The following is a 288,358-nucleotide window of genomic DNA, read 5'->3' on the forward strand; positions in this document are numbered from 1 at the left end:
TTGTTTGGCACATTGGTCCAACAGACCCCCATGTCACAGAAAACCAAGAAGTGGGAGAGGATTGTCGACAAGGTCAACACACAAGCACCTTGTGTGCAAAAAAGGACAACATACAGAGCAGGTATTATGATGTGCGCAGGAGGGGCAAGAAGCTCATCGACTGGGAACACACCCTGAGCAGGATGACTGGCAGTGGCCCTCCTGCCAAACCAACGCACTTCAGGACCTGGGAGGAGAAGGCGCGGGCCATCCTGCCACCAGAGAGCATACATGGATTAACAGGAATACCAGAGCCTGGTGAGTACACAACCAATTCACTCAACATTGTATGGCAACACACATATAGAACTGTCAAGGGAACTGTGAAACAAATTACCGCCAGCAAAGCCATAGCAACTGAATGCCAACTATCCTGTGATGTGTGTATCAGTTACACAAACACAATACCTGCCATCCCGCAGTATTAGGGAACAACGTCCTAACATGTACAAACCTAAAGACCAATACTGCAAGGCATGACCAGAAATAACCAACAAACACTGTCACCCATTTTGCAACCACTGTCACACCACCTCACAGGAAAGCTGAGTCAAAATGAAGGAAGGTTGGGAATGTGCATGTTATGTTATGTTAATAAAATTTGTAGAGCGCAGTGGTTACCCTGGGGTGTCCTGGCGCTATGTACTGCCTAGCCAGAAGAGGGAGGAGGTCATTGGGTAAACAGCCAGGTCTAGCAGAAAGCATGATGGGAGTTGCAGTCAGAGCCAACAGGCCCCCACCCACATGTCCCTGCAAGCTCACACTAAACCATGCTCACCTCACAGGGAGTGCAAAAGTACTGCCAAGATAGCTGACACTCGGCCCTGCTGTGGGGAGCACAAGGCCCTGCTGGAACTTGGGCTCAAACAAACATCAGGACACCAATGCCAGACAGCCTGAAAGGTGACTACTACTCCCTGCAGTGGAAGCATGCAGCATGGTGGGATGTCTGGACTGGCGGAGGAGCAGTGCCAGCTCTGACTACATCTACCAGCAGCCCCTGTCACACACACCCCTCCCACCTACACCAAAATACACACCTGGGATCATGCTCCACAAGAGAATCAGTGAAAAGTTTCTACCAAGAACCCTGACAATGTGCTCCGCTGTGCTGAGCACAAGGCCCTGCCTTGAATTTGTGCACAAACAAACAACTGGATACCACTGTCAGTCATCTTGCCATTGCTGTCTCAATCACTCACATGGTAGCAGAGTCACAGGAAGGAAGTTCAGGTATTGTGGGAAGGTGGGTGGAGCCAAAAGCATGATGGGAGTTGCAGTCACAGCCAAAAGGCCCCCACCCACATGTCTCAGCAAGCTCACTGAACCATGCTCACCTCACAGGGAGTGCAAAAGTACTGCCAAGATGGCTGACACTAGGCCCTGCTGTGGGGAGCACAAGGCCCTGCTGGGACTTGGGCTCAAACAAACAGCACACCAATGCCTGACAGCCTGAAAGGTAACTTCCAATCCCTGCAATGGAAGCATGCTGCATGGTGTAATGTCTGGACTGGGGCAGGAGGACGGCCAGCTCTGACTACATCTACCAGCAGGTACTTGCACACACACCCCTTTAACACAAACTCCACACAACCCACCTGGTATAATGCATTCAGTCAGAATCCATTTAAATATCCCAAACAGATTTACCACGCTGGGTTCTGCTGTGCGAAGGACATGGGCTTGTTGGGACTTGTGAGCAAACTAAACACCAGGACACCACTGCCTGCTAACTTGTCAGCACATGCGCACCACCACATAGGGCAAAAGAATCACAGGAAGGAAGTTCAGGTATTGTGGGAAGGTGGGTGTAGCCAAAAGCATGATGGGAGTTGCAGTCACAGCCAACAGGCCCCCACCCACACGTCCCAGTAAGCTCACACTGCACCATGCTCACCTCACAGGGAGTGAAAAAGTACTGCCAAGATGACTGACACTAGGCCCTGCTGTGGGGAGCACAAGGCCCTGCTGGGACTTCGGCTCAAACAAACAGGGTACAAATGCCTGACAGCCTGAAAGGTAAATTCTACTCCCTGCAATGGAAGCATGCTGCATGGTGGGATATCTGGACTGGGTAGAGGAGGACCGCCAGCTCTGACTACATCTACCAGCAGCACCCTGTCACACACACCCCTCCCACCAACACCAAAATACACACCTGGGATTATGCTCCACAAGAGAGTCAGTGAAAAGTCTCTACCAAGAACCCTGACAATGGGCTCCGCTGGGGGAGCACAAGGCCCTGCTGGGACTTGGGCTCAAACTAACAGGACACTACTGCCTGACAGCCTGGACGTTAATTGTGACTCCCTGCAATGGGAGCATGCCACATGGGGATTACCTGGCCTCTGTGGGTAAAGGAGGTCCTGCAATGACTCGAAATGCCATCAAGGCCGCCTCAAAACACACCTTCTCAGCCAGAACAAAGTGCACCCTTGGGACCAGTCACTCCAAAAGTAAATGCCTTGACAAGATGGCTGACACATGGTCCGGATCTAGGAATTGGCTGCACGTCACACCTGTGCACTGGTCTACTCAAACACATTTACACTCACAGCCATTGGAACTCCCACCCCCTGGAGATGCAGTGTCCCTGGGGTGTCCCCTGACCCTGCTGTGAAGGTGTGTCTTGTAGATGACAATTGGGGAGATGAAGACATATTTCATAGCAACAAGCACACACAATGTCACCCATACATCATTGAGAGTAGACACCTGACGGTGACTAGAATAGACACACACATAGCTGACACTGTAGCATGGTGTTATCCAAAAAATGTGCAGTTGTGAGATGCAGTTCAATCCCACAGCGGCCTGCGCTGTACGCATCATTCATACAACACATCATTCACTGTCATGGAGACCCCAAACACAATGACTAACCAGGACTGCATCTGATGAGGCATGCAACTCACAGCAACTGAACTGTAACACACACCTCTGCCCATCACTGTAATGAGCATTGAAAAGCAAGAGAGCACCTGTGCCCAATCCCTCTCACTGTTGATGAATTTGACAAAACAGAAGGTGTTAGCACATACAAAACACAGCACCATCTTCATTAACTATGCTAACCCCATGACTTGTATGAAAAGAGATGTGAACTAGGAACACAGACAACTAATTAGTATCTCACAATAGATCTCAGGCATACCGTAATGCAACCATGTTGCACAGGTACACAAATGTGATACACAGAGGAAATAAAAGAATCACACAACACATGCCCCAACCTCGCAACATACCCCAAGTTTAATAGTATGTATGTTAAAGCACAAATGTGGATAGGGACAATACAGCAGTGTCAGGCATGTAATGGGACCTGAGTGGCAATGGGCATCTACAGACAATTGATCAATACATGAGCTGGTCATGCAAACAGCTTGACGTGCACATCGAAATGCTCCAGGTTGCCATTACAAAGTGCTCCAACAATATCAACCTGTGTCAGTCACAACTTAGGACCCTCATAATGATGTTCAGTGTCAAATGTCATGTATGTGAAACATTGAGGTCTGTAGAAACATAACATACATTGTGTGTCTCCTCCAAACACAGGTGATGCTGGGGACACAGCAGGTCCTGAGGAACAGTCCCAGTCCCAGACTCTGGGGGACCCTGAGCTCCTCGGTGTGGATCACTCTGCGTCCTCTTCGGACGATGACCTTGACCGACCTGGCCCCTCCGGCGTGAGCCATCGTGCAGCTCCAGCAGCAGTAACATCAGCACCTCCCTCAACCACTCCTGCAACATCGGACACCAGACAGAGTCCCCATGCCAACATGGACAGGCCCAGGCACCAGAACAACAACGGACCAGGTACACAGGTCCCCTCGGAAGCAAGGGACAACACCACTGGCGCTAACACTGAAGGGGGCCCAGTGTCAGCTGGGCCAGCCACGGCAGGGCCTGCCCATGTGGGTCAGGCCGGTGGGCAGGTAGAGGACTTGGCCTGCAGAGGGGGCTGGACTGCATGATGAGCCACACCTGGAACGCATCATAGATGCGTACCAGGAGAGCACCGGAGGGTTTGGACAGGTCGTGGGGATCCTCAAGGAACTCAAGGAACAGCAGGATGCCCATCATGCCCGCTTGGACTCCCACATGGCCCGGGTGTAGTCCAAGTGGGACAAATTGGATGAACTAACAGCGGTGCATAGGGACATACTGACATGCCTCTGCCAGATCAGCACCAACCTGACCACACCTCCCTGTGCGCCCACAACTTCTGTTGCCACAACATCCGCAACAGCCACAGGGAGGGAGGAGGACTCTGGCGGAGAGTCCTCAGCACTGCAGCAGCCTGCACATGAGGGTCCCCCGAGAGAGAAGAGGGGTCGTCCGAAGAAGGTCAATTGAGACGCTGATGCCATGCATATCCCCCAGGCACCCAACACCTGCTGCTGTTAACGTCCTTTGTGTGCAAACCAGTTGACCTTGTCGACCTACATCAAAATCACGCACTAGACATTGGAGGGTCAAAGTTGTGGCAATGCACCAAATGACTGGATTCTACTCTGGACATTTCAATTACCAAGACTACCAACTCACCTGTGAACTTTGGATTACCATCACATTGTACAGCACTGCAAAATCCATTCACCATCCTTACACATGTTTGTAAATAAATTCACAATTACACAATACTTGCCTTTGTCGTGATTCCTATTTGCTTTGTGCCATGACGATGGTGAGCTGCTAAGGAACACTGTGCATGCAAACTATTACAGCAATGCGAACACCGTAAAGTGAGTCATGTGAATGTGACACATATGAGGGAGACACACCACTAGGTCAACACAACACATACTCACCAGGGCCCCAACTCATCGTCAACACTGATGTCAACAGGAGATACAGTGGAATGCACACACAACACCCATCCTGGGTCATTGGCAAGCAGCCCACAGGTACAGGATGTGAATTACTGTAGGATGTGTGGACACATGGAGCACCTCTCAAAGTGAAGGGCTGTTTTATTAAATATTCACATTGTGAGAATTCTACAACTGATTCACGTTAACCTCACATGACAGTGAACCAAAAATTAAACATGTGGTAAACGACGAAAGTCCAGGGGTGTGTGGCATTCATTGGTTGGAACAACAATTACTTGCACTCTGAAACAAGGATCTGTGTCTTGTGGTTCAGACCGCACCACACAGCATCCAAAGTACCCTGTGAAGGACAGACAGAAAACACAATCAAAAACACATATTTACAGCAAACAACAACAATATACATGCCCAAAACAAAACACTAACTATCCAGACACAGTCTAAAAATCAGGTAAACACTGGGAGTACAGACTACCAGAAAGTACACATCACAGCAAGCATACTGACAAGTAGCATACAGCCACCCTCAATCAGCACCAGTGCACCACCAACATAGGTCATGCCGACACAATACTTTGAAAACACATACCTGTATACTGACATTCATGAGAAGAAGTTCTGGATCAGCTGGCTCAGAACATCACCATCACCCTCATCATCACTGGCATCATGCCCCAGACCAGGATCCTCCACGGCTGGCGGAGGTTGGTCATCGTGATCCAGGATGAGAGGCAACCGCTTCCGCACTGCCAGGTTGTGTAGAATGCAGCCCACAATGAATATCCTGCACACCTTCGCAGGTGCATATGGGAGGGCCCCTCCTGTCTTGTCCAGTCAGCGGAATCTGCTTTTCAGGACACCAAATGTCCGCTCAATCTCTCCTGGTATGACCATGTGCCTCATTGCAGCGCATCTCCGCTGGTGTCACAGGGTTCCTGAGGGGTGTCAGCAACCACAGCATGTTGGGGCATCCGGAGTCACCTACAGGGAGACAATTGCACATTAGCTGAGCGTGAAAATGGGGTGCGAATCAACTTTAGCAAATACACACAATGCTAAGCAGTCAGTACACACCGACAAGCCAGGAATGCTTGTACTGCATCTGTGCCATCATCGTCGGGATGCGACTACTCCTCATAATGTAGGCATCGTGCGCTGAGCCCGGGAACCTTGCACACACATGGGAAATGGTCATGTTGGCAAAACAAACCACAAGAGCATTTATAGAGTGGAAATGCTTCCTGTTCCGGTACATCTGCTCATGTGCCTGCGGTGGTACCAAAGCCACATGTGTCCCATCGATGGAGCCAATGACACGTGGCATCCTGCTCAGGGCATATAAGTCCCCCTTGATGTCAGCTAGTTGTTGTGCTTTGGAGAAATGGATGTACTGGTCCAGGAAATGCAACATTGCCTCCAACACGTCCCGAAGCACACGGCTGAACATAGTCTGTGACATCCGACCAGCAGTAGCAACAGTGTGCTGGAAGGTGCCTGTGGCAAAAAAGTGTAGGGCAGCCATCACCTTCACCTTGGGGGTCAGCGCTGTAGGGTATGTCTGGCCAGGTTACAGATATGGAGCCAACTGCTCCGCCAATGTTTCGATCAGTGGCCTGGTGAAGTGGTACCATCGCATGCAGTCACGTTCAACCATGGTCTCCAGGTCTGGGAACGGTCTGTGGACATTTGGTCTCCTGCAGTACATAGGAGAGCAAAGACAGTTTGTCATTCCCCTATCCATGTGCCAGTGTACATGAAAAATAGCACATGATACCACATTACAGTAAACAAGAACATGATGTGTGTGCTGTTGGGTATGGACACACATATAAGATACATACCCATCATCTGACATCTCAGCTCTACAGAGCCACACAACAAGGTGCCTGTTGTGCTGTGAGCAATCAATGCGCCCTGTCACAGTACATCAGTACGAGTGTCACATACCAGACACACACCACAGTGACTAGTGAGGACAGATGTCTACCCCACATCACAGGTTCCTGACAGACAGACAAGGGACCTTGTGTCACAACATGGACACCATCATGATTTGGCATACCATGTGCACAACACAACGCACACATGACACACATGAAGTGCCCCCTGATTTCATGCCAGCTCACATATGGATGGCTGTGACACATAGACGCAATAACTACTCACATTGACAAGAGACTGGGATGTTGTGAACATTTGACATTGAGTCATCTCTGCATGGCAATGCACACATACTGTGGATGAACATCACATATGTGGCACTGTGACACCCTGTGAGGCACCTACCATTCCACTGAAGAGTCAGGGTGTATGTCACATGAAATACACAGTGTACACCAGGAACTGTGTACATGGCTCATGCACTGAAATGTACTGTCGTCAAAAAGTGGTTCTGTGCCCAGCCAATAATTGGATCTGTCCCCATGACAACCTGCCCTGCCTGGGATTGGGTGCCACGAAGTGAAACATACAACTTCACATGTTTACCCACATACACAGGTAATGCAGCCTGACATGCATTTTGAGTTACTGTGTCACAGAGTGTATTGTTGTTTTGCCCTTGGGTCAATGGCAAGCTATGGTGTGTTGCACGCCTTAAACAGTTACTTCTATGGCGACTGACGAAGGTGACCAATGTGAAAGATGCATTGAGCACCTAGGGAAGGAGCCGCACGCATGCCTTGTACAATGTCACCAATGTGGACTGACGCGGGTGGACCGAGCAGCACGCACACCTTGCATGCATGCCTTGCACAATGTCACCAATGTAGACTGACGTGGGTGGACCTCTCCACACGCATGCCTTACACAATGTCACCAATGTGGACTGATGCGGGTGGACCGAGCCGCACGCACGCCTTGCACGCATGCCTTGCACTATGTTAACAATGTGGACCAATGCGGGTGGACTGATCCGCACACACACCTTGCACACACGCCTTGCAAAATGTCTCCAATGTGGACTGATACGGGGAGACCGAACCGCACGCACGCCTTGCACGCACGCCTTGCACAATGTCACCAATGTGGACTGACGCGGGTGGACCGAGCCGCACGCACGCCTTGCACAATGTCACCAATGTGGACTGATGCAGGTGGACCGAGCCGCACACACGCCTTGCACGCACACCTTACACAATGTCACCAATGTGGACTGACGCGGGTTGCCCGATCCACACGCATGCCTTGGACGCACGCCTTTCACAATGTCACCAATGTGGACTGACCAAGCTACATGCACGCCTTGCATGCATGCCTTGCACAATGTCACCAATGTCGACTGACGCGGGTGGACCAAGCCGCACGCATGCCTTGCAAGCACTCCTTGCACAATGTCTTGAATAGGGACAGATGCGGATTTGAGCCTGGTACAAATCGGTTTCTGGAAAATCCTTTGGCTGCCTGCAACAATGTTTCAGACTCGTCATTGCAATGCTTTTGAATATTTCAAATGATGCGGAAGGCGTGCACGAGGCATGCAATGCGATGGATTGGCCAGATTCATAGGATGCAAACGTGTCGGACCTATCGCTTTTGACACATGGGACTGAATCTGCCTCTGCAGCACAGATATAAGTCTGTCTGTTCACCTGTGAGCTCACTTGCCTGCACTACATGCTCCAGATTGACATTTCTGCTACCACTGCTGCTGTCTCTGCATCCTCTGGCTCCAAGAATGGCCCGTACTGTGGAGAGGGCCCCAGCCTTCACAGAGGAGGAGAACAAGGCCCTGCTGGACAGCCTCCTTCCATAGTACAGCAAGCTGTATGGGACTAAGCCTGGGCGAAGCACTACGCTACGCCCGCGTAGTTTGCGAAGTTCGCGCTACTTCGCACTACGCGAACTGCACATAGCACAGTGCAAACACGCGTAGCGTAGTGTTGCGTAGTGCTGCGGTCAGTTTTTTGCTTGCTCGCGGTCCTCAACTTCAAGTTGGCGACCGCGAGCAAGCAAAATGACATCCCGGCGAGACTTTTTCCTTGTTCGCGATCAGCAACTTCAAGTTGGCGATCGCGAGCATGGAAAATAAACTCCCCGGCGAGATTCCCAACGCGAGGAGGTCAGGTTTCTCATTGCGAATGGTCTCGTATGCTCGCGACCGCTCGCGATGAGAAACTACCAGTTCGCGTTGAGAAAGCTGAAGCTCGAGTAAAAATCTACTCGAGCAGCAGAAAACTACAGCTTGCACTGTGCAAGATGCCATTTTCAATGATTGCACAGTGCCGGTTGCTTGTCCGCACTGTGCAATCATTGAAAACGACATCTGGCACAGTGCGAACAAGGTACTACGCAGTTCGCGAAGTGCTACGCGTAGCTCGCGTAGTGCAAACTTCACTTTGCGTAGCTTCGCGAAGTGCTACTTCGCGAACTACGCCCAGGCCTATGGGACACCAGGGAAGCAGGTGAGTGTGCACTCCACATCCCTTATTCATTGTGTATGTTGTCTGACTGGCACCAATGAAATTGTGTTTAACTGTGTCTAGCATGCTCACTGAGTAGTTAATAACCCCACGGTGTGTAGGTCCCGGTAGGGGACAGTTACTGTGCATGAAAAGTGCATTTTCACACGGTTGTAATACTCGGGCAAATTTCTCTGTTGAAAAATCAAGACAACTGTCAATCACCATATCTGCACTACCTGTGTCCATCATACTCCCTTGTGAGAAAGACAAGTATATCCAAATGTGTGATGCACAAACATGTGGCTTGTGTGGTAAAGTACTTTTTCTACCCTTGTCATCCTCACAGGTGGATGCCCACCAGAAGCAGGAGATCTGGCTGACCATTGCCCGGGCTGTTCGTGCTGCAGGGGGCCACAGACGCCGCATCCGCAACTGCCAGAAGAGGAGGCAGGACCTTTGTGGCTGGACCCGGAGGATTGCCAGAGTCCAGCTGAAGCTGTCGCCTCCTCGCAGAAGGGGCGGACGATGGACACTGACCCCCACATGCTCAGGATTCTGGCGGTGGTCTTCCCTTACCTGGATGGGCAGTTAAAGGCCAAACAGCAGCAAGGAGGGGGTGAGTGCATGCATTCTCTGTGTCCAATGGATCACATGCTCTTTTCACGCCCACATCATGGTTACACTTCCACAGATCTCCTGTCTGCTTGTTCAGGAGTCATGTGGCAAAACTACGTCATGTCCCATCCTCAGCTGATACACAGGTGTGCCCCTTCCAGGCTGTGACTTGTGTAACTTGGGTTGTGTGTCCCTGCTGTTGTACAAACTTAACGTTATGAACAGCATCTGTGACCGGTGCATTGTTTTGTCTTCATGAGTGAGGCACATGATTTCCATGTATCTGCACATTGCCTGAAAAAAAGACATGTACTCTGTGTGGGCATTTTATATGTGTCCCAATTGATGTTTTGGCACACCATATGGCCCAGGGGTAATTGCCACACAGCCATGTAGCAGCAACTAGAATATATGGGCCTCAGAAAAATGTACATAATGTGTTTCACACATGCATGGACACATGCCTGGTGTCCAGGGTAATCCCATGTTGCACATGTTCCTGGACAGGTATACTCGGGACATGAAGTACACTTTGTTCTTTTACTCCTGTGTGTCAGCCTAACATTAGTACATTGTGAAGTGTGCTTTATGGGGTCTGCATCGGTGTCATTGTGAGGTGGCCTAGCCTCTTAGATTCCTGTTGTGTTGGTCATTTTGGTTTGTGCAGCTACCTGAGGTGTGGGAAATGGATCATCGCAATGGGTTCATGCATAGGTGTCGAATCACTTGATGGTGCATTATGTTGTATAGTACATCACAGTCCAGGCAGTCTCAATTCATCGCCATCATGCTGTGATGTCATCATGCTTACAGATTGGTGCTTGCAGTCAGTCATCTGTTGCATTTTTATTACGTGTGATCGTCAGATGCCAGAAGATGTGGTTAGCATTGGGTGTCCCTGTGCACTTGACATCTGCAGGAATTACATTCTCGTACATGTTAATGGTTGTGACACAGTGCAGAGTGTTTAATTTTGGAAGCACTACCCCTGATACTAAAGCCAGTGCTGGCTGCTTAGCCATTCTGGGCTGTAGCATGGTATCCCACTTGCTGATGTGCATCCCGCAATGATGTCAGTTGTACAGCATGCACTCTATTGTGGTATTGACCATCAAGACATGTTCACATTATGGTGTCTTTTGAGTGAAGCATATCCATTTTACTGACAATGATTTTTGCCATCCCTCCTCATGACACATATACTGAGTCAGTGGCAGGAGATGGCATGTGTTGGTCCAGGCAGATTTAAATCACAAGTCCTGCAGTTCAGAGATATGTCTATGTGGTGCATGTGCACACATATGAGAAGTGGCAGACAACATGTCCCAGGCAGATGGGTCCATGGAGGGGCAGGATCTGAGGGGCATGGTCGACTTGCAGACTGACAGGTGTCATTTCCAAATGATGTCTCCACTGTTCGCAATATCTGGCACTAGATGCAAAGCTGTACTCTGTGATGTGCTGTACTGAGTGTGATGTGTCAGGTGAAACAGGTGACTGATGTGGATCTGTTTATCCCGATTGATTGCAGACACATTGACGGTTACTAGAGGAGAAAGCAACATGGACCAAGAGGAGCTGCAGAGCCTGACTGGGACAGCTTCAGAGGAGTTGGAGGGACCCAGTGGCACAGAGGGTGAGGGGAACCACACAGAGGAGACCTCAGCTACAAACTCCTCTGCTGAGGAACACAGCATCTCCAGTGAGGACTCCCTTGTGGAGGCGGGTGTCAGCAGACCCCAGACAACACCTAGCGAGTCTGTCTCCACCACCATCTCCATCCTCCCATCTGCCGCTATCCCAGATGTCTGTGGATGCCCCCATGTGAGGGAACATGTTTCCTTTGGTCCAGGCACCGCACCCACTGCCCCTGTCTCCCCTGCTGCTCTCAGTGTAGAGTCTGTGGACTTACTGAAGCAGCTCCATGTAGGGCAGACAGAGATGCTGAGTGTCCTCCATTCCCACACCACTCTGTTGACTCAACTGGTGTCCTTCATGGAGGGAGTCTCATCCAACCTGTCTGCCCTACATCGGACCATTCAGTCCATGGCCTCCACACAGACAGCAGCAGGGTCCCTCCTCCAACAGTCCCTCACCCCTCCTACCTCTGCACCACCCACAGTCCTCACTACCCTACCTGACCAACGCACACACGCCGACACCAGCACGCACCACAACAGACCCAGGCAACACACAATCACGCAAGTCCAAAACAAAATCCACAGGCACGCACACTCCAGGGACTGATGGCACACACACAGGGGATGGGTCTCAGATGCACAAACAGACATCCACGAGCACTCCACAGATGTCAGATGCCTCTCCCTCCAAAAGCACTTCCCCTGCCTCACTTGCAACCCCCCTTTCCAAGCAGCTCTTCCTCTGTGACCTTTGCCTATTCCCCCGCCGATCCATCTGCTCAGATACACAAGGGGAAGAGGAAGTCACCACGCACAGGGGGGAGTTCCCCTGCCACACAGGCACCCTCCCATAGGTGCCTGGACACTGAGGCCCCATCCACAAGTCCCCCTGGAGCAGGAAGAGCAAGACACCCCCATTTACGCAGGTCAAAGACAGATTCTCCTTCCTGCAGCCCCATGCCAGCACTCCACAGGTCTCCCACCACACCATGCCCCTGGTTTCCCCACACACCAATACCGCATCCCCAAAATGATTAGGCCATCCCCTCCTACCATATGCATGTCCACCACCACTTCACATGCTCAGCCTGTTCCTGCCATTGATGTGGGGACTGTGCCCCCCCTCTGTCCTGCCAACCTCACCTGAGCCCCAATACACTCCCTTGGAGTTTTGCACTGCAGTGGAGGCCCCGTCCCAACCATCTGACCTGCCCACTGCAGTGGTGCCGGTAACAACACCGTCTGACTTGGGCCCTGCATTGATGTCAGCACACACCTCATTGAACTTGGGACCTGCAGTGGTGACAGAGCCAAAAGTCAGACGCCTCTGCTGCAGTTGCCAGTGACACTCCTGCACCCACCAGCCTTCCCCTGCCCCATTCTGCTGTCCCCTGATCCTGTCCCTGCGGTGCCTGGCCTTCCCCTGTGTATGCCCCTCCAAGGGGAGATGTCCCCTGCCCGTAGTAGTGCAGGAAAGCAATGGGTGACAACTTGTCACATTTCACCCTGGGGGGACTCCTAACATGGACTGGCCATTGGTCTTTTGACATTGTGGACTTAACATTTTCAATGAGTTATGTGCTTAATAAAGCCAATTTTTGTCATCCAGTGGTGTTGCTTCAAATGTACATGATGCTGATGATGAATGTCATGGACTTGCTGTTGTACAGGTGTTGTAAAGGTATAACAGAATGAGTTGTTGATGTGATATACTCCATGTGGTCTATGGGATTTTTGTACTTTTCTGCAATTTATCCATGACATCCTTAGCTGCAATTTCAGGGTGTAATGATGGCAAAATGTTGTGACCAGGATTTTATCTTTGGGTTTGCTACTTGACATCTTTGGCATACACTGTTGCACATAAGTTGTGCTTACATTTGGGCACATGGAAAGATTCCCTGACTTGGACAATCTTCACTAGATAGGCATGTTTGTGCATCCATGTTACACTAGTCATCTGTGTCATCTGTCCAACTTGGTCTACATGTGTATTGCATATGTGCAGATGACTGAGGGAGGACTCCCGTACACAAGCTTCTGTGACCATTGCTTTTCTTGAGTTGTAATAGTTGGATCACTGGGCAAGTCTTGTGCTGGCATGACAGGAGCCTACACAAACAAAATGTGGCACAGATGACCTTCCCCAGGAGTGCAGTCCCATCATGGCATTGTGTCATTCCATTTTCAAAAACAACAGTTGATGGACAGAATGTAGAACAATGTCATACATTCACCCCAGTACAGACATCTGGGCCTAAATCCATTGTTTTTTTGCTCACCATGCCGTTCCAGTTTGAACCCAGCCATATGCAAATCAGTCTTGACCCTGTGCCTCATGGATACAGTCCAGCCCGAACTGCCAAGCCAGGTCCTCCCTGGACTGGAAACAAGCATTCTAGGACCGGTTTCAGGGTTTCACCCCTCTTCAACCAGGATAGCTTGATTCCAGTGGCATAGAGAACACGGGACCCACGTCTGGGCATACCCTTCCCACTCAGGGTGACAAATGCAAAAAACAGCAATTGATGGAGAGAATGCAGAACAATGTCATACATTCACCCCAGTACAGAGATCTGGGCCTAAATTCATCGTATTTTTGCTCACCATGCAGTTCCAGTTTGAACCCAGCCATATGGAAATCAGTCTTTACCCTGTGCCTTATGGGTACAGTCCAGCCCGAACTGCCAAGCCAGGTCCTCCCTGGACTGGAAACAAGCATCCTAGGACCGGTTTTGGGGTTTCACCCCTCGTCAGCCAGGATAGCTTGATTCCAGTGGCATGGAGAGCACGGCACCCACGTGAGTGTTTGATTTGCTCAAGCACTCCGTCCATCATCCCCTTTGGTATCGCTTTGTTGGCCCTAAGTTGGCAGGGTATTCCCAGACGTGGGTCCCTGGCTCACTTTGCCACTGGATTCAAGATATCCTTGCTGATGAGGGTTATGAACCTGAAACCGGTCCCAGGATGCTTCTTTCAGGTCCAGGGAAGACATGGCTTGGCAGTTCGGGCTGAACTGTTCCCATGAGGCACAAAGTCAGACTGATTTGCATATGGCCATGTCTGAACTGGGGCGGTGGAGTGAGCTAAAGAATGATGATGGATTAAACCCAGATCATTTTACTGGGGGTGAGTGTTTGATTTGCTCAAGCGCTCCGTCCATCATCCCCTTTGGTATCGCTTTGTTGGCCCTAAGTTGGCAGGGTATGCCCAGACGTGGGTCCCTTGCTCACTTTGTCACTGGATTCAAGATATCCTTGCTGATTAGGGTTATGAACCTGAAACCGTTCCCAGGATGCTTCTTTCAGGTCCAGGGAAGACATCGCTTGGCAGTTCGGGCTGAATTGTTCCCATGAGGCACAAAGTCAGACTGATTTGCATATGGCCATGTCTGAACTGGGGCGGTGGAGTGAGCTAAAGAATGATGATGGATTAAACCCAGATCAGTTGACTGGGGGTGACTGTTTGATTTGCTCAAGCGCTCCGTCCATCATCCCCTTAGGTATCGCTTTGTTCACCCTAGGTTGGCAGGGTATGCCCAGACGTGGGTCCCTTGCTCACTTTGCCACTGGTTTCAAGATATCCTAGCTGATGAGGGTTATGAACCCGAAACCGGTCCCAGGATGCTTCTTTCCGGTCCAGGGAAGACATGGCTTGGCAGTTCGGGCTGGACTGTTCCCATGAGGCACAGGGTCAGACTGATTTGCATATGGCCATGTCCGAACTGGGGTGGTGGAGTGAGCTAAAGAATGATGATGGATTAAAACCAGATCAGTTGACTGGGGGTGAGTGTTTGATTTGCTCAAGCGCTCTGCCATCACCCCCTTTGTTATCGCATTGTGTCGTTCCATGACATTGCCTGGGCACATGGTGTGTGTTGTGTGAGCATGTCTGTGTGTGTTCACTTCCCTTTTCTGGACACAGCCTGTGTTCCAAACAGATGTAACCTGTTTTGTGGACTTGCTAACTTGGTCTGTGTTCATGTAGCTTCTTTGCCCTGCCTTTTCTGGGATGTAGGTGCATGACACACTACTGGTAATTAGGCTGTCATCCCTGGCTGTTTCATTAGTAAATTCCAGGGTTGTTGTCCAACGCGCATGGGACACATTCTGGATTACCATTGGCACTTATGTTTCACAACATCATGTTGTTTTCCCTATGTGGTATCTGTCACTGACAAGCTCACTTGTGTGTGTGTGTGTGTGACTATTCCCCATCATCAGGGTCATTGGTACTATGTTGGAAGGTGTTGATATTTGTGCGTTGTGGCTCTCCTGTGGTTCAACATTGGTGTAGGTGTCTGGCAGGGTTCGGAATGAATTGTGTAGTTTTTACGCAATGTCGATTTGCCGCATGCTGTGCAGTGTGGCAGACCTTCACAGGTGTTGTTGTCAGCCCATGTGTGAGGATTTGTGGGTACCTTTGATCTCCCCACCACCCCTGGGATTGTCATGTGTGCATGAGCAATATCACCGGTCCCTGTGTGCCTAGCTGATGCACATTGTTGCAGATCAAGGTGCTTGGTGTTGATGTTGGTAAAATGGGAGTTATTTCATGTTTAGGCCCATAACTAAATTTTGCCCATTGTTTGCAAGCCATGGCCAGTTGTTTGTGTTTATGGAGGTGTGATGTGAGTTTGTGGTCCCGGACACATGACCCAGGACGCACATCTGACTGTGCTACACAGTATGGGGAAAACCTAGCTTTATCATCACAGTGGGATTGGCGTACAGGCTAATGTCACCACAGATATAGGGGACTAGAGGGTAGTGTTGGGTTGGGTCTGTCTCTTGCTGTGTTGGTAGCTGTTCCACCCACCTTGTGTCACATGAATCCTTTGTGATCCCACTTACCCGACAATGCCTGCTTGCCCCCCCAGGTGTGCCCAGTCAAAGACGTACTTTTGTATGGCACAGTGAATACATGTGTGCCGTTGTAGTTCAGCCCACCATTGTGCAGTAGCCTGGGGACACTGTGACACACGCACATGTTATGTATGACATGGAGTGTGTGGCTGCCTGTCTGTGTTTGTGCATCTGTGCCTCTGCATTGATGTGGCTTCAGCGTTCCATTGGGGGGGATGTTGTTTGTGTGATTGTCCCTATTGTCCAAGCATCTTGTAGGTCATCATCCTGCACATTGATCATGTTTGGTATGTCCCATTGCTGCCATGGTATGTGACTTTGTCACCTAACATCGACAGTCTCCACAGGATTCCGCAGTTTGTGTGTCTGTTTGTAGAGATTTGTGTATGCATCTTGATGCTCCCTGTTCACACAGTCTAATTTTACACTGTTGGCATTGTTAGGGGTCATGGCCAATGCTTGTCTGCACATGGCAGAGGGAGTTCTTGTGATACACAGCATTCTTTGCCTCTCATGTCTTTGTTTGTAAGTGGCACAACCACCACATTGCCAAAACATTGGTTGTTGTGTTGGGTGCAGTAGTAACAAATGCTGGTCTGGTGATACAGCCCCCTATGAGTTGTGGGGAGTGGTGCAGGGCATACATCCCCCTATGAGTGGGGAGGGTAGTGGCGCAGGGCATACATCCCCCTATGAGTGGGGAGGGTAGTGGTGCAGGGCATACATCCTCCTATGAGTGGGGAGGGTAGTGGTGCAGGGCATACAGCCCCCTATGAGTGGGGAGGGTAGTGGTGCAGGGCATACAGCCCCCTATGAGTGGGGAGGGTAGTGGTGCAGGACACACATCCCCCTATGAGTTCTGGGGAGTGGTGCAGGGCATACATTCCCCTATGAGTGGGGAGGGTAGTGGTGCAGGGCATACATCTAGGGGTGGGCGGAATTTGCGGAATTGCGTTACGCAAATCTCCGCGAAACGGTAAAAAATCTCCGCGAACACGCAGAAATTCCGCGAACACGCGGAATTGCTTGTTCGCGATGCTTTTTTCCTGTTCACAATTGCTGTTTGCGTGCTCGGGGTGAAATATCTCGCGAACACGCATTTTGAGAACGCGAACAAGCAAAAATTTCGCGAAATCGCGGAAAGCAGACTTTTTAGCAATTTCGTGTTCTCCGCGGAACGCGAAATTACGCAAATTCCGCAAATTTCGCAAGCGGAACGGAATTTACCGCCCAGGCCTACATACATCCCCCTACGAGTGGAAGGGTAATGGTACAGGACATACATCCCCCTATGAGTGGGGAGGGTAGTGGTGCAGGGCATACACCCCCCTATGAGTGGGGAGGGTAGTGGTGCAGGCCATACAGCCCCTATGTGGTGGGAGGGGAGTGGTGATGAGCATACAGCCCCCTATGAGTAGGGAGGGTAGTGGTGCAGGCCATACAGCCCTCAATGAGTGGGGAGGGTAGTGGTGCAGGGCTTACAGCCCCCTATGAGTGGGGAGGGTAGTGGTGCAGGACACACATCCCCCTATGAGTTGTGGGGAGTGGTGCAGGGCATACATCCCCTATGAGTGGGGAGGGTAGTGGTGCAGGGCATACATCCCCCTACGAGTGGGAAGGGTAGTGGTACAGGACATACATCCCCCTATGAGTGGGGAGGGTAGTGGTGCAGGGCATACTCCTCCCTATGAGTGGGGAGGGTAGTGGTGCAGGGCATGCAGCCCCTATGTGGGGGGAGGGGAGTGGTGATGGGCACCGCCCCTAGGTGTGGTCACTGCTGGTAGTGGGGATCATGCTACCCCTGTGGATTTGCTGTTGCTGGTGTAAGGTATTTGACCCCCCATGTGTATGTAGCATTTTGCATGTTCATGATCTTTATTTGTGGGCGTGTCTGACTGACCGTCTGCGGTGTGCGCGTCTGTTCCTGATCCGGTTATAGATGTACAGTACTGGGATGACCTGCACGATGGGATTCATCGTTGGTTTGTCTCGTACTTGCTGCTCGTTGCTCCATCACGTACACATTGAGAATTGGTCTGTCTCGTAGCCGTAGATTGTGTTGTGGCGCGAATCGGACCTGATATGCAGCTCTCCCGGATGCTGTGACGTGCTGCTAGTGGCGACCCGTCCGGTGCGTATGATTTGCGCATCGTACTTGTCCGGCCGGAAACTGCTGTAGGAACTGCTTCCGGGCGACTCGAATCGGGGTTCGGAGGTACAGCTCCTATGGGAAATGCTGCTGGACTCACAGCCTACGTGTTGGACGGAATTGTGTCAGTTATGCGCATCGTACTTCATTGCCCGGACAGACAGGCTCCCGGGATGTGTCGGTCGCAAGGTGAGGCTACGAACAGCTCTCGGAGGGCTGTCCCACCCTGATCGGAATCGACCCCTTAGCATGAAAGGGGTGGGCAATAGGTCTTGGGGTGGGTGTTCCACCGCAACACCCATTGGGCCGGATTCACAGAACTAACTTAAGACAAAATCCTAAACTTACCACTTTTGGTATTCACAGAAGGCATTTAGTTGTAGTAAAGTTAGGATTTTGTCTTAAGTCTGTCTTAAGTCTGTCTTAAATCTGTCTTAAGTCTGTCTTAAGTCAAACTTAAGACAAAATCCTAACTTATTACTACTAAATACCTTCTGTGAATACCAAAAGTAGTAGGACACACTTGAGAAACTTAAGACAGACTTAAGACAGACTTAAGACACACTTGAGAAACTTAAGACAGACTTAAGACAGACTTAAGACACACTTGAGAAACTTAAGACACACTTAAGACAGACTTAAGACACATTTGAGAAACTTAAGACAGACTTAAGACAGACTTAAGCCACACTTGAGAAACTTAAGACAGACTTAAGACACACTTGAGAAACTTAAGACAGACTTAAGACAGACTTGAGAAACTTAAGACAGACTTAAGACAAAATCCTAACTTTACTTCTACTAAATGCCTTCTGTGAATACCAAAAGTAGTAAGTTTAGGATTTTGTCTTAAGTTAGTTCTGTGAATCAGGCCCATTGAGTTTGATGCTGCACCATATTTACAAGTGTGGCGTAAATATGGAGAGAGCCAAAATTAAGACTGGGGAAAACCTGGTCTTAACATGGTGAAACAAGAAGAAATGCTTTATTTCTTCTCGTTTTTGCTGTTTCTATGTGTGCTGCATTGTGCAAATCGCCATGAATGATTGTTTATGTGCAGAAAGGTGTTCTTTCCTGCACATATACAATCATTTAAAAACTGACAATTTGCAACTTCGATGTGCTGCATAGGTTGTAAGGAACAGTTGGTACATATTTAAACATTAATTTGAAAGAATTATATATATGTTTTTAAATATTAGCCAACTGACATAGCATCATGCTGAGTTACCCAACTCAGGCTTTGATTGACCTATTGGGCAATCAGGCTGTGCCAGATGGGCTGGTCTCACAGGTCAGTTTGTTGGCCTGTTTTCTGGCTGTTTCATGGTCTGTTTCATGGTCTATTGGAATAGTTTTTACTGGTAATTTCCCTGACATTAAAACAAACAGTGCCTGCAGTCTTCCACACCTTGCAGAACACTTATATAGGGCATCTTTACACGTTTAAAACTGTCCCCATTCCGGACATGGGCCACTTTTTTAGATTGCACTAAAAGGGGCCACTTTGGTGCCAGAGCCTAATTTATGTCCCAGTCCGATGCTGACCCAATACCTTTGACAGTCTTAAAGTCACTGAACCAGCTATGTACTCTTATCAGCCAATTGGAGCCTTCCTCGACAGTCGCAGTACAGCTTCAAACTCAGAACAGTACCTCATGAAGAGAAAACTGGGAAAGCTACGTTTAGACAGTCTCTGACACAGTTTTGGTCTGACTAGTCTTGAAACTGGTTGATAAGCTGAAGAAGTGATATTTTACCACATTAGACAGTAGTAAGTGGTTGCTTATCCCAAAAACATTCAAGCATTTGTTGACATATCTAACGTAAACAACTAAACATAAGATCCTACAACATACACATCAGCATACCAGTACAATTAAAACAAAACAGGCCACATCATATCAAAACAGTCAAAAAAGAACTGTCTGCTTCTGCTGTACAACACAATAAAATCACATTGAAATAATGCGGTACAGAAACACCGCAGCACAACAAATATCAAAACACATTACCATCAGATCAAAATTTCATGTGGTAAATAAACCCAAAGGGGCATATTCACAACCTCTTTTCACCACAGTAATGTCACTTTTAGTGATGTTCCTGTGGCAATAAACTCTTCGTCTTATTTACAAGGTGGCATTAAGCTTCTTAACGTGGCTTAACGCTGCCTTGTAAATAATTCTCCCTTTCACACTACACTTAGCGTGCAAGGGGCGTGCAGTGAGTGTTGTGGTGGGCGTTCCACGCAAAACACCCATTGATTTTGACACTGCCCCATATTTATGTAAATAGGAGGCAGCGCCAAAATTAAGGATAGGGAAAACCTGGTCTTAACATGGCAAAACGAGGACAACTGGTCATTTCTCCTCATTTTTGCTATTTCTATGTGTGCTGCATTCTGCGCTATAGTGCAAGGGTGTCTGCGTTGGTGCTAGGCAGTTAGATTTAGTGCGAGCCCTAGGGGAAATGCAGGGGCGCACCACATTCTTGTGAATACGGCACATTCCTGCATTTTCAGAATGCCCCAAAATTTGTTGTTGCACAGTAACACCTCTAGAACCCTGTTTTCATAATCTAGTTGTAAACCGTGTTTGCAGGAAGCACTACCTTAATTTACTACCAAGGACATGCAATAGCGACAGTCAGAGCTGTTTTGTGGTCTGGGCATTTAGGTTTACTAAAATCTCACACAGCGCTGTGCAGCAGCCAAAAGTGCTGCATTATGTTGTGTGAGAAGGAGAGAGCAGGAGAGCACCAAGGTTACAGAAATATGGCTCTCTTCTCCCCTCACCCGAGCTTCAGCGCCGACATTTGCTGTCTTGCGCCACAAACACACTTGTGCGCCATAGTCTGGCATAGGTTTTTTACTAGAAGGACACCCATTCAGTACAAAATAGTGTTCCTAGACTAACTTTAAAACCTTTCCCACTTCATATGTGTGCTGTAAAGTGCAGCGCACATGTAAATATGGAAAAGAAAGGAGAAATAAAAGCATTTCTCTGTGATGGCGCCTATTTGAAATGGCCACTAATTTTTGCCTCGAAACCCTGACTACTTTTTTCAGTAAATAGGTTCTGCGTCAGAAACCTTGGGTGGTTGCATGGGAACGCCTATGCACCCCACAAGGAACACCCTCTTGTTGATAGGTAATGCAAACCAGAACTATGCACTGCTTTGCATTACTTTCAAGGTATTTTCTAGCACATAAAATATTTTGCATTGATAACATGGTGCAAAATCTTAGTAAATATAGTCCTCACAGTACAGAAACCGTGAGTGATGGATACAAGTGATGCTTTGTAGAATTTCCAGAGGTAATACATAATAAAAGTAATGCTTTGGGAATCCATGCTTACTCTCTGAACTCACTTATTATCACTTGTGGAATTCATTTGTAAATTGTGAGTTCAAAATAGATGGACATGAAAGTTTCTAATGACATGATCTCAGCTGTTACTGTCACAAACATCTGCCAAACTGCTGAGACTTATTTTGATACAGAAACTTGCATGTTTTCCTTAAGTAGCTGTAAAGCATGAGACTTTTATATGCTGTAACTATACTTGTACGTAGGTCGTGGATTATGTGAAAAGAGAAACCTGTCATATGTCTAAGACTTGCAAACACGCATAGGCCCCAATTTAAAGTTGCACAATGGTGAGGCAATGGTAAAATCACATGTAATTCCCCTTTACCTTGTGGTAATTTCACAGCGGCACAGTGCTATTAGGAGTAAAGCCCCATGGAAAGAGCTATTACACTTTGGGGGACCAATTATTCTGGTCATAGAACCACATGGCATGCTATCTGCTGTTAATGTCAGGCAACATCTGGCACACTTCTGAAACTTAGTTTGATACAGATATCTGCATTATTCCTTTTACTAGATGCAAAGTATGGCATATTTTATATACTGAACCAAGCTGCACTATTACCCAAGTAGTGGAGTATGTAAGAATGTCAAAACCCCTCTGGACCTTTTGGCTTGGGGACTTCAAGCCCCAGAAGTAACCTGCACTCCGTTGCAGCCAGAAGGGGAGGCTCCACATGAGCTGTAAAGTTCCACCTGACTCTGCAGAGCAGGGTGCATGTGGGCCACGCCCAGTAGCGCATGTTCACGGCTGGGGTGGTCTGACTAAATATTGCTGTGATAAATCCACAACATGGGTAAGTCTGCCCGAGGTGTCCTTTCAAAGGGGCGATTCCAGGAATTCTACCATTATGACATATTTGACATCAGTGGCGGGGGCTCCTACAGCTAAGATCCTCCCAGTGGAGGAAGAACTTGGCCAGCTCTAGACCAGAAGGATATACATGAGCCCAGTGCTTAATTTGTAACACACTACTACCTTTCACACTGCTACAAGTGTGACAATTCAGACTGTTTGAGGCCGTCAAAGCCTTAAGAATACCTTTTGTGACAGGTATTAGTTGTTTTGAATGAATATTGAATATAAAAGCAACAGTTTTTCTGCTCATCTTCAAATTACACAAACAGCTCCATCATGCGGCAGCTGTCATAAGGGCAGGTGCTGGCAATTAAGTGCCATTGACAAGCACCGGAAACCATCATCTCAAATTAAGCACTGTGTGAGCCACAGACAGTAATATTTTTGCCAAGAGCAAACAGGGGAATTTGGGACAAATTGTCTTTTTCCAAAAGTCTGAGGACTTGACCCAACAGACTGTCATTGACATCCATTCCATGGCATCAGAGCTCTCCATTGACTTGACCCTCCTGCTTGTAGGTGCAAAAAGAGTAATCCTGCAAGCCTTCGCTAGAGAGGAGCACAGTCACGAGGGCTGAAAGTGGCAACTGATATGGAGGGTTTGGGGTCTGTATTTCCTAACAGTGATGTTGCTCCTAATGATAGTTCTCTGCTGTAGGTTTAGCTTTTATCTCTTGTTTCTGATAAATTGGAATCTCATATTAAAATTATGTCTGATGCCATTTTGGTCAGTTGGACCACTATAGAGCAAGCACTCCCTAATCAAAATAGTCAGGATGTTAGTGTCCCTTCTTTTCCCCTTTCCGCAGTCATGGCATCTTCTTCACTTGTTCCCTCCCAACTCAGTAAGCAAAGCACCATGTCCTTCGACAGGTGAATGGGAATGAGACAACTCCCCCCAAACTCTGTTGGTGGAGAAATCGGTATCTTGTAGTTCAACCCGAGACGTTTCAGGGCAACAGGCTTAGGCATAACCCCTCTGTTCCTCCACCAGCTGTTTATGGGCCAAAAGAATCTCTAGTGGGTAGGAATAGGAATAGCTCTATTTTGCAAAGGGGTACATGTGTAAACCCATGCCCTTTTGTTCTATATATCCCCCTGATGCCTCTCTGTAATGAATTAAAGATAGTCCAATCCATGTAGTTTCATCAAGTATATTTATTCAGGATAAGATGTTAAGCAGAGCCCCACCGGTAGCAGCCTTCCTGCTGCTCGCCCATCCACCAACTGACTCACACATATCAACATTCCACTCACCAACATTCTGTCCACACAGTCACAGTGGACGAGCAGCAGATATAACACATCTCCTTTATATTAATTACAAAAGGACTCTAAATGGAATGACAATGAAATCTGATGCAAGCAAAAGAAGGAACAATAGCATGCAACAGAATAATGTTAGAATCATTGCCACAAATAGGCAACATAGCAACGATCTGAACATCAGCATGAAGACAATAAGTGGAAAATATCATGCACAAGAAAAGAAAAAAGAAGTTAGGAAAAGGAACACAAGTGCTGTAAGAAGAATTCTCTCATGCACCATCTCCCTTTCTACCACAACAAAACCCATGCACTACCACACCACAAACCACAAACAAACCCAGATACCAAAAACAATCTGGCTGGCCAGGCCAACAAGAAAGAGATACAATGGGTACCAACCGAGAGGCACAGTAGAAAATCATTCTAACAAGAACTGCAAATATGTGGAAAATCATTCCACAGAAAACTAACGGCATAAAAAGTGCCCTCCACCCTTACCCGTAGTAAGGGTGGTATGTGTGGAGCACAACTCCACATACAACCTGCGGCATAAACAAAGCACGTAAAGGTGCACAACAACACTCAATCATGTAATAAAGGGTCTTCAACAATACAATTTAAAAGAAACAGCAATCAGAAGGAAAACACTCACACTCCAAAAATCAGCACTTAGATGTGTTGTAATTCCACACCAACCCATAACCACATCAAAGTGGGAAACACCAACACAATAAAAAAAAGAGGGTGGTAAAAACTGCACCATCCCACTAACAGAAATGCTCTAAGCCGATGATCTCACTGCACACCACAAAAATAAATAATGACAGGATATTAACAAGCACTGAACACAATCTACGCACACAGAGAACACTCAAAACCTCTGCACAACTTACAATAAATCATTAAAGCTTTGAGAACAAAACATCAAAGAAACTAACAAAGCCACTGTAAGACAAAATAACATATTAACATAAGATATGACATCATGAAAGGAGAAGTGGCAGCCTCCGGTGAGCGAACTCTCACCCGAGTGAACTGGAACACTGACAAAAGTAAGATCTGCAAGATGTTCCACAGTAGCAGGAACAAGAAAATATCCCAAAGAGGAGAGCAGATTCCACTGCAGAAATGTCCCAACAGGTTCTCAGTTGTAATGAAGTAGTCACAAAGTAACTACTGTGAAAATCAAACTACTCATCACTCTCCAGCTTTACACAGGCTCACCAGGCAAAGTGCCAAACAACCATATGACACGGGCAGTGGTGATTAACGAACAGAAATTGAATTGAACTACTTGTGACATCAAGGTGAGAATCGGATACCGCAACTCCTCGATGATGACCAGCAGATGGTAAGGATGGAGACACACAGCGAAGAACAGACCCAGGTGTGAAGAAACATCGTGCAATCACCGAATCCAGTGTGCTCTCCAAAGACAAATGACAAGCATCTGTGAGAAAAACCCTCCTGCACTGAGGAAGAAGACCGGAGCATCTGGCAGCTTCGGAAGAGCAATAAATACTAGGTGCTGGTGGCATCCTTCAACCTCAAGATGGCGGCATTCAGAATCATCGCCAAAATGTAGTGAATAAAAGAAGATCTGGTCCAAGCAGTTTCCATGTAAGATTTTTCAGGATCAGATGTTACAGTGTAGAGCCCCACCAGGAGCAACCTTCCTTCTGCTCAGCCCTTCCACCAACCTACTCACACACTCATCAACATTCCACTCACCGACATTCTGTCACCACAGTCACACTGGCTGAGCAGCAGGTATAACACTCTCTTTATGTGTTCTTCTTCAGGAATTTGCCTCCAGTGACTGAGGGGGCTAAGGAATCTAGGGAGTAACATATTAATAAAGTGGTTCATTGGTGCAGAGCCCGTGTGGGGATTTTGTGATGGTGAACTTTGATGATAGAGGGTTGCTTGGCACAATGATTCCTCTATTAGAACAGGCTCCTTATGGGGACTCTAGGATCTTTGCCCATACTTCAGCCATGTAGTGCCCAAACAGTCTCACTCTCTGATGGAGACACACATGCCATATCGGGATCAGTTTGCAGTGCCAACCTCTGATAGGCTTTTATCTCTGTCATCTCTTGTAGGGTGGATAGACCGATCGAACTTGTGATCCTGAATGGAGGTGGTGCCTGCTCAGGCACTGCCATCAGGATTATGATGTCCATTTCCAACTGCCTTTTTTATGGAATTCTGACAGCCATGAAAAGGCAGCTAGAAAGGGACTTTGGGGGTCACAAGCAGGGCCCCCGTGGGTAACTGTAATGTTGCCCTGGGGGCACATGTAGTGCCCCCATGCATATTCATGCACTGCGAGCCAGACACCATGTGGTGCCTGGCACACAGTGCATGAATGTGCAGAAAGTGCTCAATAACACTGCAGCTTGTGCTGCAGCCTTTTTCCAGGTCCGCAGCACAAGTCACAGTATTATGGAACACGTTTCTGTCTACCAGCCTGTTGGGCATTTCCAAATTGAGCAGTCTGACTGCCACCTGCCTGTTGGGTCAGTCCCTGGACCGCCGTGGTATCAGGTAGGAATCTGACCGCCCCACATCATAAGGCCTTAATGGTAACATGTCATTATGGTGACTAGTACCCAAATGCTACTCAGTGTGGCAGTCCTAGTTTTATAATGCAGATTAAAATCCTAATACGGTATCTCAGGAATAAAGCTAAATAGAAAACTAATGAAACAAATATTTTGAATAGTTATTAAAAATCCAATTCAATGATGAAGTGGGATTGTTGTAAATATTAAGAAAAATTATGTTTTAGAAAGCTGCATTTGTTTTGCACAAAGTCCCTGGAACTATTTGACATTTGCTTTCCAACTTCTGACAGCCCATGATTAGCATTTGAATAGATGGTAAATCCCTCCCAGGAACAAATATTTGACTGACCTGTGGGGTGAAGATGGCTCCTCTAAACCTCACATAATTTGCAGGGTGGGGGCTTTAGTCATCCTTTTTGACACTAAAGTGTCAATCCAGCTAAAGTGATAAATCCTTGCTAACAGGTCTGCTGTTTTTACATATAACACTTGGGGTGCACTTGAAAGATGGGGGACATGATGCCAAAACAATTCTTGTGCATCCTCTGTACGGTTTCCGAAGAGCTGTGCTTTCCCCTTCCAGACTTCTCTGGGTTTTGCATTTAACTTTGTATTTAGCAATGCATACTGGATAGTAAGTGAACACAATGACCGGACAATTTTTATCTACCACGTATCTGATTGCTAAAGAACTCTACTATTGCCCTACCAGACATCTGTCTCTGTGTAGGTTCAATGACTGCCTCAAACTTGATTTTAGTATTAGATGTGGGAAGACACTCAGATTACTATGGCTCGCTCCCCATACACACTCCCAGCCCTCAAAGCCCATGTTTAGTGTGGCTGAAGACTTTCACCATCTTTTAAATTCCCAAAGTTTCTAGAGTTGGTCTTGGGAACTTTTACACCATTGGGGAGGGGGTTCCGATTAGCTAGCGACAGACATAAATGTGGCACCTTGAAGCACAAACTTCAGAACACTGCTACATCTAAGAAAGAACAGAAGAGGACTCAACCTGTCATCTGAGAGCTGATAGGAGCCCTAAAGGACTGGACCTCCTTCCACTTACACCCTGGATAAAAATTAAACTCCAGGGGATTTAAAGCTGACCTCGTGTTCAAGCGGCAGGGATACAACAAGCTACGAAATCCTTTTCTACAACTGCCCTGCTGACCAATGGCAACTTGATCTGAACACTGGACCCTAAAGTTGGAATCTCACTGACTCATTCTGAGAGTCTAAGTGCCTCCCTGGGGCCCTGGGAGCTTTTAAAGTACACTTCTATTGTGGATTGGTACTTAAAGGATCTCATCAGATTGTAAAATCGTTGATTTAGTTGGTGTATTTCACGTGTGTTCAATCGCAGTTAGCATTAAGTTGCACATAGGGCACTGTATGCCGTGACCAATGACTATCATTGGTAATTTGTGCTTCTTGGTGCTCTTTCCAACCTATTCCAGGGTGGGTGGGAGTCTGAGACAAGTTTGCTACTAACCACAAACATTTCGGGTGTAGGATTGTGCGAACTCCTTAGACCTTCCAGAGATAAACTACTCACATCTCATCCATCCCTGCCCTTGTGAGTAGTTTTCCTCAAATGAAAATCTTATTTAGAGCCAATTCTTTAATGAATAGAAATACAATGTTTGAGAATTCTGCAAGTGGTTTTGCACTGGTAAACAAAACAACTGTCTTAACCCATCCACCCTACCTAAATAGTATTCAGTTCTTCAGTTTAATATTTTATTTTATTGTATACAGTACAGGATAGTGATATTGATTGTAGGGACGACGCCCTTGGAAATATTCACTGATTGTTTATTTTGGTGATAGTATTTCTGTGATGCTAAAAGGAGGAGAGAACCACCCACCTCTCCTAATTCCTGCCGCCTCGGATGCAACACAAATATTCACAAGATTACCTAGCACACGACAATTGTATAATATACCAGTAGGTCGGTAAATTATTATGGAAACGAAATCTTGATGCAAAATCAATGCAATTCTTCAGTCTTTTTAATTCTTTGTCTTGATCCTTCTTTAATGTAAGATACTTTGACTGTTCCAAAGCCCAAATCGCAACACGTGTTTCGTCATTTCTCTATATATTTGTACATACGACTTTTTTCAAGGCTACATACAAAATAGACCACTGTCACTTTCATAGAATACTAATACATTTGCATTGCTCTAAGACATTGCACCCGAGTCCCTCCATTGTGATACTTAATACTTCTTAGGGTGACCGACATCCATATAGTTTGCTTGCCGTTTATGGATTTTTATGCTACGTATTCCAAACATTTTAGTTGTAGTTGTTTTTAGCAGTAATTCACAAAAGACATCATGTATTATGTGTGATGATAGTACTATAATGTGACTATTCACCACACTACCTGTAAACACACGGTGCTAATCCTATCCCTAATTTAATACATCACACGTGAGTGCCCTGCCACCCAAACGTGTACTGAAAGTGGGTAAGTAATACACAAACCTTAGTAGGCTTCTTTTAGTACTTACTGCAAAGTAAGAGGAACAACAAGATGGACATCTTGATTAGAATATGTCCCTAATTCTCATTATATTAAGACTAAATGTCCCCAGGGGCTCATGAGGTTCCCGTTAATAATACCTACTTAGCGTGTGGTGATACTTCCAACCCACACGATCCTCCAGCGCGGGTAAAGCTCCTAAGGGAGTATTCAATAACATTGTTCTTTGTCCCTATTCGTGTGGCCAACTATAAAAGATAAGCTGAGATATGGCTACCTGACGTAAGTTCAACCTATGTTTCCTTATCTGCGTAAGCCAACATTAATTCATGTTTAAAAAAAGACGAGCTCAAATCAGGCAATACTGCACCATATTTCACGGACATGTGAAAATCTTATTGCAGATATATCTATTCCAATCATCGAATAAATTCACTTCATAGACTCCTCCACAGTCACTTGTAGCATGCCATCCTTTATTATCATTCTATTGTGCCATATACCATTATCATCGAAAATTAGCACGCATCTCCTTATCGTTTTTCAGATCATTATTTCATCAGTACGACTCCTGCCTAGTCGTAACTTATTCTAACATACCCATTCAGTAACTCAATAATATCTATTAATGCAGACCACAACCTCTCCTTTCTCAAGTTCATGTACTATCTCCAGACCTTACTTTTATAAGTACCCCTTTAAACACGACTGAAGTGAAGACAAAGGCACGATTACATGTAGATTCCTTTAATACTGAGGAGCATCAATTAGGTACATCCATCTCCACTCCAACCACGATACTGGTCGCCCACGCAGTGGAACCAGAATCACTTTCCAACCCAAACATTCTATCATCACAAGGATGCAAGGTAACTCGTTACCAAGCAACACAACACTTCCCCCCTCTTTATATAAACAACAATAATTAAATAATATATACAAGGGAATAACAAAATACAAAAAGGTTAAGGACAAGAAGAATAACAAGAAATATTAACCGCACATATTATCATTGTAACTCAACCTCACTCATTGTTAACCACATAATCTCTAAGCCAGAGAGGAGCCTTCCTTGAACGGGGCGCCCTCTGGTTAAGAGCAGGAGGATCAGAAAACGGAATGTTCTCACCAGAGCTAGGACCAGCCAACTTTGGAACCTCCGAGACCACCCCATCCCCCTCCTGAACCACAACAGGATGCTGCACATTAGAGCCATCTGCCAAACCAGAGGAAGAAACGGACACTTCATTAAAATCATATTCCAACCAATCTGACTTGTAAGGATTATCCCCCAATTTCTTACAAAGCTTACCAAGGTGATCCATAGCAACTCTTTTTAAATTCCAAACCTCACCACTTTTAAGTCTCACAGCATTGTGAAGCACTTCTACCACTTCTTCAGCGTCAAAGAAAGCGCTCTCACCCTTGCATACAAAACCAGGCTTTTTAACTCTAACCCAATCTCCCACTTCATTTACAACTGGTTTGGTGGAGTGCTTATATTCAAAAAAGGAAAATATACCAGGCCACCCTCCACTCAGTCAATAATACAAAACACAAGACCTGGTAATGTTAAGGCACTTCTTTTGATTACATGGGATTAATAGAAGGGTAATGTGAAGAACTATTACACCATCAGCAGTAGTTCTTATCATGAACTATCATTAAATCCCTCGTGCCATAAAACATAATATTTAAAGATTTCCAAAAGTGAAAAACAACCAACCATGTGAAAAATTATTCCACCAACTTCTGTGGAAAACAGAAACAGAAAAAAGGTGTGAAAAAAGAGAAAGCATCTCACGTGCACAACACCAGAGGAGCTGCTGGCAGGTTCTCACCAGTTTGCTCACGATTTTCTCATCATCGATATCTTTCTCGTATAAATAATTATGTGTCCCAATCAAAGAAAGAGAAAACAGGGAGGTTTTTTTAGGCAGCCCAAAACCAAAAAAGGGGGAGAAAAAGGAAAGACCCGTGAAGTCTTACAAATAAAATTAGATCTGGCTCACGTATCTGATTCCAATTGCTTTATTCCATTCCGTGAGTCATCCCAAGGCTGAAAACACGGTCATGTTATGTAACCACATTCAGGAATGGCCAACATGTTTCATTGCCTTCTCATCTTTGCGGCAAATTCATCAGGGCATCAAGGGTCTGCAATCACTTCCCTGGATTTTTTCTATTTGAAAAAAAGAATAACTGCACATATGCAGAAAACATAATAACACAAGGTTGGTAAGTGCATGAAAGAGACCAACTACTCCCCACTTTAAACTTCAGAGACATGTATTCTGATAAAAAATGACAACCACAAGGTCATCAATGCACGTTACCTAATGAGAGCCACGGGCCCGCATTCATAAACGGCAAACAAACTATATGGATGTCGGTCACCATAAGAAGTATTAGGTATCCTGGTGGAGGGACTCGGGCGCAGTGTCTTTGAGCAATGCAAATGGATTAGTATACTATGATAGTGACTGTATGTAGCCTTGAAAAAGTTGTATGTACAAATATACACGTGTTGGCGTTTGGGCTTTCTAACAGTCACAGTAACTTACATTAAAGAAGGATCAAGACAAAGAATTAAAAAGACTGAAGAATCGCATTTGATTTTGCGTCAAGATTTTGTTTCCACCGTAACTTACTGTACTAATGTTATATTACCCAATTGTCGTTTGCTAGGGAATCATGTGTATATTTTCTTTTATTGGTAGGCAGCTGTCACCCTCCCACTTCACCTGTTCACAATGTGGTGTCAGATGGAGGCAGATAGTGAGTGTATGCTATCACAAAATTACTAATTTTAACATATTTAAGTCTTTGCAAACTACAATATTGTGTACTGATTGCGACTTACATCTTCAGAATGTTAACATTCACTGATCTCCTGTGACCCCAGCCTGACACGATTCTGTTGAAGATTGCAAAATACTGACTATAAGAGGCCCAGGTTGACATATATCTGGTGAAAGTTAAAATCCACTGAACACAATGGGCACAGGCAGACCTAAACTGTTCAAGGCTAAAACGTACTGAACCCAATAGGGCCAGGCAGACATAAATCTGTCAATTTTTATTGAACAAAAGAAGCTGACATAATTTGTCAAAGGTTAAAATGTACTAAGTACAAGAGTCCCAGATTGACAGATATCTATTAAAGGTTACAAAACGATGCATATATAATTCTGCTGAAAAATAAAATTCACTGAACACCATCGGCACAGGCTGGCTAGCATATTAAATCATTTCATGGTTAACATTTACTGAGTACAAGATGTCAAGGATGACATCATTTGTTGAAGTTCAAAATGTACTGAACACAAGAGGGCAGGCCGACATAAATCTGTTGAAAGTGGAAATGTGCTTCCCACAAGAGGCTGACATATGTTTGTTGAGGTATACTGAGCTCAGAGAGCCCAGGCTGACATAAATCTGTTGAAAGTTAAACTTAACTGAGCACAAGAGACTCAGGCTAACATATACCTATTTGATAGTTAAAATATATTGAGCTGGTGGTGTCTACAGAAGAAAAAAGACAAACTAAAATCCTCCTTTAGAGAAATGTGACTAGTCATACTTGAATATCTGCACGCTGGAGCCATGTCCAGTGAGAAACTACATTCTCTTAGGTATTTCATGTAATACATGCCCCAACCCAGGCAGCAGCTTGCAGAAGAGCCCAAACATGAGAATATGTGCAAGAACCAGTACTTTGCATGTTTGTCTAGCTGCAACCAGATGAGGGAACATTCATCTGATCATTGTCCATTTGAATGCGATTTACTTTTCTTACAATCTGTGAAAGAGATATATTCTGCTTTACCTATAGTAACACAATGTGTCCACATTTGTTATTCATGCCCATTCATTTGTGTTCTTGAGTTAGAAACTTAGCAAGCTTAATTAACAGATTAACAGATCATTAATACAGCCTGTTTAAGGTGTGCCCCTCACCTCCATTGTCCTAGTCTAGACTGGAGTCAGTTTTATTTTCCCTTGATTTGCCCTTAATTGCAGTGACCTTCAAAGGTGAGAGGTTCACAAGAGATGGCCATGTCATTAAATTTGGAAATGTGGTTAAATATAAAGAAATATTGAAGTCATATTAGAGCAGTATGATCGAGGTAACAGTAGATTGGTAAATTGTGTTTCCTGTTAACAAAAAATAAAGGAAGAAACAGCAAAGAATAAATTAGGTTTCAACTAAATAATATCATTTATTATGACATTGCTTCTTAAGAGATAAATGTTAAATCCATGCCGTATCATGCCTTAGTCTAGAGTCTATGTATAGTCAATTACAATTTACACCCTCAACACTGCACCATTGAAATCTTTTTTTAAATTTTGATAGCGGGGGGGGGGGGGCCTGGGGTGTCATATGTAAATAAAGGACATTGTACATCTTTTATAGATTAATTGAGACTACAATTTCAGAGATAATACAGATGATGGAGTGTTGTGAATGGTCTAGAGTTAAACATCTTCGCAGCAGTAGAAACGGGCATCATTCAGACCGGTATCATCTCGCGCGCCCTGGTCTTGCTGCACCTTGGTCTGAATGCCACAGATCCCCTTCTTGCAGGACTGGCTCCATTCTCCCCAGTGTCCATGGATTCCACCTTGGCCAAGCAATACAATTGAGTAACAACACTTAAACATCACACTGTTGACGCCTGTGTCATCATCTGTTCCTTGAGGTGCTTGCACTTTCAATTTAAATGATGACAGGAAACAACTTCGAGGGCACACGGACATCAGTGGCCGCCATGTTCCAAAACTAGAGAGAAACACATTATTAAACTTTTGGCTGTACTGAAGCAATACACTGTTCATTTTACTAGAATGTGTGATCTACTCTTAAAAAGTCATTATCACAATGCACAATAGGATTGGCAAGTTCACAGTCATCAAATTATCCTACTCTAGGCCTGCTACTCAAAGGGGTAAGCTCTGCACACTTTCACATATGTTTTTTTTTCAGGTCTAATCAATGCTTATGGTTTTAATATTATAAATATCAGTGAAGTATTCTGTGTAGCTAAGAAGAGAAGCTGTGAAGACATTGCTATCTTGATGTCCAAGCCAAAGGCGTAGGTGCACTTCCATAGACATGACATAATTTTAGACTTGGCGTCTGCATCCTGAGTGAACGATAGTGCAAGGATCCCTTAGCACACCTCCTAGACATTCTAAGAATGCACTCGCTATCAGAAAACATATGGCGATTGTCTGCACAACATATTTGGCTTGCATGCATATATGACATTGTTTAGATTTTTCCTTGTCTAATGGTGATGGTTGCGAGGAAGGTGACAGATGTCAAGGACTGACATTTCTTCTTGGTTAGGTGGAAAGGCATGCACAAGATCCCCCCTAAGTCAGAGAACTTTATCTGCTGGCTGTTCCTAAAATAACCATTATCATTGAGATTGAAGTTGGAATTCTGACTCACAGAGTAGTGAGCCATATCATCAGTGAACAAAGCCTCCCTAACATGAAGGCCATGCTTATTTACCTAGAAGTCCTTTAAATGAGAGAGCAAGGTACATTAGTATATGTTGGTCATTGGTCAGAGAATGGGGACGGTGATTCACCATGAATGATTCTGGTCCTGTGGTGAAAAGGTAGTACATACCCTATCACTCCGTTGACCATAGTAGAACTTAAGTTTTTTCTCTAGAAGGAATTATTTTGCTTAGCACCAAAAACATTGTCATTTGCATTGCAAATAAACCATAGAAGACAGTCTGGAAGAGACTTCCATTTAAAACCAATTGTTCCTTCAGAGAAGGTGTTTCTTTGTATTGGTGACCTTGATTCAAGGCTTCGTTACCTCTTTACAACAGCGTCAGGGATGTGGATCCACTTCTTCTAAGAAAGGAAAACATCCTTCACGTTCACTGTTGTAAATCTCCCCATGAATTCCAAGAGGAGAAGAGGATCCAGAAATGTAGGCCTCAAGTATGAAGAGGCATGTCATGGAAAAGACATCCCGGCACATTAATGACAACATGGAGGAAACCAAACAGGCTACAGTTACTGATTGGAGATGGAAAAGTCTCTTCCTTTCATCCCCAACAGGAAATTCTTGCAATTCGAGATACCTGGCCTGCCCCATTGCACTCAAAGGTTTCAATTTATCCTGTCAATTGGGAATATTGTGGATGGGCTTGTGGTCATCCTATCAGGACAGTTATATTGTCAACAGAAGAAGCCACCAGCAGAGATTAGAAATAGAGGATGGTGGACAATTCCTTTGCATTCCTCTCAATAAGACATTTTTCTAAGTCAACTACAACTTACAGATGTTTTATCAGACTATAGCTTCTGAAGGATAGCCAGCACCTGGATGTAATTGTCATAAGCTCTGGTTCCTAAAACATGACTTGAAGAAAGAATATAATCGGACAGATATGCTTCTCTCTGGAGGACTGATGTTTCTCCGTAATAAGACCCATAAACTCATTACTTTTTGTCGCTAAACTACTTCGTTTGTCAAGGTAATTTTCTTTCAGAAGTTGGAATGCCAAATACATGGCTCTGCTAGAACCAGGCTTTCAGCTGGATGACACATCTCACATTCACTCTCATGCTAAGTTCAAGAAAAGCAAAAGTATAAACTGAATAATGGATTCTAGATCTCGCGCACTGAAAGAACTTGGAAAATATTGAGATACCAACCTTGGCTGAGAAAAATATTCTTCAGAATAAGTCAAAATAATTCATCAGAAAACAACTGGAATAAATAAGTTGCTCTTTTTCCATCAGATCTATTGTTTTGGGGGAGATTTGTAAGGCCATATTGCACTAGAATGTTCATCATGAAACTAGAAGTTCCTTAAAAAGAAGTTAAAATTCTGTGAAAGTGTATTTTCTGTGTGAAATGTTATCTGAAGAATGCTACATAAACTGGATTTAACTTTACATCTACAGCCTGGACATTAATCCTCTGTTGTTTAATTAAAAAATACCACTATAGAAAGTGGCGAATATCTCAAGTTTTTATTTTTATGTCAAGATGTTCTGATATACATAACAAATCAATAATAGACACTAGTTTTTTTGAGATTTAGATGGCTCTCGATTAAATTAGGACAATGCATTAAGCATTATAATTTAGAGAAGAAAAACAAACATGCTTTTAGTATAATGATATAAACATTTACAGTGTATTTATGAAGGCAATCATTAGTTCCAAAAGGACCCTAAGATGACATCAGCCCCTAACATTTTTTATAATCGCAAGTTCCATGCCATATAAATAAATATTGGAACTAATATTATCTTATTGTAGGTAGTCTTTTCTCTTGTCATAACTTTGTAAATTGTGATCCAGCCAATACAATTACTACAAATAAAATTCCATCAAATGTCTTTGGAATTAATTTCAAAGTTCCTAGTATTTTTTATAACCCACTTTATTATTATTTTCCAGCAAGTACATTCATCATCATACAAAAACATGTCATATTCTCTGCAAGAATAATTAGTTAGTGTACATCAACAAACCATAGAATGAACATAATTTCCCCCACACCCTTTCGTGCTTATGAGGGCATCCATGAGCAGCATAGATAGGCATTTCATGGTAATCACACCAATCTACCCTACTGCACCAGCATGGGATTGAGGGGAGTGTTAATTGTTTCTATGCGCGAGACACATCTCTCTTGGACACAACGCAGGCCACCGCAATAAAAATTAACTCGGCCGGAGGGTCCCCCAGTTCCTCCACAGCCCCAGAAGGACATAGCATGGAGCCAATTCAAGGTGGCACCCAAGAACTGCGAAGAGCTCATGACACACTCCGTCCCAAAAGGAACTCAGCACCTGAAGTCCCAGAACATATGTTTGAAATATGCAGTGGGAATCGCAAATCACCTACAAGTGCCCTGGGTATCAGGTAATACTCGGTGCAGGCAGCTGGGAAGAGATAGGTCACATCAAGATAGTTTATTTGAATCATACACATAAGAAAGGAGATTGCCAGTTCACAAGCCACAAGGCAGGCCTACCTCCAGTCGTCCTCATCAAGAACACCCACCGAGTTCATCCATTTCTGTCTGAACAGATTGAAGCAGTCGAAGCATGAATGACTAAGAATTGATCATTCATATAAGCTGTACCTTTCCCCAGGTGCCCTAGGAAGAGCTTAGCCTTCAGGGGACTGTATTCAGGAAACAGAGTGTTTGGGTGAATATGTGATCGCAGAGCATGCTGCAATTGAAGAAAGCAGAAGAACTGTGACTTGACATGTGACATGCAGATCCTTTAGGTCTTGAAAGGACATCAAATTCTCCCCTTTATATACATACCCTAAATACGGGATGCTGATATGGTCTCACTGGGCAAAACCCGGAATAGCGGAAAGATGCTGAAGCCATGTGCCCCGCCACAGAGGAGTCATCCCACTCAGGTGTTGGTTCCACCGAATAGGATGCAAGGCTTCCTTCCAGCAGAGAAGCAACACTCGGTGCATGACAGCAATGTTGAGGGCAACTGTGATCGGTAAAGAGGGTTGGAAAGACCATCAATACCCAGGAGGTGAAGCTCTAGACAGTAGGCAAGGTTTGTCCAGACCACAGTGAACCAATAATTGATGGGTACCAAGTGGGCCACCCAATAATATATATAGAGCCCAAGGCCCTCGTAGAAGGATGATTTGCTTGCTGAGTGGAAGACCACCTTATGACGTTTACAGGGCCATTCAAAAATTGTAAGTTTAGAGGTCCAGGATTGGAACCACCTACGATGGATAGAATCGGGAAAGTTTCTTTTGACATACAGATAGTGGGGAAGGCATAGCATTTTAAAGAGCGTGCTGAGCCCAATGAGAATAATGGACAAGTTGGCCTAGTGACGAAGGCCCCGATAAAGATTCTGGGCCAGGCCTTGAAAGTTGAGGGTCCACGCCAGGTCCAGGAGATTATACACATGAATCCCCAAGTATTTAAAGGAATTCTGCTGGAGAGATATCCGGGCACCAATATCGCTCCCCAGCAAAAGCCTTCCCTCCACCAAATTAGATTTGCTCACATTGATTTAGAGGCCTGAGGATTCACTGTAAAGATGAAGAATCTCAGTCATCGGGGTCTGGAAGTCTGCAGGTCACTCTGGAACAGAAGAATGTCATCAGCATACAATGCTATGTGGCCTTCAAATCAGCCTCCAACCACATATCTGTGCATCCCAACATATGAGACGTGCCAGGGGCTGAATAGCAAGAGTGAATAGTAAGCCAATAAAGAGGGCAGGCCTGGCCTGTACCTTGTTGGATATATAAGGGGGTGGACAGGACACTGTTCACCTGGAATTGTGCCATAGGGTCACTATAGAGAAGACAGAGCCTCTTGCTGAATTCAGCCCCCAAGCCTGCCAATAGGAGGACCGCAGTCAGATAGTCCCAGTAGACCATGTCAAAGGCATTGGAGAAATCTTTAAGGAGGAGGGGAAGCATACAATCTAGATTCTGTTTCTGGGAGAGAGACGCCTGTAAGGGTACTCTTTCTTGGCATAAACCTGCATTGGTCCAGGCAAATAAGGTGTGAAATAGTACGGGTTAGTCTGGTTGCCAATGACTTAGATAGATGTCAGCATTGATGAGTGAAATGGGGCGATAGAAAGAACATTGATACTGCTGGTGGGAAGGACCACTGCTGTATCGCAGCAGTGTAAAAACTTAAAAGATGAGGGGTTAAAATGTCATATAATATTCGATACCGTAACCTTCAAGACCCATGGTCTTTCCCGATGGAAGAGCCATTATAGCAGAGTCTATCTCTCCAATGGTTAAGAATAGGTCTAATTCCAGGGATAAGGAAGTGGGGACATCCGATATCTCAGAGAATGGGATCCTCTGTCTCCAGCAAGGATGCTTGGCACCGGGCATATAGAGCTTGATAAAATGTATTAACTGTCTGGGCGATTTTGGGCAGTTCCTCCTGAAGGTAACCATTGAGTCCTGGATGGCTGGTAGCACTCTGTTGAAGATGCTTCGGGTCACCAGCAAGTACAGCAATCTGCTGGATTTTTCCCTTGATTCATAGACTCTTTGGGTTATTTCTCCTCCCCAAGGGAGACCTGTCGCAGTTCAGTGCATCCCAGGGCCAGGAGGCGACATGTCTACTCCATGCCTGAGCGACGCAAGCAGGCTTCCAGCTAAAGTATCCGACTTTCCATATCAGCTACCTATGCCAGCTGGCAGGATTCACAATGCTGCATATAACCCTTCAGGAGGCCTCTCAGGGAAGGCCTCCTTGATCCCCACAACGTAATCGCTGATGACACCGAGCCCTCATTGAGTTGAAAAAAGGTATGTGGTTCCTCCTCTATATATGCGACGCAATCAGGGGTCTTCAGGTGCCAGGCACTCAATCTCCACGGTGTATGGACAGAGATGCAGTGTGGAAGAATGCAAATGGATTGAAGACAGAGGAGATTAGCAGCTGGCAGCCAAAGAAGGTTAATCCACAATTCTGGGTTTTGAGCTGCGGGTTGATGCACGCAGGCCCATGCTGTAGGATGCCAGGAGCGACATGCATCGCTTAGATCCATTGAGTCAGCCCAGGAGGATCATCGGCTAGGATGTGAGGTGGTAGAGGTATCCAGATCGGGGTTAGGGACCACGTTGAAGTCTTCGTCTCCGTCTCTCACAGTAGTCCCCAGGGGAAAGTCAGGATAAAGGATTAAAGCACCTGAAGGCTGAGCTACAGCAAATGTGGAGGATCATAACAGGAATTAAGGTCACATTGTCTGGCTGCCATGCATCCCGCAACCCCCACATACCTCTTGTGGGGATCCCCATGGAACCTGGTGACCATGAAGGAAAAGGATGTGTGTATCGGTTTAGCTATACCTTGAGAACCCCTCACAAAGCCAGAATGAAAAACTATATTGTGCCCTAATATGACAAGTACATAGGGAACCAATAGATGAGTTTCCTGTAAAAGTACAACTGCTGGTTTGCACCTCTTAATGTTGTGAAATGCTTCAAATCTCTTGATCAGGTCTAATAGGCTGTTAGTGTTCCAAGAGAATACCGCCAGGTCAGGGGCATACATGGTGGGGGGAGAAGGAATTCGCAGAACCTGTGGAGGACATGAGACAGCAATTTGGAATGAAGCAAGCACAGTCAAAAGAGTTCACTGAAGAGCCTAGGAGAATTTGCTGTTGAAAACCCTGAAAGGGAATAACATGGTTATGAAAAAAACCCAGCCACGGATAGTGTTCCTGACAGCAAGCAGGCAAAAAAGGAAAGCAAGAAGTTTTGGGTCAAGACAGACTGAATGGTGTCATATCCAGATAGGAGGCGGCAAAGAACAGTGATGGAGTCTGAGTGAAATGCTGTTGTCTATCCCAGCAGCCAGCCTGGTGCAGGGCTAGGATTTTCAGGACTCACAGGAGCCCAGGTGCATCTGCAGACAGCCATGTCACAGTCGGTCCTCCCATGAGAGTGATCCCGGTGTCTTTGATCAAGGAGGCGAGAAGGGACGTGACAGTGAATTTGAGACATCTTTGAGGGTCCATAAAATCAGAGGAGTGTCTAGCACATCTTTTGTCTGGGGCAGCCAATACCATTGCCCCTTCCTCATCCGAAGCTGGGCCCAGTGAGGTGGCCACTTCTTTGTGTTCAACCTTTGACTTTCTGCGTTGAGTGTAAACTTTCCATGTTCCTGTGCTGTGCAAATGGTCGAGAGAGTCCACCTGGTTTCCTGGCTTGGTGCACATCAAGTTGGGTTCGCTACAGCAATAGGTGCTCTGTAACCATTCCCAAGCCTGTTCAGGGGTATTAAAAGAGCATACAGTAGACTGAAAAAGGAACTTCAGGTGGGCTGGGATAATGAGCATACAGAGGTTAAGAGCGTGGAGCATTTGCGTCACCTCCTCGAAGAAGCAACAATGCTGCTGCACTGCCTTAGTGTAATCAGGGAAAATGAGGACTCTAGAGTTCACATTTTTGAATGTCCGGTTGGGTGCGGGCTTCATGAGGATAGTGGCTTGGTCTCAGAAGTTAAATAGGTGCAGTATCACAAGCCGAGATGAGACCCGATCGGGGGCTTAGGAGCAAGGGATTGGTGTGCCCTTTCGATGACAAACATGTTTGAGTGTGCTGGTTAGGACCCAGGACCATAACCAATCCTCCAGAGCTTCAACAAAGTCCAAAGCCTCCAAAGACTCAGGAAGGCCTACAAGAAGGAGGTTGCTAAACCTTGAGTGGTTTTCAGCGTCTTCCGCCCTCTCGGTCAGGGCAACAGCTGAGGTCAGTAGCTTAGATACTTAGGTGCCGATTACGATCCTGTAAAAAAATTCCCCGTACGACTCGTATCCGGTCTTTTTACCGTACGAATCGTACAAGTGCCGTACAAACTGCCAAGTACGATTCGCATGGGAAAAAGTCCATACGAATCGCATTGGGAATAATTCCCCACACGTCCTCGGGTCGGAAAATGTGTCCGACACATCCTCGGACCATTTACCGTAAAAATGTGAAAAGTGAAGTCCGACCGCGCTAGTACGATCCATCCCGTGCGTCCGATGTTACAACCGGATGAAAAAACACCGTCCGCACCGAACTCCCATAGCAACCATGGAGACATTGTGTGTAATAGCCTTGTCTTTTTCGTGGAAAGCTGCATTTCCGCTTCAGCTACATTATGCAGGTCCTAGCACACAGTGAAAAATTCACTCGGAGGCCGTTAACTTTGGATTCAATGGCCTACCCAAATCCTGGATGGCCTTGAGGATCACTCCCAGGTCTGCAGCAGCAGGTGGCCCTGGTGCAGTCATAGTGGCTCTTTCAGTCTCTCTGGCATCTGGCGGTGGGTCTGTGTATTGATCCTTTTTGTCTGAGTCAGTGTGGGTGGAGGAGGCTTACCAAGACACATCACCAAAGCGTGGCAGCTCATTTACATACAACAGAGCGATCATGGAGGGGCAGGCCTGCTTGCCACACGGCAGCAAGAGCAGCCTTCCCACAATGGGTAACAGAGACCTTGAATTGTGGTCTCCCCTGAGGCAGCCACAAGTCCCATATTCCAGTAGCTTGTATAGACTCAGTCACCTTTTTCAGAAAGCTGCAGGGGGGCAACAGCAGCAGGGTTCGAGCTGGGAGCTGAGACAGTTACAAAACAGGACAAGGTGATGCTCCACCCTCACCGTGGCAGGGGAACCTCAGTGGTACAGGCCACAGAATAATATCAATTATTTTCAGCAAAGTAATATAGTTGTCAAAAATATTTTTGTTGTTAACAATGTTTTTAATAATTCAGTGGTGAAAAATATCATTTGTTAACAATCTTAATATGTTTAAGTTGTTTGATTGTATGTGTCATTGTTGCTTGTATAATGGTTAATTATAGTTTTAAATACAGTTTTATATTTTTAGGTAATTAATATAGTTATGGAACTATGTTATGAGTTTGAAATGAATTACTTTCTCTACTGTTGCAGAGTGAAGTGGGAATAGGAAATTTGACCTCTCCAATGCTTTCCTTACTGTTGCATAGACAGGAGTGAAAATAGGAAGTTGTACCCCTTCGGACTCCAACGCTTTCCCTACAGTTGCACAGAATGGTTTGGAAATAGTATGTTATAAGTATATCTAATATCATAATTTATTTGTTTAGTTTTTACTAATCTGCATATATGTATGTATTTTATATTTAATTTTTCTAGTAAATGTCTTTTTTAATGTTTTATTTTTTTGTATATTTTTGATGTTTTATATATATATTGCAAAGATGATTATGTACTTGAAAACATTTCTTAGAAAAAGTCTCCCAAATTTTTTGCAAAGCAATTTAAAGAGAATGTCCACGGTAATATGGATAATAGGGTACTGTTTCTATACTTTGCATTTCCATTTGGATTGGATTTATTAGGATTTAAATTATTATCGTTTAAGTATGTACTTATATGTAGAATAACAACATGGAAGATGAACCCTTTCCGAATAAGTGTAATCAGGGTGTTGTTCTAGCTTTTGAGGGTCAATGAGATGAAAGTAGCACTATGTTTAAAAACAAGACACACCATAGAGTCGGTAAGACACAGTTGAAGGTGCCAGCTGAAACGTGTCGGTTGTTTAATAGTTCTATTTCTCTTGTTGCCAGAAGAAAAGTTGGTTACACATTGAAAAATTGAAGTTTCAGAAATATGGTTGGCAGGAGTCTGTGGGCTGCTGTTTGGTGGTTCGGAGGAGAACGCTGTGGGAAGAGATATATATAGGTGACCGTTCCTGTACATGAACAAACCTTTAAAAAAAATGCCATTTTGTCACTTTCGTGTGTGCTGCATGAAGCAGTACACACAAAAGTGACAGAATAGCATTTTAGGATTGTTTATGTGCAGGAAGAGACACAATCCTACAGATAAACAATCCTCCCCTGCACGCAGACACCCTTGCACTATGGTGCAAGGGTGCCTGCGTTGGCGCTAAGTTGCTAAACTTAGCGCCATCACAGGGGGAAACGCAAGGCTGCACCACATTCTTGTAAATATGGTGCAGCTTTTCAAGAATGCTAACGCAGCGCTCCGCCACTTCCTTATACATATCCCCCTTTATGCCTTGAAACTTTAAACGTTGATATATCTTGTTCCCTTTACTGGACTTTAATCGTTTTTTTTTATTTTTCGAATTAAAAAGTTCTCTATTATTAGGAATTAGGTGTGAGATTTTTATTGTCTGTTGTTTTGGCTTTTTTATTGTTTTGATTATGATAATTTTCACGCTTTTTTAAGTTAAGCCTGTCTGGTCTGTGCCATTGCTACCACAAGTTGAGCTCAGTTTTATTTCATGAAATTGTGCGTGTTGAACCAGACACGATTTTGGATTGATTACTTAAAAAGAACTGACATTCTCTATAACTAATAACCTAATTTCTTTCAGAATATGAATGCTCCTGGATGCCTTTGCTACTGCTGAAGTCCCTACATGTTTCATTTTAGATTGATGCTGTTTTAATTGATCAGTCATCAGTAATACAATTTCTCTAATTTTTCTTCCATATCATGAGGTGTGTCTACCCCCTGGAGACAGGCACCATTTCCTCACCAAATCCTTCTTAATAGATTAATAAAGTAGACCATGACTACAGCCGGTCACATAGTAAGGAAGGTGTTTGGCTGGTAGAAGAACTAGAGTAATTAGATAGACCATTACCACATCATCACTTCCTCATTCCAGTCCTTTCATTGCCATGATCTACCAAAGCAGGCTCAACTGTTATGGATTGTTCACCAAGAAATCAACCACAGAAGGCAAAGTCCAGTCACAAAAGAGGCGACTGAACGTAGTAGATGTAGACGGCCTCCAGTGTGAGAGCCAAAGTAAGCAGACAAGCATAGGAAGCTCAAGAAACTGGATGCATATAGTACAGAGAAATCTAAGTGTTGGATTGCTTGTGACAGGACACCTTCAAATTGCTTTCTAAGCAAAATGAGATAAGAGATAAAGCCCACTTAATGAAAGCAGCAAATACACTGGAAAAATCAAGCACTTTAATATGGAGGTCACACATTTCAGGGCCCCAGAACCACCCATAAAGCCAGACAAAATGGAGGCAGATACTCTAAAATCGAATGAAGGGAGCATACCAGAATGAAACTAAGATGACACAGGGAAACACAACCAAAGAACTGGGGCCCTGATTTATCAATAGCCCTTGTGTCTTGCAAGTTAACACAAGGCAACGCTAGCCCTTTAGACAGATTTACTCTGTCACCCAGTGCCACCTAGTGTGGCTATGCATGGCATAGTAAATCTGGAGCAACAGAAGGCAGTGAAAGTCACTCCCTTGCGTTAATCTGCACGGGAAAGGTGTTACATGGGTACAGAGATGTTGTTATCATGCATCTTCCATTTGTTTTTGAAGCAGTTCCAGAATTACTAAAATGCTAAACCTTCCCAGGTAAGGCATAACGAAGAGAAATTTGTTTATGTCTCCTCACTATTTTCTCTTTCTATGTGTGCTTTATTCCCCAGTACATGCAGAATGCCTCTGGGGATTGCTTTTGTGTAGGAAGGCTTCCAGTATATCAAAAGGAGGACCAGCGCCAGAGCCACTTAGATGAGGGTACTCAGGACAGCAAAAAAAAATCCCCTTATCATGGAATAAAGACCACAAGGGGATGAAGCAAATCCCCTCTCCACAAACAAAGTCAGAGCCCAAGGAGGAAGCCAACATCCCCACCCCCAAGCAATGGTATATAAAAATGGGGATCATGCAGGCCAAAGCAGGAAATCACAAAATGCAGTTTATGCCCAATGACGCAGCAAACACACAGGTGATAAGCCACTACAAATCAAAACCAGTACCACAAATCCCACAGCAAGCTAACAAGGAAAGAATATGTGCAATTGACAAACAAAATGCCATATGACATGCCATACTTCTCACAGGTTCAAACCAAGTAGGAAGCACAGGGGTAAAGCCCTACAGCTCAGAAAAAAGAAAATAAGGGGCACAAATTCCAGCAGTGAGTGAGTGCCTGTTTAAGGGTGTGGAAAAACATCCTGATATAAAGGCTGGTATTGAGGAAAAGGTGAAGAGGCAAAATATTTAAAAAATCACTGGAGAACAATAATGACACCACATCCTCTAGTTCTTTAGGAGTTGTGTTGCTTGACTAGTACTCAAACCAATAAATTCATCATTTTAAAAAAACACTTTGCATCTTCAGTTGCTGTCAATGGTTAGAAACAAAGTTCTTCACCCATTGCTGTTCATTTTCCATAATCTCATTTTCCTGTGAACACAGATCCTCTTTCTCTAATTGCTGTTAAGGCATTTCACCAGGTATATGTCTCAGTATGAATTCATACTCTGAAATGTTTGATACCTCAATTAGTCTGCCTCTTTATGTGGTACCAGACACGTATCTTTATCTTTATGTCCTGGCTTCCTACTGCCTCTGTGATATCTCTGTGTGAGAAAGCATATCATTGTGATGGTCTTTTCAACTTTTGAATGATTTTTTTCAATTGAAACAGTTATATGTTGTATATGTACATTTTACCAATTCACAGATATGACTGGAAAAAGTTTGTCTCCAGGGACACAACTGTGCCCAGGCGGTGTGTCTTGGTGACATCATGTGTATAATTGGTAGATGCTAAATATGAAAGAAATGTACGTCCCTACAGTGAACAGCCGCTGAATACTGTATGCCACTCTATAGGTAAAATTCAATTATCATATGAAAGGCCTGATTGTGAATAAAAGTTTATATTTATGAGTTCAGAAAATGATAGAAATGTGTTTAAAAGCTAATCTGTCAAGTTAATTTATGATAAATCTCTAAAACATAGATATATTTTTGTGATCTAAAATGAAGTGACTTTTGAAAATCAACTTTTTTCCACTTGAGAGTGTGCAGCACTGTACCCTGTAGGTGCTATAATGGGGAAATTCCTGGGCCCATGGAGGTTCCTGCCACATCCAGGAGTGGCGAGAATGGCCAGGGGAGTGTTTACCGGAATCTTGAAGAAATTATGACTGTTGGTTGTAGCAAGAAGCAAGGTAGAGAAGGTGCCTCACACTCGGAGTTGTGCCTGGAGTTCCCAGAAGATCACTAGACGGATTGAAAGTTTTACAGTGAGCTACCTTTGGACATAACAGACTTTGACTCTGACATCCCCACTTCTAATGCACTGTTTATGAGTGGCTTGTTAATTACTATGGGTCTGGTAATGGAAGTTACCAGGCCTTTTGGAATTAAGTGTTTAGCAGGAATACCACTGCTTAGTGGCATTCCATCTGGAGATTTGATCTGCTATGAGCAGGCAGTCTCTTGGTGAAATTCTTAGAAAATAAGTGGAAATCAGTATCATAAATCTGATATACGCATATTATTGTCCCAAAATGTATGCTTCTTGTTGCTTCCCCCCTTTGATATTACTGAACCCCCCCCCCCCCGTAATATTATTCCTGGGGAAGGGAAATAACAGCGATTTTTACAAGCCACTCATAATTATTGCCTAGTAACTAGAGCAGTTCTCTGGAATGCTTCATGTTCTGGTGCTCTTAGACTACCAAAGACTTTTACAGCCCCATTGCTCGTATGAGCATATTTTGACAGTTTCTTTGAAATATTATATCTATTGTCCCAGTAAATATGTTGTTTTTTTTTATTTCAAAAGAATTTTATTATTTTAAAGAAGCAAATACGGACATGAGATACAAGCAAAAGTGATACAATTGATATCAGACAAAGGCAATAAATATGTTAGAATAAAATTAAATAATAGGAAATCAAATCATTGTCATTCATTAATCCGCAGATATCAGATAAATAAATTAATTAAGGAGAGACGAAACAAATTGATATCCGGCAAAGATAATTATCAAAAGTATCACCATCAGATAGCAAAATAGGGATAAGAAGAAAGAAAAGAGAGGAAGAAAGAAAAGACGGAAAAGGTAGGAAAGAGATGAAGAAAGAAAAAGAGAGACAGGGAGGAAAAAAGGAAGAGGAGAGGATTTCCAAAGGATTCACCCGACACACAAGACAACACTAAAGAGACAAATCAAAGGGATATTGCTCCACCAACCCCTCGGAGGCCAACACCATGTACGAATCTAAGGCTTTCCAAACACCAGTAGATATAGAAGGAGAGAGATGAGCATGGTCAACTGACGTATGAGCACTTCGTAGAAAGGAAACCCAAGCCCACCAAGTATGGTAAGAGACGGATGAAAAGGATTTCCACTCCATGAGAATTACTTTGACTGCAATAGTCAATAAGAGATCCAGCAACTGTAACTCCATGGGATCTAAAGGCAGAGGGACTGGGGCCGCCAACGGACCAAAAAGGATTAATGGAAAAGAAAGTTGGAATTTAATATTAAAGATGAGCATGAGGTGTTTGTGAATTAAATCCCAAAAGGGTTGGAGAAGGGAGCAATCAAACGAATGGGAGTCCAGTGAAGAAGATTAATAGAGAAAAACTTAGACTGCATTAAAGAGGGGGCGATTTTGTTACGAAGAGAAAATTTACCAATATCTTGCCAGGTATCAGAAGAGATATGATCGGTAACACTATGATCAAAATGATGTAGCCATTTTTGCTGTGCGACAGCTTGAGAAGGAAGTGAAGAGGACGATAAGAATTTGTAAATCCGAGACGCAACATGACCAGTCCTGATCCATAACTGAAAAAGCGTAATCATAGGGGAAGAAGGATGAAGGTGCTTTTTAGCAAGTGCTACCTTTATCTTAAGAAAGGTATAAAAGTCTAAATTAGATAAAGAGAATTGTTGAGCTAGGGATGAGAAAGGGGAAGGGTCATTGTTGGAATCATAGAGATGTTTAACAAGTGAGACACCTTTCCCAGCCCAGTAAGACATCAACTCTGGATCAATATTAATTTTAATTTTAGAATTCCGCCAAATAGACGACCATCTAGTTTTATGCAGTGGAATTGCTACTCTTTTATCAACCTTGCGAACCGCAGCAATAGTGTCTAAAATAATAGAACGAGAGAATGGAATAAAAAGGGTATTCGTGGTTAAAAAAGTGGCAGTCGGCAGTGGGGATGCCAGTTCCTGTTCTATTGTCAACCATGCTGGAACATGAAGAGATGGAGAAGAAAACCAAAGAGCACCCTGGGACGCCAGAAAAGCAGTTTGATATTTCCCCCAATCAGGAAAATTACAGCCTCCCATATCATAAGATTTCCATAAAAATTTATAAGCAATCCTAGCCCTTCTGTCATTCCATAGAAATTTGGAGGTAAGTAAGTCAAGTTCATGAAAGAAGGAATCAGAAAGCCTTACTGGAAGCATAGAGGAAACAAAATTAATAATAGGTGTGATCATCATTTTAAGAGTCTGCAGTCGGCCCCACCAAGAAATATGCTTCGGAGACCAAGTTTCTAAAAGACGTCTCACCTTAAGAATAGTTTGGGATTCATTATAAGTAGCCGTAGCATATAGAGTGGAACAAAAATAGATACCCAGGTATTTTAGCTGTTTAGATTGCCACTTAAATCCCGCCGAACCCATATGAGAAGAGAAACAGTAAGCATTTAAGGGGAACATCTCTGTCTTATCTTTGTTCAGAGTGTATCCTGAAACTTTTGAAAAAAGAGAAATCGTGTCCGAAATAGCAGGGATGGCCAGTGCAATATCATCAGAAAAAATGAGAACATCATCTGCATACGCAGCTGTTTTAATCTGATGAGACCCAAAAGAGAACCCCTTAATACCTGGATGTGAGTCAATCATTCTAAGAAGAGGATCAATAGATAACAAAAATAAAAGAGGAGACAAGGGACATCCCTGCCTAGTACCTTGGCGAAGGTTAAAAAAGGACGACGTAGCTCCATTCACTCTTATGTTCGCTCTAGGTTGGGAGTAAAGAGACATAACCATACGGATAAAGGAGTCACCAAGATTGTGTGCACATAGAACAGCTCGTAGAAAAGGCCAAGAGACCTTATCAAAGGCCTTTTCCGCATCAAGGGCCAAGGCCGCTGCCGGAAGCTTGGAGCGCTTGGCAGAACCGAGAATGTGACAAAAAGTGCGGATATTGTCACGTGCAAGACGACCCTTCACAAAACCTGTTTGGGAAGGATGAACCAATAGAGGAATAAAGGATTCTAGACGTTTAGCTAATATTTTAGCAAAAATCTTAGCTTCCATGTTAAGAAGAGAAATAGGACGAAAATTTTTGGGATCCGAATGATCTTTTCCTTCTTTGGGGATTACTACAATAGTAGCATCAGCAGCAGAGCCAGACACAGAGCCATCTTTAATAAAAGCATCAAAGACGGATTGAAGCTGCGGCACAATCTCAGGTATAAAGGTTTTATAAAACAAAATAGGATATCCATCAGGACCAGGAGCTTTACCAGAGCGAGTTGCTTTAATTGCAGAAATAATTTTGTCAGAGGTAATCGGGCCATTTAAAGAGATATTATCTGCCTCCGATATAGTTTTCACCGGAACTGTCTTTAAAAACTCTTGGCATTGTTCAAAAGAAGATTGAGTAGAAGGGGTATATAATTTATTATAAAAATCTCGAAAGACCTCAAGAATTTCAGTAGTCTGAAACTTTTTCTTACCAAGATGATCATTAATAGCAGAGATTTGGGAAGATTTATAAGAAGAATCTTGGAACTTTAATGTAGCCGCAAGCATCTTGCCAGCCCGGTTTTTTAGCAGCAACTTCTTAGATTTCTGAGCCTGAAGACCTATATGAGCTCTCTTAGTGACTATAGTATTATATGTATATTTTAAATTCTTAATAGATTGAAGGCAAGATTTATCTTTAGATTGCCGAAAAAGAGATTCCTGAGTTTTAATTTCCGCTGCTAAGTCCGTAAGTTCCTTTCTGATGGCAGCGTTCCTCTTTGACATACATTTAATGACCTGACCACGGAAAGTGCATTTAAAAGAGTCCCAAAGAACAACAGGGGAATCAACTGAACCCACATTCTCACGGAAAAACAACTCAATAGCATGGGAAAACTCTCGAACCTCGGAAACATCATGTAATATTTCTGTGTTTAGTCTCCAAGATCGAGGACTCGCCCTAGGGGTGAAGGACAAAAGTGTGAACGTCACCGCGGCATGGTCCGAAACCAAAATAGGGTGAATAAGCGGAGATGAGGAAGATTGAACAAGAGAGGAGTGAACCAAAAGAAAGTCAATACGTGAAAAGGACGAATGAGGAGACGAAAAAAAGGAGAAATCACTGCCAGTGGGATTATGAAGACGCCAGACATCCTGAAGATGGATAAGAGAGCACATATTGAGCATTTGTTTATGTGATTTAGGGGGACGAAAATTAAATGCAGAATTCCTATCTAGGATAGGATCCATTGGTAAATTAAAGTCACCACCTACAATAAGATTACCAGAATGAGGTGTGTCATTTAGCTTTTTGGTGATTACTTTCCAAAAAGAGGGATCATCCTTGTTAGGGGCATAAATGTTCATGACAAAGAGATCAGCATTACCATCAGACAACTTAGATAATAACCAACGTCCCTCTGTATCCTGTTCAGAGGAAACAATAGACAAACCAGAATGTTTAGAAACTAAAGTAAATACCCCATTTCTTTTGCCACAAGCATCTGAACAAGCAACATCAGAAACCCATTCTTTCTTCAAAAATGACGCCTCCCTAGCAGAGACCTTCGTCTCTTGAAAAAGGACTAGATCCGAAGAAAGAGATTTGCAGTAATCTAATATCTTTGACCTTTTTACTGGATGATTTAAACCTTTCACATTAAGAGAAAGTATATTCAATCCAGACATAAAACCAATAATAGGGAAAAATGATATTCTATATTTGATAGAGGATGTACAACAACCAAAAAAACTTGAAAACAAACACTAGCCACCAACACAAAACAGGAAGAATCCAAGGAGGAAATCCGAAGAGAGAAGAGGAAAGAAGAGGAAAGAGAAAGCAGGAAAGTAGGCAGAAGAAGAAAGAGAAGAATCAACAAGGAAGGTCTGAAAAAGACCAAATTCATACCAGGGGGGACATGGGAAGATGAGCAAGGGGACCATCGCGAGGGATAAAACAATCAGCATAACCAGCCCCAAAATAGTACATAACTGATTATACTTAACTTAGAAGGAAAAATATCTGATACATGAACTAGAATTCATTAGAGAATTCTAAAAACTATTCATCATGTAAGTCTAGATCGGAACATGTATATACCAAATTAATAAATATGTAACCAATACATTGTAACATAAAAGAATGGAGAAAACAGAAGAGGGAAAAATGTCCAATGTTACAAATGAGGAAATGGTGAAAAACAAGCTAATAACTATCTCAAATATGAGAAAGCATCAAAACCGATACATAACTTATGAAGAGCAGGAAAGAATAAAGAAAAAGAAACGATTTCCACAGAAGATTATAAGATGTAGTATGAAGAGAGAAGATGAAGCATAAGAAAGTAAAGGATGAAATAACTGACCAATATAACAGTCAATGAAGCTCTATGAAAGATAAATAAGAAAGCAAGTACATAGTAAAAAATGTAACATCTAAAGAAAGTTATCTAGTAAACTGTCCGCAAATACATAAACACTTGTTATACTTAATTTAATTTAAAGAGGCAAGAGTATCTTAAATATATAACTATATAAGTAAAATAGCAGTGGAATAAAATAGAAAAACTAACTATACAGACAATAAAGTTATCTCTATATATAGCAATTAATAAGTGTCTAAGAAGCAATTTATGCAGCTAAACCATAAAACAATACAGATAATAATCAATAACGTACTCCATAGAGACGAAAACACCAAAACAAAAGAAAAAATACAACACCGCAAGAGTCAGAAATTGAAACCAGGAAGAAAGGAAGAACAAGAATGAACCGGAACCTGACACATATAAAAAAACAAGCCAAAAGGAAAAAGAATAGTATGCACGAAAAAAGCGAACAGGAGTGAGACCAACCTATCAAGAAACAATATCACGAAACAATAGAAAGTACATAAAGAAGAAATATCGAAGATATCGGTCCATTTCACCATAAAGATATGAGGTAGACCTGACAAAGAAACGGAGAAAAAACACAGGCCACACTGAGCTTACACCATCACGCACGAGAAGAACAGCAACAGCACACCAACAACAGCGGACAATAAGACCACCATGCAGATCTAAAAAAGACAAACTTAATAGATCTGGATAAGAGAAAACTCATTGCAGTTATATGTAACCACGTCAGGTGCCAGAGGAACCAGGGTCCCGCGAGGCCTCCACTTGAAGTTCCATCTGCAGCTCCATCTGATTATCCAAAAATGAGGCTAAATCAGCAGGTTCATCAAAAATTCTGGAACGACCTTTGAAGGTAATGCGGAATTTTGAAGGGCCAGAAAAAGAAAAGGGAATATTCATCTCAGAGAGACGCTTCCGGAGATTAAGAAAGCCCTTCCTCCTTATTACTGTGTCCCTAGCGAAGTCCTGAGAAATTGAAATGCGATGGCCATTCCATGAGACAGTTTTAACCTTCCGCATATGAGCCAGAATTTGTTCCGTATGTTGATGGCGCAGGGGCTTAAAAATTATCGCTCTTGGTTGCGTGGCAGATTTAGAGCGAAAGGTGGGAACACGGTGTGCCCGTTCCAGCTCAAAGTCTTTTTGAAAAGAAATTTGTAGCGTAGAAGGAAGCCACTGACATAAGAACTCAATCATAGCAGGGGCATCCTTCTCAACACCCTCCGGAAGACCAAAAATGCGCAGATTGGATCTGCGGTTACGATCTTCTTGTTCAGTGAGATCTCTCCGCAATGCCGCCATTGAGCGTTCTAACTGGCAAAGAGTCCTAGATTGCTTCTGCATAGTATCCTCTGCACCACTAATGTGAGATTCTGTGGCTGATACACGAAGGGAGAGAGCCTTGAAATCATTCCTAATGGCTGCCACCTCCACTTGCAGCAAATCTGTGTTAGTCTTGGTAGACTGCGCAATGTCGTGAACCTCATTAAGGCGCGTCAGAATAGTCTCAAGCGTGGAAGTGGTGTCTTTGTGAGGATTGTCCGGAGTAGGAGATATTTGCTTGGACCTCTTAAGAGAAGCTTTAGAGTCCTTTGCGTCTTTAGCAGTTGGTGACAAGCCCAAATTTGCAGCCATAGAGCACACAGCCACTGTAGGCGCAAAATACAGCACCTCAGAGAAATGAAGGGAAGGAAAAAGCCAAAGGATACTAGTATATAATATATAAAAAAGAAATGAGCAAAAAGTGGAAAGCGCACTTTCAGCAGCCAACACAGGAAAGAACTAATGGCGGGCTTACATGGCAAATGAGAGGAGTCTCATGACAAAAATATAATGTTCTCCAGGTATCAAAAGAAATGCCTTCCGAACACAAAAAGACCAAGAAGCAGGGTGTCATAGAGCAGAAAAACACCAAATAAAGGCATCTGAGGCACTCTGAGGAGAAGTATAGTTAAAGAAAGTCCAAATATTCTCACCACAGGTAGTAATGCAGCGTGGGAAATGAACGAAGTCCAATATAAACATCCAGAACTATAAAGACAATCACCAGCACCTGCTTTCCATCATTCCTGGCAAGTTCGGAGAAAAAGCGCCACTGTGTTGTGGAGAAAAAGCATCTCCGTCAGATAAGAAAAAACAAAATGGCGGCCGCTCGTAAAAGCACCGAGCACCACCACAAAACGGCAGAAAAACAGTTATGGCAGCTCCAGAGATCGAAAATCCCGCTCAGGCAACACACGGCAACATCAGGGATAAAAGGCCACCTTTCAGCATGTATGGGGCAATGTGAGGTAATAAATAAGCCTCCGACGGCCCTCGCTCGGCACGGAGCTCAAGCGCGACCCGCCATCTCGTAGCGGCGCGCAAGCCACGCCCCCTCGTCCCAGTAAATATGTTTAACTGTTTTTGTGTCATGTGATGACATATATACTTTCTGGATTTAACTATTGCTGTTTTGCTGTTGTGGCTGATTTTAATGAAGTTTGCTACAGATTGAATCATGTATTTCCCTGAGAAAACACCCTTCCTGTGTGTGTCATAGCTTCCAGGGGTTGAGCAGTTTTTCTAAGTGAACGTTCTTGTGAACTAACATAATGCCATGTTGTTAGGCTGATGGTATCACCCTTCTTAGATTAATCAGCTACTTTCTCATCCTCCCATTTTCCTTTAAGCAGAAACTTTCCAATAAAATAAACATTCAAACAAGAGTTTTCTCTAGGGAAGCAACACATGAAGGACATTTGTTATATTCTTCTAAATATTTTGGAGACTAAAAAGAACACAAATGAGAGAAATATTTTTGCGGCTAATGCCCTGAACTTGCCTTCCTACAGAAGATTGAGTGGGGGAACCGGCTCCATTGCAGAATAGTCGTATTCCATTTATTGCAGTATTATCTTCACCACGAAATGGCTTGTCTATCTGTCATGGACAAAAAAATGAGAACAATCAAACTTTTTCTAAATAATCCATTATCTCTACCATATGAATTAACAAAGCATCACAGCGCCTAAACACCATAACGTCACCATGAACCTTTACTTGTAATCAACAGTGCTGCACAGTAGAAGATATTCAACTTGTGTGTGGCTTGACTCTCTCTCTTTTAAAGTGGCTTGTTAACACACTGGAGGAAAGCAGGGCACTGTACACAAATAAAACAAGCATTGGCAAATCCAATACCTACTGGTCTTTGCATCCTGGTGAGACGTGTATATGTTTTCATATTTTATTGCGACCAAATGCCACAAATCACTAGACAAGAAGAAAAACAAACATTTGCAATGCCAATAAGTCTAGTGTATGAATGAAAGGGCTTTTTGTGTTACTGAGTGGTGTAGGCATTCAATATGTAATCATACACACATTTTCTCACTCCTCTTTGCAGTCATGCCTCAGTTTACCAACACACTGACTCATCACTCCATTCACCCTCTTATACTTCTGCAATACAACACACACAAACTCAACAACATATAAGATTCATTAAAAAATACAAGTAGAAAAAAAGGAAACATGCGGTTTCTAAAAATGGCGGGCATATGTTTACAATAACCAAACTAAACATAGCAGCGGGTGTCTACCTTGCGAAGGCATTAATAATAGACTATCATTGTTTTAAACTTCAAGCATGGCTGCCACATTCAGAACCAACATGTCTGCCATCTTTGAAAGGTAAAACAATGATAATCTCTGAACAACAGCATTCCATAATGATCGCCTTGTTTAGAGGAAGGAGCCACGTGGAATGCAGGGCTCCGCAGGTGAAACATGCAGCAAGCAAGCAACCCATTAGCACTGCCTGAAGAGCTGTATTATCCACTTAAGAAACATTAAAATAAAAGGAGGTGAAGCATAGAAATGAATGATGAACTATAAAAAGAGAAAATGCAAAACTAAATGACTGGCCAACCAGCTCAGATACCGACGCACACTTATTTTCAGGTGGATGTTCACACATGATCAGAAAATGCCATCATTCATACATCAAAAGAGCCCATGACTGATGGAAACCCAATCATTACCCATAGCAGTCATGGATGGAAGCAGAGTGTAAATGTCACTTGATCCGAGTGGACACAAAGGCCCTCTATGTTTCTATTAGGATACATATGTATATATGAATACAAATATTATTTAATGATTAGTTGTATTACATGATCCTGGCAGACATCTAAGAAAAGGCTCTATCAGGAGAGGAGTTGGCCTAACGGCTAGGGCGCTCGACCTCGGACCTGGGGGAACTGGGTTCGAGTCTCGGTAATGACGCTGAACATTCTGTGATTCTGGGTAAATCACTTAATCTCCCCGTGCCTAAAAAATAATGAATATGTGTTCTAATGTAACGTAACTGGTGCTATGTAAAGCGCTCTGATACCTGATTGGATTTGGGTCAAGTTGGCGCTATATAAAACAGCAAAAAAGAAAAAAAAAATCAAGAATTATTACAGAGCAAATCTCCCCCTTGATTGTCAGAGTCAGTAACTGACATCTAAATAATTCACTGCAAAGCTAATTTGACATTTTGTGTGACAAAATACCCATCTGTAGGCGTTAATGCAAAGAAGTAACAATCCACCCTGAAATGCCTGCTGATGCTAACATATGCTTTACACAGACAATTTGTCAAGCCTATTGTGTTTATTATACCTTTGCATAATAAACAGATGAGAACTATGGCAACAGAAATATTTTTCCTAGTGAAACACTCAGGTCTGTAGATGAGCATAGGCTTTCCCACAACACACCCATCAGGCATGTGGTCGTAAAATAACATAGTATGCACAATTAAAGTTTGCAGAGCAAAATGCTATCTCTACCCAAAGGGCCAAACAAGGATTCCGACAGTACAAATCTTCTATACCCACGGTTTTTACAGAAGTTCACCAGCACCAAAATGCTTTCTTATTATGGTAATCTGTGAGATTTCATGCAACACAATGCCAATCTGTAGGGTTTAATAGGGAGTAATAACAGTCCACACCTAAATGCCCATTCACTTTAGCATATGCTTTTCGCAGTCAACTTGTCAGGCCTACTGCAGTTATTGTAACTTTTGATTACAAACAATCAAGCTTTTAACCTTTTTCAGTGGCTTGTCAGCATAAGCAACTCAGACCTACTGTGCTGGTTCATAAACTGTCCCACAAGTCATACATCAGGCCTACTGCAATAAAATAAACAATATGTAAAAACTAAAAGTCGCCAAAACAATAAGAAATCCCTAGCAGTAGGGACTAATAAAGATTACCAGAGTGCAAATCGTCTATCCCTGTTCTTTGTTCAGGTGGGTCACCAGCACTAAAACACTTGCATACTACAGTAATCTGCAAGATTCTAAGTAACAAAGTGCCAAACTACAGTCTTCAGCACAGTGTAATAGCCTTCCGCCCTTAAAAGCTGTTTGCCTTTAGCATATACATTTTACGATAACACAATAAGGGCCTGATTACGATGTCATCGGTTGGACCGCCGACAGCCCGTTGTTGGCGGTCCAACTACCGACAGCCCTTTGGTCCTTTGGTCCTACCAGCGTATTACGTTACTGGTGTTTGGACCCACAGCTTTCGAAAGCAACACCACCATGTCGGCCAGGATCATAGATCCCGACTGTGCGGCGGTCAGAAGTGTGTGTCTAAATAGCAGGGGTGCAGAGGCTGGCACCGCCGTCAGGATTACAATATCCCTTTCCTGACAACCTTTACAGGGCAGGGATCCTGCCATGTGAAAATTGTCAAAAAGATATTGAGGGGCACCCAAACAGGCCCCCGGGCATCGGAGCCTATGGTAAAATGTGCAAGGGGCAAAAGTAGTGCCCCTCTACATTTGCACTGTTGTGTGTGCACTGTGTGCCATGCACGACATAGCGCATGCACCTGGTGCTGTGATATGCTGGAGGCATTGCCTGGCAGCGGTATCTGCTACAGAACTTTCCTGTGGTTGCAGCATACCCCTGCCGTAGTCCCACCAAGTTCCGACCTCAATCCCAGTGGTCCTATTGAAATTCGGCAGTCGGACTGCTGCGTTCTCCTTGGGCGGTCTCCTGACTGCTGCAATGGCTAGCATTGTAATGAGTCTCTAGGTAAGTAAACTGCTTTGTCATACGATTTCATAGCAAACAGATCACACCTATGGAATCTAAAATCACTTTTAAGGAATTCACACCATTACCAATGGTTTAACACTACACATCCCACACCTATGTAAGTGCGAAGAATCTCACAACCATCAGGTGTACATTTATATAGTATATGCATGCACTTGTGAGTGCATTTTTATGTAGTGATGTTTCAGATAACTTTAGGGTGGTGTGATACGTCTGACTATAGGACAGTCAAAATTAGGAGAGTAAAATAGAACAGAAAAAGTAGAACCTTTCTCCAGACAAAACAATATGAAGAAGTCATAGAAAGACAGCAATGTCAGCAACCATCACCTGCCAGTCAGAAAACATAAGTGTTCACAGCTGCTTTTAAGATATTGTAAATGTCTGAAAAGATGTGATGGCACCATTAAAAAAATATGTTTAGAAAAATAGCCTTTTCAAATGATGAAATGTCAGGGAAAAGCGTATCTTGGCTTGTTAGAACCATCAACAAACTTAGGGGCTGATTACAATGGCGGGTGAACTTGGTCCACCCACCACCGTAGCAGTGATTGGGACCACCCGCCAGACATGCGGCAGTCCCACCACTGCGATTGGGCCTTTAACATTGCAGGCAGTGCTGCCTGCTGCAGCACCGTCCGCAATGTTAAAGGTGGATGCACCACATTTCCCTGCACCACGTGGCAGGCACCACACGGTGCCTGCCACTTGGTGCATGGAAATGCAAGGAGGTACCATGGGTACCCCCCAGTGCACTGACACCCCCCCACAAGGGGGGGCAGCAATGTGCCCCCAAACCCAATTCCTGCCAGCCTTTCCGTTGTGGCATCGCTGCCATGGAAAGGCCTCTTCCAGGACACATACTAATGTGGCGGACGGTGCCTGCTAGGCACCGCCACCATATTAGTGTCCCTTTTCCATCCACCATGGCGGAAAAGCGGCGGACAGACTTAGCGTCTGCCATGATGCCCACCCCCATCCTAATATGGCGGTTGGTAAATCTCTATCATAATGAGCCGCTTAAATCTTTTCTCTCATTTAAGCAATGCAACATAAGAGTTGTGTCGCTCTTGCGCCTGTTGTGTGGCACAAGGGGGGCCTCTGAGATTCACAATATACTGGTTGTCAATATATTGCCAAGATATTTTGGTATGTTAAAACCTTGTTCTCGACATTCAGGCATACAGCCTGATATACTTGTAGTTGTAATTTGGAGTACTGATTAACCAACTTCATTTTAGCTACACTGTTGATACTTCTTTGGAATTTTCTTATCATGCAAAAAAGGCATGACGTTTTATTAAAATCAGTTAGCTGCAATATGGGTAGTATTTTTTATGTTGCCAGCAGGTTTGATTTTTTTTTCTCCTGGGAACAGTTTCAGTGAATACCTATTTCAAATCTGAATGCTATTCTACATGTATGTTTCCTCCCCTCTCAACCTTTATCCCTCAATCAATCAATCAATCAATCAATCAATCAATCAATCAATCAATCAATCAATCAGGGATTTATAGAGCGCACTGTTCACACATGAGGGTTTCAAGGCGCTGGGGGGTGTCGGGCGGCTCAAAGGTCATCTGAAGAGACATGTCTTGAGGTGTTTCCTGAAGTATTGTAGTGTAGGGCTTTGCCTGATGCTGAGGGGAAGTTTGTTCCAGGTCTTGGCCACGAGGTAGGAGAAGGATCTGCCCCCAGTTAGTCCCTCATTAGTTTTTCCAGATGTTGCTAGATTTACCACTCCCTTCATAAGTACTCTGAACATTAATCAGTTTAATTGTATACGTTGTTCTTCATAAATCATGCACATTCCTCCTGGAACAGCTGCACTATATAAAAAAATACTTGTACTTTTGCATTGGGTCTCTTCTTATATACAAGATGAGATTACATTTCAGTCTGAACAAGATGTCACGCACTGGCGTTGGTCTGTAAGTCATCATTATCGTTCTGATCCTCTGTCTCTGTTACTGTAAAATTATGTGACATTAGCCAAGTCATGCATGTCAGGTACTTTCTTTGTTTTCTCTTACTGTTTTTCAACACCAGGTTTATGACTGTGCCCAACCCTCAGCGGTGCGTTCATTAGGGCGTAGGGGCATTCCCCACCAGCCGCCCACACCCGCAGCTCCTTCGGCATCTCTGAACTTAAGTAAACTCTCAGTTTACTTACGTTCAGAGACGCCGAAGGAGAACTAACAATGCATGACAGTCCGGTACAAAAGGGGGTGGTGATGGACAGAGCATCAGAACCAATCAAACACTCACACCCAGTCAACAGATCTGGGTTTGATCCATCACCATTCTTAGCCCACTCTGCCACCCCAGTTCAGACATGGCCATATGAAAATCAGTCTGACCCTGTGCCTCATGGGAACAGTCCAGCCCGAACTGCCAAGCCATGCCTTCCCTGGACCGGAAACAAGCTTCCTAGGACCGGTTTCTGGCATTTCAGCCATCTTCAGCCAGGCTTGCTTGAATCCAGTGGCAAAGTGAGCAAGGGACTCACTTCTGAGCATACCCTGCCAACTTATGGTGAACAAAGCGGTTCAAAAGGGGGTGGTGATGGACAGAGCATCAGAACCAATCAAACACTCACACCCAGTCAACAGATCTGGGTTTGATTCATCACCGTTCTTTAGCCCACTCTGCCACCCCAGTTCAGACATGGCCATATGCAAATCAGTCTGCCCTGTGCCTCATGGGAACAGTCCAGCCCGAACTGCCAAGCCATGCCTTCCCTGGACCGGAAACAAGCTTCCTAGGACCGGTTTCTGGCATTTCAGCCGTCTCCAGCCAGGCTTGCTTGAATCCAGTGGCAAAGTGAGCAAGGGACTCACGTCTGAGCATACCCTGCCAACTTATGGCGAACAAAGCAAAACCAAAGGAAATGACGGACAGAGTGTTGAACATTGCAAGCACTCACCCCCATTCAACTGATCTGGGTTTAATCCATCACCTTTCTTTAGCCCACTCTGCCACCCCAGTTCAGACATGGCCATATGCAAATCAGTCTGACCCTGTGTCTCATGGGAACAGTCCAGCCCGAACTGCCAAGCCATGTCTTCCCTGGACCGGAAACAAGCTTCCTAGGACCGGTTTCTGGCATTTCAGCCGTCTTCAGCCAGGCTTGCTTGAATCCAGTGGCAAAGTGAGCAAGGGACTCAGGTCTGAGCATACCTTGCAAACTTATGGCGAACAAAGCAAAACCAAAGGAAATGATGGACGGAGTGTTGAGCATTGCAAGCACTCACCCCCAGTCAACTGATCTGGGTTTAATCCAGCACCGTTCTTTAGCCCACTCTGCCAGTCGTAGGGCTTATTTTCTTCACGCACCTGACAGTTTCTTCATATCAAAATGCCTTCGCAGCAGGCAGTGTGCAGTGTGACAGTAACTATTTTCGCTCCAAAACAGGCTTTCCACGCAGAATTGGCTACACATTTACATGTAGTTTGCCTTGTAAATACTTTTCATCTTTTATTTGTATAATTTGACAGAGGAAATGCATTAAAGATTGAGTATGGTTCTGGGAGGAGCGCTCCTGATTTTCGGGAATTAAAAAGTGTATCACTTTATTGAGTCCTGTAGCCAATATTTTGAAAAGTATTTAAATTCTCGGTGAAGGATGCACGTTTCCATGGCCTCTCACTAGATTCCTGACAAGAGTGGATTGTATGCATTTGTGCACTTTTATAAAAATTCAAATGGAAAGATGTCTACTCCAGGGGGGTTACCTGTCACCATTGCCTTTTTCGCCTTTTCTTCTTCTCCTTCTGTTAGTTCTAGATCCAGTTTTTCACTAAATTGTAATTATAGTGTCGGAATCTCTATTTTATTCATAAACGTTTCTTCACTAGAGAACACTTCTGGGCAGTTAGTGGTATACAAATTTGTATAAAAACATACAGATTTATTTACGTCGACTATAGGATGTGACAGTTGTACTAGCAGCATTAGGTATGGCTGGAATAATCGATTGGGCTCGTGTTTGCCTCAGTGACCATGTTAGGGTGCGTCGTGTGTTTTCACCATCTTCATAGGTTTATCCTTTAATGTGAGTCGGGGACTTTTCTGCTGGTGATGTCGGCCTTTTATTGAGTTGGGATTTTTAGTTAATTAAGGACGGTAGCAGGGCTGGGGAAGGCTTGCTATGGTATACAGCCTACATCGTGCCAATCTCAAGTTCTAGACTGCTCTATCTTGTGCAGCTTCTGCAAGGCATTCAAGTCCCTCATGAGCATACCCGTTAAGTATGCCTTCCCTGCTTCCCTCAATATTGCGAGTTCAGGGAGTCTGCAAAGGCTTTGTTAACATCCATATATTCACAGATTAGATCCCATGGTTTATTTTTCTCTTCAGACTTAAGTTTCATGATGTTTAAAAGCCATTTTCATGCTTCAGGGAAGACCCGTTGCAGGTCTAATGTAGGGAGAATGGGCACATGGCCTGAGATATTGCCCACTTCAATCTCACATGTTTGTGTCTTAGTGTTTAGTAAAAATAAATGTATCCTCTATTTCGAGCAGTGGGCTGGCAAGAGGTAATACATTTTTTTCCCTGTTGGGTGCAGTAAGCTCTAAGGGTCTAACAGAGAGTGGTATATCATAAAGACCTTGAGTACACCCATTAAAGCATCTCTCCGGGGTGTCCAACTACCAGTTATATCCACAAAGGGTCTAGAAACATGCGCTAATCACCCCCAATTATTAATTAGCTAGGGCAAAATTCAGTGAGCAGTCCATTCACCAAGGATAGATAGTCAGGTCCATTTGGCATCTGTCGGGGGCATAAATAAAGCCATCGCTATGGTACTGTCCATGATTTTCAGTCGGTCAAAGACATATCCTGCTTCATCGATCCAATTCTTTTGTACTTGAACTGTGAATATGTATGTGGATAACCACCTCATTCTTCCTACTAGTGGTGGATGTTTCTTGCATTCGTCAGGTTGAATGCTGAGAGCCAGAGGAGGAGATCACTTTCGCCATTCAGTCTCATTTTAATTTTGCCGATTCAAAGTCAGAGATATTAGTTTCTGGTAATCGGACTCTAGTCTTTTAGAACCTAAATCAGACAAATGTTATTTTTTTCATCTAGTGTGTTAATCCAGTCACATTGATCAAACAGATGGGCAGTTCCGTATTTTATTAATGTGTCATTATAGTAGCGAATTTCAGTGAATGAAGTTATGTTGTGGCATATGGCAGGGAAGATTTTTGTCTTGGCTATACAACTCACATTCAAAGGATGAGGAACTCAATGTATGTGTTGTTCAAGAAGAAGGATCGGGTAATATTATTACTGTGTCTCACATTCAGGTTTCTGCCATTAGCTTTACATGTCTTCCGGTGACCGTGGTTCAAAGAGCACTGCCTCGTCTTACCCGAGTGCACCGTTCCTGGCTTGCGTTAACAAGATAAGAGTGTGCTTAGATGTCATATGTTTACATTGTAAGGCATTGTGTGCATTATAAAAGTAGATGTTTCATTAGAAGAGTCTTACCTTGGGTACTGCGTGTCCGCGAGGCGGCACTGAGATGGGTGAATGCTATGACTCCTGAATAACCTTTCTGCCTCCAGACATCACTCACTTCAACTGAGATCAAACAAATCCGTCAGAGAAAGAGTTGATGTTGGCATTGCCTCGTTTTTGATGGTATCTTCTTGAAAACAGTTTTGTTTAAGTGTGAAACATCGTTGAAATACTTCAAAGTAACCTGGCTTCAGAGCAAAAATACCAAGTGTAAAAAACGTTTATTTAAAGGTAAACACTGCAGTGGAGGTACAGTAACATCACAACACGATATTACCAGAATAACACACCACAATAACAGCAATACAGCACAACAACACAGCATACCATAACAAAACAATGCAACAGGAACACACCGCATAAACTATACAGCACACCAATAAGACACCATAAAACACTACTCAACAATGCAACAGCATCTCAATACAGCACAGCGTACCAACACAACACATTAACACAATGCAACACCATAACACACCAACCTAAAACAACACTGCAGCACACATTTAGAATTGTGTTGCATAAGGTTATTTTTTGTGTTTGTGTGTTGTGGTATAGTATTGTACCGTGTTGTGGTTGTACTGTTGTTATGTTGAGTAGCAGTGTGGCAAATTGTTGTGCTGTTGCAAAAGTACTCTACTGTACTATTTTTGTGTATTGTGTTTATTCATCTGTTGCATCGTTGTGCTCTGGTCTAGTGTTAGTATATCTTTATCTGTATTATTGTCAATTTGTTTGCTGTGTAATTTTTTTGTTGCGGTATTTGTCTGGTGTGGCTTGTGTTGTGTTTTTTTAGGTTGTGTGTCTATTTTGTGACTATTTTGTTGATGATGTGTTGCTTCTTGAGCTTTTTTGTTTTTGTATTACACTTGCATTTTGCTGCATTAGTTGTTGTAATGGGCTCTGTTTTGCTTGTTTTGTTGATTTATGTCCATTTATATTTTTTGTTGTGTTGTAATTTTACTTTGTGTTATGTCATTGTGTCGAGTTGTATGTTAGTACTCCATTTTGGAAATGGCAAGAAGTTTCTATTTGAACTGATGCCAGGCACCCTTTAGCACTAAACAAACGTGCCATGAGCAGAAAAATCATTAAGTCTGAAACCATGCGCTATATTACTTGGAAAGGATTCCTCTCCTCCTGCACTGTGGCAAACCAACACATATGCTTCAGTAAAAACACCACAACTTCTGAAAGGGAACATCATTTCATTGAGCGGTAGACACCAGTCTCAATGTGAAAGATCTTACTTGATCTTTTAGCAGAGCTGATGAAACTCTTCTGGCCTGCACAGCTTCTGAAAGATGTCTAAAAAAATAACAGCTGAGGGCATCACTGAACAATTTACAGGATACGTGTTTTCCTTAAGTTCTCACGTCTAACAGTTTACCTCTGCTTCCATAGAGGAAGTCTTTGATTCAAATTAGTGCAGCAATCAGTAGCCCTGCAAACCTCTTAATACTGCTTGGCAACCCAGAAATTCTCTGAAATAATGTATGGGTTTTCTTTTATGGATGCCTAGAAGAACTGAATTTTTAGTCCATTTATCACGGGGGAGAACCCCCCCAAATCCCCCTTATTGCCGTCGGGCTCGCTCGCTGCGCTCGCTCGCATACGTTGATTCGTTCTGCTTACGTCTCACCAGTTTTAAATTACACCAGCCGCCCCTGCCAACCCTCTGTGCTTGCATCAGACCAGGGTCGATTTTAGTTTCTTATGCCAAGTGCAAAAGGACAAATGATTTATGTCAGACAGCTTTTAGAAAAATTAATGCCTTTTTCTATTCAATATCTGAAATGACACTCAAATCAAGATCGTTGCTGCAGTTGTACCTCTGTATCTATCAACTTAAAGTTATTCAACTGATACCTAATCTCTACTCCATGAAAAATAGCACTTCTGCTTTCTGCAGGATTTCATGTTTGTCTTACCTCAATACATCTATAAAACATTTAGTGTACCAAATATTTTAGGGAATTTTGTTATGCAGTGGGATTTTAGGTGTCCTAACCATTGTAATTATAACATCTGTGTAGGTAAGCTTTCCAAGATGTTTAACCCTCATTCTGTAATTGTTCCAGTCTAAAGTTTCCACTTTAGTCTACAGATTGTTTGCATATAGTCATATTACAAAATACAAATAGGCTTAATGACCTAATCAGGAAGGACATTGGATGTATATTTTATTATATATGAAAATTAATTATTAGTTTGGGAGGAATTGTGTTCTACTTATCAGATCAAACTGTTTCTCTGTTTCAAAAAGCTTAGTTCAGCCCCAGCTAAATCAGGCACAGAACAGAAAAGTTAAATTTACAAAAAGGTACAAAGTCTTTAGCAGCACTAAAACAGTGCAATGTCAAAGCACAACTCAAGAAATATCGCACAAGGAAATTCTAAAAACAAAGAAAAATGTCATAAAATCCAATATAGGAAACCAAGCTACAAATGTTTTCAAATTTTAAAACAAAAAGCATCAAGAATATGTAAAGTAAGCCTGGGCAAAGCACTACGCTACGCTCGCGTAGTTTGCGAAGTTCACGCTACTTCGCACTACGCGAACTGCACGTAGCACAGTGCGAACATGCGTAGCATAGTGTTGCGTAGTGCTGCGGTCATTTTTTGCTTGCTCGCGGTCCTCAACGTCAAGTTGGCGACCGCGAGCAAGCAAAATGACATCCCGGCGAGACTTTTTCCTTGTTCGCGATCGCGAGCATGGAAAATAAACCTCCCGGCGAGATTCCCAACGCGAGGAGGTCAGGTTTCTCATTGCGAGTGGTCGCGTATACTCGCGACCGCTCGCGATGAGAAACTACCAGTTCGCGTTGAGAAAGCTGCAGCTCGAGTAAAAATCTACTCGAGCAGCAGAAAACTACAGCTCGCACTGTGCAAGATGCCATTTTCAATGATTGCACAGTGCCGGTTGCTTGTCCGCACTGTGCAATCATTGAAAATGACATCTGGCACAGTGCGAACAAGGTACTACGCAGTTCGCGAAGTGCTACGCGTAGCTCGCGTAGTGCGAACTTCACTTTGCGTAGCTTCGCGAAGTGCTACTTCGCGAACTACGCCCAGGGTTAATGTAAAGTACAATCATAAATAACTGTGTGAGGATCTTGGCACAACTTGAGGCCAACCTCGATGGAGCAGAGGTCATATACATCAAACTGGTTGTCCAAGTCAAAGTTTTTACCCCTCTAGTTTTTTTCGGAAGTCAAAAACTTCAAGAGGGCAAAGTTGAAGGGTGTATCTGAGAAACTCCCTTCAAATCCAGAGAGCCTCTGAACGAGGTACCACTGAAGCTGTTGGTTTTGATGGGAAAAGCTCTGAGCAGGAAAACTCAACTTTTACAGGCGTGGAAGTCCTCTTTTTAGACTGGTTCCTTTTTTGTGCCTTATCCCTATCAAAATTTCTACCTCTGAACTTAATCTATTTTTCGGAACTCAATACTGTCCAGAGTTGCAAGCCTAAAGCTGCATCCAATGATGTTCTTCCAAAATCAGACACCTTTGCTGTGAGGTCGTGCTGCAGTTCCAGATGTCAAAAAGTCAACAAATATTCAAATTCACATCTTTTAACACTTTCTGGAGCTGTTGCGTATGGTCTCTTCTAAGGTTCCCTAAATGTCAGCGACAGCACTTAGGGAACAGGACACACTTAAGAAACCATTGAGAACCAGCCCGGTTCTAGATGTGATTGCTCAAATGGTCACTCCTGGAAAAGGCCTCTTGCAGCTTGGTATGTCCTTATGGCAACAAAGGGGGGCAGCCAACTACTTCTGGGAGTGCAATTGTTTGTCCTGGGTACAAGTAGGATCAGGTCCAGTCCTTCCAGTCTCTTCAGTCCCTTTCTAGTCTCCCACAGGTCCAGAAGGTGTTCTGTAGTGCTGGGGTGGTACTTTTGTTCAATTGGCTAGCTAGTGGGTGGGGGTGGCTCCTGGAAACTCCCTGAACAATGGGTAAAGCATTCTCAAGGGCAAACCTTTCCACTTTTGAGGCACATCCTTCTTGGCTAACTGAAACCTATCCCACATTGGACCATTCTCTATAAATTCCAAGGTGGAGAAACCCTATTTCTCCTTATTTCTCCTTGCGAGCACTTGTGTGTACACCTAGACATGTATTTAAGGTAATGAGTAGTTTCTTGTCACTCAAATTTTCAAAACTGGTTCTGTGGCCACCTCCGTCCTCGACTAAAAGTGAAGCCAACAGGCTAAAGTGTTTTTGGAATCAAGGCACCCCTCTTCTTTTCAATAAAGTATAAAAGTACGGGTCTCCCCGGTCTCTTTTCAGTTAGTGAACTTAATGAATACTCTTAAACTGCCCTACATAAGTAGGTGGAGTCATATTCCACATCTGGAGCCATCTTGACAGGTCTAAGTCATTATCTCTGCCCTAAGGGAAGTGTTTCACACCTCGACAAAACAGCTCTGAAAGACTAGTCATAGGTAGGCCCATGGTAATTAGCATGCAAGGACATCTGGCATGTAAAGTATAACTTTTTAAAGGCTATTTTTTCAATATATTTACCAATGATCTATAGATCTATAAATATAAAGATCAGCGGTTCTTCATTGAACCAGAGAGACTGTAACACATGCAAAATACTCGAGCATAAGAACCTTAGTACTGCCCATATCCATAAAGTGCTCAAGAATAAGTGAACTGATTGCACATCTGAACCCATGGAGTCAGCATAAAGTAATCTGCACCCGTGCCTAATTCATGCCTCTGCCAGACAATACTGGGGTCTATATTTAACAGAGTCACCTGTGCGGGAGAGCATACTGGAGTGTAACCTCCACTCAAGTGATACCTGCATTGCAGGTTCAGTTGGAGAGTGATCACATTTCTGGTTTGCTTTCTGTGCTATTAGTGGTAAACATTAATTCCTAATCTTTTGCATCTCTCTACACATATATGATAAACAGTTTAAACTCATGGTGTAGTGCTGATAAATTTCCAAAGTTATCCAGTACAACGCCCAGGCCTTTCTTACAGACAAGCGTACCATCTCTGGTGGTTGTAAACATATCTGCAGCCAGAACACCACCAGACTACAAACTAAGAAGTGCTCTCACCATCTGGATCAACATCCTAATATCTATCTGGACCACATCAATGCTTCTCCAAATTATGAAAGAGTTGGAGAGTCGCATCTTTAAAACACACTACATTACAATGCCACACATTGATTTTATGATGGTATTTGACCATAAACAGCACTTCGCTGCCTTTTGACTAGGTTTCTACCATAGAAGTGCCATATACATACTTACATGCATTCATGCATACATGCATACAGACATATATCAATACATACATAATTACATGCAATTAATTATGCGAATCTGATGGCAAAGAATTGAGGGCTCAATGCAGGGCTCTGTGGAAAATCGCAGAATTATCCTGGAATGCAACTTGCAAAGTGGATGGACCAGTATCCATCAGGGTAGTGAAGAACATTACCCATACCATCCTGAGGGTATTCCATTTGCCAAAAGTAGAGATGGTCATCAGCTCTGAGGTCATCTATGTAGATTGAAAGGAACCACCGTTACTGTGGTCCCTTTCAATGTACTAAATGATTGGTGAACGGCTGCCATCATTTATTTTGATGGACATATGACAAATCTTGTGACTTGTTTTTGTTTTTCAAAAAGAAACTACCAAATTTGTGACTAGGAGTTTTCTCCGAGGGTGTGGCGCTCATTATTGTGTTTCTTTTTCCATTCTTCACCACCAAGTTTCACTTGTACGTATATGTTTCATAAACATTTGGTCGCAAAGGTTTTAACAAAATGAAAAATGTGACAGTGTGCGCTGTCCATTTCTGTCCTTAATGTAGCAGTCAAAATATTTTATGCAGCTTATTTGACACATAAATCTAGAACATACAGAAATTTATAGTGCCCAGTGAGGGGTGCAATGTAGTACCTTTATTGAAAATGCATAGGCATATAAACCAGGTTTGCAAAATTCCACAGGTCCCCAGATTCCATTGTGTCCACCATTTGTAACTGATATGATGCTGGAGTGTTTTCTGCCCTCTGTAAAGCCATATATGATAACAAATGGAATCAAGTTGATCACTTGCAGCATTGTGGATGCCTGCAAATTTCTGTAGAAAAAGACAAAGATATTAACACATATGATGAAAATATATCTTTATTACTTTTCAGCCTTGAATCCAAAACATAGTAAATTGATCCCAAGCAGAATATACACTGGCATAGTGACAAGTGAGTGTTCTGTCCAATATACCACCAACACACCCTTAAGCCTCTTCCTTGTCCTCATGTGTTCATTGTTTTCTTTGTATCCCATAGAAGAACTATCTGTTTGATATTTGATATGCATTTTTATAGAGCGTCATATATATTTTAAGGCATCTTGGCACTAGCTTCTGCACTATAAAGGGAATTCTGCATTTAAAGAGTTACCACGGCTACAGTGGTAGTTTTCTAAAAATCAGCAGTTTTGTTTCGCTTCTAAGGTCCCAGGGAAGTATTTTCCAAAGCTTTCAATTAGAATATGCGAAACTTCTGCCACACCACGCGGCAGTGTAAATTCTCTGCACACTGTTTTGGAGGTTGCCGTCAGAAGACATCTTCCAAGGGCTGCAGCAGTCGAGTGCTTCATGTGCTGTACACTGGCCTTGAATGCCACTCTCTTATTTATCAATACATCATGACACTGTGATAACTGTTCTACTTCAGTCCCTTCCCTAACAAGGGGAGATGTGTAGGTAAGAGAGTGCTCTTTGACCCATACATTCAGTCCCATGTACTGCATCCCAAATTCTTAGGTGGATTTTACAGTTTTGAGTAAGTAGGGCAATGAGGTAGTGTATACATTTCAAAGAAAAGCTTCCACCAGCACACTGATGTCAAAGGTCAAGAACATTTAGGTCAGGAGTGCATGTTAGTTTAGAAGAGCCCAGTAGGTATAATTTTGAGGCACTTGTCTATTGCTTAAATATGCTTACTTCTACTTACTCTTTGCCTTATCTCCCATATGGTTGCAAGAGGTCAGTGCACCTTCATCTAGGCCTTTGTCATGTGTAGAGTTGTGTTGGGTGATATGGCAGTTCAGTGATGCTTAGAATGCTCTTTGTGATTTTGCAGTCCCATTGCAGTACTTATGTGTTGTCTCCATCAAAAAGATCTACAGCATGTGAAAATTTCACAGAACTTAGTAAGACTTATGGAGCAATTCACACCACACACCTACACTTTGTAAGACTGGAAATAGATGTTACTATTATCCAACTAAATGATACTTACTCAGTTCATGGACAATAGAGGCTGCAAGGCTGACACCTAAACACTTGACTTCCTTATCACAGTAATTATCAAAAATGAGTAATAATAATTGTATTCATGGTCGATAATTTAAAATCATTACATGTAAACACTTAAAATCAGAGTTTGTAATGTACCATACTAAAACATGCTAATAAATAGCATAAAATAATGACATTCAATAATACAGCAACATTGATAAAGCACATTGCTGTTCCTTCCGAAATGATTCCGGAACCAGGAAGTGACCAAACGCGGAAGTGACAGGATGCGATTGTCAGGATTGGCGTGCCGCCCGGCTCTGTCTTGTGAGGTCCCAGCATGGGTTTTCCCGCTAGAGTTTCAGCCTGTGTCAGCCTCCACGCAGTGGAAGAAGTCTGTGAGGCTTCAGGCGCGGGTCACTCCAGCGAGCTCTCCTGCAGTGGAGTACATCAACAAGAACCGCTCCCAAGGCGACTTGGGCTGTGAGGCGGTGCATGTAATGTCCTGCGGGACACATTCTAGTGTTCCACAGGAAGCTAAAGTCTCAGCCACTCCCTCGAGGGCTGGACACACTGCACCCCCACACCCATCCATCACGGGTGCCACGAGTGACGTGGCCCCGTCAATAAAAGGGCACGGGTGCACGTGCTCGGTCCAGTTATTGTACCATAACTCCTGGTGTCCGTGTCAGTTCTTGCCATCATGTGGGCCTGAGGCCCAACAACACACTGGCGACGAGGCGGGTAGCTAACCCCGCATGCCTGCTACTCGGTGTTTTATTGTCTCTCTGGAGGAGGACAGGAGCCGCCTGAACACCAGTAAAAGCGTGAGTCTCCCATCATGCTTACGGCATTGCCGCCACCTCACTCAGACACTTACTGCCGCAATTAAAGAGCCCTGCGATCTTCACCAGGCAGCGACCCTGCCCCCCCCTGAGCAAGGCAGAGCTCTGACAACAGCGCTCCCTGCGTCTGCTGAACAAAAAGGGAGGTGCCGTGACGACCTCAGCCCCGCATGCCATGCCGCACCCTGCACTGCCCATCATTGCCCGGCACTGCGAGGACTCACCAAAGCTGAAGATACCGCCCTCCATCAGTCCCGCCTGAGGGATGAGGAGTATGTCAGGCGCCGCTGTGCCCCTGGAGCCGTGAGCAGGAGAAAAGAGAAGAGCACCGGCTGGAGAGACGGTGCTGACTGCACCAGGGCTGTAAAAGAGACTGCCAGCGGAGAGGCCTCCGTCTCGGCAAAGTGAAGTACAGGCCGGCCTCAGCAGCAGTGAGAAGAAGCAAGAGTACCCCCTGCCGTCTCATGGGGACAATCTGCAGTACTCAGGGGAAATAGACATGCTCCCTGCAATCCCCTTGCAAGGCCAGCACAGCCTGAAGCAGCCCGCCATACTGGTAAGGCCGTTTACGCAGCAATGTGGGAAGTAGACCACACACTTACTGAGGCCATTCCGGAGACCACCCCGACCAGGATTGAGATGATCAGCCTTCCAGCGCTACATGCCCCCGCATTGACAGCTCGAATTGAGCGTGGCGTCAGTGAGGAGAACCCTGGCCTACGAGGTGCCTGCAGCACCACCTGGCTGACACGAGCGGCACCGCACCTCCTACAAGAAGCAGTAAGGAGCAACTATAGAAGTTACTGTCTCTGCGCAGACATCCCCCGCGGCCTGCTGCAGCAAGAAAGTTGCCGTAGCCCAGCAAATAGCGGCAGCGCTACCTGGTGATCAAGGTGCCACATCACACATGTTGCATACCGGCACCATGCAAACACGTACGCCAGCAGAACACTGACTGCACCCTGTGACCACAGGAAAGGACTTTGCTTCCAACAGCAGCCCAGTTACTGGCATGAGTAAATAAACCACACACCATCACAGGGTGACACAAGCCTTAGGCATCTAGCAAGTGGGACACAGCCCTCAACAAGTGAGGAACTCTTCCCTGAACGCAATGGAAAGCCCAATGCTGCCACCACAGCACCCAGGGCACACCCAGGAAGGACATCGTCAGCGTTGCCCACTGCAAGTGGCCCTCCATGAGCACACATTTAGGGATGCCTACCAAAAGAAGGTAAAGCCCCGCCCACATACTATTTGCACAACCGTATATAAACTCATGGCTAAAGCTACCTCGTCACCCCTGAGCCCCGGGACGGGTGCCGATCCATGCGACGCTACTAACCGAGGACTCCATTTCAGCCGCCGCTGCCACCAGCATCGATGTCAGCACCATCCGGTGGCCAACAGTGCATGCCAGACCCACATCTGCACACACGCAAGCAGCGCCACGTGTCGACACCACACAGAGCCTTGCACCCGCTCCTCCAGCACTCAAAACCTGCGACAACCAGGGCAAGCCATCAAAACGACCGCAGCGCCACCTGGTGGCTCTCCAGGCGCAACGCGCTGAAGGACGGACATACTGTCGGGCTGGAGCGGATAGCCAGTTGGGCCCCATGACCGTCACCGGAGGAGAGGCCCTAACACCCCACTACCCTGCTGGAAGTGACTGGATCAGCAAAAGGAGACTGCGACGGGATCCTAGCAGGAGGATCTGCACCGGCGCATTCAAAGAGCGGTCCAGCACACTAACTGCCCACCATGACCAGCATCATATAAGCAAGAGCACAGCCTGCAACCTCTGCAAGGTATGCGGAGAGACTGACAAACCCCGCAAACAGCTGCAAGAAACTTGGAGCTACACACAGACAACCACCACCACTAGCAAGAAGTGGATGACCAGCCAAGACAACAACGTCTCCAGGGAACTGCCCCCAGCAACAGCACAAGAAAGACTAGTGCAGAGCACACCCCACACGTGGCTGCCCAACACCACCGACGGTGAAGAGGTCGCATCACCCGCCCCTGCTGGTGAACAGGCACAACCACCAACCACATCACAGGCACCCCGTAAATAAAAGGGCCCGGGTACATGTGCTCGGGCCAGTTATTGTACCATAACTCCTGGTGTCTGTGTCAGTTCTTGCCATCATGTGGGCCTGAGGCCCAACACCACAGTGCAGTAGCACGGCGGTCCGGCCATGGTCAGGGACCTTCCTACTCCGGTCCCTACTGATGCTGTTGGTCCAAGTGGGTGGAACTGGAGAAGTGCAGCTGGTGAACCGGCGGGGATCCTGAGGGCACCAAGAGGGTAGCACAACCTGGGGCAACCAGAGCAGGGGAATGTACCCAAGAGTCCAGGCGGTAGGTGGATGCTGGTTAGTCTAGTGCCGCAGTGACCTCCGATAGGTGCTGAGATGGCCGGCAAAGGCTCTAGTGGCTAGCTCCTTCAGAGGTCCACACCTGCTGCTGTCTACTTCAGCGCTATGGCTCAGTGCAAACATCTTGCGAACTCTTGTTATTAAAGCACTCTTGCCTTCTAAAACTCTTCATAACTAACAACTTTGCTGGGGCAGAGATTCGTTTGCAACTCTGCATGTTCAAGCAATCACTTTTTGTTACGCAGTGTATAAGGTAAAAAAATCAGAAAGGTATCCATTAAACGCCTGCCACCATAACCTTCCAGCACCTTCAGATACTCAGTATAACGCGGTTGCCAGTTCCACCGTGTGCTCAGAAAGGACAAGAGGTGTTCCAATAATTGCCCGGGGTAGACAAAAGTGATATAACAGGCTGATTTAACAGACTTGCACACAAGCAAATAGAGGCTGTAATGGAAAAAGGGGGATTTTTTTTTACGACTCCAGAGGTTTCGACCATCAGCCTAAACGCACAGGGCAAAATGCAGATGAAATTGGGTTTTCTAAAGAATCCAGTAGACTCTTTACTTACATATCACAAAGATGCAAGTGGACTGCAAAGCCCGTTATGCCCATTTTTGCCTTTTTTTTTTGACCTAGCACTTAAAGACCAGAAGATACCCCTTGAGCCTGTCATCCCTGAAGAGGTTAAAACAAGAAACCTGCCTTTCAGTGGGAGGACTGTTCAAAATGGTGTCTCCAAGCTATGGAGATAAGGCAAACTCAGGTGCTCAGCTCAACAAAATGTCACAACGACTCAGAGATTTCGCAGCCTGAGCTGGATAAAACTCCTGAGGGTAAGGTTCTCAATCCTAACGGGCTAGTGATATCTAAATGTTTAATAGAGCCAAACAGTGACTCTATTAAGGACAAGGTCACACAGGTAGTGGTTGAGGTGCACCAGCAATGGCAACAGCCTGAAGTTTCAAGGGCTTGAATGGTAATGATCCTATCCAGGGAACTGACCAGCAAACAGCTATGGGTGATTCTCTAATAGGACAGCCAAATCCTATTAGAGCTCCGGTGGAAGAGGCTCAGTTGGACAAGATCTTTCCACCCTCACAGATGGGGCCTCAGGTCGATACAGGAAGAAGGAAGGACTTTGGCTGGTCCCCCCTTATCGGTGACCCCAGACATCTCTCTACAAGCTGATGCATCATGGCCCCTGGCCGGGGAGGAAACAACAGCAACACGTGGGATATTCGGCTCTGGTCATTCCAAGCTGTAGTCATCGCCTTAGCATACCAGTCTAGTAAGTTGGACATCCAGATGGACTTATTAAACACAATGGCTCTTTATATCACTGCAATTGATAAAAAAAATAGGCACATTGAATTTGCTGGTCCAGTGGGGACAAGTGGGCACTCAATATGTTCCTTCATGCGCCTGCAGTCCAGTGTTAGGAAAACTGCCATCTCTTCCAGGAATTTTAGAATCTGACATTAAAGTGCAGCTAAAGACAGCTCGGAAAGCAGTGCACACACCTAGGTAATTAGCTTTGACAATTGGGCTCGTAACAGTAACAGCAGGGTACTGGACTAGTAACTAGTAGGTACTGCTTGAGAACTGAAAGTTGTGTTATCCCCCCGCTTCGAGAGGCAGTAACCCATATAACTAACACTTTACTAAGGTCTGCTCCACTCTAAGACATCACACAGCCAACTAAAAGACAGCCCAAGAGGCTTAGGAAAGCACACAATAAAAAGTTCAATCCAGGTAAAGGTGAACTACAAACTGAACAGACCGGTCAAGTCCACCCCATCTAAAAAACACAATAGCAAACATAACGGCATCAGTTAATATGCTGGAAGAAGAGCTCGATCATACTGAGGCAGCAGATATAAACAACTGTGTGACCAATACTGACAGCAGTCTTGCAAATATGGTAGCCCTAAGCAATATGGGTAAATCCTTACTATAACTGGATCCAAACCTATTATTGGAAGCTCTCCCACTACAGGGAAATAAGAGTCTTAAAGCATCAAGGTCTGAGCATGAGCAAGTACCAGCAGGAAGAAACAGGCACACAAGTGGTGAATCTGTCTTTTAATTTTTTTTAAAAGAACAGGCCACAACAACTGTTATTCTGGCAAACAAGGAAAATAAAATTGGGGCTGACTAGGGGGTGTAGCCTCCCACCAATGAAAGGACAATCTGGTACAAAACAAAACAGACAGGAAAAAAGTATGAATCTCTGAAGAACGCTTGCCACCTGAAAATTCACATTTATACCAAAGTAAAATTCAAGAGGAACCTTTCATAAAATCATCAAAGGGTCAATGCTACACATGGCTCAAGAAATCCTGTCTCTACGCCATATTGTGTCATCTGACATTCATGCAGTCACTTTTTTAAATGCTCTAATTTCTGGTGGAGAAGAACTGACGACAATGACCTGGGCAATGGATTTGCTAGTGGAACAATTATGGGCAGAGAAGCAGGTTTTTTTTTAATTACATGCAAAAAGGATGAAGCATATACTTAGTTTCTTCAGCCTGACAGGCTTCAGGCCCATGCCCCGGCAGCAGGGGAAGGGGGTGACCAGAGTTTACATGTACTGAGTAGAAACTTTAATACTCCCTTGGATCATCTCCAGCCTACCGCAGTATCAACACTCAAAGGGCCCAGGAGCCAATCGATCAAGCTGCCCAGTGCCCCGATACATCTTAAATGATCAAAGTATAGAGGACCAATTAGCAAGTCAAGACCAACACGTAAACTCAGACTGGTCCCGGCTTGTGGGAATTTTTTTTTTCCTGCATCACAAAAGACCATGTATAAGTGACAGAGAAATCACCTAATTGTTAGCCAATCGCAGAAATCCTTCTTGTGATGTGTTTGGATTATAGAGGATCTTCTTGGAAAAATGGATGATGATGAATTTTTAAGTTTATCAGATCATTTCATATGGTGATTATGCAAGAAAGACGGGCCCAGGAAGTGATGGATTTTCCAGCATATTTGGGTTTTTAATAAACTGGCGATTAAAACAAAAATAATTTGATGTGCCACTGGAGGTTTGGGATTGTATGAATCAGTGAAATTAGATGTCAGAATAGAACAAATTATCATTGACCCTCCTAATCTGTAAGCAGCAAAAGTTTGGGTCAATAATTCACCAAGTACGTTCCTTTTGTTGATTATGAATGTTTATCTCCATCCACAATCAGGCCGTAAAGAAGAAACTAGTGAGATTTTATTGGTCTTCATATCCATTCAATGTACATCTAACCCTGAGGCTCATATTGTCCTGACTGGTGATTTGAATATGTATTTATTTCAGATGAATCAGAAGGATCAAATAACGAAAACTATTGACCAGATTTGGCATATTCCACCTCTGCAATCCTTTAAACAGTGAGCAGATACACGTGGGAAGCAATTTGCGGCCAGTATGTGGGGCACTAGGGCCTGGGAGGTTAGAATGGCTGGGTGGCACCGGACATCCCAGCTCATACAACGCACTACTCTACAAACTTCAAGGCAGTTATAGATTACACTTTAGTGTGTCTGTCCTTATTGCACACAGTGACAAATTACATTTGGGAAGTAGGCTAGAAAGTGATCACCAACCATAGATGATCAGTCTTAATCTAAATGTTTCATCGCAAAACATTCTCCACTGGAAATCAATCATTCCTCAATGTCTAATTATAAAGAGCAGCAACAGTAGGCAACATGCATCAACAGAGTGGAATAACAAACCAGAATCCAATGGGAAAAAAATAAGCAAATCAATCCTCCACCCCTTGGATCATTGGTAGCACTTTTACAAGATAAGCAAGTAGGCCATTACAGGGCCAGTACTACAATTATGCTGGTGACCTTCCAGACAGCCAGGGAAAACATCAGTTCAACTTACCATTGCAAAAAGAAGCTAAATCACACCTTGAGGGTCTTGAGAAATAGCTCCAACTCAAGCATATGGAGTGAGGTTTTACCAAACTTTTGAGCGCTAAATAAAAAAGCTGTTTGGACCAAAGCAAAAACAGAAGCAGATCAGTATTAGTGCAAAATCCTTCTAGCTTCTAAGCATAAAGATGCCAAAGAATTCTTTTTTAAAGCTAGAAAATCAATCAAACAGATGGAAAACTCACTTTTCATCATCAAGTATTTCAGAAACTACGAGGTCAAATCATCTTGCAGAAATGTATGAGGGCACAGTCACATTAAAGATACCCACAAAGGTGGATAATCAAGCTCTGAGGGAAGTCCCATTTAAAGCGTGTTCACCTGGTATGGTAGAAAAAATAATAAGTAAAAGCTGTTGAGACGGGGCCCTGGGACTAAATGGTCTAACGCAATCACTCTATAAACAAAACCCGCTAGCCTGGGCAGACAGGTTGGTCACTTTATTTAATCATGTCCTTCTCACTCAAGAAATACCTGATAGCTGGAGGGGATCAATATTGGCCCCTATACACAAAGCTGGTAAAAATTCTCTACCCTTCAATTACAGGTTGATAGCCTTAATGGATTGTGAGGCAACGTTTTTTTCTAAACGCCTCCTAACAGATCTCACAGCTTGGGTGGAATTCAATACACTGCTACTGAAAAACCAGACTGGTTTCATAAAGGTAACTGGCACAACCACTTACATTCAGGCGCTGGCTCTTTCAATAGAACAAGTAATGTGTTTCTCTGTTAAACTCTATTTGTGTAATGTTGACTTTTGTTCAGCATTTGATGCCGTATAGAGAAATATTTTTGGGGTAAAACTGGTAAACTGGGGAATTTCTCCCTCTCTTCTTAGTGATCCAACCTCTGTACACGAATACCTGGACGAGAGTCAGTCTGGGCTGTGGTTTAACAGTATAAAAAAAAATCCTACAATAAACAGTTTAAAACAAAGCTGTGTCCTGGCCCCTCTCTTGTTCAATTTGTACCTTGCAGATATTAACCCTGCTTTGAACAGAATCAATTCACAATCCCCTATTGTGACTGGTGTTAATGTTTCACATCTATTGTATGGCGGTGAAATCGGTTTGACTAGTTATACTAAAGTGAGGCTACAGTGTTCAATTAACAAAATTGTACAGTATGCTGCTGATCATGAGTTAAACGTCAAATTAAGTAAAACTAAAACCATGCTAGTCTGGGAAAGTGTTGGAATTAGCATGCGAGTATAGATATTTGGGAGTGATATTTGACTCTAGAGGTCCATTAAAGAATCAGTGTGCTGCAATTTCAAGAAGTCAACTAGTTGTTGTGTTTGCCTCACTACGGAACACCTTACAAGGCTTGTCTGTTAAGCCAATTTTAGAAGTAATGGCAGCCAAACACAGCCCTTCCTTGACGTACGGTGTGGAGATATTAAGAGGGATAGCTGATTGTTAGACTTGGGGGTCTCTAGTTGACACAGGTATGCACTTGTGACAAATAGGGACCCTCGCCTCTAGTCAGGGTAAGGGGGTACACTCCTAAAAAAAACCTGCTCATCCCCTTGGTAGCTTGGCACGAGCAGACAGGCTTATCTCAGAGGCAGTGTGTAAAGCATTTGTGAACACATACAGTAGCCAAGTGACAAAACTACAGATGGACACCACACCGGTTAAATATCAAAAATAAGTATTCTTTATATAGATTTACCACAAGACCATTAAACGACAAAAACACACAATACTGTTACTTTAAATGGTAGAATTTTGCTTAGTTCTCTTAAGTTCTTAGATGCGACACTTTAAGTCAATGCACCTTTTAGATGTGAGACGCAGGGCAAAGAAAGTGTTGCAATGATGTTGATGTGATGAAGTTTTTGGTGCAAAGAAATAAAGACGTGAAGATCTTCCAGATGCGGCACGCTTCTCCGATGTTGCGAGAAGACTCAAATACGATCCTTCAGCTGCAGCAGCTCCGAAGGCGGCACGCTTCTCCGTGGAATGCGAGGCGTTTTTCTTGATGTGGTGCAATGCGACAACTACGATGGCTGCGATGGCGACACGCTTCTTCCTCGATGCGAGACTCTTCTCTTGATGCGTTGCAATGCGTCAGCTACGATGGCTGTGATGGCGACACGCTTCTTCGATGTTGCGAGACACTTCCTCGATGATGCGAGATGCTTCCGCTTGATGCGATGCTGCAGCGGCGACACACGTTACGAGATGCGACAACAACAGCTCTGACGGCGGCACGCTTCTCCTTCTTGAGTCACGCTCCCAGCTCCTTTCGACACGCAGTCCCTCAGAAGCCCAACAACAGCAGCAGGCACTTCCAAAGAAATCTGGGGAGCTGTGGGGTGAAGTCTGTTGTTCCTGAGACTTCAGCAGGAGGCAAGCTCTTTTCCAAACCCTTCGAGATCCTTCACAAGTTGAGCAAAAGTACACACAAAGTTCCTTTCTCCACTCTTTGGCAGTAGGCAACCCCTGCAGGCCAATCCCCCAGTTTCAGGGATAGTCTCTCCTCAGTTTCTTCTTGGTTCCTCTCCTCAGCAGAGTTTCTTCTTGTTTCCCAAAGTAATCTAAATTCTTGGGATCAGGGTCCGAATACTTATACCCCAAAATCCTTTGTCCTCTGATGGCAGATAGGCCTTTGCCTTGTTCAAACCAGTTCTGGTCAGTCCTTGAGCACTTTGTTTACCTGACTCCTTCTTTTCTTTCAGAGTGCAGGGCAGAGACATCAGACGCACCACAGGAGGTGGAGCCAGCATTGTGGAGGGAAGGCACAGCCCTACTCAGGTCCCAGGTGCAACTCCTCCCACCCATCTAGATGCAGATCTCTCTATTCACCACTGGGACACCTCACCCTGTCTCCTGGAATTCCCCAGCCCTGTCACTCAAAACTCCAGACAGGGAATACACAGCCTAGCGAGGCATGTTGAATGGTTAGACAAGAAAATGCCTACTTTCTAAAAGTGTCATTTTCAAACACATAATGTTAAAACCAACTTCACTAAAAGGTGTATTTTATAATTCTGAGTTCAGGCATACTAAATTCGAATTTCTAAAATGTTCCCTGAGTCAGTTAGGATTATAAAATGTAATAATCAAACTGCCCATTCTGGCCTATGGAGAACAGGTAGCCTTGTAATAGTGAAAAATGGCTGTAATTCACTATTAGAACATGCCACACATACCAGGGCCTGTCGTACCTTATCCTTACAATGCACCCTGCCCTTGGGCCTACCATAGGGGTGTCTGATATGAAGAAAAGGGAAGGTTTAGGGACTGGCAAGTGGGTGCACTTGCCCAGTCTGCATGACAGTACCAGACTGCACGCAGGCTCTGCAATGGCAGAATTTAGACACATTTTTACAGGCTGCTTCTGTGGGTGGCACAACCAGTGCTGCAAGCCCACCAGCAGTATTTGGATTTACAAGCCCTGGGCACTCCTGGTGCCCTGTACTAGGGTCTGACAGGTAAACCAAACCAACTAATCATGGAATCACAAATCATACATTAATTTACAATAGGGAGCACTTGCACTGTGGCACTGGACAGCAGTGGCACAGTGCCCTGAGCAACTAACACCAGCAAAAATACATGAGGCAACATCAACAAAAATGGAAGGGAGACCCATGCCAAGGTGCCAGGTCTAACACTGATAAAATCATACATAGCCTCATGATAGGAACCTATCGTCGTCTTTTTACTCTACCTCGGCAGGCCTTGCCAGCTCAATTTCATTTAGAATTCACCCTTAGGAGACAAAACATAAGTAGCCTGCCGAGCATACTTGAAATGTTGTCACACATTGAATTTTCTTTTCATGTCGGCGTTATTGTAAAATCTGTGAAGTTTCTTATGTAAATAATGTTGTATTCTCTTTCTCTACATTTCATAGGTCCTATGGCTCTTGCCCTCGGCCGTCTGGGAACATCTGAGGGACTAGGACTGAATAAAGTGTTGTTCATTTTAAAATGTCTTGCAGCTTAATATTTATCTCGATGCTAGTTTGGTTGCAGGTTTGGACAGCAACACGACAGGTGGAGCCAGGATTCTCGATGGTAACTACATAGTCAAGATGATAATTCCTCTCTCCGTGGCCAGTCTGGGTTAAAGTCTGCGAAAGGCAGTGCGAGAAGCCTGATAATTGTGATTTGCCTTGGTGCCTGGGCTGTCGATGGTTGCTCGAAATAGGGCTAGGCTTACCCCAAGATTCAGTAGAAGGCATCCAATGTACTAAAGTCAGTTCTGTGGTGGAGCCTTTCGGTGTCTCGCTCAAATGAAATGTTTATGACCTGCATGTTCACTGCGTTCTTCCAGGCTGTAAAATGGACTATCCCAATTATACAGACTGGAGGGGTCAGTTTCCAGAAGACTTGTGGCCACTGCCAGCTGTGTATGCCATGGATAGCCTTCCTCTTCGATCATGGTTTTAATTTGCGCTTTGAGTGAGGGCACTGGAGCTCTCAGGGTCCTGATGTAATATTTTATGAGGTCTACCAAGCATGTAAGGTCTGGGATTACGAGACATAGTTCCATAGCCTTCCTCTCCTGGCCTGCTGGGAAAATATAAAGATTTGTTTTAAGTAGTGATTTGAGAGTTCATAAGGTACATTCAATCAATTAATCAATGAATCAATCAATCAATCAAGCAATCAATCAAGGGTCTTGTAAAGTGTGGCTAAACACCTGTGACGGTCTCAAGGTGCTGTCCAGCACTCCAGCGTAGGCTATGTGACCATAGTTTAGGGAGGGTATTAGTTTAGCTCTCAAGAATTTTAATATAGTTTCTGCAGTTGAACTGTGTAAATGATGACTTAAGTGTTTCATACTGTGGGTGACCCTGGTTCGCTTGCTCCTGAGATATTTTAGGTGGGCCTTTGGTTTGGCCCTTCCAAAGAACCAAACGCCTAAATAGTTATGGCTTGTGCATAAGTTTATTTGCAGGTCTCCAAGGTGGCATGGGCGGTGTTGGACTTGGCCCTTCTGGCAGGTTCACCCCTAAAACTTTTTGCTTTTATTGTGACCAAGTGTTAGTGATTTTTGGCTTCTGCGCACTTTACCACTGAGTCCCAGGGTCAAGTGCGTGCGTGTAGTGAGGTTGGCCTGACCTCCCATAGGAATGCATGGGGGAATGTAAGTGTCCCTGGTAGTTCCTGATGCGTGGGGAGTGCAGGTGCGAGTTTGGTATGTGCGGAATCGTGTGATGAAATGCTGTGCGATGATGTGTGCAGCATAAATGTACATAGTGTGGAAGTGACACTTCTAGAAGTTGGCATTTCTGCGTGCAGTGTGAGATGAGTGCCTTGTCTGGCGATTGGCTGGCTGAGGTCATGTGATGGGCTAGGGAATCCCCAGAGTCAGGATGAGTCACCCAGTGGTGAATGGGGAGGTCAGCAGCTAGATGGGTGGGAGGAGCACACCTGGGACCTGAATAGGGCTGGGCTTTCCCCACACAATGCTGGCTCCACCCCATGTGGTGCGCCTGATGTCCCTGGCCTGTCCTGTGAACAGGGAGAGTGGCTGAGCAAAACAAAGTGCTCAGGAACCAGTTGCAACTGGTCCGCCCCTTCCCTGCACCTTTGGAGACAAAGGATTTGGTGTATAAAAGGGGGGTTATGACCCCATGAAAATGTTCTCTTTTGGATCCTGACAGAGGGGGGCTTGCTGCTGGTGGGGCCCAGGAGGGACCACCATGGGGGCTACCTCCCTTCTGGAGGGTCCGGTGTGCTGGCCCCTAGGCCCTACCTTGCCCCCTGGACGCCTTCAGGACCTTTTGGACCTTCTTGCTGGTCCTTTTACTCTGCCAAGGCTTTATACAGCCTTCTAGCGCCCTGGGAGCGCTTTATCCTTATATTGCCAAGAAAAGGAGCGTGTATGCTCTGCAGCGCTCAGCTGCCGTCTTTGTCCCCAGAGGGAATCCCCAGCGTAGGGATTCCCCTGTAATGGCTGCCGAGCGGGAGCCCACCCCGAAAATTGATCTAGGTTGCGGGAGCCCACCCCGCTTGTGGGTTTTAATTAGGAGGGAGCGCACCCCTCATTGCCGCATCTGTATTTTATTGATTTGAATGCGGGAGCCCACCCCGCTTATGTCTGCTTATTGACCATCTCGCGGGTGCCCACCCCGCATTTTACTGAGGTGCGGGTGCCCACCCCGCTTCATCTTTATTTAAAATTGCGGGTGCCAACCCCACACTTTACCCAAGGAATCACCGCCGCGGCCCGAGCCGCACATCTAATTCCTTCCGGGCCGCTGCCCAGCATGACCCGGAAGGCAGGGACTCTGTGGGCGGGGCTTCCTGGAAGGGAAGCCCCGCGAGAGAGCAGTCCATCGCGAGGAGAGCCCCGTGGTGGCGGCCGAGATGCGGAGGAGTCCCGGGTCCCAGGAGGGGGCCCGGGTGAAGAGGGCAGGTAGACAAGGCCACCCACGGCAGCAAGAGACGTGCCGCTGCACCGCGGAGGAGCCCCCGCCAGGAAGAGAATCGCCGGTGAGTGAAAGTGGCTGGGGGGGGCTCCTTGTGAAGCGCTGGTAGTGCCTGATTGAGGCACAGTGCCGGACCTGTCTCGAGCGGCCCCGCCTGCCAGAGGGCCGCTCCAACGATGGGAAAAATTGTTTATGGAGCCTAGGTGGCTCCACCGTTTGGCCAATTTTGTTGAAAGGGCCCCTGTGGGGGTCCCGAGGGCCCGTGCTGCCCCATATTGCCAGTGTTCTCCAGCCGCCCCACTCTGCAGGGGTCAGCTGCAACGTTTGGGGACATGGTTGTTTTTTTAGAGCCTCTGTGGCTCCAACGCTTTGGGGGCATGTTTACCTTAAGAGCCCCGTGTGGCTCCAACGCTATGGGGACATGTTGTTTTCAGAGCCTAGGTGGCTCCAACGTTTTGGACACTATTTCAAGGGTCATTGAGAGCCCAAGCCTCATTTTACTCCCCCAGCTGCGCAGCACTTAGTGCCAGCTGCAGCGTTTAGGCCCTGTGCTTGTCCCCAGCTGCCCAGCAAGTACTGGGCAGCTGCCACGTTTATGTTTTAATGGCGCAACCTGGACCCTAATGTGATTGAGGTGTTATTGTGATTCATATAGTAATGCTTATGGTGTTAGGCAATGTACTGTGTGTAGTATGTTTTGCGCACCCTGTGTTATTCCTCTAAATGTGATCTTCTATGATTATGAGGTTGTTTTACCTGTTTAGATTTCTGCTAGGGAGATTATACTTCCCTGTGTGATGTACGCCCCTAGTGTAGTTATACTTAGGTGGTTAGGTCTAATGCGTTAGAATAATTAGAAATTGCATAATGTGTTTATGCCCCTGTGATGGATGCAGGATAGGTTTTATACCTGATGCTAGTGTGATGACGCTGAGGTCATTATTGCACCAGTAGTTACTGGTTGTGCTCTACAGTGATAAATTGTGTTACAGTTGGTATATGTTCTACAAGTACAATTGGTGATTTGTGCTGATTCTGACAGTGGTCCATGTGGCCCTGTCCCGTGTAAATAGTTCCTTGTAAAATTCTTCCCAGTGCCAGTTGGCACATTGTAAATTATGTGATTATCATCTAATGTGTTTTATTATAATACAAAGGCTATTTTTTTATATATAACCTTGTGTGGAGTTTCTTTTGTGGTGGGCCTAGGGTGTTGTTGCTGTGTGCGCACGCAAACGCTTTACACATTGCCTCTGGGATAAGCCTGACTGCTCGTGGCAAGCTACCAAGGGGGTGCGCAGGGGTTATCTTTGGCATGTAACTCCCCAGCCCTGACTAGTGTGGTGGTTTCTGCCTGGCTTTGGCGCAAGCCCTAGCCAACCAGAAATCCCATTTCTAACAGGCGGTTTTCCTGTTTGGGTATTTCCCAAGTGTTGGACCCGGCCTCGTAGAATGGCCCTCCGTGCCCCCGCACCACCGAAACCTGGTGCCTGCAGCCCAAGCACGCGGCCCAGCCGACCTTTCCCACCAGGACACCTGCACCAACCCCGGACATCCCCGTCCATGGCCTCTCTCCTTTCGGCCACCCCGGGCCCGCGTGCCCACTCCCTGCAACAAGATGGCCGCCCGGCTCCAGCGCGACCCGGGCCTCAAGGCGCCACTCCGGCTGGAGGACATCACGCTTCCAGGGGATGAGAGAGGGAGGAGCAGTTTCTATCGCACCTCTGAACTCCCCTGGGACGATGGGTTTCGATCGGCCCTCCGGCCTCCCTGCGGGCTGGCTCCGTGCCTGCTGGGTGTCTGGGACTCCTCCCGACCCGGCCCTGAAAGGATCAAAAGACAATAGCAGGAAACCCCGACAAGCGGCCCCCAGGTGACAAGACCCCTGCCTGCGCAGACTCCGGACATCAAAGCGGGGTCGACCTATAACAAGGGGTGCTCTGAGACTGTCCGGCAGATTCGACGCTGGAACAACGAGAGCCTGCTGACGTGGTCGCGGCTCCTGGAACTGGACCCCACCTGAGCCCTGCTGAGTGACTCGCGGCTCCCTGAAGATCGTAAGACCTCCGAACTTGTACCTGAGCCCTGCTGAGTGACTCGCGGCTCCCTGAAGATCGTAAGACCTCCGAACTTGTACCTGAGCCCTGCTGAGTGACTCGCGGCTCCCTGAAGATCGTAAGACCTCCGAACTTGTACCTGAGCCCTGCTGAGTGACTCGCGGCTCCCTGAAGATCGTAAGACCTCCGAACTTGTACCTGAGCCCTGCTGAGTGACTCGCGGCTCCCTGAAGATCGTAAGACCTCCGAACCTGTACCTGAGCCCGCTGAGTGACTCGCGGCTCCCCCAGACTCTCACGGTCCCGCCGGACCCCGACTCCGACCACGTATCCCCCAGCTCGAGGATTGTGAGCTGTGCGCCGGATACGTCCCTGCTTGGAACCGTTACCAGAGACAGTCCCGCTACCCCCTACCTTTCCGAGACTCTTGAGCCCGTGCTCATCTTGTACATATTTGCAGTGATACCGATTTGATAAAGCTTGTTTCTGAGAATACCCAGTGTGGTCTCTCTGTGTCGTGTGGTGCCAGAAGTACGATCCTAGTTGCGAGATTCCCCCATGGGGAATCTCTCGCCAGTGCCCGGCTACAATACAACACGGGTGGGACTCAGGGAAGTCAGGACCCCTTTCCGGGCTCCTCTGAAGTCGCCGTCTAACATTGGTGGCAAGCGACGGGATTTGGGCCCATCACCTAGAGATCGTACAGTGAACAACGGACACACGACCAACAAAGATGGCAGAAGGAAGCGCCATGAGCTCCGCAGAAACCAACGCCAACAGAGTGTTCCAGGTGGAGCTTCTGGAAGAATACACACACAAAGAGCTAAAACAATTTTGCAAAGAACTTAAAATAGCTACCACTGGCCTCAACACTAAGGAAGACTTGCAGAAAGCACTGAAAACTTGGGTGGAGACCGGGGCATCCCGCCCGGAAGGCACGGGGGAGCGCCCCGACGAAGCCGAACCCCCTCCAAGTGAAAGCAGCGACAATCAGGTGCAAGGCATTGTACCAGACGGGGGCCTATCCCCGGGAGAACTCGCGGACAGAGAGAGAAGCCGCAGTCATGAACTCGAGTTAGCCAAACTCAAAATCGAGGGCGAATTGAAGTTAGCGGAGAAAAAGCTAGCGGTAGAGCAAATGCGCGTACAAGGCGAACTGGAAGAAAAGAAGCTCCAACGGGAGCACGAAGGAAGAAAGCTCCAACTAGAGCACGAACGCAGCTTAAAAGAACTCGAGCTCAAGGCCCGAAATGAGGACGGGAGGCCCTCGGGGAACCGAGAGACGGCCCCCCCAGCGGAACAGAAGGTCCACATCCCCAAGGATGTGGTCAAAGAATATTATAAAAACGATGACATTCAGCAATGGTTTCGGGCCTACGAGGTCGCCATGACCTCCCATCGGATTCCACAGAAGGACTGGGGGGCGGGGTTGTGGGGGCGGTTTCTGAGCGAAGGAAGGGACACCCTGCTCGACCTACCCCTCTCCCTGCAGACCTCCTACAGCCACATGAAAGAGGCTCTCCTCACAAGATACGGCCTCACCCCAGAAATGTACCGCCAACGGTTCCGGGACTGCAGGAAGATCCCGGGCACCACCTGGGTGGAGTATGTAAACTTTTTTAGTCGGGCCTTCGATGGGTGGGTCAAGGGCAGCAAGGTCACCACCCTTGCCGAACTCACTGACCTCATGTTATGGGAACATCTGGCTGCGAACTGCTTCGTAGAGCTACGTCAACATCTGCTGGATAGCAAGCTCACAGATCCCCGGAAGCTGGCTGTGGAGGCCGACCGCTGGACCAACACCCGGGTCTCCCGGGGCATGGTAGGAGAGTACCCCCGAACCAGTCAGGGACCACCCCGCCAGAGAGGGGGAGGGAACCAGGGAGGGCAGAGAGAGTCCCAGCCTAGCCCCCCGAAGACACCACCTCCACCTTTCCCGGCGCCCCCCCCGCCAGTAACAGGGCCCCCTGGGAGACGAGGACACCGGGTGACCGTCACATGTTTTCGTTGCCAGAAACCCGGGCACTACGCCAATGACCCAGAGTGCCCCATGGCCACCCAAGTCACCCCTGCGAGACAGATAGCCAACGTAGCCCTGGGGGAGGAGGTTGAGGAAGCCGAGGAGTGGGAACCCGCCGCTATGGCCCTAGTATCCCTGGGAGATAGGGAAATGATCCCTGGTAGCCTCCTACCGTCCAACACACAGAAATATGGGCAGCTCGTCAAGATCAATGGCCACCAGGTAGAGGCCCTGCGGGACACCGGGGCCAGTATCACCGGTGTCCTCAGGCACCTAGTTCCCGAGGAGCAGATCCTCCCCAATGTCTTTTGCCCCGTAATCTCTGCAGACAATAGGGAAAGTATGTGTCAGGTAGCCCTGGTGCCATTTGAGTGGGGAGGGGTGATAGGTAAACTCAAGGTGGCCGTAAGAACCTCCCAGCCGGTCGACTGCCTCTTAGGGAACGACCTGGAGAGTTCTCCCTGGAAGCACGTAGAGCGCAAGGCCCACCTAGGAATGATGGGACTCCCCGAGTGGGTGTGTGCCACCACCCGATCTATGACAGCCCGACTCACTCCCCGGAGAGAAGTCGAGAGCATCCCGGTCAAAGAAGCCCGTACCGTCCCCGCCGAGGGTCCTCCCGTTCCCCCATCGGAAGGGTCCGTCGCCAGCGACGAACCCGCACCATCCGACCCCGCCCCGGTCCCCGAGTTGGGGGATCTACCCGAGTTGGCCCATTGGCGCCACGAGGGCGGGCCCACCCGGGAAGAATTTTGCCGGGAGCAAGCCACCTGTCCTTCCCTGGTCGGGCTGCGGCGCCAGGCCGAGGGCCAAGCCGCAGGTGACCAGACCGGAACGCACCGAATCTATTGGGAAAATAACATCCTGTATAGTGAGCAGAAATCAGTGGAGCTGGGATCCGGACGGGTACTGGTGGTACCCCTCCGCTTCCGGGATTTCCTCCTGGGCTTAGCCCACGATGTCCCCCTCGCCGGTCACCTGGGTCAGGACAAGACCTACAGCCGTCTCGTGACCCATTTTTATTGGCCTAAGATGAAAGCAGCGGTAGAGGCACACTGCAAGTCCTGCCCCACGTGCCAAGCCAGTGGGAAGAGTGGGGGGAAGCGCAAGGCTCCCCTCCAACCCTTCCCGGTCGTCAATACCCCCTTCGAACGAGTCGGAATCGACATCGTGGGGCCACTGGACCCCCCCACCTCCTAAGGTCACCGTTTCATCTTGGTCCTAGTAGACCACGCCACCCGCTATCCAGAGGCTATTCCCCTGCGCACCATTACGGCCCCCGTGGTGGGCCGGGCCCTGATGGGGATCTTTTCCAGGGTGGGTTTCCCCCGCGAGGTCGTGAGCGATCGCGGCACTAATTTTATATCAAGGTATATGACGTCCCTGTGGCAACAATGTGGGGTGTCCTATAAGTTCACCACCCCGTACCATCCCCAAGGGAACGGCCTAGTAGAGAGGTTTAATAGGACTTTGAAAGGGATGATCGCTGGCCTAGAAGAGCCCCTCCGGCGTAAGTGGGACGTCCTGCTCCCCTGCCTCTTGTTCGCTTACCGGGAGGTCCCCCAGAAGTCCTTAGGGTTCAGCCCGTTTGAATTACTCTATGGACACCCCGTCCGAGGTCCCCTCAGTTTGGTTAAGGAAGGGTGGGAGGCAGCACCCCAGACCACCCCCCGAGATGTGTTCCAATATGTCCTGGCCCTCCGGAACCAGACCAGGAGGTTCCGAGAACTGGCCGAAGCCAACCTGGAGGCAAGTCAAGAAGAAATGAAGCGCTGGTACGACCAGAATGCTACTCTGGTCGAGTTCCAGCCGGGCCAGCAGGTGTGGGTCATGGCCCCCGTGAAGCCTGGCGCTCTCCAGGACCGATGGACTGGGCCCTACAAAGTGGTTGAGAGGAAGAGCCAAGTCACCTACTTGGTGGACGTCCAGTCGCCTCGGGATCCCCTCCGGGTCCTGCACGTGAACCGCCTCAAGCCTCACTTCGTTCGGACAGAACTGAGCCTCCTGCTGGCCACCGATGACGGGGCCGAAGATGAGTTGGATCCCCTCCCGGACCTCCTGTGTGTCAAGGAGCAGGATGGCTCCGTGGAGGGAGTGAACCTCTCCCCAGCCCTCACTGCCCAGCAACAAGCGGACTGCCGCCAGCTCCTCAGACAATTTTCTGACCTCTTCTCCCTGACCCCCCGGGTCACCAACTGGTGTGTTCACGATGTGGACACCGGGGACAGCCCGCCGGTGAGACACCGAGCCTACCGGGTTCCTGACCGGGTCCGGTCCTGTATTCAAGCCGAAGTCTCGAAGATGTTGACCCTGGGGGTGATCGAGCCCTCTGACAGTCCCTGGGCCAGCCCCGTGGTCCTGGTTCCGAAGGCAGCAGCCCCCGGTGTCGCCCCCGAGCTCCGGTTCTGCGTGGATTACCGGGGGCTCAATGACGTTACCCGAGCCGATGCCCACCCCATTCCACGAGCCGACGAGCTCATTGACCGACTAGGGGCCACCCGGTTCCTCAGCACTTTCGACCTCACCTGCGGCTACTGGCAGATTGCGCTCACCGAAGGGGCCAAGGAGAGGTCTGCTTTCTCCACCCCCAATGGGCACTACCGCTTCCGCGTGATGCCCTTCGGGATGAAAAATGCCCCGGCCACTTTCCAGAGACTGGTAAATAGGGTCCTGGCCGGGCTAGAACAGTTCAGCGCGGCCTATCTGGACGACATCGCTGTCTTCAGTTCAGAGTGGAGTGAGCACCTCCAGCACCTCCGGAGAGTGCTAACCGCCCTGCGCCAGGCAGGCCTCACCATAAAAGCCAGCAAGTGCCAGATCGGGCAAGGATCCGTAGTCTACCTGGGGCACCAAGTCGGGAGTGGCCAGGTCGCTCCTCTACAGCCAAAGATCGACACCATCCTGGCCTGGGACCCACCCATCACCCAAACGGAAGTCCGAGCCTTTCTGGGACTCACGGGCTACTACCGCCGATTCATTCAGGGGTATGGCAGCCTGGTCGGCCCTCTCACGGAACTCACGTCTAAAAAACAGCCAAAGAAGGTGCAATGGACGGCTGCCTGCCAGGAAGCTTTCGATGCTCTAAAAAAGGCCATGTGCACGGCCCCCGTCCTCCAGGCTCCCGACTACACCAAGGAGTTCATAGTCCAGACCGATGCCTCCGAGCATGGCATTGGGGCCGTCCTGTCCCAAGTGAATGATCAAGGCCTAGACCAGCCCGTCGCCTTCCTCAGTCGGCGGCTGCTACCCCGAGAACAGAAGTGGAGCACCATAGAGCGCGAAGCCTTTGCCGTGGTCTGGGCACTCAAGAAACTACGACCCTACCTGTTCGGCACTCATTTCAGGGTCCAAACTGACCATCGTCCCTTGCGATGGCTCATGCAGATGCGAGGAGAAAACCCCAAGCTACTGCGGTGGTCAATCTCCCTCCAAGGAATGGACTTCACCGTAGAACACCGCCCTGGTACGGACCACGCCAACGCTGACGGCCTCTCCCGGTTCTTCCGCCTCAGCGACGAGAACCCCCCAAGGTGATGGGCAGTTCTCTCCGGCTTTCAGCTGGGGGGGACGCGTGTTGGACCCGGCCTCGTAGAATGGCCCTCCGTGCCCCCGCACCACCGAAACCTGGTGCCTGCAGCCCAAGCACGCGGCCCAGCCGACCTTTCCCACCAGGACACCTGCACCAACCCCGGACATCCCCGTCCATGGCCTCTCTCCTTTCGGCCACCCCGGGCCCACGTGCCCACTCCCTGCAACAAGATGGCCGCCCGGCTCCAGCGCGACCCGGGCCTCAAGGCGCCACTCCGGCTGGAGGACATCACGCTTCCAGGGGATGAGAGAGGGAGGAGCAGTTTCTATCGCACCTCTGAACTCCCCTGGGACGATGGGTTTTGATCGGCCCTCCGGCCTCCCTGCGGGCTGGCTCCGTGCCTGCTGGGTGTCTGGGACTCCTCCCGACCCGGCCCTGAAAGGATCAAAAGACAATAGCAGGAAACCCCGACAAGCGGCCCCCAGGTGACAAGACCCCTGCCTGCGCAGACTCCGGACATCAAAGCGGGGTCGACCTATAACAAGGGGTGCTCTGAGACTGTCCGGCAGATTCGACGCTGGAACAACGAGAGCCTGCTGACGTGGTCGCGGCTCCTGGAACTGGACCCCACCTGAGCCCTGCTGAGTGACTCGCGGCTCCCTGAAGATCGTAAGACCTCCGAACTTGTACCTGAGCCCTGCTGAGTGACTCGCGGCTCCCTGAAGATCGTAAGACCTCCGAACTTGTACCTGAGCCCTGCTGAGTGACTCGCGGCTCCCTGAAGATCGTAAGACCTCCGAACTTGTACCTGAGCCCTGCTGAGTGACTCGCGGCTCCCTGAAGATCGTAAGACCTCCGAACTTGTACCTGAGCCCTGCTGAGTGACTCGCGGCTCCCTGAAGATCGTAAGACCTCCGAACCTGTACCTGAGCCCGCTGAGTGACTCGCGGCTCCCCCAGACTCTCACGGTCCCGCCGGACCCCGACTCCGACCACGTATCCCCCAGCTCGAGGATTGTGAGCTGTGCGCCGGATACGTCCCTGCTTGGAACCGTTACCAGAGACAGTCCCGCTACCCCCTACCTTTCCGAGACTCTTGAGCCCGTGCTCATCTTGTACATATTTGCAGTGATACCGATTTCATAAAGCTTGTTTCTGAGAATACCCAGTGTGGTCTCTCTGTGTCGTGTGGTGCCAGAAGTACGATCCTAGTTGCGAGATTCCTCCCCCTGGGGAATCTCTCGCCAGTGCCCGGCTACAATACAACACGGGTGGGACTCAGGGAAGTCAGGACCCCTTTCCGGGCTCCTCTGAGGTCGCCGTCTAACACCAAAGAGGACTATCTTGGTCTTCCCCTGGTTCACCAAATGTTTGTTTGCTTGGTTGTACTTGTGTAGTGTGTTGAGGGCTCTCTTTAAGCCAATTCAGTAGTTTCCATGATTGCGATATCGTCAGCATCCTGGAGAATCTGGAGGCACCTTTTCCACAGCCTCAGTGTTATTAAGCTGGTGCCTTCCAATGATTTCCCCAGATCGGCTGTGTAGAGGTTAAAATGAAATTAAGCCAGCATGCAGCCTTGCTTGAGACCGATGTTTGTTGGCACTTTTGCTGTTGCAGTCACAGGACTATTTTTTATCCGAACCCAAGCTCCCTCATATGTGTTATTGCTGTTATGGCCTTGAGAAGCTGTTGGGGGTTTCCGTAGGTGAGTAATTTCTCCCCTAATTTTCCCCAGTCCACCCGGTCGAATGATGATGAGCTGTAATCTACGAAGCAGCAGAATAAAGGAGTCTGTGTTGCTCGGTGTGTGAAGTATGCCAGTACTAAAATGTTATCCAGGGTGGAGCTTTCAGACCTAAATCCAGATTGAAACAAGTATTGAAAATGCAATAGGTCTCGCCTTTGATTAAGTTAAAGCAATTTGCTTTGCTATACAATACCATTAGCAAAGCAAATGGCTGAAACTTAATCAAAGGTGATACCTATTGCATTTTCAATGCTTGTTTATAAAGTCCAGGTGCCTCAATGCTCATGGACAGTGATTAGTTAACCCTTCCATGCCAAGGCCTTTTACTAAGCTCTGCTGATACCTTAAGTCCCTTTTCCACCCTGTCGAGAATCTGCTTTACATGCAGATTCTACAATGCACCCCGGCACTTTCTTCGTGCCTCAGCATCTAAAGGCAGCGGCAATGTGACTTCATCTTCAAAAAGAACAATTGATGGACATAATGCTGAACAATGTCAAACATGCACCCAAAAACAGAGATCTGGACCTAAGTCCATCGTTTTTTTGCTCCCCATACCATTCCCATTTCAACCCAGCCATATGCAAATCAGTCTTGACCCTGTGCCTCATGGGAACAGTCCAGCCCGAACTGCCAAGTCAGGTCCTCCCTAGACAGGAAACTAGTATCCTAGGACTGGTTTCTGCGTATCACCCCTCATCAGCCACGCTAAGTTGACTCCAGTGGTATGGAGAGAACGGGACCCACGTCTGGGCATACCCGTCCCACTCGGGTGAGGAGTGTAAAAAGGTGACTTCACCTACATCAAGGTGGGCTGCAAGGAATGTAGTAGTTTTATGATTTAACATGCACCTCTGCACTTTGTGAGTAGTAGCTACCCCGGGCTTATGACTAGGAATGGCTTTACAAAAATGTGATGTTTATCTTCTCATATTACTGGGGTTAACTTTGTATATGGTTTGTATATTCCTTTTTTAATAATAAGCACTGTGATATGTGAATGTAGGTATTGACATTGTTTATGTTTTTTAGCGACATTTCGCCTATCATCAAGCCTCACGCTATGAAGCATAGCGGCAAGAAAAGTAGCTATAACCCCTGTTATCGCTACTTTCCTTACGCCTGCCTCAGGACTGACTTAGCCATGATATCCTATGGAAGGTGGATATCATGGTTAAGATTGTGAGTCCCTATCAACAAGCTAACGCCACATTTCGTGAGATTATCGCTAGGTTTTCAGCAATAATCTCACGTTAGGCAGTTAGTGCTAGGATTGTTATCGCTTTTGAGATAAGCATTGCTAATAGCACGCTATCTCAGCGATAAAAATCCACGTTAGATGGCGATAATTATCCTAGCGCTAAGTGCGCTTAGCGATAATTATCGCCGGTTGTTGCTGATATGCCCCTTAGTCATCTCTTTTGTAGTGTTAAATCACTGTGTGATGTGTAATCACGTCTGCAAGAATGTTCATGACATTTGCAATTGCATCTGTCACAATAATGGTGAGGTCATTCCAATCTAGCAGCAACCAAAAAGCTCTTATCCTTGGATTTCCAGACCTAGCCAGGTCGAGCTTCGAAATTTGGGAGATGGATAAACATAGAGTTGGGGGATCAGGTTCTTTCCAACGTTTACAGATTTCCCTGCGTGCTACCAGCAGACAATAGAAAAGAAGATTATTTACTGGACTCCGAACCAAGTCAAAAATTCCGAAGACTACTAGTCTAAGATCAATAACGAGAAGAAAACCCAAGGAAGCAGTAAGATTTTTGCCGATGGCGTCCCAGTAGAATGACAGGTTGGGGCATTCAAAAAACAATGAATGTCGGAAGCTGATATCAAGCCACATCGAGGGCAAGCAACCTGATTGTCACTAGAAAACTTGGACAGCCTCTGTGGATAATAGTATGCCCTATCTATAGTAAATAGGTGATTTCTTCGAAGCCAAGCTGGCTTAACTATATCCCACATAACTGTGCAGGATTTTATCCAAAAATCATGCACATTACAGCTGGATACCACGGGGCCCCAAAGTTGCTCAGGTAGATTAAATTTCCCATCAATCTCTTCAAGTATTAAATTTTACCACAGGGAAATCTCTTTTGAGACAGGTGGTTTGTCCAATAGAAGAGATAACAGTTGACTGCAGCCCCCTACTAAAAAGTTCTTACGACGTGGATTTTGACTATGAAGAGCCTGTGCCCAGCGTGACATTTGGAGGAATTTAAACCTAGAAAAATTGGGACCTATTTTGTTGCTTAAGAGTCTCCAAGGAAGCATCACCCCTTCAGCAAATAGGTCTCCCCAAGTTGATATACCCGCCTCTTTCATTGGAGCTGATAGTGCATCCCTTGTCCAGGCCGGAGGTTCCGGTAGATCCCAAATAGGTGCTCTGTCCGAATGGTATCCCAGTTTGATAGATGATCTAATATTAAACCAAGTTTTAGCAAAACTCTGTAGTATCTTAAGTTTAACCTTCTTAAAGTACTTGGGATCACCAAACTTAAGTAAAAAACCAGACTGTCCAAATCCTTCACCTTCCAACAAGGCCGAAAACATTGTCCATACCCCCTGATTAAGTGGCATTTTTAGCAGCATGCGGGCGTGAGATAGCTGGAATGCCCAAGCATAAATCTGTAGATCAGGCCCTGCCAATCCTCCCTTCTCACGACGCCGCCTAATTTTTTTCCATGCAATCCTAACATTCTTTTTTTTCCAAATAAACAAACTAATGTTGGCTTGTAACTTAGTCAAACAAAATTTGTCAAAATAAAGTGGGATTGTATTAAATAAGAACGAGAATTTTGGCAAAATAGACATTTTAAATTAAATTAATATCCTTAACAATTCTTAGCCCCAAATATCTCAGGCTTGTGCTGAGTGGTACAGTAAATCCTGTTAGATCCGTATTCCAAGCCATCATTTCGGTTTTTGAGGCATTCACCTCATACCCCGAAACATTCCCAAATTCCAGGGCTAGCTTGATGGCAGTAGAAAAGGCAGTACTAATCTCTGATGTTAAGATCATAACATCGTCCGCATACAGGGCCACCTTCTTCTCCCATGCTTTAAACTTAAACGGCTTGATGATATCATTATCCCGCAATATCTGGGCAAAAGGCTCAATATAGAAATCAAAAAGCAGTGGAGAGAGAGGGCAGCCCTGCCGCGTTCCTCTTGTGATATTAAAGGACTCGGGTAGGCCCCCATTAACCAGAACGGATGCTGATGGACTATGATATAAAAGTCATACAGCTCTACGAAAGCCCTCACCCACATTGAACTTGGCCAAGGCACCCGACAGGTACAACCAATTGACTCTGTCGAATGCCTTGGTGGCGTCCAACGTGAGGATAGCAAATGGCAAAGAGTTAGTAGTAGCCATATCTATAGCACCCACTAAATCGTAGGTTAATTCAAAGAGCTGGCGACCCCTTACAAATCCCTTCTGGTTAGGATGTAAAAGGTCCGAAGCTACCTTACCCAATCTCATAGCCAAAAGCGATGCAAAGATTTTATAGTCGGCATTGAGAATGGAAACGGGACGATATGACCCACACTCTGTGGGGGACTTACCGGGCTTGAGTATCAAAGTGATAGAGGCGTTATTCCAGGAGCTAGGAGGAAGTACCCCTTCCTGCAATATCTGATTAAAAAGCAGCACCAGAAGAGGAGAAATCTCTTCTACCAGCTTCTTATATTATTCATCCGGTAGGCCATCAGGCCCTGCCGCCTTACCACACTTACTTCCGCAAATTGCGGCTACCACTTCTTCCTCCGTAACTGCCATATCTAAGAAGGCTCTTTGGTCTGACGAGAGCGAAGGTAAGGATATGTTGTTTAACCACTCCCTAATACATTCTGGGGAGCTGTCTTTACCCTCTTGATAAATCTCCTGAAAGAAATCTTTAAATGCCATTCTGATTTCTGCATCAGACGTTACGGACCCCGAGCTGGAAGTGATTGAATTAATAGTATTACGGACCTGGTCAGTTCTGGATTTCCAGGCGAGCAATTTGCCAGCCCCTTCGCCAAATTCAAATTGGGCCAGTTTGCTAACTTCCCATCTACAAAGCAGGCGTTGCGTTAGAACCGAAGCCAATTGCGTTTTCAGCTCAGGCAGTTTCTCTTTTTTAGCTGAGATAAAACTAGAATTATTACTACTACTACAGATATCCAATTCCGCCTGCGCTAATAGGAGATTGGCTTCAATAGACGCTACTTCCTGGGTATATTGCCTTCTGCGAAATGTGACCTTGTTTTTAATAGCTCCACGCAGAAAGCATTTAAACGAATCCCATACAGTATTTGTACATGCTGTATTAATATTTAGCTGCAAAATTCATGTGCCTCCAATTTAAGGTAGGCAACATCATCCGATGATGAAAGAAAAATGCGATCAAAAGACCATGATCTATTAGGGAGCTCCATGATGCCTACAAGTCTAATTTTACTGCAGAATGATCCGACAGATGAGAAGGCAAATAACTGACATTCTTTATGGAGCCTTGCAAATTGCGACTAGTCAAAAAGAAATCAATCCTAGACTGGTGGCGATATTTAAAATTTCGAAAGGAAAAACCAGATTGCTGGCCTACCCTTACCCGGCAGATATCAATATACCCATATTGCTGCATACAATTAAGTAGAAGCGCTCTAGACTTAGAAAAAATTTGCTGTCGACTCGATGGCGTTTTATCTAGAGCGTAATCAAGCACGATGTTAAAATCCCCTGCAATAATAGTGGGTTCAGGGAAGTGCAAAAGCTGTGAAAATAGAGATTCTAATGCTGAGGGGTCATCTCTATTAGGCCCATAATACCCTACCAATGTTATTAGAAAACCTCCTATCTCTACCATAGCAATTGCCCATCTCCCAGCCGGGTCTACCACCTGGCTAACTAATCTAGTGGTAATAGTTTTCTTAAAGAAAATAGATACACCTCTAACATTAAGCGACTGAGAGGTAGAAACTGATATATCTATCCACCTATTATTTTTAACCAATGCAGATATCTCGCTCTCAACCAAGTGAATCTCCTGGAGAATAATGACCTGCTCATCAGAGTCCTTTAGATATTGTAGGATTCTATTTGCCCTAGGCTTGGTGCGCAGGCCATTAACATTCCAGGAGAGAATCTTAAGGTTACTCATGGTGATAAAGTCTATAGAAAAAAAACTTACAAATCTTGACTAAGTTATCCGACATTAAGAAAAAAGGACATGCCTGCAGCCAAAACAAAGATGAGTTTTGCTTATATTCCCACCCTCCCCCACTCACACCCAAACCTAACCCCAAACCCTCACCCATACTACCCCCCCACCCATGAGGAACCCTGGTACTACCTAACCGGATCAACCCGGTTTGTAGTACTCCATACCCTTGCCGAGCCCACACAGAGCGTCGCTAACTAAATATGATAGTAGAGTTGTGAAACAGCAATCTTCTCAAATTCCCTTGTGAGAACCCCCCTTATTGCTTTTTACTTATTTTTTCCACTTAACATAGTTTTTTTTCCCCTTCTAATCTACCTAGGAAACTAAACTTGCCCATAAACATATAAAAGAGCCTGCTGAGAGGACGCAGAAAAAAATGGAATCTGTTTGAGGACAAAAGAATAGAGGGAAAAAGTAGAGGAAGTTACATTGGAGTTTCCAAGACAAGTCAGAATCAGAGATAATAATACAAGAATCTCAACCAAGGGCAGGACCAACCTTAGACCCCCCCTAGGGACAACAGAAGATCATCTGCCGCTTGTACTGAACGGATGTTATGCATTTTATTATTGATCATAATTTTGAGAGCAGCAGGAAACCCCATCTGAACTGATGCGCCAAGCTTCCTAAAAGCCTCCATTCTACTTCCTAATTCCCATTGCTTCTCAAGGGTAACCGTCGACAGGTCGGAACGAATTTGAAACGTGAACCCCACCCCTGCCAATGATTTTTGCTTGAGTGCAAGATTAAGAATATGTTCTTTCAACAAGTAGGTATGGAAGTTCAATAAAATCTTCCTTGGCTTGGTTCGTTGTGGGTTCCACCTAAATGGCTCTCTATGAACTCGCTGTATCTCAGATGATAATTCCTCCTCAGTTTGATCCAATTTAAGAGAATGTCTCAAAAGGGTGATAATATAGCACTTAATGTCGGAACCTTCACTGCCCTCAGGCACATTCAAAATTCGGATGTTACTCCGTCTGGCATTATTTTCAAGGATTTCCATTCTCTCAGCCATAGCGGTGTCAGCTCTCTTGAGCCTCTCAATTTCCTCCTTAGCTTTGTCAAATTGAACTGACATGCTGGCCACTGACTCTTCTAGGACTCCTGTTCTCGTGCAGAGACCATCGATCTTGGTGTCTAAAGACTCACAGTAATTTTTTATCTCCCACTGATTTAATGCAGACTCCTCAAAACCCCTTTTAATAACAGCCGACAGAGTAGCAAACATAAGCTGTAGGGCGGAATCTGGGAGATCTAACACAGGAGAATCTGTAGTTAAACCACTGTTAGGGTCAATAGCACTACCCGAATTGAGGTTCAAGTGTACCGCATCAATGGCAGGCGGGAACTCTTGTTGAACAGCCTTATTACTCAAGCACACAGGTTCAAAAACCAAATCCTGCCCAGGGTCCTTTCCAACAGATGTACCCACAGCCCCAAGACTGTCATGGTACACTGTCCCGCCAGTCTCGCCACCAGAAGATACCCGTGTCTGAGTCCCTGACAGTAAATCGCCAGCAAGAGAACAGGCCGATAACTCCGCCGATAACTCCGCAGGTGAAGTAGGTGGAGCAGCAGGCCCCGACTCTACTGATTGAGGTGGTAATTCAGGAGAGCCCCCTATGACAGAAGGAACCAACATGTCGGAAATTGTTAGCGAAGAGACGGAGGCTGAAGGAATCTGGGGCTGTGATTTAGCCAAATCAAGTAATTGAGGAACAACCTTAAAATACGATCGTAATGAAGGTGTAATTCTTGAAGTAGAGTCTAAAAGCGGTTTGCTTAACTTGGTAGATTTGTTCGACTTAGCTGTTTTACCTGACCTCTTCGTGTGTTTGGCTTTAACTTCAGCATGCAAATATGAAGAAGTTTTTGAAGAGATCTGGGGATCAGAAAGTTTTAGCTTATTGGGGGGTTCAACCGTCTCCCCAGCCCCTTCTATACCACCCTGGGGAGTGCTACCACAATCCAGCTTTGTGATTGACTTATTGCCAACCCCAGCCACTTCCTCAACTGAAGACTTCCTGCTGACTCTATTTAGGCATGCGCGTCTTCTTTCTGCGTAGTATTTAACTTATTCCCCCAAGGGTTTATTCTAAAAAAGACCCCTTACTAATAGAAAGCGAGGGAGTTACTAACGTTTGGGAGTGGACAGCGCGCGTATTAGCTCTTGATATGGCTCTCGTTATAACCATCGTAGAATTGCTCGTATGGTTACTCGCCGGGATGCCCATTCTGGAGGTGGCACCAACAACTAAGTTGGGCACTATGAGACGTACACAGAGATTGGAGAGCAGGTTTTACGCCCGCTAACAGTAGAAAGACGGTCCCCACAGAATAATACGGGTTGTTGCTAACCTGGCCGTTCTGATCCTATGGTGGCCAGTCCTTTATTCTGATGTCTGCGTGCGGGGGAGCAGAGAAACTTACCTGCACAGCCTGCACAGAATCGATCCACGCCACTACCGCCACCGCCAAGAGTCAAAGGGTGCCAGAGTCAGCGTCGCCGCCCCGGGACTCCATTTCCCAGTAGCACTAGCGGCGGCGCACACATTGAACGCAGCGCCTGCGCCAGGAGGCGCCCATAAGAACAGCTGAGGGCGGCAGAGCGGGGGGGAGCAGAGAAACTTACCTGCGCAGCCTGCACAGAATCGATCCACGCCACTACCGCCACCGCCAAGAGTCAAAGAGTGCCAGAGTCAGCGTCGCCGCCCCGGGACTCCATTTCCCGGTAGCACTAGCGGCGGCGCACACATTGAACGCAGCGCATGCGCCAGGAGGCGCCCATAAGAACAGCTGAGGGCGGCAGAGCGGGGGGGAGCAGAGAAACTTACCTGCACAGCCTGCACAGAATCGATCCACGCCACTACCGCCACCGCCAAGAGTCAAAGGGTGCCAGAGTCAGCGTCGCCACCCCGGGACTCCATTTCCCGGTAGCACTAGCGGCGGCGCACACATTGAACGCAGCGCCTGCGCCAGGAGGCGCCCATAAGAACAGCTGAGGGCGGCAGAGCGGGGGGGAGCAGAGAAACTTACCTGCACAGAATCGATCCACGCCGCCACCGCCAAGAGTCAAAGGGTGCCAGAGTCAGCGTCGCCGCCCCGGGACTCCATTTCCCGGTAGCACTAGCGGCGGCGCACACATTGAACGCAGCGCCTGCGCCAGGAGGCGCCCATAAGAACAGCTGAGGCCCGGGACAAGTGCGGGACCGTCTGTGGCCGTCAGTGGACGACAAGGGACGGGACGGGCTCACCCCCTGAGCACAACGCCATACCATGGGTAAGCGCAAACTGCCATCATCAACTTTCGGGGGGGCCGGGAAAGTGAAGGTACCTCGTATAACTACTACATCAAATAACATCATGTCGTACCTTACCTCTGCCGTGGGGAAACTCAATCAAGAGATTGCGGAGAAAGAACATGAACTATGGTTGGAAAAAACATGTTTGGACTCCCTTGTGTCCCCATTGCCCAGCAGACAAGTCATACCTCTGGAACCTGTGATTCAAATCGTTCCTGCTAGGGATATATTACCTCAGGACCAATGCACTACAACAACTCACGGGGTGCTCGTGTACAGACACTGTCCCAAGCCCCACACGAGAGGCCACCGGTACAGCCATTAAGCGCGCTAAAAAGCTGCCAAGGAGACCATGAAAGAAGAATGTGCACTATTTCTCAAAATCGCGCCCAGCTATAAGTAACTTTGAAATACGCTTGAAGGATATGGTGGAAAAAGTACTTACGGACAAGCTAGAATCTACCCTTGTCCACATTGCAAACGATATCATTGAGACCTTGAGAGAATGTGTGTCGGAAATATTAGGGAAATGTGATCAGATAAATAAGCTGGTATCATTAATAACACCGGATTGCCCGCAACCTAAAATATTAGGGATTTCCGTTGACCATGATCCACCTATGGAAGTGACAGGGAACGACAAGCCTTTAGTCTTAAATCGGCCCTCACCTCCACACACTCAAACACGCCCAAAACCACCTAAAATAGTTACTTTACTAACTAAGAATAAGGATCTTAGGGAACTGGGCCATGAAGAGGGCAGCCCCAATGCCTCCTCGGCAAATACTGTTGCGAATAAAGGCGGAGCCCCACAGGGAGTAACAAGGTTACGTATAAAGCCCCGTGTTAATCTACCACCTGAGGTAACTCCGTTCATCGCCGTCCTAGTAAATATCCCACCTTTAAGCCCAGAGGAGGAAGAGTCACAGGGTGCACTATTAGAGAATGTCAAGTTATGGTGTGATGAAAACTGTACAGGCCCAAAAAATATATCTACTCACATCATGACGGCGAGACGAGTCAACTGGTTGGGCCATACGTTAAAAAAGTTACCGGGAGACTGTATCATTGTAAATTTTAATAGACCCCCATGAGGCTGCTCGCCTGTTTTGGGATGCTACCGTTATCAAGGCAGGAGTGGTTTGTGTGGTTCCTTTAGGTTATTTTTATCCTCGGCCAAACCCTCCCAAATCATTCTTGGGTGATGGTGGTCAACAAGAAGCCCCGAGTCGCCCAACTGATTTATCATCTTGGGCCCTGCAGACATCAGGTTTCATCCCAAGACATACTGATGTCAACAGACCAACTAATAGGGCCACCTTGAATTTAACAAATAGATACACAGCCTTATCTCATCTAGATGAAAATGATTGACTGACCTGCTACGCTGACCCTAAGACACAGATGTATGGCATCCCTACTGTAGACAGGGGAGCTGGGAAATCAGTTAAAATCATAAGCTGGAATATTGCAGGGCTTCGTTCTAAGAGGGCCGACAGCATATGGTTGGAACAAATTAAGGAGTACGATGTAGTGGCACTCCAGGAAACCTGGGATAGGGAATGCAACTTTTGGATAGATGGATATTTATCGTATTCCGAAGCTGTCCTAGCAGCAAGTTCAGGGAGAGACAGAGGGGGGCTTTTGCTCCTAATTTCTGTGAAACATATGGGTACCGCTAAAATTCTAAGCTCCACATCCCCTAATTTTCTAGCCCTGGAATTTACTTTACCAAACAAGCATAAAATCTTGTATGTTAACTTCTATAATGCCCCATGTGGTACGCATTGTAATGAAAATATTAATGCATTAGCAAAGTTTTTAACGAATTATAAGAAAGGTCAAATCACTTTTGTTCATTTAATCTTCCTCGGGGATTTTAACACACACTTGTGCCAGCTAAACTGCCAGTATAGGGATAAAACAGATATTGATTACTTGCCCTACTCACATTTTGAACACTCAACAAAGGGGGCTGCTCTAGAAGAATTACTGTCCGATGTTGATCTAGCCGAACCGGAGTTTTCTGACACCAATGACCGGGTAGCAACATACAGTGCTAAGAACAGTAACACTATTATAGATTTTATATTTGTCTCTCCAGGCTTGCTGCAAAATGTCATCTTTTACAATGCAATACACGGTACATTTAGTGATCATAACCCAGTGTTATTGGAATTACGTAATAACAATCCATATTTACTTACTGAAAATATAAATATAGTACCTCCCTTGGAATTAACCGTTCAGGATCAGGGGAGACGGCTAAAATGGAGTAAAATAATCCCAGAGGCTTTTTATACTACACTAAGTGAGAAGGTGGGCAAGGAAATTAATATCTGTTTAGATCCGCTAAGGCTGGGTGGGGATATTATCTCCTCATTTGACTTAATTTGCCAGCAAGTGGCTGTGGACCTAACATGTAGGACAACACATAAGGAGCAAAAACCACATGGGTGGTTTGATTCAAAGTGCTCCAAAGCCCATAGAGACTTACTGGTGGAACTAAAAAAGACACCCAGAGATAACGAGGAAGTGGCCAGGTTAAGGAAACATTATAAAATGACTGTTGAGTCCCGGAAGAATGATATAAAAACAAATGCTTGGGACTCCTTGTATGATAAGGCCAGTGTTGGACAGGCCTCACAGACGGCTTGCTCCCTCCCCGCTCGACAGGGCCCGAACTCCGGCCCACCTGGCATATCCCCACGACAAGCACCTGTACTCCGTCTCCCGATGGACCCTCTGCCCTCGGACCCCTACTCATCACGGGGTCCAGCCCCACCGGCTTCCCCGGCCGGGTCAAGCCGCCATCTGGGGCCCTGCACCACGCGGCTGCATGGCCTCCCCTCGACCCTAACCCCGGGCCTGGCCGGCCCCGACATCCCGGCACCACCATCCACCCAGGAGGTGAGCGGACCACTTGGCAAGTCAATGGGAGAACGAACTGTCAAGGGCTCTCCCCCGCCAGGTGCCGATCGCCCCCAGCTCCCCCAGGCACTGGCTCCACCCCCTGCTGGGTGTCTGGACACCTTCATCCCGGACCCTCCGACCTCCAAGTGCGAGGGTCCGGACATCAAAGGGCACCAGCCCTATAACTGAGGCAGCTCCGGAGCAGGAAGGCAGTTGTATCCTGGAGTCGAGAGACACCGAGTGAACTCAACCTTGACGGTCTACTGGCGCTGCCGTAGCCCGCTCTTGTGAACCATCGTCCTGCCTGCTGGCGCTGCCGCGGCCTTCTGCAACAGTCATCTTCCTGGGACCTGCTGGCGCTGCCGCGGCCCGTTGTAACGACCATCTTCACCGGGACCTGCTGGCGCTGCCGCGGACCGTATATCTTCCGGGGACCTGCTGGCGCTGCCGCGGCCCGTTGTAACGACCATCCTCACCGGGACCTGCTGGCGCTGCCGCGGACCGTATATCTTCCGGGGACCTGCTGGCGCTGCCGCGGCCCGTTGTATCGACCATCCACACCGGGACCTGCTGGCGCTGCCGCGGCCCGTACCACCTAACCACCAAGCTCGAGGATTGTGAGCTCCTCATCATCTCATCAGAACTACCTGATTGGTAAATAGACTGCCCCGCTACCCCCTTCCCTACCTTGCGAGACTCTAATCGAGGGGACCCCTGAGTCCAGACCTCCTTGTACCATTCAACCGTACCTTAAATAAGTGCTTATAAAGAACGCTGAACCTTATCCGTGTGTGATATCTGTCTGTGGGGGGGAAGTTACTTGTCTGTACGATCGCTGGAGACGGCTCTCCCCGGAGACCTCTCCTCCTGACCCCGGCCGACCCTCCCGGTCCGTCTACCTTTTCTAACATTGGTGGCCAGCGGCGCGATCCGAATCAACGCGTAATCGTACAGAGAGTAGCTCACCCCACGACAAAACACGATGTCGACCAAAGATAGCAGCTCCACCGAGAAGTTCCAAATGGAGAAATTAGAAGAATACAACCACCGCGAACTGAGACAATTTTGCATAGAACTTGGCATTGCTACCACCGGCCTGAGTACCAAGGATGATCTAAAGCGCGCTCTTGAGTCATGGACAGAAACTGGGGTCGCAGGACCCTCCAACCAAAGCAGCGTCACACCAGACCAAAACAGCATCACACCAGAGGGGAACGCCACGGCTCCCGAGGAGCGGGGAACGGGCCTCTCGCAGGAGGAGATACGAGAAAGAGACAGAGTCAGATTACACGAATTAGAGATGGCACGACTCAAGATGGATGGGGAACTCAAGTTAGCTGAACAGAAACTCAACCTCGAGCATATGCGGCTTCGAGAGGAACGAGAAGAAAAGCAGAGACAGAGAGAGCTGGAAGAGAAAAAAATAACGCTCGAGCACGAGCGCCGACTGGCGGAAATAGAACTGCGCAAACAGAATAAGGAACTGGGGGTGCCTGAGCGACCACACACCCCGGGGCCAATTGAGAAAAAAGTTCACATCCCCAAGGATGTGGTCCGCGAGTATGTCCGAGAAGACGACATACAACAGTGGTTTAAAGCCTATGAGATCGCAATGACCTCCCACCGGATCGACCGGAGTGATTGGGGAGCCGGACTTTGGGGGAGATTTATCAACGAGGGTCGCGATGCCCTACTACAGCTCCCCGATCACCAAATGTCGTCCTACGACCACATGAAGGCTGCCCTCCTCGCCCGCTACGGCCTCACGCCCGAGATGTACCGCCAGAGGTTCCGAGACTGCACCCGGATCCCAGGTACAACTTGGGTAGAATACGTGAACTATTTCAGCCGGGCCTTCGAGGGTTGGATCAAGGGAAGTCAGGTCACCACCTACGAACAACTCTTCAACCTTATGGTATGGGAGCACCTGTCAAACAACTGTTTCGTCGAGCTCAGGCAGCACCTACTCGACAGTAAGCTGACTGACCCCCGGCAGCTCGCCGCCGAAGCTGACCGATGGGAAAGCACCCGAGTGGGCCGGAGAGGGCTACACGAGCAGAATCGAAGCAACCAAAGCCAGCACCGTCCTCGGGGTGGAGGAGGAGGCCAGGGGCGAGGGAGAGACGCCTTGCCGGCAACCCCCGTGGCCAGCACCCCGCCTCCGGCCGGCCGGAGCAACCCCCCGTTGCGTCCTGGGTTCCGGGCCAACGTCACGTGCCACCGATGCCAGCGAGTCGGCCACTACGCCAATGACCCGAGCTGCCCGCAGAACCAAACACCCAAGCCCCGCCAGGTAGCTGCCGCTGCCCTCGGGGAAGAGCAATCATCGGAGGGACCCGAAGAGTATGAGCCGGCCCAGCAAGGGTGGGAACCGGCCGCCATGGTCCTGGCATGCTTAGGGGGAAGAGACATGGTTCCGCGGGCTCCCCTACCCGCTAACACCAGAAAATACGGTCAGTGGGTGACCATTAATGGACAGAGAGCCGAGGCCTTGCGTGACACCGGCGCCAGCGTGACGGCCGTCCGCTGTCACCTGGTAAAGCCCGAGCAGATCCTGCCGAACATTCTCTGCCCCGTCCGCTCGGCGGATAACTCTGAGAGCATGTGTAAGATGGCCTGCGTCCCGTTTGAATGGGGAGGGGTCTCCGGCCTACTGAAGGTGACGGTCCGGGACGATGCCCCCGTGGACTGCCTCCTGGGGAATGACCTCGAGAGTTCCCCGTGGGCCACCGTCGAGAGAAGAGAGCACTTGGGGATGCTGGGCCTCCCGGACTGGGCCTGCGTAACCACCCGATCCATGGCCGCCCGTGCCGCCCCCCGATCAGAAGAAACCGAATGGCCAGCACCTCCGCCCCCGGTTGCCCCCGTAGAGGACAACGGCGAGTCCGACCTCCCGGACCCGACTACCGAAGAAGACGCGCAACACCAGGACCTTCCGGATCTGGCTCAGTGGCGGCAAGAAGGGGGGCCCACCCAAGAACAGTTCCGCCAGGAACAAAAGACCTGTCCCTCCCTCGAGGGACTCCGCCAACAAGCCAGCACCCAAAACGCCGGGGACACCACCGGGACCCACTGGGTCTACTGGGATAACGACCTGCTCTACAGCGAGCAAAGAATCGCCGAGCTGGGGGCCGGTCGAGTTCTGGTGGTACCGCTCCGCTTCCGAGACTTTCTGCTCAACCTGGCCCACGATGTCCCCCTGGCTGGACACCTGGGCCAGGACAAAACGTACAGTCGCCTGGTGACCCACTTTTTCTGGCCGAAAATGAGGAATGACGTCCTGAACCACTGCCGATCTTGCCCCACATGCCAAGCCAGCGGGAAGAGTGGTCGGAAGCTGAAAGCCCCTCTGCAACCCTTCCCTGTGGTCACCACCCCGTTCGAGAGGGTGGGGATAGACATTGTGGGACCTCTGGACCCCCGCACGGCGCAAGGACACAGGTTCATCTTGGTACTAGTGGACCATGCCACCCGCTACCCCGAGGCGGTGCCCCTACGGACAGTGACCGCTCCGGTGGTTGGCCGGGCCCTGATGGGGATCTTCTCCCGGGTAGGCTTCCCCCGAGAAGTCGTCAGCGACCGAGGTACGAATTTCATATCCAAATACATGAAGTCCCTCTGGCAACAATGCGGGGTCACCTACAGATTCACGACCCCCTATCACCCCCAAGGGAACGGACTAGTGGAGCGTTTTAACCGCACTCTCAAAGGGATGATTGGGGGATTGGAAGAGCCTCTCCGTCGCCAGTGGGATGTACTGCTCCCGTGCCTCCTCTTCGCCTACCGGGAAGTTCCCCAGAAGTCCCTCGGTTTTAGCCCCTTTGAACTCCTCTACGGGCACCCTGTGCGAGGGCCCCTCAGCCTAGTCAAGGAAGGTTGGGAGATGGCCCCCCTCACGACCCCTCCAGACGTCTTCAAATACATCCTGGCCTTACGAAACCAGACCCGGCGCTTCCGGGAGATGGCCAAGGCGAACCTCGAGGCCAGCCAGGAGGACATGAAGAGGTGGTATGATCACAATGCCTCCTCCGTTGAATTCGAGCCTGGGCAGCAAGTATGGGTGATGTCCCCCACCGAACCATGTGCCCTGCAGGATAAGTGGACGGGGCCCTTCAAAGTGGTCGAGCGCAAAAGCCCCGTCACTTACCTCATCGACATGGGGTCCTCCCGGAACCCCCTTCGGGTCCTCCACACCAACCGGCTCAAACCACACTTTGTGCGATCCGAACTAAGCCTCTTGATGGCTACAGACAGTGGCACGGAAGAAGACTCCGAGCCCCTCCCGGATCTCCTGAAGACTCAGGAGAAGGACGGCTCCGTGGACGGGGTCCGGCTCTCTGACGCCCTCACTTCGGAGCAACGCCAGGACTGCCGGGACCTCCTGCTGCAGTTCGCTGCCCTGTTCTCCCTCACCCCCGGGGTCACCCCCTGGTGTCTGCACGACGTAGACACCGGGGACAGTCCCCCTGTCCGGCACCGGGCCTACCGCGTACCAGATCGGGTACGGGCCTGCATACAGGAGGAAGTGGCCAAGATGCTCACGATCGGGGTCATCGAGCCCTCGGACAGTCCCTGGGCCAGTCCGGTCGTATTAGTTCCCAAGGCCGCTGCCCCCGGCTCCGCCCCTGAACTGAGATTCTGCGTCGACTACCGGGGCTTGAATGCTGTCACCCGGACCGACGCTCATCCCATCCCCCGAGCAGACGAGCTGATCGACCGGCTGGGTGCCGCCCGCTACCTTAGTATCTTCGACCTAACGGCGGGCTACTGGCAGATCGGCCTCACACCCAGGGCTCAGGAACGGTCAGCCTTCTCTACCCCCGATGGCCACTATCAATTTTAGGTCATGCCCTTTGGCATGAAGAATGCCCCCGCCACGTTCCAACGCCTTGTGAACCAGGTCTTGGCGGGACTTGAAGAATTCAGCGCTGCCTACCTGGACGATATCGCTGTATACAGCCGCCACTGGTCCGACCACCTCCGTCACCTCCAGGAGGTCCTACACGCCCTCCAGCGGGCCGGCCTCACCATTAAGGCCGGCAAGTGCCAGATTGGCCAAGGGTCTGTGACCTACCTTGGGCACCAAGTGGGGAGCGGGCTGGTGGCCCCACTACAACTTAAGATTGCTGCCATCCAGTCCTGGCAGCCCCCCGTCACCCAGACCGAAGTCCGAGCCTTCCTGGGGCTCACCGGCTACTACCGGCGGTTCGTGAGGGACTACGGCAGCATCGTGGGGCCCCTCACGGGTCTCACATCCAAGAACCAACCGAAGCGGGTCAACTGGACTCCTGATTGTCAAGCGGCCTTCGAGGAGCTGAAGGCCGCCCTGTGCACCGCCCCGGTGCTCCAGGCCCCTGATTACAGTCGGGAATTTGTGGTGCAGACCGACGCCTCCGACCACGGCATCGGAGCCGTCCTCTCTCAGTTGAACCCCGAAGGTCATGACCAGCCGGTGGCCTTCATCAGTCGACGTCTCCTGGCCCGAGAACAGCGTTGGAGCACCATCGAGAGGGAGGCATTTGCAGTAGTGAGGGCCCTCAAAAAGCTCCGACCCTATCTCTTCGGTACCCACTTCCGGGTACAAACCGACCATCGACCCCTGCAATGGCTGATGCAGATGCGGGGGGAAAACCCAAAACTCTTGCGCTGGTCCATTTCCCTGCAGGGAATGGACTTCACCGTGGAGCACCGACCAGGCCAAGACCACGCCAACGCGGATGGCCTGTCCCGCTTTTTCCGCCTCGACGAAGAGAGTCCCCAAGGAGATGGGTGACTCTCCCCGCCTTCAGCTGGGGGGGACGCATGTTGGACAGGCCTCACAGACGGCTTGCTCCCTCCCCGCTCGACAGGGCCCGAACTCCGGCCCACCTGGCATATCCCCACGACAAGCACCTGTACTCCGTCTCCCGACGGACCCTCTGCCCTCGGACCCCTACTCATCACGGGGTCCAGCCCCACCGGCTTCCCCGGCCGGGTCAAGCCGCCATCTGGGGCCCTGCACCACGCGGCCGCATGGCCTCCCCTCGACCCTAACCCCGGGCCTGGCCGGCCCCGACATCCCGGCACCACCATCCACCCAGGAGGTGAGCGGACCACTTGGCAAGTCAATGGGAGAACGAACTGTCAAGGGCTCTCCCCCGCCAGGTGCCGATCGCCCCCAGCTCCCCCAGGCACTGGCTCCACCCCCTGCTGGGTGTCTGGACACCTTCATCCCGGACCCTCCGACCTCCAAGTGCGAGGGTCCGGACATCAAAGGGCACCAGCCCTATAACTGAGGCAGCTCCGGAGCAGGAAGGCAGTTGTATCCTGGAGTCGAGAGACACCGAGTGAACTCAACCTTGACGGTCTACTGGCGCTGCCGTAGCCCGCTCTTGTGAACCATCGTCCTGCCTGCTGGCGCTGCCGCGGCCTTCTGCAACAGTCATCTTCCTGGGACCTGCTGGCGCTGCCGCGGCCCGTTGTAACGACCATCCTCACCGGGACCTGCTGGCGCTGCCGCGGACCGTATATCTTCCGGGGACCTGCTGGCGCTGCCGCGGCCCGTTGTAACGACCATCCTCACCGGGACCTGCTGGCGCTGCCGCGGACCGTATATCTTCCGGGGACCTGCTGGCGCTGCCGCGGCCCGTTGTATTGACCATCCACACCGGGACCTGCTGGCGCTGCCGCGGCCCGTACCACCTAACCACCAAGCTCGAGGATTGTGAGCTCCTCATCATCTCATCAGAACTACCTGATTGGTAAATAGACTGCCCCGCTACCCCCTTCCCTACCTTGCGAGACTCTAATCGAGGGGACCCCTGAGTCCAGACCTCCTTGTACCATTCAACCGTACCTTAAATAAGTGCTTATAAAGAACGCTGAACCTTATCCGTGTGTGATATCTGTCTGTGGGGGGGAAGTTACTTGTCTGTACGATCGCTGGAGACGGCTCTCCCCGGAGACCTCTCCTCCTGACCCCGGCCGACCCTCCCGGTCCGTCTACCTTTTCTAACAGCCAGTCTTAGGAATAGTTCCAAATTCTGGGAAATCGTCAATTCTCCACTTTTTAATGATAAGGAAAATACCCCGCTTGAACTAAATATATCTGAACGTGAATGGCTAGACCATTTTGGGAAAATCTATGGTAGTGGCATCCCAGCAGATGTTTTTGTTCCGATAGTGAGCGACCAATTGGAGCCCCCACTGAGATTTACAATTAAAGAAACACAAAAGGCCATAGAGGACGGGGTACCAGCTGACATGTTTAAAGCACATCCTAATATATGGTCTGTAGTTCTCACTAATGTCTTTAATATAGCCTGCACTGATAATAGCAGATTGCCTACTTCCTGGTCACGGGCTATTATTGTCCCGGTTTTTAAGAAGGGCCAGAGGGAGGACTCTAGATGCTATCGGCCCATATCATTATTGGACTCGTCATTTAAAATACTAGGGAAGGTTATCCTGTCTAAGATCTCCTCTTGGGTTTCTAATAATGACATCATGTGTAATGCACAGTATGGCTTTAGAACTGGACGAGGCACCGAAGACCAGTGCCTGAATTTACATCTAATAGTCAGCAAATATACTGTAGCGACAAAAGAGGCAATCTACCTGGCTTTTATGGACTTGTCCACGGCTTTTGACCTAGTTAATAGGTCGAAACTGTGGACAATGCTCCTGGAGCTGGGTTTAGATCGGGCCTTGATGAACTTCCTGGCAGAGCTCCACAGAGATCTAACAGCGGTCATTCGTATAACACAAGACGGGAAGTGTACCGCTGGTATCAAGTCCGGCAGGGGAGTTCGCCAGGGGTGTATCCTGGCCCCTATGCTATTCTCTCTATATATAAACTCACTGGGTTCTACCTTGGCGGCTGCATCCGTTGATGTCCCACGCATGGGGGGAACACCAGTGCCGGTCTTATTATACGCTGACGACACAGTACTGCTGTCAAGGACCCCTGTAGGTTTACAACATCTGCTAAATTCTTTTGGGGACTTTATGCAAAACCTGGACCTCGTGACAAATGTAGAGAAATCGCATGTCATGGCCATAGGGAAAGGTAGGAAGAACATGAAAACCCTCTCTTGTAATGGCTTAGTAATAACGAGAGTGAAAGTGTTCACCTATCTTGGCGTAGTGTTTGATGACACAGGGTCTTGGGCACCCCAAGTTGCTAATAAAGTAGCAGCCGTGAAAAGATCATCGGCGGCTATATTAGGCTTTGCAAAAAGATTGGGTGGCAAACCAGCTGAGGCCATATTAACGATCTATAGATCAAAAACCCTAGCCATAGCAAGGTATGGGGCAGCAATTTGGGGCTATAAAGATCTAGCCCCGATACAGAGAGAAGAAAACAAATTTCTTCGATCTGTCTTGGGTCTCCCCCAATCTACATCATCCTTTGCAGCTCATATGGAGCTTGGGATAGGGTACATTACAGATATGTTAAATTTGGCACCGCTTTTACTATGGATCAGAACCTGGCTGAACCCCAACCTTACACTAAACCACAAGATTATTAGTGATTGTATGGGGAGGGATAAAGTGGCGGACATTTTGTGGTTGATATTTATTAAAACATCTGCAGTACATCTGGGTCGCCCTGAATTATATTTGAATCCGGAAAATCTTACCAAGGAAGATATTACTTGGGTAAAAACTCAATTTATAAAATCTCGAGAATTAGAACGAGAAGCAAAGGAAATCACTAAGCCAACAGTTAGGTCACACTATTTGTTGATCTCGTCCTTGTCAATCCAACCCTACTTGACTACTGTTACCAGACCCTATCACCGGTGGCTTCTAACAAAATTTAGATTTAATCAAGCCCATTTTCTGCTGGGTACTTACGATAAATGGTGTAACCCAAAGGAAAACATAACTTGTGAATGTGATAATTTCTCCGACCAGGATCAGACACATTTTGTGTTTTTCTGTTCTTTCTTTGCAGAAAGTAGGAAAAAGTTCATTAGACCACTGTTAAGGGAAAAGGGGTTTGTACAGTTTAAACCCGCACTGTATTATCTTCAATTAATGGAGACCCCTTTAGTGATGTTTGGTGTAGCTAATTTTCTGATTGCTTCAATCCGTGCTAGAGGGAAGAGACTCCGGATGAATGTAGGAGCTGGTATTGTAAATGTTTACCCGAGATCAAATAACATAATTTAAATCAATTCTTTTGTAATATATGAAATATTGGGGTTATGAATCATGAAACATCTGCTACTATAAATTTTTAGTGTATATTTGTATGGATTTATATGTATATCTCACAGACCTTTTATATATTTAAATTTTATTTGTATAATATGCCCTGGAAATTTTTAACATTATGTATCTGTATAGTATACTTTTATGATTTCTAAATAATCGAATAAAGTGCTTTTTGACTTGACTTGACTCGTATGGTTACTAACCCCTGCCACCCCGACTCTGGAAGCAATATCGCTTGACACTTGTAGGGGGGAATTCTCTAACCTCCCCACAACACAAGAAATCACCTCTTGAACAGAAGACCCCCTTTCGAAAGGCTTGCCCGTCACCTGGTCAACTGGCTTAAATCTACCAGCTGTATTCTCCGTGCTGTTTTCCTCTCGGAGCTTGATGGTGTCGGTGCTCTGACGAATGTTAATACCAAGCTGGGGATCACGCCGACAGGTCCACTGTCTCCTCCCCGACGGAGCTCCAGGGTGGCCCGGAGCCAGAGCCACAAACTATGCTGAACTCCAGCTGACGGCGGTGTTCCTCGGGCCGGATCCTCAGGAAGCGGCTGTTTCACCCTCGGACTCATGGGGATAGAAAGGAGACTACACCAGCACTGCGGTTTTCAGACTCGAAGAAAAAAAAAACGGCGAGTTGAAAACATTTGTCTAAAAAACCAATAACTGGTGCATTAATGTTTGTACAAGAGTTCGCTAATTACATGGCGCGCTAAAAATAGTTAATATTACGGTGAGAAGGAAGAAAGCTGCATCTAAATCGACGCCCTGCAGGGAGCTCGGAGCAGAGTACCGCGGCAGCTAGCCTGCCGCCGCCATGTTCCTCCCCCTCCAGAATAATGTGGTGGATTGCTTAGCGGATGGGTTTTTTTTTTTCACCCCCAGTCCGATGGTTATCTAGCCATGATACAATCTTTTTGCCACTTCAAGTAGCTCTCATTTGCCTAAGTGGTCAGCATTGGCGTCATTGGCATATGGTCAGCAGTTGCCGACTTAACAACTGGGCTCTGGGCTATGTATGATATTGGCTGTTGCTGTAGAGTTGGGTCCTCCTCGGTAAGCTGCCAACCTATACCAGTTGAATACTGAGTCAGCACGCCTTTTATCTAATAAGTCCTTGCTGCCCTTTTTGTACAGTCTGGCCTTGCAGTCATGATAGAGATGAGGACAAAAACAAAAAAAACAAATATAATGGTGAGGTCACGAGCATTGCATTTTGTGTGTGAGTGTTGCTTTCTATCACTCTTGGGTGAGTTATTTATTGATTAAGGAGCTCACCATCACTGGTAAATTCATAGGGGGAGATTTATGAGGCCCGTTGAGCCATCGGAACGTCACTTTTCGTGACGTTCCGTGGCGCAGAAGCCTGCGTGATATTTATCCGGCAGCACTGAGCCACTTTTTTTGGCTTAATGCTGCCTCATAAATATCAGTCCCTTTGACGCAGTGTTCTGCGTTAAAGGGGCGTGCAATGGGTGTTGCTGGGGGCGTTCCCAGCAACATCCATGGCCTTTTGACACTGCCCCAGATTTACGAGAAATCGTAAATCTGAGGCAGCGCCCAAAGTAAGGGAGGCGCAACAGGAGAAATATCTTTATTTCTCCTCGTTTTTCCTTTTTCTATGTGTGCTGCATTCTGCAGCACCCATACAAAGAGGAAAAACCTCTTGTGATTATTTTTGTACAGAAAGGTATCCCTTCCTGTACAAAAATATTCATCTCCGCAACACAGGCACCCTTGCACCATGGTGCAGAGGTGCCTGCGTTGGCGCAGGCAGCCCATTGTGCGCGGGCGCAGGGGAAAAGGACAGGAATGCGCCGCATTTTATAGATACGGCGCATCCCTGCCCTTTTCTTTTGCCGTAGGGAGGCGCAGCAGGAAGGCCTGCTGCGCCTCCCTACGGAAAAACCTCATAAATCTGCCCCTCAGTGTCGAAATCATAACTTCAGCTTAATTGTGTTTTTAAGTGACCTCCTTGGGCTTTGGAATGCCTAGGATGTTATAATATTTTTTCATGGGATATATCATTCCTAGAATAGCCAGCATTGCCGGGTAATTTTGATCCCAGTCTCAAGACGGGATGCAGCATGTTTCAGTTTATGTCATGTCTTTCCTTCGCCTACAATGGCGCACATTTTTCTTCTTAATTTTACCCAAAAATCGTCTGCATTTGATATTTGTCTTTGTATCTTGCTATCTGTGCCTCAGACAGTGCCGTGGATAACGACTCACGGTTTCTTTTTCTCCATTACTCTTTCGTTACACTGGCCGTGGGCTCTGCATGGTTTCTCCTCTGTTTCTGCCTCCCCTGTTATTATCTCGTTTAGAATAAATTCAAGCCGGTCCTCCTTTATGTGACCAGCAGATGGCGACTGCTGCACTGATTATTCACTAGCAACTATTCTTCTCCAACCAAACCCCAAGACATTCCCCACGGTTGAAAATACTCTCCCTGGAGTGGGCGAAGCAATTTCATGACACATCAAATGCCACAGTCTTTCAATTGCCGGTGCTTAAGGTACAAGGGGAGAGCTCATTTGGTTAATGTTCCTGCTGCAGAGATCTGTAAATAACCTTAATGGTGGAACCCTATCGGGAATCACTGTTCCGCAAATCCTAAAAGTATTATCACAAGAATCAAACTAGATACAGCGGCACCCCTCAATATATACACCCAATGTGTGTGTTTTATATAATAACGTGATATGCTTTTTTTATATAGAAATTGGGTAGCTGAGGACCCCATGGGGGAAGGCCACTTAAAGAAAGGACTGTACACAGATTGCGCAGATTCGCATGCTTCCACGCACATGCTTTATGGGAGGTAAGGGAAACTGAGGCACACTGTTACCTGGATATGTGGTCAGGATGACATATTAGGGTGAAAGGGGGGGGGGGGGGATTTTACATCTCCTACCTCAAGCGCGCCAGAGCTGCTCCGGAAAGCGTGCTAGCGGTTCATAGCATTACTATTACTATGATTAATATTAATAATAAAGAAAGGCATGGTTTAACAGTTTTTTCAGTTACCAGGCCACGCCCGTTGCAGTTTGATTAGTCCTGTATTCCTGAAGTCCCTGTTCAAAAAAGCCAGAGAGAAATAATAAAAATAAAAAAACAGTCCCTGGACTAGACAAAACTTTTATTTTCCCAGGAAGCACTCATTAAACACAGTGGGGCAGATTTAGGAGCCCCTTGCGCCTCATTTACGCCGCCGATGCGTCACTTTTGTGACGCAGCGGCTCAAATCCTGCGCCATGCTGCAGGGTATTTACAACATGACGCATCTGGGAGATGCGTCACGTTGTAAAGCCCTGCGCCAGCAGTAGGCGTACCTGTGCAGGGGGGGGCGTTCCGTCGCAGGATCGCCTCCTAAAAGTGGCTGAGTGAAATCTACAAGATTTCACTCAGTCACTTTTGAGCCCATGCTGCATCAAAACCCTGCGCCTGCTTGAAGCAGGCGTAAGGATTGACGCAGCATTGTGAAGATAGGGCCACCCAGAGCATTGCTGGAGCTGCGTCGCGCTTGCGACGCAACTCCAGCAATACGCCACTTTTCCGGCACAGATGCGTCACGCATCTGTGCCGTTTTTGCCCCATGGTGCGCCGCATTGTAAATGCGGCGCATCCATGGTGGCGGAGCTGTGGCGCACAATAATATTAATAAAGAAAGGCATGGCTTAACAGTTTTTTCAGTTACCAGGCCACGCCCGTTGCAGTTTCATTAGTCCTGTATTCCTGAAGTCCCTGTTCAAAAAAGCCAGAGAGAAATAATAAAAATAAAAAAACAGTCCCTGGACTAGACAAAACTTTTATTTTCCCAGGAAGCACTCATTAAACACCGTGGGGCAGATTTATGAGCCCCTTGCGCCTCATTTACGCCGCCGATGCGTCACTTTTGTGACGCAGCGGCTCAAATCCTGCGCCATGCTGCAGGGTATTTACAACGTGACGCATCTGGGAGATGCCTCACGTTGTAAAGCCCTGCGCCAGCAGAAGGCGTACCTGTGCAGGGGAGGGCGTTCCGTCGCAGGATCGCCTCCTAAAAGTGGCTGAGTGAAATCTACAAGATTTCACTCAGTCACTTTTGAGCCCATGCTGCATCAAAACCCTGCGCCTGCTTGAAGCAGGCGTAAGGATTGACGCAGCATTGTGAAGATAGGGCCACCCAGAGCATTGCTGGAGCTGCGTCGCGCTTGCGACGCAACTCCAGCAATACGCCACTTTTCCGGCACAGATGCGTCACGCATCTGTGCCGTTTTTGCCCCATGGTGCGCCACATTGTAAATGCGGCGCATCCATGGTGGCGGAGCTGTGGCGCACAATAACTGGCGCATCCCTGCTGATATGCAGGGATGCGGCAGTTATTGTAAATATGCCCCTGTTTCTTTTGGTAGGAAAAACCTCTGATTGAAACACGCGTCCACGAGTGCATCATGATTAAATCATAGCATTGGGCGGCCACCGCCAAGGACGCCATTTTGTCTCTGTAACCATTAAAAAAACATAGTAGCACGCATACTAACACTACGCTGAAATTATGTAAACACAATCTTAAATAAAGACAGGGCGGCGGTGTCGTGCCTCAAAGAACGACGTAGGTTGGTATGTAAAGGGTTGTGCATATATGCATATATATATATATATATTATCTACTGGCGGTCGCCAGTAGATAGTTATAGTTAGGACGGTGTTTCCATAGGAAATCCGCAACATTCTATTTGGAATAACTTTTGCGCTGGTCGACGAATCCGCGCGAAATTTTCAAAACTAATGGGGCGCTACGCTCCGCTCCTACCCTGAAAGGGTGTGCGCATAGTGAAAAACCAGAAAAAAAATAAAAAATAAATACATAACTTAGCATTTAAAAAACCGTACAAATTCACTGAAAAAAGCATAGGTTTCACACACGTTATAGTTAGGAATTATCATTTACAAAACCTTGCAAAGTCACTTAAAAAACCATAGGTTTCACACATGTTATAGTTAGCTGTACATTTCACTCGTAAAAAACCAATGAAATTCCACGTTATAGTTAGATCAGGTAACTATAACTTGCGCGACCGCAATCCACAATGTGTAATTTCAGATGTCATCATTGATGTCATGAGTGATGTCACTGACCATGTCATGAGTGATGTAATATGTGACGTCATCAGCAGTTTATTGTGGGCGCGCAAGTTATAGTTACCTGATCTAACTATAACGTGGAATTTCATTGGTTTTTTAAGAGTGAAATGTACAGCTAACTATAACATGTGTGAAACCTATGGTTTTTTAAATGAATATATATATATATATATATATATCCAAAAACAGCCCCTCATTCAAAGAAGCTAGAAGACACAGCGGGGAGCATCGCGGGAGTTCCTTTATTTACAGCTTGTATGGCATGATGCATTTCAGCTTGAATAAGCCTTCCTCAGATGCCGCCGTATGACGAGGTAGCTCCAACCTCCTCCCTTAAATGTCTATGGTCCTCCCCATGACGGAAGGTCAGCTGGCTCCGCCTTGAGTGATTGCAGCTGCAGTCTGGTGTCATGGACTGCAATTCCCAAAATGCCATGTTCCGGTAAATACGGATTGTGGAGCCTGTTTAGTGTCCTTCAATGGACGCTGAAATACCAAGTAAGGGTGGGGGTTTAAGGATATGGCGAAAACCCCGTGATTGAAATTCAGGACTCCCTTTAGTCCCCAACGTTCCGCCCCAAAATACATTGTCGTGCCGGGCCGTGAAGCGGTGATTCAATGATCCCTCTTCTCCGTGAAATCACGGACTGCTTCTCACAGCGGCCGTTTGCCTGGCCTGAATCTGAGGCGGTCCTGCAATGTCCGATACCTCGGAAGAAACTTGCCACGTTGCCAGAAAGTTGCAGGACACTTGAGAACGGGTCTTCTGAACGCGCACTGGCAAGCGCGTAAAATATCCAAAAACAGCCCCTCATTCAAAGAAGCTAGAAGACACAGCGGGGAGCATCACGGGAGTTCCTTTATTTACAGCTTGTATGGCATGATGCATTTCAGCTTGAATAAGCCTTCCTCAGATGCCGCCGTATGACGAGGTAGCTCCAACCTCCTCCCTTAAATGTCTATGGTCCTCCCCATGACGGAAGGTCCGCTGGCTCCGCCTTGAGTGATTGCAGCTGCAGTCTGGTGTCATGGACTGCAATTCCCAAAATGCCATGTTCCGGTAAATACGGATTGTGGAGCCTGTTTAGTGTCCTTCAATGGACGCTGAAATACCAAGTAAGGGTGGGGGTTTAATGATATGGCGAAAACCCCGTGATTGAAATTCAGGACTCCCTTTAGTCCCCAACGTTCCGCCCCAAAATACAGTGTCGTGCCGGGCCGTGAAGCGGTGATTCAATGATCCCTCTTCTCCGTGAAATCACGGACTGCTTCTCACAGCGGCCGTTTGCCTGGCCTGAATCTGAGGCGGTCCTGCAATGTCCGATACCTCGGAAGAAACTTGCCACGTTGCCAGAAAGTTGCAGGACACTTGAGAACGGGTCTTCTGAACGCGCACTGGCAAGCGCGTAAAATATCCAAAAACAGCCCCTCATTCAAAGAAGCTAGAAGACACAGCGGGGAGCATCACGGGAGTTCCTTTATTTACAGCTTGTATGGCATGATGCATTTCAGCTTGAATAAGCCTTCCTCAGATGCCGCCGTATGACGAGGTAGCTCCAACCTCCTCCCTTAAATGTCTATGGTCCTCCCCATGACGGAAGGTCAGCTGGCTCCGCCTTGAGTGATTGCAGCTGCAGTCTGGTGTCATGGACTGCAATTCCCAAAATGCCATGTTCCGGTAAATACGGATTGTGGAGCCTGTTTAGTGTCCTTCAATGGACGCTGAAATACCAAGTAAGGGTGGGGGTTTAATGATATGGCGAAAACCCCGTGATTGAAATTCAGGACTCCCTTTAGTCCCCAACGTTCCGCCCCAAAATACAGTGTCGTGCCGGGCCGTGAAGCGGTGATTCAATGATCCCTCTTCTCCGTGAAATCACGAACTGCTTCTCACAGCGGCCGTTTGCCTGGCCTGAATCTGAGGCGGTCCTGCAATGTCCGATACCTCGGAAGAAACTTGCCACGTTGCCAGAAAGTTGCAGGACACTTGAGAACGGGTCTTCTGAACGCGCACTGGCAAGCGCGTAAAATATCCAAAAACAGCCCCTCATTCAAAGAAGCTAGAATATATATATATATATATATTCACTGAAAAAACCATAGGTTTCACACATGTTATAGTTAGCTGTACATTTCACTCGTAAAAAAACAATGAAATTCCCCCATTATAGTTAGTGCAGGCAACTATATCGCACGCGACCGCAATCCTCTGCTGATGCTAATACTGTATTTAGACACTTATTTGCCCATGTCTTCTTCCATTAAATTTTAGCTATACATATATTATAAATATTTTTTTTTCATAAAGACACATATGTCATCAGCAGAGGATTGCGGTCGCGTGAGTTATAGTTGCCTGCACTAACTATAACGGGGGAATTTCATTGTTTTTTTACGAGTGAAATGTACAGCTAACTATAACATGTCTGAAACCTATGGTTTTTTCAGTGAATTTGCAAGGTTTTTTTAAATGCTAATTCCTAACTATAACGTGTGTGAAACCTATGGTTTTTTCAGTGAATTTGTACGTTTTTTTAAATGCTAAGTTACTTTACGCCGTTCGTGGCGTGCGCGCCCAGTTAACGCAGTTCGTTCCGTGCGCGCACAGTGAGCACGCGGTGCGCTTCGCACACCGTGCGCCCACTTTACGCAGTTAGTGCCGTGCACGCACGGCGGTCACGCGGTGCGCTGCGCGCACCACGTGCCCACGTTACGCGGGATGGGCCATGTACGCACGATGCGCTTCGCGCACCGTGCGCACATGGGGGACATTTTATGTGCATCGTTGTGAAATGTATTTATTAGTAATTTCAAAACATGTTAGATGCCATGCACAAATGGTGCCCTTCGGGAAACATTTGTACACGGGGTGGGGCTAGTGTGGATAATATTGTTTTTTTTTAATAATTTTTACCATACGCGTACGGTAAGCGTAATCGGCGATTTTTCGAAAAAAAAAGAAATTTTTTTTTGGGCCTTGGGGGTTGTTTGGGGACCCCTACATCAATTCTGGGTGGTTATGAACTCAATATACTGCCCCTTTAGATGTTTTTGTCTTTGTTTTTGCTGCCCCACTCAGAGTGCGAGAGAGAAAATGGCGGCCGCCGCTTCCTGGTTTCGACCGATTCGAATGTTTACTTAGATCGAACAGCCAATCAGAATCGCCCTCGCGCACGTCACCGTACGCGTACGGTAAGCGCACCGTAAGCGCACCGTAAGCTGGCTCAGATATATATATTGATTTAAAGGCTATTTTCTCAGAATCTACTGAACAGATTTACACCAAACCTACAAAAGGCACTTCCTTGACCTGAGGACTACCTCTCTGCCAAATTTCATTTAACTCTGTTCAGCCGTTCGGGCTGTAGCTGTGTCTAAAGGTCCTATGGAAAAATGCATGGGAAAAACGCGTTTTGGGACCCCCCTTTTATCTCAGCCCCCGCTTGACGAATCCCCCCGAGACTTTCAGGGTAGGAGCGGAGCGCAGCGCCCCACCTATTTTGAAAATTTCGCGAGGATTCATCGACCGGCGCCAAAGTTATTCAAAATAGAATGTTGCGGTTTTCCTATGGTAAGAGGGTCCTAACTATAACTACCTAAGGACCGTGTTTCCCCATAGGAAATCCGCAACATTCTATTTGGAATAACTTTGGCGCCGGTTGTCGAATCCTCGCAAAATTTTCAAAATAGGTGGGGCGCTCCGCTCCGCTCCTACCCTGAAAGTCTCGGGGGGATTCGTCAAGTGGGGGCTGAGAAAAAAGGGGGGTCCCAAAACGCGTTTTCCCCATGCAATTTTCCATAGGGACCTTTAGTCCAAGGTACAGCCCGAACGGCTGAACAGAATTACTTGAAATTTGGCAAAGAGGTAGTCCTCAGGTCAGGCATGTGCCTTTTGCATATATGGTGTCAATCTGTTCAGTAGTTCCTGAGAAAATCAAAAGTAAAATCATATACATATCTGGGCGGAGCCTAACCACACATCTCATCGTGAGATCTGATTGGCTGTCAGTACTTCATCCAAGAAGTGTTGGCAGCCATCTTGGGACCAATATACATGATAGCACCTCATTAAAAAGCATTGCAGTTAATAGAAGGTTTTAAGACTTTAGTTACATTATAAATCATTTGTTGATGGTACCATACTCATTTTAGGAATTGTGGTGTGTTCTAAGGTGATTTTACCATGTGAAAAAGCCTTCTGCTGTGATATCACGAACCATGTTTGAGAGAAACAGGGGTGGGGGAATCATATCGCCTGACGCCCGAACCATGTTGTTTATATTGACGGGCAAGAAGATTTATTGTCTATTTATGTCCGACGGACATGTAGACATTAATCACGTTTTAATCATGTTAAAACAACAGGCTGTGGGCACTCTGGGGCTCACAGCCAATCCGAAGCTTGCAGAGAGCCTTTGGCGGCATCTGATTGGCTAGCAGCCCATGACTGGGCTCTAGCCAGTGATTGGCTGGGGGAGTGAAACGTCACTCAGCCTCTGCCAACAGTAGTCCGTGGCCGCCACGAGGCTTGCAATAAGCATTCAGGTAAAATAAGCAGTTTTGCCCGCTTGAATTGTGTGATATTGTGACGGAGGTGCTGCGATTTTCTTTTATTTATATTTTTAGCAACCGTGCGTGGGTAGATTAATTAGTACAAAAGCCTAGGCCTGGCCCGCCTCGGCGCCTCAGATGAGGACGTCAAAAAAGCGTATCGCAAGCAGGTGCGCTGCGCTACCACCGCTTCATGGGGGAAACACCCATTACAACGAATTTAGATTAATGCGCTGCCATCGCAACGCGGGTTTAACATCGCGGGTCTGGAGCCTTCATACCGCAGATGGAAACAGATCTGCAGATTAATGCTTTCAAAAGAGACATCCGTTGGTGACTTGCAATTTATAACTTAAAGTCCTAATATAGAATAGTGAACTATTAACTTTCAGCCCAGAACTGCATGAACACACCAACAAATATACATTACAAAATTGATTAATGTTGCAAAGAGGGTACATTTGGCGAAAAAACGATTCTTATTATTAAAGGAAGCTCCCAACTTTGCTGTTTCTTTTTCGACTCTGCGTTTGTGCTTCTCCACACCAAGCACTCTTAAACTACTGCCTACCAGTATGGGTGACATGTGACTCCTACACTTTCACTCCTTTGGCTTATGGGCAAAAAAACATTGTCGCACACGGCGCAGCCAGCACTAAAAGCTTTCGAAGCACCTGCTGCAGCGTTTCTGTCCGCCGGCAATTACCAGGCCTCACAGAAATGTGTAGGAAACTTGTGTGATGAATTACCATCCTGGAAAGAGATCCGTGTTTTGTATAGTTGAGGTTGTGACCTCGGTGAAGTTAGTGCAGAGGGTTAATATGCCTGCTGCAAAGAACATGTACGAAGTCGATTACAGAGTGCATAGGATGGAAACAGATCTGCAGATTAATGCTTTCAAAAGAGACATCCGTTGGTGACTTGCAATTTATAACTTAAAGTCCTAATATAGAATAGTGAACTATTAACTTTCAGCCCAGAACTGCATAAACACACCGACAAATATACATTACAAAATTGATTAATGTTGCAAAGAGGGTACATTTGGCGAAAAGATCCGTGTTTTGTATAGTTGAGGTTGTGACCTCGGTGAAGTTAGTGCAGAGGGTTAATATGCCTGCTGCAAAGAACATGTACAAAGTCGATTACAGAGTGCATAGGATGGGAACAGATCTGCAGATTAATGCTTTTAAAAGAGACATCCGTTGGTGACTTGCAATTTATCACTTAAAGTCCTAATATAGAATACTGAGCTATTAACTTTCAGCCCATAACTGCGTAAACACACCGACAAATATACAATACACAATTGATTAATGTTGCAAAGAGGGTACATTTGGCGAAAAAACGATTCTTATTATTAAAGGAAGCTCCCAACTTTGCTGTTTCTTTTTCGATACAACTTACCGATTCGCAAGGAACGTAGGGCTCACGTCTGGCCAGCTGCAAAAGTAAAATGTAAATGTAAATGTGTTTGTACAGCGCACTGCCACCCCCAACGGGGGCATCCTGGCGCTTTTACTCATACCGCTGTGGAACCCTTCCTGGCTTTCCATGTGAGGTGTCCACTCCTGGGCACCCCCATGGTGAGGCCAGGCATCGCAGCGCTGTTGGGGCCGTTGTGGAGATTAAGCAAGCTATTGCCCAGAGTTGCAGCGTGGGACCCATGATTAGAATAGGCACTGAGGCGAGAATATCCGGTCCGCGGAATTTATAGCCCGAGACCCTGCCGTGAGGGGAATCGAACCCTGGTCCCGGACCAGTGCTCTGCATCGAGGTCTGCCACTCTAACCATTGAGCCACACTTCTCAATGGTTAGAGTGAGGGGGAAATGGAAGGAGGCACGCTGGCTGACACCTTTTATATCCCACCCATACGTTTTTACAAGGGTGACGGTAAATTAGTACATTACGTATGGTTTGAAATGTACGTATTTTGTGGGAATAAATACACAGCCAAGGGTGACGGTAAATTAGTACATTACGTATGGTTTGAAATGTACGTATTTTGTGGGAATAAATACACAGCCCAAAAAAATGGAAACAAAGGGGAATAGAAATAAAAGAATTGCCGTCAGGGTTAAGGGGAGGGGGCGCAGGGGGGCAGGGACGCGATAATATCGCTTGACAAGTTTTCCTTTAGCATTATTATTGCACAGCATTCAATGGTTTACTGATTTTAATAAAGCAAAAATATATTAATGTTTCTCTGTCAGCCGGAGCCCTTAGGTTTGATGTGGAACAGGGGTAGGTGGGACAAGTGGATTTTACAGGACATGTAGATCTCAGTGGCATTTTGTCCCTTGGACAACTAGATTATTTGGAAAATTCCACACCCCTGAAATAAAAGACCGGCATCGCGCCGGAGGCCACGCCCCCTCCTTGCAGCACTCTGCAAACGCGCCCCCTGGCCAGTTGTAAGTTGAGAAATTAATTCCCCTTCAATACTGAGGGTCCCTGAGGGCCAACTAGCCCAACAGGTATCTCCAGTATGCGCCAGGGAGCTGCGTTGCAGACAGGTGTTCTGAGGCCACGCCCCTTTTTACACCTCCATGCAACGCAGCTCTGTGGCGCTTACTGGAGGTACCTAGTGGCTAGGGTCCCTGAGGGCCAACTAGCCCAACAGGTATCTCCAGTATGCGCCAGGGAGCTGCGTTGCAGACAGGTGTTCTGAGGCCACGCCCCTTTTTACACCTCCATGCAACGCAGCTCTGTGGCGCTTACTGGAGGTACCTAGTGGGCTAGTTTGACCCTAGGGACCCTTGGGATTCAAGGGGACTTAATCTCTCAACTCAGAACACCCACAGGCCCTGTGGCGTGTTTTTAAGTTGGGGAAATAATTCCCTTTCAATCCTCAGGGACCCTGGGGTCCAACTAGCCCACCAGGTGCTTCCAGTAAGCACCACTGCTCTGCGTTGCAGAGAGGTGGTGCAGGCCGTGCCACTTTTTACACCTCTCTGCAACGCAGCTCTGTGGCGCTTACTGGAGGTACCTAGTGGTCTAGTTAGACCCTAGGGACCCTCAGGAGTCAAGGGGACTTAATCTCCCAACTTAAAATGGCTACAGGGCGTGTTTACACAGTGGGGAAGGGAGGGGACGGGGCATGAGGTGATGTGTTCAAACACGCCCTGTGGTGCGTTTTAAGAGGTAGTTTTAATCCCCTGCCCTATTATATACTAGGGGCTTACAGAGGAGGTCATGCTAATCAGAAGGGGACCCCAACACATAGTGTGCCCTAGTGTATGTAGGTGTTTTCACTGTATTCTGAGTGTCTTTTAACATAGCACTGGCTCGAGGACTGGTTAGTCAGACTCAGTTACCACCAGTATCCGTCTGAAAAAGTTGAGGGTACAGGATGATTTTGCAACAAGGCTTGTTTCTGCTCTTCTGTTTGTTCTTTCTGCACGTTATACTTCTTCCTGCACTTTTCTTCGTCTTTGAGGACTTCTGTTGCTTCTTTCTGCATTTCTTTTTTTTCTTTCTGTGCGTTTTGCCTTCTTTCTTCACATGTCCTATCTCTGTAGGCATAGCTAGAAATTAGCATTTAAAAAACCTTTGAAATTCACTGAAAAAAGCATAGGTTTCAGGCACGTTATAGCTAGGAATTAGCATTTAAAAAACCTTAGAAATTCACTGAAAAAAACATAGGTTTCAGGGGCATTATAGTTAGCTGGACTTTTCACTCGTACAAAACCATAGAAATTCCCCCGTTATAGTTAGTTCATCTAACTATAACTCGCGCGCCCGCAATGCACTGCTGATGACGTCACATATTACATCACTCATGACATGGTCAGTGACATCACTCATGACATCACTGATGACATCACTGATGACATCATCCTTGTGATAGAGTGGCAGACCTCCTCTCCTCCTAATATAACCTTTGATACACACATTCAAAAATATAAATTAAAAATTTCAAAACAATGGACATACCAATACCAGTTACAACAACTGGTATTGGCTATTCAGTAATTCTAAGATCCACATACACATCCACTCATTCACCAACAGTCCTATACAGTCACTCATACATGTACTCACTCATCATATGTACTCATACACCTGTACATCGCATTATATTGGCATATATTGCATTTATAAACTACATGCACTTCTGAAAGCTTCACGCCACTAAACAATCTCCATAGCTACTCAAGCAGTGAAAATTAGAGTTGTGTTACTTTTCTTGAAAGTACACGATTCACCGTTGACAGCATAGAGATAGAGACGGAAGAGATCACATTTTGGGTAAGCACAGAGGCACCCCCCCCCCCCCCCACACACACACACAATAAAGTTCTACCCATTGTTAAACAAATAAAATTGAAGTAAATTAAATGAAATAACACTTTCCATTTCCATAAGAAAATTCAATGTATACAAGTGTCTGTTATTTAAAGATTTCCAATAAGACCCGTCAGTTGCTGGGGTACCAAAGTACCACTGAAAGCCCAAGAGTTAATGAAGATGGAATGTGCCTGATTCCAAATAGGCCGAATGTTGTTTCTGAAAACATTTGCAATGAGTATATCCATGATAGACTTCTAAAACCATATTCACATGCTTCCAATAGGGTGAATAATTTGTAGTGGAAATATAAAAAAAATAGTCAGTAATTCCAATATTTACCAACGCACTATCTACACTTAAACCTTGAGATTTATGAATAGTCACTGCATATGCTAAACAAACAGTTTTCTATGAACATACAAATCTTTTACAAGCAAGAAACAAACAGAATCTGTTTCACCTCTTCAATCTGATCAAATGTAATCTTCGAAAATTCAATTCCATCTCTATTTGCATCACTAACAAAGTCAACAACTTTCCCCATTGCTCCATTTACTAATCATTTCTCAACATCTAAATTACGCCGTAATATTACCCGGCAGTTTAGACATACATATAAGGTCTTTTCCAAACCAGCACTCTTAGATATTGATTTTTCCAAAGAGTCTAATTTTAACTGCAATTTCTCTGACAAAAGAATAGTTACTCCTTCATGTTCTATTTTATCAATAGCTACCATTTTCATTATCAGTTCATTCTCCAGTTTCAACAGTTCTTCTTTGAATGTAGAGCATTATTTCAGTGTTGGCATAAGGCAAATGTTAGATTTTTTTTCTGCAATTCTTCGGTAGATTGTTTCAGCTGCAATATTTTCTTTTGGAAACAAGTTTCTTAGTAGCAGACTTTCTAAAGCATTTTTTCCATCCTTTGTTAAGACACCAATTCTAATATTTTGAAGAATTTTTCCATAAGCTTTCATCATTTGCTTGTCGCATGTTCTTGATAAGTTCCTTATATTCAAAATAAGTCCAAATGTTCACATTTCCAATACTTCCCAATGATTTTTTAGTGTCTTCATGAATAAGGGTCTTAAAAACTGGTTGGCCTTTCACAGGTGTGAGTTGTAGTAGATCACCAAATACAATTGCATGTTCTCCTCCAAATAAAACATTATAATTTGTTTTTCAAATCTGCTGCATCCTCAAATGTACAAACGCAAGCATTAAGTTTGAGGCCATGCTTACTTCATCAATTACCAGAAGTTTCATTTTCTTCAGTACTCTAGAAACTTCGAAACAAGCTTCTCCAGATAGCGTGTGGTATTCCAACTTATTTTCATGTTCTACTGGTAACATAAGTAGATGATGTAATGTAATCCCTTTAATGTTGTGTGCTGCTAACCCAGTTGGAGCCGTTATAACACAAGATAAATGTGAATCCATTGTTTTCTGTAGATAACTTGACAAACATGTAATCAGGAAACGTTTCCCCGTTCCAGCTTGTCCACTGATGTACATAAGAATAGGTCTAAATGATGTAGATTGACAATCATTCTTTTCATGCAGTAATCCATATTGTATCTGTTGTGTAACTTGGTGATATATTTCTTGCTGTTCAGTATTCAAACGTTCCTCCAAATCAGTATTTTCCTGTTGTGCTTGCTGCATCACCATTTCCACTTCACTCATTGAAATTGCCATTTCATTTTCAAGTATGGCTTCTCCTAGTGGATCTTGACTTTGTGGAGCAGAACTCTATTGTATTTGTAGATAATTTGGAATAATTGTACATTCAATGCTATCTTTACATGCATTGAAAGAATCTTCATAGCAGTCCAAATCTCCAAGTAATTCCATTTCATTCCACCAAGGCTTGAAGAGTTACAGAAGAGCTAAATAGAAAAACTCTCTTTTATCTGGAGTATCACAACTTAATTTCCTGTGATTAATCAAATTTCCTTTGTCTTGCTTTACCAAACATCCCTCAGATCCAATTTCAGCGTATTTTCCTTCATTTATTTATGTAACATTTTTTTTTAAACTATAATGTTGTAGTATTTCATATAGACATATGTTTTCCAGGTATGTACTTCTATTTGTATAGTATGTATCCAACATATTTGATTTCAGAACATCTGTACTTTCTGGTTCATTCAGTGCCAAGTATTCCATTTCTTGTACAGATTTCAAAACTCAATTCGTGCTGCAGCAAGGCCTAGACTTATCCAGATGATTCCTCTTGACTTTGAATATAAACTTGCAGATGTCAATTGATCTGAACATTCATAGGATCCAATTTCTCGATGTGAAAGCATCTTCAAGCTGAAGCTGAACAATTTTTTGCTAATTGTCTTCTCCTGTGTAATTTCCTCCCACATTTCTTTCAATTCTGTCTTCTCAGATTTCGTAATATATGACGTGAAATAGCGAGCAACAGCAATTAAGTTATCTGCAACATATTGTGTGTCCATATTTCCGTTCCACATCTTTAAAATCACTGGATTGTAATCATTGATGTATTTTGATTCTTCTGTTCTTTTTACATTATAAGTATTTTTTGGTGATTTTCGAGTGATAGCATGCCTCACTGCAGACATAAAACTGTTCACTCTTCCTTTGGAAATTACTGGACGTGGAAAACAAAATGTGCAACTAACTATAACGTCTCTGAAACCTATGGTTCTTTCAGTGAATTTCAAAGGTTTTTTAAATGCTAATTTGTAACTATAACCTCACTGAAAGCTACTATTAATAATAATAGCGGTTACTTGTGTAAGTAACTAGTCCATTTCATCAGTACATAACTAGTTGCCGGAATAATTACTGTGCTGAAAACAGAGTGCATTATGAATTTATAAGTGGTTACGTATTGCCTGAATGGGTGATTGGAGAAGTGCATCGGACTTACAGGAGGATTCCTACACTGCATGGATAATAGCTTCCTATTTAGAGGAGTGTATTAATAGTATATAGGAGGTTAGAGATCTGCATGGTTAGTGTACAGAATATTGTAGCTGTACTTGTATTAGTAATTAGGCCATTCCATAAGTACGTGACTAAAAACTAGTTGAATATAGTGCTGTAAAGGGAGTGCATAGTGTATTTATAAGTGCTTGGATATTAGTAGACAGATTGCATTAGTATATAGTACTGGCTGGGTCACTAGAGATGGGTATGGGGAATAACAGTGTCTTTGATAGACTACAAGGGTAGTACCTGGGTGAATTAATCTTAGCTGTTTTCAAGTAGATATCAAATTAATAGTAAATTATATGTACTTCTTTTTTTATGCAAATTTTAAATGTGTTAAACTTTAGTAACAAGATCTGTAAAAGAGAAGAAAAAATGTATATGGATACATATAACTTTATAGTTTTTGCAACAGAACATACGTATACAATTACATCACATATTCAATTTGCCTTTTTTTGCTGTCTTCAGATTCTATTGAATTTCACCAAACACAGTGATTTCAATCTTGATCATCAGATGACAGTGGGAAAAAAAATACAATCAATAAGATTGTTAGAAAAAAAAACATATTTCTCTTCAAAATATCTACAACAAACGCAGCTTGGTATTTACATTTTCACAAATAAACATCATGAAAAACATAGTATATAATACAAAGATCAAATATATGACCACCTTCTTTTGAACACAATTTTCCAAACGCAATATGAAAGAACAGAATCAATAATTAAATCCGTAATTACCAACATCTTCCCAACTGGCTGAATGATGTTTCTGAAAATATTTCCATTAAGCATATCGAAAAAAAAACAAATCGACATTTTGGGGCCGATTCCGATCCTGTATTTTTTTTTTCCGTACGACTCGTAACCGTATTTTCTTCCGTATGAATCGTACAAGTCACGTCTGTCCCGTGAAGTACAATTCGTACAGGAAAAAGTACATACGGATCGGCCCGATCCGTACGAATCGTATTGGGAAAAGTTGGGGGTATGGTGTTTACATACGCGCTGGGGGTACGGTGCACACATACGCGCTGGAGGTACGCACCGCACATATGCGCTGGGGGTATGGTGCATACATACGCGCTGGGGGTACGCACCGTACATACACAATGCACGGGGTGTATGCCTGTATGACTCGTACCCCTGGGGACTCAGCTTTAACGGCTGTTATTGGCTCCTGTAAAAAAAGAGCCGTACGGAGTGACGTAGGGACGAATCGTACTTGCTGGGCCGTAAAACGCTGCTTAAATACGTCCGATCAGAATCGTAGTTTTTTTTACACGTACGGTCTTTTGTATGATTCGGACAGAAATAGGCTTTCTGTACGAATCGTACTTCCTAGGTTGTACGGACAGTTTACCGGGTACGAATCGTACGGAGAAAACACTCCATACGACGATTCGTGCGGCCTTTTTCCAGGATTGGAATCGGCCCCTTTGTGTAAAATTTTTCCTTTGACTTTTATTTCCATCGACAATATTTTCCACAACAATGACTTTGAAATCGTAAAACTTGATGTCTAAAAATATATTCTGCTCCTGTTTTCGGAATCGCACAGGTAACATAATCTTCAATAAAAGATAAAACCGTCTCATCCAAATCAGTTCCAAATTTGGGTGCATCCCTGATCCATAAAAGCATATGTATATGAGGAGCACCTCTAGCTTGGTATTCCTTTCTCCAAAAGAAATCAGTAACTTCACCAATGGATGGATATTTTTTATTACAGATGAAAGACATCATAGCTTCAAATCTATGATTAACATATCTGCAGACATTTACTGGATCTAGGGAACACAGTTCTGCAGGTGTCTTCAATTCAATATTTTCTATATTTGAATTTGCTGCTCGTAGAATATCCAGTAAATCATCCCATGTGTACTCAGCACAGCTAAGTGTAACAAACCACATAGGGGTTCCTAAGTTCCTCAACATACATTTCAGCTCTCCATGAAGTCGATACCAATATTCATTAGTACCACGATGACATGCCATCAAATTAATTAACTGTGATTCTAAATTTTCATCTCTTTCTTCAACTTTGTCCATAAATTGCTTTGCAGGAACATGTGAAAGATGTGTTCCAGTTTTTAATATATGGTTCACTGCATATGAAAGTGCAGACAGATCACTCTCAAATAAAGATGAAACAAATATGGAATACACTGACAAAATCTTGGTTTCTCTGAGTAGAGTCTTAAAGTACGATATTCTGAAGCTGGAATCTGAACTGGTCGTTCATCATATCATCCACCTTTTCCAGTAGGGAACAGCTGTGGAAAACAACAAGCTTCTAAACTTTTTCCCACACACTCATGGGAGTTCCTTTTGCTTTTTTCATGTGGAACAATTCAATTGAATGTAGAAGGTGAATAGTATAATGTTTATATATTTCTTCTTTTCTTGAGTTCTCAATTTTTTCTATGTGTCCACTTGAAATTCTGTTTCATCTTCTAAAGTCATTTCTTCTTCTTCTACATTTACACTTTTATAGTAAATATTGTTTTGCACCAAATATAATGTAGCCTTTTGGTCTTTCCTCACATCTAATAACTCTTGCCATATTTTCCGACTCTTGGTGGGCACACCATTAACAAGAATGATTACAGGTTCAATATCCTCTCTTTCTACACCAACAGTTTCAAAATTTTTCTTAAAATCTAAAGGTAAATACACAAATCTTCCTTTTAAACCTCTTTGTAGATCTGTTGGAGACAGCTTACCTGTTTTAGGCTCCATACAAATTATAGCCTTAAAAGGGTGCACAGATTGAATAAGGATGCCCTCATATGTATTTAAATCTTTAAGTTCAGGCGGTATACCTACTAATTAAAAGTAATTATGGACAGCTCTATCTGGCATTTTGTTTTCTTCTAATTTATTGTAACAATATTTACAAATACATTGTACAGTACCTAAGTCAAAACGACCTTCCACAAACAGATAAGCAGCAAATTCTTTCCATTTATCATTGATTTTGTTTTCAGTTTTTAAAAACACATCTACATTCCTAGTTTGAATTTTATAATGAGTACGTCGACATCAAATACAAATATAGTTGGGATTTTCACCAGACACTACTTTAAGCTTTATTTCTTTTTCAAACTAAACATCAGTACTATCTTCCATCTCTTCCTCAACACCTACAATTATCAAACTCTCACTTTCTCTAAACTCCTCTTGACCAGCAAAGTAACGTAACTCTATAGCATCACAAACTTTTTTTTACATCCAACACTGAACCATGCAAAAGAGCTGTATTAATTTCGTTTAGACATAATGCAGGATATTTCACATAATATAATCTTCTAACTAACTTTCACATTTCGGAATTATATACTGCTAACATTCTCAAATGATGAAAACGACTTTGACACACTTTCCTAGAAAGACAAGCCAGAGAATAACCTTGCAACCCTGTATTTTTTCTCACTTTGCAAGGATCCAGTCCTTGTAATATCTTAATCTTCTGTTTCACAGTTTTTCTTCCATATTCTCTTAAGAAATTTAGTAAAATAACAATAGATTGACGTATGCTACAAATACTACTACAATCCCATGTAAACACTGGAGCCTGGGTACCTCTCCCTTGAACTTCCTCAGCTATTACTTGTTCACCATTTCTAGGAACTATCTTTTCTTTTTCAATTGAAGACCCATTCTTAACCTCATAACAATGACTACAGATAACTGCATGTAGTAATCTATTTTCTTGAAAATAACTTTCTTCATTAAAAAAAGGTTCCGTACTAGAAGTATGCTTCCATTCCACGGAAAATAGTTTACAAAACTTATTTCTATTTACAATTCTTTTCCTTTTACATTTCTCCTTCATACACTGCATTATTGTATTTAAAGTCTTCAATCTTTTTACAATTAAGATAAATAATTTTCTTTCCAATTCAAAGGCTTTTTCAATTTCACTTAGAATCTCCTTTTTTGTCTGTGAAATGCTGATCTCATTGTATATATTTTACACTTGTTTAGTACATTTTGGAGTACTCTACTTTTATAGATTTTTTTATTTCAAATTTCTGAAAATAGTTTTTTCCTCTTCCAACATAATTCTTTTCCCAATAATCCAGTTTTCCACTTTTTTCTAGATTTTTCTTTTCCTTTTGTTTCACTGTCCTTGTTGTATCTGTCTGTTTTTTATTTTTAAAATTAGAAACAGTTTTAAAAAAAAATCTTTAATTCTATTACCAGAACACTTTTTCTTTAAAGATTCATGTTGTAGTTGATCTAATTCCTCTTTTCCATTTTTTTTTTAAATAAACCTCTTTTCTGTGCTCTCTTTTTCTTATCTCTTTTCTTGTCATTTTTACTCTTTCTTAAAAATTATGCAAAATATCTGTAAAATAAGAAAAGTTTTGAAAACAGTTTAATATAATTAAAATAATTATGGAAAATATTCACATATATAACTATAAAAATACAAAGAAACTAGATCAATGATTTCAGCAATGGAACAGTGCTACCTCCATAATTGTAGTAGTGTATGAGTAGTGTGAAAGATACTAGAGCACAGCATTAAGAGTATACATCTAAATATGGAACTGCACGGTAATAACCTCTATCATTCCATGAATACATGGCTAGTGACTAAAAGATTGCAATACTACAAGGAGAGTACCTGACTGCATTTATAAGTGCTTAGATATTGGCGGAGTAATAGGATAAGTAGATAGTGCTGAATAAGTGATTGGAGAAGTGTATAAGACCAACAGGAGAATTCCTAGACTGCATAGGTACTAACTGGATATTTAGAGAAGTGTACCAATAGTATGTAGCTGGGTAAAGGTCTGCATGGATAGTGCACAGAATGTTATAGCTCTACTTGTATTAGTGGCTAGGTCATTCCATAAGTACATGACTAGTAACTGCAATGATTACAGTGCTGAAAAAAGAGTGCATAGTGAATTTAAAAGTGCTTAGGTATTCGCGAAGTGATAGGATAAATAGATTGCGCTGGATGGACGATTGGAGAAAAGTATATGATTGACATTTGGATTCCTACCCGGCACATGTATTAACTGTTTATTTATAGCAGTGTACCAATAGTGTGTAGCTAGTTAAAGGTATGCATAGATAGTGCACAAAATATTGTAGCTGCACATGTCTTACTAGCTACCCAATTCCATAACTACATAGCTACTAACTAGAATGATGACATGCTGCAAACAGACTAGATGGTGAATTTGTAGGTGTTAGATATTACTAGAATAATAAGATAAGTATATAGTGCTAGAAGGGTGATTAGAAAAGTGCATGGGACTGACAGCATCATTCCTAGACTGCATGGTTACTAACTGGTTATTTATAGGACTGTACCAATAGTATGTAGCTAGTTAGAAGTGTGGACAGATACTGCACAGAATATTATAGCTATACTTGTCCTAGTGGCTAGGCCATTCTTTAAGTACATAACCACTAACTAGAATTATTACAATGCTGCAAACAGAGTGCATGGTAAATTTATAAGTGCTTACATATTGGCAGAGTGATAGGGTAAGTAGACAGTGCTGGATGGATGATTGAACAACTGCATGACACTGACACCAGGATTGGTAAACTACATGGCACGCAGAGGTAGAGCTGTGGGCCGGCTAGCAGAGGAACAGCTACGACCCAAATACTATAGTGAAAAGTACGGGACGTCGCTTTCCAAAGAGATAGCTACACCGCTAATTTTGGAAGAGGTAGCATGAAGGACATATTGCACAGACAGAACTAAGGTATATTTCTAGTGTTGGCTTGCACAGCTACAACTGCGGGCCCGACGGCTTGCAGACGAAGAGCTGTGAGGCAAATATTGGGTTGCAGAGGGTCAGCTGCAAACTGGCACGCTCACTCGTAGAGGGACAGCTACAGCCCGTGGGCTCACAGAAAGAAATATGCTGGCCAGCTTGCACAGGAACAGCTGCGGGCTGACTGCTATAAAAAAAAGGGCCAGGCCGTCGGCTTGCAAATCATGCGTGTGGGAAGATGATATGGGGAGAGGAAGCGTGAAGGTAGGATCTCGTGGAAACGCACCTGCGGTATATTTCCAGTCTTGGTTTGTAGAGCTACAACTGCGGGCCTGAAGGCTCACACATGAAGAGATGCGAGCCGACTACTGGTTCGCAGAGTGGGAGTAATGAGCTCCTGGGCTAGCTCATAGAGGAAGAGCTGCGAGCCCACCAATAGTTAGCAGAGAGAGAGCTGCGGGCCGGCGGGCTGGCTTGTTGAGTAAGAGCTCCAAGCACACTGACTTGTACAGAGAGAGCTGCGGCCCGTCGGATCACAAAGGGAACAGCTGCGGGCGAACTGGTATAGGGAGAGGTGTGGGCCGTCAGCTTCCAAATGGATAGCTGCGACACCGTGATGTAGAGAAAGGGATCGTGAAGGAGGTATCTCACAGAGAGAGAGAGAGCTGTAGTATATTTCCAGTGATGGCTTGCAGAGGTACAACTGCGGGTTGGCTCGCCGAGGAAGAGCTGCAAGCCGAACAATGGTTTGCAGAGGGGGAGCTGCGGGCCGGCGGGCTGGCTTGTAGAGGAAGATCTCCAAGCCGACTAGCTGGCTCGTAGACAAACAGCTGTGGCCCGTAGGCTCGAAGAGGAAGAGCACCAGGCCGGCTCGCACAGTAACAGCTGCGGGCCTACTGCTATAGGGAAAAATGTGGGTCGTCGGCTTGCAAAGGCATATGTGCGGAATAGTAATGTGGAGAATGGGAACGTGAAGGGGATATCTCATAGAGAGACAGCTGCAGAATATTTTCAGTGACGGCTTGCAAAGGTACAACTGTGGGCCTGACGGATCGCAGACGAAGAGCTATGAGCCAACCGGTGATTCGCAGAGGGAGAGTGACAAGCTGGTGGACTACGAGCCAAATGGCTGGCTCGTAGAGGGAGAGCTGCGGCCCGTCGGCTTGAAGAGGGAGAGCTGTGGGCCGGCTCACAGAGGAACAGCTGCGGACCTTCTAGTATAGGGAGAGGTATGGACCGTCTACTTGGAAAGAGATAGGTTCAGGACAGTGATGTGGGGATAGGGAGCATGAAGGAGGTATCTCGTAGAGAGAGAGCTGCGGTATATTACCAGTATTGGCTTCAAGAGGTGCAACTGTGGGCCCGAGGACTCGCAGAGGGAGAGCTTATTCCTAAAACCATGTAATCTTTCAAACATATGTCACGTCACTTTTGTATCAATGAAACTGATTATGATCTTCTCTTTACACTACAAATCCCACAAACCTGCCAATAAAACAATAGCTACTATTTTCCTACTAGATAAAGCTCTATTACTTACTTTTTTTACAAACAATACTGTTGGGTGCACAAAATGGGTGTGGAAGATAAGGAGAGTAAACGGAGGTGTAATTCCTAAACTTCTACTATATTCATGGCTTTAAGTGGAATAAAAAAATGGCGGGTGTCTGAAAGGGGCAGCAGTGTTTTGCACCGGCAAGACCCAGTCCACTTAAAGTCCCGCATACATTCAGCACGGAGACACAAACTAACAATTTTCATCACTTATAATCAGAGTCAGTTTACTAGTGTGAAAAAATCCTACAGAAAATTTACTAAGAATTTTTTTTCTTTTTTATCTCTTACACATTTATAAAATATCTCTTGAAAGAAACACCCCTCTCCCCCTTTATTTTGTAAGAACGAGCAATAAATAATCGCTTGACCAGCATCTAGTCGCTAACTACGAACAAGGTGCATGTACCCAATTATAAAGCACAAACTCTGTTTAGATTATATCTCAAAGTATCATCAAATGATTCTAACCATGCGTACATACAAAAACAACGTGCACGTTTACTTTGTCCATTTACTCTCCATGTAATCTGTGCACATTCTGAACTGGTTCGCAGTATAACACCTGTCTTCACTTATATTCGAAGGTACCTCACAGTATAAAATATAACATCACAACCTATACATATGTAATATTTCCAACATAACACAGTGCACTTTTATACTATTGAAACTGATTGCAACATTCTCTATATAGTACAAACCCTACCAATATGGCAATAAACTTAGAACTCCTATTTTTATAATATGGAAACCTGTATTAGATTATTTTTTATAAACAGTACCGCTGGGAGCACAAAATGGTGGTGGGAGCTGGACAGAATAAATAAAGGTGTAATTCCCAAACTTTTTATGTATCATCCCTTTACTATACGTATATTAACAGCTTTACGTGGAAAGAAAAATTTGGTAACTGTCTTAAATGGGTGGCGTACACCTGACAATTACCTTCACTTCTAATCACATTTTCTTTGGCACTCTGAACAAAATCATACTGAAAATATACACAGACTATTTTCATTCATTTTTTATCTCTCACATATTTACAAAAAAATGTCTTCTGAAAAAACGCTTCCCAACAAATTACATTTGACAACACCAAAATCCAAAGCCTCCCAGTAACACACCAGTCTTCACTGATATTGAAATGTACCTTTCAGTATAAAAAATGAGACCACAAGTTGTCCACATAGCATTTCTGCTTTTTGTTCCATCTCTGTTAAGTTAATAACACATGAATTTTCTGCTCTTACCCCTTCCCCATTATTTCCACACTAAGCATAATTTAACTTATGTTCGTAATTGGTATGCAGATTCCAAATGTCACAAACACATGTAATTCTTTCCTTGTCAAACAGTACATGTAATGCACCGCTCTCATCAAGAATGGAACCAGTAATGGCACAATTTCCCTGTTGCTCCACACATAAATACATGTAAAGAACAAATCAGAATAGTTCCTTGATTTTTTTAAATTGCAAAACATCTATCTTTTGGTTATTTTCCAACTTTCCATATAAAAACTTTTACATTTTTTTTAACAACAGATACAGATGACATGTTGAACGTATTCTATCAACACACTTTCTAGAACATTCTACGACACCTGCAGGTTAAAAGTTCATCATTTTTTCAAACCTACCGATATTTTTTTGCAACATTTTTTGCAACACTTAACGCACCTGCAGGTTAAAAGATCACCTTTGTTTTAAGTTCGAACAGTGCCTTCCAAATGCAACTAGCAGGTGTGGTTGAACTGAGCAAATGTTATCCTATCATATGAACTCCACGTTCAAACTACTTTTTATTAACCAATGACAAAGATGCTTTTCGACAAACTAAAATGCACCCTACTTTTTAGTAAACAATGCTTTCATCACCCAATCAGTTATCCTTTTGTATGAGAAAAAAAGTAGTTCCCCATCTTTAAAGTTGTCTCTTATTCTACAAATGGACTGCATAAGCTACAGACATCTATCCATATCTTCCAGCTATACCTTCCAAATGCTAGTGTGGATCGTAGGACATAGCTATGTTTTCTGGTTGAAGACGTATGCAGAACAGAGACGTCTTGACTTAGACCTAGGTTTACAAAATGTGGACATTAAATGGTTTAGACAAAGAGGATTGAAGTGTCACCAATTGCTCCCTTTGGGTAAACCTGTTTGCATCTCCAACACACTGACCTCATGATTGTGCACTGTGGTGGTAACGACCTAGGCACATTGACTGGGCTAGGTTTGGAAATGAAAATGAAGGAAACCTTTAGACAATTAATGTTGCTTTTGCCTCAAACTGTTTTTTTATATTCCAATATATGCCAAAGATAGAAGTGGAATTGGTCAAACCAATTTTGTCCTCAGATTGAAAAATCTAGGAAGAATGCCAACAAAGCTGTCTCTGCATACCACAGAGACCATAGAATGGGATCGATATGCAATAACAACATACGTTTTCACATGGCTGATATTCACAGAAGTGATAGAGTACACTTTACTGATCAGGGAAATCGAGGGTTTCTAAATAACCTGAAGATGTGCATCCACACGTATATGTAGCTCCAACTCGTAAACACAAAGGCTCTTTTTAGATCCGCCTTATATTCCCAATATCGGTTTGCAGAGTGACAGCTGCAATTCAGCTACCACAGGGACACCTGCGGGCCGTCGAGCTGCCTTGCAGAGGGACACCTGCGGCACGTGGGCTCGGCTCGCACACGGAGAGCTATGGTCCGTCGGCTCCCAAATGCAGAGCTGTGAGCCGACGGACTGCTAGTGTTTTATGGTTTAGGGTAGTGCAGTAGAGTTAGGGTACTGTAGGGGGTCGAGCTGGTGGTAGATTTAGGGTTTACAGCAATGCAGTGGTTTTTCTGTAGTGTAGGGGATCGTGCTGCGGTTACTGATTTATGATTTAGGATGATGCAGTGGTGTTTCGGTAGTGTACGGGGTCGTGCTGGAAATAGTGTTTTATGGTTCAGGTTATTGCAGTGGTGTTTGTGTAGTGTAGGAGATTGTGCTGGGGATAGTGTTTTACAGTTTATGCAGTGCGGAGCTGTTTGCGTAGTGTAGGAGGTTGTGCTCGAAGTGGTATTTTAGGGTCCAGGGGAGTGTAGTGGTGTTTGGATACTATAAGGGGTCGTGCTGGGGGTAGATTTAGGGTTTACAATAGTACAGTGGTGTTTGGGTAGTATAGGGACTCATAATGGATTTAGTGTTTAGGGTAGTGCAGTGGTGATTGTGTAGTGTTGGGGGTCGTGCTAGGGTTTAATGTTTTACAGATTACGGCAGTGCGAAGGTGTTTGCGTAGTGTAGGTGTTTGTCCTGGGAGTAGTGTTTTAGAATAGTGCAGTAGTGTAGCAGGTAGTGCTGGAAGTATTTTTAGTGTTTAGGGTAGTGCAGTGGCATTTGCGTAGTGTAGGGGTTCATGCCTACGGGCTGACTCAAAACGCATAGCCGCGGCGTGGTGATGTGGGGAGAGGTAGCTTGAAAGGGGTATCTCGCACAGATGCCAGTGTTACCTCGCAGAAGTAAAACTACAGACCCAATCGCTTCTACACGGAGAGATGCAAGCTGACGGACTAAGTCACAAAATACCTGCCAACACTTCCTAATTTCAACCGTTCACTACCAATGAACATCAAGCTCGTGCTTGTAACTCCTCAAACAATCAACCAGATATCAGAATTCTCAAATATCGATATCTGTAAAATTTAATATTTCTCAATAACTACTGAACCGATTTACACCATTTCAACAAAAGCGCGCTTTCTAGACGACGACCTTTCTCCCTGCCAAATTTGGCGTAATTCTGTTCAGCACTTTTACCTGTAGCCTTGTCTAAAGTTTCCTATGGAAAATGCATGGAGAAAACACATTTTGAGACTCCCCTTTTTCTGTGCCCCCCTTGATCAATCCCCCCTAAACTTTCAAGATAGCAACTGATCAAAAAAGAGAAACTTTTTGGAAAATGTTGTAAACAATCTTCAAATGACGCCAAAGTTATACGCAAATGAAGGGCTCCAGGAGGGGGGCCGCACAACCCCCTCCCAACATGAGTGAACCCCTGACACTGTGGGGACCCCAGCGGGCACCTGTAGCCCGAGCGAGCCCCCGCTATTTTTTTTTGAAGAAATTACTCCCGGGACCAGGCCCACCCCCGGGGTCTCATTAAAATAAAACACGGGAACCCGTGACCACACTGCGAATTGCGCCAATTTTATTTAATTTTTTTTTTTTAATTGGGGCCCCGGGGGTCCTTCCGGGAACCCCTGACCAGGCCTAGGGGGTCAGGGTGTTCCTACTCTACCCCCTTCTCTTGTTTTCTACCTTTGTTTCTCTGTTTTCTAGCGACTCGCTTCTACCGGGCCACAAGATAGCTGCCAACACTTCCTAGTTTGGAGTGTTGGTAGCCAATCACAGTGAAGCTCGTGCATGGGACTTAGGCTCCATCCGGATATCAAAACTTTTATTTTTCTAATTTCTCAGCAACTACTGAACGGATTTACACCATTTTTTTAAAAAAAGGTCGCTTTCTGACCCACGCACTGCCTTTGTGCCAGATTTGGAGTTATTCCGTTCAGTAATTTCAGCTGTAGCCCTGCACAAAGTTTCCTATGGGAAATTGATTTTTTTACTCTTATTTTTTTAATTTCTCAAAAACTACTGAACAGATTTACACCATTTACAAAACGGTCGCTTTCTGAACCAAGCTCTAACTTTCTGCCAAATTTGAGGTAATTCCGTTCAGTAGTTCGGGCTGTAGCTCGTTGCAAAATGTCCTTTTTTACTCAGCCCCCCTTTGACGAATCACCCCCAAATGTTCAGGATAGGAGCAGACCTGGATAGACTTTTGTTTTGGAGAATTTCGCAAAGATTCGGCACCAAAGTTATTAGCAAATCAAAAAATGCTTTTCTTATGGAAACTAGGTTGCAACTATAACTATCTACTGGCGACCGCCAGTAGGTAATATACGTACCAACAAGTACCTCTTCAGCCAGCGAGAGCTGCATCAAAGGAAAGAGCTAAGAAGGCTTTGAGGAATTCATTACCGGAAATATAGATAAATAATCAATTAAGAGAGCAGCTTGTCCACTAAATTAAGCAGGTAAAAGGCAGTTTCTAGAGAGGGCTTGGCGGGTTGAAGGGAACTGTAGAAGTGGTAATGTGTTTGCATTCACAGGTGCCCAGCAGATGTGACCAGATATTCCCAAGTGTAAGAGGCACAGCAGTGGCAGTCTCTCTTTTCATCCCAGCCCACTTTCCCCCTCTTTACTGGGAGTGGATTCTTTAATTCACTCACAGTGGAGTTTGGGATTTGGGGAATAGTTCTTCCATTCCTGTGTAAGCCAAGTTTTCAGGTGCGTGGTACTGACATAACCATAGGGATCCTATGTCTTCCTCATATGTAATTAGTTACATGATCTGAGCAACCCCATTAAACGGAATTGGAGCGATGTACTAAAGATAAAGGAGGAACAAATACAGGCTTTGGTATGCAAAATAATTGGATATATATCAAGAATAGCCACTTTAAACACAGGGTAAAATTAGATATTTTAAAAATAGCATCAGAGAGAGATAAGCATTGTCAAAATTATCTTGGAAATTAATTAAGAATGATACCTGGACACCTCCTTCTTTATGAGGGTCAGGTTTAAAATGGGTAGTGAAGTGCCACAGTATGAGTGTGAATGTCTTCTGACCAATCCTCTAATTCCTAATCTTGATAATCAGAGTGAACGTGGGCATTGTTAATAATTGCAAATATATTTTCTCAGTTAAGTGTATCAGAAAATTAGTTTCAACATTTCAACAAATTCCAAGAAATTCAGGAGGAGATGCTTCAGCTCATATAAAACATAAGAACAATCACAACCGACAGAATGATGGTCTCATTAGTAAGAGGTGGATGCTCAGAGAAAACCAAAGGTTTGGTCTACAAGCCTGATGGATCAAAGACCTATGAGAATAGTCAGCACTACTTGCCTTTTAATGAAACAGGCAGCAATCACTACATGTTGCAGCACTGGCATGAGATACAGATGAAACCTTAGAAGCAGCACCAGCACAAACAGAATCCATCCCCGGAGCTGCATGGGTGGATCACTTTTCTAAGATCTATGCGGCTCCACCTTCTGCGGCGGCCACTCCAATATTTAATAGCCCCCCACGGGCCGATGTATCACTATCTGAGGTAATGGAGGCCATCGCACAGAGCGCGGGGAATAAAGCCCCTGGCCCAGATGGCCTCCCAATTGACATTATTAAGACCCACCCTGATTTATGGGCCCCACTTTTACTGAATGTTTTTAAGAATTTAAATTTTACTTCCTTACCACCTCCAACCTGGTCATCTAGTATCATAGTGCCCATTTTCAAGAAGGGTGACCGTTCCCAACCATCATGCTATAGGCCTATCTCCCTTATTGACAACACTTTAAAGATTTTAGGGAGAGTACTGTATAATAAAATCCTGTTATGGGCCGAGGACAACCAAATTTTAGAGAGTTGTCAGCTGGGTTTCCGCAATAAAGTGGGAACTGCGGAGCAATGCCTTAATCTGAACCTTATCTTGGGCAAGTACACCGTAGCACGTAACTGCCCAATTTATCTGGCCTTCATGGATTTATCCACCGCTTTTGACCTTGTTAATAGGTCATTACTCTGGAAGGCCTTATTGGATTACGGCTTGGATGAATCGCTGGTACACTTTTTGGCCTATTTGCATAGGGATCTGAAGGCCTGTGTCAGGATTGGCACTGGGGGTGAGGTTTCCGAGCCTGTTATAGTTAACAGAGGGGTTAGACAGGGATGTGTCCTAGCCCCCCTTTTATTTATAATATACATAAACGGCCTACACAAACATTTGGTCTCTTTAACCGGTGATGTCCCGTCCATAAAAGATAACCTTCTCCCCGCACTGCTATATGCAGACGACGCGGTCCTTATGGGACGCACCCCAAATGCACTACGTATATTGGTGAATGGCTTTGTTGCACATATGGATTCCCTAGATCTGAAGACCAATTTTAAAAAGTCTTTTGTAATGTCTTGCGGCCCGAAGAGGCATCATATTGGCAGCATAGTTGTGGGGGCAGAAAGACTGGGGTCAACTGGCAGTTTCCCGTATTTGGGAGTGGTCTTTGCTGCGAACAACTCCTGGAGTGGGCATATTGCCCACGCCAGGAGTAAGTTCTCAAAGTCCATTAACTCAATTTTGAGCCTCCCCCGTCCAAAACTGACCGGGGCATTGCCTGCTATCCTAAAAATATACAAAACTCAATGCGTCCCGGTTGCCACTTATGGCGCTGAGGTTTGGGGTACTGCCAGTTGCTCAGACATAATTATTGAGGAACATAGATTTTGTAGGAAACTTCTCTGTGTTCCCATTACTTCCCCACATTTTATATGCCATAGGGAATTGGGTTTGCATTTTATAAGGGATTTTATCCGTGCTCGTCCAGCCCTTTTTTGGCTGTCGATCTGGAAAAACCCCGCTGCCAAACTGACTAGGGACATCATTGAGGATTGCCTCCGCTGCGACAGGGGTATGACCATTCCCTGGCTATCAGGAGTGCATAGCATTTTTCGCAGCGTGAACTCTGAAGACATTTTTCTTAAACCCTCTACCACTAAGCACCCCACTAAATGTGAATTTAAAAAAGTACTTTATAAGTTATTTGATGTCGAAAGGGTAGTAAGGGAGTCCTTGAAATCTAGTGTTTCTGGTTATTTAGCCTGCAATTTTATAATACATCCCACACCCAGATATTTAACCCTGCCGTTGAGTCATTGGGAGCGAGGCCTTATATTTCGCCTTAGGGCAGGCACCATTAAGCATGCACTTAGCTTCCCTCTATGGAATTTTAATGACCAATGTGTTGAGCCATGCCCTTGTGATTCCCAGAGCAGGCAAACAACTCTACATTTTTTATTCTTCTGTAAATTTTATATGAAGTATATTAAATGGTTTTTAACTCCGTATTTTAAAAAAACAAAACCTATTAGCCTGGAACTTACATTTTCAATGATTTTGGCCTTGGACGATGATGAACTTGTTTTTCGTGTGAGCTCTTTTTTAAAAACTGCGGTTCGTGCCCGGTCTACTATGTCTTAAAGTTTAGATGGACTATTTCTCATGTGCAAATAGTATTTTATTTTATTGTACGATTTTATAATTGTCTTTTTGTACTTTTATGGATTCTCAACGATCCGAATAAAGTTTCATTGAATTGAAATTGAATCCTGAAAGGAGGGAAAAGAACTCCCATGTGCTAAATACCACATTGTGTATGGGCATCTCCCACTTCCAGAATATGGTATTAACTGATTGGTGTTTTAACTAATATTTTGCACATGCCCCAAAGGGCACTTAACATGCTTGCACAGCATCATAGCAGTCCACAATAACTTAGCAAAGTCAGTTGCCAATGTGAATACAATTTTCATTTTCCATTTTTTATTGAAGTATAAGTCAACATATTCATATTTCCATGATCTGTGCACATAAAACGCGAGGACAGGGCCTGGTTGTGAGGGTGGTGCATGAAAGTGAAATGGGCATGGGTGGCTTCCATGTCAAGGACAGGATTACCCATGCCCCTCATTACCTCCCCTGGTACTGGTTTGGATATCAATCAGCCAGGAGTAGGTTTAGCTGACAGCTGTGTCCCACCTGGTATTTTATTGCCCCACCAATTCAATAGGGTTTTACAACTGCTCGATTTGCTACTGAATGTTGGTGTGGGGGAGGGTCTCCATATGTGAATCCATATGCAGTAAGGGCAGCAAGATGTTGGTAGGTTACTGTGGCATTGAATATGCTGGTCAAAACAATGCTTCTACCACACTGCAGACCCACAATAAGCTGAGCACCCACACATGCATTAGAATCTCTCTCTGTTGGGTGTGGCCCGCTGCTAATCAGGGGATTCCTGAGTATCTAGATTAGGGTGAACCATTGATCTGCACCATGCTTGAAGTGTGAGAAAGGGGAAATATTTAGTGTACATGCAGTGTAGTTGGGGTGAATAGCAGAGTCGTTCATAGATGGGAGAGCTGGGGATGCTGGGTATGGGCACCTGTGTGCTAGAGTTCTGGAAGAGTCCCAGATGCAAAAACATGCCCTTGAAAGACTGACCTGGATGCTTCTGAAAGTGGATTTAGAGTAGATATCCACCATGTACTTCATTCTCTTCCTATTTGTCCCTTGTATGTGTAGCTCAGTGTGTGGCCTCCAATAGAAGGAGGTCTCTCCCAAGTCTGCATAGCAAACACCACTTGAGTGTCCTCTCCAACAGCTTCTGTGCACAGAATAGCACATAAAGATATTGTGAATCACAAACATACTTAACAGTCACAGATGTTGTGTTGGCATTGTTGCTGTGTGAATTAAGCCCACTATGTTGTGTGTAAAGGATTTCCTGAATATCAGCTGGTCCTCTCAGTGGAATTGGGAGCACTTTCCATGCCTTTTCTACCAGTGTTAAGGTACTTTAACCTGGCATACTACTGACCAACTAGTGCTGCACAGTGTGTGCACCATACGCAGAGAGTGAGGGCCTTATTTGTATGTTGAATGTTCAAGTGGACAGCCTCAAAGCTTTAAAGGTATCTCTCTCATGTATGTGCACAGTACATCTGAGGAAGGATCTTTCCTTCTCAGGTGTAACAGCATCATTGCAGGTGTTCTTCTAATCCATTGGTTTTGATATCTATAGACCAAATACAGAGGTAGCAAAGGGCTCTATTCCTGTTATCACTTGAGCAGATTCATCAGACGTGCCATGACATGGTGACATGACAAGACATTGCATGACATCAAAAAAGAAAATCCTCTTCTGTATGCTTGAATTCAAAGAAGCCAGTCCGACATATGTTGACCAACCCAACTGGGAAGTCCAAATCCCACAGACCATGTGCCATATGCTTTCACCCAATCCCACAGTCAATGTACTTTTACCCAAATTGAAAGACCATGTGCCATATATTTTCACCCAACCCCACAGACCATGTGCTTTTACCCAAATCCACAGACCATGTGAAACGTGCGTTCACCCAATTCCAAGACCATGTGCCATATGCTTTCACCCAGTCCCAAAGACCATGTACCATGTGCTTTCAACCAATACCGCAGACCATGTGCAAAGGCCATACTTTTGCTGAAGCTCCTGGCAATTAAAAGCATTTGCAGAGCATAGAGGAAGTTTCAGTAACAGTTGCAGGTGTTGGCTTGGGGCAGTAAAAATGACTGGGCAACAAAATATCCACAATTACAAAATGGGTAGTGATTAAAGTAGCCCACATTTGTAAATTGTGGTGGTGGCTGCTTCCGATGTCATGTGGTAGGGTGTCAAGAAGGGGTGGCATAAATACATAAAGAAATGTACAAAATTAAAAAAATCACAACTTACCTGATGCTGCGTCTGCTCCGCCTTGCTCCTCTGCACATCCCAGACTGGGGCACACTGTTCTCTCTCCCAGATGCCAATCCCGGCGCTTCTCTCATGCTTGGAAAAGCATTTCCAGCATGAGAGAAGCATTGCTATTGGTCTGCGCTGCCTGGTTTGCTGTTCAGACAATGACTTGGAGTGTGTGGGATCTAGAAATCAACACCACTACCCTGAATAATGAGGAAAGGGTTACTGGGGAAACTACAGTAACCACTAGAAACAAACATCAAACTCCAATGGTGCTGGAAGCTAGAGTAGAACTTGTATTGTAGCGTTTATACCCAAGACAATGTCATTCTACATCTTGGTTTGACGAGGGAAGACATTGGAAAGTTCTGGACTGGGGTTATTGGGTCTTAATTCCTTCAATCAGATTGTGCAAATTCTGGTGCCATGTCTATGCTATTTGTTGAGGTCATTGTCAGCAGCCCTCACCCCCACACACCACACCTACCAAAAAGTTCACACACCTAGGAGAGCTGAGACACTGCCAGCCAGCACACCACAGACACCAGAAGTCTGGGACACTAACCTATGTGCCAGCTGTGTAGCTGCCTCAGATTACCCAGAGTGCTGTGAGGGTAAAAAAAAAATCCCTTCAACAAGAGCAAGAATTGTGCAGTACATATAGATTGACCGTGTGAATGTATCTTCAAATGAGCTAGAAAAATTATTTTTAATGTTAAGTTGGAAGTTACTAAGCTTAAAAAGTCATATATCGCTGCACAGTAGGAAATAGCTTAAATAGATTCATTTTCATAAGCACAAACATCACATTTGGATACTTGATCTACGAGCAGCCGCGGTCCGTGCAGATAAAAGCGGTGGAGCGGTGGGGTGGTGGGGCCGGGTAAGGGGAGATTTGGAAAGACAATGCAGAGGGGAAATTAATTATTTATTACATTTTTCCTCTGCATCATCCCTCAAAATCCCCCCTTTCTGGGCCCACCACCTCCCTGCTGTTACCTGCATGGACTGCGGCTGTCTACGAGATAAAGCATTTCTGAATTCTCTGAAATAATATTGGGTGGATGTTAACAGCCTGAACAAAATTGCCTTTGTAAAGGAAATTCTTAGTATGATAGTCGCTCAATTAGGCCCATATGAACCAAATTTAACTTTTGCGATTCCTAAATAGCGAATCCTAAAAAATCGCTATTTGAAATTGCAAATTGATATGTACATACATTAAAATTTCCAAATAGTATTCCTACTGAGTCGCTATCGCTATTGGGAAAACCTAAATTAGAAAATCATTAAATTGCAATATCCTAATAGGAAACACACAACTAACACATATGGGCCCAGTATACCAGTAAATCCTGAACCCAAATCAAAAGAAAAGAAGTATACATCCAAAAGGTGCGGTTCTAACAATGTTATACTATTCCATGACACAGATATGCTCATTCATGCCACCAATTTCACAGTGACAGGGGTCGAGTATTCCTTGTGCCATCACACACATTCCCACCACTTTCCTCATTGGCCACAATGGAAACATATGCGCTGGCAACAATGCACACAAGATCTACCTTGCATCAAATATGACTAGCAGTTTAAGTCCATATTAGTGGCAGCACTGAATCTCAGAAGTCCAGAATAAAACATAGTGCAATTAATGCAAACACTGCATTCACACAAATATAGGACATGTGCTGGTTCAGGTGATGTCTGTGTCAGAGCTAAATATTGCTTAGGACAGTCAGTGCTTAATTTGTCACAGTGGTTTCCTGTGCTCGGTACCGGCACTTAATTGTCAATATCATCACCTGTGACAGCTGCCACATGGTGGTGTTGTTTGTGCAATTGAAAGATGAGCAGAACAACAGTTGTTTATCAACTCAATACATATTCAAAACTACTACTACCAGACACCTAAGTCATTCATATAGCTTTGGGGGCTCAAACAGTCTGAAATGTCACACTTGTAGCATTGTTATTGATAGTAGTTGTGTAGGTACTGTAGTTGGCAGCGCTAACAATGGCAATAGGTGGTAAAACCTGTGGTAGCCTCCTGACGAGGGCCCTGTCACTTATTTTTTTACAAATTAAGCACTGGCGACAGTTGAACCTTAAATTGTTGGAAGATGCATAGATGTCGAGGAAGGTGTTGCCTGTATTCTTTTCTCTATAAACAGATCCCTTTTAGGGAGGTGTTAGTGTTTCTTGGAAGACCATTGATTATAGCAATGAGTACAATCAGTTCATGAAAGTACCCTGATAGCCTTGCTGTAGATTATGTATTATGAATGCGGCAAATTGAAAACTGTTTTGCCGCAGGACTCCTGAAAAGGGGAGTTCCTACAAGTCCGTGATTATTAATACAGACAATGGAATGTAATGCCCATTTTATTTGGGTGTCAAGATGTCTCCCTTTTGGTGATACAAACTGCATGCTTCTGCTTACCTAGGTGAGCAAATGCAATCCTATGGCTATAATTACACTACAGCACATACGTTTATACATTTCATATGCCATTTTAGAAAGAGTCACAGACCGATGATGTCATCATCACCTCACGCAAGAATTGACAATATGAAATGATGCTATGTTTCTACAGTTCACTTACACAACATCGATGTAAAAAATATTGATGATAAAAATTTCGAAGAAAAAATATAGACAACAAAAATATCGACTCCTATACTTAAACAGGTAAGTACAAAAATATTGACTAAAAAATATCAATGTATAAATTATCGACTTGTATTTAAATATAAATTAATATATATTAATTATATATATCAAATATTAAATACAATTTTAACAAAATAAAATAAATGTAATAACATTTTAATAAAATATAACAAATAAACTTAATAAAAAAGATAAACACACACATATAGGTGCCGATTCCGATCCTGTAAAACCCGGGTACGAACCGTCGTACGGAGCGTTTTCTCCGTCCGACTCGTACCCGGGAAAACCACCTTACAAACCCGCAAGTACGATTCTCACAGAAATACCATTTCCGTACGAATCGCACAAAACACCGACCGGCTAAAATATACCCACAATTCCGATCCGGGACACCGCGTACGTGACGTCCGGATGGAGTCAGGCAGCGTTTTACGAACCAGCAAGTATGATCCGTGCCTACGTCACTCCGCACGTGGCATTTTTTACGGGAGCCAAAAACTGCCGTGAAATTGAGGACGACGCGATGAAGGAGCACCTGTACGCGTCGGACAGCCATAGACCCCATCCTACGTGTCATTCCGGCCCTCATAGCCTACGACCTGGTGCACAGGAACTGACGCAGATGCCGCAGAAGGTCAGAACAACACCCAGGGGCAAAGGTGGGGGGCAGGGGCAGGAAACATAACCCTGACCCAAGACAAAATGTATACATGCCCTGTACATACCGTACCTCCAGGGACTGGTCACTCGGGGGGGGGGGCGTGTCCACCAAGGCCTGCGTCCTGCCACAACGGAAATGAATGTGGACGTGTCCCGTCATCACAACAATTGTGGTACGCACCGTACCCTCGCCTGAAGAGCGTGGGTACGGGTCTTACCACGCCTACCCCTACGTCACCCCAACATTGGGGGTACGGCCTGTACCCAGGCCTTAAGAGCATGGGTACGGGTTGTACCACGCCTACCCCTACGTCAACCCAACATTGGGGGTACGGCCCGTACCCAGGACTTAAGAGTGTGGGTACGGGTTGTACCACGCCTACCCCTACGTCACCCCAACAATGGTGGTATGGCCCGTACCCATGTTCTGTAGGCCTGGGTACGGGCCGTACCCCTACGGCACCCCAACATTGGGGGTATGGCCCGTACCCAGACCTTAAGAGTGTGGGTACGGGTCGTACCACGCCTACCCCTACGTCACCCCAACAATGGTGGTATGGCCCGTACCCATGTTCTGTAGGCCTGGGTACGGGCCGTACCCCTACGGCACCCCAACATTGGGGGTATGGCCCGTACCCAGACCTTAAGAGTGTGGGTATGGGTCGTACCACGCCTACCCCTACATCACCCCAACAATGGTGGAACGGCCCGTACCCACGTTCTGTAGGCCTGGGTACAGGCTGTACCACCATTCTTGGGGTGACGCAGAGGTACGCGTGGTGCGACCGTACCCACGCTCTGAAGGACTGGGTACAGGCCGTACCTCTACATCACCCCAACAATGGTGGTACGGACCGTACCCAGGCCTGAAGAGCGTGGATACGGGTCGCACCAAGCGTACCCCTACTTCACCCCAACAATGGTGGTACGGCCCGTACCCACGCTCTTCAGGACAGGGTACGGGCCGTACCACCATTCTTGGGGTGACGTAGGGGTAGGCATGGTATGGCCCGTACCCACGCTCTTCAGGCCTGGGTACGGGCCGTACCCCTATGGCACCCCAACATATGAAGAGCGTGTGGGCGGGTGGGTGGGTGTTGTGCTATGATCCACATCAGTGGACAGAGACATGGGGGTGGGTGCCTATCACTCCCAGCAGTGCCCAGACATATGAGGGGTGGGTGCAGAGGACCCCCAGCAGTGCCCAGACATATGAGGGGTGGGTGCAGAGGACCCCCAGCAGTGCCCAGACATATGAGGGGTGGTTGCAGAGGACTCCCAGCAGTGCCCAGACAAATGAGGGGTGGGTGCAGAGGACCCCCAGCATTGCCCAGACATATGAGGGGTGGGTGCCTATCACTCTCAGCAGTGCCCAGACATATAAGGGGTGGGTGCAGAGGACCCCCGGCAGTGCCCAGACATATGAGGGGTGGGTGCAGAGGACTCCCAGCAGTCCCAGACAAATGAGGGGTGGGTGCAGAGGCCTCCCAGCAGTGGACAGAGACATTGGGGGTGGGTGCCTATCATTCCCAGCAGTGCCCAGACATATGAGGGGTGCGTGCATAGGACCCCCAGCAGTGCCCAGACATATGAGGGGTGGGTGCCTATCACTCTCAGGAGTGCCCAGACATATGAGGGGTGGGTGCCTATCACTCCCAGCAGTGCCCAGACATATGAGGGGTGGGTGCAGAGGGCCCCCAGCAGTGCCCAGACATATGAGGGGTGGGTGCAGAGGACCCCCAGCAGTGCCCAGACATATGAGGGGTGGGTGCCTATCACTCTCAGCAGTGCCCAGACATATGGGTGTGGGTGCAAAGGACCCCCAGAAGTGCCCAGACATATGAGGGGTGGGTGCAGAGGACTCCCAGCAGTGCCCAGACAAATGAGGGGTGGGTGCAGAGGCCTCCCAGCAGTGGACAAAGACATGGGGTGTGTACATCATCCTCCCATTAGCAAAACTCCATGGGTGCATGAAGGCATCCACAATGTGCGACTATGTTGATAGTGCCATGACAACACATCACTGACAGCAGTGTCCCACTCCCATGAGGATGGATGTCCTTCCCCCACTGCATGACACACCACATGTGGGTGTGATGACAAATTACACATGCATACCCACCCCTAGCGGTGGCAGCACAATACACACACTGAGATCATGCAACAAGACTGTATCCTCATGTTAAACCCCACTCAACTAAGAGAGCCTAAGGGAACACACACGGTCACCCACATTCCAGGACTGATAGGATTGTACAGGTGCTGGGGCTTTCAACAAGTTGTTGCCTCCCATGGAGGGAAAAGGGTGGAGTACCCACAGATACAATGCCCACAATTGTCAGTCAGGTGCCCAAATACCCTGCAGAACAAGTAACACATGTGTGCTAGGCTGGGAGTACACACATGCATAGTGCGGAAAAGGGACCATGTCCACATTAATCCATGGCAACATACTCCATACACAAGTACAGTGACTACCAAGGATGGCACAGACGATGCAGGCGGAGACATTGCTGAGCAGGCATGGGCAAAGTTGAAGGGATCCCTCATACAGCAAGGAAATGTAGACACAGGTCAGCACAACAATTGGGAAACGCCCTGCAGGGAAGAAGTCAGGTGCCACAGAGGAAGGAACACTCCTTGGGACAATGTCACCATACAGTAAGAGCTTACATGACCAAAGATTATTTGAAGAGACCTTGTGATGGCATGCAGATACCAGGCTCCTCCCCATGAGCAGCACACTACAACATTTCGCAGACACCTAACACATTATCACCACCCCAACTCAGGGAGCAGCAGCACCAACAGCAATACCAGAAAAGCATTTGTGTGCAAATGAAAAACAAAATGCTTTATTCAGCATAAAAAAAGATTGGATTAGAAATGTGCACTATATACAAGGCCCATAGGCCAGTCCATATGCGAATTCCGAGGGGGGGACACATTGGGACGCGTCTCCCCTAGCTTGCCTGCACAGTCCAGAGTTTCTTTTCATCCACAGGAAGGGGGGCTTCATGTGGGGGGAAGGACCAGGCACCGTAGGGACAGGAGGGGCAAGGGTAGGCGTTGTGGGTGCAGGGACAGACGACTCCACCACAGGGGGTGGGGGCAGTGCCAAAGGTGGTGGTTAGGATGGCACTGCACATGGTCGCAAGGTCTTCCAGCATCTCCCCTGCACCCGAAGGATTCACAGGCCCCAAGGACGGGGGGTCGGAGGGATGGGTTGCAGTGCTACTGGGGGAGGGTGTGGACAGGGGGGGGACTCAACTCCCCTGCCCGTGGACTTCCACGACCGCTTGCAGGGTGGTGTCACACTGGGGCTGAGGGACAGACTGGGCATGAAGGACTCTTTGTCTGACTGTTGGGCAGGGGAGCTAAGGGGAGTGGTTTTGGAGGAAGTGGGTCGTGAGGACTGCGGACTCCCACTGTGGCTGCATGGCTGCCGTTTCCCCCCGACCCACTGGGTGTGCCTACTTCCCCCTGTGTGTGCGTGACAGGAGGTGTGCGTTTGGCCTTCCCTGTTGGTGTGCTGCCTGTGTCTGGTGGAGTGCGTGCATGGGGATGTCTGGGTGTGCTTGGGACAGGCATGGGAGTGGGAAGTGTGGATGGTGCAGGGGTAGGGGGGACAGAGCGCTGCAGGAGACCCACTGATGCCGTCAGTGACGAGTCCATGGACCTCAGCAACATCCGTTGGTCAGACACCACTGCTGACATGCCCTCCATGTACGACACCATCTGTGTCAGCAGTCTGGTGTGGCCATGGAGGACATTAAGCAGCGATGTCTAACCAACCTGCAACTGCCGCAGGATGTCCACAGACTCGGGATTGACGGCAGCAAGGGAGACAGGGGAAGGGGGTGCGGTGCCTGGCACGAAGGAGACATGTTGTCGCCTAGCACGCACAGAAGGGACCCGAGCAAGTGGGAGGGCGGTGATGGGAATGGAGGGGGCGGCGAGAGATGAAGTGCTGCTTTCAACTGTGGGAGCAGCCTCCGCCCCCTCTGGGAGCTCAGCCTCGGACCCGTCAGCATCATAATCGGTGTTGGGACTGGACAGGTCCTCCGCCTGACTCCCCTCGCCCTCCGTGCCACTTGCTGCACCAGACTCCCCAGCACTGGAGGCACCGGTGCTGGATCCCTCCTCCACGTCCCTGCCGGTGTCTCCCTCGGTGTCCCCCGATGATGCTGTGGGCAAGGTGAAGAGACAGGAAATAATCAGACACCTGTATACATATGACACATGAGTCCAAACTACATAGGTCACAGTGCATAGCATAAAAAGCATCATGAGTAACATCTACAATACTACGCACATATGTAGGCCCTGCACTACACAGTTGGTTGACCCACCATGCCACTTGGAAACAATGGAGAGCATGACACAACAGCAAATAACTTGATATCGAATTATACAGAGAAGCAAGTGTCTGTGGACAGTTGAGCACAGCATCTGGACCACACACCATTGCCAAAAAAGGATGAGCAGGAACCATGTCTTTAAACTTTAGACACATGCTGCAAAGCACAAACATTAAACCCTGCACAACATGACTGGGTCAATACTTGTTGAGTGTCTGTTCAGACTGTCATCACACACAGGCCAGACCTGGAAAGGAGACATAAGTTTTGGACATGTAGGCCTTGGCCGCACAAACCCCCTCCCTACCTGAGACTATGTGATTGAGACAGAGGAAGGACTTACACCTCTTCATCTGGGATCAAAAAATGGGCTTCATGAAATCCAAAGTGCACTCTAACTACCCCTAGTGGGGCTGACCACATATATCATTGACAAACAACCATCATCAGATAGTTGTACCGAGACACACAGACACTGGCCACAGTGAGTATGCACAAGCCACATTGGGTCACCCTGTACAGTGGACACATGTAGCACACTTTACGTAAATACAAATGAGGCCAGGGTAAAATGCCACAGAGCCCAACCTATGCTGAAGACACAGAGAATGTCCACAGTGTTGGATGACACACATGATTCCTAGGAAAAGGTGTCTCAGGGGACTGTAGTGGCCACACTGCTCCATGGTCCTGGATAGATCTGACTGCAACAGGGGCAACCGTCCCCGCACTATGCACATCTCCCCCTCGTGCACATCATGTCTGAGGCCACAACATCGGTCATGTATGCTGCAAGTCTGGTCATTTCAGGCCTCACACTCCTATGTTGAGACTCAGCATCAGTGCCAACAATCATGGACCCCAAAATGACTGAACTGGACAGGGCAGAGGCAAGGTCCCAACACATGTCACAGACCACCCCCACACATGATGCTGCAAGCTTTGGCCACTTGGATTAACTGACAGCCTAGATTACCTTGTGCAAGAGTGACTACACACAGACCAGGGAACACATGTCAAGGAGGGGAAGGGAGGAAGAACAGCACCGGGTGACTTGGGGGAACAGGATATGCACTGCACATATAAACCCTGGCAGTGTATCCAGGCGACTGAGCAATTTCAAAAGCTGGTGACACACAACAAACACACATGTACCTACCCCTTCCTGCTGCTGCTTCTCCTGTAGCCGCCTATCCATGTCAGGGAAGACCACTGCCAGGACACGCTTCATTTAGTGGGTCAGGTGCCGGCGCCCGCTGTGTTTGCGTGGAGGTGAGTCCCCCAGCACGACCCGGGCCATCCTCCTAGTCCAGCACCGGATGTCCTGCCAGCGTTTCCTCACCTGGGCCAGGCGCCGACTGCGACCCTCCACCGACCTCACGGCCCTGACGGCCCGCTTCCATATCTCCCCCTTGGCGTAGGTGGCTACCTGTGAGGATGACAAAGTGAGACAACATCAATACACCCTCTCCATGTCACAGAGACACACATTAGAACAATTTGGCTTGTTTGAACAGGGCATAGTATGCAGCCAACTCATTGTACCTTTGTCATAGGGACATTATCCTCTGGGGAAGGCCAAAAACACTATGTGGCATTGAAAGTACACAGGTGGCATAAGGGGTGCGACACAATCACTGATCATGGCTCACACTGTGCATCACAAGCAACACCAGGATTATTGACAGCACCTCAAAGTAGTCACCTGCCCCAGGCCACTCACGCAACCTCAGCGGAGTACACAGACACACACAGGCACAGGCCAATAATCTGCCATTGGCAACTGCGGGTAAAAACCTCACTCTGCGCATGGGCCACTTGACTGAGGGTGTCACAGGTGTGGGGCTAGCTCGCACGTCAGACACACAGCACGGCTCCCTGCTCACATCAGATGGGTAGGGCATATGCATCCTCCATGCAGCTGGGGTGCAACACTCACCCACATGACAGGGGACTTACATACACACCAATTTCCATGGCCCGTGCACATCATTTGGACACTCTCACCACAGGTACACTCAACTCACACACATCTGTGGGTACAGTCACCTGTCACACTGGGGGGACCACAGAATCTCATCAGGACCATAGAAACGGGGGGCCCGATTCACAGAACTAACTTAAGACAAAATCCTAAACTTACTACCATTTTCGTATTCACAGAAGGCACTTACTCATTTTTGTATTCACAGAAGACACTTACTCATTTCGGTATTCACAGAAGTTAGGAGTCCTAACTTTAGGACTCCTAAATGCCTTCTGTGAATACCGAAAGTCTTAAAATTAGGATTTTTCTCAGTTTAGGAGTCCTAAAGTTAGGACTCCTAACTTTACTACTTCTAAACTGAGAAAAATCCTAATTTTAAGGCTTTCGGTATTCACAGAAGGCATTTAGGAGTCCTAAAGTTAGGAGTCCTAACTTTACTACTACTAAATTGAGAAAAATCCTAATTTTAAGACTTTCGGTATTCACAGAAGGTATTTAGAAGTCCTAAAGTTAGGAGTCCTAACTATACTACTACTGAACTGAGAAAAATCCTAATCTTAAGACTTTCGGTATTCACAGAGGGCATTTAGGAGTCCTAAAGTTAGGACTCCTAACTTCTGTGAATACCGAAATGAGTAAGTGCCTTCTGTGAATATAAAAATGAGTAAGTGCCTTCTGTGAATACCAAAATGGTAGTAAGTTTAGGATTTTGTCTTAAGATAGTTCTGTGAATCGGGCCCAACATTCCCAAGAGGATTAGCCAGGCTAAAAGTGGCATGCACAATGCAGTGATAGTCACAGTAAGCACAATGCAAGTGAGGAGTGCAGATATGAACCACATCATGCTCTGCATGGGAGACATAAGGCATTCCCCCCCCCCCCCCGGGACCCACCATGAACAACATTGCATGTCTGTCACACCTGGACACAATGCCAGACGTGACAGACACAAAAAAGGGGCACAGTCAAAGCTAGTGGAGTCAGCACTCACCTGCTCCCTGGTCTCCCATACAGGCAGGGGTATTGTGGGAGGATGACGTCCAGCAACGCCTCATTCTCCTCTTGGGTGAAAGGCTGGGCCCTCTCCACAGACCTGGACATGGTGCCAGAGGAATCACAAGCAGCAGCAGTGGTGTGGAATGAAAGGTTGTGCAGGCAAGTGCTCTCTCATGGGTCCTGTCTGCCTTATATCTGCCTTGCTGGGCTGTTTCATTTACAGGAGTACAGAGTGATTGGTCAATCTCATTTGCATCCTACGTTTCCTCCAATCCCTTTAAACCTACCCCAGTGAGGGCCTTTGCATGGTTCAAAATTTGAGCATGATGTCAAGTCAACAACCACTTTGCAACATAGTATATTGTCTCCAACCGACTTTTGCTGGCCACCTGATGAAAAATTTTGAACTGGAACCTCGGTCTCCATGACAACCAGCATGCATTCAGGCCCTTATACTTGTCCCTCATGTGTCCCCTATGTAATTTCACTGTCCACACACAGGTACGGTGCGTTTCACACGTACCCCTAGGGCACCACTACTCCAGTGATGTGGTCCGTGCACGCGTGTGTAGGGTCCGTATCACTATGGTAGTGTTGCCGTAGGCGTATGCCATAGTGAAACGGTCCGTACACGCGTGTGTAGGGCTCGTAGCACCATGGTAGTGTTGCCTATGGCAACACTACCATGGTGCTACGAGCCCTACACACGCGGGTACGGCCCGTAGCACTAGGGTAGTGTTGGCGTAGGCGTACGCCATGGTGCTACGGGCCGTACATACGCGGGTACGAGCCGTATCTCTAAGGCGTACGCCTATTCTGACACTACCCTAGTGCTATGGGCCGTACCCGCGTGTGTAGGGCCCGTAGCACTATGGTAGTTATGGTAGTGTTGCCGTAGGCGTACGCCATGGTGCTACGGGCCATACATATGCGGGTACGAGCTGTATCTCTATGGCATACGCCTACGCTGACACTACCCTAGTGCTACGGGCCGTAACCGCATGTGTAGGGCCCGTAGCACTATGGTAGTGTTGCCGTAGGCGTACGCCATAGTGCTACGGGCCATACATACGCGGGTACGAGCCATATCTCTATGGCGTACGCCTACACCAACACTACCCTAGTGCTACGGGCCGTACCCGCGTGTGTAGGGCCTGTAGCACTATGGTAGTGTTGCCGTAGGCGTATGCCATAGTGCTACGGGCCATACATACGCGGGTACGAGCCGTATCTCTATGGCGTATGCCTATGCCAACACTACCATGGGGATAGGACCAGTGTGTAGACGTACGTGTGTACGGTCCTTGCACACATGCATACTCCTACCCAACCCCCATATTGCGATACGACCGTACACACGCCCTCAGAGCGGGTGTACGGTGCGTTTCACAGCTTACACTGGTGATAGGAGGCGCACAGGAAAGGAATGGAGGTGTATGACTCGCACAAGGATGGACATCAAGTCATTGTCAGTGCAGTGCATCATGTGTAGGGCCTAGGTGTGTCAGGCAGTGAGCTGGCACATGTCTCCTCATGTTTTAACCCAATAGTTGTGTGATGACCTGTGTACACATGTCATGTGTGATGGGGCACCATGTGGCACACTTCCCCTTCACTCCTTTTACATGTGTGCATGTAGTTCAAACTTGTCAAGCACTGCATCACTGGCATGGCACAGTCCCCAACACCCGCAACTGTCCCCTGATGCCAGGTACACGGATGATGACACCTGACATCTCACTACCAGCGTGCCACGATGTGACTATGTCATGTGTGTGTCATGTGTTCCCATGATCTTGCTGTTGGTGTTCCGTCAACGCCATCTGCTGTAGCTGCATCCAACATGTGTCTGTGTGTAGATGCCCATGTCACACTATTACGCACACCAGGACACGTGTGGAATAACACGTGACGTGTGTCTGTATGCATCTAACAGGGACTTGCGAGCTTAGGACATATCTGCGTAGTCTCAATGTCTGTGTGATCATATTTGACATGTACCCCTTCATGGCAAGGTGTGTGGTCTGTCCTTTTTCCATGACATGTGACCTGTGCGTCTAGCTTGCTGGCAGTTGTCTGTATGAGATGAAATCCTTCAAATGCACATATGTGGATGTATGTCACTCCTGTAATGTGTCTGGCTGTTCCCTCACACTGGCCCACAGCTACTTTCATGCCATGTCCTGTACACCTTGACAAGCCATGTTTGTAGCTGGCTCTTGGTAGGAGTATCACCTGGCTGGCATACGTGTGCAGGATTTATTGCACAGACCAGACTCTGTATGTGGCATATGTGTATTAGCTGTTGAACATGTGCTCAGTTCATTGACATTGGTGTAGTAAGGTACTCAATCTTCGTTATTCCTTCCAATTTTCTGCAGGGCACTGCCTCTCCCCTGATCAATGCCAGACTTGGCTGCCATGAGGGAACGTGACTGCATACACCGCTACAGATTTCCCAAACGGTTAATTGCGGACCTGACAAACAGGCTGGCCCCACACCTCCAACCGCGATACAGTTATCCGACTGCGCTGACCCCCAAGATGAAGGTGATGTCACCCCTACATTTCTTTGCCACCAGTACGTTTCAATTGACCATAGCTGATGTGGGTGGCATGTCTCAGACCATGTTCAGCCGTGTCCTGCATGATGTTTTAGAAGCCATGTTGGAGCACCTGGATGAATTCATCCATTTTCCAACTCGTGAGCAGTTGACAGGTATCAAGGGTGAGTTTTATGCCCTGGGACGGATGCCCCATGTAATTGGGTCCATTGATGGGACACATGTGGCTTTGGTACCACCACAGGCACAGGAGGTAGCCTTCCATAATCGTAAACATTACTACTCCATTAATGCCCTTGTGGTGTGTCTTGCTAAAATGGTGTTTTCCCATGTCTGTGCACGTTTTCCAGGGTAAGCACACGATGCCTACATCATGAGGCGTAGCAGGGTGCCAGAAATGATGCTGCAGCTGCACAACGAACGAGCAGGTCTTGTTGGTGAGTAGACTCTGTTTTTCCAGTATTCAGCGGTATCTTAGTATGTGATGGCATCTCCTGACCCACTTCTTTACATGATGTTTCCATGTAGGGGACTCTGGCTATCCCAACATGCCATGGCTGGTGACGCCTCTCCGCAACCCGAGAACAGCTGCAGATCACCATTACAACAACGCCCATGGGCAGACCAGGCGAGTGATTGAGAGGACGTTTGGCCTCCTGAAGAGCCAATTCTGGTGCCTCCACAAGACCGGCGGGTCCCTCCCATATGCACCGGTGAAGGTCTGCAAAATCTTACTCGTGTGCTGCATGCTGCACAACATGGCAGTGGAGAAAGCTGTGCCACTCATCCTGGATCCCGATGAGCAGGAACATCCACCCGTTGAGGATGACGGCCTTGGTCACGAGGCAAGTGAGGAAGAGGAGGAGGAGGGAGGAGGAGGAGGAGGACATACGGAGTCAGCTCATACGCAACTTCTTCTCATAATGGTGAGTCCCTGGGTCTGAGTGTGCACGCTTGGAGCCTTGTGTGGCATGTGTTGCAATGTGTGTGTCCAGCTGACTGTATGCTAAGTGACTTTGAGGTGTGTGCTGATTTGTCACTCGATTGCTGATGTTATTCCACACATTTTAGCTGACACACTCAATTGACAACTAGCATGGTGTCAACCTTATTCATGCAGAGTACATGACCATGCATGCGGATGACTATGTTTTTCCTGACTTCTTGTGTGTCTCTCATCCCCAGGTAGTTGCACATGCTGTCTGCTCGTGGCATCGTTGTGCTCCTGCTATTCCTCATGAGTAATGCAACGTGTGCTGACTCAGCGTTACATGCACGGACATGGTGAAAATTCTCCTTTGGGTAAGGATTGCAGCAGGGCTTTTTGGGTGTGGTAGTTGTTTGTAATGTGTGGGCACTGCTCCTGTGCAGGTTTTGTTACTATGCATACATGTCGACTCACCATGGGGCACATGACATGTGGCATGACTCACATGAATTGATAGTGACACTTTGTGACAGTCATCTGTTATGGGATTGTGGTTTGTGATGAAGGCATCAATGTGTGTACAACTTCCCTCGGAAACATACGGGAGGCTACGGGTGGACATATTGCGGGACATCCCCATATGATGCTCAATGGGGAATTGCAGCCTCTGCGTGTGCAGCAGGGGATGTTTTGGCTCAACCCCTTCACTTGTGTGCCAGTACAATGGATTTACAGCATCTGTGGTGCAAAGGGGGTGTCTGGTGTAGGTCCCACATGTTAATCCAATGAACCTGTGAGTCTGTTAATGTTGATGCTTTTGCATAGGTGTGAGCCTGAGTAATAAAGGTGTTCCTCAGCCTCCAAGGTGCCTCATCTGTGTCAATGCAGGTCTCTTGCCACTGTGCATGCGGCATCTCTGGCATGGTTGTCAAGGATTGTGCATATGAGTCTATGTGTAGATTAGCAACCTGCATGCTGTTCTTCATGTATTTGATATCTATTGTGCATGATGTCCATGGCTGTGTATGTGTTTTGGCATGTTAGTCCCCCCCACGGGCCGTCAACACCTTCTGGGGTGTGTTTCCTGTGCGCAGCTCGGCCTTCAGTTTCATGATCCGGTGTCAGTCATCTTTGGTGATTATGCATCCTTTGTCTCTGGGTGTGCCATAGCAAACTGGTAACTCCTTCCTTGACATACATATGTTGCAGTAGTCCTTTCTGACATCCTAGTCTTTGTGTGGATATTGTGGCATAATTCCCAGGACATGCTGCCTGCTGTTGCAGCCACAGCAGCAAGGGCACACGTAGTTTCCAGATTTGGCAACACACACACATCAAAGGTGCTCCTCCCTTCCTCCCCCAACACATTCATTTGGCTGTCTTCAGCTTGTTTGTGCCACAGTTGCAGCCACGCGGTACCAAAGGCTGGACCGTCTTCACATGCAACGTGCACATTGCACGACCCTCAGGTCCTTGCATGACCCACATCACACTACAGTGTGATGTTGCAGCCACCCTCCAAGCAAGGTCCATCCACACATCTCCCGCCTGCTCTCAGGCATGCACTGAGCACACACACAACACCTTTGCATGATGAGTGTGCAACTCCAACTGCCTACACAGCGCTGCCACACCTTCCAGGACCTGTCACACCCACCAGGTCATGTCCCTCCTACTCCCCACCAGATCTGCACCCCTGCAAGGCCATGGGAGTGGGACTCAAGCCTTCGGCATGTAGTATGCTTTCGTCGTGAGGCACATGGCACAGGTATCATCTTTCAGCGTGTCAATTTACAATGTGTCCAGGACCCCCCTATCCACCATCACATGCGCACATGACCTCATCATCAACTCATATGCCATTGACAGCCAGGCGCTCCTCACCCTCACCAAGGACGCAGACATTTCCAGTTCCAATATTCAAGATTGCATGGGATCCATAGATGAATGGCAGAACAGCAGCCACCTAAGGCTGGACTTGTACAGGACTGAGTTTAACATCTGAGGATTGTCCCCTTACAGCTGGCTCAACTGCTTGTGTCCCACCCACAGAAGCCCTGCACAGGCACCCAGTGTCCACACACACAAGATGTTGTGCATCATGGATTGCTTGCTCTAATTTGCCATGGTAATCACCAGCATCTGTACCTCACACTGCAACACCCTCAGCATTATGCACATGATCCCCAGATAGATCCACTCCAAGGTAAGACGAACCATCCCCCAGGTCCACGACAACATCCGTGTCAAATACTGCCCTGCCCTCTACGGAGCAGCCACATCCAAAATCCAGGGACACTTGTCCACATCCAGGCTGCATCTGCACACCTCAGCATCAACATCCCGCGCCGCAGCCACATCAACATCCAGCAGAGATAGCTGAAATGGATCACTGTGTGCTGCAGGATGACCTTCAGACTCCTCACCCACACTCAAGAGGCAGGCCACAACCCTGACCCAAAACCAACCTTGTACCACTGTCATCCGTGACCCCGTAGTGCCATCTCCATGCATCCAACCTTGACCTGGCCACCATTCTTCTGATCCACCGTACTCCTGCATGCAGGACATAGTTCTCCCACCTGGGAACACATACCTGGGACTCCCTCCCCGGGAACCTCCAAATGAGGCATGACCTCTACGCCTTAATGTTACTCTTCCAAATAGGTGTGTCCTCACAGTTTCCCTAGCACACCCTCAGCAGCTTGAGGCCATCACAGGTGAGTATTGTGCTCCATGTCTGCATTGAATGATACATTGTGACCCATGTGTGTCCTGTACCAGACTCCGATCCCAGGGTATGGATTTGTGGAGTTAGTTCAACACTCAGGCATAGTTTGACATTTACACACACATATTTTGGTGAATAATGCCAAATGACAGTAACATTTCATGACAAAATAATGTACTTATTTTTGGTGGGGTAAGTCTTTTGGTGGATGAAGTAAAGTGCTCTACTGGGTGCATTGAATCCAAAGTTCACAGGGGGAGATGGCATCCTTGTCAGTTGGAGTCAGCAGAGTCCAGACCACAGTGTTGGTCATCATTGGTCAGACTGTGACCAGCAAGTCCATGTGGCAGAGAATGTCATTGGGTGAGGTGGTGCTGTTGCGCCAGAGGGCCAGGTGCCAGGCCAGGTGACCTGGGAGATGTGGATGGTCTGCTGACTCTCACGGTCTTTTCCGTGGACGACCCACCTTCCTGGGGGGACCCTCAGATGCAGGCCTTGACGATGCTTGTGATGCTCCGTCGGACAAATCCTCCTCCTCCTCCCTCCCTGTGGCTGGTGGTGGTCTTCGCCTGGTGGCACAGGGAGGGTTGCCCATGTTGTCGGCGATCCGACGGAGTGAACGGCTCATGTCCGTTTGCACCGCCAGGAGCTCAGCCAGTCTTGCCTCCATCCGTCCTTGGTGTTGTTGTTGACAGGCATGTTGCTCGGCCTGCAGGTTCTTCATCTCGTCGAGGGTCCCCTTGATGTCTGTGAGGCTCGACACAACCTGGCTGATGCCCCTGGTGTCACGCTGGTATGTGTCCAGGATGTAGCGCATGTGTGCCATACCGGTTCCCTCAGCTGGCTGGTCAGGTTCTTGCCTCCGTCTGCCTCCACTCCCACCACCTCTGCCCACATGAGCCTGGCCTGCCGTTGTGGGCACATCAGGTCTACGGGACCCCTGAGGGATGGCATTAGCGTGGTCGTCTGCCTCCTCCTGGGTGCCCGGAGAACCTTGTCCCTCCTGGTCAGACTGGCTGTGTTGTTCAGTGTGAGCAGGGCTCCTGGGTGTCTCCTGGGTTGTGGCAGGAATGGGGGTGGGGGTTGGCACAGATGTACCTGACGCAGGTGCTGCAGGGGCTTGGGCACCAGAGGGGCCAGGTTGGTCGGGGTCATCCACGGAGTGGTGAGAGTCGTCGCTGCCGGTTGGATCCTCTTCATGCTGAGCCTGGGACTGTGATTGTTCCCCCCATTGTTGGGGGGAGGTCGATGACGTTGCCCTGTGTGTGAGAGAGAGACAATGTTAATGCTGTTTCATGCCACATCCTTGTTTCATACATATTCAAGTAGTCACAGTTCCTCCAGGTGGTTGGATGTGCCTAGCATTCCTCTCAATGTACACTTGGGGATGGGTATGTTGCGGGGGATGGATTGGTATGTGTTTACCAGTAGATTTTTTGCTGGTATGCTTATTTGGCTATGGATTGGTCTTGTTGTGTCGCTTATCCATTGTGAGAGTGGGTAAATCTGTTACCTGCCCCGGGGGTGTGTGCTTGTGTGAGGGGGGGTGTTACCAGGCCTGCTGTTGTGTGTAGTGTGATTTGTCATTGGGTCTCCCAGGTGATGTGTCTGTCCCCTCATGGTGCATGCTGGCATGACTGTGTGTGTGAGTTCCTGTGCTGGGTATGTGAGCTAGTGGAGTTGTTGTTTGAGTGTACAGTGGTCACAGGAGGGCCTTGTGCTGCCTAAAGCAGGGCCAAGTGTCAGCTACCTTGTCATTACTTTGCCAGTCCCTGTGCATTGGACATGGTGCATGGGTATGTACCTAAGCCATATGGGCTGTGGCCATTGGTGTCTGGTTCTGAGTTGCACAATGTGTTGTGTGAGCCCCACCCTCCCAGCATCCCGGACATCCAGTCTTGGGTTTGTGGTTGGTGTGGCCTGGGACATGGCATTGCCTTTATTTGTGAATGGGGCATGGAGACGTTAGTGGCATGAGCATGGTTTTTGGGTGTGGTTGTGTGCGGTGAGGGCTTGGGGGTAGTTGCGTGCATTTGGTGTATTTGTGGTGTGGATGCCATTCCCCCCATGTTACGTGAGTTGTTTGTGTACTCACCAGGCTCTGCGAATCCTTCGACTCCGTGTACTCCCACCGGCGGAAGCGTGGCCATCACCTTCTCCTCCCAGGGATGGTAATGTATGGGTCTGCTGGGCAGCCCGACTCCAGTGATGTTACTCTGGGCGTATTCCTCGTTCATTTTCCTCTTGACTGCCCTGCGCAGATCGTACCACCTGGCTTGGCATTCATGCCTGGTCCTTCGGATGGGCGCAACAGCATTCACCTTATCGATGATCCTCTGCCACAGGCTGGTTTTTTGGGCTATGCTGGTCTGTCTGACCAATGTTCCAAACAGCTGTGGCTCGACTCTGATGACTTCGTTGACAAGGAGCTCCAGCTCCGCCGTTGTGAACTTTGGATTCTTGTCTGTGGGCATGGTGTGGGGTGTGGGTGTGGATGGTTGTGGGTGTGTGGGTGTGAATGTGATGGTGTGTGTGTGAAGGTGAAGAGGGTGTGTTTGTGAAGGAGGTTGTGTGAAGGTGTGTAAGTTAAGGTGTAGTTAAGGTGTGAGTAAGGTGCAGTTGTTTGTCTGTGGTGTCTGTGAGCAGTGGGTCTGTTGCAATGGCTCATGGGTTGTGTGTGTGGGCCCTTTTTATTGGTCCATTTGTGGGTGTGGCTGTGTTTGAATTTGTGGTGGGTGTGTTATAAGAGGTGGTTGTGATTTGGTCCTCTGTTTATCTGTTTGGATGTGCCAGGTCAGTCATAGAGATGTATTTTGTCATGTTGACGTGTTTTGTGGTGTTGTGTGAGTCGAATTGACCCTCCTTGTGCTGTTTTACCATGTCCTGGTTCTGTACGAGTCTTTTTCGCGTAGGTACGGTCCGTACATACGCGATGCTGGGTGAGGGTGCTGGGGTACGGTGTTGGGGTACGGTGCGTACAGGTGTGGGGCTGTGCTACGGTGTTGGGGTGTGGCGCGTACAGGTGCGGGCTGTGCTACGGTGTTGGGGTGCGGCGCGTACAGGTGCGGGCTGTGCTACGGTGTTGGGGTACGGTGCATACAGGTGCGGGCTGTGCTAGGGTGTTGGGGCACGATGCGTACAGGTGCGGGGCTGTGCTACGGTGTTGGGGTATGGTGCGTACAGGTACGGGGCTGGGGTACGGTGCGTACAGGTGCGGGGTAGGGAGACGGGCCTGGGGTGTGGCGCATACAGGTGGGGGGCTGGGGTACGGTCCTGGGGTATGGGGCGTACAGGTGCGGGGCTGGGAGACGGGCCTGGGGTGCGGAGCGTACAGGTGCGGGCTGTGCTAGGGTGTTGGGGTACGGTGCGTACAGGTGCAGGGCTGTGCTACGGTGTTGGGGTACGGTGCGTACAGGTACGGGGCTGGGCTACGGTGTTGGGGTACGGTGCGTACAGGTATGGGGCTGGGCTATGATGTTGGGGTACGGTGCGTACAGGTACAGGGCTGGGGTACTGGCCTGGAGTGCGGCGCGTACAGGTGGGGGGCTGGGTACGGTCCTGGGGTACGGGGCGTACAGGTGCGGGGCTGGGAGACGGGCCTGTGTTGGGGTACGGTGCGGAGGGGGGGTACGGTGCTGAAATACGGGGGTATGGTGCTGACATGTGCGGGGTGAGGGGGGCTGTACGACTCGTATCCGGGCACAAGTTTACCCGTATACATGTAGGCTACAGCGTTCGCTCCGTACGGGGCATTTTACATGCGGTTGTGTATTCGGACAGGCAGTACGGATCGTACTTGCGCGCTCTGACTTTTGTTTTACGATTTGCACGTAAAAATGTCCGCCTCCCTGTCGGACACTTTTCCCGACGCTATTCGGACGTAAAAATTTACGGCTCCCTCTCGGACGCAATTCGTATGTATTTTTCACGTATGAATCGTACTTCGCAGTTTGTACGGTACTTGTACGATTCGTACGTAAAAAAATACGGATACGAGTCGGACGGTACATTTTTTTAACGGATCGGAATCGCCACCATAATGTACACACATTTATTTACTTTCAAACAATTAATACACATTTTTTTATTTATTTTGAAAGTTTAAAATAATATAACAAAATCAAATATATATTAATGATTTAAAATATTTAAAAAACTAAAATATATCATAAATGAAACATTAAACTATTAAAACTTATTTAAAATTACAATCAATGCAACAGTAAGGAAAATGTTGGATAGCAAAAGGGTAAAATTAACCATTGTCACTCCAGTGAGTGCAACAGTAGGGTAAGTGTTGTATAGTGGAGGAAGTACATTTACTATTCCAACTCCAGTGACTGCAACAGTAGGGAAAATGTTGGACTGCGGAGGGGTAAAAAATTACTATTCCGACTCCACTGAGAGCAACAGTAGTGAAAGTGTTAGATAATGGAGGGGCAAAAATTACTTTTCTCACTCCGAAGAGTGCAACAGTAGAATAAGTGTTGGAAAGCGGAGGGGTAAAAAAATGTATTCCCACCCCACTGAGTGCAACAGTAGGGAAAGTGTTGGATAGCAGAGGGGTAAAAATCACTATTTCCCCTCCAGTAAGTGCAACAGTAGGGAAAGTGTTAGAGAGCGGATGGGTACAAATTACTATTCCAACTCTAGTGAGTGCAACAGTAGGAAAAGTGTTGGATAGCTGAGGGGTAAAATTAACTAATCCCACTCCAGTGAGTGCAACAATAGGGAAAGTGCTCGATAGCGGACGGGTAAACATTACTATTACCACTCCAGTGAGTGCAACTGTAGTGTTGGATAGCGGATGGATCAAAACCACTATAAAAACTCCACTGAGTGCAAGAGTAGGAAAAGTGTTATATAGGGGAGGAGTAAAAATTACTATCCCCACTCCAGTGAGTGCAACAGTAGGGAAAGCGCTAGATAGCGGAGAGACAAAAATTACTGTTCACACTCAAATAGTTAACACAATATATATATAGAAAACATTTAAAAAAATAAAGATAAACAATATTTAAAAAATGAAAAATTAAATATATTAAATATAGAAAAACACACATTATAATATTAATTCCATATAACAAAAACCTACAAATATTATATAAAATAAAATAATAAGCATTTTTTATTAAAATATTCTTTTAAACTAGAAATTATTTACAAACAAAAAAACAAATAAATACATAAATATACTTAGTTTATTTCCTACCCTATAACACCACACCAAAAACAAAACACTTCAACATTTTACATTAAGTTTACTTCCACAATTATCATAATTAACTATAAATTAAAAAGTTATTAATAAAAAACAAATCAAAAGAAATTAACTAAACACAGTTTAACACTGTAATATCCACAAATATAATTAAACTAGAAAATAATAAAACACAATGAAAAGTTATATTTACATTAAAAACTATTACTTCTAATAATAAACTAATTAAAATGTAATCAATAACCCCACTTTACCCCTTTAAAAGTAAAAACAACACACACAAAAATAAACAATTACCCAAAATAAATATCAAAGAGTTAACATTAATTAACAACTATATATAAATTATTAAATGCAAATTACTTCCTACCCTTTACTTCTATAAACACCACAACACAAACCTAACATTAATTACACTATTACAATAATTAATTACCAATTAATTAAAATGAATTAACAACCGAGTATTAATTCATAAATCAAACACCTAAAATTACACAATTACCATAATTACCAATTAATCAATTAAAATTAACCAATTATTAATTAGTATTACATTGCGTTACAGATTTAAAAATATAAATCTCAATTAAACAAATATTAATAAATAACAATTATTCAACTAATGTCATATAATTAAATTACTTCCCAGGCTATTCCCCTATAAACCCACAACCCGCTCTTAAAATGCTAAAAAAAAAAAAAAAGAACTAATAAAAATGTAACACATATATTAAAAATCCAAACAATTTTTATTCAAAAAACCTATGTCACATACATATAAAATATATACTAAAATACATAACAATTAAAAAAACATTTACAACAACTATATTTTACTTACCTTAAGTTGATATTCTTGACCACGATATTCTTGCTGTCAATATTTCTGAACCACAATATTTTGTACTCGATATTTGTGCAACTCCATATTTTTTATTCGATATTCTGTTTGCACGCCGTTCCAACATGTGGAGGTAAAACAGCTTAGTCTTGTTTCACATTTGTACTTAAGGGACAAGGTACATAACAAAGTGTATAATAACACATTATCAGCCGCCCATGCGTAACATTATCTACATATGTGACGCAAGGGAATATGACATGACATTCTTCTTGCCCATTGCGTGAGCCTGCTTTTTTTTGGTGGTTTGACTTCATGCAAAGACATATGAATATAATTTAGTACATCTGGCTTTGTGTTACATTCTAGTGGTGTTAAACCAGTTTCTGTCCCATCATGTCCAATTCTTAGACATACTGAGGTGTTTGGCACTAAGCAATACAAAGCCGTTCAGCACAGTGCTAGAAGGTAATCACGCAAGAGATTTTGCACAAGTAAGTTGATTGACACTGCTATCTCTGATGCTCTCTATAGAGTGAATGTCTGCGCAGATGAACAAATGAACTAGGGGCCACATGTACAAAAGGGTTTAGTGGTCGCAAATGGAGATTCGGGCTGTTTGAGCCTGGACATCATTTAGGAGTTGCTACGGATCACAGCTGTGACCCCTGGCCTGAGCTTTGATACCCCTGCCAGAGTCCCTGTGACCCCCTAGCACAGTTATAACTGCAGTATCACTTCACTTAGTGGATTCTGCTGAGCAGGAGCCTAATATAGATCCTCTCAGTCCCCATGGTGCAGGTGTGGGCAGGCTGCCTCCCAGCTTGGGGGAGTGGGGCTGGGTCACTCAGCCACTTCTTTAAGGTAGTCCCCAGATCTGTCAACAGGCTGCAGCCTGTCGTGTGCCTGTGTGCAAAGACAGCAAGACTGGCGCTGTTCTGCAGAAACGAAAGTAAAAATAGAGTGCAACATTTCTGCCACATTTTTAGAGCTTTTCTTTCTTAGGAGGCCTGTTCAGGGTTAAGAAGGTGTCCAGGGTTTCCCTTTTCAGGAGTGGGAGTGAGCCCCAGAGGATGGGCTGGTTGGGAGGATTAATGTAGGTAGCCAGTGAGCGTGCCCCCATTTCCCCAGTGCCACAGTGTTAGACTGCAGAAATGGCAAGAGGTGCTTGATTTCATGTCCTGCTCACTCTGTCTTGCTGAACTGAGCCGGCAGCAGCATTTTTCCAGGTATTCTATGTGACTTCATTTGGTAAACAGGTGAGCACGGAAGACCCTATCTTGCATGTTAGTACTGCGTGGTGCTCTCAAATGCAAAATAAAGGGACCCTCACTGCCACTGGCATGAGCAGAGTATTTTATGATGCTGCTGGGGCTTCGGGATGACAAGAATACATTGTCTGGGGAAGTATATATTTACAATAAACAACAACAAAAAGCAGGATATTGATATTACTTGGAAGCAGAGTCATCTACAGACTATTTCTGCGGTGTAGGCGGAGCAATCAGCCTTTAAGGCAGAAATATTTTGTGTGGAATCCCTTGAATAGAATTTGGCACGTGCAGTTGCGGGATGGGCAGTATGAAAATCGTTCCTTCAGTCTGAGTTCATGGCTTCATCTGAAAATGTCCTTCTATCTTATTTGATTTTGAAGCAGAGCCATTCTTTGTGTGAAGGTCCCAGAGCCATGCCACGGAGCAGGGGATGGCTCAGACGCCAGAGGTGAGCTAGCTTTCAGGTGACAGAATGTTTAACACAAGCCTCTGACAGCAGTGGTATCTTCCAGACTTTATTACTCCATTGCATGACTGGTTTGAGATAACACATCTGTAGCCAGCAAGTTGCCCAAGGGCACGGTGAGGCTGAAACTCCGCTGAGAGCAGGAACCTCCTCAAATGCAGCTCAGCCCCAGGGTTTCTGTCACCGCCCACTCTGACTGATCTCTCCTTTGAAAATGAACTTTTTGGCAAGGTTTACTAACACTTTGTGCCTGGCACGTGTCACAAGATGATGATGCAAACCCGACACAAAGTGTTCCCACTCGAATCATGATTTGCATTGCAAAGGTGCACAAAGAAACAGAAAGTAGCTGTATGTGCTACTTTGCTCGACTTTCCTTCAAAGGTGTGTCTCAAAGGAGGACATGGGTGTTCCTATGCAGTCACTTATGGGTTTTGACACAAATTCAATACTACTAATATTAGTAGATGGGAATTTTCTCCCCAAATCATGACTACTCGTGGCAGGGGTAACAGTACAGCAAGTTTTAAAAGTCTCCATACTTTTCCAACTTTGCACGTGTGTTGCACTGTATAGCACCCAACATAGTGGAAACCTATTAAACTCTGTCATGGCATAGTTTTTGTACTGAAAGCATACCCTTCCTATACAAAACCTATGCCAGACATTACACACACACAATGCCTATAGTTGGTTATTGTTAGAGATGCGTGACTGGGTAAAGGAAACCATTTTTACTGTACACTGGGTATCTTCATTAGAAAAGTAGTTTGTGTAGCCATTATTTAGGGTATTGCCAATGTAAATTGCAGAGAGCTCCAAAGCTCTGCTGATACACTCCATTCATGACCAGTCCAGCATCGCTTCCATTTCTACAGGAGTACAGAATTCCATGTATGACCCGAGCCATGTATGTGCTTTTACTTCAGCACGTTGCAACGCCCTCTGCTTTACCATGAAGCACCTCCATCCTGACCAGCAACACCCTACCAAAAGGCCTAGGTCTTGACCATCAGCACCCTTTAATATTCCACCCTGGTGGGATCCAAATAAAGCTCTATAGATACACCTATGTCCTAGTTCTTCAGCAACACCCTCGGCATGTCACTGGTAAGATACAAACAGCTATACAAATGTGCCTCATTCCGAACAAGCTGAACCTGCGCATCTTTCCTAGAGGAGACACAAATACAGCTACAATAGTGCTCCTTGGGCGCTCTTTCTAGGACAGCAGCGGATGCTTTCATGTGGGATGGAATTACATGGCCAGGGTCCAACCCAGCAGCACTTCAAGCGACTCAGAAGCTAAGGTCCAAACAAAGTTCTACCAATACATTCCACTCTATCAGGGCTGGACTAGGAACACAAGCCGTCGCTAGCAATTGAGTTGGACTGGCCACGCGCGGGGGGGTGGTGTGGAAAACAGTGCAGCTGTTGTTACAGGGGGGGCTGAAATTACAGCTATGCTCCAAAACAGGCCCCGGTAGCAAAAACGGTCACCCAAGGGTCCAAAACTGTCCCTTACCCTGCCGGCCACCGGGGAAACACCTGGTGCCCGACACAGCCTGTCCGACCCTGCATTCTATGCTGATGCCGAGCAGTTCACTGCTCAGTTCTGAAAACAGCCACAACTACACAAGTACCTCTGTTCTGACCAACAGCACCTGCTCCCATGAATATGACTATATATATATACATGACATGCATATAATTGTTACAGCAGGTGCAGTCACCCTAGACTCAGTGGTATGATAGGCCGCTGCAACTTCATCGTGGCTCACATTTACTACCCAACCAAGAGCAGGACAGACCTTTTTTTTGTGTTTCGGGATTTGATTGTGTTGATGACATTGAACAGAGGCATGTCTAATTCGTTCATGCTGCTTAACCTTACATATACACGCACATATATTGCGATTCTGATCATCTCAATTGTGATGCTCTGCATGCATGGAAATTGCATGCTGACTATGCTTACATTCTTATCACTGAAATTGGTATCATAACCATACTCTTATACATACTGAAGAAATGCAATCCCTTTTAGCAGAAATACCATGTTTTCATTGGTTAATTGCACTTTTTAAGAACCATCAACAGTAAAGGCAGTCTACAGTGTCTTTGTACATAACTATGCAATATAATTTCGGTATATCCAGGTTTTATATGTATAGTGGATAATGACACTGGTGCAAAATCTGTACTTATGGGCAGATAAAGAAGCAGGTGTTGCAGGTAAAGAATCTGTGCAGCGAAGAAACGAAAATATCCAAGATCACACAAATTGTTAAGTGTGATGAAGGCTCAAAAGAGAGGATGGCACAAAATGTATACAAAGGCCTTTGGCACAGAAGGGTTAAGGGACAACAACTTTCTGGCACACTAACTGAACAATCAATTATTTTCTGTAAGTCTCATGGATAGTTCGTATGTGGCAAAGCAACTTGGAGGGCATACTTTCAGGCACTGGAACTTTGGGGGTCACATTCCCTTTGCAACTATACTTTCACAATACAGAGTTACAGTCACCCAATAGTATTCAATTGATGTTGCTGTGCCATAAAATACATGTACTGTAATATTATATGCAGTGCCATAATGTGTTTTTACAGCTCCTTCAGAGAACAATTTCCCTTGAAAATTTAGCTAGTCAAATTTTGAGGACAGTTATTTTTCAGAAATGTCAATTCCTGGAATTAAAGGCTGTGTGAGATCACTTCTTGTAAATACATGAGGAGATGAGGCAAAATGTGTGATATCACTTCCTCTACCCCTGGAATTTTGGTGAATCAATGTCCATGCGTTTGAAATGTACTAACCCTATTTTATCAGTCGGTAATATATTACCGAATCTCAAAATAGGGTCTGGGTGTCGGTTTTAGGAAGGGGTGCGTTAAAGGTGTCTCTTCCTAATAGCAAGTCTCAGGGGGATGTATGAATGTTTGTGACTTGAAATTGGTCGCAAAACATTGGCATGTTACGACCTACTTCAAGTCGGTGGTATCCCAGTCGCAAGCGCAAATGGGTCCCCAAAGGACTCCTTCCCTTTTGTGATTGGCTGCAAAAACATTTTTTGTAGCTGGTAGTGGCCCCAGGGACCTTTGCCTAATCTTTAAAAAGAGAAACTAAAAAGTGAAATTCTTGTTTTTGAAGTGCATCCCAATATCCTTTAGAGAAAATGGACTGCATTTAAAAAAAAAGTAGCTTTATTTAAAAGCAAAGACAAACATGGTGGTCTGCTCCTGCCAGCAGGCCACCATCACTGTGTTTTTAGAGTTATCCAATGATTGGTAAATTGTGACCTACCCAATGAATATTAATGAGGTAGGTCAATTATGCCCCCATTAGTAATTGCAAAATGTTTAAAGGACACATTTATACATATGGTATTGTGACTTCTTAAATGCTAGTTGCAAAAAGTCGCAATTACATAAGTTGCAAAATAAAACCTACGTACATGTGGCCCTATGCCTTCTCCAGGATTTGATTGCCCCATTTTTCAATCCCATGGGAAGAAGGGAAATACAGATCCTAAGGCCAGGAATGCTGCACATAAGGGAGGAAAAAAGACAGGTCTAAAAGATGCAGGATTGTGAAAAAAGTCACACTGACTCAGATTTAATGCACTGTTGCCTTCGGCTGGTCCATCTGTTGGATGATTTTAGGTCGTTTAAAAAGTTTTTTGGTTTTTTTTGCAGCTGGTTACCATCAGATCTGAAGCCCATTTCTCATTTAGGAAATACTATGTACATGCAGTTAGGAAATTGCTAATAGGAAATCCCTGTTTGCAATTTCCTATTTTGTGAATCTCAACATGTGATTACTACTGGGAAGAAATCACATTTTGCGATGCCGCTTCTAGGCTTGTACACAAGGAAAGACAGTTTTGTATTTTCTAAAGGACTGAAATAGCAAACTGGACTATTAAGACTATTAAGAAATGCAAAATTATTTTGTCTATATGGGCCTTAGTGATGTTCTATGCCGATAATCTTCCTCATGGCCCCTTCATGTCTTAGTTTCACAGGCTGAAGACAAGAGGGTTTACCAGGGGAATAAATGTGGTGTACAATAAGGCAAACAAGTTGTACTGACCTCATGAAACTGATGACGAAAGCCTTATACATACATAAATATTAATGTCCCATAGAACATAGTTACAACAATTAGGTGGGAAGTGCAGCTGGAGAAGGCCTTATGTCGCCCTACAATGGAACACATTTTCGTTCTGATGTTGACAATGTGCATGTTGGAGGTGATTGTCAATGAACATGGAATAGGACCCAGGAAGACACTGCCAGCAAGGATCAGAGTCTCAATGGCATGGGTATCAGAGCATGACATCTTAATTAGAGCAGTAATCACACAGAAGAAATGATTAATGGTGGAAGACCCAGAGAAGGTCCACTGAGCTAGCAAGACCATAAATGGGACCTCATCTAAGAAACCAGTCACCCAAGAACTCGATGGCCATGGAACGATCATCCGCCATGGCGGTGAAAGGGCAGCCAGAAGAGCACAGACTCTCATGTTTAATATTATTTATACTGTAACTTCTCACTTGGTCTAGTTGTGCCTGTAAAATATCACGCATATGCACTTGTCTTTGAAGAAGTAAAGCACATTTGCATGAACAAACCACCAGTAATTGCCCCACTCAGTTTATCTTTGTTTCTGGCTGTAACAAGAGGGAACCTGCCATAGCTCCTCACTGTCTTCACCCTTCCAACACCAAGCTTCCAGTTTAGATCTGTTGGCAATTGAGCCAAGTGTTGCCTTAGCAAGAACCAAAGTACCTCAAGGATTATGCTAATCTGAGACATTTGCAAATATATAATAACTAATTTAAAGCATTTCTTTAATTGAGCTCACAGACAGAAAATATGGAATCCCAAAAATAGTTATTATACCATTGCCAGGTCAGAAGGACTCACAGAATATTCCTACAATTGTTTATAAAGGGAACCTTTCAATGAGCAGGCCAGGGGTTGATAGGTATAAAGTGTCTCCAACTAGGGGAGCGTGGTCGGCCGCGCTGCAAGATGGCCGCTTGTTAAGCGTGCTCTGCCGGCCGAGTCTAAATCCTGAAATATTCCAATTGGAGGGTAATCACTGAGTCTGGGGGGCGCCTGGGCATTGCCTGTGGCATGCGGCACCCAAAGGTCTGATCACCCTGTCTGTAAGACGCTCAGACAAGGACTCATCAACATTGCACATGGTTTGACGAATCCTGTAGGGAAAAACAACGGTGGGGTGTCTACCATTGTGTGTACCAGTGTAGAGTCAAAGTGGATGATTCAACGTGGTGTCAGCACACAGAGTAGTCAGCCTATCATGGGTAAACATGATGCTAAACAGCCTAAGCTGAACTTTGAAAACAGAAGAAGCATAATGCTCATTGAATCGGACCTGGAGGCAGGCCCGGAACTCCCACCGAGTCACAGATGGAGGATCATGTTGACTTACAAACCCTGATGCCCGAGATGTGGTCCAGCCTTCGTACAATAGACGCCAAACTAGACGCGCTGATCACCCAGCTAGATGCAGTCAAAAAACAGGTGGGGTCCCACCAAACGCGACTGGATGTATTAGAAAATCGACACTCAGACATCCAAGAGTTTCAAGTTGAAACCAAGGAGCAACTGCCACAGATGGACAGTGTTGGGGCTTATCAGTGCGAAGAACGAGGACCTGGAAGCGAGGTTCGGAATTCAGAGACAACAGCCATCTCCAAGATGAAGGTATACATCAACAACCTGCTGCGGGAACTCTTTGATCCTAAACTATCCAACGTGTTAGCAGTTGAGCGTGTGCACCCGGCATTGGGCCCTAAACCTCCAGTTGGGGCTCCGCCCAGGCCCATTCTAGCTAGGATTGTGAACTACCAGGACCGGGACCTTATCCTTCGCCTACCTCAGGAAAAAGGGTCCATTACACACAAAGGGAATAACATTTCCTTTTACCCCGACTTCACTCTGGCTGTGCAGGCGGCACGAAGGGAGTTTCTGCTGGCAAAACGGATCCTACTTCAGGCCCAAATCCCCTATTCTCTGCTGTACCCTGCAAAGCTCAAGATCACGTATGAGGGCTTGGCGCAGTTTTTTCAGACGCAAAGTCCGCATTGAAATTTGCAAAACATGTCGGGGGAGGAAGAATAAGAAAGACTCTCCTGATGGGAACACACCTGCGGACAGGCTGAATGATAACAATTAACTGTGTTATGAAGAATTGTTTTGCCTATGTATCAGTATGGTATAGTTTAACTAGGGGTCCCTGTGGTCGATAATGTTAGGAGTTTACACTCCACAAAACTATTTGCCCTTTTAACTTTGGGCTCTCTTCTCCTAATTGGTCAGTCGGGGCAACCGGACACCATGCATATTTTTCCATTGTTAGGCTTGACCCTCTACAGATCTCTTGGCCACCCTTCTCTACATAGGGGAGAATGCCACCGGTACTGCCCCCCCCACCCCCCGGGGAGAGTTCCCAAAAGTTGTCTTTTTCAAATTGGGATTTCCTGACAGTTGCCCTGCTAGGTAGGGTGCAATTGTTTTAGGACTGAATGTTTAAGGGGGAGGGTTTGACAAAACCTAATTGGGGGTTGGAATGGGTGGAGGGAGGCGGTGGGTGTTTTATGTTCTGTTTCTAGCCAGTATACTGCTGCAGTCTTCACTGTTACGAATATGTACTATTGCCATCTGTTGTGTCTGGGTTCCATACCCTGCAGGGATTTAAGCTCCAGTCAGGGTTGAAATGTCAAGTTTTAATTTTTTAACATGGAACATTCAGGGTCTAATTGACCATAGGAAGGCAAGACTAGTTCACTCCTACTTAGTACGTCATCATATTGACGAGTGCCTATTGCAAGAGACACTCTTGAACGCAACACCATCCAACAGGCTGAAACATAGAAGGTGGGGGCACGTTTATTCTTTTATCTACTCTAACTACGCCTGTGGTGTGGCAGTGTTAATTAGACAAGGACTAGACTGGAAGGAAAGGGAGACACAGGTGGACCCTGAAGGGAGATTTATTTTGCTGCTGGGAGCGCTGTGTGGGATCCAGGTGGCAATAATTGCAGTGTACGGCCCTAATGTGTATTCCCCTAGTTTCTTCCAGTCCATATGGGGTAAGGTGAGAGCTACAGACTGTGACACAATTAGCTGGAGAGGGGATTTCAACACAATTTTAGATGATGTGCAAGACAGGAAGGGACAGTCCCGTACACTGCACCCCTCCGCAAGTGCAGCCCTCAAAGCTAATATTTCAGATGGCAATATGATCGATATCTGGCGTAAACATCACCCGCTGCTAAGGGAAGGCACATGCATTTCTGATCACCACAAAGCCTGGTCCAGGCTGGACTACTGGCTGGTATCCCGTGATGTCGCGACATGGATCAGTGAGGTATCCCATCTCCCGCGCTCCTTATCTGACCATGCCCCAAACCTCCTGTGCCTACAGTTTCCCAACTCCGTTCCTAAAATGTTTAGTTGGCGGCTTCCGTCCAATGCTTTGCTGGATGACGTCTTCAAAGAAGAGATTAGGGGCGACATTAATTAATATTTTGAAATAATTGAATTGTCTCCAACTATAATTAGTCTAGGTCCGTCAAAGGTAAGCACATTTGCTTGGCTGTAATCACCAAGGTAAGGGCGGATTGCAATGTAGTGACCAGAAACTGAAGACAGCTATATTGCACTAACTCCCTCACATATGCACTTCGAAATGTAAAATGTATAAAATGCGATAGTACTACTGAATATAGGCACCAAGAATAAAGTGGTACAAAAATTATGAGGACAGAAGATCGAGGGACAGAAATATTAAAAGGTAAGTGCATATAGGAATATTTAGATTTACTATTTCTAATTCCAAATCTACGTATCTTCAAGATATCTGCACTGCGCACATATACTACATGTAGTTAAATAGGGGAAATCTGGACTTACTTACCTGTCTATATTTTATTTTGAATAGTCTCTCTGAGGTTCTGTAGCGATCCGAACCCGTGAATTCGGTATCGTAGTACTGACACGATTTTGGTACCAATGAACCGCAAATGATCCATTATATGCATGACAGTGTTTTCGCTGCGCAACTAGCATGAATTCACTGAAAAATAGGGCATTCTGTTGTAAAGTCATGGCATCCATTTTAGTTACGGCATCCATCTTGTTTCTTGCCCTCACATAGTCAATGAACGGACGATGACCCCGGCAGAGTCACCTTGTTAAAGACACGTAAGCTCAAGCCCGAGAAAGGCAAATGTGCACAAGACAAAACTATATGACATATTATACAGTAAATGTTTCCTAATGCAATGTACTCTGACACTTCTAATTGTTTTAATAACTTTGGTAGGCGGAATTATTTTTGGTATTCAGTTGATCTTTACACCTGTTACATCTACAGTATCTCCCCATGCTCCTGTTTCTCCGACTGTTGTTTCTCTTCATTCTATCCATCCTTTTCCTGCCCACGAGCAAGCTCGACGCTCTGAGTTTATAAATAACACTTTCATTCAGCTCTTGCACCAACATCAACTAGTGGTTAACACAACAAACTGCTGTGTGTGTGGTTTGATACCACATACCATGGACAAGGGCATCCCTTATCTGGTTCTGCCTTTTAGTTATAATGGATCATTCTGGGCATTTCAGACCATGTTCGCTTATGCCCTAGAGACCTATCCTCCACGACCACGGCGTTCCACTCGGTATAACTCTGCTAATAGAGCCTTGGTAAAAGGAATCACTGACATGGTGAGAGATGTCAATAATACTCCGTTCATTCCCAAGGATGAATTGCGAGTTTACATGGGTTGGAATGTTATGGAATATGGCATTACTCTGGGTGAGAACAAACGTAAGAGCTCCACTCCGATCTGAGTCGTACCCCACCAAGGTCAAGTCTGTTTGCAAGGAAATGGGAGGAATCCGAAAGCTCGACTAGGGAAAAGTGACTGTATCGAAACATATGTTTTCCCATCACAGTCTTCCCCTGCATTCTTAGCTGCTAAGGGTACCTATTTTGTTTGCCAAGACAGAGCATACACATGGCTGCCTGCTGACTTCTCAGGCTCATGTTACATCGCTCAACTGTTACCTCCGACATACACTGCTGCACCGGACTATCACAAAACTAGAGTTGTGAGAGGTGTTTTCAGTAAAGAAGATACTGCTGGCCAAGAGGCAGGAGACTTTTTCAAGGGTTTCCTCCCATTCTGGGGGCCTATGGCCAACAGTAGAAACTTACGTCAACTAACACGGGTAGTTGAATCCACTATCACCGAAACTGCGGGTGCCCTTAGTAACCTGACAGCTGAGCTTCAAGCGGATCGCCTCATGACGTTACAGAACCGTATGGTTCTTGATGTGTTACTTGCAGATCGAGGTGGAGTATGTAAGATGATCCAATCAAGTTGCTGCGTTTTTATTCCAGATAATGCGCCAACAGTATACAAGGCCATCTCTAAGTTACATAAGATTTCTGACTCTATTCATGTAGAGGAAGGTGACTGGTCATTAATGGGATGGTTCTGGAGCCTGTTGTCTGCGTGGGGATGGAAGGTTCTGATAGTCACTGGTGTTGCGTTAGTATTTTTATTTTCGTGCTGTCTCATTGTTCAGTGTGGTCCTGCCTTATGTAATCTCTGCATTTCTACATGCGTAAGAAGACCACCTGTTTTTAGAGATACGCCACGAGATAGAGTAATGCTTCAACAAGATATCAGTGACCTGATGAACATAGAAATGGACTCTGACATAGAATGAGTTATTGCCTATGTAAGGGCAAAAGGACGGTCTGAGGTTCTGTAGCGATCCGAACCCGTGAATTCGGTATCGTAGTACTGACACGATTTCGATACCAATGAACCGCCAATGATCCATTAAATGCATGACAGTGTTTTCGCTGCGCAACTAGCATGAATTCACTGAAAAATAGGGCATTCTGTTGTAAAGTCATGGCATCCATTTTAGTTACGGCATCCATCTTGTTTCTTGCCCTCACATAGTCAATGAACGGACGATGACCCCGGCAGAGTCACCTTGTTAAAGACACGTAAGCTCAAGCCCGAGAAAGGCTGACGCTGCATGACTAGGCAGAATCAAGCTGCCTCCCTTGCCTGAGGCCAGTCCTGCTATACTGGTTCTCGTGTCCGTTGTCCTGACTGAAAGGCCGAAGACGGTAGCCATGCCCGTTTATGATCCATAAACACCTCTTATCCTACGTTTCAATCCTTTGCACCTGGCTCTGCTCCTTTCCTTCTGGGCTTTTACAATGGGGAGGTTACGATTTTTATGATGGGGAGGATCGGGCAAAGAATGGAAAACTGTCGAGAGGACCTGATCGAATACCGAAAACCTACGACTAATTATTGTTTGATGTCAAATTTACTGTTTGTTTGGGATACCGGGTTGGGCATGAGAAATATTCGTGTAATGTTGCCTAAAGACATTTTGCGTGTATTTAAAGAGTAACCCACTTAATGCAATTTGAACAGTCTCGTAGATTCTGCCTCTGTGTGGTTCCTATGATTTCTGTGTCCCTGCAGTAAATAAACCTTGGTCTTTGACGCCACCATTGAGAAGCCCGTGTCTCTGTTTATTTGTGCACCGGGACAGGAGGAACTCAGGGGCCTTCGGGTGTTGTTTCCCTGACACCTCTGGACTCTTAAAAGTCCAGAACCTCAAATTGGCGCCCAACGTGGGGCGACGTCATCCGGTACCGGTCCAAAGCCTGAAAAGTTCGAGAAGTTTCGTGTGAAGATTCCGGAGGGAGGTACCCGGCTTCATCGATCCCTGCATGTCGTAAAAGTGGCCCGACGATCTCTTCCACGAGGGTTCCCGTTCCCAGACGGCTACAGAGGACCGCTGCCCTGACTGTCGCCCTGTCTTGGACCCGAGGTGCAGACTTTAGTACGGCGAGACGTAGACGGGTTCTCCTTGGTGACGTCTTCCCCATTTCAGTTAAGTATTTAGTGGGTTACGCTCAGTTTGGTTGTTCCTTGTTGCTCTTGTTTGATACGTAGATTATCATTGGTTGCTCTTGTTTAGATAATCTTTGTTTTGGTATTAGTTCATTTGGTAGGCCTAAGTTCTCTGCGCATTTTGGTTGGAATTTGTCTTTGTTTGTCATGACTACCAGTAGTAATTGTTTCTTGTCCTGGTTACGTTGCAACGGGGATTCCCGGTTGGAGGATTTGTGTTCGGTTCCTCCGATTGGAACTCCTACATATGAGCTCTATTGTAAACATGGTGTGGGTCCTATTACGTATAATGAAGTATGGGTCCGTTATACCAAAAAAGATGGTGTCCTTAGTTGGCCACCGCATGGTAGTTTCGAAACGGAAATACTAGACAATCTAGAGATGAAGTTGTTCAAGAGAAAAGCCCGGCCGGCAATGTTTGATTCTTTTCGCGTATGGCGCAAAGAAGCCAAACAGAGAGAAATTAGGAAAACGAAGAAAGAACAGAAAGAGAAAGGGTTGACTTTAATGGAGTCTTCTAGGCAGCTGCATGTCAACGAGACTGAGAAAGCAATGGAGATGGCGAATAGAAAATATAATTTGGCAATTGACAAATGTTACCCTGCATTGCCATCATGTCCTGCTAAGCCAATGGAGGATCATGAGAAGGATCCTCTGTTGTCTTACCTGTTGAATTCACCTCCACCGTATGCACAGGGTATTACAGTACCACAGTTACTACCTGTTGTACAGCCAGCCGCTGGTCAGCCTGGAATAGTTGCTCCACTTCCTTTGATTGCAGCTCCTGTCCTTCCCGTGGTTAATGTTCCTTCGGCACCCCCTCTTCCTGGGTCGCCTGTTCCGTCTTTGCCTGTCGTTTCACAAACTGCATTACCTGCTACTCCCACCTTTACTATTTCATCTGCTTCAGCTGTCCTTTCCCCGAATCCTGTGAACATTCTGACTCCGCTTTCCGTTCGTCGGAAAATAACCGACCCTGTAACTAATATCTTAACTCCTCTCTACAGGTCTTTAATTGGGACCCCCGTTTCTGACTCTATACAGAGACGTAGCCAGCTTCCTGGTCCCCAGGAACGAGACACGTTAGATTCGACAGCTCTTAGGTGGATGTCAAAAGCTGCGAAGTATGATGCACGAAGAGTGTTAGACACCTTTATGCAATGGAATGAACCTACTCAACGTTATGTTTTTGACGTGATGTGTTCTCTTGTGCGTGAAGAATGGGAAGATGATGACTTAGATTCCGTCCCCCCTGATCTAATAAATATTCAGCAGAAATTCGCCACCGGAATGGTGATAGGTTCAGAAGTAGGAGGAGCGATAGAACTGATTTTAGCTTATAGGGATGATTCCCCTCTTCGAGCGACAAGAGACCCTGACGGTTCACCGGTTACTACTAGGAAAAAACGAGGTCAATATCCGATGAGGGAAGTTCCACCCATATGGCGTGATGCAGTTCAAGCTGATGCGGCTAATGGTATTGCAGCTGCCCCGGCACAATTCCAGAGAGTGTGGATACACATCCCTTGGAAACGGGCCGAAGTATTAGCAGAAAAACAAGCGTTACCCGACCCACGTAAAAATCCTGCCGGTTATTACAAAGAGTTAACACAGACAGTTCAAGCGTGCGTCATGAATTTGGCAGACATTGAAATGTTATTTGGTAATGTAGTGCCACAGCCTATATGGGCCAAGATTCGGCAAGAGAACCACCCAGTCGCCTTAGGAGGTGATTGGGCAGCTATTGTAGCGGCAGATGGGCAACAAGTTGGCGGTGCTAAACCTGAACCTCTGATTGCTGCCTTACCTGGCAGAATAATTAATCTGATGAAAATGCTGATGTCAGCGTTACGAGTCAATTGGGATAAACTATCGGCATGCAAGCAAAAGAAGGACGAAAGCGTCTCTGACTTCTTCACTAGATTTGAAGAGACCTTCGTAGACCACAGTGGGCAAGATATGAGTACTGAGGGAGGCCAGAGATTGTTTGTCGACAAGTTCGTGTTTAATTTACTACCTGAGCTTAGTAACAAGTTAAAGGATTCTGAAAGTGCTTGGGCAGTGTCGACAACAGCACAGATACTTGCAACTGCTCAGTATTACGAGAATAGCGAGAAAGAAGAGAAGGAAAAGTCAGAAAAGAAAACAAAAGATTTAAAGACCAAAGTTCTTTTGCAACAGGCGTATCCGCCTCGTTCGAATCAGTCAGATTCACAACAGCGACCACAGTATCAGCAACAGCCACAATTCCAGCAAGGGACGCCCCAAAGATTTAATTATGGTTTTCCCCGACAACAGTTAGCATGGAATCAGTGTGCTTATTGTAAAAAGGAGGGTCATTATAAGAATGAGTGTCCAGTACTGCACCCACAAACTAGTGGTGTCCCAGCTTAGAGAGGTACTGTTGGGTTTATGCAAGCTCCTAGCGGTAGAGGACGTGGTACGATGACACCACAGACTGATCGCCAATCGAATTATTTCGATCAACGAAATGTACAACATACGCAACCAGGTAGATCTCCACAGTATCATGTTGAAGATTACTATGATCATAATGAAGACATTCAAAGAAGCGAGCACTAGGACAGCCACAGGCAAAGAAAGGGAGTAGTATCAGTTCCAGTTGATCAGAGTGGACCTTATGTCGCAGTAGTTACCTCAGGCGTGGTCGAACCGTTTCTGTTGGATACTGGTGCGGCAAAAAGTTCAATTATGCATGCGAAACTCCCTGGCGCACCTTTGTCTGGCTTAACGAACACTTCAGTAGGTTTTTCAGGCGCCCCTGTTCACAATCCTGTTTCTAGTCCTTTGCCAATATCTGTTGGGCCATGCGAACTGGAAGCGCCTCTTATTCTAACAACCGGTTGTAATGAGAATCTGCTTGGTTTAGATCTGTTGAAACGCCTGCATGCGACACTGTACTGTTCTCCTTCGGGAGTACAGCTCACATTGGGCAAAAGAGTCATCTCTCCAATGTACATGTCGATGGATAAGCTCCCACCGGAGCTGCGTTCTCTCCCTGATACTCTTTGGGCAACTGGTCCTAACGATGTAGGTCTTTTGGAAATTCCGCCTTATGTAGTAAGTCTGAAAGCTAATGTTAAATTCCCACGAATTCCACAGTATCGGATTTCGAATGAAGGTGAACGTGCACTCTTGCTGATTGTAAAAGACTTAATACAGAAAGATGTGATTGAGGAAACTAGAGGAAATGTCTGCAATAGTCCTGTTCTGCCGATTTTGAAACGTACTGACCCTTCCAAACCTCCAATCTACAGATTTGTGATTGACCTCAGAGAGGTTAACAAAATAGTGATTCCGCAGTTTCCTGTGGTACCAGATATCACTGCATTATTGACGTTGATTCCTGCCTCAGCCTCATGCTTTACAGTGATCGATTTGAAGAATGCATTTTTCAGCATTCCCATAGCCGAGGAAAGTAGAGACATTTTTGGCTTCTCCTTAGGAGGTCGCAGTTTCAGATTCAAACGCGCTCCACAAGGTTATTGTGAGAGCCCTTCAATTTATAGCCAAGCATTGAAGAGTCAATTAGATGCCCTTGTACTTCCTCATGGTGTTGCTCTGATCCAATACGTAGACGATCTTTTACTGGCTGCTGATGACAAGGAAACTTGCAAAGCAGCTACAATTTCTTTATTACGTCATTTGTCAGACTTACATCACAAGGTGTCACCTTCTAAACTGCAATATTGTTGCCAATAAGTGACCTACTTAGGTCATCTTTTGTCAAAGGAGGGAAGAAGTTTGACCCCAGAGAGAATCAAAGCAATTTCACAGATGACTGTACCAAGCACACAGAGAGAAGTGCGTGCGTTTTTGGGTATTACGTCATACTGCAGGCAATGGATCCCAAATTTTTCTCTCATGGCGAAACCATTGGTAGCCCTGACTGGAAAAGGTGTTCCGAGCCCTTTGCCATAGTCTGACGAATGTCAACAGAGCTTCTCCGACTTACGTGATGCGCTGTGTTCAGCTCCTGTGTTGGGTACTCCTGACTACAGTAAGCCGTTTACACTATATGTCCATGAAAGAGAAGGTTGTGCTTTGAGTGTTTTAACGCAACAATTTGGTGACAAACAGCGACCTTGTGCATATTTCTCATCCACATTAGATCCAGTAGCAAGAGCATTGCCAAGTTGTTTGAGAGCTACAGCAGCAGCTGCGGTGTCGATCCGACAGTCTGCTGGACTAGTCATGAACAACATGTTAGTAGTCATGGTCCCACATGCTGTGGATACACTCATGAATCGAACGAAAACTCAGCACCTCACCAGTGCTAGACTATCAGGCTATGAGCTGACGCTTTTGGCAAATCACATTCAGATTAAGCGATGCAACATCTTGAATCCAGCAACGCTGTTGCCGACTACTCAGGAGTCGAGTGATTCAGAGCCCCATGATTGTTGTTTTAGAACTGAGGAAGAGACAAAAGGTCGGATTGATTTAAAAGACACTCCGTTGCCAGATCCAGACGGCACTTTATATGTCGATGGGTCTTGTTTTAAGTTACAGAATGGTGATGTGACGGCCGCGTATGCAGTTACGACTTTGAGTACGATTGTTGAGACTGCAAGAGTAAGTCAGAATTCTGCCCAAGCTGCAGAATTAATTGCATTAACAAGAGCGTGTGTTTTAGCTGAGGGAAAGAGAGTGAATGTGTTTACTGACAGCCAATACGCCTTCGGCGTTGCACACAACTTTGGGCGTCTCTGGAGAGAAAGAGGTTTTCTCACATCCCATGGGACTAAGATCCAACATGGACAGTTAGTCAGTGATCTATTGGAATCCCTGACTCTACCGAATTAAGTTGCAATTGTGAAGTGCAGTGCACATCGAAAGATTACGGATGATGTTGGCCGTGGAAATGCGTTTGCTGATGAGGTCGCTAAAGAAACGGCCAAGAACATGACGAGCCGAATGTACGTTGCAACGTCTGCAAGATGGATTGCTGAATCAGGAATGTGTGAGAATACGATTGAAAGTGTGAAGGCAATCCAGAATGAAGCAACTGAAAACAAGAAGAATGAATGGAAGGAGAAAATGGGTAAAATGGATTCAAGTGGATGTTGGGTTGATTTGTCTGAGCAGCAACGTTGGATGTTACCTGATGCGTATGTACTTGCGGTAGTCACGATGGCGCATGGAGCGGCGCACATCAGTTCGAAAGGGATCTGTAAAATGTTAGCTCCAGTATGGAAGAATGATGGAATTACTAAGTGTGCGGAAAGAGTGGTGAAAAACTGCATGATATGCCTGATGCATAATCCTGGTAAGGGAACCCCAACCCCAACTGGCCATTTTGCTCCCCCTTCTTGTCCCTTTGAAGTGATTCAGTTGGATTTTATCCACATGGACAGGTGTAACAATCTCAAATACGTCCTAGTGGTAGTCTGTGCCTTCTCAAGATGGATTGAGGCATATCCGTTAAAGGATAACACTGCTATGTCCACTGCCAAAATCCTCCTCAAAGAATACTTCCCCAGGTATGGTATGCCACGGATTGTTTGGTCGGACAATGGAAGTGAGTTTGTAGGGAAAGTTATGAAGAGTGTGTGTGCGGGTTTGGGTATTTCCCAAAAATTTCACAGTGCGAATCACCCACAGTCAGCAGGTTTGGTTGAAGGGTACAATGGCACCCTGAAGCTGAAACTTGCTAAAATTCAAGCTTCCACTGGTCTCTCTTGGCCAGACGCACTGCCTTTAGCTTTACTGTCCACCAGAGCGACTGTACACTCTCGAGTAGGGCTTAGCCCATATGAGATTGTGTTTGGCCGCCCTGCTAATGTTTGGGGAGTCCCTAGGCCAAAGGAATTCAAACAGATTGAATACCCAATGTTGATTGATTACCTTCATGATCTGACTGCTAAATTGAGCCTTATTCATCAACAGGTATTCGAATCCTTGCCTAAACTGCCGGAGAGTCCAGGCCACACGTTGAAACCCGGCGACCAAGTTGTAGTTCGGAACTTTGAACGTACTCGGAACCTCCAACCAAGATTCGTAGGTCCGTTCCAGGTGCTCCTCACAACAAGAACTGCTGTACGCCTAGCTGGAAGAAAAAATTGGGTGTACGCTAGCCATACGAAGCGTGTCCCTCTCCCACTCCCCTATGACAACTGGGTTAGACAGGGAATTGGTGTATCCGAGACAGAACCTGTTCCTAGGCACATCCCTTTCAGTGATGCAGAGTACATAACGGACCACCCACGAACTGAAACGCAGAACTCTGACGCCTCAGCAGGAACCGCTCCTTTGAACTCTGGACAGAGTGTTGTACAAAGTGAACATTTGTCACCTGTGGAGTCGAACATTTCCGCACCTATAGACCAGCTATTTCAAGACCAGACAAGACCCGGAAAGTACAGATATAATCTACGTTCACATGTTATGAACTAATGACATTGTATAATTATCTCTCTGTTTGAAAACTGTTTTTTTGATTTTATTGCATTCTATTCAGTCAGGAAGTTTGCTCAAATTTTTATCTTTTTATTTTTTGTTTCTCACACCTTACCATCTGGGTTACCGTAGGGTCGTAACGTGTGCCTTATTTTAATTTGCAGGGAATCAGACACAAGGTCGGTTTCTTCTGTCTATCCTGGGAACTCCCAGGGTAAACAGAGGCAAGTTTTTAACAGGTACAAACCATCCGTTGCGAACGGTTGTAGAAGATGGAGCTTCCTGAACTACGACGGGTTAATGTCATAAATGTGCACAAGACAAAACTATATGACATATTATACAGTAAATGTTTCCTAATGCAATGTACTCTGACACTTCTAATTGTTTTAATAACTTTGGTAGGCGGAATTATTTTTGGTATTCAGTTGATCTTTACACCTGTTACATCTACAGTATCTCCCAATGCTCCTGTTTCTCCGACTGTTGTTTCTCTTCATTCTATCCATCCTTTTCCTGCCCACGAGCAAGCTCGACGCTCTGAGTTTATAAATAACACTTTCATTCAGCTCTTGCACCAACATCAACTAGTGGTTAACACAACAAACTGCTGTGTGTGTGGTTTGATACCACATACCATGGACAAGGGCATCCCTTATCTGGTTCTGCCTTTTAGTTATAATGGATCATTCTGGGCATTTCAGACCATGTTCGCTTATGCCCTAGAGACCTATCCTCCACGACCACGGCGTTCCACTCGGTATAACTCTGCTAATAGAGCCTTGGTAAAAGGAATCACTGACATGGTGAGAGATGTCAATAATACTCCGTTCATTCCCAAGGATGAATTGCGAGTTTACATGGGTTGGAATGTTATGGAATATGGCATTACTCTGGGTGAGAACAAACGTAAGAGCTCCACTCCGATCTGAGTCGTACCCCACCAAGGTCAAGTCTGTTTGCAAGGAAATGGGAGGAATCCGAAAGCTCGACTAGGGAAAAGTGACTGTATCGAAACATATGTTTTCCCATCACAGTCTTCCCCTGCATTCTTAGCTGCTAAGGGTACCTATTTTGTTTGCCAAGACAGAGCATACACATGGCTGCCTGCTGACTTCTCAGGCTCATGTTACATCGCTCAACTGTTACCTCCGACATACACTGCTGCACCGGACTATCACAAAACTAGAGTTGTGAGAGGTGTTTTCAGTAAAGAAGATACTGCTGGCCAAGAGGCAGGAGACTTTTTCAAGGGTTTCCTCCCATTCTGGGGGCCTATGGCCAACAGTAGAAACTTACGTCAACTAACACGGGTAGTTGAATCCACTATCACCGAAACTGCGGGTGCCCTTAGTAACCTGACAGCTGAGCTTCAAGCGGATCGCCTCATGACGTTACAGAACCGTATGGTTCTTGATGTGTTACTTGCAGATCGAGGTGGAGTATGTAAGATGATCCAATCAAGTTGCTGCGTTTTTATTCCAGATAATGCGCCAACAGTATACAAGGCCATCTCTAAGTTACATAAGATTTCTGACTCTATTCATGTAGAGGAAGGTGACTGGTCATTAATGGGATGGTTCTGGAGCCTGTTGTCTGCGTGGGGATGGAAGGTTCTGATAGTCACTGGTGTTGCGTTAGTATTTTTATTTTCGTGCTGTCTCATTGTTCAGTGTGGTCCTGCCTTATGTAATCTCTGCATTTCTACATGCGTAAGAAGACCACCTGTTTTTAGAGATACGCCACGAGATAGAGTAATGCTTCAACAAGATATCAGTGACCTGATGAACATAGAAATGGACTCTGACATAGAATGAGTTATTGCCTATGTAAGGGCAAAAGGACGGTCTGAGGTTCTGTAGCGATCCGAACCCGTGAATTCGGTATCGTAGTACTGACACGATTTCGATACCAATGAACCGCAAATGATCCATTAAATGCATGACAGTGTTTTCGCTGCGCAACTAGCATGAATTCACTGAAAAATAGGGCATTCTGTTGTAAAGTCATGGCATCCATTTTAGTTACGGCATCCATCTTGTTTCTTGCCCTCACATAGTCAATGAACGGACGATGACCCCGGCAGAGTCACCTTGTTAAAGACACGTAAGCTCAAGCCCGAGAAAGGCTGACGCTGCATGACTAGGCAGAATCAAGCTGCCTCCCTTGCCTGAGGCCAGTCCTGCTATACTGGTTCTCGTGTCCGTTGTCCTGACTGAAAGGCCGAAGACGGTAGCCATGCCCGTTTATGATCCATAAACACCTCTTATCCTACGTTTCAATCCTTTGCACCTGGCTCTGCTCCTTTCCTTCTGGGCTTTTACAATGGGGAGGTTACGATTTTTATGATGGGGAGGATCGGGCAAAGAATGGAAAACTGTCGAGAGGACCTGATCGAATACCGAAAACCTACGACTAATTATTGTTTGATGTAAAATTTACTGTTTGTTTGGGATACCGGGTTGGGCATGAGAAATATTCGTGTAATGTTGCCTAAAGACATTTTGCGTGTATTTAAAGAGTAACCCACTTAATGCAATTTGTACAGTCTCGTAGATTCTGCCTCTGTGTGGTTCCTATGATTTCTGTGTCCCTGCAGTAAATAAACCTTGGTCTTTGACGCCACCATCGAGAAGCCCGTGTCTCTGTTTATTTGTGCACCGGGACAGGAGGAACTCAGGGGTCTTCGGGTGTTGTTTCCCTGACACCTCTGGACTCTTAAAAGTCCAGAACCACATCTCCTCAATGCAGGGTGCCAGAGCGCATGATCAAAGATGGCAGCATTTTCAAATCGCCCCAAGGGCTAGAGGCACAATTCTTCGTAATCATTCTATTCCCTCATAATTCCCGGAATGCTAGCAGCGAGAGTGGCCTGAAGCCCGCACAGTGGCTACCCAACGGTGGAGTGGGGCTGGAGGCACATAGCCAAGTGCAGCAGTGACTCCCACCCACCCCGCTCACTCTCTTTAGATGGAGCTGTTGACGCGGATGATCGTGAGTGGGAGAAATGAAGAGGTCAACACTTTCTGCTGGTGCCACAACCCTGGTGAGCCAGATGCATCCATTGGTAGGTGCAGTCCACGCACTGACGCCATGACTGGCTTCCATCCACTCCCACTATGGAAGACAGGGGCATTAAACAAGGGGTTTGGAGACAGTGTTGAAACAGGGCACACCTAAAGGGGGGGCAAGCAGGGGAGGAATGTAGAAGGGCTGTCCCCTCATCTCATAGCAACAGCAAGTGAGGGAGGCCAAATGCAGAGACCACATAGAATAAGGGTCTCTGCATGCGGCACCACCGTTACTTCCCATTCGGCATGCCTTGCAACTCCCATTGGCCCCTCCAGGGATAGAAGACAGGAGCATTACACAAGAGGCCCACAGATTGTGTTGAAACTCGCCATGACTGTGGGGTCAGGAAGAGGAAGAATGGAGGGGAGCTGCCCCTCATATCACAAGAGCAATGAGTGTGAAGGTTGACAGTAGAGTGCATATGGGAAAAGTGGCCCTTTTTCTGCTCCCTCTTTGACATACCCTGGAAGACACTGCCTCGGTAGAAGATAACAGCACAGGAGGGGCAACATTTGAGACTGGGCACATCTGAGAAGTTTACTAGGGTGCATGATCTTCCCCCAGTATATAGTCTCAAGATCAGGGTTCTTGGTCCTTCTGTCCCAACAGTCCATGCTCAGGTCTTGGCTGTGATGAGATTTCTTAACTGCACGACTGGGGCTTGCACATTGAGCCTCTCCCACAACTATGAAAAAAACAGACAAGCAAACTCATCTGAACTTTGAGGCACACAAGAGCCTCAAGCAAGCCCATAACCCTCCCTCCCAGGATGGGTCCGGGGACGAGACTGTGGAGGATGATGCCCTCTCCACTCATGAAGTCACCTCTCTCTTGATAGATGTGAAAACTAGCCTCTCTACTATCAACTTAAAGTTGGATTCTCCCACCCGCCCCGCCTAGATGACATGAAGGAGACACTTTTGTATAGATGTGTCAACAACTTTGTATAGATATGGCCAGTGGCAGCTGGTGATATTTGAAAGTGGTAGGGAGAAAAAGCACGGGATGAGTGTCCTGTGGTGAGCCAGTGTAGCGAGTGAGCCCAGCCTTCATACAGGGTACAGGGGTTCTCCCCCCAGGAAAAGTTTGAAAAAAGTTTGGGAACATTTTGGTTTTTCAAGCAAATTTGAGAAAAAGCATGAAGGTCAACAAAGCAATTATGAAAACGTAGTTATGACATCATCAAAGAGCCTCTGGGTGGCATTACTTGAACTGCAGACACTGTGGCAAGCGGAGGTGTTTTGGACGTCCTTTTAAAAGGCCCAAGGTTCGTGTAGGTACCTGTGCATTGAGGAAGGAAGGGCTGTGGTACAGAGTCAAATGCTAAGCTAGAACATCTAAAGGCTAATAGGGCTGGAGAAAAGTCAATCACATGTCAGGCCGGTGTCTCTGAAAGGCCAGCATTGCTGTGGCAGTTGCAGTCACTTGTCAGGTTGATCGACTGGAAGGCGGGGCGGGGGCAACAGTGTCTGTCATTCACATGTCTAGTTGGTGCCTCCAACAGACCAGCTGGGCTGGGGTGGTGTCAGTCACTTAGTGGCTTCTCAGGCTGGTGCCTTTGAAAGGTTAGCAGGGCTGGGTCAGTGTCAGTCACTTGTCAGGTTGATTGTCTGGAAGGTTAGCAGGGTGCAACAGTGTCAGTCACGTGCTCGACTTGTGCCTTAATGACCAGGTGGAGTGTCAGTCACGACAGGCTTGTCCATTTCAATGGTCAGCAGGGCTGAGGCAGTGTCGGCTCCATGTCAGGCCCTGCATCGTGAACAGCTGTGATAGGAGATACATGCCCGACCCTGGTAGAGGAGGGAATTCCACCAGTGTGTGTGCAGAGGCAGGGTTCTTTCAGAGGTACATGTGAGGCACACTCTGCAGAGACGTGTCGGTCTAGGTACACAGCGAGTGTCTGAGAGCCAGCGAAAGGTAAGAGGCTGTCTTCACGAGACTTACAGCAGTGTCTGGCAAGACTCCCAGCTGGGTACAAGGGAAAAAGACACATTCGCTGAACATAAGAGGCTGTCAGCAGAATATTCATGAGACCCACAGCAGGGCCTGCTGAGACTGTCAGTAGAGTACAGGACACTCAACCACATCCACCGGAGGCAAGAGACTGCTAGCAGCTGCAGCATCTAAATGGGACTCTCAGCAGGAAACGAGATCGAAGAGACTGCCATCACCATCTGCATCAGGCTGCTAGCAGGAGAGTGCCAGTGTCATCTGCATGACACTCCTGGCAGGATCTGGAAGGAGAGAGTGCAGCATCTGCATGACACTCGCAGCAGGAGACAGCAGCTGAGCAGCGCCACTGAAGAGTTTGTGTATCTCGGCAGGTGTGTTGTTTCCCCTCTCCAGGATTAGTTCGCCAAGCAGGTCTTCACTGGAAGTTATTTTGTTCGGGCAAATTGCAAACAGCGCTTTGCAGTGCGCTGATCCCTGCGTTTTAAAATCAGTCTTCTTGGCACAGGTATCTCCAGCAGTCGCTCTGCAGCAGTGCATTTATTAAGAGCTAATCAGCTGTTCCTTACAAAGCTGCCAAGTTTTGAATCTGCTTGTGTGACATTCCCATATTTTCAGTGTGTTTATGTGTGATGTCATTTTGTGTGTGACATCTTACTGTGAACAGATGAAAGAAGGGATCTGAATGCATGAGATGGATTTCACAAATGGTTCTGCTGGACACAGTATCATTTGCATTAACAACCTTAAAACAGTGGTAGGGCTCCTTAAGCGTGTCTGGAAGGTGAGTAACCTGCTTCCCATTTCTAAGAGCATCATCCTGGATACAGTAGTGACATCATAATAAACAAGCATTTGCAATGCAATCGGCCTCGTCTTTGGGACCTTATAAGTATTTAGCTATGTACCATATTATCCATGGGACCACCTGCACTCACTTTTTAGTTAAAGCCCATTGCTATCAAACACCCCATCTTGTGAAGCAATAATTCCGGCCGTCAGGCCAACCTATCGCCCACTTTTGATACTATTGTCCACCTCCCACAAAACATTAGGCCAACCGTCTCTTCTGCTGAAGTCACTTCCCTACCACCATCACCACTTTCTACTCCCACACTGCAGTGATATTTTTGTACAAATATAAAGAGCTTTTGTGCACAGCACATTGTGAACTCAGATATCTGAAACTGTTCGCATGTGTGATAATTAAGAAAAATGGCGAAATGGCTTGAGTGGTACATCCAAGACAGAGTGGGACCTTGCAAACGAACACACAACTTACAACCCGTGCACACATGAGCAACCACACAAACAATTGAGTGCACACACACACACGCCAGTTACTACCCAAGCACACATATAAACAACCATGAATAATCACAGTAAACAACTGGGCGCACTCTCTCACACACACATACTCGCACGCGCACACATATACACACACCTCGCTGCAGGCCCCACACACACTTATCATATACAGAAACACTTACGTACACAAACAGACACACGCACTCACCACTACAGGCCACATGAAGGATGTGGAAATGAGTGCCAGCGCCCACCACCTGCAGCTGCTGACGCAAATCAAGCACTTTTTTTGGTCTTCACACCTGCCCTAGAAACCAACAGAAATGAGGCTGTGATTACCTGGAGCCCCTATGCCCCTTTCCTCAGTCTCTCTCCTAAACTCTGAGTTCTGCATGAAAATGTTATGATAACTAGCAGGCATATAAAGGACCGGTCTGCACACATTGAATGTGGAACGGGTAGAGACCATAAACTGCCCCTTTGAACCTCTACCAGGCCTAGTTCATCTCCCCTGATTCTTTACTTCTAAATTCACTGTCAGGCCCTGGTTTCTCACTTCAGCATCCACCCGAGTTCCCCCCAATCTTACTACTTCCACTCTTCATGTTTATACCCTGCAGGCTTCCATGGACTTTTCTCCCTCCACTCTGCTTTTTGATGAGTGTCCTACCACCACCGTCTTCTCACAATAGTATCTCCAAACACTCTGAAGTAGAACAGCAGCGTGATGGTGCTCCATTAAAGAGAAAAAAATAATGAGGGAATATATAACTTGTGACATCATTTTTCATAAAGTCTGCCTAAAAGCAACTTTCCAGACAAATTAAATGTTTATGCCTTGCATCATCTGTTTGTGAAAATGCTGTGTTCACCTTAGTGCTGGATTCACTCCGAAAATACATAGACGTGACACGTACATTCAGTTGCTAACCAGGACCCCATGTAATTGAGATTATAAAAGGATTGCTATATAAAAACGAGTCTAATTCACAAAACGTTTCCTAGTTAACAGGGTTGACTTTTAACTACTTCTTGGGAACTAAATATACCAAGTTCATTCTGCCATTTTCCTACCCCAAACCACCAGCACCATCTGTGAAGTTTCTCAGATTTGGTCCACTTGCCTTCCCCTTTGCAACAGATGCAAGAGGTGACCCAACATGCTCACATTATTACAGGCCACAGCATCGACTGTCTCCTGTATGCAGGCGTTTACCAGCTTCACTTCAACGCACAGAAGGGATCTGAGGGTCACCGCCGAGTGCCACTGCTCAGACATGTCCAGCACTGAATCCACCTACATCTTTTCTGCCTTAATGCTTCCAAGACAGAAATCCTACTCAGAGGCCTTGCTGACCCAAAGCCATTCCCTTCTGGCTGCCCAGTAAGTCTGAGCCGTCTTCCAGTTCCCTCCAGAAGGTGCATAATCTGGGGGTGTAGCTCGACTGCAAATTCTCCTTTGCTCCTTAAGAACACATTTTAAAAAAGTGTTTTTTTTGGCCACTTCCGTCTGCTATTAGGTATCCTCCCCTTTTACAGGTGACTCATTAAATCCCCCTGTTTCTGGGAGTGGTGAAATTCTGCACAAATTATTGCAACAATGCGTTAGCAGAACACACACCTGCTTTATTGGCGTACTCATATGTTTACTTGCGTTGCTAAGGCCCTTTAAACTGTATAGGTATTCCTTCCCTCTAATGAACTTGCACCCACCAGGGTTCGACAGAGTCCACAAAATGTTTGTGAAAAAAGACTTCTTATGTCACAAACAACACTTTATTTGTGCAATGTTATGCGATCCACAGGGCAGCTCCATTGGCTCCAGAGGACAAGGGCAGTCGGCAGCGCAGGGAGTGAGTGCTCTGCCTCACGCAGGGCAGATAGTATGATGCGGACAAGCATGATCACTCTATTACTAGAGTGCACATACATGCACGTCGGTGCATGGCGGGTTTAACATACATTCCGTGCATTGACCCCGGCAGCTTTAAAGCGCTACATGACTCCAGTAATGGTTCTACCGTTGCTCTGTCTGGCCCAACCATAGAAAGATTGATGAAAGTTCCTACAGCGCTCGCTGCGCCCTCCTGGTTCACAAGTGGTGCATTGACATCAAAGAGGCGACTGCAACGGAAAGAGGAATACAACAGCTGCTATGATCGGACCTACTCTGCAATAAAGCGCCAAGTGCAGTGAGCATATTGCGAGGTAAAAAGCACACTATAGCTCCTGACTATCAAAACTTAAAAATTCACAAAAATGTCATTTTAAATCTCTAATTGAGCAGACGGCCACTCGCTTCCCGTGGCTTTCTCCACATTGGCTTTCTCCTTGCAAACAAACTCACGACTTATAACCTGCGCACAAATGAGCAACCACACAAACAATTGAGTACACACGAACACACGCCAGTTACTACCGGAGCACACACATAAACTCACGACTTATAACCTGCGCACACATGAGCAACCACACAAACAATTGAGTACATACGAACACACGCCAGTTACTACCGGAGCACACACATAAACAATCATGAATAATCACAGTAAACAACTGGGCGCACTCTCTCACACACACATACTCGCACGCGCACACATATACACACACCCCGTTGCAGGACCGACACACACTTAACATATACAGAAACACTTACAAACAGACACACGCACTCACCACTACAGGCCACATGATGGATGTAGAAATAGGTAGAATGGACACTGATCCAGCAGAGGCTTGGCCGTAACAAGACTTCCGGAGCAACCAAGGGTTTTTTCCGGCACACCAGAGACGTCACTTCCGGGATCCCTGCGCACTATTTTAAAACAAGCACTTGCAATGCAATACGACTCGCATTTACGCGAGACGTATTGCATTAAAAATGGGAGTGCGGGTGTGAAAAAAGGCCAGAACGGGAGGGGGGGTGGTGAGGGGTTGGCGAAAAACAACAGACTGCGTCAGGGGCCGGGTGTGGGGGTCACAGGGAAAAAAGAATGTTCAGTAAAGGGGCCAATAGCCTCGGATGTGCACAAATTACGCTATGGGCGTTAGGAGGCGGGACTAACAAGGGAAGAACCAATCAGAAGGCACCATTTAGGATGGAAGCCAAACAAAAAGATGGGGGGGAGAGTGGGTGGAGCTTACGCGAAGCTTCCCCACTGTAGTGTATACTGCATGCATCGCAAAGCGAGCAGCGCATGCGCTGCTACGCTAGCCGAGGCCTAAAAATGTAGGCTTGAGTACATAATATGCCTGTTTAACTGTAGGATGGGAACTGTCAGGAGAAGTGGATGGGATGTTGCAAGAGGCTGGGCTGGGGTGCTACATGTGTGCAGTGATGTGGCCCCCTGCTAAGGTGGTGATGGGCCCTGAGACTCCTACAGCTCAAAGAAATGAAGCGGCCTTAGAATGAGAAGGGGCTCCCTGAAGCGTGGGTTCACGAAGACCCCAGGTCCTGCATGTGCTCCTGCATGTGCTCTCTGCACACCATACACATGTGCACTGGGAGGGAAGAGCTGCCGTACAAGAGGTGTCTGGTGCAACACAGATTCTGAATCTGGAAGGGGGCTGTGAAAGGACACCAACCCCGCAGGTGCCCTGCCACACACACGCCAGAGCAGCGGATGCACCAAGAGTCAGCTCTGGATTTCAAGTGATCCGCCCGCTGCTCGTGAGGACTGCAGAGCCGTTCAAGTCAGAAGGGCAGAACTGCTCAAGGGTTTCGATACACAACACAAGATCACTAGTGATCCTACGCACTGTCTCTGCCATCCCATCCCATCGCACTGGCTGCACTAAATCAAGGCATCCCGACAGAAAGTAGATTGATGGAGAATACTGAGTGTGAGGTCTGAAAGGTTTATGAAAACGAAGGAATGCTTCTATGAAGACACATACATGTTCTAATAAAGGGCCACAATCCAGTGTCCCAAACGTGTGTCTGTTACTGGGACAGTACTCACAAAGTATACTGTCGGTCTGGAAAACTAGGATCAGAACAGATACTAGAGGAACAAGAAAGCAGGAGAAAAAATCCGAGGTAGTTAAGGCAGGTATATGGAAACCTCCACTGAGGTTAAAGTTCCCATCACCCACCGAAGGTGGTTTCTCATCATTTGGGAACTGGGGACATTCACTGGAGTACCAATCACTCTGGGGATTGTGATGGTACCCTGGTAGTCCCAGGCAACCGTGCCAAATTGTTATCAACGGTAGGGTGACGAATGCAGTGCGAAAAATGTGATAAAGCAAAAGTGCGATTAAAAATGACTACCAAGACACAGTGTACTTTATTCTGGCGCTATCTTGGTGTCAAATTAAAAACAGTATTGACAGCTTAAACAAATAACTGCCAGTTCTTGGGTCTACATGTTTCGGCTTGAGGACAAGGGAGTCCAAGCTCTCGTCAGGACCATGTAAACGCTACTGCACCAACGTGATAGTAAAACAAAAACTGTGATTTTAAGACAATAACCTAAATCGATGGTTAATACCCAGATACAACCTGATCAAGTCCTGTAGTTAACATTTGATCAGTTATAGGCATTGTCTGGTGGTGAACCTTTAAATAGAATCAAAGACAAAAAGGTATTCTAGTAAGGGTATTCAGCTTAATCATGTTATACAACAGTATATATTTCTGATCCAACAATTTGTATGTGTAATTTCAATATAATATACACTAGATGACGTATGAGTTGTCAAAGATATAAAAATATACTATATGAGACACAAAGTGTAATTAACACACGTACTCATGTGCACTTACCCGATAAGGAGTGGGTACGCCCCTCGCCTCACCTGGCATCCGCTCAGGCCTTTATGAGGCACCGCACTGGGACAACCACCTCTCCTCGTCCCGGGTGCAGAGCATGCTGGCAGCAGGTACATGCCACCTGCTCCTGCTCGTTCCATCTTGCAGTGGTGTCACACATGCTGCCACTTCACAGGGAATGCGCTGAAGGCCCCAAAGGAGCGTGGAATAGAGGCCAAGGCGGTAACGCGAGGAGAATCACTCACTTGCGTTCGCTTCACCCCGTATGCGTGAGGTTTGTCCTTCACGTACGCAAACACACACATACTTGTGCAGCACACACATGCTCGCGCAGGGGGACTACCCATACTCACTCACCCCCTCTTAAGCAGTGGTCTGTAACTCAGGTGGCCGTCTCTCACAGATTCCCAAGTGATGATTAGAAAGAAGGGCCTGGTAGGGGCACAGTTCAAGGTGCGTTTTCCCCCGTGCGTGGCACCTGAATCAATACAAGCTCTCGAGCCCCCCTTCCCTCCCCCCGCCCCCTCTCCCTCCCCCTCCGTGTCTCAGAATGGCTACACTTGCCTGGGGCAGTAAATGCCGGCCGACCTCGGATCCGAGCAGGTTTGCTTCTAGCTTTGATAAGGCGCCCGTCTGCTGCAGATAAGGTCGTGGGCAGCCAGCCTCCCGGGCACTGCAACCTTTCGTTTTTCGGTTTCTTCTGAGCGTTTGAATGTTTCTTGTTACATCCCACTGCACACGTTCTGCCAAGCGTGCAGTGGGTTGGCTTACGAGCTGAAAGGGGGAGGGGGGGGGTGCTTCTACAATAGGAACCCTCCCTCCCCCACACACAGGCACACACTGCGGGAGGCCGCCGTATTCCCCTGGAAAGAGTAAGGAATCAAGTGCAAAGGTTGTCAGAGTTGTGTTTTGAAGCTCAAACAAGAACGACAGAAGAAAACGGACATGTGCCAATTATGAGTGGGAATACTGAAGTCAGAAGACCACCAGCAATGCCAGCCAAGCCTTGAAATCTAAAAGGCTGAGCTTAGGCGTTAATACAAACCTATAGTAATAACAATAATCTTTATTCAGAATATAAAAATATGATCATAAAAGACACAATTTAAAATACACACACATCAAGCGTGAACATTCTCCACAAACAGCCAGATGTGCCAGATGAGTCAACACGAGATCCGTGATGCATTGTCACCCCGCAGGTGTCTTCAGTTCATTTCACCTCCAACAGCCCTTTCGTAAATTAAAAATGTAATCAGTGAAATCCTAATTTAACATTAAATTAACACGAGAGAACTACACCTGGTCCTAAAAAGTAACCCACAGTTCAAGACTTTTATAGCAGCCTAGCACAGTGCAAAACTCGCAAATACTCTTGCGACCTTCAGTCACCTCCAGTGGATCTTACCCTTAAAGCAGATGGTAAAAACTAGGAGACCAAAACCTATATCATATAAATATCTGAAACATAAAACAACCATAGGAAAAAATGAAAACCACATTATTCAAGAAAATCAGGATGCAACATAAAGGTAAAATGTTTTTGAATCTTTCTCTGTTTACATAGTTATTAAATTACTGGTGTGTGAAACCACATGTCAAAAATGAAACTTTTACAAAATCACATGCACGATTTGCTTTTAGATGATGATGTATTAGAGCGGTTTCTGTTTTCTGACTTTCACGTGCAGACATAACTCACCTAAAAAAAAGTCGAGCAAGATTTTCGATGTACTCCAAGCCAGAGCGCGCAAACATTATGCAAAATCACACACGATAAAATGTAATCAACATTTAGCAAATTTCATGCAGTCTGAAATCATACAATTTAAAATATTTCACACCTTAATTTAAATTTTACCCAAGCCTAACTTTGATCACATTTCTCAACTGTTATTAAATCAATTTAGTTTATCTGTTAACATTTTGTGCACGTAGTTTGTTTGTACTTCTTTGCACAGTTTCAGTTCTATCTTACACAGTGCCAGAGTTTACACTTTTATTTTTTAATTTATAGCAGAAACATTTGCAATTCTGTAATTGTTTAGTTTTGTCATGTGTTTGGAAAGGCTGGGTCGCTTTTGCATATTTGCATTTCGGGTCATTTCGGGCAAACAATCTCTGAACTTGGATACAAGGGGGCAGATTTATGTTAGACTTGCGCCATTTTTATGCCGCAGTTGCGTCACTTTTGTGACGCAGCGGCAGCGTAAACCCTGCGCCACGTTGCGCCCCATTTACATCGTGACGCATCTATGGAGATGCGTCACGGTGTAAAGCCCTGCGCCACATTAAACCTGTGTCAGGTTTAATGTATGCAGGGTGGGCGTTACGGCGGAAAAAGCCTCGGGAAAGTGACGCAGTGAAATCACTCAGTCACTTTTCCGACGCTGCTGCGTCAAAACCTTGCGCCTGCTTGAAGCAGGCGTAAGGCATGACGCAGCATGTTCGGTATGGGCAGCCCCTAAACATTGCTGGAGTTGCGCCGTGCTTGCGACACGACTCCAGCAATGCGCCGCCCTTACGCCATCAGATGCGTCACGCATCTGTTTATCCTTGCGCCACGATGCACTGCATTGTAAATGCGGCGCATCTGTGGTGGCGCAAGGGTAAACTTGCGTGACGCATCTCTCCTGGCGCATCCCTGCTGATTTGCAGGGATGCGCCAGGAAACATAAATCTGCCCCAAGGTATAAAGCTTGCGCTGCACAAGGAGACAGCATTGTGAGGGTGAATTAAGAGGTCACAGGGAACCACAAATATCTTTGTTGCTCAAACCTGATTTAGTGGCACTTTGTGAACAACACTGAAACAATGGATACATGCTTCCCTTTGTACACATCTGACTTTGTTTTGCCACCTGAGGGGAAGGGTTTTCAGAATGAGTCTGCCTTATAAGTATTGACGAGTCCGTATATCCGTGTGAGCAGACGTTTGCACTGTGCCAGATGTGGTATGCTGGACAGCACCTAGCTGGCACAATCAGGCACCCCTGCACCCTGAGGCTGGGTAAGGCGTGAGAGTATACATAAAGCTCCAACTTTTAAATCGTTTCACTTTTTTAGAGATAAATGAAGACATATAGGGCCGCATGCGAATCGGCCGTTTTGGGAATGCAAAAAAGCCTTTTCTGATGCATAAAAAGGCTTTGCATTCGCAAATTAGGCAATTTTTGCGATTCCTTGATGGCAGTGCATGTAGCCTTTCCTAAATGCAATCTGTGCATTTAGGAAATGGTGATTTACCATCAACTTCAAGTTGATGGTAATTTGCGCTTGCTTTAAAAAATGCACAGCAGTGAATTTTTCAGGGCATGTGTGCGCTGCACATGTGCACACTTACCTTTTTGGGGGGTGCATCAGGGGGGATTCAGGCCCCTGGCACCGTTGCTTTTGCACCCTTGTTAGGTCTCGCGAGCCAAAGGCTCGAAGAGACATTTTATAACTGGGCTTTTCAAAGTGCTGCCGTGGCCTAAAGCTACAGTGCACGTGAACGTGCACGCGCGCAGCCGCCAACCACTGCTGCGCGCGCACCACTCGCGTGCTTGCCACACAGCGCTCCCGTCCAAGCGATCGCGATCACTTTCGCTTTGATCGCGATCGCTATTACTTTCGTTTTCGGCCGCGCGGCCGAATGGTTGTTTTAAATCTCCCTCTTTCTGCTTCTAAAATGGTGGCATGTATGAAAGAGCTAACTTCAATCTGCGAATAAGAAGCTGAACGTAGAAAAGGCTAACTTCTACAGCATTAAAATAAGATGCTGGCCGAATAACAAGCTAAATTCTATACAGATTCGTGCGAGAAAAACTTTTTGTTCGACATCACATCACATGGCTGCAACCTTAGGCTTAAACATAAAATTGCCTCACACGTCCCCGCCCAGCGCCAGGCAGCAGCTCACAGACAGTGGGCGCTTACGTAATACGTACCGTGTACACGTGTGTCGCATCGCTGCTAAGGGTTATTCCTCTAATACAAACAAGTCGCTCTTGCTCAAAGTCATTGGCCCGTTGCCAAGCTGGGTCACTGTTGCCCCCGGCGCGCGGCGGGCTCTGTGAACTCCTCCTGGGGTGTGTGCGATCTGCCGCCTTGCAAGTACTCTTTCCAGAGCGTCCTTCTGTCTGTTTCTTAGTCTGTATGTCCCTCACCTAGGGTAAAAGCGCAACCCGCCGTGAGCTCTGTGCCGCGAGCAAACGCCCGGTGAAAGGTCAGTCCCGCTCCCTGCCTCCCTCTCCGAGGAAAGGTCGGTGTAAATATCAAGCTTACTTTCCGCGGTGAAAGAGCGACTCGTCTCTGACTGGGGCACGAGATCTCCTGATCTCTTCCTCTGTTCACTTCAGTCGAGGGACTGACTGTAGTGGGGGCTCTCTAAACGGGCGAAGCTACTCTCCCCGGTGACATACTTGTAACCAGCCCCATGCTGACATTGTCTACGGTGTCCTAGGTGAGGGGGGGTTCAGTCGGAATCCCGGTCTGTCGCCTCCCAAGTCAAACCACTTTATTTCTAGCCCCCTTTCTACTCATTGGTTTCATTCTGATCCTGTCTCCCTCCTCCCTGGTGAAAGAGCGGCGTTTAGAGACCTTCCTAATTTTAATGTTTTATGTGCATTGCATCCAGTCCCTTCCCTGGCGAAAGAAAGCCATTACCTTGTGTACTGGTAGATCTAATACGCCCATGACACCTTTAGCAAAGTAGGCTCCTCGTTCCCGGTTTTATGTTTTACTGTCTTGCTTACACAAAGCAGTCTGCATCTCTGCTTAAGTTTTACTGATCGTGATATAACTTTTGCTCTTATCTCTGCCACCTCCCATCCCTCAAGTTGTTTGCAGTTTTTGTTTTTCTAACAAACTTTTTTCTACTCCTGTAAACCTACTCGCACTCTTTCTTGTTATGCATATATGGATGCTTTTTGTATTTCCTCTACAGTGATATTTTCGTCTCCGCTTTTTTCTAGTGTGATCCGGTCCACACATTACTCGAACTTGTGTAATATCTATGAGGCACTCTGTGGTGTTACAGAGTCCGGCACAGCATGGGCATTTGGACTCGAGTAGGACTACTGGGTTCCATGTTTTACTACATGCACAGGAAGAGGATGGTGTACGCCGATCATGTTGGGGATGGGGACACGCGCAGAAGAGATCGTGATGACCGCTGGAGAGATGGCGCTAACCGTTTCCGTGACTATGAACTTAAACTAGTACAGGTCATGTATCGACACCCTTAAAACCTATTCCACATAAAGAGCAGGTGAGGTGCATCACCTATAATAAAGTAACTTTGCTTCTTCCCTAGATTTGTCTTTTTTCCTCGCACGCTGCTAGGTAATCAATGTCTGCACATCCTGGACTGTACAAGTCGGGGGTCGCGTGCATCGATTTACCTGCATCAATTCCAAAATGTTTCTCCATCCTTCTACCATATGCTTAAGAAGCACACATTTACACTAAAAGCGACATAACTGATAATCTTCAAACAAATTGGCAACAATTGGTACTATAGCTTCCTATTTTCCCTAGTCTAGTATTAAAATAGGCACACATGAGGAAGCTGTGGACTAAGCTAGAAGGCTCCACATTTCTAAAAAGTAGCCTTTCTGGGAAATGTATAGTTTTCTTCCTCGTTGGATGCCTTTCTACAAGAGTCTTAAAGCTTAGGTCTTCACATGGTAAAATTGTACTTTGACATCTGTGTTTCCTGGACCTGGTGTTTGCTGCAAGCATTTTCTAGATGACGGAAACCGTTAGCACATATCCAGCTTCAGGCAAAGCTAGAGTGATGCAGTCATGTTTTCGCATCATTTTGTTGTTGTTGGCATGGGACATATTTTCAGAAATAGAAAATTAAAGACGGCAAAGTTAGACCTTGCAGTACTAACAGAAAAGCTTCAGTAGAACAATTCATCAGGATTCCTATCCTTGCCTCATGGCTTGCTATCAGAAATCTTGTGCACATTGACGGAGGGCTAGAGGATCTGTCCTACTCACTAGTAGAAGTTACATTTCCTTGGCTCCTCTACAAGATATTCATCAAGTGTGCTTGGTTTAATTTCCTTTAATGCAATTAAATTATGTTCCTAATGTACATACATGACTGCTGAGTTGAAAATCGTTGCTCTTGTAAAACATCTGATGGGTCAAGAATGTTTTGCTGGTTTACTGGGATGTTCCTTTGCCATGTTTCAAGAAGCCAGGGTCACAGACTATAGCTGGTTACCTCTCATTGAACAAAAGCTGGAAAGGGCCTACCTTACTGGATATTAAGAAATTAGGATAAAGGAAGATACACTAAACTTTACTATAAAGGCAAATCCTGAACTCCTGTTTATTTTTGCCATTAGAGATGGGTTAGTTGTATTGCATCACAAATAATCTTTACCATGCCCCCGCTACAGCTCTTGAAGTCCTAAATGAACAAATGTGTGACAAAATACAAGTTTTACCTGCTATACTTAAGGAGTGTTGCTCTGATTGTACAATTGTAAATACAATTTGCAAAATTAAAGCACACAGGTATTATATATTAAAACTGGAAGTTGTGGACAATGCAAGACTCCTGAACCATAAATTAGATTCTGCAAATATAACAATATACTTGTACTTTGAACAATTTGTAAAAGTTGTGCTATTGTGTATATATTTACGTGCACTATATGTTAAAAGGCGAAATTCACTGGCAACGGTCTACAACATACACACAACCCAAGCCACTAATTATAGGGCCCTTAAGACCTTTTACTTTGGAGGGTAGAACACTAACGGCTTGTATTCCCTTCAACCAGTCATTCAGGTAGTTTTTAGGTCTCGCGAGCCAAAGGCTCCAAGAGACATTTTATAACTGGGCTTTTCAAAGTGCTGCCGTGGCCTAAAGCTACAGTGCACGTGAAGGTGCACGCGCGCAGCGCCATGTGTCTTTCCTCCGTAGCGATCGTAATCACGATCACTTTCACTTTCGCGGGCTCCTCTGTTGCTGGTTTGTTGTTGTTAAACTAAGCTGTTTACACCAAAGGCATCACCCCCGTTCTGTGCTACTTTAGCAGTCAAGCGCTTTTAAAACCTCTAGGATTTTTCTTTTGCCATTTTATGCAACTGCTTTTTATTATTGCTAGGATTTCACGCAAAGCCACGTTGTGCTAGGTTAGTAGATCTGCCTCTGCATGTAAACGCTGTTCCCGCCCTGATATGCCCCCACTGCATTACATTAAGAGGGGGCTTGCTGCTATGCAATACAGAGCTAGACATTTTGCTTCAAATTATCAGCGCAAAACCTCTCTTTTGTTTGACAATTGGTGTTTGTTCTGCTTTGTGTCGCGCTAGAGTACTCCTAAAAGAATAGTCAATCTGAGCCTACCATTATAGGGTTTAAAAGTTTGGAGCCAACGTCGGTTTGCCAAATTGAGGAGTTTTGCCCACAATACACGTGTTGCTCTGCAGTGATGAGACAGCACGTCACGTCAGCTGCACGGCTCGAGCCAACAACAGGCAGTCTCTCCTCACGACTGCAACAGCCAAGTTGCGATAGGAGGGGCGCTGCTTACGAGCCCTGAGACAGCCGTGCGCGTGCAAATCGCCTGTCCGGCCGCATGCCATCTCCTGTCCTGTCAGAAACCCTCGATCTCAGATGAGATTGCTGCACAGAAATCCATAGAAAACCAAGTTTCTCAAGCCCAGCAAATACCAATCCCCGAGCCTCCATACTCTCTCTCAAAATTTAACTTGACTTTGCGGCTTACTTGTAGTTTGCAAATGCATATAGGAATTACTAGGACGGCCCTAACAAATCTTTATCTAGAATGCACTTTTTGAAACTCTTACCATGAGGCAGCTGGCACTGTGATCGGCTAAATGACTGTGTACAGAAATTCTGGGAACAGACCTATTGTTTAGCTTCCATTTCTGTGTCACTTCAAAATTGGTAGTATTTCTGCTTTCACTTTTTCTCTAACAAGACGGATGGCAACAAGAAATAATGCCTCTTAGGGTCCAACTACAAATCTCCACAAGCCTGAAGAGACAAAGTGTGAGTGTATGCCACATGCTTGGCCATGATGTGGTGGAGTACACAATGACCACCTTCCCTGAGAGTAATGAGTGGTGAAGGCAATGGCCATTCCTGAAGTTTCACCTAACTATGAATACTGTACTTTTAGAGAATATGCAGTGTGGCACCCTAGATGCATTTTTTAGGCTTGTTTTGATGCAGATTGGAGTCTTAGGACTCAACTACCAGAAACCGTCAGAGTGACTTTATAATCCCGCCGGGATTCCAGCACCCCCCTCTCCTAATATAACGAAGAACGAATGTGTATTTTACGTTCCTTCGCTATGCCGTACTTTATAATCATTTTTCAAAGGGAGCGATTTGTGTCCGTTGGTAGCACCTATTAACGCAGCACTACAAAACCGAATACAGGAGCTGCTGGTTTACACAGAAAACAAGATATTGATATTTCACCCATGTGTTTTCTTCGTGTGAGTTGTATAAAGTAGGCCCCTGTGGCATTAAATGGGTCTTGCACAGCTTGTCTGGCCTGCCACCGTGTGCGATCTCTTAGTCTTCGTAGTTGGGCTTGTTCGATTCACTGGCCCTATACCTTCATCCCACCCCTCCCAGTCTATACTTTAAACATGAGCATATTTCCACTTCAGTGCACAACATATAATTCCACATCATGCCACATACTATGCCACAGAATTTCACTCCCTACAACATAATTCCACTCTGTGTCACATAATGCCTCTTCCCTTTCGCGCCACATAATTCAGCTCAACATATTTCCACTCAACTCAACACAATTCCTTGCCATGCGACACAATTGCACATCACATAAATCCATGCCACATAATTCTACTATATGCCACACACTTTCACTCCACACCACATAATTCCACACCACGTCACATAATTCCAATCCACATCACTTATTCCCACTCCACACAATTGCACTCCATGTCACACAGTGGCACTCCTCACAATTCCATGTCTCAAAATTTCACTCCATGGCACACAATTGCACGCCATACAATTTCACACCACACAATTCCATGCCACACAATTCCATGCCTAATAATTCTGCGCCACTTAAATCCAATCCATGACATGTAATGCCATGCCACACAATTCAACTCAACATAATTCGGCTCCATGCCACATAATTCCACGGCACGTAATTCCACTCAACACCACACAATTCATTACCATGTCACATAATTCCACTCAATGCTATATGATTTCCACTCCACTCAGTGACACTCCGTCACCCAATTGCACTCCACATCACACAATTGCATTTCACGCCACACAATTCCACGTTGCACAATTCCACTCCAGTCAACACAATTACACTCCGTGCAACACAATTCTGCACCACACAATTCAATTCCATGCCACCTAATTGCACTCCACCCTCATATTTCCAATACAAGCCACATAATTCCACTCCATGTCGCATAATTCCAATCCTCTCAATGCCGCACAATACCATGCAAAACAATCCCATGCAACACAATTCTTCTCCACATAATTTCACGCCACCTAATTCTACTCTACACCACATAATTCCACTAGTCAACACCCCACAATTCCATGCCACACAATTCAACTCCATGCCACATACATTCACTCCATGCAACATCACATGACTCAACATCATGCTACATAACTCCACTCCATGAGACATAATTCCACTCCATACCACATAATTCCACATTGTACCACACTGTACCACCGAAATTTATTCTCCCCAAACCAACATAATTTTACACCACACAATTCCACACCACACAATTCCATGCCAGACCATTCCATGTCACATCTCATAATTCTACTCCACGGAGCATAATTCCACTCCTTGCCACCTAATTCTATGCCACACCACTTGAATTCAAACCATGTCACATAATTCCACTTCACGCCACTGAATTCCTCTCCACACAATTGCACACCACATCACATAATTGTAGTTCACGCCACACAGTAACATGTCTATCTCAGTGAATGCAAAATAATTCCACTCCACATAATTCCATGCCACATAAAGTGCTCTCCACTTCTCATAAATCCACACCACATAATTCCATTCCATGGCACACAATTCCATGCCACATAATTCCATACCACACCCCATAATTCCACACCACATCACATAATTCCACTCCATCCCCATACTTCCTCTCCGCAGAATTGCACTCCATGTCACACAATTGCATACCACGCCACACAATTCCATGTCTCACAATTTCCCTCAACACCCCACAATTCGAGGCCACACCACACAAATCCACACCAATTAATTCCATGCCATACCACATAATTCCACTCCATGGCACGTAATTCCATGTCACATAATTCCACTCCACTATTAATGAATCCACTTAATAACATAATTCCACTAAGCGGCACATAATTCTACTCCACCACATAATTTCATTCCATGCCACATATTTCCACTCCATTCCATGACACATACTTCCATTCCTCTCAACACAATTCCATGCCACACAATTCCATGCCACACAATTCCACTCCACACAATTCCACACCACACCATATAATCCTACTCCACGCCATGCCAACTAATTCCACACCACATCCCTTAATTCCACACCATGCCACATAATTTAACTCCAGGTAACATAATTCATTTCCATACAATTGCAGTCTATGCCACACCACGCCAATCAATTCCACATCTCACAGTTCAGCTCCAAGCCACTCAACATACTTTCATGCCACATAATTTCACCCCACACATCATAATTTCACTCTGCATATTTCCACTCTACTTGACACCACGTAATTCTACTCCCCTCTACATTTGCAGAAAAAGCATTTGCAATGCAATAGGTCTCGCATTTACGCAAGTTTGAGCTATTCACATTACAAATAACAATGCCTTTTATTTTTGTTTTCTTTTTTAAAATTAAAATAAAAGGCAGTGTCATTTACAATGCCAATAGCTTAAACTCGTGTAAATGCGAGACCTATTGCATTGCAAATGCTTGTTTTTGTATTTGCAATTTGTGATTACCAATTTGCAAATGGATTCCCATTCATTCCTATGGGCCCGTATTGGACGGATTTGGGTGGTAAACTGTTTGCAAAACAGATGGAGGTCCACTTGAGGTCTCTTCCCCTTTGTGAATGCTAAAAACATTTGTTGGTGAGTATGCAATGGTTCAGGGGACAACTTTCAAACAACTTTAAAGAACAACACTCTTTTTAGAAAACCCAGCACCATTCCTTAAAGGAAAATGGCCCGCATTTAGAAAAAAAGGTTACTTAATTAAAAGGTGATCGCTCACATAGTGGCCTGGTGACCCTAGCATCCCATGAGTAAGCTACCAACTGGAGCGAGTCAGAATTTGCAACCTACCTCTTTAATATTCTTGAGGAAGGTTAGATTCCAACCCACTTGAAATGTGAATTTTATGACTCATTGTACATAGATTGGTTTGTAAAATTCTATACTGGTTGTAAAACTATTGGTAGGCTATTGCAACCAGTTTTTTTACCAGCTAGTAGGACATGCAAAAGTTTTCACACCTAATATTTTCATTTGAAAAATAAATCAATAAATAAAACAGTATATGGATTCTTACAGCATTAAAATGCATTAGGGATCCAACTGAATGGAAATGTATTGATTAAATACATGTGGAAAAACACTAGGTGAAGACTCATTTTTTCACAAAACAAAAACTAAACATGGATAAAAACAGAGTGATAAACCTAAAACTCGAAGACCTAGTTATAAATAAAGGCTTCAGAGAGCATGGATTCAGGTAGTGTGTGACACATACTTGCAAATATTCGGCCACGGCAAGTGTGCATTCTACATCAAATGCATTTACGTTTTCAAATTTCTTTAAAGTTGTGTTTCTCTCTGGCTGTTAACTCTATAACCCACCTTGTTGAAATCTGACAGGACTGACATCATCCTAATTCCAATCATCACTTCCCCAGCATTTCCCTTTAAATGTAACCATAGTAAAGTGCAAGAACACGTCCTAACAAGCCATTGTTAACGGAGGCACTCCTGTGATGTCCACTACCGTCTAACTTCAGACTAAGACAGTGCAAACACTTTGGGCCTCATTTGGGAGGAATTGATGTGGGGCTGCACCGCAAGTCTTCTTCCTGTGCTGTCCTATCACAATGTGAAAGGACAGAAATTCACTGTATTTATGAAATTCAGTGCACCACTGTCCTTTCACAATGTGCTGGGGCACAATTTCCTGCTTCGCACAAATGTAGGTGCACTTGCACCACGATGCAAGAGCTCCTCCGCTGCAGGCAGGAATCTTTTTGTGCAGGAAGGGGCACTTTACTATTTTTGCAGAATGCAGCACACATGGAAAGAGAAAAAAACGCGGAGAAATAAAAATATTTCTCCTCGTTACACATGGTCTATGGAGGCTGATGTTTTGGCACTGCCCCAAGTTTACATGATTAACCCCTTTGCTGCTAGGCCTTCCCCCCCCCCCCCCCCCCCCGTGATTAGCCTTTTTTGGGGTAGTTTGCGCTTAGGCCTCCAAACCTTTTTGTCCACATTAGGTATCTATGCCAAATTTGCGTTCTTTTCTTTTCTTCCAACATCATGGGGATTCCTAAGATACCCAGGGTTTGTCGATTTTCCTGGAGTGGACCCAGAAATTAGCCAAAATACTGCCAAATTTTGTTTTTTGGTGGGGAAAATGGGAAAAAAAGGGCTACAGATGATGGTCTTTTCCCTGCAAATGGTATCAACAAAAGGGGTTGTGGTGCTGAAATCTCAGTCTTCCCAGATTTCAGGGACAAGCAGACTTTTGTCAGAAAACCAAAATCTTTTACACAGTTTTAGCATTTTGCTGGGACATAGCCTATTTTTGCTATTTTTTGTGCTTCAACCTCCTTCCAGGTAATGGTAGAAATGGTATGAAAGCAATATTGGATCCAGGAAAGCTATACATTTTTGTAAAGTAGACAACATTCTGAATACAGCAAGGTGTCATTGTTTATATCCTTCAAGGTTACTTTATAGAAACTAACAGTTGAATATAGGAAAAATTGAAAATTAGTTGAAAAAACAGCCATTTGCGTCAACGTTTTCACCTGTAACTTCTTCTAATTAAGACAGCTGTTTGAAAGCAATATACCGTAATATCTTCTGGAGCTATCTGGTTGTGGGGATATATAGGACTTGTATGTTCACCAAGAACCCGACGAAATCAGCGCCAATAACTGAGTAGCGTCTTGCAATGTTTTTTTATTATGTGCCGGTTATATAGCAATTAATTTGGGAAAATAAATACATGGGAAAATTGGTATGAAAGACACCTATGTATTTCTGAAATTGGAACAAAATCTGGGGGCATATCAACAATGAGGCGATAGAAAAGAATCGCTACTTTTGCGGCCGTTTCCGGCCGAAAAGCGATGAGAGTTTTATCGCCTAATTAGCAAGGTCACGCTAACGCGTGAAACCTTGCTTTAGCGTACGAAATCTTAACGCCCAGCTTTGCATCTCTAATGAGATGTAAAGTGGGCATTCCTGACCTGAGATGACAGGAGAAATGTCGCTAAGCGACATTTCTCCTATCATCAAGCCCCACGCTATGAAGCATAGCGTCAGGAAAAGTAGCGATAACCCCTGTTATCACTACTTTCCTTACGCCTGCTTCAGGACTGACTTAGCCATGATATCCTATGGAAGGAGGATATCATGGCTAAGTTTGTGAGACCCTATCAACAAGCTAACGGCACATTTCTGGAGATTATTGCTGGGTTTCCAGCGATAATCTCACGTTAGGCAGTTAGCGCTAGGATTTTTATCGCTTTTGAGGTAAGCGTTGCTGATAGCACGCTATCGCAGCGATAAAAATCCATGCTAGCTGGTGATAATTATCCTAGCGCTAAGTGCACTTAGCGATAATTATCACCAGTTGTTGTTGATATGTCCCATAGAGTTTAGAAACAGTAGCTATTTGCACATTTCCGAAATTGTGGTTACCCATACTAGCATGAGAATTATAGGTCATTTTTCAAAATGAATTCTTTTTTACACATTGTCCTTCATTTGGAAGGCAACAATGCATCAAAAGTCAATAGGTAATAACAGTTGCTCTACAATTCTGTGTTACCCTAAGTCTCCCGATAAAAATGGTACCTCACTTGTGTGGGTAGGCCTAGAGCCGGGGACAGGAAAAGGCACAAAACGGAACGTGGACACACTTTATTTTTACAGTGAAAAAACTCACCCTTTTTTTGCAAAGTACCTAGATGTAGATTTTAAACCCTAGCTCTGCCGCCACCCAGGGAAACCTAGCAAACCTATACAGTTATGAAAACTAGACACACAGGGAAATCCAGCATGGGGTGACTTGACTGGTTTTCACCAGGTTTTGTTACTCAGAATCTATCGCAAGCCTAAAAATGTGTAAAAAAACCCAAAGTTCCCTCATATTTCTGTGGTGGAAATTTCTGGAATATGCGTGGATCCACAAAATTCCACCCACCCCACGTTATCCAAAGTCTTCCGACAAAAATGGTACTTCACTTGTGTGGGTTGGCCTAGTGCCCGCAACAGGAAATGGCTAAAAACGCAATGTGAACACACTTTATTTTTACAGTGAAAACTGACCCTTTTTTGCAAAGTGACTAGCTGTAAATTTTGAACCCTAGCTCTGCTGGCACCTAGAGAAACCCAGCAAACCTATAATTTCTTTTAAACTAGACACCCAGTGGAATCCAGCATGGGGTGACTTGACTGGTTTTCACCAGGTTATGTTACCCAGAGTCCCTTGCAAACCTCAAAATGTGTAAAAAAACCCCCACATTTTCCTCACATTTCTGTGGAGGAAAGTTATGGAATCTGCGTTGAGCCACTAAATTCCACCCACCCCACATTCCCCAAAATGTTTTGAGAAAAATAGTACCTCACTTGTGTGGGTAGGCTTAGTGCCTGCAAAAGGAAATAGCCCAAAACACAGTGTGGACACACCACATTTTCACACTGAAAACTGACCCTTTTTTTGTAAAGTGCCTAGCTGTAGATTTTGAACGCTAGCTCTGCCAGCACCTAGGGAAACCTAGCAAACCTATACATTTTTGAAAACTAGACACTCAGGCAAATCCAGGATGGGGTGACTTGACTGTTTCTCACTAGGGTCTGTTACCTAGAATCCCTTGCAGACCTCAAAATGTGTCAAAAAAACACATTTTTCCTACATTTCTGTGGTGGAAAGTTTTGGAATCTGCATGGACCCACAAAATTCCAACCACCCCATGCTCCCCAAAGTCTTCAGAGAAAAATGGTACCTCACTTGTCTGGGTAGGCCTAGTGCCCGCGACAGGAAACAGCCCAAAACGCAACATGAACACACCATATTTTCACAGTGGATACTGACTCTTTTTTTGCAAAGTGACTAGCTGTAGATTTTGAACCCTAGCTCTGCCGGCACCTAGGGAAACCTAGCAAACCTATAAATATTTAAAAACTAGACCCCCAGGGAAATCCAGGATGGAGTGACTTGACTGGCTCTCACCAGGTTCTGTTACTCAGAATCCCTTGCAAACCTCAAAATGTGTAAAAGAAAACCACATTTTCCTCACATTTCTGTGGTGGAAAGTTCTGGAATCTGTGTGGATCCACAAATTTCCACCTACCCCGCATTCCCCAAATTCTTCCAAGAAAAATACTACCTCACTTGTGTGGTTGGGTCAAGTACTCCGACAGGCAAGGGTCCAAAACCTATTAAGGCGACTTCTTTTGCAAGAGGGGTCCCATGAGTTTTTGGCCCCAGGCTCGGTGGCCATCTAGGGAAACCTACCAAACCCACACATTTCTGAAACCTAGACACCCAGGGGAGTCCAGCGGGAGTCCAGCGAGGTATGGCTTGTGTGGGTCCCCCAACATTCTCCTGCCCAGAATCCCCTGCAAACCTCAAATTTAGCTGAAAAAAAATCACTTTTTTCTCCAATTTCTGTGTGGGAAAGTTCTGGAATCTGCGTGGAATCACAAATTTCCTCCCGCCCAGCGTTCCCCCAGGTCTCCCAATAGAAATGGTACCACACTTGTGCAGGTGGGTCAATGACCCGCAACAGGCAAGGGCCCAAAACCTATTGAGGTGACATCAAAATTACCTATCACAAACCAAACTGGTTTTTTAAGGGGGGTCCCATAAGTTTTTGGCCCCGGACTCGGCGGCCATCAAGGGAAACCTACAAAACCCACACATTTTTGAAAAACTAGACACCCAGGGGAGTCCAGCGAGGTTTAGCTTGCATGGGTCCCCTAAAATTCTGCCACCCAGAATCCCCTGCAAACCTCAAATTTAGCTGAAAAAATGTCTGTGTGAGAAAGTTTTGGAATCTGTGTGAATCCACAAATTTCCTCCTACCCGGCATTCCCCCAGGTCTCCAGATAAAAATGGCACCTCACTTGTGTGGATTGGAATAGTGGCTGCAACAGGAAATGGCCCAAATCGTACTGTAGATACTTAAAAAAAACCTATAACAAAACTACCTGGTTTTGGGGGGAAGGTACCTGGGGTTTTGGCCCTAGGCTCGGCGGCCATCTTAGGAAACTACCAAACCCAAACTAGTCTGAAAACTAGACACGCAGGGGATTCCAATGAGGTATGGCTTGCGTGGATCTCCCAACGTTTTCCTACCCAGAATGCTCTGCAAACCTCAAATTTATCTGAATAAAACACATTTCCACTTATTTTTGTGTGGAATCACCGTGCCGGCACATTTTGAGGTTTGCAGGACATTGTGGGTAAGATAACTTGTTGAGATCCACAAGAGAGACATCACCATGTACTCCCATGGGTCTTTAGTTTACGACAATATCTACAGTTGGTAGGTTTTTCTTAGATGGTTGGATTTGGCACGAGGGCAAGTGATGGGTCACTATATAACATTTTATTTACAAGAGATTTCACAAAAATGAAATGCACTGTCAATAATTGAAACGATAAAAAACTGAACCAGTGACTCGCAGTAAAGCTACGTCAAGGCCCCAACCGCTTTACAGGCCATTCACACACCTTTCATACGTGATACAAACAAGACCATTCACACCACCAGGCACGAAACCAACACATTACAACATTCACAAAAAGGGACAAGGTACACCCTGCTTGAGTAGGACAGAAAAGACAAATATTTCTGTAAAACCAGCTATTCCTCAAGCACACAAACATACTGGTTGGATTTGGCATGAGAGTGAGTGATGGTTCAGTATATACAGTTGTATATTAACAAGAGATTTCACAAAAATGAAATGAACTGTTAATAATTGAAAGGACGAGAAACTGAACCATTGGCTCACATCTCGTGAGCTGTAAAGCCACAACAAGACACCAACCTCTTTACAGGCCATTCATACTCCTTTTATAAGTGTGACACATACAGAATCATTCACACCGCCAACCGCAGGCCCAGCACATTACAACACTCACACCAGCAGACAGTGCCATTCAAGGGCACATCACTTTCACAAGCCCACATTCCTGACACAGCAACCACACCAGCCCATGGATTGCGTGGAGTAGCGTTTGGCTAGCAGTGTGTGTAGTGACCAGCAGCAAGTCACTACTCACACACTGCCAGCCAAGTGCCAGTTCACGCACACCACCAGCCAAGCACAAGTCCATGCACACCACCAGCCGAGCGCCAGTCCACACACACTGCCAGCCAAGCGCCAGTCCATGCACACTGCCAGCCAGGTGCAAGTCCACACACACCGCCAACCAAGCGCTAGTCCACGCACACCGCCAGCCAAGCGCAAGTCCACCACACAGCAGCAGCCAAGTGCCAGCCTACACACACCGCCATCACATTTAGGATTCTTTTATACAAAAAGAAAACAGAAACAAATTGCAAATAGATACAAATCTACTAACACAAAATCTGAAACTAAATACATTGCACAAATGCCAACCCTGAAACTGAGCAAAAAATATAAAACAATAGAGACCAGGCAGTTCAATTTTACCACTCATGGATGCTCCCAAAAATTATTTTACGTGTGGTACATTCTAAAACAAGCAGGCACACACAGCGCAGGGTTAGAAGGACACTCGGGGCAGTTCATATGAGTCTCCTTCCGCGTACCTCCTCGCCAACAGACTCTACGGGCCCGATTCACAGAACAAACTTAAGACTAAATCCTAAACTTAGTACCAATCTGGTATTCACAGAATGCACCTAGTACCTCTGGTATTCACAGAATGAACTTACTACTTTAGCGATTCACAAAATGAACTTAGGACTTTTGCTATTCACAGAATCCATTTACGACCACTAAACTTACGTCCGCACCCGGGCCGGAATTTCCGCCCCCGGAGCGGAGTTTCCTGGCCTGGAGCGGGAAGTCCGCATGCGGGCCGGAAAGTCCGCTTTGAGGGCGGAATACCTGCTCCCGGGCCGGAAACTCCGGCCTCGGGCCGGAAATTCCGCTTTCGGGCCGGAACATCAGAATTGGGACCAGACTACATTACTGTTGCCATTGATCATTTGAGCCAAGGGGAAACACCTGTCCAAGTCCCTACCATCCCCCACCAGGCATCAGCTGACGCACTCCAGCCAATCCTAGCTCGGCAGCACGTATAACTGCAGAGCAGACACACACAAACCCTTTCAACATGTCACTGAATGTGTTTGTTGCACTGCCCCTTGCCATGCAGCAAAACCACTTGAGGAGGAGGAGGAGGAGAGCCAGAGCAGAGAGGATCTTCAGACAGAGGATCAACTTATTTGGAATGTCCAGTCAAGATATAAGGGCCAGGTACCGTTTCCCTCCAGAAATCATCTTGGATATGGTATGTGAGTGGGAGCAGGAAATGACTCCGTGACCTGCTGCTCACATGCAATACCAGCATACCTCAAGATCCTATCAGCGCTCCATTTCTTCGCCACTGGCTCATTCCAAAGGGTCTCCAGTGACCATGTGGGCATATCCCAGGCGAGCCAGTCGCGGTGCCTGCATCAGGTACTGCGATGCATCACTGCAAGATCCCACCTCCACATACATATGCCACCGACACTGGCCCTGAGACAAAGGGCAGTACGAGATTTCTTTCGCATTGCACAATTTCCACGTGTGCTGGGTGCAATTGACTGTACCCATGTGGCCCTTCAGCCACCCCGCCACATTGCACACATCTTCTGCAATAGACACCGATGGCATTCCATCAACGTGCAAGCTGTCTGTGATGCCAGAGGGAGGTTCATTGATGTGCATGCGGTGTTCCCCGGCAGTACCCATGACAGCTTCATATTCCGCATGTCACCTCTTGCCCGGCGGATAGCTGCGGGAGAATTTGGCAACATGTGGCTACTGGGTAAGTACCAAGCGTTAGAAAGGAGGATTATGTGTTTTTGAAATGTCTGAATGCCCCCCAAAATTAACCATAGTACTTTAAGATTCATAAAGCTAGATACAGGGCCCACCTGACAATGCATGTAATACAGTATAGATCATGTCCTGTGCAAGTCAAAGAGGGAAATCTAACCAACTGCCCTTTCCCCTCTACTCAGGTGACGCTGGGTATGCACTCACCCCACATCTCCTCACCCCTTACAGGCGTGCAGACACTGTACCACAGCGTAGGTACAATAGGGTACACATACGGACTCGAGCCATCATAGAGCGCACTTTTGGTCTGTTGAAGTCGCGATTCAGATGTCTCGACCGTACAGGGGGGGTGCTGCAGTACTCCCCAGAAGTAGTGTGCAAGATCATTTTAGCCTGTTGTGTATTGCACAACATTGCCTTAACGCATGGCTTACAGATACCCCTGGAACCTCGGCTACCTATGAATCTGGGAAACCGGGCCATGGCACATTACCGAGGTCAGGGCATGCAAGTCCGTGAGCAGCTTGTTGCCACGTTCTTCACATGAGCAACCTGTAGTGGAATGGACCAAATGTGGATTGCTGTCTGTTGCCAATGATGAAACTTGGATATACACGACTGTGTCAATAAATTCCTTCCTCAGGCTACTTTGCAAGCCACACTAACTGCATGTTAGTCACAGCTCTTGACAGTAGTCAAAACGTTGAGCCTGCATCAGCACATGTACCCATGTCAACGATCAGTGTAGTGGATGTCCCGAAAGAATCTATAGCCACAGATGCAAGATGATACATGTACTGAGAGACACAGCCGGACCTCATGAGGATGGGTCTCTTAATCAGAAAAGGCCATAACCATAGCATTATCGGCCCTGTGCCATCAACAGATGTGACTCCCCCACAAATGATGCGCCCACGACGTGAGTGATGCAATGGGTCAATCAGACACCATGGGTCAGATTAATGTGGGACTTGCGGCCCTTTCACGCTGCCGTTGCGTCACTTTTGTGACGCTGCGGTGGTGCAAAGCCAGCCCCATGCTGCGGGGAATGTACTATATGACGCATCTGGGAGATGCGTCACGTTGTAAAGGCCTGCGCCACATGTAGGCGTTCTGGTGCAGGGGGGGTGGGCCTTCCGGGCGCAGAAACGCCTCCTAAAAATCTACAATATTTCACTCAGTCACTTTTAAGGCCATGCTGCGTCAAAACCCTGCGCCTGCTTGAAGCAGGCGTAAGGATTGACGCAGCATCATAGGGATAGGGCACCCCCGAGCCTTGCTGGAGCTGCGTTGTGCATGCAACGCAACTCCAGCAATGCGCCGCCTTTCCAACGGGGGATGCGTCACGCATCTGCACATCCGAGCTGCACGGTGCACCGAAATGTCAATGCCGCGCATCTGTGTTGGCGCACGAGTGGGCAGTTGCATCGCAACTCTTCTGACGCATCTCTGCTGATTAGCAGAGATGCGCCCGAAGCCGTAACTCTGCCCCCCTGTGTCTGTGACATATCCACACTTCTCAAACACAATGTTCCGGAACACATCACACAACTCTGCAAATGAGCACCTAATATGGACTACATGTACCATAATGCAAAGCATGAGAAACTGAAACAGAAACTGCAGACATGTCTTGAAATGGTCACTTCACCCTCTTGTCACATTTAATTAATTCTCACATGCACTGTCTTTTCTTTTTTATCCACAACAGAACAGCAGGATGGCAGTAGATGTGATTCCAGATTGTGGATGGATCTGGATGACTACACAATGGCAGGCAACTACTTCCTGTGATGTATTTGCTGCCTCCCACTCCCTGTCAAACATTTCCTGTATGGAATTATATGTTCCGGGTCATTTTCGGAATTTGCGGCCAAAAAGCGGAAGCTCCGATTACGGAGCGTACGGCCCGTGTGCGGAAACGCCGATTACGGAGCGTACGGCCCGTGTGCGGACCTCCCGCTCCGGAACCGGAAACTGCGCTTACGGGCCGTAAACTCCGAAAATGACCCGGAACACATAATTTCATTCAGGAAATGTTTTACAGGAAGTGGGAGGCAGGAAATACATCACAGGAAATAGTTTGCTGCCATTTTGTGTTCATTCTGAGTCATCCTCTATCACAGACAGATCCTCTGACATCCTGCTGCTCTCATCCTTCTTATTATCCCCATAATGGCTGAGGGTTACGAAGAGAAGGCACCCCCTTTCACTGAAAGTGAGTTGGACATCTTGGCTGAGGGGGTGCTGGCCAAATTTTCTCAGCTATATGGGGACCCTGAACACCAGCTGAGCAATGCAGCCCGGGCCAGGCTGTGGGCCAACATCGCCGAGCGCTGCAGTGCAGTGGGAGTCCACACCAGGAGTGCGAGGGCATGCCGCAAGCGCTGGGAGGACCTAAAACGGTGGGCCCGGCACAAGGCTGAGGAGCTGGTGGGCCAGTCTTCCCAGCACCATGTGCATCGTCCTCGCCTATCCCCACTGTACAGGAGGGTCCTGCGATCAGCTTGGCCGACCCTCCATGCTCAGCTGGAGGAGCATGAGCAGCAGGGACATGGTAAGTGCATCATATGCTAAATGTGTCTGGGAGTATGATGTGAGTGAAACAGTGCTGTACCATTGTGTGTCCGATGCCTCCATTCACAGATTCCGTGTCCATGCAGCAGTAACCAAGCTTAAAAAGGCACACTGTGGCATATGGACTGTACAGGGCAGAGTGCATTTTGGGAGTTGGAGTCTCGCCATGACAACTGGCTAAATGAGCCATATTTGTGCATTTGTACTGAAATCAGCTCTTCCCGCACCACTACAATTGGCACTAGGAAATCATGTGTGCATTGGATGAGCAATGGTACAGACACTGTCCTGTGTGCGCATGGCAGGCCAAAGGGTATTGGATGCTATGACTTGCATGGCATTTTTAGAGTGTGGGTTCCAATTGTGACAAAACATCATGTGCCATGGAGTCAAGACAGACTTTGACATCCTTTCATCACTCTCAAGCGCTTCTAAATTTACAAGGGGTGTTCACTGACAGACGTCTCAGCCTCAGTGGCCTGTTTCACATTTCACATGTACAGGTAGCTGTCACAAAATTCCCCAAGTGTTCAGCGGTGTACTGCATTACCATATCAGTCACCAAAGCCAATATGTGCCACTGGATTGTCAGTACATGTGTGGGGACAGCCAAAGGCTAGACTCACAATTTAGCTACAGAAATAGGCCAGAGTGCATGTGTGACCCACATTCGCCAATTGTCGTGTCCCATACAATGCTACAAAGCAGATGACACTTGTCCAGACCTTCAACAGCTGCGACTCCCTATGAATGGCCATAATCTGAGATTCGGGACTTCATGTTCTCCATTGGTGGACTGCTTGTGGAACCTGCACATGTAGCTGTGGCAGGACACACAGATCCCCAGAATGCCAGGTTGAGGGTTGGCCAATACAGTCGTGTAAGCCACACACATCCACGTGAGATGGCCATGTCAGACTCAATCCAGGAACTGACGGTGAACATACACGTAATGTCAGCTCATAGACACTGACAACTATTGAGTGTGATCAGAGGAAAATAAGTCTGACCTTGGCTCCTATGAATGTGTCTCGTCCTGCATGACACAAACATAACATTCGGATTTTGCTTACATTTCAGCAGGCACAGCTGGCGAAACAGAAGGGCAGCAGGACCTGGTCCGGAGCAAGAGGCCACCAGTGCGGCGGCGGCTACACCCACTTTCCACCAGCGAGGAAGAGGAGGATGAGGAGGGACCCTCAACATCAAGAGGCAAGGGGATTGCGCCCACCCGGACTGACAAGGGACACCCTGATGCTGGTGCCACATCCCGGGTGGAGGCTGCAGACATTGAATCGGGGGGGGGTGAACACGACACCTCGGACCATGAGGTGTTGGAGGGCTACTCTCCTCAGGAATCTTCACCTGTGGTCCCTGAAAAGGTGTCCTCGGGGCAGGCCAACAAACAATCTGGGCCTGACATCAGCCCCCCCCTACCTCTAGAGTTCCCCATTCCATCGGGGGACCGAGCTGCATCCCCTGCAACCAGTCCCCCTCATCGTAGCCGCCAGCTCCCCAACATCATTGGCTCCGGACCTCAGGCACCACATCCCTCCTTTTTCCCCCAGGCCCCTCCCGGTGTTGTTCCTCCTGTGGCTGTGCCAGTGGACTTGATGTGGATGTGTGAGGGTCAGCCAGACATGTCCGCTCGCATCCAGCTACAAGTGTGTATGGAGGTACGCATGATGCGAGAGGACATGCTCCGATGTATGGCCACCCTCACCACCGCCATCAATTCACTGCCCGCAGCCATCTCGTCTGTTGTCTCCCCAATCCCTTCCCATACCACTGTCAATGTCTCCCCCTGTCCGTTGCCCCACACTGTTTCCCCCCGTACTCCTCGTGTGGCACGAACCCAAGTGGTGCCTGTTCCTGCACCCGCCAGACGTGTGCCTGCATCGGACTCTGAGGATCTGGACATTGTGGTCCTAGAGGATGACCAGAAGGACACTTGACTTTAGACGTGAACAACTATTTCATTTTCCCCTTCTAAATAGATTGTTTTCCCTGACGCTCCCTGACGTGTTATATATTTTTTGCCCCACCCCAATCCAGGTTCCCATCTCCCTCTGCATTAAGATCATCATTTGTTTTCCTTTCTCCCTTCCAAACGGACGGTTGTTCTTTTGTACCTTCTCAAAATACAATTCGGAATACTCATAACTTCCACTTGTTTAACTTCATTCTGAATGTCTGGTTCTGAATATGGACACATATTTGGTGGGACATCTGCTATGCACATAATGGCTGGTTGCAACGATGGGTCACACTTGTAACTGTGTCATACACACACATACCTTCTCACATCTCCAGGCCACCTGCAACGTTACACAGGACATGATACACAACAGATTATTAGTTTTGGTAGGTGTTTATTTGGTGCACACACAAACACGTGATCACATTGTCCCGGGTTCCTGTCACTGGTGAGTGCGACGCCGCAATTTGGGGGGGGGGTGACCACTCTGAGTGCTCAGGTCTGGCTCGCCGCCTACGTGGAGGTGGGTACTGTCCAAGGGACTGTCCAGGGTCATCCACATGTGCTGTGGCAGATGGTGTTTGCACACTTGATGGCTGTACAGGTGGTGGTGGTGGTTGTGCAGATGGCGGGAGTGACTGTACAGGTGGTGGTGGTTGGGTAGGTGGCGGGAGTAACTGTACAGGTGGTGGTGGTTGGGCAGGTGGCGGGAGTGACTGTACAGGTGGTGGTGGTTGTGCAGGTGGCGGGAGTGACTGTACAGGTGGTGGTCCTTGTGCAGGTGGCGGGAGTGACTGTACAGGTGGTGGTGCTTGTGCAGGTGGCGGGAGTGACTGTACAGGGGGTGGTGGTTGTGCAGGTGGCGGGAGTGACTGTACAGGTGGTGGTGGTTGTGCAGGTGGCAGGAGTGACTGTACAGGGGGTGGTGTTGGGAGTGCCAGTTCAGCCCGCTGGTGTGGATGTCTCCCTTTGCTGTGTTGGTGTGCAGTTGGTACAGGTGTGGGGATGTGCTGTCCTGTGGGCATATATGATGGCTCCCCTCCCTGCGTTGACCGTGAAGGGAAAGGTTGGCTCACTCTCAAAATGCCCTCCATCATCTTCATGGCCAAGGCATGGTGTCTTGCACTCTCTTCCCTCTGGATGGATAGCATGTCTCGCATATTTCTGGACATGTCCTGCCAAGTCCTATCCATCCTATCCAACACTTGGCTCAGCCTCTCCACCGCCTGAGGGAAGTGGGCCATGTCCTGCAGGGAGTCCGACATGGTGGACAGGGTAGCCCCTATGGCACTAATGTCCTGCCTCACATCGCTCTGCTGTTGGAAGAAGTCCTGCTCCCACTGGTCATCACAGCCAGGTGCAGGCCCTCTCTGCAGCTGTCTGCCATGGATGGGATGTGCAGGTCCTACGGCAGGGGGTGGGGTGGGAGGTGGGAGCCTGTGGGCAGGTGAATGGTGCCCAGGGGATTCCAGCAGCACAACAGGGCTGGTACTACCCCCAGATGGTGGAGAGGCTGGCAGGGATACACTGTCTAGGGAAGAGTGGGTAGGGGAACCACCATGTTGGTCCTGGACGTGAGGACTGTGAGGGAGTGATGTCTGTGTTGTGATGCGTGTGTGCTGTGGCTGGTTTGCTCGAGTCTGGGGACAGGCCATGGTATGCCTGGGAGGAGGCGGAGGGACGTTGCTTGGCAGAGGAGTTGATGCCCTGACCGATTTAGCCAGTCTGCCACGGTATCGCGCATTGGCATCTTCATCGTCAGACATGTAGTCCTCATCATCCACCACGCAGAGGTCCTCAGGATATTCTTCCTCCTCCTCCTGAGCAGTGCTTGCAGCTGACATCACAGCTTGGAGGATCAGGGGATTCTCCCCTCTGATTCCCCGTCGGCCCGCACTGGTCATAGGCCTGTCATCCTCGTCATCAGCATCCCCTGGAACAGAGGTTGCAACCGTATTAGGGATTGACCTGGTATGACATGTGGTGCAAAACAAGGGTTTGTATCAACTGTACTTTGCATCAACAGATGAGGATCATGTGACCTGTGTAGGGTACCACCACAAAGTACAGCTCACACCATAGCACTGAGGTGTTACACAGATACAGGCAAACTCACCAGCTCCAGCCACAACTCTCTGTCCCTTGGTGTTCCCCCCTAGTATCACCTGCTGGACCTGTCTCCTCACGGGCCTAGCTGTCCCTGAACCATCAGCTGTAGAGGGAAGTGACAACATTCTCAATTATCTGCATCACCAATTGTCAGACAGGCACATGACACTCCTGATTTGTATTTCACTTTGTACACAACTGCTGATTACATGCAGAGGGGAATCAGGATCTCTGTCATGGCTTTGGAGTCGAAGCCAGTGACACACCTCATGCTAGAATTACCTGGAGGATGGCTGCGCGAGGGTTGGATGTCATACAGTCCCCGGGATGGTGCATGCTGCTGGGGTGTAATCTGGTCAGCATCTGTGATAAGACATACAGGTCTATATTTTGCAACAACAGATGGTAGCTCTGAGCCAACATGTCATTCTCAATGACCATTTGTGGGTAATCCAGAACTATGTGCAGCATGTTGAGCTCCTGAACTTTACATTTGGGCACCTGCTCACATGCAGCAGTTGCCAGCCGTTCCCTCCACACAGCAGTGACATCAATCAGATGACACATCAACAGACACCTCATGCTAGAATTACCTGAAGGACGGCTGCGCGAGGGGTGAACAGCTGCAGCCAGGATGTCATTGAGTGCCCGGGATGGTGCACGCTGCTGGGGTGTAATCCGGTCAGCATCTGTGATAAGACATACAGGTCTATATTTTGCAACAACAGATGGTAGTTCTGAGCCAACATGTCATTCTCAAAGACCATTTGTGGGTAATCCAGGACTATGTGCAGCATGTGTAGCTCCTGAACTTTCCATTTGGGCACCTGCTCACATCCAGCAGTTGCCAGCCGTTCCCTCGACACAGCAGTGACATCAATCAGATGACACATCAACAGACACACATGTATGAGAAGATTACTGATAGGAAGGGATAAATGACCCGGATTCCTCCCCATTACACTGCTATCACCTTTGCCATTCAGACTTACATATTTCCAGAGTCTCATGTTGTTTGTTGTCAAGTCAGAAAGGGTTTCATGTGTGAGATTTGCAATAGTCAGGGACATGATGTTGCTCATTTGTGCTTCCCCATGCATGAAGTCACACATATTTGTATGAGAGAACACAGATGTCTTACGTCCGTCCTTTGAGTGTCCTCTCTTTGCGTACTCTATTTCCCAGATCATGGTACTACTTAGCTGACGACGATTGGTGTCTTGTACAGCAGACATCCAAACCTCTTTTGTCAAACACTAACCTATACATGTGAATACAGTAGGAGAGGAGGCAAGCAGAATGTAACATTGCGGATAGGCTGAACGGCTTTGATGCCTTCTGCCTGCACTGGATTAGCGTGTTGCTCTTCAGCCTAGTCATTTAGCAGGTGTAACTACATGAAGATTCACCTTAGCAGCCCCTACATTCATCTCAAAGGTACACTACTGGCATCAGTGTTGGCCTCAGCCATGCTATTTTCATCGTGGTGTTTCCTATCATTGAATTGCAAGCCGGTTGTGTTTTGGTCACTTCATATGACTCATGATACTATTGAATGTCCATTCTGCACTCACTTGGCATACATTTTGTGTCATCCTTTCATTAGCCACCAGGGTCTGATCTTGCATGGGTTCAAATGCCATATGTGAGCATATTGTGATGCAGGACAACAGTGTTGTAATACACATGCAACATACGGCGGACGTGAAAGGCACATTTCTTGAGCAGTCAGCCTGATATATTCTTGGGTTCCCCTCCCTTGGCCCAGCACCGGAACAGTGTGTGGGCCCTGAACAGATGTCACAGCCAACCTTGTAGCAGAAGTCAGTATGTGTCTTTGATTCTGGGAGGACCTCGTTGTACCTACAATGATAAGTGTGTTTTGCTACTTCACATTCCGGCAGCCACATGTGATGCACTAGATTTCTGGCACAAAGGATGAGCACAAGCAGTTGTGGGCACCAGCGTTGCATTAGTGTGTTATATGTAATATCATGATTGCTCCCACATTACTTCGAATGGGCCCACTACCTGGATGGAACCTATATCACAATGACATGTCTACGGATCCTGATGTGCGGTCCACTATCGTGTTTTGTTGATGGGCAACACAGAAGCCAGACAATGTAAGTGGTACATGACCAGCTGTGTGGACTGGGCATTTGATCTATATTGGAAACATTCAAAGTTGGACAGTGTATGCATTGTCAATACTAATGACCCTGGCATCTCACTTGTTCATCATTGCCATATTTCAGTCAATTACTTTGATTGATTACGTCTACAGACACCATTACAACATAGTGGGGACACCCTTTTGAGTAGTTGTGGCACTCGATAACAGGATTGGATTCCCAGGTCTGGGCCTGTTGCTGTAAAACATGTCATGTTCCGCAATTACGAAGGTTTGATGAGCCAAGACATGTAATATATTGTCTTCAGCTGTTCACAATTATAATTAGCTAAAGGTGGAGGTCCATTGACTACTCCAATAGTAATGCAGCAATTTGTACATCTCTGGTTGACTTTCATATGTGGGCACTACATGTCCCTCGGTCACTCCTGGCAATGTATGCATTTTGACCATCTCCTGGCCACTTTGACTTACCAGTCGGTGAGGGTGTACAGTGGCGATGCCTCCCAGTAGATGCAGGGACCTCCGCTACGGCAGTTGTCTGTGCTCTGGCTGAATGTGTCAATGGGTGAGAAGAGAGAAAACTAAACATCTGGAATATGTGCTTGTGGAACATTTCTGTGATTTCCCCATTTCTTCTGCATGCTAACAGTGTTTTGCAGTACTGCTGCTGACTGGGCAGGTAGGAGCAGTGGTGCATTGGGGTCGTAGTGGCGTGGCAGGGTGAGAAATTTACAACAGAATAGGTGTCTGACTTTTGGACCAGATGGTTCTCTCACCTTCTGCTTTGTGCTTTCAGCTTGCACGGGGTGATTTACTTCTTAGAGATTTAGTGGCATGTTTCCACGCCCCTTGTAATACATTAACACCGCAGTTGCGTCACTTCTGTGACACAGTGGTGGGGTAATACAGGTGACACATTTAGACTTATTCCCAATGTTATGCATCTATGTTGATGCCTCACGGTGTGCGGGCCTGCGCAACATTAAACATGCATCAGCTGTGATGTAGGCAGGGTGTGTGTTTATTTGGTTATGCCTCGTACAAGTGATGCATTGTAAACGCCGGCATTTCACGTAGTCACTTTTCATAGGGTGTTGCCATGCAAACTTAAACCAGCTTAAGGCACCTGTAATGAGTTGCCCTGAGCGTTAGGTGTAGGCGGTCCATGGACATAGTTGGAGTTGCGTCACACTTGCGACACTACTCCAGCAGAGCATCCCCTTAATGCCATCAGTTGCGACACCCATCTGTCTATCCCTGCGCCACAGTGCACCGCATTGTCAATGTGACGCATCCGCGGTTGCACAAGAGTTGGATTGGGTGTGGCATTGTTACTGGCGCATCTCTGCTGTTATTTGTCAATTGCTACTTAGCAGGCTGGTGTATTAATGCAACTGGACAGTGGCCATGTTTTCAGAAGTGGAGGAGGGATTTGCCATTTCCATCCCTAAGGATTGTGGGACTTGTAGTGCTACATACAGAGGGTGACACAGGAGTCTCTGACTTACGGATTAATTAATACACTTTGGACTACTTCCTTATTCACACTGACAGTGCAACACAGACCTTCTATTCATGCACTTTCACTTTTCATCCCACTTACCTGGTACCACGTAGCGGACGTCACTGACAGGCAGCCCATGGACCAAGTGGGGGTGTATGGTCGTCAGGATGTCCTCCTCCTGTGTGGTGAGGCGGATGCGTGGTCCAGAGTGTGCGGCTGAGGAGGATCCGTTGTAATTCCATCCTGGCGTATTTATCATTTACCCTCAGCCGCTCATCCTGCCATTTTTTTTAACGTCCTGGACAGTGCGCCTGTCCTCCCCCAATGCTGTGACAGCAGTGGCTAATTGCTGCCACAGGGCTGCCTTCTGGGTCCCACTGGTGCAGTAGGGTGGGAGTCCATAGAGGCGTTTGTGGTGCCTGACAATGAACTCCACAAGCATGGTGGTCTCCTCTGCTGTAAAGTTCCTCTTTCTCTTCATGAGCTCCATTTTCTTGGCCGGTCTCTGCTTGGAAATACAAACTGCGTCTGGCCAAACCGGTTCCTTCACTGTGTGCTGCTTTTAAATGTTTTTTGCTGCTGGTCAATCTGTGTTAATTGGCTTCAGCTGGATCATGGTGGGGGATGGTAGGCACTAGCAACATGATGGCTAACTGGAGCTGTTGGCTGGGATTGGCTGGAGTGCGTCAGCTGATGCATGGTGGGGGATGGTAGGGACTTGAACAGGTGTTTCCCCTTGGCTCAAATGATCAATGGCAACAGTAATGTAGTCTGGTCCCAATTCTCATGTTCCGGCCCGAAAGCGGAATTTCCGGCCCGAGGCCGGAGTTTCCGGCCCGGGAGCCGGTATTCCGCCCTCAAAGCGGACTTTCCGGCCCGCATGCGGACTTCCCGCTCCGGGCCCGGAAACTCCGCTCCGGGGGCGGAAATTCCGGCCCGGGTGCGGACGTAAGTTTAGTGGTCGTAAATGGATTCTGTGAATAGCAAAAGTCCTAAGTTCATTTTGTGAATCGCTAAAGTTGTAAGTTCATTCTGTGAATACCAGAAGTACTAGGTGCATTCTGTGAATACCAGATTGGTACTAAGTTTAGGATTTAGTCTTAAGTTTGTTCTGTGAATCGGGCCCTACATCTCTTACTGGGAAAGTCTTTTAAGGGTGTAGGAGGACTGTGATCAGGAAAGTGGTGATCTTTTAATCTAGCCACATCCTCCACCACTCCAACTCTAGGAACACTTGCCTGTTCCACTACAACAAGGCTGCCTATTACAGACTCCTGAAACTTAGCCAAAGTCATCTTTGACTCAGGACTACAATCCTTGAATACAAAAAAAGCATTAAAGGTTGCTGTGGGAGGGCAGGTCGGATAAGCAGACGAGGAGGCTGTATATAATGGGATGCTTTGCAAGTTTTATTAGAAATGACAGGTATTGTGCCACTCGAAGGTTGTATAGGATTCTCAACAGTCCCCTGGTGTTCTTCTGCTGTTACTGGCCCTTCTACTGATGGTTCTCCGCCTCTTCCGACTGCTCCTAGATTGTCATTGGATTCTTCCTTTCCCGGTTGTTCATCTGGACCCACATTCGTCCCACGGAGGCTCATAGGAGAGAGTAAAATACGGGCTGTCAGATACTTATACTGGATATACCAAGAGTGTAAACCATCACCGTCACCGCAACACCAGGTGTGAATTGTGACTTCCTATTGTCTAAGGAGGGTGGCTTCAATATGAGTGAACACGGTCGAGATTTGTGAAGGGGAATTAGGGTTGGAGGGTGGATAAGAACACGGCCGCGACGGGAAGTGCTTGTTGCTAATTTACAGGGTCCCCGTTCTCTTTCCTCCCGACAGCATCTAAGTCCCCAGTCAAACAGTAAGGTGAATATTTGCAAACGATTCTCAATATCGACATACAACGGTAAGGGGGCAAATGCAAACCTAACTGCAATCAGTTCCTAATATCGACATACAATCCCACCCTTCTTTTTATCCGGTCCCACCCTCCACCCGGGCTTATTTCACCCTCGCTCAGGGTTACTCACAGGCTCCGCTGCAACTCTCCTGAGCTGCGGCTGCTCTCCAGCCTCCTCCGGTGGGGACCACCACTCCTCGCACCACTTCTCGTCTTCTTCGGGATATCCGTAGTCTTCGGTCTTCGTCCCGACTCGTTCTCTGTCCTCGCGTCCTTCCTCTTCGTTGTTTCCGCCTTTCGATTCCTCTAGTCCTTCTTCTGCTTCCTCCCCGATCCTGTATCTCTCGTCTCTTTTCACTACCTGGTCCGTAGTGCTTCCGGGGTTAGTCCCTCCTCTAGCCACGCACTCATCGTCGATGATTTGTTCCTGCACATGGGGAGGACAAGGGGGGGTGGTTATCCTTTGCGTCGTTTGTTCGAAGGACCTTTGGCGTCGGGTGCCGACTCTCCCGGCTTCCTGAACTCTGGGGACACGGCGGTCCCCCGAAGGTAAGTGGCATGGGGAACCAGATCCCTTCTCACAGTTGCCAAATGGAAATGAAGGATAGCCAACTTCTTATACCAAATGTAAGCCTTACGAAGAGCGGTGTAAGGTTTCAACCTCTGATCTACTCTATCAACACCACCCATGAGCCTATTATAGTCTAAAATGCACACAGGTTTGCGTGCTTCAGCAACCTGACACCGTCACAGGTGAAGTGCTTTCATCATGGATGGTAGTCAGCATGTAGACATAATAATAATATAATAATAATAATAAAGGAGCTTGTAAAGCGCATGGTGACGCCATCTCGGCGTGTCCCCGCGCTGTGGAGAAAAGTCAGAGCCAAGATATGGTAGTTTAGGAGGAAAACAGATAAGTTTTTAAATGTTTCCTAAATAAGGGCTCTGAATCCGCTTGCCTGATATTCGTGGAAGAGAGTTCCATTCTTTGGCAGCCATGACACGAAAGGAACATCCGCCCATTCTGGCTTTCTTGACGCGGGGAATTTTAAGCAAACCAGTTCCCCCCGAGCGGAGAATTCTAGTAGGCTCATATGGAATAGCCAGATCTGTCATATAAGAGGGAGCTTTGTGAGAGATAATCCTATAGCAGGTTAGAAGCGCTTTAAATAGGACTCTCTTTTTTATGGGGAGCCAGTGCAGAGTGGCTAGGGCTGGCAAAGAGGCTGACCTTTTCGGAAGTCTAAGGACTAGGCGTGCTGCTGTATTTTGAAGTACTTGAAGTCTCCTGAAGTTTTTTTGCGAGGTTCCAAGCAGGAGCACATTGCCATAGTCTATCCTCGAGGTCACTAGAGCATGGGTCATAATGCGCCTGGCTTCCAGAGGGAGAAGATCTAGGGTGCGGTTCAAGGTCTTCATTACCCCGAAGCATTTCCCAACCACTTTATGTACATGGTTGTCATAAGAAAGTCTGGGATCAACCCAGATGCCCAGATTCTTGGCTGCTTTACAGGGAGTAGGCAGCGGTCCCAGGCATGATGGCCACCACTCCTTGGTCCAGCTCGCATCCCTTCCCCCAATTACCAGAACCTCCGTTTTTGAGCCATTAAGCTTCAGGCAATGCTGGGTCATCCAGCCTGCCAGAGCCTGCATGCAGGTTTTAAAATTGTTAGCATCAGTGGAGGGTGCTTGAGACAGAGAAAGCAGGAGTTGGGTATCGTCGGCATATGAGACTAATTCAATGCCGTACGATTCAACCACTTCCGCCAAAGGGGCCATATAGAGATTGAACAGGGTGGGGCTCAGGGCGGAGCCCTGAGGTACCCCCTGTTCTAATGTTATGCTATTAGAGCGATGTATGCCTCTCTGAACCTGGAAGCATCGGTCGGTGAGAAAGGCTTTAAGCCAGCCCAGCGCTTCCTGGGTGACCCCGGCTTTGTTCAGACACTGCAGCAAGATGGAGTGTGCCACAGTGTCGAACGCGGCACTAAGGTCAAGCATAATCAAAGCCATAGTCTGGCCCTCATCCGCACCTGCACGTAGAGTTTCGGTCGCTCTCAGAAGGGCGGTTTCTGTGGAAAACCCTGCCCTGAACCCAGATTGAGAGCTGTGGAAGGCCTTATTCGACTCTAGATGGGCCATGAGTTGGCTGTTAGCTATTTTTTCGGCCACCTTCGCCAGATAAGGTAGCAGCGAGATGGGCCGTAGGTTTTCAAGGATATCCTGACTTAAGTTGGGTTTCTTCTTTATAGGAAGTACAATGGCTTGCTTCCACTCCATGGGGAGGGTGGCCGTAGAAAAGGAGAGTTGGAGAATATGTCTGAAATGCTGTTCCAAGACTTTAAGGCTAGCTGCTAAGATCTTAGGAGGCGCAGGATCACGAGGGGACCCTGACTTAATGCTTGTACAGATGTTAATTAAGGTATTAGTACAAGGAACAGTAAAGCAGTCAAGGCATGCCTCATCCTGAGTGATCTCCGAATTCTCAGTGAAAGCAGAGCCCAAGGGCAGATCCTTTGAAAAATTAGCATAGATGTTAGTAATTTTGCTAGCAAAGTATCTAGCAATATCATTACATGATTCAACAGAGTCCTTCTGGGTATTACTCTCACTAGATACTATCGAGATTTCTTTAAAGATTTTAAAGAGCTCCTTTGAGGAGTTCTCAGCCTCTCCAATGCGGGTCTTGTAATACCGTGCTTTAGAGGAACGAATAAGTTTGTAATATCCTGCTTGCGCTATTTTATACTGAAATTTGGCTTTGGGGCAGAAGTTAATGCGCCATTCTCGTTCCAGTTTTTTACAAGCGGATTTTGCCACCTGAAGTTCCGAAGTAAACCACGGGGAAGGTTTTCTGGTTTGCCTAGTGATTAGTGATCTGCGGATAGGAGCAGTCTTATCTAGGGCAGTTATAACATGGTTCTTCAGGCATGAATAGGCAGCCTCACAATCTAACCCTCCAGGAGGTCCAGCCGCAGCAAGAATGTCGATGAAAGTGTCTAAGTTGAAATTTTTCCACTTACGACATTGGTACATCTGCGTACTATCACTCCTAGTTTCAGGCTCGGACAGCCAAATTCGTAAGGGAATGACAAAATGGTCCGACCAAGGCACAGGTATTGGAGGAAGCGTTTCTACTCCATTCCAATTACCAAATATGGGGTCGATCAGATGACCTTGTCTGTGAGTAGGCTCTTGGTTCTTAAGAGTAAGCTGCAGGGAAAGTAATTCATCTTTTATATAGGAGGCATCCTTATCTTGGACATCATCAAAATGAATGTTCATGTCGCCCAGTACCAGGAGTTTGGATTTCCTCAAGGCGAGATGTGCTGTCGCCTCTACTAGACTAGCTGTAAAATCAAATAGTCTACCTGGGGGTCTATATATAAGAATGCCTGATAGGGAGTGTTGAGGTCCCAGTGAAATACTAAACGAAGCAGCTTCGCAGTGGTCAATAGTTAGGGGGAGTAGGGAGCACTCCAATGGGGCTCTAACAGCAATAGCTATTCCACCACCCCTACCTTCCTGCCTGTCAAGCCTGGCGAAAGAGTATCCTGGAGGCAACGCCTCTATGATGTCTGGGTCAGAATAGTCGCCAAGCCAGGTCTCAGTTAACAGCAGTATATCCAGTGCCTCATCCTCAAGTAGGTTGTAGACCTGATTGCAGTGTTTACTGAGAGATCTACAGTTAAGCAATGCGGCTTTTATCAATTTTTTTGGGGGGACTGTTATGGAACCCATTTCAAGAGTAAAAGGGCACATAGAGCAGTTATGTGGTGATAAAGCCTGCATAGAATGTAAGCATGGTAAAGGTATAGTAGGGCGGAGATTTAACAAGGTTTGTTTATCATACCGTATATGGAGGGGATTAGGTAGGCCAGGGTGTATGGCCCCGCGCCCCGTCCGGCCGCGGACGGGCGCAGACGGGCTTGACTTTGGCTCGACTTCGGCGCGCTTCCGGCGCGCCCGCTGCACGCGTCCGCTGCGCGGTCGCTGGCCCACACACATTTATAGGCAGTAGGGGCCACTAGAGCGCTAACCTGGCCGCTCGAGCCGGAAGTGCTGGCTCCTCCTCACCCTCCGCATCAATCGCCCAGAATGGACGCGGCGGACCGGGGCGGGAGTTAACAATGAAGTGAGTGTCAGGAAACAGGTAAAACACACAATGATTTTTTTAAAAAGTAGCCACTTGCACAGTTTTAAAATATCACGCTGTGAAGCAGCGTTAGTATTGAGAAACTCACAAGTTCGAAAATAACACAGCGCGAGCGGATAGAGCCTGCCACTGCCACCGGCAAGACTCTTCTCCACAGCGCGACTGCGTGAGACAGAGAATTATATACACTTCCCTTAAAATACCACTGGAGCGCTAACCTGGCCGCTCGAGCCGGAAGTGCTGGCTCCTCCTCACCCTCCGCATCAATCGCCCAGAATGGACGCGGCGGACCGGGGCGGGAGTTAACAATGAAGTGAGTGTCAGGAAACAGGTAAAACACACAATGATTTTTTAAAAAAGTAGCCACTTGCCCAGTTTTAAAATATCACGCTGTGAAGCAGCGTTAGTATTGAGAAACTCACAAGTTCGAAAATAACACAGCGCGAGCGGATAGAGCCTGCCACTGCCACCGGCAAGACTCTTCTCCACCTGTCTGAAAACTTCACAGCTAGAAGTTCCTCGCAACGTAAAGCACCGCACTGTCCCCGCACACGCTTTTGATAAACAAGTTATTTTGGGAAACGTTTACGGATAGAGCGGATTGTGCCACAGGCAACAGTGTCCACTTTGCCCAATTTCCTGAACAACCGCACCAGTGTAGAAGTTATCTACATATAAATGGTGACCTTTGTTTTAAAGTCCTCTACCATGTTCCCACACAATTTTCTCAGTCACTCCAAAAGTGGACGTACAACCAGGGGAGTTAATCCTGGATTCCTTACCGGTGTACACCATGACATTAGAGACATATCCAGTTCTACTGTCACACAGCATATACATCTTAATTCCATAGTGTGCCCTCTTACTAGGAATGTATTGCCTAAAAACCAAGCAGCCCTTGAACAAGACCAAAGACTCATCCACTGCTATTTCTTTCCCTGGAGCATAGATCTCAGAAAATCGATCTACAAAGTGATCAATGATAGGCCGAATCTTAAAAAGAGGGCCACAATCAGGGTAATCTTGTGGCAGCGCTAAATCATTATTGACAAAATGCAGCATCCGAAGCAGAAGCAAATACCTATCACGACTCATGACAGCCGGAAATATAGCCGCTGCCATCAAGGGACTAGTAGACCAATATGAAGACATTGATGGCTTTCTTAGCAAGCCCATCAAAAAGTTAAACCCAAGAACTTCTTCATCTCTTCCAGATTTGTGGGAGTCCACCAGGTAGCTCTAGAATGGGGCCTAAGGCTGGCACTGTTGTCCCTCATAAACTGTTCCGCAAACAAATTAGTCTGCTCAACAATCTCTGCCAAAAATACACCGTCCATAAACAACTGAAAACATTTTATCGGCAAAAGGTTTTCAGTATTCACTCTACACCCTGGAACACCAGTAAAGTCTGGCAACCCAGAGGTCAGCACTTCCAACGGGAAGCCTTGCAGCCTCAGGCTGAAGCCCAGATGCCTCTTGCTGCACTATGGGCACATCAATGTCCTCCTCTAAAACAGCCACTTCATCCGCACTAAGAGTAGCTTCATCCGCGCTATGAATAGCTTCATCCGCACTTAGAGTAGTTTCATCATCCGATGATTCCATGTGGAGAGAAAACTCACTGCCTAAATCTTCCAATTCCTCCTCTGTCTCAGATGCAGAGTCAGTCTCTGAACCATGATCAGAGGAAGACTCAAAATGCATACCAACAACCTGCTGAGCAGTAATCCTGCAGCTAGCCATTATCCTTACTAAGAAAGGAGACTGCACAAACAAGTGAACAACAAACAACACTGTGCAAAATAAGTAAGTAAAAAAAAGTGTGCCTTTATCACAAAGATCTATATATTCAAAAACTATACGATTCACTTGCAAGAGACAGCTACACTCACCAGCACCTATACATCAAGCACAAATGCACTCAGAAAACAGAAGCCTAACATACTGCTATTATTAGACTGTTTGCAAAAAACACATTCATGCTGAGAAATTAAACTCATTTACATTATACAAAAAAAGTCTCTTACCAAACACATGCAACTACACAAACAGCAGAACCACCAATAACGAAACCGCAACCTGGAATAGAATAAAGAGCAAAAGCCTTGAACTAGAATAAAAAGGGAGAAATAAAGCATTACAATTGCAATTCACAAGAAATAAAACAATTAACATTATAACATGCTATGTCACTACCCAAATAGTCAATCTGGCAGATGGGCCTTCAAATCGGGCTGAGAAAATGGGGGGTGATCTTGCCCAAGGGATCGGGTGAGGTTGTCTGCCTGGCAGATCTGTCTCCCAGGTGGGGCAGAAAACAGCAGACAGAAATGTGCCCCCCTTGCAAAAGAAATACATCCCTGGTGCCTAGTAGGGTTTTCTACCTCCCACCTACAGCAGAAAGGCCAAAAAAGGGGCAGATCTGTCCCCACGAGGGACAGAAAAAACATCAACCAAATTGTACCCCCTTGGAATCAACCATGTCGCTTCCATTACACACAAAACAAAATCCCTGATGCCTAGGGGGTTTCTGCCCCGCAGGGGCTGAAAGGCCACATAAATGGGCCAATCTGCCCTTAGGGGGGGGGCAGGATACACAGATAAAAAAATCTGCCCCCTGTAAGCTATCCTTGCCCAAGGGGTTGCTTCCATTTTCATTTGAAAGATGTCCCTGGTGTCTAGTGGTGTTTTCTGCCCCCCCCCCCGGGGCAGAAAGGCCTAATAAAGGGGCCGATCTGCCCCCTGAGGGGGCAGAATACACATTTAAAACAAATATGCCCCCGGAAGCGACCCTTGCCCAAGGGGTCGCTTCCATTTAAATTGTAAAGAACTCCCTGGTGTCTAGTGGGGTTTTCTGCCCAAATGGGTCTATCTGCTCCCAGGGTGGACAGAATCCACATAAAAAATATATGCCCCCTGAAAGCTACCCTTACCCAAGGGGTTGTATCCATATTATTTGTTTTTAATCCCTGGCTCTAGTGGGCTTTTCTGCCCCCCCCCCTCGGGCCATAAACACCAAAAAACGCAGGTGATCTGTCCCCAGGGGGAGCAGAAAACTGTTAAAAATATTTTGCCCCATAAGGAAGCGACTCTTGCCCAAGGGGTCACTTCCTTTAAATAAATAAATAAATCCTGGTTTCTAGTGGGGGCATTCCTGCTGCACGATTGCGACGCTGTGCACGATCGTGCAGCAGGAATGCCTTGCATTGAGACATCAGGGGAGAGGAAAAACTCTCTCCTTCCCCACCGGAGCAAGGAAACGTACCTCACTCCTCCTGGATGCCTAGAAGCAAATGGCTCCATCATGAGCATGGAAAGGGTTAAGTAAATCTGGGCAGCATCAAAATCCATGGGTTGTGCATTGGAAAACCCATTGCAACACACATGCAATGCCTCTTTGAGGCAAGGCAGTGACTTACGCCACTTTGTCTTACACCATACCTATGAGTGAAGGAATGCATGGCTTTGCATCTTCTTGTATTTTTATGATTGGGAGGCTTGCGCCGCCAGAGCATCAAAAAAAGTGATGCTCTGGTGGAACAAGCCTCTCATAAATAAGCCGGACGGAACCCATGCACAGGGTCTGATGTATACCATCACATGCTTGTCTCTTCACCAAAAAGAACCTGGCGGATACACTCAAAGGCAGGCGATAGGGAATCTCTGGCCATTGGGACTGGGGGGACACACAATTTGAAAGAAAGCCTCTCAAGATGGAACCCATGCCTACCCACCACAATCCCAGGGAAACAAATTGCAGCACCTCCCTAGGCTGGGCCTAAGAGATATAGAAATACCCTGCTGCCTGGGCCCTCTCATGCCTGATCTTGGCCCATCCAGGCTTCAAAGGACCGAGGAGTGGCCATCCTGGGTGGCAGACTAGCGTGGAGTATGAAGCAACAGTTGTAGATGATCCGAGCATAAACTCCAACAGTTGTGCATGGTTATTGCTTTGAGCAGTGCCACTTCAATGGTGATTGAATGAGTTGTGATGGGGGGGATAACCTTACTCTTTCCCACCAGCGCTTTCTTACCAGGCATGTGGCACATCCTGGTGGCATAGCTTAGGACTCCACCTAAGCAAGAGACTATTGACATTCAGGGTGGGGGGGGGTGAATTGCTGAAATGCAGGTGGAGAATGCTCCCTCATTGCCAGTTACCAGTTGCCTTGTCACCTCTAACTAGGGTGGGTTGCGAAGATGTTTGTGGACATGCCTGGATGTCAAGGCAGGTCAGTGGGAGAGTTGCCTCCTCTCTGCCATGGGAGCCTTTGGCTGCCTGGCACTGTTTATGGGGGTCCTCGGCTAAGTGCCTGGAAATGTTTTCCTTTCTAAATGCTGGCTCGCAGAGGGGAAGCCTGACAGTGCCTTTTTGCTGTGGTGCGGTGCTGCCTTCGCCCCTCCAATCCTAGTAGTGGATCACTCAGCTTGCATTTCAATGAAGAATGCAGCTAACTGTGAGAATTTGTGTGAATTAAAGGACACATTGAATATTGACACTTTGAATGCAACTTGTGCCCTATGTTCCACCAGGGGCCACACCAGTCTTGGGGTTGCTTGCATATAAATCGCCCAGGCCCTCCCCGGGCACAGCCATCATTTTCTGAGGAGCCTCTGCTCCCTTCTTCTCCCCAAGGTCCTAACCGGATCACTCATTGCAGGACCTGCTCCATGGTCCTCGTGAGCTGCTATGGTGCTGTTGTGCCTGGCCTTCTTGGGGAGGGTAGACACCTGCAATGCCCCGGGGCTCCTGGCTAAGTGATGCATGTTGATATCTGTGGTGTCCCACAGATGCCTATGTCCACCAGCCTTGGTTGCCTGTATTGTTTCCAGCAAGCCATATTCCCTGGCCTTCGATCTGTGTTGAAAGAGGCCTAGATTCTTTCTGAGATCCACTCCTCCCAAGGGTTTGGGCCAGCTCCCCACACTTTGCCTCTGACAACGACCCCAGATCAGACATGGCAACTAAACAGAGTCAGGCTTTTATCTCTGTCAATAGGTGCTCAAATGCTTGTTCCCCCCTCTGCTGCTGCTGGTGTGAGGGATGGGTCATTGGCTGCATCCATATGTCATGGAGTGCATGGGTGTAATGGTGGGTTGAGGTTTGCTGTCACCGCTCCTCACACGTCAGATGCACGACAAAATTGCCTGAACAGTTACCAGCAGCAGTGCTGGAAAGGAAGTCATATGCTTAAGACAGGGCCTCATGGACTGAGGGCTTCTAATTACTGTCCACAATATGTATGGCCACTCTGGTTTGTGACTCTCATCTTATTGGCTAGATAAGTAGTAGCCTCTGAACTATTCTCATGCCTTTTTTTTTATAAAGAGACTCTGTCAAGTAAATCCCTTAGTGGTGAGTATGGCCAGTCCCACAAATTACAGCGATAGTTAGCTAGAGATGCTGATACCTGATAATTTACATAGTCATATTTTAGGCATCCACAATAAAAGGGCATGTATCGGCAAGCTCGATAATTAATGAATAATAATAGTAAGTGAGTGAGTGAGTGAGTGAGTGCCAAACATGAGGTCCAATGAAGTATGGCCATATCAGGTATCAAATCACATCTGTTCTTTAAACCAAGAAGGAAGGCAAGCCTAAAGTCATATATTTGGGCCAGGGAAGTGGTTAAGAGGTGCCCAGCCTTAAAGCAATGACTTGACTTTGTCCACAAAGGTTAGAACCTTTCCTCCTTCCCCGGGTCAGGGTGGCATCAGTCCAGCGAGAAGCCTGGGGAACCTCTGGGCTAAACAGTTCCAGTAATCCCCAGTGACAGATGGAAAAAGACATGGCTTCACCTGGGAGGCCCAGTTCCCCAAGACCAGGGCCTCAGCCAGTGGACAGACCCACCTAGCCTGCCTATACCAGGGCTTCAGCCACTGAGCCGAGCCACTACATCTGTCCATGGCAGGGTGGTATCAGACTACGGAAGAGTCAGAGCCTTCTCAGACTGAACAGTGCCCCTAGTCCCCAGTGAGAGAAGGGAGAAGTCATAGCTTTTGGTTTTGTTGCCCGATCCCCTGAGCCTGGACTCCAGGCACTGGTCAGGGTCCCCTTCCCAATGCATGGCAGGGTGGTTTCAGACCTTGGAGGAGTCAGAACAATTGCCATAATCCCCAGCCAGAGGCTGGTAAAGCTATGACTTTCTCCTGAGAGGCATCCACCTGTTAGCTTCAAAATCAAGTTTTGATTAAAATGTCTCCTGCATTTCCTTCTGAAGGCCAATCCAGCCAGTGGACTAGTATGGGCGTGCCAACTCTGACTCCCACCCATGAACCACATCAGGCCTAGTTTAATTTTCACATAGCCCTACATAAAAGCCTAGGGGCAATGGTAAAAGATTGGAGCATGCCTTCATCCTACCTGGACAAGATGTGCAGAGTCAAGAACTTTTTTCTTGACTCCAGGTCTCTTGGTGCAGACACAGGTTCAGTGCATACATGTCCTTATCTATTCACCATTTTATACTGTTTAAGGCCTCTATCTGCCTTTGCATTTTTTGAGGATGGGTTAATTTATGAGAAACACCGCTGTCACTGTAACATCATGTATACATTACCTTGAGGAGACCTGCCTGTCCCTAGGAAGAAAACAACGTACAATCATAAGATGGTTGAAATATACAAATACTGCTATGGGTTCTCAGTCTGGAAACTGATACACAACTGGTCATTATTTTTGCTAGTATTATTATTAAACCATTAGATATATATATGAGACTGCCTGGTAAGAGGTATGCTCATGTAAGTGCATAGTAATCAGCGAGTCTGTGTGACTCCACAGTTGGGTGATGTGCCTGTATGAGTGCAAGATATGATGTGTACCTTTGTAAGAGTGGGGTGAGAAATGTGCCTGTGTAAAAGCATCTGGATGGTTATGTTCATGTGAGGGCAAGGTCAGGGTGAAGGTGTGCCTCTGTGAGTGCTGTTGGGTGTGTGTGCCTTTATGGGTACAGTTGGAGAGGTGTGTCTGTCTAAGTGTAGTGTGAGTTTAGGGTGAGAATTGTGCCCGTATTTGTGTAGTGTGAGAGTTATGCCCACGTGGCTGAAGAGTGATAGGTGTTGCCACATCAGTACAAGCCTCCGATTGCAGGGCAGGGTGCAGTACACTAAAGTCAGGCCTATTGGCCTTGCCAGCGCATGTTACTATTGACACCACTCCTTGGCATGTGTGCTTCCTGACTTTACCTTTTTCTTTCTTGTATTTCTAAGCTATTCCAGATTGTGTTGTTGTTGTGTTACTGATGTGTAGGATGAATGTCAAGGATACGGGTCAGACAGTTGAGTTAGTGGTACTCTGCTGACTCTAGGCAAATGTGGTAGGTTAAGCTGCTCCCTTGGAACCTATGTATTCCTATCCATAAGGACATAGCAAATACGCTTGGGGGTTATTACCACTGGATCCTTTAGGAGATTGAGATAACTTTCATGGTTGCTGGTGCCACCTGGCACCACCAGGATATACACAGAATTGATATCCTGCTCCCTTAGTTTCTGCAGCTCTCGTCATTTAGTCACTTATAGTCTCATCTCATCTAAGAAGTCAAAACCTTACATTATATGTCTGACAACAAAGCTTTGATTCCTAAAAATCCCTACAAGTGGGCAGTACCTTCAGCCTCCATCTTCTGGCTGGGATGTAGAAGGATGGGTACAGCAAAGATAATGGCAGTGTCTGATCCTTTCAAATAACAACTGGAGTATTTGGGCAGGTATACCCCTGAGTTTCCAGGTTTTCAACTAGAACTTCAATTTATTTCTTTTTAGGTCGAGCATTCAAGACCTTTTATATATACTTTAGTATATACTTTAGTATATACTTATATGTGTATGTACTTTGTGGGCTCTGGAGATCAACCCTAGGACTTGTCTGTTTCCGTTTTGAGACATTTTTTTTCTGTTCAACTGCCTCTATTTAACTGTCTGAATAAAAAACGACCTGCAGAGATCAGTAAAATACCATAATTGCTTTCTGCTGATGGACTTTTTTTTCAGAATCACTTTAGCATTCTCTAGATTCCAGTCCATAGAAATTGTCTTCCACGAGCACCCGTAGACAATAATATTTTTTCAAATCTTGTATCTTCAGTGATATGACCACCGAAGGCCCTGCTTACATATTAAAAACAGAGATTTGGACTATACCATTTCCTGCGGAAAGGCAATATTTCTCTCCATGTGTTCCCATACCTGACGTGTCAGGCAGTGTGGTGCTTACTTTCCCTCCATGTAAAAGAACAGTAGATGTTTCAGCAGCCAGGCTAATGTGCTGCAGTCCCAAATGCGAGACCGATTGCATTGCAAATGCTTGTTTAAAGGGGTTTTCATGATGTCCCTACTCACTCCCATGGATTTGAAATACGCAATTCTGATTAACGGTCTTTGGTCAGGATAAGAGGTAAGACTCAGAGAATGACTCAAGTAGCCCACTGCTGCTGGGAGGTAAACATAATGCCAAGCGTGTGTCCCCTTCTTTTGAGACAGAGGAGGAAATTGAGGAAGACAAGGATTTCTGTCTGTGAATTCTAAGTGCAAACATGTGTGGTGTGTAGGAGAGTTTACAATATTAAAATAATTAGCAATTATTCAAAACTCCTAGAATGCAATGTCAAGAGACAACATTGTGCATTCCATTTCTTCCCCCTGTAACCGCGCAGATTTTCTGCAACAACCCACAGGGTTAGATTTTTGAAAAAGTTACACAACTCTGCGAGGCTGCTCTGCATTGAGCGACCAGGAGGGAGCAGGAGGGCGCCATATCTTCAGAGATATGGCTCTCTCCTCCCCTTTCTTGCGCCGGTGCTGATTTCAGCTGCCATGCGCCATTCACACATCTTATCGCCGCAACGCTAGGATGTGTGCCTGAGTGTAGCATAGGTTTTGTACAGGAAGTGTACCCTTCCATTACAAAATACTATGCTAGGCACGGTGCAAAGCTTTTCCCAATTTGCATACGTGCTGCACAGAGCAGCACACATGCAAAGTAGGAAAAGCATTGAGTAATGAAAGCATTTCTCCTGGTAGCGCCTCCTTTGAAGCGGCATTACCTTTTGGCGCAAAACCATGTCTACAAATCTTTGTAAATATGGTTTTGCGTCAAATGACATGAGTGGTTGCATGGGAACGCCCATGTACCACCCATGTGATGCCCCCTCGGTGCAAAGTAACAAAAAAAATGGCACTGGTTTGCATCACTTTTGTGACACTAATCCAGCGCAAACGTTTTGAAAATCTCCCCCTACATTTTCCTTTTAAACTCTGCATACACCAGTATTTTTCTACTGACACCCCCTCGAACGGATTAATGACTGGCACCTTTGCTGAAACCACATATTGACCTTTGAAGATTTAAACAATGGTCCCTTTTTAAAATACCTGTTTCCTACTTTGCATATATTTGTTTTATGCTAAATGCAACAGAACATATATTTCTGCTCTCCACTATCCTCCATAGGTTGACAGACCCACCCCTCTTCTAATTTCTAGCTGACGACATTTGCATAAATTTAGTTACATGGCGGGCGGGCCCACTTCCATTATGGAAGAGCGAGGATCCTAATTAGATTATGATTTAAGATTTTTAGGAACAAGAGATGTCACACCAAAATTTGCACGAGATTTGACTCATTTCTTAGGATATAGTGTATGTTTCTGCTGAATGCCAATTATCTTCTGCAGGGAAAGGTGTACACACAGTTCTAGAGTGCATGAAATAGACCCCCGATTGACAAGGCTTCACTAGTAGCTATGGCCTTGTATACACTTCAAGTGATGTCTGTAGTGTCTGGGTCAGCAGGAAACGTGTTTATCCTCTCTGTGAATTCCACTGAATGATTTAAAGGAAGTAGTGACCTCAGCTTCTCCCACCTTATTCTTCCCCCTCAGCTTCTCCCACCTTATTCTTCCCTATAGTGGCTTGCCCAACCTGGCCACGTGTGTTTTTACTTTGCGACCAAACCCAATTCTATCTTGCCAAAAGCCTTCCTCCATATGAACGGTCCATCGAATCAGGTCTTTGAAACTTTGATTTGCCTTCGCTGCTGCATTCTCTGGTTCACAGCATGCTTCTGCATGTACTGCTGCACCAAGATTGTGAACTTTACTCAATCCTTCATGGGGGCATATTTACAAGGCGGCGATAGAAAATTATCGCCGCTTTTGCGTCCGTTTTCGGCCAAAAAGCGGCGATAGTTTTATCGCCTAATTAGCAAGGTCACGCTAACGCGTGAAACCTTGCTTTAGTCAGTCTGTTTATGGTTCCCCAGTTCTGTTTGATGCTGGCATGTCGTTTCTCCCAGGCCACTTCCTCCGAGGCTCTCTTGGCCGCCCACATCTTTCTCTTTAGCTTGGCTTTCTGCTGTTGTAGAAGGCTTGAGTGCATTATGTCTGTTGGGTTATGGTGAAGGTATTTCAGCGTGCAGGAATTGTTTTTTTTTTATAAGCTTTATCTGGAATTGATGCGCTTTTGAAATGTTGCTCATGCTGCTGTGATTGAGCTGTGCTCTTGGTTTGATTGGGACGGCGAAGGTCTCTGCCATTGTGGTTGTAAAGTTCACCCATTCCTCCATTTCATTCCTCCCTACCCGTGCTTCAAAAAGGAATGTTGCAGTTTGCAGAAAGCTCCCCTGTGATGCTTGTACAAATAAGATTTTTCTGTAGTTAATTGTGACATTCACTCCCTGTAGTGACTGAGCCTGCTCAAACTAGGGCATGCTCGTTCGGAGTGTGATGTCCTGTGGGCGATGATCGCTGTCCACTTTGTCGCCCATCTAAAATGAAAAAGTTTGGGTTGAAGAACAGTCGGTAAATGCAGGAGGGTTGTCGCCCACAGTTCTGCCATTGACTGCTCTAAAATTGAGGTGTTCAAAATACTCTAAAAGCCACTGCCCAGTTTTTGTTGGGTGACCCAAAGGACTCTTCCCCTGCGATGGGGTGTCCCAAGACCAAGTTTTGAGAAGTCGCTTCACTGGCAGTCGAGGAGCGCATGAGATGTAGATTGAGATCCCCGGTGAGGATCATGTCTGTTGTGCTCACCTCGCTTGGGCATGACTCCAAGAAGTCTGTCAGTTGTTTTGCATTCTTGGTTGTCCTTTTTGGATCCGTATAAGCATTTATTATTTAAATGTCTTTGTGTCTGTTTCCCAGAGACGCGGTTGGTGCAGATATTTTTATTGCAATAGTTTCTAATGTTGTCGGGCCAACAGTGCAAGCTGAGGTGAAACTTGTGTTGGAGACGTAGATGACAAATGCCTGTATCCTGCCCCCCTGACAACTGGGGTGAAGAAGCACAGGTATCCTTGGCAGCTTGGTGTATCAATCAGCCGTGTTAAGAAGATGCAGGGAGACCAGGAATAAGTCAAAGACGTAGTTTAATCCATAGCACCACCAACAGCCCAAGCTGCTGCTTCGCCCAGGACATCCAGCAAACTCCAACCCCCCGCCCGCATTCTTTCAAAGCCCCACAACGTTCTCGGCACGCGTCTGTTCCAACATGGAATACATGAGCATACACGAGATCATAACACATCCCCTTTACATAACAATAGAAAGAACAGATGATAACAAAAACAAAAGCAAAATAAAACACAAAAAACCTTCAACAGGTGTTCAGATAAAAATCATTAAGCTTTGCAGGAATGCGACGCAACCTTCCAGAAGGTTCCCTGGAATGCACCAGATCAGGAACCACTGAAATACCAGGAGAGTTATCCCCACCTGAAGAAGCAGAGAAACTGGTTTGATCCGAAGCTGGAACAACACCAGAACCTGACTCCAAAGAAGGATCCAACCCCAAGTATTTCACAAGCCTAGACATGTTCCACTTACAACCACCTTGCATTGTAACCACATTCTTATGTATGGAAGAAATCAAAAATGGACCCATAAACTCTGACATACCCTTCCTCGTAAACCTGGGTTTTTTAACTAACACCCACTCCCCCACACACCATGACTTAGACTTAACAGCGTTCTTGTTATCAAATCTTTCTTTATACCCCATCTGGTAAGAACGGACCCTGGATTCCACCTTCTTCCCATCCAAAGGAATTTGTTCATGCAAAGGAAACCAAGTCGGATTCAACTTTGACCTTGCATGTCTGCCCCTCAGAAGAAAGAAAGGTGAATTACACATAACCTGGTTCACCGTGGTACGATGGGCCCACCATGTATCACGCAACACATTCTTAAGAGGAATTTTCGTGTCCAAAGCTGTTTGCACACAACCCTTGACAACACGATTCATGCGCTCAGCCAAACCATTGGCCTGGGGAGAATAGAGAGCTGTTTTCAGGTGAACAACACCAAAATCATTCAAAAATTCTTCCATCTCAGACGAAACAAATTGTAGACCATTATCCGTGATTAAATACTTCGGAACACCTTCCCCAGCAAATTCGTCTTTGAGAAATTCTACAATAACCTTTGTGTTGACATTACTCACACACCTTGTAGACACCCATTTGGATGTATAATCAACCAAGAGAATAACAAATCTCTCAGACGGCGCCAGTAAATCAAATGGTCCCATTAGATCTAAACCTAACTTTGTCCACGGCTGACTAGGAACCTCCACCGGAGACAAAGGAGCACAATTGACCACTTTGGATTTATCATTTGACGCACACAAATGACACTCTTTAACCACAATCTCCACCTGATGATCCATTAATGGCCACCAATATCTCTCCCTAAGCCGAGCCTTAGTGAGACTCCTACCAAGATGTCCCTCGTGAGCTAAGTTTATCAATTTTGGTCTTAATGATAAAGGAGGAATAAACCTACTACCTCTCAACACCCCTCCATGTGCAATGGTCAACTCATCCTTAACAGACCAAAAAGGACTAAGCTCAGAATCTACATCCTTGCAATTAGCCGGCCAGCCTTTGATAATAAAATCCTTAATACAAGGAAACAAGGGATCTTCAGAAATAGCCTGACTCCATTCTTCATGGGAAATGGAAGATTCCCTAACCCAAGAAACAGAAAACTGTTCAACATCCACATAGTCTTCATGTTCTTCAATTGGCAACCTCGACAGACAGTCAGCAGTCACATTCGAGGACCCAGGTAGATACTGCACTTGGAAGTTAAATTCCTCCAACCCCTCACTCCAACGTTTTAATCTAGGGGTCAACCTGTCACTCTCCATACACGAAAAAACTTGCACTAGAGGACGATGATCTGATCTTACAATAAAGGGAATACCCCAAAGGTAAAATTTGAAATGTTTAACCGCCCAAACTATTGCAAGCGCCTCCCTCTCAATGCACGAGTATTGCTGCTCAGCCTTTTTTAACGCCCGAGACGCAAAAGCAACAACCTTGTCTACACCATTCTCTACTTGAGATAGTACAGCACCCAACCCAGCCAAACTCGCATCAGTGGTAAGAATAGTTTTTTTTTAGCGTCAAAATGACCCAAACTGGGCAACTGACTGATGGAGCGTTTAACAATACCAAAAGCAATCTCACAGGCATCATTCCACTCAAATTGTGTTCCTTTCTTAAGTAAATTCCTTATTGGCTCAACAACTGAAGCAAAACCCCTAACAAATTTAGCATAAAATTCCGCCAAACCCAAAAAGGATCTAACCTGCTCTTTATCCATTGGAGTTGGAGCTTCCACAATGCTTCTAGCTAACTGCAACTTTGGTTGGATGCCCTCCCCAGAAATTACATGTCCCAGATATGTGACTGAAGACACCCCGATTCTGCACTTCAGTTTGTTAACTGTGAGACCCTTACACGCCAATTTCAACAAAACCCTTCTTAAAGTAATGTCATGTTGTGAATCATCCCTTCCATAAACCAGGATATCATCCTGGAAAAAGATGACATTTGGCATATCACCAATAACCAACTTCATAATACGTTGGAAACAGGCCGCAGCCGATGCCAACCCAAAAGGCATCCTGACATATCTAAAAGCACCTAAAGGCGTCACAAAAGATGTCAGATGCTTAGAGTCAGCATGAAGAGGTACTTGATGATATGCTGATGACAAGTCTAAAACAGAAAAAACCTTGGCACCACTCAGCATAGACAAAGACTCGTTAATGTTGGGTAACGGTTGGCGGTCCACCCATATCCATTTGTTCAGACTTCTGAGGTCCACACACATACGAATGCTCTTCCCAGAATCCTTGGGAGCCAAAACAACCGGAGCCAACCATTCAGAAGATTCAATTTCCTCAATAACCTTCAAACCCAAATGCCTGTCCAACTCTTTCTTTAAAGGACTCATCATCATGTTCGGTACTTTCCGAACCTTGTGCACACATGGTATAGCGTTTTGTTTCAAGATGATACGATGTTCAAAACCTTTCAAAAGACCTAACTCATCAGTAAAAACTTGGGGAAATTCCTCAAAGAACTTGTTGGAGTTAGGAATGCAGTCAATAAGCATGACTTGATCCGCAGCTTTAAGAGCATTGGGATTCAGTATAATACCCAAATCCCTCTGGTGCCTCCATCCCAACAGATTATCACCCCTTTGTGCCACATAGATTTTCCCAATGGTCTCACGCCCCTTGAAAAATATACCCATAATTGTGTAACCAAAAACATTTATACGTGACCCCCCATAGCTAACGGGATTGATATCAGGGTCAAGCAACGTGATATCAGGAAAGGTTTTGTACCAATTTTCCTCACCAATCATTGTAAAGGGAGAACCCGAATCAGCTAACACCACAAAACTTTGCCCCCCAATCACAACATCACACTCAGGCATAAATATGGGATCAGCATCAACGATACCATCACTTCTAACATTGGAAACAACCATCGTAGAACCTGATGCAACAGGTTCATCATTTTCAATACAATGGACTTTGCCAAGAGACTTACAAACTCTAGCGTAATGGCCTTTCATACCACATTTTAAGCAAGTTGCAGCTTTTGCATAACAATTCTGAAAATTTGCAGAGTGATTTGAACTCCCACAACGATAACATTTGATCTTGTTACGGTCAATTTGAAATTTAGGTTTAGGAGCTTGAGCAACTTTGCCAACATTGTCCCCAACAACTGGTTGTTGAACCAAAGATGTAACCTCATGAATGCTGCTGGGAGTAGGAGTACAATCAGTGGATGTCTTGTGCTCTTTCATTTCTTTTACCCAACCTGAGGTGTTTTCCATGCCTTCTACAATTGCAATTGCTTCACGAAGTGACGGATTCTTTGAGAGGAGTTTCTCTTGAACTCTGTTACTATTTGTACATCTAACTAACTGATCACGAATCAGCGATTCAGTCAAATCCCCAAAATCACAAGTTCTGGCTAAAGTCTTTAAGGACGCGACATAGTTCCCTACTTTCTCTTTAGATTCTTGAACTCTCATAAAGAACTTATGACGCTCCAAAACGACATTGATGCGTGGCCCAAAGTAGTTCTCAAGCATCTTCATAGACATTTCATATACATCAGATGGTTCACCAGATCCATCCCCAACCGGAAGTTCATCAATACTATCATAAATATTCCGCCCTTCCACTCCCAAATTATGTAGGAGAATAGCCTGTTTTCGAATGGCCGAGAATCTTTCCCCCCCAATTGCCACCAAATACGAATCAAAAAGGTTTTTCCACCGCTTCCAAGGAAGTAATGGCTCACCCTTTTCACACAAAAATGCAGGTGGTTGGCTCATTGAGGTCGACGACATTTTTAAGGCAGAATACAGGAGAAAAAATAAATAAAACAAAATTGACTAACAGTACCTTAAACACAATCTCCGTAAAAAAATTGAATTGAAATCACCATTCCACACGAAGAAACAGCGTTTCAAATTGATCCTTATTGCGCACCGTAGTAAGCTTCCTGTGTAACCAAGGTTACGACTAGCAAAACGGAGCTCGTCATGGAGACCATGTGACGTGTGATGCGTAGAGACGTGTGAGGTGTAGAGACGAAGGACGAGTCAGCGAAGATTCCAAGACGAGTCAGCGAAGCTTCCAGCGCTGCGCACGCAGGGAAACACTGCGCTCGAGCACCGTGAAGTTATGAAGGTAAGAGTGACTAAATGTGAATCACAGATGACCCGTAGTACCTCCGACAAGCCATAGCAATGCGAGAGAAACTGCCAAAATTCTTCTTCTATTATTTTTTTTCCTACGCCATCCACAGTCTGCACCACGACCCAAAAGTCAAAACTTGAGCGTGACACACCCCCAACAGGCTTTTAGACCATAAATCCAATCGAGAAATGATCGAACGGGTGTTGGGAGAAAAGTCCGTTCACAAACTCGAAATCAGCCAAACTTCGAAAATCCGTGGTTTCTTCAATAACCAATCCGTGGGTTCTTACAACGTTGGTGGTGCACCCGACATCAATCGTCGCCAGTGTTAAGAAGATGCAGGGAGACCAGGAATAAGTCAAAGACGTAGTTTAATCCATAGCACCACCAACAGCCCAAGCTGCTGCTTCGCCCAGGACATCCAGCAAACTCCAACCCCCCGCCCGCATTCTTTCAAAGCCCCACAACGTTCTCGGCACGCGTCTGTTCCAACATGGAATACATGAGCATACACGAGATCATAACACAATCAGCCAGGGTTTCTGCAACGCGATGCTATGGAATGACCTCTGATGGTTGATGAAGTCCGGATCTGACATTTTAATGGACAGTCCATTCATGTTCGAATATCATATTCTCTGTAGACTGATCTCTCCTTTTTTTTTGGGGGGGGGGGGGGGTTGATGGCTGCTTTGTCAATTATTCCTAGTTTGTTTTTTGATTGTTCTTGGGAGCCATCACAGGTCTTCATGACGGTCCGCTGGATGTACAGAATCAAGGTGACTTCTGTTTGTTTCCCAAAAATGCTCCTTTGTGGTTGGAGGGTGCCCTCTTGCTCCTTTTAATACGGATCTTGCTGCATGTTTTAGGACCATCATTGCGCTATCCTTGTGCTCCCAACTCAGTGGAACTAGGTAGCCAGGTAAAAATAATAATTGGTTTCTACCCAATTAACCCTTTTTTGCAACATTAATCTATGCTCTAATCTATACTTTGCAGTGTACATGCAGTTCTTTGATGACAGTTAATAATTCACTGTTCTATATTAGGATTTTAATTTATAAACTTCAAGTAATGAAAAGATGTCTCTTAGAAAAGCAGTAACCCTCTGACCTAGTTACATTTTATGTACTTTGTGATCTGCAAGGGACACGTTCTTTGCAGCAGGCGTATTAACCCTCTGCGCTATTTTATGATGAATCAAATCCTCCACTAGACAAAACTCCGATCTCTCTCCTGGAAGAACATTAATCACTGGAGTTCTGTTTACATTTTTATTGTTGCCTGGAAATTGCTGGAGGCCAGGAATGCAGCAGCCTGTACTCTTAAAACCACTGTGCCCCCCTCAAGTCAACCCCCGGTGCGGTAGCACCGGTCACACTGCCCTAGAGCTGGCCCTGGCCACATTCTAAATTTGACCCTGCTAACATGTTAGCTAGTGACTGGTCTCCCTAAAATTCAGACAACATTGTTTATTTGGGATTTTTCACAATATGTTAAGCACTAGTTGAGACATGTGGCTGACGGGTATTGGTATATGGCTTGTTGCAATCCCTTAGAAGTGTCAGCTCTTGTCCTGCTCCCTCGGTTCCCCAAGCCCTTCCTTGACACTAGCCTAATTTATTATGCATGAGGATTCTTAGAAAAGTCCATGCACAAGACGTACATAACAGGATTAACATAGTCTGTATAAAAGTCATGGTCATCTTCATACTAGGGCGAAATAGCTATTTTGCATAATTGCAGGTATTGATTTAGGCTAATTTACATAATCCTACTCATAACATATTGATTGTGATAGGAACCCTGAGGCTATTTTTATGGTACAAAAGAACCATATCTTCACTAGAGAGACAGAGGAGACGCTTCCACGCTGACACATGACACTGGGGATCCGGATGCAGAATCTGCACTAACACAGGTGAATATTTGGTCTATGCGAGGGACGTGTAGGTATGCATTTTTGGGGACATCAAGTATTTCCAGATATCATTTCAAATTGAATGGAAGCCCTAACTTTGATGCATGGATTTACCACTGAAAGATAATAGTTCTGGTCTCCACTACAGTAATTAGTTGCCACCAACACATAGTAGTGTCATAGCCTGGGCTTGGAACCAGTTATCATTTACACTAACATAAGTGGACTTCAAAGGCAGACAGCGATTCTTTCTGGTGAGCAACATATGAAGAGCTTGGGTCAGGGCACTTCTAATACGGGTCTCAAACACGTGAGCACGTACTAGTTCTTTAGCAATGGTAAAGAATGAGTAACATTCCTACAAAAGCCTTTCATCGACCCATGACAACTGAATGCACCAGCTTCCGGTGTGCACATAGCAATTTCTGCCAGTGGGACCTCTGCTACCCATCTTTTGTTTGTTGCTGAAAAGTCCTCTAGTTATGTACATATTCTCTGAGGATGTGTACCACTCCTGGAAGCAAGCCTGTACTTACAGCAGCATTCATCCACCACTGTAAGTTGGCAGTGCAGCTCTGTGATGTGCATGGCGGAGCGCACTACGGAAGTTGAGACCACTGTGATGACAAAAGTGTCTGGTGGGCACAGTAGCAATACTGGTATCCCTGTGGTTGTGTATTCCACAACACTAAGGAAAAAATTAACACATGAAGAAGCTGTGTTAAAAGTATTCATAATAGCAACAAGTCCAGGGTTTCTTGAATCTCAATCTCCTGGTGGCAAACTCATCAAATAAAACCCCCCACAGGTTGTACGGACCTTTGATTGTTGATTTGAAGTTCATGAAAGGAGCTAGCGTTAGTGATGCATCTCATGTGTAGTGAAACCAACATGGCTCCACAGAAACAACAGAGAGAATAGTGTCCAAACCTTAAGGGTTTGATGGACAATTTAATTCAGATAAAAAAATACATTAATCAGCAGAATTGAAGAAAGCATTCATTTTCAAATGGTCATGCAGTCTGAACTCATATATTATTGGAAAGAAATTGCAAAATACTATTACATCTAGAGCATAAAAGATGACCCAAGCAGGTTTTACAAAGGAGCTTACATATTCTAAGTAAAGCACTGATAGTGTGCAAAGGGAAACTGTATGAGGCAGGCTACTGCACTAGATGAACTGGATTCATGAACAATGGAGAAAGTTTGAGTAGACAAGCATGAAGCTTAACGCAGTGGGCAGGGGAACTCAGCAGAGTTGAAAAAATGTAATCTCTCAGTAAAAATCAGGAGAGGGTCTGGTCTGCTATTCTTAAGAGCACACAATTAAAGCATGAACGAAGATTCTAGAAAGTGTCCCCTTCTCCTCTGACCAAACCAATCAAAATACAGTGCTCTCAAGGAGCAGGCATGCTCCCTAGTTTCCTACCCCCACCGGGGAAGCAATCACCTGGACGACCATGGGTGTAACATCAGTCGGTCTGCCAGGTGCAAGACAGTTTCTTCCACATCTTAGTCTCCATATCCAAGGCCACATTTTAAGTTCAAAATCGGGACCCCCTAGTCTAACGAGCTTAACAAAAAGTCTATTCTAACTTAACAAAAACATTGATAAGGCATGTACAGAAGGGAGTAAAAAACATAACGTGTTCATTATGGCCTAGATACAGGTTACGCCAACATTGGATGCAGAACAGATTCTAAATGAAACAGTTAGCATACATGCTTATCTCAAATGCAATTTAAAGAGAGCATACATTTTCCTTCTTGATAAGTACATGTATTATAATTCAACTATTATATTAGTGGCTCTCATTAAAGTGAATATACAGCCAGTCACTACTGTTCATTCATATTATGCACACAGAATTATAGAGTTAAACACATGTTGAGTCTATAAGTTGCTTGAAAAAGGGTGGACTGTAAACTACGCTACTCCACCTGTGTGGTGTTTATATAGACTCTGAAATGTTAGCTTTCACGATTCCAATTCAAATTCAGAGATCATTGTCAGGGTTGAACTGGTGCATACGCCAATCTGACAGTGCCCAAAGGGCTAGTACACAGATTCGAATGTGGCCAGGTTTTTTAGCAGTTTCTGCGCCTGTTTCATGGCGTGATGTTACCTTAAACATTGCCTGCAGCAAACACAAATACATGCACTCTATTATACCTTGCAAATTATCCATGGAGTGTGTCTTTACAAGAGCAAAACTGGCCTCATTCACAATTGTGGGCACTTTTTTATTGCTATGGTTCACTAATGGGGGTCACTTTTATTTTGATGCCAGGATGTATTTATTGTCCCAGTCTGACCCTAAACTTGCTTCATCACAAAATTGTTTATGTTGGAAAATAACGTTCCTTAAAAACATACAATTAAATACATTAACACAATAAAACAGGGAGATCAACTGTGAATGCCCCAGGGATCATCGCTCAGCCCAACCTTCTTCAACATCTACATGGCCAACCTCACCACCATCGTCCAACAGCACGGCCTCAGAATAGTATCCTACTCTGACAACACCAGGCTCATCCTTTCCATCACCAAGAACCCCACCACCACCAGACTCAACTTCCAGGAAGGAATAGAGAACGTTGCGGCCTTGATGAGCAACAGCTGCCTGAAGCTTAACTCAGAGAAGACAGTAGTCCTCATCCTCTGGAGCACCCCATTGGCATTGACCAACACCTGGTGGCCCACTGCCCTCGGCAGCCACCCAACCCCCACGGACCGCGCCAGGAATCTCAAAATCATTTTGACTCCTCCGTCTCCATGAACCGATAGGTCAAAGCCGTCGTCTCAAGCTGCTTCAACACCCTCCGCATACTTCGTAAGACCTTCAAATGGATCCCCACTGAGTCAAGGAAGACAGTTACCCACGCACTCAATACCAGTGACTGGACTATGGAAACGCCCTCTACGCTGGCATGAACAAGTCTCTAACCTGCAAGCTCCAGACGATACAAAACACTGCCTCCAGACTTGTCCTGACGATCCCTTGACACAAGCACATCAGCCAACACCTACGGAATCTCCACTGGCTCCCCGTCAAGAACAGAATCACTTTCAAGGTACTCACCCATGCCCACAAATGCCTACACAACACTGGCTCCCAAAATCAACTTCCACGTACCAAAAGGAACTTCAGATCCGCCAACCTCACCCTCGCCAAAACCCGACACATCCACAGAGTCAAATCAGGGGGAAGAGCCTTCTCCCACATCGCGGCCAAGACCTGGAAGGAGCTCCCAATCCACATCAGACACGCCCCCTCCCTGAACACCTTCAGGAAGGCATTCAAGTCCTGGCTCTTTGGCTCAACAGAACTGCGGAACCCACCCCCCACCCCCCAGCGCCTGCAGACCATTGCAGGTGAGTAGCGCGCTTTACAATACCCTGATTGATTGATTGATTGATTGATTGATTGATTGATTGATTGATTGATTGATTGATTCAAAATAGCATGATAAAAACAAGATAAAAACAGTAATCATAATAATATACTATTACACTACATGGAACATTAATCCATGCTAATATCTTAAAATTAAAAAAGGGATAGGAGCTATAGCAGCCGTACAATGATATGCTTGTTTAAAGTTCCAATACTTTTAAAACAATTAAGTTTAACTGTATACAATCATGTGAGTCTCATGGGAATGGGTGCACTAAACAAACAAGAAGTGCTCCAAGAAACCCAATCATCATCCAGTTAGGGATGCCACTTCATTGTCCTTTGTATTGTATGACTTGTACACTTGTAAAGGTCTGCAATTTAAAGTTGTTCTTGGTTGATACTCTCATGTTCAGCAAAGTGACAAATTAATAAAATCAGTTACACGTTAAAATTTGAAATGGGAAAAATCCATTACAACGCAGTCATTACAGCGACCTACCTGTGTAACGCAACTGTTACAATGCAACTGCCGTTACATCACATGCCATTACAATGGATGTCATTACAACGCATGTCACTACAACACATGCCATTACAACGCCTACCATTACAATACATGCTATTACAATGCATTATAAGGAAAGTAATGGAGATTTTTTTAAGAACTAGGGTGGGTATGGGTTTTGGAGTAATTTTTACCCCTACACTATCCAACACTTTCCCTACTGTTGCACTCACTGGAGTTAGAATAGTAATTTTTACCCCTACACTATCCAATACTTAGTAATTTTTACCCCTACACTATCCAACACTTACCCTACTGTTGCACTCACTGGAGTGGGAATAGTAATTGTTAACCTTACACTATCCAACACTTACCCCTAAAAGTATTATGCATTGTAATGGAATGCTTTGTAATGGTATGTGTTGTAATGGAATGCGTTGTAATAGTATGCTTTGTAAAATTATGCAATGTAATGGTAGTTGCGAGGTAAAGACTGCATTGTAATTGCATGCGTTGTAACGTCATATATTCTTTGAAACCTTTTCGCTTCCTCAGGAGCCCTTCAGCGAATAGATAACTACTCACAGTAATCACAATGTAGGGGGTGGTATCACCTTTCAATACGCTTTCTGCTTCAAGGTGGCTCCTGAAGCCTAGACGTATATATAATGGACCTATCCATTTGCTTCTTGGCTTGGCTTTTTGGTTGTTAGCTTTTCTTTAGTATGCATTTGGCACATAGGACACATGTTGTCATGCACAACAGCTCTGCCCAATTTCCATTTTGACGTGAATGACCTTATTTTAAATGTATCATAGCAGAACTTTATGTACAAAGACATGGCCAATTGGGGCGGGGAAACATCCAGGAACTCCTCAAAGTACGGGCTGGGCTTATAGATCAAAAACTGTTTCCCCAAAGTAGAACTTAGGTGGAAACTAGAGATGATAAAATCCTAAAAAGAGGATTTCAGTTGCTTTTTAAAAATGAAGTTAGAGAGCATGGATTAGACTAAAAAGTCCCAAGACCCAGCTTTGAGAACCATGATTGGGCATGCCTGAACCATGGATAGGTGATGCTCTTATATAAATCCAAAAGTTTGATCACAGCTTTCCTATATGGCGTAAGCTCCTCTATGATACAAGGGCACTAGAGGGCAGGATTTCAAGATAGCCGCACCTTACTGAGGTTCCTGCAGCCCGGGAACATAATACAATAAAATTGTGCACCTGGACGGGCCACAATTGGGTAAACTACATGGTGAAGGTAGAGGATGTGGTGGGATAGCTGCTGGATTGCCCAAAATAAATTTGCAAAGGTGGGACATGGTGGAACCCGCTACTATGCAGATGTGGCGTCCTGGGAGCCCGAGACGAGTGTGGCAGATTCCTGTGTGGGCCGCAGGGCAACTACGGGACCCAGAAGACAAGCTTGGAGTGCTTGCCTCCTGCAGCCCCACTCCAGAGGTGAGGGTGCAGATTTTGAGCTGCTTGCCGCTGGCAGGATTGTTATATACAGTGTATCTGCTATAGACCCTGCTTCGACAAACAAGGTACGGAGCTGGGTGGGGTGAGCGGGAGGCACAAGTGGGTGCAGTGCCACCTTTTGCCACCCAAAGAAGATGATATGGGTGTAGGCCAACAATGTATGAAATGCGGTAGGAAGGCTATAGCTGTTGCGGTTTTGTGAGCAGAGTCGGATTGGGCTGCCCTCTTGCCTCGCACAGAAAGGCCCAGGAGAGGCCTAATCGGGAGGCTTGGAGCAGTTCTGGCACAAATTGCAGGAAACTCATGGTAATGTAGGCTCACCCTCGCCCAGCCCTAATCAAAGGTGGGTGCATTGGCGGCATACTGAAAGTGTGCTAATTGCTGATGGGACCTTAACATTTATCACAAGAACAATTGTAGCATCTAGGAGAGCACACACAAGACAGACTACACTCAGTAGCTGGCGTAGTGTGTCCTGGGAAGAAGCAGTAATAGAGGACCTCAGACATCGTGAAGGGGAGGCCCATCACACCTAAGGATCATGTCAATATTGCACGCACCACGAACTGGCTCTGCTAAAGGGGGCCTAAACCGGGTGCCGCGTGGGCATTAGCTACACCACTGCCTGCAGAAGCTGAATAACAGTGATGTCCTCACTTTTCACGAACATGTCCCATCATATAGAACAGCAGGCGATACTGCACGGCGCCACACACTAATTAAACAAAAATTATACAAAAGACAATGGGGAAGACCAATGGTAAACAGCCCAAGCTGCCTTTTGAGGCTCACAAGACAACCAAGGGACACAACCAGGAGCCAGACACTGAAACATCCGAAAGCAATGACATGACCCAAAAGCCAGATGACGAAGATTTGAAAACATTACTGGTGACTATGAAACGCAACCTAACCTCCATCAAGTCCAAAATGGACAGCATGTGCACAAGACTGGACATCATAATGCAAAAGCTCGAGACGCAGGACAGCAGGCTATGGGAAGCAGAAAATAGAATCTTGGAACTCGAAGACGAAAATACCCAGCGCAGTTATCAAGTCAAAGAAATGGACAGATTGTTTCAAATAATTGCAGCAAAGACTGAAGACCTGGAAGCAAGATCCAGGCATAACAACATTTGCATTCTTGGTATACCAGAATCTATGAACACTGGGAAAATGGAGGAATATGTGGAACACATGCTAATTATCTGTTTTGACAGAGATGCCTTCTCCTCATTGCTGGTGGTGGAAAGGGCACACAGGACACTGGCACCAAGGCCCTCACCTGGTGCTCCACCAAGACCCATTGTCGCCAAAGTACTGAATTATAGGGATTGTGACACAACTCTGAGAAAGGCCAGAGAGGCACAGATGGTAATGTTGGATAACCACAATGTCTCCCTGTACCCTGACTTTACCCTTGTAGTTCAGGAAGCCAGGAAAAAGTTCCTGCCCACCAGGAAGTAATTGCAACCGGCAGGTGTTACTTACACTATGCCCTATCCTGCTCGGCTGCGTATCACTCACACGGGTAAACAGCACCTCTGTGATTCTCCACAGCAAGTCATGGAGTTTGTCAAATCACTCCTGTGACACCTTAAACTCATAAATAGCTCAACCTCAGTCAGCATAGGGTCATCCCCTCAGCACAAAGCGGTATAGATCACTTAAAAACCTAGCCCGACCACAACCTAATCTGGAGGAGATGTGAACAGAATGATCAAGAAACAACAAATCCCCCCTCAAGGCATGCGCTTACGGAGCTGCACAATAGTACAAGACAATGAAGTTCTAAATTAATTAAGTTCTAACTGTAACACAAGGAAATCCCCAAGGCTTGTCTGGAGTTCCCATCACAAGAATATAGCCAAGAGAATACACGTCACCAAACTATAAATGGCAAGAAGCTTGCCAGACATAAGTCAATTCTGTCCTGGGCACTATCCTGCATGGCTAGCAGCCTGGTAGGAAGTTCTGCTTCACCCCCTAAAAGCCATGCCCCAGAAGGAGATCCCTACTTATTGCCCCATGGAGGGAAAGACAACTTCATTTAGCCTTTATTCTTTGTTCAATGTTTCCTGTCTTTTCTAACTGAAACGGCTGAGCTTCTCGCCTACAAGGTGGCTTTTGATCCAGCTCACCACATGTATCCTTTTGAAAATAAGAGCGCTGTTTATAAGAACTGGGCATTGAACATTGCGTTGGTAGAGGCAACTCAGTTAATCTGTATTTATATTTGCACTTTCGGGGAAAAGGGAGGAGGATGGGTAAGATACACAGAAAGGTGGGGATGCCGTCATGGGTGAGGGGAATTGCAGAGCAAGCAGCGGGCATGGCACAGACCGAGGCACTCATGGTACACTGTATCTGCTTAGAGCACATACATCAAAACTCTACATGGTTATACAGTGCGACTATGTTGTCTCATCACATAGGTGGGAAAAAGCAACAAGAGGGAATAGGCCTAATTACATGGAGTGTCAGGAGCCTGGGGGATCTTCGGAAGAAAATTCACCTACTTGCATATATGGATAGAAATCATAGAAATATGCAGCGTTTCAGCACACATACCCATGTTTGCAACAAAATGGGTGTCACATATATATTTTTTTCCTACTCGTCATACTCTAGAGTAGAGGTCTTCAAACTTTGTTGCACTGAGACCCCAAAGCGAAATATTTTTAAGTCGGGCCACACTCCAAAACGTTATGGTAAATACTGGAAGAGCTGGAGGGGCAGAGTTCAGCACAGAGGTTTGGGCTTTTGACACCATTTCAGGGGTATTTTTTCTGTAACTCATGACCCACAGTAATGTGAGACTTATAAAAGAGTAAATGTTTGAATAAAAGATAGAAATTGGTCAACAAACACTACTCCCCATAGTTGGGATCCCCTCACACTCCTGGACCACAATACAACACCAAATGCTTCACTAATGATATATGCATTCCTGTGTAACAGGCGGTCACATTTACCTCTTTCACCCCTTCCTCTCCATGCCTGGCAGTCACACAGGCTCTCCATACCTTTCAGAAAAAATAGCTCCCAAATGTTGTCCCTTCTGCAGCAAGTGTTCCCTCTGCTCTAATGCTAGCAAGGAATATGAGCCCTAATGTCCCTTTTGCAAAGACACCCATGCACTACCCATAAAACGCACCCTTGATGCAAAGTAATGCAAGACAGCATGTAGAAAAACTTTGTGTTATTTTGGGAAACTATCCAATTCAAATCATGGCTTGCTTTGGATAGTAAATCCCAGCATAACAATTTGCATCGAGTTTGCATTACGAAAGTAATGCAAACCTGTTGCAAAGCATTAGTAAATCTGGTCCCTACAATGGCACTGTGCAGCCTTTTATTACATTTGGGATCAATCCAGTGCAAATTATGATTTTCACTGCACTGTTAATACCAATACACTTTGTAAATCTGTGCCTAGACCATTTTGTTTCAGTCTGTCTTATTCTGTGTGTAATAACATTTTAAAATGATGACACATCCACTGTGCTTTCTGCCAACGACAGGGTCTGACATGGACCTTGTAGCATTATAAAAACAAACGTCACTTTTCCCCACTGCACCTAGCAGGATTCAATTCTCTGACTCTCTCTCTCACACACATAGCCATCTGCAGCAATTGCATAAACCAACTGAGATTTCATCCTTTTAGAGTGCCTTTCCTACTGATTAATTATGTGTGTGCATTATTTTATATGCAGTTATGGTGAAGTTGACAAAAAAATGTATAACCAGCTACTGAATATTTTTTTGTTCTTTGTCTGCCAGTATTTGACCCTGGCACCACACCAACTGACCTCTGCCCCATGGCACTTAAAATCACAGTTTCCATGCTTTTGTTAGGCCCTTTGGCTGCATTTAAATGAGGATAACTGGAAACGGGACAAATAAATAAGTTTGCGCTTCCAGGCCATCTTCATTTACACACTTACTTTAATAGCCATTTGCGCCCCGCTGAGAATGCTACCACGGACCCCCAAGGGGGCGTGCCCCACAGTTTGAAGATGTCTGCTCTAGAGGAACAGCTATCCACATAAAAAAGAATATAGCAGATGGTGCGCTCAGCGATCCACAGTGCAGATACTGCATTGCATGGGGAAGGCTAATGTCACATTTCTTTACATTGGTAAATTGCTATGGTTCGAATACTGATGAAAAACATTTTTTCACCAAACTCTGGGGGATAGTTGTAAATATATGATCCTCACTCATAATATGGGGAGGAGACTTTAATCTTAGGGTGCATCTGCACAAGACAGCTCACATTCTCAGGCACAGCACTACACTAAAGCGCAACGTCAAATACAGCAAATCATGAATGAATATTAGGTAGTTGATGCATGGTGCAATTGCTACCCGTCGATCGAGGAAGGCACATTCCACTCCGCCGTACACAATAGCTGGTCCAGTCTGGATATCTGGCTGGTCTCAAAGGGTATTACATCATAGATCACTCATACCCAGCACCTTGCACAAACATACTAAGACCCCTCTCCAGACTATATGCGACTACTCCCTCCAGGAAACAGATATAGATACATAGGGGTCCATTAGGATGTTGGGCGGTGGCACCACCGCGGTGCTGGCGGTGCAGAAAAATGCTTTGTTCCACCAGCGAGCAGCAGTCCTCACGTCCGCCATATTAGTATGGCCAAACATAGCCCATTTCCCGACCACCGCGGTGCGACATGCACTGCCATCAAAGTGCGCCCGCCACTGCGGCGGTGGGAGCCAATGGAGACTCTCCGCCATGCGGAATGACGTCTGCCCCGCTCCAAAAATTAGGATGACCCAAACAAGCAGACGCACCGGAGCGAAGATGCCGCCCAACCAGAGACGGCGGAAGCTCGACAGCAGAGTGCGAAACCAGAGTCGCGGTCCACACCACCCGGTCACGACTGCCATGGATCCTGCACGTCTTCCCGGTGCTGTACCTGCTACATCACCAGGAACTAATGGACCACCGTGGATGCTGCCGCAGGTACGCAATAACACAAACACAACACACGGGCAGACACAGGGTCCAAATCCACCTCAGACACCCTGGTGGGGACAGGGAAACATCCACAAGGGCACACACACATCTCCCACCTGCCACCAAGTCACCCCTCTGCATCCTGGGCACACAGCTACCTCCACCATGCAGCAATGTCCAGGTCACATCACCGCAGCGGCTAACACAAGGGAATACATGCACAAAATGCAGAAGGCAGGGCCAGCTCCAGGCATGGGCAGGGCACAAAGACCACAGGGCCACACCCCCTCCCAGCACACACTAGCACACCCCATGAAGGCACATGCCATGTGCCCCTCCTGTGCACCCATGCACAACAACAAGCCAGGTGAATACACACCCTGCACCACACCAACAAGCAATCATGGAGACAGACACTGCAGGAGTGGCTGCACAGGAACACACAACACACAGCATATTAGCACAGGTCCAGGGAAACACACATACCACCACAACACCACACTCCGGGAAACAAAAATAAGGACAAGCACCAAATGAACACATACAAGGAATTAACATCCAAATGGACACACAGCCTGCACAGTCACACATACATACCACAGACTCACACACAGACACATACACACCCCACATGCCAACAGCAATGGATCACAATAAATAGGGAAACCAAAGTGGGCTGCACACAAATGGAAGGCCATGGAGACACACAACAAGCATGTGTACATCACATGCAAGACAAGGAACAGAGAACAACACCCTCAGACCATCAAAGCACACATGGCTGGCACAGTGAGTGAACTCAAACCACAGACAGCTCAGTGCAACAACCCAGGGAGACAGCAAGGCAAACCACGCACAGGCCCAAGGATGAAAGGAAGGCTATGAAGTCAAACTGTAAACAGCCACACATCTATACAACTACTTCACAGGAGTACACCAGCATCACTACACACAGGGCCCATTGACACACTCCATGACTGACAAACACCAGTAGGAATCTACACACATACCCCCTCACACCAGCAGCACACAACACCAGTGCCAAACACATTAAAGGCTGGCAATACTTGCCAGTCAATACACACACAAACAACCACACACCCTGGAGGGTAGCCACAAACATCATACACACACAGGGATGACACAACAAACATCTGCACAAAAACAACACACAGACACATAACCCAACAGAAACACACACAGAACCACAACAACAACAGACATGACCTGTGCAGCTAAACTGTGGCAAGGCAATGGGAGCACAGACACAACAGGCGTGCACAACCTCATCACTCAGGAACAATGCACTGACAACATACCACAACACACACAAGAAGTGCACCAACACAGAACAACACAGCCACATCAAACAAACAACAGATGCACAGCGGAAAAATCACATAGCAAACACAGCAGGACATCAGGAGATGCACACCAGGCAATGACAAGCCAACATACACACACATCACTGCATGCACAAGAAGCAGTGTTTGCACACCAAACATGCCATCCACACACAGACATCAGTGACAGAACAGCAACCCACACAACACCAATCAGCACAGCACAAAGACAACAGCACACCCAGGAAGTGAAGCAATAGCACAGCCAACACACACACATCTGACACAACACCAACAGGTGCACAAGTCTGGGACACAAAGGTGGAAACAACTTGACCAGAGGACTGATCAGCACACACAGTTGAACTGCATAGGAGCAACCATGACTGACAAACAGCACCAGAACATCACATACAGCCCATTGGTGAAATGTCCTGAGTGACACATTGACCCTGGCCAAAGAACTGCACCACAAAGCACAGTGTCACAAATGAAGTGATGGGGAGGCACACACACATGTAAACCAAGGGGACAGCTGACACCGAAGTGAAGTGTTCTGCATGTCAGTAGGGAACATGGCAGGAGTGTACCATACACAAAGAGAGGGAGTGCAGACCCACAATGGGTAGGCACCTGAAGCACAGATAGGGGATGGAATGTCAACACACACAACATGCCACACTGGAGGCAAGAAGGCACCATGTGACAGCAATGTATGAGAAAACACAACCACAATGGCAGTGTGGAACAGCAGGTCTGCACAGTCTCCACAAACAGCAACAAGACACATGTATGTGCAACACAACACAACACTGATTTGCCAGTCACACATTCTCCATACTCACAAGTGACAAAAACAACAAGTAGGAGTCAGACAGAACTGCAAGGACACACCAACACTCTGCACAGTGCACAACATACAACTCACACATGTGCATAGAACCACATCCACAGGGCTGAACAATCAAAACAACAGGCACACAACTCCTGGGTGACACATGTGTGTAGTTGACAATGCAGGGGCATGCACACATCAACACTCCCGACAAACTCACCCCCTTCACACTGCACACTACCTGACCATCCATGAGCACACATGGCAAGTAAGCCATGGGACTTGGATGACTGGCCATCACAAGATGACCACACACATACACCACTGGGCACACATGAAGGAAGAACTCACATACATGTTGACCCTGGCCAGCCTGCCTGCAATACTGTGTGCAGAAACCCGCTCTGTGCTGACAGTGCCCCCCAACCTGACATGTGTAGAATATAGTCAACATGAACAAATTAAGAAAATGACTACTGCTAACCATTGTAAATTGACACCATTGCCCCTACAAGTATCTGTGTCAGGAAGAACTGAATACCCTGTCTCCCCTGAAAAAAAGAGAGTAAGTAAGCCCAAACATTGACTATGTTGAAGTGGCACACAGACCATGTGGCACAGTAAACCATATACACACAGCAAAATAACTTAATTCATTAAGGACACTGACAAAATAGACAACTGGAGCAACTGTCTTTATTCACATATTGCACAGATAGGCACCATGAGAAGAGAAGAGCAAGGCACAAAATGCAGAGCATGTACATGAGAAGCTGCACAGGCAAGGGCAAAACAGCAAGTCCAGTGGCCAGGGCAGAGTGCAGAGAATGTCCATGAGAAGCTGCACATGCAAGGGCAAGACAGCAGTGGACAACAAGGCCAGTGGCCGGGGCAAAGTGCAGAGTAGGTCCATGAGTAGCTGCACAGGCAAGGGAAAGACAGCAAGTCCAGTGGCCAGGGCAGAGTGCAGAGTATGTCCATGAGAAGCTGCTCAGGCAAGTGAAAGACAGCAGTGGACAACAAGGCCAGTGGCCAGGGCAAAGTGCAGAGTAGGTCCATGAGAAGCTGCAGAGGCAAGGGCAAAACGCAAGTCCTGTGGCCAGGGCAGAGTGCAGAGTATGTCCATGAGAAGCTGCACAGGCAAGGGAAAGGCAGCAGTGGACATCAAGGCCAGTGGCCAGGGCAAAGTGCAGAGTAGGTCCATGAGAGGCTGCACATGGAATGTGTGCGACTGTACCTTTCCATGGTCAGCTACACAGTCAGGGGGTAACAGTGTGCAGTACAGGCCCACCTGTGTGAGAGACAGGTGTGCGAGGGTGACTAAAACTCAGACTTGGCTGTCAGGCGGACTGGGAGCTGGCTGTATCTCAGGGAGTGTTGGGGTATTTGACCGGGGAGAGAGCGGAACAGCTGAGATAGAGCTATCAGTAGCTTGGCAAGCCAGAGGGCTCCTTGGACCAGGTTGTGTAGTGGCACATGGAGGTGGAGTCATGCAGACGGGAGACACGGTGTGGCTGGGAGATTGTGGAGGGGTGCCTTTCCACTTCTTGGGGATTCTAAAAGGCTTGCGTGACTCTGGATCAATGGGAAGTGGTATGGGCACAACAGGCACACTCATCACCAAAGCTGCATCAGGTGCAGGCGCTGTCACCCCCTCTGGTGATGTGATGGACCCAGCGGAACAATTTGCCTGGCTTCGCCTCTGCCGGCCCTTCCCCTATTTACTACGTGTCACCCCTACAGTGCCCTCCAGCCCCTGCTTCACAGGGCTTGGAATGGGAGTCGAGGTGGTGGGTGAATCTGCCTTGGAGCCCTTCCTAGGTGTACCCTTGGCATGCACCACCTCCTTGGTGGGCACAGACACTGTATGTTTCTCTTTGCGCGATGCTTTAGGAGAAGGAGAGTCCTTGGATAGGGATGCCTCTGAGACATGTGTGCCTTAGGTCCGCTGCTTTGCTTTTTGTCCACTGGTGTAATGTACTACAAACAACATTCACAAGGAACTCATTCGAAGATATTTATCTGTTACATACAACATCAATGGTTGCTTTTGAGTTAATCTCGCACATGTAAAACAAAACCAATAAAGAATAAAAAATAAGACCAAATCAATGATCAAAACAGTAAGTCCACACACGACCTATTTTCTTATTGAGATCTACCAAGCGTCAGCCGAGGTCTTTATTTGATGTACACTTTTCAAATCACATATAACAACATTTTATATATACATAATACCTCTCTTTCTTACAATTATAGTGCAATGTGAACCCCAGTGAAAAAAAACCATAACCTTTTATAATGTAACCAAACAAGAAAAGGGAGAATGTAGAAGGTTATTAGAAAAATTATAAGGACAGTTTATATACAATATACAATAATTCAGTCAAGGCTGTCTCTTATTATGTTGTCGACGGCGTTTCGACCCACTTTTAAATACCGGGTCTCATCAGGACTGTATTTCTGGGGACGGTGTAAAACATACAGTTGTCCGTATAGGATCCAGTATGTATGAAGATGTGGCGGATGGAGAATTACATCCAAACTTGGGCTTTTTATTCCTCCAAGAATAGGGATCAAATAGTAGACCCAATATTTAGAAAGAGTCGAAGGATATTCAGACTCTTCAGGATATTATTAACTCCTCTCTCAACACCTATGTTCTAATTTCAGAAGGGATGAGCAAATCTCCTTCTATCTGCGATGGCACTGCTGAATACGAGTGCAGCGGTGCTCACCCTTTATTGGCCGCTAGTCCAATACGTATCTACTCCGTGTTGTATCCGTGGCGGAATCAATCTCGCTAGTCCACTGGTGACAGGCTTTTCTCCCTGCGCTCTGGGGTGGCTTTGGTCTTCTGTGGGGATGGTGTCTGCGCCCGGGTCCGCTTAGGTGGCTGCTGCAGTGTGCTTTGTGTGCTGTATTGTGACTTTGATATATGTGGACCGTAGTCACTATCGTCCGACGTGGCCACTGCCATGGGGGTGGACAAAGGGAACGGAGCTGGACTGTGAGTATGTGCCTGTTGAAGGGCAGACGTCACTGTTGATGACAAAGCCTGGACTGTCCTGTGCAGCCTACCCATGTCTGAATGTATGCCCTCCATGAAAGCAACCACCCTGGCCAATTTCTTGTCGTGGTCAATGAAGGCATGGAGGAGAGCTGTCTGGCCTACACACAGCTGGCGCAAAAGGTCCACATACTCAGCACTGATGGCAGCAGGGGGGAAAGGGGCACGGACACTTACTGAAGCGGACACGGGCAGCACCAGAGGAAGTGGCTGGGAGGGTGGGCACTGGCCGATGTGTGGTGGAAGACAATGCAGAGTCCCCATTCCCTGTGCCCTCCAACATGGATGCATCCCCGCTGGCATCAGATGATGTGGTGCTTTGCGTCTCAGGCTGGGATTCCTCCAGCAGACTCCTGTCCCCCTTTCAGGCGCTAGTGACGTCTGTGTCACTGGGCTCCTGTGCAGCTGTTGTGCTAGTCTCACCCCCACTGGTGTCTGCCTCCTTTCACTCCGTGACCTCAGGAGATGCTGCATGAGAGAGAGAGATGTAGGGTCAGGTCAGTGGCAGCAGCAGAACAAACATATGAAATCAATGCATTACAAAAGATGATCAAATCAACATGTTGCACACCACCCTGTGTAATCACATCGTGCCATCTAACTATATAGACTCAAGCAGTGTGTGGAAACTGGAAACTCAGGCATGAGTGAGCCATGTGATGACCACACAACACAACACCTTGCTTGTGGCTCTGTTCAACCAGACACACAACTAGCTCTGAGCACACCTAGGGACATGATGGGGGCACACTACTTGTTGCCGATGACAGATCTGGATGGAACAGGAGGGGACAACACGGACACAGACTACAACATGACACTCCACAATGGACATTAGCCCATGCCACCCACCATGTTATACTTTGGGGACAATAGAATGGTGCACATTGTTGTCAGATGTGTAGGCCTCCCCAATCTGGGTGCATGCAACGGACGCATTGATGAAGCCCCAAGGGCAACTCTGCCACGTTTTTTGCCAGCCTGCTTATGTCGTCCCATCACTTGTGGCAGTGGGTGCGCCGTTGGTTTGAGACCCCCAGAGCTCGCACCTTCGCTGCAATGGCCCTCCACATGGCATTATGCTGGTGTACCTTGAACTGCAGGCATGGGAGACAAGAAGGGGAAATGATCAGTGACCCAGTGTCATGTACCGACATCTATCAGTATAGCAGCAAGATACAAACTCATCACATATCCAACGATATGTCTATCAGAGACTAGCGTACATCTCACATGGTACACCTGCATGGGAAAAGCAGATGGAAAAGCATGCAGGTGTGAGGGGGAACACAGTCCCTGCACATCTCACATACATGCAGGATGCCAGCACTGAAACACCTATGTAGTCTGCCCACATCACCAGTCCATTGTTGGCTTGTGCAACACTTACATCACATGTCAACCTGTGTTTGGGGGTAGACTCACTGTGTCCAAGACTGCACAGCCCTCAATGTCCCTGCTATGTGAATAGATGACTTTGTCATGGATGTCAAATTGAGGGACATGATCTCACAAATCTAAAATCCTCTTCACAGGGCCGGTCGTGTGCAATCTACAGTGCTGAGATGGCCCATAGCAGGAGTGCAATGTGAAAAGACTGACGTAATACTGAAGTGATGTGTCCTTATCTTTGTGGGTGGGGACTGTGCAGGCCAGCTGGGCTCACACTGAGATGGACTACAGGGGCACACACAGCCATTCAGCCAAGCAATCAGTGTCCTGACTCCTGCATGAACAACCTTCTGCGTCAATGTATGGCTGACAACACAACACAGGTCACTCATACATCCATGTGCATGCAGGCAAACCTGTGGCATTGGGTACACACACCTTCCGCCTGGAGACAGCATGTCAGGCAGTGCATGACACAACCCCGCACTCCCAGGCACATACTGCATCAGTCCAACTACTTGTGTGCCCCCCTGCCATACCCCCACTGTTGAGGACTTACCACGACATTTTGGGCGCCATATAGCCTTGGGTACTGTGTGAGCACCTCGTCCACCAGGACCTCCAGCTCCTCGCTCGTGAAGGGACTGGCACGGATCTTCTCTGTCCTTGCCATCACTGTGGACATGAGGCAACTGCAGCCGAATTGGGTGGTGAAAGGTCTCAGGCAGCAGTCCCTGGAGGCAGCAGCAGGTGAGGGGTCTCAGGCAGAAGTCCCTGGAGGCAGCAGCAGGTGAGGGGTCTCAGGCAGCAGTCCCTGGAGGCAGCAGCAGGTGAGGGGTCAATGGCAGCAGGCACTGGGAGCAGTGGAAATGTGAGGCTCACTCCCACACATTTATAGCCCTCTGGGGTCATTTCTAAGGTGTTAAGCTGCAGCAATTTGTGGTCCATGTCTGCCTCTTTCAAATGCATTCAATGGCCGCCTCCGCGGTGGCGGAGCACGCCTACAGCGAACTTCAAAATTGCATCATGCCACCGCTATCAAGGTTCCCATTGGCTCTAGGGCATGCTCCATGGCGGTGACACACCGCCGGGGCCAGGAGGTAGCTACCGCGATATGGATGGCGGAGCATTGCAACCGCCATTTACCTATGTCTCCATGCCTATCACTACTGCGCTTATGTGAATGGGGGGTGCTGGTGACAGACCGCCGGGGCCGGCAGTGGCTACCGCGATACGGATGTCATACATTGACATGAGGCACAGTGAATCAGGCGGCGGAGCATGCCAACCACCATTTACCCATGTCTCCATGCCTATCACTATCGCACTTGTGTGAATGAGGGGTGCTGGTGACACACCGCCGGGGCCAGGCGGTAGCTACCGCAATATGGGTGCCATACATTGACACGAGGCACCGCGATTCAGGCGGCGGAGCATGCCAACTGCCATTTACCCATGTCTCCATGCCTCTCACTACCGCACTTGTGTGAATGGGGGGTGCTGGTGACACACCGCCGAGGCCAGGCAGTAGCTACCGCAATATGGATGGCGTACAATGGCAATGGCCATCTGGCAAACATCAACAGTGCACAGTGCCCACATGGTCAATCGCACATCATTGTGCACACAATTCCAATGTTCCATTTACTCCACTGGTGCCTACGCATGCCATGTTTGTGTATGTGCATTTGTAGATTGGCCTGTACTCCCTCACATGTCACTTATGGATTTGATATTTGGGTAGGCAACTACAATGTGTACACATGTCAAAGTGTTAAGGTGCATTGACAATCACACAATGCTCAGCTCAATGAATGATGATCCTTGTTTGCATGGCCTCTTCTGTCTGCTCATGCACACATTTGTCATTTCTGCGCCGACTGTGGTCATTGTGCTGTGGATGTTTGCCATGTTGAAATGACGCATGAAGGTGTGACAGGTACAGCGGCTATGTAGGAGACAGTGGGGTTGATTTGTTACACATATGCTGGATGCTATACTGCCAGGTGTACCCATGTGAAATGTGGCCATATCCCTATGTGCATTCACATTGACCAAGGTGCTGTTGAGCTACTTGTTTTGTGTAAGTTGACAGGTGTGCCCTTTGTGTAGCTGAAGGTGTCCCTACATGTAAGCTGGTCTGTAACTCAATTTTGATGGCATTCATTGTTGTCGTTGTGCCATCCAGAACGTGAGATGCTGTGCCCATCTCATGATGTTTTGCATTGACATGTGTCCACTTTCATCTCAAATAGGAGGAGGCCAAATCTGATTTGTCACTTGACGGTGCTGGAGGACATGAGGATGTGGCTATCATCCAGAAATGCCGGCTGGATAGAGCCACCCTGAAAACCCTTTGTGACCTGTTGGAGCCCCACCTGCAGCCTTGCAGGGCATATCCAACAGCTTTCACCCCCACTTACAAGGTCATGGTAGCCCTGCATTTTTTGGCCACTGGATCGTTCCAGGAGACAGTGGCCAGTGCTGGTGGGATGACACAACCAATGTTCAGCGTGGTGCTGTCCGCCATGATGATATACATGGACAGATACATCCATTTCCCCACCTGTGAAGGGAGACTTCTGTCCCCTTAGACACATCCCCAATGTTGTTGGTGCCATTGATTGCACCCATTTTGTTTTTGTGCCACCACAGGCATGTGAGCCTATTTACAGGAATAGCAAACATTACCACTCCAGAAATGTGCAAGTGGTGTGCCTGGCAGATATGATCATCTCCCACATGTGTGCCAAATTCCCAGGCTCAGCCCATGACTCCTACATTCTGTGGAACAGCACTGTGCCCCAGCTGATGGCTAATCTGCTCCCCGAGCGTGAATGGATTGTGGGTGAGTATGCCTAGTCATATGGCATGCTGGGTGTGTGACCTGCTGCCCTCGGCCTCAGCGACATTGCAATGTATATTTGTGTTTGTCATACCTAGGTGACTCTGCATATCCCAACAGACCCTGGTTGCTGAGCCCACTACGGAATCCCAGGACCCCTGCTGAAGTCCGCCACAATGAGGCACATGGGAGGACATGTCGTTTGGTGGAGCGTACTTTTGGCCTGCTCAACTCACGTTTCCACTGCCTGGACAAGACCGGAGGTGCACTGCATACTCGCCCGGGAAGGTGTGTCAGATTGTAGTGGCATGCAACATGCTCCACAACCTAGCCATTAGCAAGGAAGTTCCTCTGCTCCTTGATGATGGTGAGGACCCAAGGCCCCAGTCTGCAAACCAACCCCTGTCCAGTGATGAGGACAGTGGAGAGGAGAAAGGTGTTGACCTGTGTGAACAGCTCATCCTCCACTACTTCACTTGACGAGGGGTGACATTGTACAACATACCCATTGTCTGCTGATATTGCTGTTGTCGTGAAGGGTATGTGAGAATTGTAACAGCAGCCAGTTGTAGACTCAGCAGTGGTTGGCAATGTTTCTGGGACAGGTCATTTGGGAACATCTACAGGGCGTGTATGTTGACACTTGCTGCCCATTGTGATGAGTGCATGGTGGGTTATCCTGATGGTAGGTGTTGTGTGATGTCTGTGAGGCCACACCCAGACCAGTGAATGTTGTTCTGTTGTGTTTCCCTTGGTGCCTTCGACTTCTCCTTGCCTACATACAGCCCATACTCCTGGTACATTGTGATCATGTTGAAGGCTGTGCATCCTGCAATAAAGACGGAGCAGACACAACAATATGCGTGTAAGGATATTATATTTGCAATGGTGAGGTGTGAGGGGGGTGTACATTTCCATTGAGGTGGTGGTGGAGCAGTGAGTTGATAGTAAGGATAAATGAAATAATCGAGTATTCACCACATTGATGTGGTGACCCAGTCCAATAGACAGATGCCATTCACAAGGCAATGTGGGTAAGGGCGGTCTAAAAACTCAATGCAGTGGTGAAGAGGGTTGCCATCATGGCTGGCTCTGTGACTGGCATCTGGCAGGTGCTTGGCCTTCAGATACTACCAGGGTCTTCTTAGGATGGTCCCTTTGTCGTTTAGCAGGGGGGAGCGCTCTGCTGCAGGGACAGTGGGGTATGAGGACTCACCCCTCTCCGTGGGCACAGGGGAGGATGGTGAACTGTCATCTTGCGACCCACCAGAGGGAGGTGGAGGTGTTGTTTGTGGAGCAGGCCTGTCCCTCAGTACCGCCACTTGCTGGCCCAGGAGGTCCACAATTTGTTTTCGATGGACCTCATCAGGAGGATGAGCTCGTGCAACAGCTTGTTCGACCGGCCCGTTCATCTCTTGGCCTGTTCGTATGGGCCAAGGACTCTGGTGATGTGTTCCAGGGATTGGGTCCCAGCCTCTTGGTGTCTGTGGGTGACCCTGCCCATCCCACCTGCCCTGCTACCATGAACCTGTTGCCTCACCACTGTGGGCAACCGCATCCTCACCCTGCCATCCTCCGTCGGTGGTGTGGGGTGGTCATCCTCTGGGACGGGGAGGGTGTTGCAGGCAGCACTGGTGGTGGTGGCGGTGGCCACACAGGCCGTAACAGCAGGGGTCTGCAGCAAAGTTGTTATTGCCGCATATGTGGTGGGGGGACAATGGGGTCCTGGGACCTGTTGCTCCCTGGCACACCAGATGGGCCAGCTTTGAGCTCATCGTCCAGGGAATCCTGGGAGTCAACATTCGAGAGTCCATGTACCAGGGGGAGACTGGGGGCCCGATTCACAGAACTAACTTAAGACAAAATCCTAAACTTACTACTTTTGGTATTCACAGAAGTTAGGATTTTGTCTTAAGTTTGTCTTAAGTCTGTCTTAAGTTTGTCTTAAGTCTGTCTTAAGTCTGTCTTAAGTCTGTTTTAAGTCTGTCTTAAGTTTGTCTTAAGTTTGTCTTAAGTTTGTCTTAAGTTTGTCTTAAGTCTGTCTTAAGTTTGTCTTAAGTCAAACTTAGGACAAAATCCTAACTTCTGTGAATACCATAAGTAGTAAGTTTAGGATTTTTTCTTAAGTTAGTTCTGTGAATCGGGCCCAGGCTGTGCAGGTTGCTGGTGTTATCCTCTGCAGTGAGTTCTTGGTCACCTGTGGATCAGATGGGAAAATGGTCATTGTAGTGCACCCCGCAAGCTTTGTGTTAGCTGTGTGTCATTCACTTGTTGTTCACTGCACAATTGACTGATCATTACATTGTTTACTATGTGCACAACTGTGCCACCTGACATGATGCAGTGGTACATGCATTACTTGTCCATGGTGTGAGGAGTCAAGGCATACCATGCAAGCCATGCATAGTTCATGATTTCATGGACCTGTTGCCATCTAGGTACTGGCACAACATGTTTTTCATTGAGGATTCTTGGTTGATTTGTCTAACCTGGCAGGCGTCACATCTGGCCATGGACTGGCCATTGTCATCTCCTGCATACCTTTGTCCTGTCATGTGCACATTTTGATTTGCACCATCACACATGCTTTCATATTTTTCGAATGGTCCTTGTTGCACTTGCCCCCATGGAGATGCACATGTCAATAGGTGATGAGCATGATTGTGCCCAGACTTTCTTCTACATGTGCATTGGTGTGTCACACTTTGGTAGCTGTGATAGTTTCCTTAGCTTACCTGTATGCACTCTGTGCGTGGCAACGGTGTAGGTGTGCATATTTGTGCAATGGGAGGGCTGGTGTTGTCATATGGCACCATTTCTTTTGTGACTAATGTGTGGGTGCATGTACTGCCTACTTACCTGTAATGTGCTCACATTTGGCTTGGTTATGTGACACATCTGTGTGTGCATGGTGGAGGCTTACATGCTGATCAGTGGGGTCACAAGACAGAATAATATGTCTACCTACCTGTAAGTTTGTTAGGTGTACTGCAATGGCTTCCAAGTGCTTCTGGGTGGGGGAGGGCTCCATCCTGCAGAGGTGTGGGCCAGGGTGCATGGTGGGGTAGTGGAACAGGCCTCCCACCCACATCCTCCCAGGGAAGATGGCTACCTGCCTGTAAGTTTGTTTGGTGTACTGCAATGGCCTCCAACTGCTTCTGGTTGAGGGTGGACTCCATCGTGCTGAGGTGTGGGCCAGGGGGCATGGTGGGCGTAGTGGTACAAGCCTCCCACCCACAAACACCCTCCCAGGGAAGATGGCTACCTACCTGTAAGTTTGTTTGGTGTACTGCAATGTCTTCCAACTGCTTCTGGGTGGGGAAGGGCTCCATCCTGCTGAGGTTTGTCCTAGGTGGTGTAGCTTTTTAGTTGTGCAAGGCAGTACATATCAGTGTTGTGGTAGTCATTTGTTTGTATTTACCAGCCTCCACTCCCCCGGCTACTCCTGTGAGACTCTCTGGATGCAGTATGGCAAGCACCTTCTCCTCATATGGTGTGAATGGTTTTGGTGGTGAGGGCTCCCACAAGTCCTCTGAGCCAGCTCACCGCTCTTACTTCTCCTCTCTTTGACAACCCTCTTCAGATCAAGCCACTGCTTCATGATCTTCTTTTTGGATCTTGGGGTGGTCCCTACTGCATTGATCCTTTGGACTATCCTTGCCCACATTTGTGTCCTTGTGGCTAATGGTGTCTGTTGGACCAGGCTACCAAACAGTTGTGGTTCCACTCTGACTATCTCATTTACCATGACTGTCAACTCACTCTCTGTGAATTTGGGCATTTTTCTGTGTTGCCATGGTGTATGGTGTGCAAAGTGGTTGTGGGTGCAGGGGTGTGAGTGGTAGGTGTGGTTGTGGTATGTATGGTTTGTTATGTGCAGGGGGGTTAGTGGTGCAGGTGTGGAAGTGGTGGTGGTGCTGTGTGTGGTGTGACTAGTGATGTTGTGTTTTTTGCCTCTCCTTTAAGCTGGGGTGTGTGTCCCTTCTCTCCTGGAGTATTGCAAAGGATTGTGGTCAGGGAAGGGGCTGGTTTTGTACTCAGCTATGTGGGTGTGTCCAAATGGGATGTTGCTGTCAGGTGTGGTGTGTGTGTTGTCCTGGGAAATGTATTTTTCTTTTTGCCATGTGTTTGTGTTATTGGGGTTTGTTTTGTGTATTGGGGGCATGGCTAGTTTGCTGTGTGCACTTTTTAGTCTTTTGTGGAGTTTTTGCTTCGTACGCCATGCTTTTCATGGATCGTCCGCAGCGGTGGCTGTGCTGCAGCTCTTCCACTGGCTCTTCCATTCATCCCAGTGTGCAACCACGGCGGTCGGAAACAGCGGTACGTATTGCGGGACCGTCGGGAATATCCTAATTTCCTGTGCGGTATCTCCGCTATGCTAGCGGCAGGTTGGTGTTTTTCCGCCGTGTATACAACCACCGCGGATGGATTTTGGCAATCACCGCCCGCTATGGGCGGTTTTTCTTGGCCCCGTTCCACAGTGGTCGGTGTTTTTGGGCGGATGATCCTAATTTGGCCGCCAGTTTTTCTACGGTACAGATGGGCGGTTGTTTTCCGCTTCCATGGCGGTCGGGGTGGTTTTCCGACCACTATCCTAATAGGCCCCCTAGCATGACATCTCCCCACTAGGGCATTACTAGAGCCTGTCTTCAAGGCCAAACTAGGCCAGGAAGTAGGAGACTTCCTTAAAAACAACATAGATTCAGTACCCTCCCTCGGGACGGTTTGGGAAGCATTAAAAGTTACTATGAGAGGGGAATGCATGGCTAAGGCGGGTGGCATACTTAGAGACATTATACGAACCTTGGCCCAACTAGAGAAAAAAATGAAAGAAATGGAAATACAGTCACAAACGAAAATAACAGAGGCAAAGCTGGCAAGCATCCAAGCATCAGAGAAATGCTTTCCGAGTACCAGGAAACAGCAGAAAGAGAATGTCTGTTCCGCGGGAAATATTAAAATGCTAGGAGATATGGAGGATGGAGAGGCCAGGTAAGGCACTGGCAGAATTGACGTGTCCCCCTAAATGCACTAACTGCAATATAGAAATTATAGATGCTACCAATACATCCCAGAAGAACATATTGGCAATTCTCCATACATTTAGCACACATTACTCATCACTATACACTTCGCATAGATCAAAACAAGTGGAAACGGGGGCATGCCTAGAGGCTGTAGATTTAGCCTGGTTGAGCAAAGCACGCTGCGAGTTCCTGGCAGTGGATTTGGAGGAGGATGAGATCAGGGCAGCCATCATGCAACTGGGCAATGGCAGGGCTCCTGGTCCTGATGGCTTACTGGCCGAGTTTTATAAGGCATACATACATGTATTGGCCCCTTTCCTGAAATGGGTGTATGAAGAGGCAGTACAATTGGGGACATTACCACAATCAATGCATGAGGCCCTCATCGTCGCACTCCTGAAACTGGGCAAATCGCCCATCCGCACAGATTCATAAATGCCCCTATCCCTGATCAATTGTGATGCTAAGATACTCTCCAAAGTACTAGCAAACCGATTGAGTCTGGTAATGGAGAAACTGGTGCGCCCAGATCTGGCGGGTTTCATGCCAGGCAGAGCCACGTCACATAATTTATGCACACTGTTCTCCACCATCATCCAAGAAATAGACCCGGAACTAAGCACTTTGGCAGTCTTTTTAGATACCACAAAAGCTTTTGATTCCCTAGAATGGGAATACTTGATGACCGTGCTGGCACACATGGGGTTTCCACCAGGATATTTGGCATGGGTTAAGCTATTATACCACAAACCGAAGGCAAAGCTACTAATTAATGGGGAGCAGTTAGCAGTATTTGAAATAACCAGGGGAACAGGCAGGGCTGCCCTCTCTTGCCCCTCCTATTCGCGCTCGCCACTATCCGGAGACCACACAAAGAGTACGCACTACAATATCCAACTAGACCTGTTTGAATTTCATTGTATGCGGACGACATTACGCTCTTTATGAGGAAGCCAGAGACGGGCATCAATGGTATTATCTGGGAAATCATTAAATTTAGTGCATATTCTGGTATCAGAAGTCGGGGATATCCTTGATGAGCAGGCATCGCCCTCCATTCATGTTGGTTGGTACCCGCCAGTGTTTGGTCCCACTCCCCCCCTTCCATGAAGTGGAACTTTCCACCCAGTAAGGTGGAGAGACATGACAGGTTCCTAACTCGTTCTAATCAAATCCCCATACGCTAGGTTGTCCTTTGTCTGTGTTCCCCACCGGGAACCACTACTTCTAGCTACTCTTGGGCCTGAAGCAGTGTTGCTCAATTTTGGAGCTCAGATGACACGAAACATGTCGACCACACATACTTACTAGCTACCTGGGTACCTTAAGACCTGCTGGTAGCACCACTGTTTTTACTTAGTCCCAGTCCTACTTTCAAATGAAAATATTCATAGGTCTGGAGCCTATTTTAAACCACCTACTCACTTTAGCACATACCATGCACCTGTTGCCCACATACACCCATCACATATGGCGATCTCAGATCAAAAGAACTCCGCTAAAGAAACCACCAGGCCCGTTAGACATTGCACCACCGGTCTGACAAGGAGCGCCCTATGATGAAGTATGATACCCTAACAGGTGTGTGAGGGCATTATGATCTGAAATTCAGATCTCCCAGCAACATACATTTCAGGCATACAGTGACATCTGACACATATTTGCCACGACAGAGGAACTGATCTCCTTCAGTGTCTCATATATGTATATAGAGGAGCATAGGAACAGGACCTCTATAAAAATCTAGCTCTTCTGTCCCCCTTTTGATTACACGCATATTCTGGTATCACCATAAATTGGGATAAATCCCAAATTCCCCCCCCTCACTCAGCACATCCCCAGGTGCAACTGGATTACCTGTTAAAATGGTGTGGGACAGAACTTAAATATCTAGGCATCATAATCACAATAGACAGGTAAGAACTCTTAAGAGCCAACTATGGCAGAGCCCTCAACTCACTCAAAGAGGCAATAACTAGGTGGATTGCGATGCCTTTATCATTAGCTGGCTGTAAAACGCTGATGAAAATGGTGGTATTGCCCAAACTCCTATATCTGTTCACAAACATTCCATATTCACCAGGGCGACCCTTCTTCCTAAGCTTAAAAAGCCAATTAATTTGGCTTGCATGGGGGGGGGGACAAACAGGCCAGAATCAAGTGGAGCACCCTAACGCTGTCCTTCACCCAGGGTGGATTTAAAGCACCAGATCCAGAGCTCTACTATCTTAGTGCACAAGAACACTATGCTGTATACTGGTTTAAGCCTCCACCCTTCACGACACACCTTGCGGTGGAACAGGGCCCATGAAGCCAACTATACCATTAATTGGCTTCATGGGATCAAGAAGCCAAAAAGCCAGAGGTAGGGACTCATCTGTCTCATGTACCAACTCAGCCTGAAAGAACATTGCCAAAAAACAGCAGGCGCCTATGATATACTCCATGACAATTCCTTTAAGATATCAACATTCTCTCCCTGTCACACTTGAAGGGATATGCAGACAAATGCTGCACAGATATGGGATACACACCTGGGGAGCATTGTACACAGATGGGAGGTTTAAGCAGAATGTGGCTTTCTTCGGAGGGCAAACTCCCACATCTATGGACCTTTTTTATACATTAGCTTAGGTAGGATGTCAAAAAAGCGATGCAGCAGTTCCCTAAAGAGCAACCAGCGCTACTCCTGCTCCACATTTTACTGAAGGGGGATGTTGGGTAAATACTCAGGGGCTCTGAAAGAAAATGTAGAGCTATTATGGCCAAAATTAAAAGACCTCCTCGCAGCACTGCCACAAGTGGAACGGGTGGCATAGGTTTTAAAGGTGTTATATCCTGATTTTAAAAGGTGAATGTGTTAGCCATGTTTCATGGAACAAACAAGAGGGAAATTGAACAATATATTTCAATCAACCAAGGTTCCAACAGGTCTGTAGTACTCTAAAATTAAAATGCCACGTAAGTATAGATTTTATTCCAGCTTTAAGTTTAGGGCATATACACAGCAAATGAATAATACTCTCTTCTCCCGTTTTGCATAAGCGACAGGGAATCAATTCCGGTGATCGAAGTTAAGGCATTACGTGACATAATCCTGGGAAAACACTAAAACAGGCTTTTATAAAAATATTGTTTTGCTTCAAAGACCATGGAGTTTTTTTTAACATGATTGGACTCTCACTTTTATATAACCATTCATTAATGACCATGCATGCATTCTTTTTGCAAGGGGATCTTTATCAATATAATGTGATAGATGTTTTGGTATTTTATTGATAGCTTTTTTAAATGAATCTGTAGTTATTGGCATATCCCAAATAATGTGTGCTGAATATTCATCTGAAGCAGCTTGTAAATACTTCCAGAATTGAGACTTCTGATTTGTTTTTATTTCCTGCCATAACAGATTGGACATTTGATTTACATTATCCATTTTAATTCTTTTAGCTGATTATTTAACACAATTTCCAATCTAAACTGTGCAGGCGGTGCATTATGTCGAAGATGAAAAAGTGATTTGAAGATTTTTGTCGCTGCATTATTGATGATTATAGAGTCTTTTCCACACAGTGCTTCGCTTCCATACGTTAGCGTTGACAAAGGTTTTGCGGATATTACTTTTGAAATTGGTAGGTAATTCAGCCCTCCTAGTGACTTCTGCAAGGTTCTAAATGCTGTCAGTAGGGTGTTAGCTCTCGTTTGCATATCAACTTTATGTGAATAAAATGATCATTTATCATCAAATAGTACTCCCAGATATTTGTACGATCTTGCTTGTTCTAATTACACATTGGGAGGAACCATTTAAGCTTATACTTTGACCCTATATTTTTGTTAACCTCCATATTTTTTCTCTTGTTGTCATTTATAACCTACCATTCGCTTGTGAATACCTTGATATCCTATTTATCAGACGTTGTAGCTCGACCTCTGTTGGGCTTAATAGGGCAACATTGTCTTCATATAGCAGATTTGATACCTGAGCTAATTTTGGAAGATATGCTTTCACTTCTTCCATCACTTGTGTTAAGTCTGATAAGAAGAGATTAAAAAGCAATGGGATCAAAACACAAACTTGCTTTAGACCCATGGTGGTTGGAATTTCTTTGATACACACAAGCCTTCACCTATCCTAAGTTTTTGAATAGAGTAGTTGAATCGATGTTACAAGGGAGGATGGAATTCCTTGCTCTTTCAACTTTTGTCACAGTAGTTGTCTGTGTACAAAGCCGATTTAATGTCCACAAAACACAAATACAGTGGTTGTTTCTTTGCAATATATTTATCCATTATTACTGATAGCACTAATATATTTGCTGTGGTAACTAATCCTTGTACGGACACTCTTTGATTTGGTGGGATTATCTGTTTCTCCTTTGCCCATGCAGATCATTTTGATAGTAGGACTCCTGCAAATAATTTAGTGTCAGTGTATTGTATGGTAATTAATTGATAATTGCCAGGCTGTGCCCATTCACCTTTGTAATATATTGATGGTATTAACAAGCCTTTTCATGTTTCAGGTATAGTTAATGTCACAACAGTTTCCTTAAATACCTTTGTAAGATATTCTGCCCATAGAGCAGGATTTTCCTTATATGATGTGAATGGAATGCCATTGGGACCAGGAGCACCATCTCTTTGTTTTTTAATTAGTTTGCATACTTGATTTTTTGTTATGTAAAATTCATAATCCAAATCTTTTCTTAGCATGTCTGCCACCTTCACATTGTCGTCCTTTTGGGTAATTTGCCGGTTGATGTTTAGGTGTGTTGTAAAGAATCTGATCCAATCTTCTTTGCTTATTATGGATAATACAGCTGTTCCAGTAGGTCGCGATAAACTATTTATCATTTTTCAGAAATCTCTTGATTCAGTTAGTTTACATGTATACAGTGCCTTATCCCAGAGATCGTGCTTTGCTTGGTTTTTACAGGTCTTGGGAAAATTTGTATCAGCTTGCTTCAAGGAATGATTCCCAATTTTTGAATGTGTGTGGTGTGCTAGAGGGTTTTCATTAAAGTCAAAGGGTACTATACGTGTTGCCCTTGTGATATACAAACTTGAAGATGGAGTTGGGTCAGAGTACAAAGTATCCTGTTGAATCTCGTATTATGTTGGCTTTTCGGGAAAAATACCCACAATGTCTAGACACCGTCAATTTTGGCCATCCAGGCATGAGAGGGCTTCAAAGCGGTTTGTGGTAGGGACAATAAAAAACTGCTTTTCAGGGTTAACTTAAATAAATGTCATAAGATTCACAGCCCTAGGATGACAATTAGACCTGGAAAAGTACCATAGTGTGAGCACTGTGATTTTACTTGATGAAGAAATCCTTCTAAGGCACTGCAGCAACAACTCAGCAATTTGAGGGTTCTTAAAGTTAATTATCACACAATGCCTCAGAGTATCTTTAGGGTGAATCTCCAACCATGGGGTCCCCCTCACAAACAGAACTTCCTGTGCTAGATCCTGTGTCCAGCCAGAATTAGTTTTGAGCCAAAAATATTAGTTTCTTAGAACGTGTAGTCTTCTCTGCTGTGAGATGGTAATGTTGGGACATGTATGAGAATAATGAAATAGGATGTGCTTTCTGGAGGTATAAATAGTATGGGATCTACCAAGATAAGAGGTTTATTTTTAGCTTCATCTTCTCCTAAGCTGTGACGCTCGACCCACTGAGTCGCCCGCATCAATAGGGTTTTGGAAGACTTGGGTCACTTGGAGTCATTGGGGTGTACTGGTTTATACATTTGTTTCCTAGGTGCTGCTGATGTACAAGCAGCTGAGGGGGCTCCTGGTATGAAAAAGCACAAGCTTTTTAAAGCTGGAAGACAGGCAATCAAGGTGGAAAGTGCAGACTTTGATAAGTGCTTGATCCTCTCAAAGCAAAGAAGATACAGGCATTGTGAGCAAGAGCATAAATAACCCATACTCCTGGTAGAGGGTGGTGGTTAAGAAGAATAGTCTCTAAGCTGCAGCCATGTCAGTAGCAGGGGATTGTTCTGCATAAGTTGGGATGCTTTCAATATATTACCAGTCAGCTTGGTGTGAGTTGCCCTCTTGACTTTTTTTGTGGGCATAGAACAGGGGCTAGGGGAGGACTGCAACTATCACCTGCTTCAGAAAGTACTCTTTTGAAGGCGTCTAATGGAGTACTAGAGGTAGAGATGGACATGAAGAAAGGGTGTGAACAAAAGTCAGGGCTGATTGCTACAGGATCAATCAGCATCAATAACATATCTGTGTAGGCAGAGCCTGGATTCAATAACAGCCTTCTCTCAGAAAGTGTGATTTCATTCCTGGCAACCCCTATAGCTCTTTTCAACATACAATCAATGGAAGTGTACTTTGTGGACGAAATTGGGACGTGGTTCCCTCCTTCTAATTTTCTTTTAACCATCATGAGACTGCACGACAGTAGCCCCTCACAGACAAACTAGTAGCAAGTCTGTTTTAAGAGTCATGAAACATTAACCTCCCAAAAGCAAGATTCCAAAAATTGTCTCAAGAGATCAAGCAGTACCTCTTTTCCACAGGAGACAAGAGAGCTGGCCCAGCCCAGTCTCTTCTGGGCTAATACGGGTAGCCGCCAGTGTTTATCTAGCACACTGGGTGGGCGGGGAAACCAACTTGAAAGTATCTTCAAACTGCCTTGAAGGTATCCATACTTACTTTAATTATGCATGTGATTCAAACCTTGTAGAGGAACTACAATCAAAAAATCTCTTTATTAAAATAAACTAATCATCATTCCTGAAAAGTGTTGATGCAATGCCCCCTTTTGTCCACATCTTCATTTAGGCCAAGGCAATACAGTTTCTGTTTTCATAAATGGAGGATAGAACAAGGAAGAACATGAACTGAAGGCTGCATGCACGAATAAATGGTGACTGAGACTCGGAGTAATTAATCAATCCAGAAGCTTGTGCATCTAAAAAACACACAAACTAGACAGTCAATGAAACACTTTATTTTATCAACAGGCATTTTCAAAGCCCATTGGCCTGGCTTTTTATTACAGAAAGTGTTTGGATGTTGATGTACATGGGTTATTGAATGAAAACCTAAGATGGAGATTATTTAAAAATACATCTCTATATAAACTGTATTTATGTATTTCTGCTGCCTTCTTTTGAAAGCCATAACCCAGCAACTTAACAATGCCTAACTTTCTGTAGCTCATCTATTAATACCTCCACACATTTGCACAACCTCACATATCTTTGCCACCAACCATTAATGATTACGCCTAACTGCTATTAATGTAATCTAGCACAAAGAAACTGGAGTGAGTGCGTGGA

At 46.1% G+C, this 288,358-nt stretch overlaps 1 protein-coding gene and 1 pseudogene across 2 annotated transcripts; one reads left to right on the top strand and one right to left on the bottom strand.

The window, feature by feature from the left end:
* Nucleotides 1-33,319: 33,319 nt before the first annotated feature.
* LOC146813269 (vitelline membrane outer layer protein 1-like) lies at nt 33,320-203,245 on the bottom strand. Of its 2 annotated transcripts, none has more exons than XM_085614738.1 (4): nt 203,056-203,245; nt 69,679-69,862; nt 54,928-55,025; nt 33,320-33,905 (listed from the first exon to the last, which is right to left on the bottom strand). In XM_085614738.1, the coding sequence occupies exons 2-4, from the start codon at nt 69,841-69,843 to the stop codon at nt 33,602-33,604; spliced, it is 567 nt and encodes a 188-aa protein (XP_085470864.1). In that variant the 5' UTR covers nt 69,844-69,862; nt 203,056-203,245; the 3' UTR covers nt 33,320-33,601. The 2 variants fall into 2 exon arrangements, with proteins under 2 accessions (XP_085470864.1, XP_085470865.1); XM_085614739.1 differs by lacking the exon at nt 203,056-203,245 and adding an exon at nt 78,157-78,262.
* Nucleotides 203,246-242,610: 39,365 nt separating this feature from the next.
* Nucleotides 242,611-242,763, top strand: LOC146813270 (5.8S ribosomal RNA; annotated as a pseudogene).
* Nucleotides 242,764-288,358: the final 45,595 nt, after the last annotated feature.

Source organism: Triturus cristatus, chromosome 7 (assembly GCF_964204655.1).
Source record: "Triturus cristatus chromosome 7, aTriCri1.1, whole genome shotgun sequence".
Lineage (NCBI taxonomy): Eukaryota > Metazoa > Chordata > Amphibia > Caudata > Salamandridae > Triturus > Triturus cristatus.

Coding starts and splice junctions, on each gene's coding strand:
- LOC146813269 (XM_085614738.1), bottom strand. CDS start 69,843: ATGCTGCAAGTGATCAACTTGATTCCATTTGTTATCATATATGGCTTT. Junction 55,026..69,678: donor CCTATGCATTTTCAATAAAG/GTACTACATTGC, acceptor TGTCCATGACAG/ATAGACAAGCCATTTCGTGG. Junction 33,906..54,927: donor ACTCAATCTTCTGTAGGAAG/GCAAGTTCAGGG, acceptor GTTTCTCTCTAG/TTTTGGAACATGGCGGCCAC.